General features: G+C 37.4%; 8 protein-coding genes and 1 long non-coding RNA gene across 22 annotated transcripts in view; 1 reads left to right on the top strand and 8 right to left on the bottom strand.

The window, feature by feature from the left end:
* Positions 1–11,932: 11,932 nt before the first annotated feature.
* On the bottom strand, positions 11,933–99,508 carry gmnc (geminin coiled-coil domain containing). 4 transcript variants are annotated; one of them, XM_087284475.1, is made up of 10 exons: positions 99,446–99,508; positions 92,532–92,741; positions 87,480–87,565; positions 22,098–22,240; positions 21,932–21,997; positions 19,588–19,743; positions 18,335–18,506; positions 17,936–18,015; positions 17,732–17,848; positions 11,933–12,949 (listed from the first exon to the last, which is right to left on the bottom strand). In XM_087284475.1, the coding sequence occupies exons 7-10, from the start codon at positions 18,498–18,500 to the stop codon at positions 12,164–12,166; spliced, it is 1,149 nt and encodes a 382-aa protein (XP_087140601.1). In that variant the 5' UTR covers positions 18,501–18,506; positions 19,588–19,743; positions 21,932–21,997; positions 22,098–22,240; positions 87,480–87,565; positions 92,532–92,741; positions 99,446–99,508; the 3' UTR covers positions 11,933–12,163. The 4 variants fall into 4 exon arrangements, with proteins under 4 accessions (XP_087140601.1, XP_087140602.1, XP_087140603.1 ...); XM_087284476.1 differs by lacking the exons at positions 92,532–92,741; positions 99,446–99,508 and having other exon boundaries at positions 21,932–21,975; XM_087284477.1 differs by lacking the exons at positions 21,932–21,997; positions 22,098–22,240; positions 87,480–87,565; positions 92,532–92,741; positions 99,446–99,508 and having other exon boundaries at positions 18,190–18,506; positions 19,588–19,745.
* On the top strand, positions 80,883–103,884 carry ostn (osteocrin). 4 transcript variants are annotated; one of them, XR_015508220.1, is made up of 7 exons: positions 80,883–80,975; positions 87,433–87,531; positions 92,540–92,760; positions 99,452–99,568; positions 99,706–100,515; positions 101,445–101,608; positions 101,817–103,884. XR_015508220.1 is itself a non-coding variant. In XM_087282305.1 (5 exons), exons 2-4 carry the CDS (start codon positions 87,433–87,435, stop codon positions 99,534–99,536), a joined length of 405 nt encoding a protein of 134 aa, XP_087138431.1. In that variant the 5' UTR covers positions 80,883–80,975; the 3' UTR covers positions 99,537–99,568; positions 99,680–103,505. The 4 variants fall into 4 exon arrangements, 2 of the variants coding, with proteins under 2 accessions (XP_087138431.1, NP_001313338.1); XR_015508221.1 differs by having other exon boundaries at positions 99,680–100,515; XM_087282305.1 differs by having other exon boundaries at positions 99,680–103,505.
* Positions 103,885–105,140: 1,256 nt separating this feature from the next.
* Positions 105,141–141,686, bottom strand: masp1 (MBL associated serine protease 1). Of its 3 annotated transcripts, none has more exons than XR_015508177.1 (12): positions 141,526–141,642; positions 140,719–140,941; positions 131,382–131,559; positions 131,172–131,303; positions 128,355–128,551; positions 125,338–125,485; positions 115,944–116,062; positions 115,752–115,830; positions 112,696–112,812; positions 111,447–111,523; positions 108,385–108,456; positions 105,141–106,578 (listed from the first exon to the last, which is right to left on the bottom strand). XR_015508177.1 is itself a non-coding variant. In NM_001386256.1 (12 exons), exons 1-12 carry the CDS (start codon positions 141,537–141,539, stop codon positions 105,707–105,709), a joined length of 2,223 nt encoding a protein of 740 aa, NP_001373185.1. In that variant the 5' UTR covers positions 141,540–141,686; the 3' UTR covers positions 105,161–105,706. The 3 variants fall into 3 exon arrangements, 2 of the variants coding, with proteins under 2 accessions (NP_001373185.1, NP_001373186.1); NM_001386256.1 differs by having other exon boundaries at positions 105,161–106,578; positions 111,452–111,523; positions 141,526–141,686; NM_001386257.1 differs by lacking the exons at positions 105,141–106,578; positions 108,385–108,456; positions 111,447–111,523; positions 112,696–112,812 and adding an exon at positions 115,316–115,642 and having other exon boundaries at positions 141,526–141,686.
* A 21,321-nt stretch (positions 141,687–163,007) lies between these two features.
* LOC147833729 (uncharacterized) lies at positions 163,008–207,372 on the bottom strand. 6 transcript variants are annotated; one of them, XM_087284486.1, is made up of 4 exons: positions 207,028–207,295; positions 197,295–197,402; positions 188,281–188,422; positions 163,008–164,081 (listed from the first exon to the last, which is right to left on the bottom strand). In XM_087284486.1, exons 2-4 carry the CDS (start codon positions 197,383–197,385, stop codon positions 164,051–164,053), a joined length of 264 nt encoding a protein of 87 aa, XP_087140612.1. In that variant the 5' UTR covers positions 197,386–197,402; positions 207,028–207,295; the 3' UTR covers positions 163,008–164,050. The 6 variants fall into 6 exon arrangements, 4 of the variants coding, with proteins under 4 accessions (XP_087140612.1, XP_087140611.1, XP_087140613.1 ...); XM_087284487.1 differs by lacking the exon at positions 163,008–164,081 and adding an exon at positions 179,011–179,703 and having other exon boundaries at positions 207,028–207,211; XR_015509707.1 differs by lacking the exons at positions 163,008–164,081; positions 197,295–197,402 and adding exons at positions 179,041–179,703; positions 188,965–189,024 and having other exon boundaries at positions 207,028–207,372.
* Positions 170,733–172,603, bottom strand: sst1.1 (somatostatin 1, tandem duplicate 1). The gene is made up of 2 exons (NM_183070.2): positions 172,388–172,603; positions 170,733–171,214 (listed from the first exon to the last, which is right to left on the bottom strand). Exons 1-2 carry the CDS (start codon positions 172,523–172,525, stop codon positions 171,008–171,010), a joined length of 345 nt encoding a protein of 114 aa, NP_898893.2. The 5' UTR covers positions 172,526–172,603; the 3' UTR covers positions 170,733–171,007.
* Positions 183,582–187,905, bottom strand: LOC108179332 (uncharacterized). Its single transcript, XR_015509721.1, has 2 exons — positions 187,764–187,905; positions 183,582–185,240 (listed from the first exon to the last, which is right to left on the bottom strand). It is a non-coding gene; the product is annotated as an uncharacterized LOC108179332 (long non-coding RNA).
* LOC141377889 (uncharacterized) lies at positions 183,582–187,905 on the bottom strand. Its single transcript, XM_087284481.1, has 2 exons — positions 186,292–187,905; positions 183,582–186,240 (listed from the first exon to the last, which is right to left on the bottom strand). Exon 1 carries the CDS (start codon positions 187,388–187,390, stop codon positions 186,419–186,421), a length of 972 nt encoding a protein of 323 aa, XP_087140607.1. The 5' UTR covers positions 187,391–187,905; the 3' UTR covers positions 183,582–186,240; positions 186,292–186,418.
* Positions 207,373–209,365: 1,993 nt separating the features above from the next.
* Positions 209,366–213,300, bottom strand: sst1.2 (somatostatin 1, tandem duplicate 2). The gene is made up of 2 exons (NM_001386222.1): positions 213,082–213,300; positions 209,366–209,726 (listed from the first exon to the last, which is right to left on the bottom strand). Exons 1-2 carry the CDS (start codon positions 213,229–213,231, stop codon positions 209,517–209,519), a joined length of 360 nt encoding a protein of 119 aa, NP_001373151.1. The 5' UTR covers positions 213,232–213,300; the 3' UTR covers positions 209,366–209,516.
* A 3,553-nt stretch (positions 213,301–216,853) lies between these two features.
* Positions 216,854–225,235, bottom strand: part of col4a3 (collagen, type IV, alpha 3) — a 57,703-nt gene continuing 49,321 nt past the window's right edge. The window contains exons 48-52 of the mRNA XM_087284420.1: positions 223,880–224,086; positions 223,613–223,790; positions 223,358–223,472; positions 221,036–221,208; positions 216,854–220,903 (exon numbers count right to left, since the gene is read on the bottom strand). Of these exons, the coding sequence (XP_087140546.1) occupies positions 220,813–220,903; positions 221,036–221,208; positions 223,358–223,472; positions 223,613–223,790; positions 223,880–224,086 (764 nt within the window). The 3' untranslated portion in view covers positions 216,854–220,812. The remainder of the gene's footprint in view (positions 220,904–221,035; positions 221,209–223,357; positions 223,473–223,612; positions 223,791–223,879; positions 224,087–225,235) is intronic.

Here is a 225,235-nt window from a genome sequence, read left to right as displayed (position 1 = left end):
TGCTGCCTGTGACTAGAATTAAGGTAGAAATGTAAGCATTACGTATAATTCCACTAGAGGGAGATGTTCATCAGTTTTCAGCTTTACATTGTTAAGATTTGACCGTATGCTTTAAATCAGGGTGCTTAAACCTTTTCTTATAAAGGGCCAAAACCAAACTTGATTGAGTCTTGTGGGCCAAAGGTAAATAAAGTTGCTTTGGGTAATGTCTTAATTTATTTAATAAAATTAAAAATGACTAGAAAACATTGCTTTATATTAACTACAGTATTGCTTTTGTTACATTTTATAATGAACTTATTACAGTAAAAACAAAACAATCTAATTTATGACAGAATTACATTAGTTTTTGCCTTGATTTGCTCTCGTCCTCTATCCTATGAGTGGCTTTATTTGCTTTTTAAAAATCTGATTTATTTACGACATTTCATTGAAATATTTAATTTCAGTCAGCTTTTTTTTTTTTTTTTTGTAGCTCAGCAAAAAAACAAAAATGTTACTTCAAGTTAGAAATGACGATCTCTGTGTTAAGGCATTTGCCCCAACCCTCTCCATCATCCTCACTTTCCTCTCAGATGGGATGGTGGGCCAAATCAAAGGTTAAAGTGGGCCAACATGCTCTATTCTGGGCATTTCTGCTTTAATTAGTGAACAGCTCATTTATTTGTTCAATTGTAGTCGTTTACTTTTGGTTACTTGGTTTAGATTTGGTTCCAAGAGTTAAATGAATGTAATTTTAAATATAATATTTATAATTTATTTATTTCCCAGAGATGGGTTGCGGCTGGAAGGGCATCCACTGCGCAAAAACTTGCTGGATAAGTTGGCGGTTCACTCCGCTGTGGCGACCCCAGATTAATAAAGGGACTAAGCCGACAAGAAAATGAATTTATGAATAATTTATTTATTTAAAATTACATTACTTATAAATTTGAAATACTTATACCTTATTGCTATAATTATGCTCATATTTAAGCAACTAAAACGCAATTAAATCCACAGTTGAACGTTGTTTGTATACAAAATGAGTAAACTAGCATGTCTTACAGGTAACTTTAAATGTGATCAAAATATGAGCTTTATATGTAAGTAAGTCTCTATCATTAAATAAATGTAAATGTGTGTGGTCTGTGCCATATGTTTACTCAAGGTTGATAGATGAGTCAGATGTGTTGCAATAATCTCTGACGGTTAAGGATGAATGATTTGATTGACAGCTGAATGGTTCAGGACTGATGATCAAGGTTGCAAATGTCTTTCAGCAACAGCCAATCATTGACTATTATGTTAAAGGGCTCTCTGTGTTACACAATGACACCTTCTTGCTTATTTTTTCACAGTAATATTTTATTTATACATGCATTCGTGGTTGTGTGCGAATTTAAATGTTTTTATTTGCTAATTTGTGGTATTTTTTTATGCAAGAAAGAATATTTCCAAAGACAAAACCACAAAGCGATTAAAAAGAGTACATAAATAAATCCCAGAAAATTATACAAGTATAAAAGATTTTAACCAAGAAAGACTTTTACATGCAATATAATCATTAGTCTTTTAAGAAGTTCACATATAAATCAAAATCTATTCTGAAATTTAAAAAGGATTTATGGATACATTTACAGATGTCAAATTTATCCTGAAAAATCTATAATTTACTAATACATTTACAATGAGAAGTCTAGGTTCTACGAAAGCCCACCGCTGATTAATAAAAAATAAAAATTAAAAATTAAAATTAATAAGTCAGATTATGAGTTATAAACTTGCAATTCCAAGTTATAAAGTTGAAATTCAGAGTTACAGAATTCAGAGTTATAGTTGCAATTCTGAGTTACAAATTCAGAATTCCAAGTTAGAAAGTCAGAATTCCGAGTTATAATCAAAATTCCGAGTTTTAAAGTCAGAATTTGGAGGTATAAAGTCGCAATGTAAAGTTGCAAATCCGAGTTATAAAGTCAGAATTCCGAGTTATAAAATCTGAGTTATAAAGTTGCAAATCCAAGTTATAAAGTTAGAATTCCAAGTTACAAAGTCAGAATTCCAAGTTATAGTTGCGATTTTAAGTTATAAACTCACAATTCCGAGTTATAAAGTCAGAATTCAGAGTTACAAAGTCACAATTCCGAGTTATAAAGTCAGAATTTGGAGTTATAAAGCCGCAATATAAAGTTGCAAATCCAAGTTATAAAGTCTGATTTCCGTGTTATAGCCGCAATTCCAAATTATAAAGTCAGAATTCCAAGTTATAGTTGCAATTCCAAGTAATAAAGTTGCAATTCCGAGTTAAGTCAGAATTTTGAGTTATAGTTGCAATTCTGTGTTATAAAGTCACAATTCGAGTTATAGTCGCAATTCCAAGATATAAAGTCGCAATTACGAGTTATGAAGTCAGAATTCAGAGTTACAAAGTCGGAATTCTGAGTTATAAAGTCACAATTCCGAGTTATAAAGTCAGAATTTGGAGTTTTAAAGTCGCAATTTAAAGTTGCAAATTTGAGTTGTAAAGTCTGAATTCCATGTTATAGTCGCAATTCCAAGTTATAAAGTCAGAATTCCAAGTTATAGTTGCAATTCCAATAAAGTTTAAATTCTGAGTTAAGTCGCAATTCTGTGTTATAAAGTCGCAATTCGAGTTATAGTCGCAATTCGAGTTATAGTCGCAATTCCAAGATATAAAGTCGCAATTACAAGTTATAAAGTGAGAATTTCGAGTTATAGTCGCAATTCCCAGTTATAAAGTTGTAATTCCTAGTTATAAAGTGGCAATATAAAGTCGCAATTCCGAGTTATAAAGTCAGAATTCTGAGTTACAAAGTTACAATTGCGACTCTGAATTGTGACTTTATAACTTCAGAATTTTGACTTTATAACCCGGAATTGTGGATTTTATAACTTGGAATTCTGATTTTATAACTCAAAATTCTAACTATATATATATATATATATATATATATATATATATATATATATATATATATATATATATATATATATATATATGTATATATATGTATATATATATATAAAGAAAGAGAGAGAGAGAGAGAGAGAGAGAGAGAGAGAGAGAGAGAGAGATTTTAATTAGTCAGTGGCAGAAACAGAATTCCATAAGGTTCAGAGAGTAACCGAAGTTTACAATTTTGGGGAATATAGCTAAGTTAAGAAATAAGAATTAAAACAAAACTCTTTACAGTGAGTACACTCCCAAAATAAATGAATAAGTGTTTCTTTATATTTTTTTAAAAATGAGCGTTTACAGGAAATAGCGTTATTCAATGTAGCTGGTTTGATATTTATTGGGATTATAATTAATTTCGACTATGACTTTGACAGCTTTTTCTGAAGAAGCAAAAACCCATTCCCATTCTATGTCACCAAATATATCCTTCCAAAACAGATAAAGATTTAAGATTAAAGATTAATAACCGAGCGAATATCTTTGTTTGACAGACCTGAGAAGACTTTGGTCAACAACTTGATTTGTGTTAATTTGTGTATAAATCTCTCCAGCAGTGATGTGGTCACGTCGCATTCCTGAAAGGCACACTTGCCACGCGACAGCAGCAACACGATCCTCAGAGCGGAACACTAAAACACCCACAAAACACAAACAATAGTTTAACTGCTCTGGCTTTCTCTGCGCCTTTCATTGTATTACAGAGCTGTCTGTTTGTGCTGTCACCTAAACGCCTCCAATCTTTCCACCAACGCCGCATATTTATTTATCTCTCACTTCCTCGTCGCGGTCATCTATCTAAATAATCAAAGTGCAAGTTATTTGATCAGCTTGATGATTGTGGTTATTTGATCAGGATAGCTTTATTTCAGAGTTTAGCTTGTGGTTGTGTTTATGCGTACAGCTACTTGTGTCCAGTAGGTGGTGCTGTGAGCTGGATACAGTGGTATCAATATGCATCAAACGAGTTTAGAACCTGACATCTTGTGTATTTTTGTTTTAAAAAGACTGAAACATTAGAAATGATCAAAGCCGTGACATTTAACTTGCGTAGCCTATACATGAATGACATTTATAAAAGTCATTTGATATACATAAGTCATATTAAACGAAAGTAAATTGTCTACAATACTCCCTGCTGAAAAATCCAGCTTAAACCAGCCTAGGATGGTTGGCTGGTTTTAGCTGGTCGACCAGCCTGGTTTTAGAGGGGTTTTGGCCACTTCCAGGCTGGAAAGTGACCAGCTAAAACCATCTAAAACCAGTTTGACCATCCTGGTTTAAGTTGGACATTGCTGGTTTTGGCTGGACTCCCAGCCTGGCTATAGCTGGTCAAGCTTGTTTTAGCTGGTCATCTCCCATTAGCTTGGGTGGTTCGAAAGACAAATCCCCTCACTGACATATGTCCAGAATTTGTCCCATAGATCAGCTCATTTGTCCTATTTTGACAGCTATTACATCAAAAACTATGAAAATAACCTAACTAAGAAGGCTTTAAGAAGACCAAAACAAATCCTCTGTTGGCTGTCATGACTTAAGCTAATCAGTTTTGGCCTATGCAAACTATTATATTTCATCTAAGTTCTGTGCAGCCTAAGTAGCCCATAATAAAGTTAATTTTAAAACTAATCCAGCTATTGTTATCCACTAATTTTCAATGTAACTTTTTTTACAAGAGAAAAATCTAGAGAAATTGTGAAGCTCTATGTTAATATTGTTTATTTATTTTATTTTTTTATTCAAATGGCCAAATTTGAAGATTGTTATTTGCCTAATTAATCATGTTGGAGTCAACAACATGAAAGCATGAATCCATCCTGCCTTGTATCAACGGTTCAGGCTGGTGGTGTAATGGTGTGGGGGATATTTTCCTGGCACACTTTGGTCCCATTAGTACCAATTAAACATTGTGTCAATGCCACAACCAACCTGAGTATTGTTGCTGACAATGTCCATCTCTTTATGACCACAGTGTACTCATCTTCTGATGGCTACTTCCAGCAGGATAACGTGCCGTGGCGTAAACCGTGAATCACCTCAGACTAATTTCTTGAACATGACATTGAGTCAACTGTACTCAGTGATTCAGTTATCTTTGGGATGTGGTGGAACGGGAGATTTGCATCATGGATGTGCATCTGACAAATCTGCAGAAACTGCATAATGCGATTAAGTCGATATTGATCAAAATCTCTGAGGAATATTTCCAGTACCTTGTTGAATCTATGCCATAAAGGATTAAGGTGGTTCTGAAGGCAAAAGGGGGTCCAACCCGGTACTAGTAAGGTGTACCTAATAAAGTGGCCAGTGAGTGTATCTATAGTTACATTACCGCTCCAGTACATTAGTTATGTATAGGTTTAAAAAATGTTCTTATGTCCAGTGCTGTGTTTAAATGTATGAATCTGTTAACTTATGTGGCACTGTGGTCCTGCGAGACATTTCATTCCACTGTGTCGGCAAGTGTAGTTCAAATGACAATAAAGCTAGACTTGTCTTCAAATTCATTTTAAAAATGGTTAATATTTGACCCATCATCATGGGTTAAAAATAACCCAGCATTTTTAAAGTGAACATGAAGCTTTGTGTTTACTTACTATCCTTCAACAGAAGCACTTTAAGAACTCGAAGAAATACTTAAGAGTTGTGTGTGTGAGCTATTGTATCTGTCCAGAATAGATCAGATGTTTTCACACCTCAATAAGACAAACTCTTAAAATGCTAAGTTGGTTTAACCCAACAGGTTTAAATATAAGCTCAACTGTTGGGCTAAATAAAGTGCAATTTGCATTTAATGGAAAAAAATAACTCAAAATTAGGTTTGTACATACTTAATTTGACCCAATGTTAGCTTAAAACAACTCAGACTTTTTTTTTTTGCGTGTAAGAATGATAAATCCGAGCGATTTTGCATCTGCAGCTCCAGTTTACAGTGTACAATTACTCAAGCTTCACAGCCATAGACACACATTAACCATCACAGCGGGCAGAGCAGCATTCCGGCATACTCTCTCCACCTTATACATGATGTATTACCGCAGACCTATTAGAGATCAAGATAACAGGGTTTCCTTAATTAGACAAGCACACACGGCCAGCTTAACAGTTAACTTTATCTCCGTTGAGTATTCTCCCAATGTCTAACATCTGCTTTAGCATTGGACGGGCAGAGTTATGATTTATGATTTGCTTCAGCTCAAACACGAGCTCTTGCTTCTGAATCAGTTCGCATCGCAGATGAATTATGGGAGTTGTGTGCATTCTGCCAGCCAAAGAGAAAGTCGTATTACTTGACAGCATAATCTGAAGTAGAATTATTGAGTACTTTGTGTATTAAGGCTGATAAAGTGTAAATGGTGTGGTGGGTTATAATAGAAGTGGTGCAAGGAGCAGCCAGGAGCCTGAAGATAATGAATAACCATCAGTAGCCATCAGGCGTTTGGTTTACCTAGTTATACTTTGGGAGGGAAGTTAGTCCAAAAATAAAGTGTAATGATCATGAATTAAACATTTTTTTATTAAAAAACATTATATATTTTAAGTATAGAATGTGTGCTAGTCTTAGTGTGTTTTTTTAACACCTCTTTTGTGTTTATATGTGAATTTAATGAAGGCATGCTGATAAAACTCCAGCTCTCTCTCTCTACCTAGTTAACACAAGGTTGTCTTTGGGAATTTAATTTAAAATTAGCCATACTTATTTTTTTCAGAGTTTCTGTGGGTTTTACCCAGTCAAATCTAAAAAAATTTAAGAACCTTTTAAGGCCATCAAGAATTGAATTTCAGGCTTTAAAAGACTAAACACTTTTTTTTTTTTTTTTTTTTTTTTTTTTTTTTGCACAGCAGAAAAATGTTATTTATTGAGATGTTCACTACCTGACAAAAGTCTTGTCGCCTATCCAAGTTTTAGGAACAACAAATAATAACTTGACTTGATCATTTAGTTTCAGAAGTGGCTTATGTTAAAGCCAAAGGCCTCTAGATTACGCTTATTTTACCAAAATAAAAAATGATCATGCCTTGATTTTTAATTATTTAATTAGGACTGAGGTCTGACCTTGTTTAGACAAAAGTCTTGTCACTTAACATAAATAATGTACAGTATAAAATGAGAAGTATGAGGAGCAGCGCTATCCTGCTGAAGAATTTGCCCTCTCCTGTGGTTTGTAATGTAATGGGCAGCTCAAATGTCTTGATACCTCAGGCTGTTGATGTTGCCATCCACTCTGCAGAGCTCTCGCAAACCCCCATACTGAATATTACCCCAAACCATGATTTGTCCTTCACCAAACTTGACTGATTTCTGTGAGAATCTTGGTTCCATGTGGGTTCCAATACGTCTATTGCCGTATTTGTGATGATTGGGATGCAGATCAACAGATGATTCATCCAAAAAATCAACCCTCTGCCACTTTTCCAAATGATCAACTAAGTTGAGTTATTATTTGTTGCTCTTACAACTGACATTGATGACAATATTTTTGTCAGGTAGTGTATTGTTGGCGATTGGATGTGTTGGATTTTAAGACCCTGTGGACATCCTGTTGAGCTGTTTCGGTTGAGCTGAATGTGTTGTCATGAATTGATCCTGCTGAATACTGTATGAAAACCCATAACTGGCCATCTTTTTGAAGTGTGAATAAATAATTTTAAATTTATAAACTAAACTTTGGAGTTACCAAGATTCTACAAGTACCATTCGCTTTTTTTGTCATTTTCAGTGCTTTGATAATGACATTTTTTTTGTAGGCCAACCAAAAACTACACTCAACACTCTGGTTCAGTCAAAAAAAAAAAGAAAAAAAAAAGGATTTTTTCATTGTTTTTTTTTTTTAAAGCTGAAAATAAGATCTTTAAACAGGAAATGTTTTTCCTAGTGTCTATGATGTTTTTAACTGATTCAACAGGTGGAATAAATGTCACATATTTTAATGTGCAAGTTAAAGATGTGCAAGATTATAATTGCGCATGTGTGCAATCCTTATAAACTGACACAACTTTAATGTATTTTGAAGCCAAAATTGGCAGTAGTAAAAGGTGAAACGTTGGCTATAGATTAATTACCAACCTACAACACACAAAAAGAGACCGGTTGCAATAGCAAACCTGCCGTGTTATGCAGTAGGATGCCAAATTCTTAATTTTTACCATACACCACACTTCTTTTAATGCCAACAGCAGATGTCTTTGGCTAAAAGGAAGAAGAATTGAGTAACGACCTAATTAAAAATGCCCTGCAGTTCTCATTTTATATCTGGTAAGTTCACACTATGCTAAATCATGCACATTACTCGTTTTTGATTGCAGCAATGATTTCAACAAAATCAGTTAAATATGATTAATAAAACTGCGGACACTGAATGCTTAGAACGAAATGTAAAAGCGTAAGTTCACAAACCCTGCCATACAGGTGCAGTTCGCTGTCAGAATGCAGTTGTTTTGCTTGTTGATGATTACCCAGGCCTTGTTTAGCTTCGTCTTCTTTCCTTGTCTTTGGCTAGGCAGAACCTCGGTTTTAGCACTACAAAGTTTTAAATCTGGTAATCATGGAACATTATTTCCTGCACATGACCACACTGAACAACATTGTTGGCATCCAAAGACTTGTAGGCCTTTAACTTCTCTTGAGTAAAATCACTTTGAGTTTCAATAAGATAGTTGTATATTTCGGGCTGGATGCTTCGCCTTTTCATCTTATCCAATATTCATTGGGAGGGTGCTATCGCAAATGGACCTTTCAGATGAACACTGCTCACTTTAACGTTAATTTTGCAGAATAACGGTGCTTATCACTGCGTGACAAGCTGTTATAATACTCTGAAAGCATTATGTTAATAATATATATAATATCTAATTAACATAACTTATTTCTAAGACAACAACAAACTCTGTACCACATCAGATGTCATTACCTCGCTGTAAATGCTAGCACTCCTGGGTTTTTTTCTGCAACCTCGCTGCGCGAGCATTTAAAAACATGGTAATTCGACTATAACTGTACTGGTCACATGACTCCAGCAATTTCAGCAGTGACTAATCAAAAATTTGCATGTGATTCTTATAATCTCTAAATTTAAAACTGAGAAACACACTGCTCATGTTGAGCTTGTAATGCAGGTCTGGGTTGGTCAACTTGTTCTTCTGATGTTTGAGCATAAACTTATATGGTAAAATAAAATAAAATAAAATAAACACTGTTTCTATCCTAACATGTATAGAGATTACTGTAGTTTCTGACACTAATTGATGAGTCATCTGACCAGTCAGTGCAAAGTAGGCACTGGAAAGGATTAGTTTAGAAAAATTGAACAAATCATTTGAGACACTTTAAGGGATGAGGTGACATGAAAGGTACAGTACGAGGAAAATGCATGTGTTTGATTCAATCCCACTGAAGAAAACTTTAAATATAGCATGTTAATGTTTCCAACAACACTCCCAATTAACCACTTCTTAGCAACGAACATAGGGGCTATTAAGGTCACACTTTATTTTGATGGTTCGTTTGTTGAATTTAAGTTACATTGCATCTACGTACCTGTCAACTAATTCTCATTAGATTATAAGTAGACTGTTAGGTTGGGGTTAGTGTAAGTTGACATGTACTTGCAAAGTTTCTTATGTTTGTTGAAGGAGCAGTATCAGCAGATATTAAGCAGGCGGTCTAATACTTAAATGGACCATCAAAATAAAGTGCTACCAGTATTATTAGGTAATTTAGAATAAAATCAAAAAATATAATGATCTTTACCTACAGTCTGCAGAACAGGGTCTCTGCAGATATCATTATGTCACATTTAAGACCTTTTAAGACCTTTTTAAGACCATTAAGTATTACTTTTAAGACCTATATCGCAATATCAAAAACAAGCGAGAGAAAATGTAAAAGCACAAAATTAGGGGTAAAATAAAGTTATTTAAATTGAACAGTACTAAAGTCAGGTTAAATGCACCATTGAACTACAGAAAAAACAAACATCTTAATGCAGATTTATACATTCACCTGGCACCGCATTGCACAACTCACAAAACGGATTAAGGCCTTTATACTTGACACGTATAAATTGAGATTTTTTTTTTTAAATGACAGGGGGCTGTCCAAAAAAACAAAGTAAAATCAGACGAATAAAAAGATAATCATTATCATTGAAGATGTTTTTGGCGGCCTATTTTTTGTTTTAACAAACTTATGCCTCAGAGTTTTTCCAAAGTTTTACAAAAACTTTCCTCCTTTCCCATGGCTGTTGCAATTTGTAGCCAATAATTATTGGTCATTCTGGCAAGCAGAAATGTAACTGTGATCGAAAATAGGTAAAAACTTGATTAGGTATTATAACCTACTGTACTATTCACTCTTCAAATAAATCCCACTATCAATCCCATTTTATCTCTAAAATAAAGTGAACACGTCTCTGCTGTATAGTGTATTGTAAAGTACAGTAAAGTACTTCAATTACTCTGTTGTGGTAATACTATAGTTCCTATGGTAACAACAAGTGTATTAAAAACAAACTACCCAGTGCTTTAGTTTTTTTTTTTACAATTTAGGGTATATTATTCTACAATTCAACACACTTTACTGTAGTAAAACTAAACTGTATTTCATTTTATCAGTTCACTATTCCTAATACTATGCTGAAGCATCTCTGGAAAAGCACGAAAGGAGTTCGACGGAGCGAGAGCAGATCATTCGCACGTGAGCAGCCAGTTTTTTGAGAGCTCGCAAGCAGTTTTGTCCATGAACAAAGGAAACCGGCCCGTGAGCAGAGATTCGCTCTCTAGTATTACAGCGCTCCCGACTTATAAAACTGCGCTTGCGATATTTGTCAATGAAATAACGTCATTCTCTGCCAGCCGAAATCATGTCGCGCGCACTCAAAGGGAACTTCCGCAAACACAGCGATGATGTCACATTCGCCGCGCGCACTGAGTATAACAGAAAGCTGATTGGCTATTGCAAGTTGACTTTTTTGTAGTTGTAATAGCGCAAATTACAATTGGACTAGTGAAATAATGAACTACAACACCCCAAAAACCTAGCAACAACAAATAGAATTCAAATGAGCATTTGATGTAGCGTTACATGGACATCGCAAAAATAAGACCTGTGCAAAAATATTTAAGACCAAGAACAGCAAATTTAAGACTTTTTAAAGCCATAAATTTCGATTTTTTTAATTTAAGACTTTTTAATACTTTTTAAGACCCCGTGGGGACCCTGCAGAAGTATTGCATAATAATGTTTTCTGATCATGTCAATTCTTTTCACACTACAACCTGTTGATTGTTCCTGCCAAATTCCCTTTTGGTCACCCCCAATCATGTATCCTCTCCTATTCCTTATTCTTTCGCCGTTATTTTCCAGGCTCCTGTACCTCTCAAGGTGCTCTTTCCTCAATCTGGAGGCCATCTGCAGGGGGCTTAACCGTGTCATTAGAGATAGACCACTCACCCTGGCTTCTCCATGGCTAACTCAGGGCCCAAACTTTCCCTGCCGTCCCCAGCTCCCTGAGGGCAGAGCTGAGAGTGAGAGGCTGGGCAGAGGGGAGGGATAGAGGGGTGTAAGTATCCCATGTTGGACCCCCATGGGGGTCTCAGACCTGCTGGGCGGATCGGGGAGGAAGTCCCCCTCGAGACCGGCCGGCCCTCTCTTTTGTCTCACAGTGGCGCGAGAATGGAGAAGACGTACCGGAGAGAAACAGAGGGAGGGAAAGTGATAGGGGAAGGAGGGAAGGAAAGCGGGACAGCTGTGAGAATGACAGGGTAGAGCTAACGGTGTAGCACGAGAAGATTTGGGACTCACGACGTTGATACTTATGATGCGTCAGTTCAAAATTAAAGAGGCAATGTTGACCTAGGTGTCTGAGAGCAGGTAACATATGCTCTGTTTGTATATTTGTTAACATTGTAACACTAAAGACGGTGATTATCGAAAGTAAGGGGTCAAATGTTTTCAAAAGAAACAACAAAATAGCATTTATTCAGAAAGAAATTGGTGATTTTAATGAATTCAGTCATGATTTAACATCAAAGACAAAGCCTTTCGATCACAATGTATAAAAACACTATACATATTTACAATGACATCATATACAAAGCTATGCAATGATAAAGTACTATCATACATAAGTTGTTGCGTTTCTAGCAAGTATGGGGCACCTTGGGTTATCACTCCCAAAAAGGGGCTTTCTCCTCCAACGATCCTCTCTAGGAACATTGTTTGGGCACCCAGGTGAAGTTCCATCCACCTTGCGCGTCTCTGCGTGTGAAAGCTTGTCCTTGAGGGAAACTGTGCGTCTTCACACTGTTTTGTGGACTTAGTGACATGCTAAATGCTAAATCTGTCTTGCTACGGGACATACGAGGTGTGGAGAACAGCTGTTTGTCGCCCCCTGGTGACGTGGAGGAACCACAGCCTGGTGTGCTGTAGTATGGACTTACATCCTGAGGTCGATACGGGGTAGAAGCAGCTCGTGGTGGTGTGAAGTGTTGAGCGGTTGTCAATGCTGGTGGAGAGCTGACCGGTGACCCTGTAGACGTAATGGTGTACAGAGCTGAGGGATCAAGAGTTGAATAATCCGAACCCAAGCTCTGAGAAGTGCTGTAGCCACTGGATGTGTCAAGACTGCAGTTGCTGCTCGAGTCTACAATGCTGCTGTAATCGCAATGTGTTCCAGCATTAGGACTGAAGCCAGTTGTGTTGTCCACACTGTAACGATCTTCAGTAGGTAGTGGACGGCTGAAGGTAGTTGTGTTCAAACTGCGTTCTGGGTTGATGGTGTTCTCGTCTTGCAGACCTAGAGTCTCTAGTACCCATGAGTCTAGAGGCGGGGTGGCTGCTAGCTCTTCTGCAGAGCAAAACTCCAAAGAGAGGTTTCGGCAAGTGCGCTTCCCCTCACTGGTGTGAAGCAACTGGCTCAGGTTCCGGAAATCACCATGCATTCGTTTCCGGTGCCTTGACACATCTGGGACCTTGCCGTTAAAAAGAAGTTTCTAAAGGAGAGAGAATGTTGTTAAACAGGATGTCAGAAAAGATGATTAAACGTAAAAATACAATGGTTGAGAGAGCTGAACGTGCTGCAATTTAAGAGAAAACATGCTGCAAATCGACACAACTCAAACACATAAAGAAAGTGCACTGCGTCTTCTCAGAGAACAAACATTTTACAAAAACACACATTTTCTCACAACACAACTTAAATGTTTCAAGGAGACCCTAAAATTTGACGGACCCGGCTATTTAGGTTAGGGTTTTTTTAGGCTAATAAGTACTACAGGAGAATCAGGATATTAAAATAAGCAAACAAAAAACTCATCTTTCAAAGATCATCATTAACTTCACTGAATAATAGGCTGCGTCCGAAACCGCCTACTACTCAGTAGGTACTGCATTTGAATTTAAACGTACTACTCGGCCGTTAGAAAAGTACGTTCAAAACAGTATGAATGCAATTCGGGCGTACTACATCCACCATTTTGTCATGGTCACGTGACGTACCTGCGTCAGTTGCGTCTCTTCATTCCAATTCATGAATTCTCTCGTGGAACATCATGGGATTGCGCAGCGTGCATGGGATGCGCACTTTAGAATCTCGCCGGAAGTAGTAAGTCATCCGGGTTCTTCTCACATTCTGAATTTCGAATTCTATGAATTCGGACTTATTACGTGCCTCGCATACTGATTTTAGTGTACTGTATAGTACGGAAGTATGCAGTTTCGGATGCAGCCATAGTCACGGCACAGCAGTGGTTGTCACGTTTTTGGGTCCCTTTGCAACATTTCCTAAGTGTTCCGTTCTTTATATATATATATATATATATATATATATATATATATATATATATATATATATATATATATATATATATATATATATATATATATATATATATTTATACGTTTTTTGTAAGTACAAAACAGTACTTTTTTTGTAAGTACAAAACATTTATACAACACATAATGTGTTTTTATACAGATAATGAAAAAATACAGAATTTTTTTTTCAAATACAATATTAAATAAGTGAATCAAATAACAAAAAAAAAAAAAAACAAGCACCAGTCCATCCAAACATGCACCATATAGAGTAAATACTATACATCTTTAAGTTTTACTTGATTAAACTCAAAACATTAAGAAGAAAGAGTAAAATTGTTCATGAGTCATAAGCGCTCTACTTTCAACTCTTAAATAAAAGGCAAGAAAGAGGCCCTAGATTTTTTTGGTCACACTTTACAATAAGGTTCATTAGTTAATGTTAATTAATGCATTTACTAACATGAACAAACAATGAACAATACATTTACTACTGTATTTGTTCATGTTAGTTAATGTTAGTTAATCAAAATACAGTAGTTCATTGTTAGTTCATGTTAACTCATGGTGCATTAACTAATGTTAACAAGCATGGACTCGGATGTTAATAATGCATTAGTAAATGTTCAATTGTGCTTAATAAATGCTGTACATGTGTTGTTCATGATTAGTTCATGTTAGTAAATGCATTAACTAATGAACCTTATTGTAAAGTGTCACCATTTTTTCTAACTTTTAAGAAGCATCTGCCCTAGCAAAAACAAATTCTTTCAAGCTTAAGAGCAGCAACCATTTCAGTCAGCCATTTATGAAAAGTAGGTGGTAAAGTGGACTTCAAATCCATCAAGATCACCCCTTTAGCCACCACTATACCAAACATAATATATTTGCTGAGCGTTTGACCATGCTAACACAGGGTCAGAGCATCTAAACAGGGCTAATTCAATATCTGGACTAATGTTTTTCCCCGAAAACATTTGAATAAAACTGAAAAATATTTTCCAAAACTCTCAGATCTCAGGGCAAAACCAAAAAGTATGAGCAAACTTCTGAGATATTGCATCTGTCACATAACGAGAAAACTGATGGGAAAATTTTTTAGAGTTTAGTTTTGGTATAATGTAGCCTATGTACCATGTTAAACTGAGTTGTAATCTAGCACTAATAGAACAGGTATGAATTCACTTCAGCCCCACTTCCCAGGTAGCGTTCTGTTCTTTTTGTGTTATGAGAAAATGCAGGCGCTTTCGTAAATTGTTTGCATTGTGATAAAAAGCAGTGTGTTTTATTAATGTTTGCATTGTGAGAAAATGCAGCACATTTTTTTTTATTATTTGTTTGTGTCGTGAGGATTTGCAGCACATGTGCTGTCAAATGGATGAAAATCTTTCCTTAAGTTGATTCTAATTAGCTGTCAGCTTTATTGTTGGTGATTCCAAGGATATTGTCGCTTTACTTTTTTTTTTCTTTTAAACTTAACCCTGGGTCATTCCCCTGTGTAATCCTAATTAATCATGCAACAAACTGTTCAAAAGTAATCTATGGTTTAACAACTCATCCTGCGGTTTTAAATTGTACAGCAATGGGTTAACTTTCCAAAGCTTGCAAATATGAGGCACAAGATAAGCATCTAATCGTAACATTGCACCCTTCCATTCTGCTTTTGTTCCAGTGTAGGGTTTAATAAAATCAGAAAAAAAACTGTGCTGATCCCACCTCTAAATGACAATTATGAAAACATTACCCAGGGTAAAAATCTGGGTTTATAACAAGGAAAACTAAGCTGAGTGGTAAATAAACGTGTATGTATTTAATTTATAATAATATAAATGAAAAGTTCAGATGCAAAAACCTCTAAGTGCCGGCTAAAATTTCAGTTGAAAATGAAAAAAAAATGTTTGCCTCCTTCATTTATGTTGATTTATTTTACTTTAAAGATAGTGAAAATAACTTATTTTTGCCATAAAAGTAAAAATTACTGAACCTACACATAGGAGCCTGATAAAAATGCTCATTTTAGGAGAAAATTTCAGATGGCATTTAGAGGTTTTTGCATCTGAAGTCCAATATATATATATTCTGTAAAACCCAACAAGTTAAAGTAACTCAAACCATTTGAGGAAACCAATTGCAACAAACCATTTAAGTTCAAAAACTAATCCTAATGAGTACAGCAAACTTAATGCATCTGAGTAAACGAAGCAATTTGAGCACAGTAAAACCTGATAAATGAGAACTCAAACCATTATCTATCAGTTTGAGTACTAAGAACTTACTCCATTTAAGTTAAAGTAATGAGGTATTTAATCAATTCATAACCTTCAACACTGAGTTCAAAACTCTTCAAATGAGTAGAATTAATTTTCAGTAAATATTGAGTTAACTGCACTCATTTCATTTGATAAACTATATATATATATATATATATATATATATATATATATATATATATATATATATATATATATATATATATATATATATATATATATATATAGTTGAAGTCAGAATTATTAGCCCTCCTGAATTCTTAACCCCCATTTCCCCCCCCCAATTTCTGTTTAACAAAGAGCAGATTTTTTTCAAGACATTTCTAATCATAATAGCTTTAATAACAAATTTTTAATAACTGAATTATTTTATCTTTGCCATAATAAAAGTAAATTATATTTGACTAGATATTTATCAAGACACTTCTATACCGGTTAAAGTAACATTTAAAGACTTAACTAGGTTAATTAGGTTAACAAGGCAGCTTAGGGTAATTAGGCAAGTTATTGTATAACAATAGTTTGTTCTGTAGACTATTGAAAAAATAGCTTAAAGGGGCTAATAATATTTTCCTTACAATGTTTTTTTTATTATTTTTATTAAAAACTGCTTTTATTCTAGCCAAAATAAAATAAATAAGACTTTCTCCAGAAGAAAAATATTATCAGACATACTGTGAAAAGTTCCTTGCTCTGTTTAACATAATTTAGGAAATATTTAAAAAAGAAAAAAAATCAAAGGGGGCTAAAAATTCTGACTTCAACTGTAAATATATATATATATATATATATATATATATATATATATATATATATATATATATATATATATATATATATATATGTGTGTGTGTGTGTGTATGTGTGTGTGTGTGCTTAAACATCTTTATACAGTAGTTGTTCTCCCCGTGTTTGCGTGGGTTTCATCCGGGTGCAGTTTCCCCCACAGTCCAAAGACATGCGGTACAGTTGAATTGGGTGAGCTAAATTGTCAGTACTGTTTGTGTGTGAATGAGTGTGTATGGATGTTTTCCAGAGATGGGTTGCAGCTGGAAGGGCATCCGCTAAACATATGCTGGATAAGCTGGCGGTTCATTCCGCTGTGGTGACGCCAGATTAATAAACGGACTATGCCAAAAAGGAAACGAATGAATATACAGTAGTTGCAGTAGTCATTCATTCCTTTTTTGTCGGCTTAGTCCCTTTATTAATCCGGGGTCGCCACAGCGGAATGAACCGCCAAGTTATCCAGCATGCCCTTCCAGCCGCAACCCATCTCTGGGAAACGTCCACACACACATTCACACACACACTCATACACTACGGACAATTTAGCTTACCCAATTCACCTGTACCACATGTATTTGGAGTGTGGTGGAAACCAGAGCACGCGAAGGCATGGAGAACATGCAAACTCCACACAGAAAAGCCAATTGAGCCGAGGTTTGAACCAGAGACCCAGCAACCTTCCTGCTGTGAGGCGACAGCACTACCTACTGCGCCACTGCCTCGCCTAATTGCAGTAGTTATCAGTTGTATTTGTTGAATATCCATTCATCGATTCCCCCCTTTAACTTTATTTTTGCTTTTCTTTAGTTGAAGTAATGTTAAGTATTTCAATATAGAAAAAAATTGCACACATCACTAAATATAGTGTTAATATCTGTGACAAATTGAGAGGTTTCTTACCTTAGATTTTTCCTCCAAAGACTTCACATATGACGAGTTTAGAAACTCTTTGAGCTTGTTGTTCTCTTCTTGCAGTCGGGCCAGCTCTTCCTCTCTTTGCATTAAGGTGTCTTGGAGCTTCACGAGGGAAAATGTTACCACAATCATTAACACTGTCTCAACTGCTAGGCTGAGTAACTCAAATATGATCAACAATTTCAATACCTGTTTGTTCCGTTGAAGTTGAGGTGACAGTTGGTCATGCCAGGTGGGCTGATGTCCCAGTCCACTCTCAAGGAGTGAATCTAAAACAAATGGGCGATTTAAAGAAAGAAAGAAAAAAGGTCATTATCCTCATTAGTAATGGTCTAGGGATAATTTCAATGTGAAATGTGAAGGAAAAAAGAAAATAAAAACAAAACATCAATTAAAAAAATAGGCTACTTTAAAAACAAAAGAAAGTACCCAAAAGAACTAACACTTTGGAGGTAGCCAGATACTCCACAGCCCATTGCTACTCTAACAAAAACATGAAGAAGAAAAAAAATCCCAGATGGAAAAATTCCAGTTTGTCAAGGCGGGAAGCCTCTCGCGCCGCTGATCCCGGCATATTGCAGGACTTACCCCGCCGCGGCGGCTCGTGCTGGCGGGCAGCGTTGTCCAGGGGACCCGCGTCCCAGAGGGAGACCAGCGTTGTTGTGGAAACGTCAACACTGCCATCAGCTGACGTCGAGGCGCAGTACTCATAGCGCTGCCCTCCTGCAAAGCTCAGATCTTGGCAGGACAGCATAGTGCTCTGCAAAAATCCGTCACAACAGCATGAGACAATCACAAATATTTATTGAATTGCATATGAAATCACGTCGAGAAAAATATCGATAAAAGTCATCCAGCAAGCATTAGGACATACATTATTAGGCTACTACATATAAACATTCTGAAAACTTAATAACAGTAATTTAAAAAATGGTTAAATTATTGCATTTTTAAAATAATTTATTTATTATTTATTTTTGGTGACAGAATCAGTTGAGATTCGAGTTAAGCAACTTTCGCCGCCCTGATGTGTAGCAGGTGCAAAACACAAGAGCACCAACAAGTACACTTTTTAAAACTCTCCATTTTGCTCATACTTCCTATAAAGTGTAAATCATAAACATTGACAGTATATATTGTTTAGTCTATATATTTGCTCTAACGGAAAGAGCAGCGCTGTACTGTTGCTATGGTCATTCAGCCTAACGTAATTTCTGTTTAGCATAGTCTGGCTAACTAGTAATATAACTTTCTAGTGACTGAACTGCTGCTAAAGTGCTAGGCTAGCGTATTTTGCAATTGCCAGCCTTTTAAGTGGTGCCAAAATTACAACATGCAGAGAAAAAAATTGTTAAAACATGTAGTCAGATGAAATTCAACTTTAATATTAAAAAAACATATCAACATATAAGAATAACAAATTGTTCTTTCAAGTTATATTGACAACATGCACATTTTCAGCTTAATAAATAATAATAACAATTCCATATCTACAGCTAAACTTTCCATCTTCAGTGTTATCACTCAATAATATATTGAAACTGACAACTGTTCCCTGCGGTACCCACGTGTTGCACAGACTGCAGCACCCCAGTGTCCATTTATTGGCTCATCATTGGCGTTGACATTGTCTTTGTGTGCTAATTAGACATGTCAAATAACTGTCATTGCATAAGACACATCTAAATATGTGCATATAGCACTTTTTAACTAATAACAACTAATAATACGCCAACTTAAAAGTGCGCGTAATGGCTGCTCACAACGATCCTAAATGTTTTTTTTAATAACTATAAACATTTAACTACCCAAAATATCAAAGTACTTATAGTAACACTTACCAGATTTGTTGCGGGATGTTGCGAGCTCTCCAAAGACTCAAAGAAGCAAGTGCGCTAAACTTGACACTCGCTCCAGAGCGCAGCAGAAACCTGATTCGGCGTGAAGCTGTCAGATTGATGACGTGCCGCCTTCAACTGTTGGATCGCAGATGTGCACTGAAGGCAATGCGCGTTATTTGTTCACCATAAGAGAGAGAAAGAGGCGTTTCTGGAGTGTTTCATGCCACGCGCAAGGTTTTTTTTTATTGCTTTGGGATGGAGAGCTGGATGGTTCCTGTGCGCATCTGGGTGCTGCGCGCTGTCCAAATGGGTTAATGTATAATTGCTCAACTGATAGTTTAAAAGCATGATGAATTAATTTAACCAAACGAGCTAAAGGACATGTTCATGACCCCCTCTCCGAGTTAAATGAAAGGTGCATACCACAGAGTGACACATTAACGTACTTTTGTGTATTTCTGTCAGTCTGTGTGTGTTGTTTTCCAAAGAACTGAAAGATTATCATTTTAATACTCGCTGGGTTTTTGAACTTTGCTCTTGATGTGAAAATCATGAAATGGAGCTGTGTACACATGAGACTTAATATTGAGTTTTAGCATCCGTTAACAAGTTCGTTTTAATCACATTATTGTAATGTGCTGCAGGTTAAACTTTTTGCAAAAGTTTTATTAAGTTAACTTGTTAGAAGAAATGTTCAATAAACTTTAATATATTTAATAAAAATATTAATAATTATTAATACGTTTTCATATATATGTATAAATATAACCTAAATAAAGGGTAATATTTGCATCCATGGAATTCAGCATGGTCCTTTTTTTATTTATTTACATGCATCATAATGTTTTGTTGAGTTCATAAAGTGCATAAAGTGATTAGTCCTGATTTCACTTTCAATTGTAAAATTATAATAATTTAGACAAAACTGAATATTTAGATATAGAAGAACTTATTTTACATACAGTGCTTCCGGAATGTATTCATAGCGCTTCGTTTTTTCCACTTTTTTTGTTACAGCCTTTTCCAAAGTGGATATTAGATACAGTACATTTATTTCCTTGAAATTCTACACACAATACCCCATAATGACAATGTGATGAAACATTTCTTAAATTGTTGCAAATTTATTAAAAATACAAAACCTGAAAAATCACATATACATCAGTATTCACAGCCTTTGCTCAAAACTTTGTTGATGCACCTTTGGCAGCAATTACAGCCTCAAATCTTTTTGAATATGATGCCACAAGCTTGGTACACCTAGGAATTTAGGCCCAGGTTGGATGGGAAGCCATGGTATGCAGCCATTTTCAGATATCTCCAAAGATGTTCAATAGGATATAGGTTTGGGCTCTGGCTGGCCCACTGAAGGACATTCACCGAGTTGTTGTAAAGCGACTTAACCAATTTTTTTGGCAGTGTGCTTTGGGCTATTGTCCTTTTGGAAGATAAACCGTCACCGTCTGTGGTCAAGAGCACTCTGAAGCAGGTTTTCATTCAGGATGTCTCTGTACATTGCTTAATTCATCTTTCCCTCTATCCTGACTAGTCTTCCAGTTCCTGCTGCTGAAAAACATCCCCACAGCATGATGCTGCCACCACTATGCTTCACTGTAGGAATGGTATTAGCGTGGTGATGAGTGGTACCTGCTTTTCTCCAAACATAACGCCTGGCATTCACTCCAAGGAGTTTAATTTTAGTATCATTAAAGCAGAGACTTTTGTTTTCCAGGCAGGCTGCTATATGTGCCCTTAACTAAGGAGTGGCTTCCATCTGGCCACTCTACCATACAGGCCTGATTGATTGTTTGCTGCACAGATAGTTGTCCTTCTGTAAGGTCCTCCTCTCTCCACAAAAAAATGCTGGAGGCCAGAGAGGGTGACCATCGAGTTATTGATCACCTCCCTGACTAAGGCCCTTCTCCCCCAATCACTCAGTTTAGATGGCCGGTCAGCTCTAGGAAGTGGTTCCAAAGATTTTCCACTTGCGGATGATGGAGGCCACTGTTGAAACTCATCTAAAACTCACTGTTCTCATCAGAGCAGCAGAAATGTTTCTGTAACCTAACCCCAGCCTTGTGTCTAGAGACACCCTATCTCAGATGTCTACAGACAATTCCTTTGTCTTCAGGCTTGGTTTGTGCTTTGACATGCACTATCAACCCTGAGACCTTATAGAGACAGGTGTATGCCTTTTTAAATCATGTCCAATCAACTGAATTTACCACAGGTGAACTGCAATTAAGCTGTTGAAACATCTCACAAATGATCAGTGGAAGTCCATTTGGAATAAATCTGTAACATAAAAAAAATGTGGAAAACGTGAAGCTCTATGAATACTTACCGGATGCACTGTAGTAGTATCCTCCACAATCCTTACATCTAGGCCTAAAATAAATAAAAAAGGTGTCTGTGAAGACATTAAGAAATGCTATAAATTGGCAACATCATTGGAAACATTGATCATTCCACATCATTTTTTTTTTTTGGCAAACATCCAAAATATTCACCTTTAGGATTAGAGTTTGGGGATTTGGGTCAGTCAATAGAATGCAACAAAAAAATTGCCCAAGGGGAAACCTTAAATTTCGGTCCTGGGGATTTGTTCCAAAACCAACCGATAATGGTAATCTAGAGACTTGCATCTTAAGGCCTAAAACAAAGACAAAGGTGTATGTAAAGGCATTAAGAGATGTTCTTAATTGGCAACATTCATCATTCAACATCCTTTTTTTTTTTTTTTTTGCTAAACATTCAAAATATTTACTATTAGGATTAGAGTTTTGGGTTAGGATCGGTCAATAGAAATTTTATTCAGCTTCATTTAAAAACAATAGTAGTCTGCGGTATGTCTCAGTGGGTGTATTGGGGCCTGTGGCTAATAATTGCAGGGTTTCAGAATGACTTTGTGCGGGTTTCGGGAGCAGCTTTGCCTGAGCATATATAGGAGCTGAGAGGCGGAGGAAGGATATGGTGATAGTGTTTAATTCAGTACACTTTAACTGCCAATTAAAGGTTCAAACTCTGTCGTTTCATCTGAAACCTCTGTCCAGTCTCAGTTGCACTGTCTTCCACGTTTTAGAGATGCAGAAATCCAGCAACAGTAGGGGTGAGCTTAATTAAGAAATGTAAGAAACTTCAGTGACATTGGCCTTTATAAAACACCATTTCCAACTTAAGACTTTGTAAATCAGGTTTATTTTTATTGTCTATTCGCATGAATTAGGATTAACAGCTAAAACAAAAAAAAAGTCACTTATTAAATTAAAACTACTTTATTATTTTATGTAACAGCCTTACATTTAAAAGGGAAACATAAAAGCAATCTTAAGTACAAAAAAAAGACCCCTAGCCTATAAAGTGTATTATGGAGTAGCCTATCTTAAACTGACCAGCTATATGTTTTTCTTTCCGTTATTTATTTATTTGTTTGGTGCATGTACGATCGGAAAACTAGTCTAATGGCTGCATGCCATCTTTACTAGACTCGGGCAAACTCTGCCTCCCCTTTCACTCCGGCCCGAAGCCCCAGCTTTGGCCCGATCAGAGCTCAGAAGTGACAGTGGAAACGCAACTGGCCCTGACTTGCCCTGGCACACTTGCTTTAGGTGTGATAGTAGAAATGTGGCTAATGGGGGTATTTGGAGGAGAGAGAGAAAGAGAGAACTTTGAGTTTATTGCCATTTCAGCTTCTATGGCTATGTCATGGCAAAAAAAAAAAAAAGAATAAATTTATCACATTTTATAAATACAACTTTTTTATAGTTATAAAAAATATTCTAACAATTAAAAGTCACCAACAGCAATAAATAATACAGAGGGTAAAATACATAAATAATAATATTTTTATTAATTGATAATATATAAGATAAAATCTAAAATAGTTTTTTAAGGTTTACTTTTGATAAAAATTTTACAATTTTAGAAGGATTCACATTTAAAAATATTTCATTTAAAGTGTGTCCAGACAAAATGTGTTGTCTGGTAACATTAAAAATAAGGCATTCCACAAGTATATGTTTAACAGTTTGGTTACTTTGGCAATATTGACATTTTGGTAGTTCTTCTCCTTTAAGTAAATGTTTATGTGTGAGTCTTGTGTGTCCAATGCGGCATCTTCTATAAACAATCTCATCGTGTCTTGAGTTAAAAAAATACATTTGATTTTCTTCCTATTTCTGGCTGAATTTCAAAAAGTTTGTTTTTTTCGAGCATTGATGCCATTCTGTAAAATATACTTGCAATATGAGACCTTGATCTTTCCACCAAAAGATTTTATTGCGGAAAAGTTTGAAAAAGTGACTTTTATTGACATTTTTAATGTTTTGAAGTGATATATTGTCTGGGTTGATGTTGTATATTACGGTACAAAAACCTGGTAATAAGCTGCCTGCACATTTTCTATTATTTTACAAGCTTAGTTCTCTATATGTCTTATTTCTTAAGCAATATATTTTCACAAACTACTAAAATGTCAATAAAAGTCACTCTGTTAAACTGTAGAGTTGCATTTTCAACATCAAAAGTGGACAGGGCAAAGATTACATTCCCATAATGCAACTCACAAGCATAAATAAACAGAAAACACTTGTAAATCACAAAATAAAGAACCTGTTATAATTAACAGATTTTATTTACAGTGTATTCAAATACAAATGAGTTTATTTAAATGGTAATAACGTATATTTACTATATAAATGTTACTGTGATTAAATACCAGTGAAACAAAAAAAACAAAAAAAATCTGACCCCAAACTTTTTAACTGCAGTGCTAGTGCAGTAAACGTGCATCAGAATGACTGAAGATCGTTTGAATGAGTTCTGTTTCAGGAGGTGCATGAGCTCTCCTGAATGAGTCCATGCCTTGGAAAGAGCACTCGTCAATGCACATATAAAATTATAATACAAACTGCAGAAGAAGTCAGTTTAAGTGTGTGTGGCAGAATAAGCGGGAGTCTATTGAAGAAATCCCGCTCTTGAAGAAGTGTGAATTGGGTGTGTGTGTTCATGCACCCCTCGATGTGCTAACTAAACTCTGAGGTGGCAGCTTGGGTAATTAAGAGTGGAGCTGTTGTCAGGTGCCTCATTATGACATGAATGGCAGTTTGTCACTCTCCTCCTACCTCTATTAAACAGCCTCTGTCCTGCGCTGTCAGCTGCTCTGACTGTTTATCAATCTGTCTGCTCCTGAGATGATTTTTTATTTTTTGCAGGTCTGATTTTAGAACTCTGTTCTTCAAGTCTTTATTTGATTGTTTTTTGACTGATTTTTTATGTGAAAGAACACTGATTAACTTGAATTATGTCTGACTCAGCAAAATTATCAACTGTGCTGAAGCATCGTATTAATAATTTCTTGTTAGGCTGTGAATAGGGCCTACAAATCTTTGAAAAACGCATAAAGTAACCCTTTCAACTATGAAAAAAGTATAAAAATGTTCAAGTGTTTAAATTACAAAAAAAACCTTGTTTCATTTTGTTGTGCTAATGCTAGATTCTACCATTAGAAGTATAAAAACAAAATAATTTTGTTCTTTTACTGTACCCAGATTCTATAGTAAGGACAAAAATGTTATGCTTATAAGTCTATGAATAATAAAAATGCTTGTATAAAAGCATATATAACGCATATAAAAAGTCACAGTATTATTAGAAAAAAATATGATTAATATTAATTAGTTTACAAATTAGGTTATGTGTAATAAAATGAAATGAAACTGGAAAAAAAAGTATTGAACACATGAAGAAAGGGAGGTGTAGAAAGGCAGGAAAAGCCCAGACAGCAGATGAAATCTCTCAGTAATTGTTCATAAATGCTCTGCCCTTCCTCATTGTAAGGTAATATTAGCTGCTTCAGTCCAACATCTACATTAGCAGGATAATGAAGATGAAACCAGGGTGGACATTTCAGCAAGACAATGATCCAAAACACAGCCAAGGAAACTCTCAAATGCTTTCAGAGAAAGAAAACAAAGCGATGAAATGGCCCAACCAATCACCTGACTTGAATCCAATAGAAAATACAAAATAAAGATCAGATTTGTTTGACGAGACCCACAGAACCATCCAGATTTTTAAACTCTGTGGAAGCCTGTGGAAAAACTCACACCTGAGCAATTCATGAGACTTCATTCTCCATATGAGAGTCATCTTTAAGCTGCCATCACCAAAAACACCTTGTGTATAAAGTATTGAATACATTTCAGAAGTTCAGTACTTTCTAATTTTTAAGATTTTTTTTTGTTTTGTTTTATTTACATTATTTTATTCAATATCAACAAATTCTTTAAAATATATTTCTCAGAAAAAAAAAAGATGACGTGCTGCTATGATATACTGATGATATATGATATACTGCTCATCGGCCTATGCACAACACAACTAGAAGTTTCTATGCATGTAAAGGTAAATCTCTCTCACTAACTTCTCCATCCTGACAAAATTCAAAATAGTCAAAACATTCATTCACTTTCCTTCAGCTTAGTCCCTGATTTTTCAGGGCTTGCCACAGTGGAATGAACTGCCAATAACTCTGGCATATGTTATACACAGCAGCCGCAACCCAACACTTAGAGTACACTAAGGCCCAATCCCAATTCTACCCCTTTCACTTACCTCTGCCCCTTGTTTTGTGCATTCACGTGAAGGAGTATGGGTGTCCCAATTCTCTTTAGCTTGAAGGTGTAGGGCTAAGGGGAAGGGCTAGATAGCCCTTGAAACTAAGATCACGGGACCACACTTTTTAACCAAGGGGTACAAAAATTTCCCACAATATACCATCAACAACGGCAGCATGGCTTCACACAGAAGTCAGGAGATGCACAAGTTAGTATTTTTGTCATTATCCTCTCAAGGCCCAAGGTGTTGTTTTTTTACATGTATTTTTTATTTCTCTTAGCTATTTGGGCTTATTGTAACCTAACTAGAATAAAAATCTAAGTCTTTTGATATGATGTACTTTTAGAGAAAAAAAGATGTCCATATATGTGGACTCGTGGTCAGAATTTACATAAAACACTTTTTCCTGACTGTTTTGTAATGCATATTTAACATATACATTTTTTGAACATGTTTTTTGAGTATCAGAAAGTAAAAACGTATTTTTTTTCTCCCCATTTTGGACAGTTAAAAATAGTGTTTGGGACATTTCATATACTGCAAAACAGTTATAAAAATATAAAAAATATAAAACATTCAAAGTATTTTAAATAGCCATTTAAAAGCTAAAATGTGCTGTCAACGTATGTGGCCACAAGGCTGTAGGAGGTTATTATGAATCTTTACAACAAACAAACACATGTTTTAATATATTCATAACCACATTTGTGTTTTACAATCATGCTTTAAAAAAAAAAAAAACACTAAATTTCGCTATCTAGAATCCATAATAATAACTCCTGTATAACAGTCCGACAGCCTACTTTCAAATCTGACACTTGAATCCCCAGTCAGAAAAGTCTAGTGGCTGGGAATGAGATTTTTACAGTGTCTGCTATAATGTTAATATTGTGTTCTTGTGTTGTTTACATTGATGAATAATGCCACGGTGTAAATGCACAGTACAGTTCCGATCTTATTGCCACACTATATCATCATGATAACATGATATTGTTGCCTTCAGTGATGTCCCAAAGACAAATACCAAAAAATGATGTCACTGGAATAACTACAGCAGTCACTATCGTCTGATCTCATAAGAAGTAAGAGTTCTCGATGACATATGATGACGTGCGCAGTGGTGTCCCATTTCTTAGGAGTAACATGTTAGGCCCTTCCTTTTCACACTCTGTTTCAAGGGCCAAGGGGAAGTGGTAGAGGTAAAAGAATAGAACTGAGCCTAACTCTGTTAACTGCCCGTTTAGCAGCATACTTTTTTATTTTTGCATGTGATCTGATGGACACCTTCATTTTAACATGTGATCTGATCTTTATATTTCACATACATAGGACCCAGAAGTAACTCATTCTGGACATGCGCTATAAGGTTTCTGTTATAGTAATGCACCTATAACGTGGATTGCCATAAAAGCTTGTCAATGGTGGGGGATAATGATTGTCTCTTAATTAACAAGACATCTTTCATCAATTCATTTATTTATTTTCCTTTGGCTTGGTCCCTGAATTATCAGGGGTCGCCACAGTGGAATGAACCACCATCTACTCTGGCATAGGTTTTACACTGCGGATACCCTTGCAGCCACAACCCAGTACTGGGAAACATCCATCGCATTCACACTCGTACACTACAGCCAATTTAGTTCATCCAATTCACTTATACAGCATGTCTTTGGGCTGTGGGAGAAACAAGAGCACCTGGAGAAAACTAACTCAGGCTCATTCTGATTACGTACCCCTATATACATTTCTGAAGATCCCCAAATATGTCCCAGGAGCTACGTTTATTAGGCTCCTAGTTTTTGTTTTTCCAGAGGTGGTTGTGTATACTTTTTGAGATATCAATTTTCTCTCACGAGTGCGCCAGCTTTTCTCACGTAAATCGACCAGAGGCCACTGTCGACTGACTGACTGACCAACCATCTGATCCCTCCACCCAAAAACTCCCTAAACCCAACTAATAGTGTTTTAAAAAGCACTGATTGCCATCCACTTTCCTAAAGAGGAAAAAAGGTTAATTGATTTTAACATGACATGTTGGCTTCCTAAAAGTAACATAACCGCCCATTTCACATAGTGATACTGGTGAATATCCGGAAAATTTCCGTAACAACTTTAACGGTAAATTAAAAAAAATGCTGTTCACACAGGCAGGGACGTTACAGAATTTTTCTGGAAAAGACCATTCACACATCCTGTCCAAAATACCAATAAATTCTGACATCATTAACCAGAGATGACCTCTAAACGGCTGGCTATGTATATGTAAACATTTGGCTACATTACAAACTCTGTGGATGGATAAGTATTGTAAACAACTTCAATGAAAACATATGGAGGAACACTTTCGCATGTCGAGATATACACAAAATGTGTGTGTGTGTTTGCACTCACCAGTTGCTTTACGTGCACATGTATCAGAGCTTGAAGGTAAACAAACAACAGCTTATCATAAGCATTTTATCGATAACTTTTTTATACAGTTGGCATTAAGAAGGAACAGAAATGTTATCTGACTAACATCTAGAGCAGCTAAACGTGTCTGGAGAAATATTCAAAGGCTTTTATTTTCAAACACCGTGTGGATGTGAATGCGTCTGAGGCCCCGTTTACACTAGTGCGTTTTAGTTTTAAAACGGCGTTGTAGAATGAAAACGATCCGCGTCCACACTCGCGTTTTACCCATCGTTTCTGAACTGCTCTCCGTCCACACCAAAACGCTGAAAACGCACATCACGTGACCACACAGACACTCTCGGGCAAGCGCTCCAGCATTTCTACCCAGATGAGAGCTCTGCTTGTCGGACTGCTCATTAAGCATCTCCCGCTGGATCTAATCTCACTATATTTGCTAAACGTGATATTTCATTCATGTTGTTGTCTTTATCTAACGACATATTCCCTGACTTTGGTCATTGGAATCTATTAAGTTACTTGTTCACGGGTAACATGTTTTGGTTAAGCGCAAAGATAAGTTAATGATTAATCCAGGTACATTGACTGATCGCATGCCTTTATTTCCTACAATGTATAAAATTATTGTATGTTATACTTTTATAATTATCGATTATTAAAACTGATATTCAGCAAAAGAGAGGGTGCGTTTCGTATTTTCACTGAAATTGAAAGGAGGCAGTTGTTATAGGCTCCGTTTTGTTATAAATATCCACACAGTGAAGATGACGCTCATATATGCAGCACGGCGCCTCAACATTTCTGCTGTCTGTTAAGTTGCTAATATTAAAAAGAAAATAGGCAGTTCCTTAAATCATGTTTACATTTTATTGTTGAGAAAGTGAAACAACGTAGCCAAGGTGATGTGAATGAAGTTATAAAGTACACTGTTCCCTTTGAAGATTTACCCGTGTCCTCGGTATGTTTTCCATATCAAACTGAAAAGGGGGAGACTGCAGCCTTGATCAAACTTGCGAAATCTGAACTTACAAGAAGAGGATGCGAGACTGAACTGTGTGTGGGCTACTTAATATTGAGGAAAAGCCCCAATCAGATAGGCGAACGTTTGCAGCCCCGCCTCCGTTTTCAGATGTCTCCGTCTTACCCCATCCACACTGAGACGGAGCAGCAGCGTTTTAGAATGAAAACGGCCTTTCCAGCGTTTTCAAAAAGCTCCGTTTTCGGCGCTCGAGAACTCCGGCGTAGTGTGGACGGATGGCGTAACTGTAGCAAAACTTATGCGTTTTCAAACTAAAACGCACTAGTGTAAACGGGGCCTGAGTGTATTGATTGGCTAAAGTAGACGTCTCACATCAGCACGCTCTAGACATTAACGCGTTTATTCCGGCAATCTTCCTTCTGCGTTCACACAGAGCAGCATTCCGGCAAATTACCAGTAATGTTACAACTTCTCTTTCCTAAAAAAATGCCGGAATGAATTTACCGGTATTTGCAAAAAGGGCCTGTTCACACATACAGATCCTTTCTGGAAAATTGCAAGTAACTTTCCAGAAAGGTCTGTATGTGTGAAGGAGACTAACACCAAAGAAGAAGGTGTTTGGATTTCGTGCACTTGCACATGGCTCTTGCTGAAGGTGTCTGCTAAATGAATGTTAATGTATAAGTGAAGCGAAGCACATATAGAAGCAATGTGTGTGTGTGTGTGTTTGTGTGGGAGTGTTTGACCCCTGCTGACACTCTCAGACAGTGGGAGTAAAGAGGAGGGTCAGGGGCTTAACTTATCAAAAGACTTCAACACAACACACAAATCCTATTCTGACTCAACCACACATATCAAAGTCCCTAAAGTTCATATACATGCCTTAATATGCATTTTAGTAAACACTCAAGTGTTCACCGCCTTTCCTTACATCCACACACATACACACAAACACCATCTGACCCTCCACCCGGTAACAGCCCTCCCTCGTTCCGCAGTTGGAGAATTAATTGCCTTCTCTCAAGGCTGGTGATGATGGAGGTACAGGTGGAGATACCTGGGCGTTTAACCCTTCTGCCCCGGCCCAGCTGTCTCTGAGTCTCGGCCCTTTTTTCCTGAGCTGCTCCCCACCGAGGGCTCTAATAACCAGACACTGCTGCTCAAGATTTGTTGGCCAACAAACTGGACTCATGGGGGCTTGCAACCTGTTAGATATGTTAAGTGGTCGCAAAACTAGTTAAGAGCTTGATGTTTGTGTGTGTTTGTGATTATTAGGACATGTATAAATGAAGGCTTGGCATCAAAACTCACCAAGGTAAAACATAAAAATCCTATTAAATAGATTAGAATGTGCAAAGAAAGATGTTAATCAAAAATACAAATATAATGGTATCACAATGTTTAATATACTATGGTCTTTGAAGTAAATACCATGGTAAATAACTATATACATGGTAGACAAAATATAATCTCACAGGAAGTGTTTAGGTTGTTGATAACTTTTGGTTTAGTGGCTAATTCGTATGAATTTGTATGATCTCATTCACACAATTTACATACCTGTCAACATTGGGATGTGAAAATAAGGCACCCGTCACCCCCACCCAAAATTATTAATACGAAAAAAACCCTAATGACTAAATATGTTCACCTGGAGCTGTTTCGTTGTAAATAAACAGATGAAACGATCATGCAATTTGATGCTTTCCTGACTTTTATGCCTATTTAACACAAAATTTGTTGTGTTTTAAAGAAAACCCACCAAGATCAACATGTTTAGATGTTGTTGTTATTATTATTATGTGTATATGTCTGTTCAAACATGCACTCAAATCCCAGAGTGTCCACTTTCGCTCCACTTCACAACGCCTGTACAGAATCCATTCGGTAACAGCGTCTATTTATCACTATGGAGCGCGTCTGACAGTCACGCACCGCTACATGAACTGACTGTTTAAGGATTGCATAGGAGGGGCAACGGCGCTTGTGATGAAAGGAGGGAAATCCTCACGATTTTATATATATTATTCAGTGTTTTCTTGCCTAAACAAAATGAAAGCCGATTCACATTTAGGAGTGAGGGGCGGTATGGCAATATGGGTTGCGTATAGGGAGGATCTGCTCTTTAATGTTTATTGCCACCCTTCATAGAAAGATTAAAAATATGGGAGAAATACAGGAAAAGAGCTCTACGGGGTGATATCAGGATAGAATTGTAAAATATGGGAGAATCCTGGGAAAAACGGGAGGATTGGCAGGTATTGGGGTATATTTTGCTCTTCCCCCAATGATGGTTGAGTTTAGGGGTGGAGTTTGGTGTCGCACCTCCTTTTCAAAATGATACATCTTTATACGACATTAGCCACTAAACTGACAAAACTTAAAATGGTTACATTTCCTCGTGAGCTCAGGATAGTATATACATACATTATGCTCAGCAAGACTGCTTTTATATGATCAAAACATCATTTTATGAATATTAAAATAACTACTGCTGGTTTAGTGCTCAAAACCTATGTATTTTACATGATGAAAACTGTTTAATAGTCTTGTGGAAACTTTTTTTTCAGATTATTTTTATGGATCTCTCTGGATCTAAAACATATAGGGCCATAACAGTAAGAAGAACAAAAGAAAAGTTACTTAAAAATCCAAAATATATTAGGATACTATCTAATGCAGAGATGCCTAAACTAGGGCCCGCAGGCAAAAGTTGGCTATGGTAACCTTTGATTTGGCCCACCATCTCATCTAAGAAGAAAGAAAGAATGATGGGGATGGCTTAAAGATTGTATTTTTTTAAGCCTTTTTTTTGTTGTTTGTTTGTTTTATTTTTACATGGTAAAAAATCCTGTTTGCCTTAAATTTTTAAATTAAATCAAATTAATCTTATGAGTCCATTGAACTTATATTATGTTAAACCGACTTAAAACAGCTTGTGTAACTTATAAAATTAAGTTAGAACATGATTAACTTAGATTAATAAGTTATAATGACCTAAAAACATATCCTGTCATGACTAATTGATCATATTTTTTTTTACAGTGTAAGCTACAAACTAACTGAAAGGAAATGTTTCAATGAAATGTTGTAAATAAGTCAGATTTTTTATTGTACATTCTGTCACCGAACAAAGCAAAAACATCAGTAAGCAAATGAGGGTAAAGGCAGATTCTGCTTGACTAGTGTATTCAGCATAGAACTCCACTGTGTTATAAATTGTTTATGTTTTTTATTGTAATAGGTTATAATTAAAATATACTAGTTAATACAATTTAAAATAATGTTTTCCATTTATATTTAAACATTATAAAATAAATTAGGAAATTACCAATGACTTCTTTGGCCCATAGCTCTCAATGATATTTGTTTTTAGGCCCTTCATACAAAAAAGTTTGGGCAACCCGATCTAATGTAATGCAACAGTTACTGCTATGAGAAGTTTATCATATTTCAGCTTTCAACACTATTTAAATTAGTCTTTAATTTGAAGGAATATATGACAAAATGATTTGTGATCTTCTTTCCACTGGTATAAAAATCTATTATTAAAGTAAGTACTGATATGATATAAAACTAGCTGTACAGTAAGCAAAAGCAGCGTCTTGTTTCCTCTCAGCCAAGCGTCCTCAGACCAATTAACTGAGAATCACATGTCGATGTAAAGTCAAAACAAAGTCATCAGAGCCCTTGACTTCTTCACAGGGGTCCTGGATCCCCTCCTCTCTTCATTATTTCCAACTCCCCCTCCCTCAGAGAAAATTGCCCCCCTTCCATCCAGATTACGCTCCATACGCGTGTCAAAGCGGCCTCAGTGTGCTGTTAGCGTGCTGCGATGCTAAGCCTCTTTACCTGAACAATGGTCTCCAGCGGAGCACACGCTACCAATTAAGCCCAAGGGCTCTCTCCTGCATCCCCGCCCGCCATGGTTGCCCATGTCCCGGCCCGATCTCCAACGCCCCTTCCCTCACTGCAGGCGCACGTCGGACAACCCTACTTAGGGGTCCTTTTGTGTGGTGTGAGGAAAGCCATATTGGTTTCGGCGGGATATGTACAGACTGTACAGACCCCCTCACAGGCCGAACCTGATGCCGGGTAGATGAAAGTATGGTCAACAGTAGTGTCCCCTTTGCACTGCTAACATCCACTTAAAGCTCCACTATTTTTTTTGGAAGTGGTGGAAAGAGTAATGAAAAATCACAGTCATGTAAAAATACCATTAGATTAAGTGGCTCAGTGGTTAGCACTAATGCTTCACAACAAGAAGTTTGTTGGTTCGAGTCCCGGCTGGGCTACATAGGTGCCATTTCTGTGTGGGGTTTGCCTGTGGACATTTGCCTAGACTTTCTCTGGATGCTCCAGTACATCCTAAAGTCCAAATTACCATCAACTGCCAAAAATGTAGTGAAAGTAGAGTAAAAGACATGCAGTATAGGTGAACTAGTGTTTCACAGCTTGAAGGGCATCTGCCGCATACTGTAAAACATATTGCAGAGTAATTGGTGGTTCATTCTGTTGTGGTGACCCCACAAAAAATCAGATACTAAATCAGAAACTAAGGGTGCCTTCACATCTGTGGTTCGGTTCATTTGGTCCAGGCCAAGGGCAACAAATGACACATTGTTGCATTCTTCTGCCGTTTTTGGGTCCTTTTCACACCACACTGATCGCTTTGGTCAGAACCAGTTGTACAGATAAAGCCTTTTAGTACTTAAGTACAGTAGTGAAGTAGTTCTACTTCGTTACTATACATCTCTGCTTACCAGGCCTGTGCAGAGACTGTCCAAAGTGCATGTGCAGGAAACATTTTATGAAGAGCGGCCGGGGGGGGGGGATTGTTGTTGTCACGTGCGTACTGAAGAGTGATGTTGTCGCGCGCATACTGTAAAGCACAGGGTGGGTGGGGTGGGGGAGCGCGCGTACTCATGAGCGGTGTTGTCACGCGCATACTGTAAAGCGGGGGGGGGGGTCGCGGGAGCACTTTTGATCATTTTGGAAGGGCACTTTCTATTCAAGACTAAAAAGGGCATGTGCACTGCACAGGTTGAGCCCTATGTGTGCACGTGCCTGCTGCTTACTATATAGTTTGTATATATCACTTTAGACAAACTATACATTTCGAGAATGAAGCACAGATGCAGCTGGAAAACAATGTTTTAATGACGAAGGCGCATCGCAAGTCACTACAGGAGGAGGCGTGAATTAATTTAGCTAAATTGCGACATGGCCATCTTCCGAAAATATTCCCATCGATCCATCGGGTAATGTTTTTCTCTCTCTCTCTGTTTAAAATAGTTGGTAAAGCGCTGTCAACAAATATTTCTCCTCTACACCCCATAAGATGGGACAGCACATCGGACTCTGGCAGCTGGATTAGTCCAAAAAGGGAGAGTACTTTTTTGTGGTTGGGTCTGTTTTATTTCGAATCATGTTCTCACCACAAACAAACCACTCCAGGGTGCGTTTGAAAGCTTTCGAGTGCGATTGCTACATTCACCTGCCCAAACGAACCACACCAAGAGGGAAAACAAACGATTCAACCAAACTCATTAAAGCAGGTTTGAAAACACCCTAAGCTGAAGAAAAGTGAGTGAGTTAGAGAGTGAGAAGTAGCACTTCTAAAAGTACTCAAGAGTAGTGAGTATTAGGCTGTGAATACAATGTAGAAGGTTGAAGCGTTTATATGTGGAGCGAAAACTGTGTAACCTATCAGACAAAATCTAGCTCTGATAATATGTTAATGCATATGTTATGCACTTATGTACTGACAAGCTATAAGTGTCAAGCAATAGCCTAATGCAGCATTGATAGAAAACATGCAATTTGAAAACGTAACATTCTGTAGTTCATTTAGCTGTTGTTCAGGTCATTTGGTGATTATAATCATCATACAGTAGGCATTATTGGGACATGTATACAGTCCCAATGTATACAGACCCAAGGTATTGAAACTCAGCAAGATAAAACATACAAATAATTTATTCATTCATTTTCTTTTTGACTTAGACCCTTTATTAATCAGGGGTCTTCACAGTGGAGTGAACCGCCAGTTTTATGCAGCGGATGCCGTTCCAGCCACAATCCAACACTGGGAAACACCCATACATTCTTGCATTCACACACATACACTAGAGACAATTTAGCCTACCCAATATCCCTGTACCGCATGTCTTTGGACTATAAGGGAAACCAGAGAACCCGGAGGAAACCCACGCGAACACGGGGCGGACATGCAAAGTCCAGCTGGGGCTCCAACCAGTGACCTTCTTGCTGTGAGGCAATCATGCTACCCACTGTGCCACCGTGACGCCTAACATAAAAATCACGTGAAAGAAATTAGAATTAATCTTGTCATCAGTGACATACAGTCTAAACAGTTTCTCGATCGTTGTGTGTAATGATTTTGCATGATTCTTGGACACTTTTACTGCTTTCACACTGTACATATTTGCTGCATTTATAAAGCGTTCAAGTTGGTTGGTCTGTTTGATGGGATTTTTCTATGTGCAATTTGATTGAACAGGAATCGCAGGACTGATTTTTACTTAGCCAAGAATCGTAGAATATTACAAATAGTGGAGTAAAAGTACAGACAGAACTCAAAATGTACTCAAGTTAAAATAAAAATACACATTATTAAAACTACTTAGTAAAGTACAATTCCAGAGAACAATTACTCAATTACAGTAATTTGAGAATTTCATTTATTATCCTTTGGCTTATTCCCTTATTTATCAGGGGTTGCCACAGCGGAATGAACCACCAGCTATTTGGGTATATGTTTTACCCTTCCAGCCACAACTAAGTACTGGGAAACACTTAAGCCCCGTTTACACTGTCAGGTCTTGATGCCCAATTCCGATTTGTTGCCTATATCTGTTTTTTTTTTTGCCTGTCTTTTTACAGGTTGTTTTAATTGTGACCCATATCCAATTCATGCGTTTAAACTTGCCATACAATTTAAGATGTTGCGCATGCATAAAGGTGGGTTCTAGCATCTGTGCCACACTAGCCAAGATGGAAGAAATTGTGTTGTTTTTAGCTCTGCGAAATATGTGAAGTGTAGTATAAGCAGTGAATGGTTTAGTCCAGATTTACCCCCATGCAGTTTAAGTAATAGTATGGCCCTGATGTGTGTGTGTAGTTGAAGATGTAGCTTTTGAATGTGTGCATTATTCTATGTGTAGCTCGCAGTGCGTGTATTAATAGCGACAAAGAGCAAAAGTTACAACATGACGTTCGCCCAACTTTAAAATGATTTTCAGCCGGAGGTGGGAAAGGGCCGTCATCGCAGCTTGCGCTTATGGTTTATATGCTTTATGATGTCCTCCACCAGAATTTGTGGGTACGACAGAGATCTCAGGTCTTGTGGGAGCAAATTGTGGCGACTGACCACTTTCCTCCTCTGTTTCCTCTGATGTTGTTTACCGCGTCGGCATCTCCACACACGCTCTTCCTTCTACATCATTAAACCACGGGAGAAGCACCACATTGTCGCAAGTTTAATGATGTACAGAAGCGAATGCCTCAATAAATCCGATCTGCCTGTTTACATGACAGTCGCATTGTCACATATCCGATCTATATCTGATTTATTTCCACATATGAAGGAGGCCAGAAACCGATCTCTGAATATCCGAATGCATGCGTTTTTTTCGTGTTTACACGGTCATAGAACAGATCCGATCTGTGTCATGAGCAAAAAATCGGAATTGGGTCACATTTAACTGGCAGTATAAACAGGGACTTATACACTCTCACATTCACACAATACAGCCGATTTTGTGCACCCGATTCACTTTTACTCATGGGGAAACCAGAGCACCCGGAGGAAACCCACACAAACACATGGAGATCATACAAACTCCACACAAATGCCAACTGGCCCAGCCATGACACAAACCATTGACCTTCTTGTGAGATGACACTGAGCCACTATGCTGCCAATTTGAGAATTTGTAATTCATTCATATACACAACTGCTATTTGTGCATTTTCACACATGGCTTGCTTCAAGCATTAGTTTATAAAATTAGCATTTTATTCCACAGACTAGTTTATGTATGGCAATCTGGCTCAGATCTGCATCAAAACAGATGATATCGACTGAACAACTTGTCTTGGTATGACAGAAAACAGACTCTGGAGTGATTTTTTAATTTTTTTAATTTTTTTTTTTTGAGGTGATAAATAAACCGAGTGGTATTCAAAGGTCCAATTCAAGTAGAATTTAGAATAAAATTCGTTACAAAAGTAGTAGTGTCTGATTATGTGAGCACTTCATAGACATCACAGTTGAAAAGCAAAAAGCACTTAAAGTGATAAAGAGGCAGATCTAATTTATTACCAGTCGCTCCATATTTTACATTAATGACCTAAAGCGAGCGTTCACCTAAAAAAAAAAAAAAATTAGGTCATCATTTACGCACCCTTTACTCGTTCCAAACAAGTTTTTGCTGTTCTATTGCACACGAAAGAAGATATATTGAAGAATGTTGTAAACTTGTAAACACTAACATCCATATGATAAAATAAATACCACAGAAGTCAGTGGTTACAGGTTTCCAACATTCTTCAATTTATCTTCTTTTGTGTTTAACAGAACAAAAAAAACTCAAGTGAAAGTGAGAAAATGATGACAGAATAAAAATTTTGGGTGAACTATCCATTTAAGGAGCGAAATGCACCAGTCAGTGCAAATAAAAAAAGAAAAGAAGAATATGATATACAACATGTCTTGGCTCTACACACAAATAAACGTCTAAATACATTAACAGAGTATATGCAGGAATCAGAGAGGGAAATTCAACACCTTTTGAGATCTTTTTAAGACTCTTTCCATATATTTTAAGACTTTACAACTAGGCCCACATGGAATCTGCGCGCGCAGAAATCCACAGATTTTTAGCCAATTGTTAAGTCTATTTATTGACTTGTGTTTATTTATTAATGTGTGTCAATTTATATTTATTTAGGTTTTTTATTAATTTCAGTATTATTATTGACTAATATAAAAGTGTTTGGTTTCCCAAAGATGTATTGCAGCTGGAAGGTCATCTGCTGTGTAAAAAAACGTGCTGGATAAGTTGGCGGTTCATTCTGCTGTGGCAACCCCGGACTAATAAAGGGACTAAGCCGAAAAAAAATGAATGAATGAATGAAAGTGTTGTTTAATTTATTAACAATACAGTTTGTAACGTAATATTTTCTGTTTTTTAGTAGAGATATTATATGAGAGACTTGCTTTATTTACCAAACAAGTGGATCTAGATGGATTTGCATTGTAAACATTAAATAAACATTTAAAAACTATAATTTTTTTCATTTCATGTATTAAGCTTTTAGTTATTAAAGTTATTAAGTACTCCCAAAATAATTCCACAGAAATCCAGAGATTTTTTACAAAATTCTTCGCAGAAATAGCGAAAAATGTCCGCAGATCCCGTCCGGCCCTACTTATAACCACTTTTCCACCGGAAACACTGGCAAGATTTTAACTTACAGTATGTTTACTAAATATTAATGTGAAAAATTAATCAAAAATTAAAACATTATTTATATACTGAACAAAAATCTATTAAATCTAGCTAATTCAGCAGGATGGCACCTATAGAGCTACAGAAATAATGGTGTTGCCTTCCTGCAGTAAACAAAGCAGCATGATGTCAAATCTAGCCGGATTTCAATGATTTCTTAAACTACACAGCATCCTGATGTTAGCAGATTTAATGCAGGCAAATTTTAGCATACAACTATACATTGCATAATCAAAAATGATATCAAATTAATTACCTTGCAAAATAGCATTTAAGACTTTTTAATGGCCTCTACGTTGATTTATCAACTTTTAATACTTGTTAAGACCCCGCGGACACCCTGATTAATGTCATCCATTACATTTGTTTAATGTTTTTTTAAACTGCATGATTAAATATTCTTAACATCCTTAAATATATATTAGAAAATAACATTCTCATGCATTTCTCATGTTTTGCACATTTAATATTAGACTGAGGCCTCTTGCAAAACCTTGCATCACATGCATGTGTCTCTGGATTACAGCTGTATATAATATATAGATTCTGCGATTTCAGTCTTTCAGAGTAACTAAAGTATATCAGCAGACAAACTTGTTTAGCTGGTGCTGAGCAATTCAGTGACTTGTACAATGCATTTACCAAATGTTCAACACATTGTACAGACAATGACACTGAAGCATGCCAATTAAGCCCAAAGAATCAAATTACTAATCTCAAACAGATATATAGTACACTACCATTCAAAGGCGTGTAGTCTGTCATTTTTTTTAAAGGAAACCAATATCCTTTACTCAGCAAAGAGATATTGAATTGATTAAAAGGGACATTCAGTGCATTTGGGAGGTTATAAGGATTTTTTTTAATGCAGTTGTTGGCTTCTTTCTACTGATTAAAGGATGGCTGGAATGGTTTCTGAAAGGTCTTGTGAAAGTGAAGAGTAATAATGCTGAAAATGTTGTTGTCATCACTGGGAAAAAAATAGAAGGCAACGTTATTTATATTGTAAATTGAAATAATATTTACCAGTATATCTATTATTACTGTATTTTGATCAAATAAATGCAACTTTAGTGAGCACATGAGACTTTAAGTAAGTAAGTAAAGGTTATATATATATATATATATATATATATATATATATATATATATATATATATATATTAGGGATGTAACGGTATCAGAATTTCACGGTACGGTAATACCTCGGTATGAATGTCACGGTACGGTATTTATTGAATCATTTACAGGAAAAACAAAACTTATAAAAATACTCCAAAAAAGTGCCAAAAGTGTCAATGACATACAAATTAGTCATCTATCTGTAAGCTTTAAAACAGGAACTTCAATTTTAATAACAAAAAAAAAATTAAACCATGTAAAAAAAAATAAAGTTTCAATTGAGTATTGTTGAAAACTCATCACATTCAACATTTAATCACTCACTCACTTAGATAGAGATGGGTTTAAAGGAAAATTATCATATAAATATAATCTGGTAAAAGCTGGTATCTCTGGGTATTTACAATGTCCCCTGCAACAGAAAAAAAAAAACTCTCATTTGGGACTGAGGTTTCTGGGAGAAGAGAGATATGACTTGGCCCAGGTTGACAGCAGTGGGTAACGTTGTGCATTGTCTTTCCCCCACTTGAGAGGACAAACCATGAGTGAGATAGAGGTCTCATGTCTGCATCAATCTGAACAGTGTGCTGACAACACCGCTATTCAGTACGCGCGCGACAACACAGCTGATAAGAACTCGCGCGACAACACAGCTGATAAGAACTCGCGCAACAACACCGCTATTCAGTACGCGCGCGACAACACAGCTGATAAGAACTCGCGCGACAACACCGCTATTCAGTACGCGCGCGACAACACAGCTGATAAGAACTCGCGCAACAACACAGCTGATAAGAACTCGCGCAACAACATCGCTATTCAGTACGCGCGCGACAACACAGCTGATAAGAACTCGCGCGACAACACCGCTATTCAGTACGCGCGCGGCGACAACACCCGCTTTACAGTTTTTCAGCTCTTTTTCATCCCCGCTTCTAGCAGCACACTCCATTTCCGCATTATTGGATCTGTAGCGACAACAGACCGCAAGGGATGATGGTCAAGCATGGGCTGATGGGAATTGTAGTTTTTCGCTACCTCCCGTTCGCTTCATTCGCCTGAGCAAATTTTCTCAGAAGACCTATAGTTTTACCGTGTCATGCGACTTCGGTAATATCGAAAAAAATTAATATTGCGGTATGACGGTATTTACAATAAAGTTACATCCCTAATATATATATATATATATATATATATATATATATATATATATATATATATATATATATATATATATATATATATAGCACCTTTCCCGGACATTGAGTCACAAAGTGCTTTACAATAAGAAAAAACAAGTAAAAGAACACATGACAATAAAAGAAGGCAAGTTAAAACATATTAAAACTAAATAAAAATCCAAATACAGAAATACTATTACTGTTAATTAAAAGCTTGACCAAAAAGGTGTGCCTTTAAATGCTTTTTAAAAAGTCATCCAATCCCAGAGTTCTCAGTGCTATCGGGAGAGAGCTCCAGAGCCATGGGGCCACCACAAAGAAAGCACTGTCACCTTTAGTCATAAGACGAGTTCTGGGAATGGCTAAAAGGTCTTTGCCAGAAGACCTCAGAAACCGGCAACATGAGCGACTGCTTAAAAGATCTTGAATATGGGTGCTTGACCATGCAGAGCTTTATATGTAATGACCAGAATCTTAAACTTTACTCTAAAACTGATAGGAAGCCAGTGAAGTGCCTTGAGCACAGGTGTAATGTGTGACCTCCTACTGGTGTTGGTTAAAAGCCTCGCCGCTGCATTCTGCACAACTTGCAATCGCTCCATGGAGGATTTGTTCAGACAAGTGAACAGAACATTACAATAATCCAATCTAGAAGAGATGTAGGCATGGACAAGCATCTCCATCTCTTCCTTTGACACAATATCTCTTATTATTGCGATGTTCCTCAGGTAAAAAAAAAGGATGTACGAACAACAGATTTAACATGGCTATTAAAACACAGAGCTCGATCAAAAACGACACCAAGATTTCTAATATTACTGCAATTTGAAGATGACAAGCCCCCCAAAACTTGCCTGATCGTTGGGGTAATGCTATCTGTAGCAAACATTTACAATTCTGTTTTATCAGGGTTCAGTTGCAGAAAATTGTCTGCCATACATTTGTTAATGGAGACTAAACAATCCTGCAAGAGAAACAGTTTGTTTCGCCTGTCAGGGCTAAAAGAAAAATATAATTGTACATCATCTGCATAGCAGTGACAATAACAAAATTAGAGTGGTTTAGAAACAAACAAAAAAAAAACAGACGTGTTTTTCCTCATATTACCTATTAGAGCTGCACAATACTAGAAAAATATGACTTTGAGATTCGAGTTTTTCCATTAATTATTACAATATAAATACAATTTCACCAGATAGCATCAACATAAATCCTTAATTTACACTAATCGGGATGATTTTGTGGGAGAGTGAATCGTGCCTACAATATAGTAAACGTATTGCAAGCTTAGATAAATGCAAATAGAGCAAAGATAAAAGTGAAATATACAGTGTTTACGGTATTCTGGGGCGTCAAACAGTATTCAGGCACAGCAATTGCTTAATCCGATGTAAAATAACACTGTATAGTCTTCACTGTTTAATAAAATAAATCTATATTAAAGTTACAAATTGTGTAATTGTTTGTGCTTGAACACAATAAACTCTCCTGAAATCCTTACACAGGATTGAAAACACATGCACATAATAGACTTTGGTTAAACTTTGCACATATGACTATTGCAAATGTGCACATTAATATTCAACACAGTCTTATTATGCAGCCGTATCACCCTGCAGCCCAAGACCGGTTACTCACTGTAGCTAAGCAGGGGTTAGCCTGGTAAGTACCTGGATGGAAGACCACTTGGGAAAACCGCTGTTTAATGTGTTGCTAGTGAGGCCAGCAGGGGGTGCTCAACCCGAAGTCTGTTTGGGTCCTTACGCCCCAGTATAGCGAAGGGAGCGCTCTACTGTTCAGTGAGCAAAATCTTTTAGATGCGATATTAAATCAAGATTGTGCCTCTCTGTGGTCATCAAAAAATCCCAAGGCACTTATGTAAAATCATCCAAGTGGCAGACCTCCTATTTTTTTAATTTTGCTCTTTTGTGATCGCTGAATTCAATTAACAACAACAACAACCACAATAATAATAACAATAATAATAATAATAATAATTACGTACATTTTTATAGATCTTTTCTGGACACTCAAAGCACTTTACACATTTTTGGAGGGAATCTCCTCTTCCACCACCAGTGTGCAGCATCCAACTGGACGACGCGACGACAGGACCTTAAATGGAATGGTCCATTTGAGTATTAGAATGTCTGCTTAATATCTGCTGATACTGCTTCTTCAACAGACATTTAACCGACTTTAAGAAACTTTGCAGGTACATGTCAACTTACACTAACCATAACCCCAGCCCTAACAGTCTACTTATATTTTTTGAAGGACATACTGAGATTTGTTAATGACCACAGAGAGTCAGGACCTCAGTTTAACATCTCATCTGAAAGACGGCGCTCACTGAGCAGTATACAGTCCTATCAATATACTGGGGCATTAGGACCCACACAGACCACAGGTTGATCGCCCCCTGCTGATCTCACTAACACCACTTCCAGCAGCAACCTAGTTTTCACATGTGGTCTCCCATCCAGGTATTGACCGGGCGCAGACCTGCTTAGAGTTGCAGAGAGCTAGCCGCTAGCCAGAGACTTCGTATCTTTTTTTTTGGTAATTCCTTGCAATCCAACACAATTTAAACGCAAAATGTAAATTATCTCATAAAACATCCAATTAAAACCAATAATCAAATCAGATTTATTTCAGCTTACAGTAAATTGTGATTTATAAACGTTTATAGATGTTGCGTATGCAGCGCATATGATGTATTTGAGTAGCTCTTGTAAAATGGCATTTCTCCTGCCCCTTTACATAACCGTGAAGGACCCGGCAAAGCAATATCCTACATATTACATATAAGTGGAGAGAAATTGTCTTGCAGCATGTGCAATTAGCAGACGCAGATGAAGTGTCAAGCATGAGTGATTTACATGTTAAGTCAGTGCAAAGACATGATTAGACAACCTGCGGCGCTATTCGTTCAAATGACATGGATCGAAGTGAGCGTTTCGGCGTTGATGCACTTCAGACAGCAAAAGAAAGTAAGAACAAACATCTAACAAACGGAGCAGGGGAACAGACAGAAAAGCAAGCAGCTTACAATGATGGAGATTAATTCAAGATGAATTATTTTTGCTTTACATGTATGGCTGGGCACGTCACAGCAAAAAGGTCACTGTGTGGAGTTTGCATGTTCTCCCCGCGTTCGTGTGGGTTTCCTCCGCGTGCTCCGGTTTCCCTATACAGTCAAAAGACGTGCGCTATAGGTGAACTGGATGAGTTATTGGCTGTAGTGCATGAGTGTGTGGGCTGCAGCTGGAAGGGCATCCGCTGTGAGTAAAACATATATAGGAATAGTTGGCAGTTCATTCCGCTGCGGTGACTGCTGAAAAATAAGGGACTCAGCCAAAGAAAAATAAATGAATGTATGTAATTTGCATCAAATCTGTAAAGGATTTCTCTTAATATGCATATTCCATTCCATTCCATCACATCTATACAATGCAATTGAATGCAAACACTGAACAACCCTCTCACTTCACTTCTCTAGCACGAAAAGCTGTAGCTCTTAGCTTCCGGCATGTATAGATGTGTGTGTAGGCTGGGTGTTTTAAGTGCGGAATGTGAGCATTACCGAAACGCAACCCACCCTTGTGCACTGCCTCTGATTATGTGCTTGTGTTTCATTTCTTCTCTTTATTCTAATGAAACTATTAGATGATCAATGAAAGGACAGATTACGGTGGAATGCCTAATACCTTCCCCAGTCTGGCACCTACAACATAAACTTCAACAAGAACTTGCCAGATCTCAGGTGACACCCAGCGCCCAACAACACCTCCGCTCGCCCACACAGTTCCCCTCCCACATAATGGGCCTGCCGCCTCATCATGACCTAATCCCCTTTTCAGCCTCTGATTGGCTGATGGTAAGGTCATGTGATGTATTGAAGATGGGGGAAAGCCGCAGGTTAAATTTTTTAATAGACAAAGTGTTCTACAGGCGCAGCGGAGCGTGAGGAATAAAAGAGTTCCTGGAGGACTTGACAGGCAGCAGAGCACGACCGGAGTGATGTCTTTGTCTTTAATCCACTGCTGAGGGTGTGTGTGTGCCAGTGTGTGTGCGTTTAGGTTACGCTGTTCCCCGTCTAGGGTCATTCACTTGGGTGGTTAGTTAAAAATATGTGGATGCAGGTCTGCCAAATTGAAAAAAATAAATAAATAAATAAATGAGGGAGCATAATGTTCTGAGTGTTGAGAAAATGCTAGGGGAAAACTGACAGGCAGGTCAGCATGAAAAAAAATCTATCACCGTTCATGTCACTTCAGCTGCAAACACACTGAAGGCCTTAGCAGAAGGAAATAATCGAAGGATATAACCAATACAACTGTCAAAAGAGACCGTTAGAACAGTTTATACCTTATTAAAGTGATGAAAAATGAAAAATCTGTAATCTTTAATTTACCCTTCATCTGTTCAACACCTATCTTAGTTTCTTCTGTGAACTCAAAAGAATATATTTTGAAAAATGTTGGTAGCTGGCACCCATTGACTTCCATTGTATTATTGTCCTACTGTAGAAGTCGACAAGTGCTAGCAACCAGCTTCTGTGTTCAACAGAAGAAATAAATTCATTAGGGTTTGAAACCACACAATACAGATTAAATAAAAAAGTTATTTGTATTTATTTGTTTGGGTGAACTATCCTTTTAAGATGCAATTTTGTCAATCTGGGGTTTGTTCTTTGTACCTCGCTTAACTGATCTAAGATGATTTGGCAGATCCTGGATCTTTTAATCTTGATAACTGATCTCTGGCTAATTTGGTTCTTCAAACAAGTTCGCGAATCAGATAAAATGTCTGGATGAACTGATCTGAGATCTGCGTGTGATGTAAAGGACAGATCTATCAATTCCCGAAATCATGATCAGCAATGCAGCCATTGGCTGACGGCACATCAGCGTAATGACATCATCTAATTAATATTCAATTATCCATGCGAGCAAAATGACAACAAATTAGCATTAAACAGTTTGTAAAATATGACACGCAAAAACTTTCCACATTTGTTGTGAGCTGCAGGCTTTACACTTTCATGTGTCAAGACTATTCATCATGTATTTCAATGCATATCAATGTCTTTAGTTCTACATTTAGAGAAGATTTTTTTTATTATAGTAGCCTAGGCCTACTCAAGTGTTTTTAATTGGCGAAAGGAATAATTGTAAAAATTAATTTTGCATTAAAAAAGCATTTTGATATCGGTAAAGGTGTCTGCAACTTTTGCGAAGCATCAAATCACTGGTATATTAGCGGTTAAAAGACGTGGATGACTGCATAAATTATTATCCTTTTTAAAATTCTTTTTAATATTGTGCATGTGTGTGTTGTGTCTAAAAAGTTCATATCAATAAATGCTCTCTTTGAACCACCAGGTGGCAGTCTTTGTACTTTATTTCAGAGTGCAGATGGCATACGTTTTATTAATGTATATAATTTTTACTTTATATATATGTATATAAGGTAAGTATATATATATATAGTTAAAAAATATTTACTATTTTCCCAAGTGTATATAACTACTGTAAGAAAATATCAGCATTTGGTACATACTTTCATTATCTTTGCTTGAAATGACCCGATCTAATCCTGTTTATATGAATGAGCCTGCTCCCGACCAGGTTTGAGCTACCAGAACTGTTGCTATGACGGCAACTATTAGATGTGTTTTGAAGAACTAAACGATCCTGGATCATGTCAGATTGTCAATATCCAAATCCAGCTAATTGAGTAATCCACGTATGAAGAACAGACCCCTGATCACAGGAGAACAAGGCTACAGTAAATTCAGGTTTAAACAAAATGTTTAGACTTAAGACTTTCAGCCACAAGTCTGCTCTTCTTTTGCTGCTTTAAAGGGGTGGTCCAGAATGTATTTTTAAGGCTTTGTTGTGTTTATAGGGTGCAAAGCAATGTGTGCTAATGCTTCATTTGTAAAAAAAAATCGTGTTATTTTTTCATATATCCTACTTTGATTATATACAGCTACTCTGTTATGACATTACAGCGCCTCTGGCCACGCCCCTTCACTGCGCTTGGTGTATGTGCATACCTGAAGGGTTTATGACATCATTAACCAGATGTATTTTTTGTAGGTAGTTCCCAAACTTCATTCACTGTAGGCTTCACTACGTTAATTCTGTAAAAGCCAATGTTTCCCTTTGCATTTAACTATGAGATTATTATATTCAGAGATGTGGATTATGTTCACACAGCTACCTTACACATCAACTAAAGTTTAAAATATGATATCGTAGTGAACCACCCCTTTAAACTTTTACAATAAGCTTCTATTAGTTTAGCACAAATGTATTTACTAACATGAACCATAAGTGAAAAATGCTTGCAAAGCACTATTATTCACAGTTCAGCATTGTTCAAATCAAAAGTTGTGCTTGTTAACATTAAATGAGTTAACAAGAGGGACGTCACAGTGGCGCAGTGGGTAGCATAATAGCCTCACAGCTAAAAAGTCGCTGGTTGGCATTTCTGTGTGGAGTTTGCATGTTCTCCCCATGATTGCGTGGGTTTCCTCCGGGTGCTCCAGTTTCCCCCACAGTCTAGACATGTGCTATAGGTAAAATTGAATAAGCTAAATTGGCCCTATATGAATGTGAAAGCAAGAGTGTATGGGTGTTTCCCAGTGTTGGGTTGAGGCTGGAAGGGCATCCACTGTGTAAAACATATGCTGGATAAGTTGGCGGTTCATTCCGCTGTGGCAACTTATATAATATATCTATAAATTATCAACACTATGATGACCAGTTTTTTCCTGTACGAAACTAGGTTGTGTTTTGCATGATCAGAAAAATATGCAATATAGCAAAACTCAAATTAAATCCTGAGGACAGCTGCAAGACATTAAGCAGACAATAGTCTGACATACAAATTGTTTTTATTGCCATACTTAATAGTTCTATGAAGAGATTCACTGTTAAAAATTCACATATTGTCACAATTCAGAAGAACTGCGTTGTTTTAACTCATTTTTAATGAGTAGTTTAAACAAGCAGAAAAGGCCATTTTTTGTGTTCATATAGCAATCACACAACTCTGTTCTAATCCACAAAAAAATCCGAGAACTCTCAAATCTGCCCTCTTATTAAAATGAGCTGATTCAACACAATTTTCAAGTTTTCTAAGGGGACAACCAAATAGTTTCATGCTTAATCCATTTAAATTTGTAAAAACTAATAAGTTAATTTAATTTCTTCATTTCATGTTGTCCCAACACCAATTGATAGTGTGGAACCGAGCAGTTATTATGTTTATATATATATATATATATATATATATATATATATATATATATATATATATATATATATATATATATATATATATATATATACATGTATGTATATATATATATATATATATATATATATATATATATATTTTTTTTTTTTTTTTTTTTTTTTTTTTTTTTTTTTTTTACAGTGCAAGTCTTTAAATCTTAAGGTCAGTAAGCTGAAATATCATGGGACTGAAAAAAGTGAACATTTATAACAAAGTGAAAAGTTCTCTTTATAGTGTTTAACAAAAAATTAAGTGATGCTGGAGACAATGAGTTTGTCCTTGTAACTGACAGCAGGTCAGGCTATAGCCGTTACATCACCATGCCAACAAAGACAGACAAACAAGCAGACAATGGCTTGGATAAATGTACAACATATTAAAGTTAAAAACTCAATGTGCAAAGATGGAGCGATATATAAACTGTAAAACCCAACAGTCAACTTTATCAAATAAAATGAGTGTAGTTAACTGAAAATTTACTGAAAGTTAATTCTACTAATTTAAAAAGTTTTACTTGTTGAAAGTAACGAGTTAATTAAATACCTCATTACTTCAACTTAAATGGAGTAAGTTCATAGTGCTCATATAGATTCCTTTTTTAACTCAAATGGTGTGTAGCAATCGGCTTCCACAAACGGTTTGAGTTGCCATAACTTTTTGGGTTTTACACCATATATTTTATATTATAATTATATATAGTATTTATTTATTTGTGTCCTGGTTCATTTATAAATGTGGTTAAGTGCATGTACATATACTCACACACACACACACACACACACACATATGTATATATATATATATATATATATATATATATATATATATATATATATATATATATATGTATATTTCATCACCTTGGAATTATAAGTTTCTATCTGCGTTCTGAATGATTTTGAGATATTGAGCTTCAAAGTTTCTTCAAAGCTTATAAGTAATGCAAAAACATCAGAGCTTCAAAGTTTTTGCATTACATGTTACACACGTACTGTTTGCAATAGCATACACATACACATGAATACGTATACACATTCACATATAGTCTATAGCTTTGATATAGACTTTTATTTTAACTATACATATTTTAGCTTTAGACTATATGTGAATGTGTATACGTATTCATGTGTATGTATATGTATATATGAATGATTGTGTATGTATACATATGCATGTATGTATATGTTGGCATATATGCGAGAGGAGATCATGTGATCCGGAAGTGTATAAAAAGAAGCACCTGATTGTGATAAACATTGTCTGATGAAGAGCCAGCGGCTCGAAACGTTACACGCTCTGTGTCAGCCTTTTTAATTTAATAAATTTGTATTTTTGGTGCCTTGGTGTTGCCGCCTTTGATTTACATTTAATAACTCAATTTTGACAAAAATGTCAGATAGAACCTTATAATTCTAAGGTGACGATATATATATATATATATATATATATATATATATATATATATATATATATATATATATATATATATATATATATATATATATATATTCAAAGATGATTCCTTGAATTTACTAATTTTTTTTACGTTAAGTGGTTGTAAACAATTTATTTGGGCTGAATTTAAACAAAAAAATTAAGCTGAACATTATTAAACTTAATTTGTTTGTTTAAATTCAACACAAAAAAATAGTTTGCAACAGTTCTGCGTGCAACACTTTTTTCAGTACATATATATATATATATATATATATATATATATATATATATATATATATATATATATGAAAACGGTGAAAATCACTAAATCAGATAAGTTAGTTTAACTTGCAATTAAAAAAGTTACTTTTTTTACAAAATCAATTACAAAAGTTGATTTAATAAAAATAGTTATGACAACTCATAAACTGATTATATCAAGCAGAAATCAAGTGAATGAATTTTGAATTAAATAATTAAACTTTTTCGTGTTAATAATTTTAATTCTAGAAGCAATACCAAACCATTTGAGGAGCTACAGCATTTAGTTGTTTGGACTCAATGACATTTAGTTTCTGTAAATCATTGTAAAATGTATGATAGTATTTCTGTATGTGGAAAAAAAATACATTTAAAGTAATGTATATTTTTTAGTGCATTTATTGTGTATGGCCATACACCCAAAGCGCTTCACAATCATGTAGGGGTCTCTTCACACCACTACCAGTGTGCAGCATCCACTTGGATAATGCGATGGCAGCCACAGGACAATGGCACCAGTGAGCTCATCACCCACCAGCTATTGGTGGAGTGGAGAGACAGTGATAGAGCCAATTCAGTGGAGGGGGAGTGGGAGGCCATGATCAGTAAGAGCCGATGGAGAAAATTTGGCCAGGACACCGGGTTTAAACCCCTACTCTTTTCAAGTGCCATGGGATTTTAATGACCGCACAGAGTCAGGACCTCGGTTTAACGTCTCATCCGAAAGACGGCACCCACTGACAGTATAGCATCACCTTCACTTGACTGGGGCATTAGGACTCACACAGACCACAGGTTGAGCGGCCCCTGCTGGCCTCACTAACACCACTTCCAACAGGAATGTGATGGGAGTGAGAGTAGCTCCAAGACAAAGCAAATAACAGTTTTATAAATAACTATACATAAGCATTCCCACATTTAAAATACTATAATAATATGTAATAAATACTGCAACGTTTTGAATCATATAGCAAAGTGCATTATACTTTAAAACTTGTAATACAAGACTTTAATAATGAATACTACAGCATACTATAGTGGGAAAAAAGTACCGTGGTATACAAGCTTTTACCACAGTAACTTTGGTGTATATAATATACCCTATACAGTTAGTTAAAACTTGGTACAGTATTGAGTAATTTGTTTACTGCAGCTGTTTTGTTACCATAGCAACTCAAGAATCAACAAAACCGTACAAGGTAGAAACGTATAAAAATACAGACGCACAGATGACTGATGAAATCCAGCAAACAATAACATTAATTTCTTATTGATAAATTACTGCTATTGCACTTATATAGAACATTTAGGAGCCGTGTTACAGTGTACTTACCAAGAAGTGGCATATGCAAACTGCAGTAAATATCGCGATGGTTTGCAAACGAGAAGAAAAAAACCCATGAGATGGTTTGAATATAGTGGCTAAATCGTACGAATTCATACGATTTATTCACCGCCTTTAGATCACCTGTAAATTCATAGTAATTTGTACGAATTTACAAGTGATCTAAAGACGGTGAATAAATCGTACGAATTCGTACAACCCAGCTCGTACGACTTAGTACGATTTAGCCACTTGGTTACGTACGAATTTGTACGATTTCGCTTTTAGATAAGGTTGAGTTTTCCGATGTGGTCTCCCATGCTGGGACTGACCAAGCTCAGCCCTGCTTAGCTTCAGTGAGTAACGAGACTTGGGCTGCAGGGTGATTTAGCTGTAGGTTCAACCAAAAATGAAAATGACCTCATCATTTGTTCTCCTTTATGTGCTTTTACAAGTTTTTTTTCTTCTGTTGATCACAAATAAATATATTTTAAAGAATGCTTAAAAAAATTACTATGGAAGTTAATGGTTGCTGGTTACATTTAATTTTGTTAGAACTATCTCTTTAAACTTTCAAATAAAATAAAAATATTGCTGTAAAATATGTTGTCTGTCTTTGAGATAAAAGGTATTTATTGTTATGTTTCAAAATATCCCGATAGTAGGACTTGAACTGCATCTGAGGTTGATTTTTTATTATTATTATTTTTTTATGTTAACCTTTTAACAACCCTTACCAATTGAGCAACTTGTTGAATAGTCTGTTTTTCCTGAATGGTCTCGGGACGTGAGCATTAAGGATGATCTCCTGTCATTTATATGATCCGCAGGAGTGTCTCCAACACCTAATGACAGAGCAATTCTTCAGTCGGATAATCTGACATGACAAAAGAGTCCAGACTGCATGTATTAAAAGTCCTGGAGAACACGTGATCGCATAATTGATAGCTTGTAAGTCCTACACACTTGTTCTAAACGCAAAACAAATGGTGCCGAATGTGCCTTGACAGGGGGAGGATGAAGGTTTAACTGTCTCATCTTTCTAATCTTCCAGCATCATCCCTCTTGGCTCACCTCGCCTCTCTTTCTCCTCTCCATCCATTTCTAAACTCTTAACTCCTTCGTTAAATGCTATGCTGGAGAACTGGAATTGAGCTTTCACATTGTGGTGTCCACGGTTAAACGACACACACTTTCATGTAATTCTGAAAGGGCTCCACCCTGATGTTTGAAATATAAAACTCATTCTCAAGTGTTGGGTTACACCTTTTATGGATCATATGTTTCAATGATTTGTTGGCATAACAGAAAAATGTTTTGAGATGCAAAGGATTTGGAAGAAAGTAGAGCAATGTTGTTTTGTAAGTTCTATTATCAAAATGATGTTCTAAAAGGACTTAAGTTTAATGGGCTTTAGTAAACAAGCGCTGACCCAGAGTCAGATGACTTGTGGGAAATGTAGGCTTTTTAAGGGGCCTATTTATGGTGCTGAATAATTTGTTGAAGGATCTCCTAAGTTTTTTTTTTTTTTTTTATTTCATAAGGATTAAAAAAAAAAGATCTGTGGTACACATTCCCACAAGGACTGCAGATTCATCCGGAAAACACTATACAATTCTGTGTGTGCTTCCAACAGGTGAGTGAGCTTGACAAACCACCTGTAGAAAACACACATTTTCATCTCTCTGACACTTTAACCAAAGCATGCACCAGATATTACACATTTGCACCACACACTTTCTTACAATCACAAAAATGTACACTATACCTGACAAAAGTCTTGTCATCTATCTACGTTTTAGGAACATCCAATAATAACTTGACTTCTAGTCTAGCCAGAAGTGGCTTATATAAAAGGCAAAGGCCTCTAGATTACACTTATTTAACCAAAATAAAATCTGATCATGCCTTGATTTTTATTATTTTATTAGGACAGTAAGGTCTGACTTTGCTTAGACAAAAATCTTGTCACTTAACAGAAATAACGTACAGTATAGAGTATGAAGTCATGAGGCAGTGGAAAAATAATTAATATTGTGTTTGACTCCCATGAGCCTGGAGTATTGCATCCATACATCTCTGCAATGACTCTGTTACGAGTAGTGTAGTGTAGTCTACGCAACTCTCTTTTATTCCCTGGCACTGGGAATTCCACAATAGACGCAATTTTTGCATCAACTGGACACACATGTCCCTGACCTACCTTTTTTCCTATAGGTACACTACGGTGGCCTTGGCGAATTCACATTTAGCTAGATTTAAAGTTAGATAGGCATTTACCAGAGTTCATGGTGCTAAAGTTGAGGTTTAAGTTAGGTGGGTAGATACAAACTGCTTGTTTGCATCTTTTTGGTAGGGAGGTGTTACGAGTAGTGTAGTGTAGGCTTGTGTGTGGTTTCTTTCTCTCGCTCTCGCTCTCTCTCTCTTTCTCGCTCTAAGTATTGGCAGGTGAAGCGGATTACGTTGGGACGGACCATGATTGGCGCTTGGATTGGCGGCGGCTATAAAAACCTGCAGAGAACATGGGTTCGATGGCTCCCCGCTCTCTCTCGATTTCCCCGCTTGTACTCAGTGGAGAACGTGATCCAATGAGTGTTTGCTTGTATATCTTTGTGGCTTTGTGAGATGCGGTTGTGTTAATTTTTAACCGGCGATTGAAGCACGGTTTTCTGTCTCCCTGTCGGGCTTGGAGCATGTAGGGAGGTTTGGTGCCTTATTTGTTATTTTCGCTTTCTCCTGTGTTTGTTAGTAGGGAGGTAAGTTTTCTGTATTTTATTTTATTTGTTTTCTAGGGAAGTTTAATCTAATTTAGTTAGCTTGGTTTATTGTCATTTATTTTGGCTGAACCCCTCCTGATGTTATTTTTGCTCCTTATTTCTGTAAATAAATCATACTTTCTTGTTAATTCTTAGTGGTTGTGTTTTTGGTATATATTTTGGGTAGAGAGCGCGGGGGCACCAGGGATTATATTTTTAATGCCTGTTATTTTGTTACGTTTTGGTTAAATCTATTTTTGATTAAGGATTTTTAATTTAATTCGTAACAACTCAAATAACTTATTAATAAAGTCATCTGGAATTGCAAAGAAAGCGTTCTTGCAGGACTCCTAGAGTTCATCAAGATCCTTTGGATTCATCTGCAATGCCTCCTCCATTTTACCCCACACATGCTCAATGTTCATATCTGGTGACTGGGCTGGCCAATCCTGGATCACCTTGACCTTCTTTGTTTTCAGGAACTTTGATGTGGAGGCTAAAGTATGAGAACGAGTGCTATCCTGCTGAAGAATTTACCCTCTCCTGTGGTTTGTAATGTAAATCTCTCACATACCCCCATACTGAATGTAACCCTAAACCATGATTTTTCCTTTACCAAACTTGACTGATTTCTATGAGAATATTGGGTCCATTCGGGTTCCAATAGGTCTTCTGCAGTGTTTGTGATGATTGGGATGCAGCTCAACAGATGATTCATCGGAAAAGCCTATCTTCTGCCACTTTTCCAAATGATCAACTCTTTGTCACTGCAAGTCGCTTTGGACAAAAATGTCTGCTAAATGACTAAGTGATATTTAGTTTTAAAACAAAATGCTTAAAGTGCAAATTCGTATTTTCAGTATGTGTGGTGTAGATCACACTATAAGAGCTTTAATTTACCCTTCAATTGGAAAGATTGATGATGCTAACCTATTATTCTTTTGGGTTTTGTCAGATAAAACTACACTCACTGCAGGACTTATAATTGATTGTGACGGGCCTTAAACCTTTTAACCATAGAACATTTTCCCATTTAGACCTTTTTTTTTCAGTTGTGCAAACTAAAAAGTTTTGGGTTCATGTTCAAAACCGTAAATATTCTCATTCTTTCCTTTAATATTCATAAATATTAACTATTACATACTTAGTTGAGTTTGAGTAATATATAATTATTATTAATTAATAATATTAAAGGTTTTGATTGTAGGGATTTTTAAAGATTGTTGAAAGTCTGTTATGCTCACCAAAGTGACATTTATTAAAAAATTAGGCATTGAAACTGTAATATTTTTAAACATTTGTATGTATTTTAATGTGTATATGTAATTTGTTCATGCAATAACAAACCAAATATTTTCAGCATCGTAAGTCCTTTAGAAAGCATTCTAATATGCTAGTTTGCTTCTCATTCAATTTTATATTTGTTCCACTAAATATGGATACATTAATATTTTATTCAGAAATTAACAACATTTAGGCATATTACTTAAAAAAGACATGTAAACTGTAGTATAACCATGTATATTTAAGGAATAAAACAATGAATTAATTTAGGTTACAGCATTGCCATGTGATGTGACTTTGACACCATGTCATCTTCACTTAAAGCATATGCATGTATGATTAACATGTAATCATTAACATTTTGAATTATTGGGTATACTGCTTCTTCTCCACTAATAACAGGTGACAGGTTGATGTTTGTACACGTGTATCCATGTGTGTAGGTTTGTGTGTGTGTCTGTGTGTTTGTGTGTGTGTGTGTGTGTGTGTGTTTGCTTATTGGAAAGTAGCAGAAAGGGAGGGGGAGAAAGTTGAGGGAGTTCAGACTATTGGGGGTCTTTTAAGGGGGTCTATACCCCTTTTGTAAGAACACCCACAAACACATTTCGGTAGTTGGAATGCATTTTCACCCACACAATTATCTATGTGTTTTATGAATTCAGCTATTCCTAAAGCCCCTAACACAAAAATAAGAACACTTTTTATTAATACTCATAATATTTCACCTAAATGGATATTTAGTGTGCATTTTGTCTATGATTAAAAAAAAAAAAGAGCAGGACGCAAGCGAGATTGAGTTTGTGTGTGTGTGGCTCTATGCCGGCTGTCAGCGTCGCTCGGATGATGAATCTATTCTCCAATCAGAGCTCTTGATTGTTGTGCACTTCTTGCTTTGAGGGGGCCCTGGCATGGAGTCCAGCTGCACCCCATTTACCCCAAAACATACACCCCTCTCCAGTCCATAATGACACCCCAAACTAGGCTTTACCCTTTGTTTTTAATCATTAGAATGCTAATAAAATGTTGCATGATTACTTGGTGTTTAAAATATTTTAATTATGCCAGAATGTTATTTATGCTTTTTACATTATTAAGTGTCTGTTACGCTTATTGACAATGTTACGTCACTCATATTGACATTTTATTCTAACAAAAGTTGTGCAAAAAATAACAGATCATTTTATTTCATCCTATACTCCCAAGTGAATTTGATGTAGATACCAAAATGGGGCAACTTTTCATTGATGCATATTTAAGGCTAAATGAACATTTATGCATGGCTTTGTTTTCAGACTGGTTAACGTGCTTATTGTAGCTCATTATTATTTCATAGATTATTTCTGATTGTTTAAAGAGTCAGAAACACACACTGTAAAGGTAATCTTGTTACTGTTTAGCTAAACTTGGACCAAAGTTCACTACAATAAGTTAATTTCACATTTCACTTTTATTAAATCTTGTTTTCCAATACAAATATTTAAATTCAACATTCCTAATACTTAATTAAAAATGACTTATTAAATAATTTTTTATAATAAAATTCAATTGAGTCTAGTTTTCTGAAAAAGCAATATTAATTTAACATTATTTCTATTATTTATTATTTATCTTACATCATTTTGCTTGTCAAGTAAATGTATCTTGTTTTTGGATCTCAGGTTTAAAAAGAAAAAAGACAAAAATATTAAGGTATTATAGAAATGAAGTGTTATCGTTTAAGCTATTTTTCTAGTGCTATGTGTCTAAAGCAAAAATGTATGTGTGCGTGTGTGTGTGCGTGTCTGTCTTGGACAGCAAGTGTGCCAGTTTAAAAAGGGTGAGGGTCTGGAGAAGAGCCAAGCCTGAAGGGGTGACATTAGAAAGAGAAGGACAAAAAAAGATTCAAAGGAGAAAAAGGAACCAATCCAGAAATTACAAGCCTTTTGCGAACCTTATTGGAAAAGTTCCCGACGTATGCACGCGTTCACACACTCACGGGGCTTGAATGAAATGCCATTATAATGAGGTCGCGATGGTATGGCGTCATCTGCTGGTGGAAACAAGTTCTGCGTCAAACACCCTGACATCAATCGCTTGTGTCAAAATATATTTGCACAGAATAGCACGCCTTATTTGTTGATTTAAACCAAGTCGCTGTTATTGCGAATAGGCCTACATTAATTGAACATTTGGAAGAAGTCAATACTTTAGCACAAGTTACCCACTCGAAAGTTGTAGTTTTTACTGTTCTTGTTTGTTTAGGGTTTAAATAGTTGGCTAACTAGTATGATCTAGTGAATGAAATGGCGTGAGTAATCGCATAGCAACAGCTGACGACTTTCAAAAATAAACCATGGTTTTACTGCAAACAAAACCTAATTAATAATATTGTTTTTGTTGCCACAAAATGACCACGATTTTGCATCAATTAAGTGTTAAATCGTGCTAGTCGTCTAACACAGTGATTACACAAACAGTAAATAGGCTATACTAAAAAACAACATTCATTCATTTTCTTTTCGGCTAAGTCCCTTTTACTAAAAAAACAGGGTTGGCAAATTTACAGGCCTATGAATAACAACTTTACAAAATTGTGTAAACCCATTATTGTACACCTAAACATGTTTAAAATATTTGTATTGTTTTTGTCAGAAAAAAAGAAAAGAAAAGAAAAGAACAGATAGCAGACATAGAGTCTTAACAAACCCCACAAATTTGGACAAATTTCAATATCCTGGATCTAACTGTCATAGTTATTACCACTAGAGGGTGCCAAATATCATTTTCTAACTTGAACGGTGTAGGAAGTGATTATACAAATTGTCAGTTTGTATATATATATATATATATATATATATATATATATATATATATATATATATATATATATATATATATATATATATATATATATATATATATATATATATAAATATATATATATATATATATATATATATATATATATATAAATATATATATATATATATATATATATATATATATATATATATATATATATATATATATATATATATATATATATGTGTGTGTGTGTGTGTGTGTGGTCTGTGTGTATGTGTGTGTGTGTGTGTGTGTGTGTGTGTCTGTGTGTGTGTGTGTGTGTGTGTGTGTGTGTGTGTGTGTGTGTGTGTGTGTGTGTGTGAGAAAGAGAAATTCCAGCATTATGGATGTGACAAAAAATGTAGAAGTGGTTTCTCTATTTTGGTGAAAAAAAAAAAAAACATTTTCCTGGCAAGGTTGACATTTGCATGGAATTTTATATATATATCAATATATATATATCAATATCAATATCAATATATATATATATATATATATATATATATATATATATATATATATATATATATATATATATATATATATATATATATATATATATATAAGTCAAATGTATTAGCCCCCCTTTGAATTTTTTTCTTTTTTTAAACATTTGTACAATATTTACCCTATCCTAACATCATTAAACAATATTTACCCTAATTACCCTAACCTGCCTAGTTAACCTAATTAGGCCTTTAAATGTCACTTTAAGCTGTATAGAAGTGTCTTGAAGAACATCTAGTCAAATATTATTTACTGTCATCACGGCAAAAATAAAATAAATTAGTTATTAGAAATTAGTTATTAAAACTATTATAATTAGAAATGTGTTAAAAAATATATTCCCTCCGTTAAACAGAAAATGGGGGTGTAATAATTCAGGGGGGCTAATAATTCTGACTTCAACAATTTTTTATTTTATTTTTTTTATTATTTTTTTATTTTTATATGTATTTAGCCTTCTAAATTCATGATATCACATGGGCATGGTGGTTCACTGTTGTCTCACAGCAAGAAGGTCCTGGCTCGAGTCTCGGCTGGGTCAATGGCATTTCTGAGTGGAGTTTGCATGTTCTCCCCATGTTCGCGTGGGTTTCCTGCGTGTGCCCCGGTTTCCCCCACAGTCCAAATACATGCGTTATAGGTGAATTGAATAAGCGAAATTGTCCCCAGTACTGGGTTGCAGCTGGAAGACCAATCACTGCGCAAAACATATGCTGGATAAGTTTGCAGTTCATTCGAATGTGGCAACACCTGATGAATAAAAGGAGTAAGCCGAAAAAAAATGAATCAATGAACATAGGCTATTTATGTCCTGCAGTGTTTTTTTTTTATATTGCTTTCTATATGCAGTTTTTTAAAAATATCACTTCCTTGTTGTACAATATTACATTGATTTATATATCAGTTTTGTAGTTAAATTGAGGGTTCACAGAAGACAATGCAGGTTGTTTCAGTGCAGCTTTACAGAAATGAACGGGCAAAAGACGTTTCATACTTTAATTGTGAATCAGGTTCATTACATCAAGCACATTTAGTTCAGCAGAATGAAAGTTTTAGTTTGTACATTAATCTTCAGTTCAATATGAATGTCCCAGTTGAGGTACTCTATGTGATATTTAAAATTAGCTGAAACAACACAATTCTTGAGGGTTTTTTTGGGATAACTTAATGCTTTTACATTCAATCCACCAAAATTTGTAAGAACTAATATTCATTCATTTTCTTGTCGGCTTAGTCCCTTTATTAATCCGGGGTCGCCACAGCGGAATAAACCGCCAATTTATCCAGCAAGTTTTTACGCAGCAGATGCCCTTCCAGCCGCAACCCATCTCTGGGAAACATCCACACACACATTCACACACACACTCATACACTACGGACAATTTAGCCTACCCAATTCACCTGTACCACATGTCTTTTGACTGTGGGGGAAACCGGAGCACCCAAAGGAAACCCACGCGAAGGCAGGGAGAACCTGCAAACTCCACACAGAAACGCCAACTGAGCCGAGGTTCGAACCAGCAACCCAGTGACCTTCTTGCTGTGAGGCGACAGCACTACCTACTGCGCCACTGCCTCGCCTTAAGAACTAATAACATAACTTAATTATTTTGTGTTGTCCCAACACAAATCTCTGGAACCCAGCACTTTTTTACAGTATTGGGAGAAACCTCAATGTAAACAAATCGTGGTTGCCTTAAATTTTTAGGCTGAATCAAATTAACCTTATGCGTCCATTGATCTTATATTGTTAAACTGAATTAAAACGGCTTGTGTAACTTATAAACCGAAGTTAGAACATAATTAACTTAGTTTAATGTTACAATGACCTAAAAACATATGCTCAGGGCTAGTCTATCATAGAATTTTTTAACAGTGCAGGTCATAGTCACAGGACCAGTTCTCCTGTCGAAAACATATGCATTTATTAAGAAATTTGCTTTGACATGTATGTTTTTCATTCTAATATATGTTTGAGTGTATCTTCTGCACATACTGTAAGTGTGTGTGACAGTGAGCTTGAGTGCGTGTGAGCAATAGAATGATTGGCAGCGCTGAGGGCTTTAACACACTTCATAAATTAAGCCGTGTGTCAGTAAAGCTGTTTACAGCTGATTGTGGCTGTGATTCAGAGAGCTGCCCTGCGGCATCTCACTGTTTGCAATGCAAATCCATCCTGCCAGTAAAGAGCCAACAGGAAGCTTATACAGACCATCAAAACTGATGCGCATGTTGATTTAAGACATGCTTATGAACACACACACACTTATAAACTACTGCCTGGCCTTTAAACGGAGATGCACTCACAGAAAATGTCAAGAGCAAGGTGATTTAGCATGCTTTTTGGTAATTCTGGCTTAGAGCCTTAAAAATAACTGGTTTAAAAAAGAAAGAAGGTGACAAGGTGGCGCCGTCGTTAACATTGTCGCCTTACAGCAAGAAGGTTGCTGGTTCGAGTCCCAGCTGAGTCAGTTGGCATTTGTAAAGTTTCCATGTTCTCCACCGTGTTGGCATGGGTTTCCTCAAGGTGCTACAGTTTCCCCCACAGTCCAAAGACATGTCCTATGGATGAATTAAATAAACTAATGGCTTTATGTGTGTGAATGAGTGTGTATTGAATTTTTCCAGTACTGGGTTGCAGCTGGAAGGGTATCCGCTGCGTAAAACATATGCTGGATTAATTGGCATGAATGAATGAATGAATGACTGAATGAAAGAAAGAAAGAAAGAAAGAAAGAAAGAAAGAAAGAAAGAAAGAAAGAAAGAAAGAAGAGTTTATGGTTCCACTAAATAGGGTTTTCGTGGGGTGGTAAAAAGTCTTAAATTCACTGAATTAGTGTCTTGTAGGTCTTAAATCATTTTAAACAGGTCTTAATTGTCCTATGTCCATGTAAAGCTACAGCTGGGCTAACCCATTCAATCAACAACAATCTTTAAAATCAACAACAATTAAAATATGTGGCTAAGAAATAACTAATTATATTGTTTTAAAGGGGCAAGTAAAAAAAAACCGGTCCATTAGAAAAAAAAAAATATGTATATGTTTATGTATATTATATGTATAAGTAGGGCTGGGCGATATGGCAAAAAAAAATGATCACAGTAATTTTTTCATATCAATAATTATAACGATAAATGTCAAATCTTTATCAACTTTAAAGGCTTTGCCAATCCCTTTGTGCAGCTGATTTAGCACATTTTGCAAAATGCTTTAGCTTTCTGACAATAATAAAAATAAAACAAAAATACACAAAATAACAATCTTAACCATATTTCAGCATTTACTGTTCAAGTTTTCAACAAATAAAGACATTACCTACAAGTTATTGTATATTATTGCTCAACATTAGAAAAAAAAAAGTAAAACTTGGTTTGGACCAAGTAAAAGGTGAGCTAATGGTGATAGAATGGTATGGTAAATTTAGGGTGAAATATGCGGTCATATATTTTATTTAGGGATGCTAACGATTACTTGATCGATTGATTGTCGATAACCCTTTAATCGATATACCTTATTGATGACTGATTAAGCATTTAAATTTAAAGGTTATGCTTTGCACTGTGAGATGCACATTACACATTATAATCTGGAGTCACTCTCTTGATATTGCGAGACGCATAAAACCCTGTTTTGCGCAGAACTCTGTTATATCCGCGGATGATTAAACCAAATTGTATCTGACAGAATGGCACGAATATAGGCCTATGCAGACTCTAATTTAAAAAAAAATTGTGCATCACAGCCAGATGTGCAGAGAGCATCTCCATTCACACAACGAGTAATTATCACTATCAAATTATCGCCCAGCCCTATGTATAAGTCTGACATTTTTATTTATAATGGTCCTAAAAAGGTCTTTAAAAATCTTGCTAAACCCTAAACATTTTTTTTTATCTAAAGCAGAGATGCCCGAACTAGGGCCCGTGGGCCAAAGTTGGCCTATGATAACCTTTGATTTGGCAAGCCATCCCATCTGAGAAGAGAGGGAGAATGATAGAGATGGTTTCGAGATTGTCAATTCAAATTTAATGTAAATCTTTGTTTGTTTGTATTATTTTTAAAAACTAACTGAAATTAAATGTTTAAATTGAATAGTGTAAATGAATCAAATTTTGTTTAAATGAAGATACTGTCACTGGACAATGCAGAGAATTTGACAAATAAATCAAGACAAAGGCAGATTCAGCTTGACTAGTGTTTTCAGCATTAAACCCCACTGTCTGATGTGAATGTTTTTATTGCAACAAGTTATCATTTTATTATTAAGTTATCATAGATACAATAAATTATATAAAATTTATAGTAATGTTTTCTATTTATTCTGAAATATTATGAAATAAATTACTCATGGCCACTTCAAATGTAAAATAGTTTGGTATGTTTACCTTCGCGACTCTCAACATTATCTCAAATTGATATTTGGTTTTTGGCCCTTCATATGAAAAAGTTTGGGCAGCCCTGATCTAAAGAATCTTTTCCATTTTTAAAAAGGCTTTTTTGGAAAATAAAATGTATGTTAACAGATAAATGTAAAAATTAAACAACATCATTATTCTGACTTGTTATATATATATATATATATATATATATATATATATATATATATATATATATATATATATATATATATATATATATATATATATATATATATATGTTTTCTCTAGGATTTTTTCCAGCTGTGGCAGCAGACCTTTTTTACACAGATCTACCAACTGCCTGTGGCGTTATTTCAATGACAAATGTCGTGAGCGCAGTATTACAAGTCGAGATCGCATTCATGTAATAGCCTACGAGCATGCAAATCTCTTTGCTTGCGCGGCGATTTCCTTTGCTTATGCAAAAAAAACTTCTTGTACGCCTTCGTAAATATACATTGCTCAAGCACAGATCTTCTTGTGCGCTCTCAAATAAATGCTGCTGAAATGGAATTTAGTGCGTATATGTAACAAGTATGTCTCCAACATTTATTAGATTGGAATATTTATGAAGATCTAAAGAGCAGTACTAATGCGTACTGAAGTGAAACGGCTACACGTCGTGTTTGCTGGCCTCACGTATCAGTCAGCACGTACCCTAAAGGGTTAAATGAATGATGCATAGCACTACTGCGGTTATAAAAAAGTTTGCGCTGTTATATTTCACTTACCTTTTAATACGTTTTGGTGCAATTATAATTCACTATTAGAAAAAAAGAATGTTTTAACGTTTTGAATGTTTTAAATTAGGTGCTATGTAGTCGTGGCGGGAACAATTTTGGTGTTTGTTATATATATATATATGAATAAGTGCTTAAATGATAAAAACAAAACCACATGGTTGTTTGAGAGACAGTGACAAAGTATAAAGATGTAAACTAAGCATCAATGTGTATACTTTTATACTTATTTTAAACATTAAATAGTCTACTCAGTGCTATTTCAGTCTCCAATCACCCCAAAGCAATAACTCTTGTCTTTTAATCTCACAATCTCATATCTGTACTCTATAATCTTATTACATATTAAAATTTCCGTTATCATCTTCATCTATTGCAGACGTAGTCTGTGTGCATTATCACCTCCGCTATAATAATCAGCTCTAGTCATTAGTTTCAGCTCTTGTGGGAAACTATTTCCCTTTCACACAGTCCCACAAGTCGATCATCTTCATCCTGAAATTCTACTCAAAATCCGCCTCACACATTGCGAGTTATCTGATTGGCTCTGCAGCCACACGCTGCGGTCCATCCGTGTTTTTGAGGAGCCCTAGTGGGTTTCTGGGAAAGAGGAAGTATTACTGTTTTCCTTGTCAGCCGATGTTTACCCAACAATGAGCGCAATCACATGCCTCAGTGGCTCTACAAACTTCAGGAGCAGGACTGTACCTTCAGCTCTCTCAGTCCCTCTTTCATTACAATAAAGCACTATGACATTTTCATGATGAAAAAACTGTCAGATAAGTACCTCAAGATGTAAATGAATGTTTTTGATCTATCCTTTTGTGGTCGACAAATGAACCAGTGTGTTTTCTGTTGTTGTTTTTTTCTCTAATGGCATAGCAAAGACCTTAAATGCTGTCATTTTTGGAAATACAAATACAAGGCATTGTTCAAAAACCTAAATGGTCTAGGTTTATTTGCCTGTGTACAATCAAATCAAAAAGACATGCTTTGCAAAATAAAGCAAATAGTGTGTTTTCTGACATCTCAGTCTGTCAACTTACTTCTAAATCTAATATTTGACAAAACACAACTGAATTTATATAGAAATTGGGGGATTTCTATAAAAAATGGTGATTTTTAAAATAAATAATCTGTGGATATATAAACAGACACAATTTTTAATAAGATAAATTCAAGGCTCACATTGTGTAGTAAAATCTCCAGCTTTCCTCATTGAGTAAACCAAAGCTTTGAGTAATAATATTTACTTTTATTACCCTGGACTTATATCAGACTTGTAGTATACAGTACACATATACATACAGTTGAATTTTCTAATATTTGCCAAGTGCTGTTTAAAATAGAGATTAGTTTTTTCAACACATTTTAAATTTATTAGTTTAATAACTTATTCCTATATTAAGAATTCCTATTCAAATTTTAAGATATTCTTTATTAAAATAAATAATTAACTTACTACTTTGCAACACACTGGTATTTACCCTAGAATGCAATTAGGATAATTAGGTTAAGGAAAGTTAGTATATTTAGGCATGTCACTGGACAACAGTGGTTTGTTTTGTTATATATATATATATATATATATATATATATATATATATATATATATATATATATATATATATATATATATACACACACACACACACACACACATACAGTTGAAGTCCGAAATATTAGCCCCCTTTGAATTTTTTGTTTTCTTTTCTTTTCTTATTATATTTCCCAGATGATGTTTAACATTGCAAGGAAATTTTCACAGTACTGTATGACTGATAATATTTTTCCTTCTTGAGAAGGAAAGTTTTATTTGTTTTATTTTGGCTAGAATAAAAGCAGCATTGAATTTTTTTTTTTTTACAATTTTAGGGTTAATAAAATGATTAGCCCCTTTAAGCTATATACTTTGTTTTGATAGTCTACAGAACAAACCATCGTTATACAAAACCTTGCCTAATTACCCTAACCTAACCTTGTTAAGCCTTTAAATGTCACTTTAAGCTGTATGGAAGTGTCTTGTAAAATATCTAGTAAAAATATTTACTGTCATCAAGGCAAAGATAAAATAAATCAGTGATTAGAGATGAGTTATTAAACTATTATGTTTAGAAATGTGTTGAAAAGATCTCTGTTAAACAGAAATTGAGGAAAAAAATGAACATGGGGGGCTAATAATTCTGACTTCAACTGTATATACATCTGCAGGGTGATTCAAGAAGAATACACAGCTATGAAAATCTGTATGGACCCTTTTCACAAGCTAAAAGTTTTTAATATTTAGATTTTTTTAAATGTATGAACATTTATAAATGTATTATCTCATCTTTGCGTCTATTTGCATTTGCGTTTATTTGCATTTGCATCTTTGCAAATTACCCCTTATGCAGGGTGTTTGTAACGCAGTGTCTATGGGGCTGTGAGTAAATTTGACATTATTTACCCCTCTGGCTGCGGTTATCAGTCTCACACTATTTTTTTTTTCCTTTTTCTGAAAGACTTTATAACGTCATGGTGGAGTTTTTCTTTTATTATTTTAGCAAATAAGATTGTAAAAGAAATATTTGTTGTGCTCTCCCATTCACTGCGCTCTAAGTTTACCCAGCTACGATGTTTTCCGCAACTAAAAAACCCGGAAATCTATTTAATCAAGGAAACACGATGGAAGCTTGGCTAATTAATCAATATGAAGACTACTTAAAGTTTTTTTTTTTTTCAGTAATTAAACAAGTTCATAGATGTTCAATATGACCCCCTCTGGACACTCGGGTGACATCAACCCAATACTCAAACTCGTTCCACACTCTCTGTAGCATCTCGGGTGTAACACTTTGGATAGCTGCTGTCATTCCTTCATTTAGTTCCACAATGTGAAACTTCAGAGCTTCCCTAAATCCTAAAATTTTTCGTCATTAAATAAATAGCTTTGCCATATTTATACATAAATGACACTAGTTTTGTACTAAAAACCCTTAAATTTTTCCATCTATTTTTTTCTCCCTTCTTCACCCTTTGCTTCATCCTCACTTCTCTCAGTGTGTCTTTCTCTCAGTGTGAGCCGTAACCTGAGGCACGGTGCTGGCTGTGCTTCCCCTCAGAATAAATGTGGGGAAACTTTAGATTTGGCCCTCTGGTGAGAGCGTAACCCCAATTTCCTCCCAGAGAAGCGGAGAGATGGAGCGCGGAGGTGGCCGGACGGGAAGTTTACCTTAAACTGGGGTAACCACTGCCCGTTTCCAGGGCGACAAGCCTCATCATCATTTCTCTCCATCTCTCTCACTCTGTGAGGTGGATTCAGTCCCCAGTGGTTTGGAGCAAGCGATTATGAGCTCGGATTGGGGGAAAAATGTGTCACGCTTAATTGCTCGCTTCTTTTTTTCCCATTCTAGTCAATTCATGTGTATTCGTATTCAACTCTGTCCTTCTGAAATAGTATTATTGACACTCACTATGCACACTTCATTCACTTAAATACTTTTTTCTGTTTTGCTTTTAGTTCTTCAGCAGCAATACATCAGTATTAGAGTTCACACTGGTGACGAGTGTATTCAATAAATAAGGCTAGACGACTAAAGCTAATTTATTATTATTTTAAAGCATCAGGATCTCTACACTATGCTAGTTTTGCATCAGAAGCCATATTTAACATTCAGAATCAAATAGGGCCCCAATTAGATGTGGGACGATAACCGTTTTCAAAGTATACCAAGGTTTGGAAAAGTCAAGGTTTTAAAATGACAAACAATTTCTGCTATACTGTTCCTAAGGTATCATTCATTCATGCATTCATTTTGTTTTCACCTTAGTCCCTTTATTAATCTAGGGTCGCCACAGCGGAATGAACTGCCAACTTATACATCATATGTTTTACGCAGCGGATGCCCTACCAGCTGCAATCCAACACTGGGAAACACCCATGCACTCCTGCATTCACACATATACACTACGTCTAATTTAGTTTATTTAATTCCCCTGTACCGCATGTCTTTGGACTGTGGGGGAAACCAGAACACCCAGAGGAAACCCACGCAAACACGGGGAGAACATGCACACTCCACACAAAAATGCCAACTGACCCAACCTAGGCTTGAACCAGCGACCTTCTTGCTGTGAGGCGAATGTTCGTAAGGTTTATATGTAAGATTTTTATTTTTTTTATTATTATTTTTTTTTGGACAGCAGTATCTCCAGCGAAAAGATCTCCAAAGATAAAGTTTTAAAATGTAATAAAACCTGTGTTTTTGAAACTAATGAAGACAGCAGAAGTCAATGATTCATTTGAATTGTTTAGCCTCACTGTTCCAAATATTTTAAATGTTTCTCAAAATAAAATATATTGTGCTCCTTTTTAACGATATAGGCACCAAATCTAAAGCGCAGGGCGCAAAAGCATTATGGACGTGTCTGAATCTACTTTTGCTATTTGCTATCTGCGTCGCAGCCCCTCGAGATGAAGGCATAAAGGCAGAGGTTTTTATGTTTATGTAGAAAGTAATAGTTTTTGGGTCCCACTTTATATTAAGTGTCCTTAACTACTATGTACTTACCTCAAAAAAATAAATACAATGTACTTACTGTGTTTATAATGTATTTGAGAACACTTGTGGTGCTTTTGATTTGGGATAGAGGTTGGGTTATGGACAGGTTTGGTGGTATGGGTAGGTTTAAGGGTGGGTTAAGGTGTAAGGGATGGCCAACAGTGTATTTACAAATCTAATTACAAAAGTTAGTTACAGATGTAATTACATACATGTATTTAATCAAGCATAAATACGAAGTAAATACATGTATTTACGCAATAAGTACATTGTAACAAACTATTAATTGCTGTGCAAGTACATATTAATTAAGGCCACTTAATATAAAGTGGGACCAGTTTTTGTAATATTTTATTTCTTTTAATTATTTTACATTTTCACATAAACTAAGTGCCAGATTGGGCAGCACTGTGGCTCAGTGGTTAGCAGTCATCTCACAGCAAGAAGGTTGCTGGTTCGAGTCCCGACTGGGCGAGTTGGCATTTCTGTGTGGAGTTTGCATGTTCTCCCCATGTTCGTGTGGGTTTCCTCTGGGTGTTCTGGTTTCCCCCATAATTCAAAGGCAATCGCTATAGGTGAACTGAAGAAACTAAATTGGCCTAAGTGTATGTGCATGTGAGAGTGAATGGATGTTTCTCACTACTGGGTTGTGGCTGGAAGAGCATCCACTGTGTAAAACTTATGCTGGAATAGTTGGCGGTTCAATCCACTGTGGTGACCCCTATGAATAAGTGACTAAGCCAAAAGAAAATGAATAAATGAATGAATAAAGGGCAGATTGATGCAAGAATGTTGACAACAAAAAAAAAATGGGAAGTCCTTTTATATCAATGTCATGTTTAGTTGCTTGTTACATTGAACATTGTTTTATATTCCTCTAAACAGTCCCATGTGCCACCAGCTGAGGACTGTTGTTCTACACCATCACATTTTCTTGTATCTAGAGCTTCTGACAGGTGCACAGAACCCAGCGACCGGCAAATTGACAAGTCAAGTCTCATCATACAAAGGTATTAAGTCAAGACTGGGAATGTCTCCGCTTCTCAGGGTCTTCTCACACAAAAATGAAAAAAAAAAAAAAAACACACACATGGTTTTTCTCTCAGTGGCTAAAACAACAGCCTGAGAAAACTATCTTGCAGTATCTGAGCACTGAAAAAAAAAAGCGGCTGCTTTCTCTGATTTTCGCCACCCTTACACCCTGTTTCGTCTTCTGTCCGGACTTCTCATCCGATCAGGTTTCCCTCCCAGAGTCGCTCTGCACAGCTGCACACTTCTTTTAATCCACCTCTCGCTCGTCTCTTGCACACACACACACACACACACACACCTCTATCAAAAGCATTTTAAAGCATCGCCAGGAAAACACAGAGCATATTTTAATAGAGAATCCCATAGATCCAATCCAAAAACGGCAATTGAAATCAAGGGAAAAATGTCTGTGATTGTAAACACGAGGGCGGAATTGCCATAGAAACTAGCTAGTCGCATTAGCGCTAACATCCTGACAGTTGCCACAATTACAGAGTGAACTCTGAAAGAAACTTGCCCCGAAAGTGACTCAAATATACCACCGAGGCCTTTCTTACAAGGTTGCTAAAGAGTGCATCCAAGTGACGGGCTCTTAATAGTTTTTAAAGCTGAGGTTATGTTCATACGAGTGCGTCCGGCTAGGCTATCAAGCGTAGCACATAAAACATAATGGCCCGCCAGCAGGAAACTAAATTTAGATGGTGTTTTGATTACGTGAAAATTGACATTTCAAAGGAGATTAGAATCAGGCCACTGAAACAACACAGAGCGAAGAGCCGGGAGGCAGAGAAGCCACCTTTACAGGCTTAGCATAGCATGGGCACACGCTCACTTTTTCCAGCTTGGGCTACTGTGAGTGTGTTTGTGTGTGGGAACGTCACTCCGGTGACAAGCTTGGCTACTCTCTTTCACGCGATCTCTAAGTGGTTGACCCTGTGACCCGCGTCTCCTTGGAGCGCACGGAAGTCCTTGGTTTGCTACGGCAGGTGGGACAGATGACATCACCATCGGAGAGGGTCCTGTTAATGACGAGTTAGGGGATTGGCTGTTTTTTCCGACATTATTCTGACATTACTCTTACATTATTGTTGTATTAGCAGTGTCATTATTAGGCCAGGTGTGTTTTCACAGTGAGCAAACCCTCTGAATGGACACAATGTGGGCCAAGATTGAGATGAGAAAGGGCGCCGGAGAGCCGACACGAGTCTTCTCACACGCACCATGATGCCACAAAAGTCAAACGGAGTTCATCAATGCATCATCTAATGGCCATGCATATGCATAATTGGGCATTCATGAATGTATGTATGTAACCCAGTTTTGGGTTGCAGCTAGAAGGGCAAAACATACGCTGGATAGGTTGTCGGTTCATTCCACTGTGGCGACCCCATGATGATTAAAAGGACTAAGCTGAAGGAAAATAAATGAAGATGATAAAAACTTTTTACTAAACTAAACCAAATATTCAACATTTTTATATATTAAACATGTAATGAAATTATGACACGTTGCTTATGATGATTAAGATTTTACTGTATTATTTTTAACATTATTTACACACAAACACGTTCATAAACCCGCAAAACTCAAACTGAGTTCATCAATGTAAAAAAGTGCTTAGGGGTACTTTAAATAATGTGTTGGTGTTCTTTGGACAAGGGATTCATCAGAATAAACGGCGAAAAATCAGTCCAAGGCACTCAAAAAATGTGAAAATGATATTAAAAAGCCTTTGTTTTGACATGGCTATTCCTTAAAACTGCACCTACACGTTTCGGCAAACACATGCCTTCATCAGGATACCTCGAGTTACTCATCAGAGTTCATCAATGCATCATCTAATGGCCATGCATATGCATAATTGGGCATTCATGAATTTATGCCTGTATTTAACTTTGTGTGCTGCTAAAAATTGTCTATGTCTAATTTTGTCATGTTATATTTATTAATTTCACTCTTTTTAAAATAGGAACATTTTGACTATTTAAAACAAATGACTTATTGATTATGATGATTAAGCTTTTACTGCATTATTATTTTTAATATTACTTACGCATGCACACAAGTACCATGAAGCCACAAAAGTCAAACTGAGTTAATCAATGGCCATGGGTATGCATAACTGGGCATTCATGAATGTACTGTATGTATGTATGTATGCATGTAACCCAGTATTGGGTTGCAGCTAGAAGGGCAAAACATATGCTGGATAGGTTGGCAGTTCATTCCACTGTGGCGACCCCATGATGATTAAAGAGACTAAGCTGAAGGAAAATAAATGAAGATGATAAAAACATATTTTACTTAACAAGAAAGTGCTAAACTAAACCAAATATTCAACATTTTGATATATTAAACATTTTATAAGCATGTAATAAAATTATGACTTAATTATGATGATTAATATTTACTGTATTATTTTTAATATTATTTACACACGCACTTGTTCATGAACCCGCAAAAGTCAAACTGATTTTATCAATGTAAAAAAGTTAGGGCAAGGGATTCATCAGAATAAGCAGCGAAAATCAGTCCAAGGCATTTAAAAAATGTGGAAAAAATAATTTGACATGGATATTCCTTAAAACTGCACCTATGTGTTTCGGCAAGCACATGCCTTCATCAGGGTACCCTGAATTACCAATGCATCATCTAATGGCCTTGCATATGCATAATTAGGCATTCATGAATGTTTGCCTGTATTCAACTTTGTGTGTTGGTGAAAATGGCCTTTATGTTTAATTTTGTCATGTTATATTTATTAATTTCACTCTTACAAAAAATAGGTATTCATTAGAGGATAAAAAAATATTTTACTTAACAAGTAAGTGCAAAATTAAATCAAATATTCAACATTGACTATTTTAAACATATTATATAAACATATTTTAAGCATGTTGGAAAATTATGACTTTCTCATGATATTATGATGATTAAGCTTTTACTGTATCATTATTCATTCATTCATTCATTTTCTTTTTGGCTTAGTCCTTTTATTAATCCGGGGTCGCTACAGCGGTATGAACTGCCAACTTATCCAGCACGTTTTACACAGCGGATGCCTTTTCAGCTGCAACCCATCTCTGGGAAACATCCACACACTCATTCACACTCATAAACTACAGACAATTAAGCCTTACCCAATTCACCTGTACCGCATGTCTTTGGACTGTGGGGGAAACTGGAGCACCTGGAGGAAACCCACACGAACGCAGGGAGAACATGCAAACTCCACATAGAAACGACAACTGACCCAGCCGAGGCTCGAACCAGCGACCTTCTTGCTGTGAGGCGACTGTATTATTATTTTTAATATTATTTTCGCATGCACACAAGTAACATGAAGCCACAAAAGTCAAACTGAGTTCATCAATGCATCATCAAATGGCCATGCATAAGCATAATTGGGCATTCATGAATCTATGCCTGTATTAATTTTTGTGTGCTGGTGATTTATATATAATTTGTCATGTTATGTTTATTAATTTTACTCTTACTAAAATAGGAACTCATTAGATGATGAAAAAATATTTTACTTAACGAGAAAGACAAAATGTTGAATAATTGGTTTAATTTTGCACTTTTTAAACATTATAAGTAAAGGAAATTCTGACTTATTGATTATGATAATTCGGATTTTACAGTATTATTCTTTTAAACATTATTTACACTATTATTATTTACGCATGCACACGTACCATGAAGCCACAAAAGTCAATCTGAGTTTATCAAAGCTTCATCTATTTGCCATGCATATGCATAATTGGGCATTGATGAATTTATGTCTGTATTCATTTTTGTGTGTTGGTGAAAATGGCCTTTATGTCTAATTTTGTCATGTTATATTTATTAATTTTACTCTTACTAAAATAGGAACTCATTAACTGATGAAAAAAATACTTGACTTAACATGAAAGTGCAAAATTAAACGAAATCTTTATTTTGATGTACTATTTTAAACATTTTACAAGCATTTAGTGAAATTCTGACTTATCAACTATATATTAATTATTTACATTGTTCATTTTTTTTACCATCTTATGTTCAATATCAACAAAATATAACGTGCATTCATGCATACATTGTTCTTAAATTTAATTTTCATCCTTTTTTATTCAAAATCAATCATAAAATCCATTTTAAAATAAAACAAAATTGTATTAACTTATATGAAACCATACACTACCTGACAAAAGTCTTGTCACCTATCTAAGTTTTAGGAGCTAAAATAATAACTTGACTTCTTGTTGATGATTTGGTATCAGATGCGGCTGATATGAAAGGCAAAGGCCTCTAGATTTCACTTATTTTTATTCTAACTATTTAATTAGGACAGTAAGGTCTGACTTTGCTTAGACAAAAGTCTTGTCACTTAACAGAAATAATGTACAGTACAGAACAAAGTCATGGTGCAGAGGAAAAAGAATGCATATTGTGTATGACTCCCATGAGCTTGGAGGACTGCATCCATACATCTCTGCAATGACTAAATAGTTTATTAATAAAGTCATCTGGAATGGCAAAGAAAGCGTTCTTGCAGGACTCCCGGAGTTTATCAAGACTCTTTGGATTCATCTTTAATGTCTCCTCCATCTTACCCCAGACATTCTCTATAATGTTCATGTCTGGTGACTGGGCTGGCCAATCCCGGAGCACCTTGACCTTCTTTGCTTTCAGGAACTTTAATGTGGAGGCTGAAGTATGAGAAGGAGCGCTATCCTGCTGAAGGTCTTTCCCTCTCCTGTGGTTTGTAATACTGAATGTAAGCCAAACCATGAGTTTTCCTTCACCAAATTTGACAGATTTCTATGAGAATCTTGGGTCCAGGTGGGTTCCAATAGATCTTCTGCAGGATTGGTGATATAGTTTAACAAATAATTCATCAGAAAAATCTACCTTCTGCCACTTTTCCAAATGATCAACTAAAAGTCAAGTTATTATATGTTGCTCTAACAACTAGGATCAACGACAAGACTTCTGTCAGGTAGTGTTTTCTTACCAGATTATTCATCAAAATAAAACATATGTTTTTTTTTTAAATCTTGCTGTTATTTTTGCAATATTTAGTAAACAATTAAATGTAAATTGATGCACAGCATTATTAAGAATTATTATTGATCAATCAATTCATAATGGTACATCATTACAATGAGCATTTATCCATGAACTGCAGTCACTTTTGTTTATGAAATGAATTGGGGAAAAAATCCACAAGACTGTGTAACTACATATTTTCGTCAAAGAATGTTATCAAGAATTTCTTGCATTAAGTCGCTCTCATTTTCATTTTTGTTGACATTTTTGTAAGAAATGTAGTTATGTTCATCGGTGCACGCGAGGCTTATCTAATTCTGGGTGCGTTCATAACTCCCCAAGTCTCTTGCACTCTCATGCGATGCCTGGATCACTGTGAAAGCTATCATGTTCAAGAGAGCATGGGGATCCTGAGAGCCGGGGCCAGACATGACGGTCTTCCTCTTTTAAAAGAGCATCGTCATGGAGACGCTTCCGACACCACACAACGTTCAATGGCAGAGATATTCACACACACGCAACTGCAAATGCCTGCAATTAAAAAGATGTTCTTCATTTCACATCCACCTGGACGCAAGACGATGGACTTGAAGATAAGCGATCGAAAACACTGATAGGATCTCACGCACACACACATCTTCATGTCTGATTATAGTTAAATGGGCTTGTGTTGAGTCTGGTCGCTATACACACAGATCTGGCCTCACCCAGAGGATTTTGGGTAACGGAACACTGCAGATCCACATCTCAATAAGTGTAGAAACAGGCTTCCTCTCTCTCGTTTCATCCCGCGTCTTTCTTTCAGTCCCTCACTCTTACTTTCTCATGCCATCATAATATATTTCTCTCTTCTTTCCTGTATCGTGACCAGAAGAGTAAAAACAAACGATTGATATGTTTTAACTAAAGAAAACAAGATATTATGAGCAGCTGATCCATAACATGAAGATACTTTTAGGATGCATGTAAATTAAATGTGATTTAAACTGTTTGCTTTTTGTGAATCTCTTTAAAGCACAGAGAGATTTCAATGTGTTGGTTGCTTTTTAAATGCAATTGTAGACTGATCAGACCTGATCAAAGGTGAATGATGCTAATTGGTGTAAATGGAGTTTAAATATTTCAGGTTTGATCACTTTTTAATACTTCTAGCGGCAGTTGAAAACACACTGGAACACATTGCTTTCACAGTATTAAGCTAGAGTAATCAAATGCATCAGGAAATACAGCTGAAGGTATGTCAATAGCAAATTCAAGAATTCACACTTAGCTGATAATCAATAAAGCGTATTTGGCATGCTGTCCTGGGAGAAAGCCCTGAGTTCGTAATATCCTTGAGTCCGGGGCTTCCTCCCAATAGAAGGGCGAGAGTGGAGTTGGAGCTCAGGTTGGTCTCTAAAACTCCCCTGCTTGTCGCAGTGTGAGAAGTGTAAACTAAGGTTGTCTTAGGTGATTATTTGGTTTAGTTAATTGGCTATGGTTTATGTTTATGGACTGTGGGAGGAAACTGGGGAACCTGGAGGAAACCCATGCAAACACGGGGAGAATATGTAAACTCCGCACAGAAACACCAACCAGCCCGATAGAAGGTTGGACCAGCGGTGTTCTTGCTGTGAGGCAACAGTCTAAGCCACTGGGCCATTGTGTCGCCCTATCGAAAAAGAGGGAGGAAGTAGGGGTGGAAGGGGGGGTTAAGCTTCAAGATAAAGATAACTGGAGTGGAAAAACACTGGTTATTTATATTGCTTCCTTAATCATCTGATAGGGTATATTACGGAGCTAATGAGGAGCCAGCCTTGTTGATCATAAGCACGTAATCCTCTTGAAATTAGTTTAGAAATAAACCACACTTAATGAATCACAACTGACCCCTTGTGACCTACAGTATATTAAATGCATGATAATACTAGGAATATGGTCATAAGTTTTGCAAACCAGTTCAAACATTTCACCTTAAAGCTCTCTTTAAAAATAAAAACGCTCGAATTGGTTCTACTAGACATTTATTATGTTTACATGGACACCAATCATCCGATTTTCATATGATTACGACAATACTCTGATTAGGAGTCTATGATGTAAACAGCAATTTTTGAGGACCTTAATCCGACTAAAGTCATAATCGAACAAAACAGAAATGGAGTTAAGACATGTAGAGTATGCGGATTTTCATTGCATTATTGAAGTGCAGTACAGACATGTAAACAGCGCATTCAAACTATTACATTAATGTAGGATAAGTATGTAATAAGATTTTCGCCGCATTTTGCTACAGGATAGTCTATACACACACGGCTGTTTGACACTATTCTCTGCACCTACTGAATCACTCAAGGACCACAGACATATGCATCGCAAGTTGCGGAGGGTTTTTTTCTATACAGTGTGCGGTATTAAATTCCATCAAAACAACACTCTTCCAGCAGTTTATACTTGCATCCAATATCTCGTTTGTCATGAGGGCATGCATGAAATGTTCTTAAATGAAAGTGAAAGTGCTAAACTACATGTAAAGTCAACAAAATAAAACTGAAACAAGCTAATTTACATAAAACTTTGGAGGAAATGTGGATATCGTGGTGAGGCAATGATGTTAATCGATCTATGTGCTATAACCTGTAAAATGGGATCATAAAAGAAACATTCAAAAAACATCTCATGTAAACACCTTAATCATATTATTGTCTTATTCAGATTAAGGCAAATAGTTAATTACTGATACCCATGTAAACGTAGTCATTGGTTCTTATAGACATCAAGTGGATTAGATGGGTTTGACAAATTTACATAAGTTAACCCTGTCTATTTTCTAAATTCATGTTACTGATTTCACAGTGAACAATTTATCCATGCATGTTGTATCTTTTGAAGGTTTGATTAAGAAATATATGTTTAAACTTTGCAACTTCTCCAGTAATTGTAGAACCTAGAATTCATTCATTAATTTTCCTTCGGCTTAGTCTCTGATTTATCAGAGGTCGCCACAGGGAAAAGAACCACCAACTATTTCAGCATATGTTTTACGCAGCGGATGCTTTTTCAGCCTCAACCCAGTACTGGGAAAACAATATACTACGGCCAATTTAATTTATTCAATTCACCAACAATGCATGTCTTTGGACTGTGTAAGAAAACGGAGCGCCCGGAGAAAACCCATGCCAACACGGGGAGAATATGCAAACTCCACACAGAAATGCCAAATGGCTGGGACTAGAACCAGCGACCTTCTTGTTGTGAGGCAACCATTGTGCCACCCCTACACCTTGAATGGCTAAATTAAAATTGCTCTGCTAGTTTGGTGATTTAAATAAGTGCCAATGCTGACACACAAATATTGGTGTGAACCACACGTGGACCAAGATGTCTAAATAGATGATCTCATTTCTCCTCCAAACAGACTCTGAATGGGTTTGAGTGAAACACTTGAATTTTTGTTCAAAAAAGTCTAAATGAACCAAAGACTAGTGCTGTAATGATGTCACAAGATGTGACCATGAAGAAGAATGTTTAAGCAAACTTGGGTTCTCAAGTAATGGTCACAATGTTGCTAATTACATTAACATACATGTGTTGACTGTTTCACATTCTTGACTAAGTACATGGTACTTTTTTAATACCACCTCAGATGAGGTTCCAAGTGAGACATTGCATGACACATTCACTCTGCTGGTCACTGATTTATCCAAGAGAACTAAACCATCAACACGACACAAGACAACAAACCCACTAAATAGTCAAGTAGTCTGCAACAGCCACTGCTATATCATTGGTTCGCATGACTACACAAAGAAAAAGACATCTGAAATGGCAGCATCATGATCAATAAAAGTCCAATGAAAAAGTTTTCAGGAAGTAGAGGCAGCACAACTATAGTGATCCCACACACTTTAAGAGGTACTAAACTGCAGTAGACATGCAAACCAAGCGGCGCTAAACCAAACCGAGTCATGTTGTGCTAAACTATACTGTACTGAGCAGTGGAAAGGTGGCTTAAGAGAACTAAAGTTGTGTCACTTTCCTATTTGAAGTGTTTCACATAAAACATTCTTTAACATCATGCATCACCAATATTTGTTTCCTAAGAAAAGATGAGTTACTCTACAAATGTCTGATCTTTAGAAGACATTTTAAACTGAAGTTTTTTTATGTTTGTTTTTTTTCTGGAATTTTTAAAAAATCCCAAAGTCTTTAATAAAAACTAAAATATTTCAGTTTGAGCTCGAATACAATTCAAATTAAATTAAGGCAAAACCAAATGAAAAAGGCATCTGAAATGGCAGCATCATGGTCAGTAAAAGTCCAGCAAAAAAGCTTTCAGGAAGTAGAGGCAGCACAACTATAGTGATCCCACACACTTTAAGAGGTACTAAACTGCAGTGGAAATGCAAATCAAGCTGAGCTAAACCAAACCGAGTCATCTTGTGCTGAACGGTACTATACCGAGCAATGGAAAAGTAGCTTAAGAGAACTAAAGTTGTGTTACTTTCATTTACAGTCCATACCAAATGATCCTTGAAAATGGAATTACAAGTGTGAATACTCCCTTAATCGTCAAAACCAGGGGTCACCAACCTCAGTCCTGGAGGGCCGGGTGTCTCTGCAGGGTTTAGCTCCAACTTGCCTCAATGCTCCAGCCTGGGTGTTTCAAGTATACTTAGCAAGACCTTGATTAGCTTGTTTAGGTGTGTTTGATTAGGGTTGGAGCTAAAATCTGCAGGACAACGGCCCTCCAAGAACATGTGAGGTGACCCCTGGTCTAAACCTTACAAACAAGCCGAAATTTGCTTCTGTTCAGTGAAATACTGCACTGTTACGATTTAAATACTATTTTCAATAATCAATTTCGAGTCTTTCACATAACACATTTCTTTACATCATGCATCTCCTATATTTATTTCCTAAGAATAGATGAGTTATCTCACAAATGTCTGATCTTTAGAAGACATCTTGAACTGTTTTTTTTTTTTTTTTTTTTTTGAGTTTTAAAAAAATCCCAAAGTCTTCAATGAAAACTAAAAGATTTCAGTTTGAGCTGGAATACAATTTGAATAAAATTAAGGCTAAAGCAAAGAATCAAAGCAGAGCAAGTCACGTTTATTTCAGCTCTACACAGTAGGCCTAAGGACTCCTTAGAAGATTAACTGAACATTCTACATCTATGAAAGAGCAATAAAATATTTCTGAGGTACAGGCGCATCTGATTGTATCTGTACACACACACACACACACACATGCACGTCTCCTGGCTTCCCCTCTTGGTGTCCTCTGATTTTCCAAAACATTTTACTGAGAGAGAGAGAGAGAGAGAGAGAGAGAGAGAGAGAGAGAGAGAGAAGGAAAAGTGAAAGAGAGAGAGGGATCATCGTAGGGTCTCTGTGGAAATTTTGGTGTGGTAGACAGGCCTGGCCGCTCTGCTCTTTATTTAACAGTGGGAGTAAAGAGAGATGAGCTCTGTGTGTGCAGATAAATATAGTGTGAGAACAGGCAGTCTGCTGGGGAACTCTTCACAAGTCAACGCCACCTGACTTTCTCAGACCGACAGAGACCTGAGCTCCCTTTTCCCCTGTTAGCGATCAAATGCAAGATGCAGGAGACCATCCATAAGCACGCAGAGGTTGCCAGATGCTCATAGTTTATATACATGCCAAAGAGACGGAGATAACTCCAATGTTTCTTATTAAACCTATGGAGTTTAAAGGTTAGAAGCTGACCTTCCAGGCACCTTTGGCCATCATTTCTGTGTGTGTGAGCCAAGAAAGAAGGACAGAAAGAGACACACATTCAAACGTGTCCAGCTGCTCCCTTGGGTAGCTATTTAGTTTGTAATGGTAATGAGGATGAGAGGGCTGGGGAGAGACGGCTTCAGGGCGAGCCACAGTGGAAAACCTGCACAAATGATGTCAGAGCAATCGCGACCACCGATTGGAGTGGAGATTCCCGGCGAGAGCCTATAAAACCCGGGAAAGACAACAGCAGGAACCAGCAAAGGCAGAGAACGTGAGAAATTCCAGGAACTGCACCGTGTCCATCTGTCCGTCCCCCTGTGTGACTGAAACCGAATCAGATTAAGGGTAAGGAGGCTTGGAGTAAAAAACAGACCGCATGTTCCTGTGAGTATATGTGTGTGTTTGGTGGAAAGGTGAGGGACAGGTGTATCTGAAGACATTTGAGGAAGAAGAATAACGCTGGTTGGTTGGTAGATAATCTGCGGTGTTTGATCTGAATTTGTTTGAGCTCCAGGGTTACAGATGAACAGTATCGGAAACATCCTGTTGAGGGGTTGCATTGCTGCAATAGTGACACAGAGGTGTGAAATCATGTCTGGTGTCAAGAGAGTGTCTTTCAGTGTATGTGTGTGTGTGCAGGGTGTCCAGTGAAGTGTGTGTGGGCAACGGGAGATGGCTGGAGTTGTTTATTTTTGGGGACGGAAAATGCTAAAGTTAGCCCATGTTGCTGGACAATGCATTTCCCCAGTCGTGGGGCAGGAGAGGAGACGCATCTGGTGCTCAGCAGACCTGTGAAGCTCCAAGGACGGGTCAAATGCACTTTGAAGTGCATTAAGGAATGATAATCTACTATTGTTACAAAGATATTTTAAGTGTTTAAAAATTTTTAGCAGGAATTTTTGGATTTTTTCTAAAAATTACAACTGACAAATCATGACAACAGACACTTTTATAGATTATAAAATCTGTAATCTGTAAGAAATCTTCTAAAATTTGTTGAACATAATTTTTTTTACCGATAGTTAGATTTTATTATGACTTATTAGTCAACTTGCAATAAATTATAATAACAAAACCAATAATAGGAATTTGGATTAATAAAACATAAGCACATACATGAAGAATAATATAGGAAGATTGAAATAAAACTCATAACGTCAATTTTAAAGCGAGTTCAAAAGTTTTAATATGGATAAGTTCAAGGTTTTATAATGGTGTGTTTTTCCATTGGTGATCTTACTCCCTCATTTTCTTTAATATATGAATGAGATATTTATGAGATCTATCTGATATTTATGAGATACATTTAAAATACATGAGATATCGGATTTATAGCAGTTTTATTATACTCCCTCAGTTGCTTTAATATACTGATAAATCTTAAACATTTGTCAAATTTGATCACTGACATACTGTACATGACTGAGATATTTATGAGATATATATGATATTTATTCAAAATAAATATTTATAAGATATATCGGTTTTAAAGCAGTTTAATTATACTCCCACAGTTGATTTAATATATTGATAAATCCAAACATTTGTCAATTTTGATCACTGACATACTGTACATGACATATTTATTAGATATATCTGATATTTATGATATATATTTATAATAGATATTTATAAGATATATCTCTTGTTATGAGGGAATAGTTCTTATTCCCTCAGTTAATTTAATGTACTGATAAATCTTAAAATTTGTTAAATTTGACCACTGACATGTTGTATATGAATGAGATATTTATGAGATATATGATATACTGTATATTTATAATAGATATTTATGAGATATATCTGTTTTATGGTAGTTTTATAATAGTTCTTATTCCCCCAGTTGATTTAATATACCGATAAATCTTAAACACTTGTATTTGATGATGTTTCATCACTGACATGCTGTAAATGAATGAGATATTTATGAGACATATTTACAACAGATATTTTTAAAATATATCTGTTTGATGAGGGAATAGTTCTTATTCCTTCAGTTGATTTAATAAACTAATAAGTCTTAAATATTTGCCAATTTTGACCACTAAAATACTGTACATAACTGGGTTATTTATGAGTTATGCCTGATATTTATGAGATATATCTGATATATATGAAATATATTTATGAATGATATTGTTTTATAGTAGTTTTATGATTTGATTTGTGATTATGATGAGTTGATTTAATATATTGATAAATCTTAAACAAATTTGACCACTGACATGTTGTATATGAATGAGATATTTATGATATATGATATTTATGATTTACTGTATATTTATAATAGATATTTATGAGATATATCTGTTTTATAGTAGTTTTCTAATAGTTTTTACTCCCTCAGTAAATGTAATATACTGATAAATCTTACACATTTTTCAAATTTGACCACTGACAATGTAAGTGACTGAGATATTATAAGATATACCTGATATTTATGAGATATATTTATGATAGATATTACTGAGATTATTCTTTAGTATTTTTCTAGTAGTTTTATGATTTTCTTTTTTAAGGTTCATCACAATGATAAACGTAAATCCAAAAATAATGTAATTGGACTTTGAATTTAAATAAAAAAAATAAATAAATAAAATTAAAAAAAAAATATATATATATATATATATATATATATATATATATATATATATATATATATATATATATATATATATATATATATATATATTAGTTAAAGTGAAAATTATTGACCCTCCAGTGATTTTATTGTATTTATTTTTTTTATTTAAAAAAAATTCCAAATGATGTTTAAAATATCAAGGTATTTTTTTTACAGTATTTCCTTTTTTTTCTGGAGAAAGTCTTATTTGTTTTATTTTGGCTAGAATAAATGCAGTTTTTACTTTTTTTAAACCATATAAAGTCAATATTATTAGCTCTATTTTTTGTTTTTTCTACAGAACAAACCATCAAGATACAATGACTACCTATTTACCCTAACTTGCCTAATTACCCTAGTTAAGCCTTTTAGTAGGCCTGTCACGATAGGAATTTTTATTGTACAATATATTGTCACAGAAATTGTTGCGATAAGCAATATTATTGTCATTTTTGAGATTATTTTGTCATTTTTTATATAGTGATTATATAACAGCATAATAATGCAAACACCCATAATCACTTTACAATATTTATCAATCTTAAGGTTATTTATATTCTATAACTTAATGTTTAAAAGGTAAACATTCGATTATATGTACTATCAATTGTACTATTAGGTAAATAGCCAACTGTAAACTTTGATGATGAGGTCGATTGTAGAATAATGATGAGGTAGAATTTAAATGTCATTGTAAAACGGCTTTAACGTTAGTTGTGACTTTTTAAATTGCATCTGCAAAAATTTTTGAGGTCGATATATTGATTATTGTGATTTTTAAATGTCATCTTGAACATTATCTAGTAAAACATTATGTACTGTCATCATGGCAAAGATAGACAAAGGAAGTTATTAGAAATTAGTTATTAAAACTGTCATCTTGTAGTGGGTAGCACAGCAAGAAGGTCTCTGGTTTAAGCTCCGGCTGGGTCAGTTGGCATTTCTGTGTGGAGTTTGCATGTTCTCCCCATGTTCGCGTGGGTTTTCCTCCGGGTGTTCAAGTGTCCCCCACAAGTTCAAAGACATGTGGTGTAAGTGAATTGGGTAGGCTAAAATGTCTGTAGTGTATGTGTGTGAATGAGTGTGTATGGATGTTTCCCAGTGATGGGTTGCAGCTAGAAGGGCTGCGTAGAACATATGCTTGAAAAGTTGGTGGTTTATTCAGCTATGGCGACCCCAGACTAATAATGGTACTAAGCCGAAAAGAAAATGAATGAATAAAACTGTTTTCTTTAGAAATGTGTTAAACAGAAATTGAGAGAAAAATATAAAGGGGGGGTAATAACTCAAGTGGGCGAACAATTTTGACTTCAACTGTATGTGTGTGTATCTAAATAATATTTAAAGTAAAGTAGCACTAGTTTAAGTGCATTTTCTAGTTTAGGTCTATTGAAATTCCATTTACAGTAGTTCCTGGTGCACTGCAATTCAACACAACTGCCAGCAGACGGCAGTCAAAATGTAGATTTTACTGCAACATCACAAAGCTGATTGTGAAAAATAAAGACCTAAAACAATACTGTAGCCTTCTCTTAAATACAGTATTTACCTAAATAAACCGACCAGCACATTCACTCAAGCTTTGAGAGTCAACACTAGCGCACAGTCCCGCCATGAGGATGTTTTTTTGTGCAAGTGTGCTTAAGAGTGTTTTGGGGACACACAGGTAGGGGTGCAGGTCAGAGTGTGTGTTTGGGCTGAGTTCATGTGTTTGTGTAGAGGGTGTGTGTTAGAAGCATTCTCACACTCTCGCGGCTGCCGGACCGCCCAGTCAGAGTGTATTTTCACAGATGGAGTCTGGATGAATGTAAACACCGCCCTGTATCACAGTAATTCAACACGGTGCTGAAGCTGGAGTGTGTGTGTGCATGTTCAATTGACAATGCACTGAACACAGAGACGTGAAGACTGCAATCACTATAATTATCGATATATTTGGGATTTTGACATGCATTACGTTTAAAGGTTTTTTGGGTCTGTTCGATATTTGAGGTCCATCCAAGATTTGAAAGTATAATTTCAGTTGCTGGCGGCATGGTGGCTCAGTGGTTAGCATTGTGGCTTCAAATCAAGAAGGTCGCTGGTTCGAGTCCTGGCTGGGTCAGTTGGCATTTCTGTGTGGAGTTTGCATGTTCTTTCCTTGTTCACTCTGAGTGCTCCGGTTTCCCCACAGTCCAAAGACATGCGGAATAGATGAATTAAATAAGCTTAATTGGGAGTAGTGTATGTGTGCGAATGAGTGTGTATGGGGGTTTCCCAGTACTGGGTTGCAGCTAAAAGGGCATCCGCATATCCGCATATGTTTTTTCTAATGTAAAGCATATGCTGGATAAGTTGGTGGTTCATTCCACTGTGGTGACCCCTGATTAATAAAGCGACTAAGCCGAAAAGAAAATGAATGAATTCAGTTGTTCAGTAGGGACAGTAAATGTGTTTAAATTTTACATTTATTTTCAATAATTTTTACTAAAGAACCCTAAATACTATTTTTAGTTATAAAAATCTTGTATTATATTTTTATTTTTAGGATTATTTCATATAATTTAAATATTATTCAATCATTTTGATTTTTCAGTAATGTTGTTGTGTGTTTTTGTATTGTGTCTTTAATGTGACAATGTAGTTTATTAAAGTTTAGTTAACCTTAATTTTGGTTTTTGCAAATATTTTTAAATAATGGTGCTTTACAAACTACTAGAGATTACAATGTGTTAAAGCTGATATAAACTGTATTTCTTTTATTTAATTTTTGCTTTATGTAACAAAAGTGTTTTTATGCTATTAGTTTGTTTTTTTAACTACAACAACCGTGGTTTCCACAGCAATAAAAAGCAGAACGACTATATCAAATATAATCAATAGAACCAAAACATCAATAGAGCCACATTTTCATGTAAGAATTATTTATCAAAAAGCATTTTCTAGACAAGGTATAAACTATTTTGTTTTAAAAATAATAAGTGAAACTTAAGTGAGTTTTCCCACAAAACGACATAAATAATTTGTCATTTGGGGTATGTAAAATATTCTTATTTAAATTGAACTATAAAATTGTTAAAAAAAAAAATGAAAAACTCGCTTCATTTTGACTTATTACTTTTGAATACAACTTCTGAAAACTTTAGTTGTCTCTGACTTGGTATTTGGACTATTTTATCTGACAAAAGTCAGATAATAAAGAATAAAAACTAATAACATGACTTGTAGTTGATCATTTGGAAAAGTGGCAGAAGGTCGATTTTTCTGATGAATCATCTGTTGAACTGCATTCCAATCATCACAAACACTGCAGAACACCTATTGGAACCCACGTGGACAAAAAATTCTCACAGAGATCAGTCAAGTTTGGCAAACGAAAAATCATGGTTTGGGGTAACATCCAGTATGGGGGTTTGCAAGAGCTCTGCAGAGTGGATGGCAACATCAACAGCCTGAGGTATCAAGACATTTGAGCTGCCCATTACATTACAAACCACAGGACAAATTCTTCAGCAGGATAGCGCTCCTTCTCATACTTCAGCCTTCACATCAAAGTTCCTGAAAGCAAAGAAGGTTGAGGTGCTCCAGAATAGGCTAGCCCAGTCACCACACATGAACATTATTGAGCATGTCTAGGGTAAGAAAGAGGAGGCATTAAAGATGAATCCAAAGAATCTTGATGAACTCTAGCAAGAACGCTTTCTTTGCCATTCAAGATTACTTTATTATTAAACTACTTGAGTCATTGCAGAGATGTATGGATGCAGTCCTCCAAGCTCATGGGAGTCATACAAAATTCTACACTGTACATTATTTCTGTTAAGTGACAAGACTTTTGTCTAAGCAAAGTCAACCTTACTGTCTTAATTAAATAATTAAAAATTAAGGCGTAATCATATTTTATTTCGGTAAAATAAGTCAAATCTAGAGGGCTTTGCCTTTCATATAAGCCACTTCTGATACCAAATGATCAACTAGAGGTCAAGTTATTATTTGCTGTTTCTAATAGGTTTCTAATTGGATAGGCAACAAGACACACATACATACAAATACATGTACTGTATGTATTTATATATATATATATATATATATATATATATATATATATATATATATATATATATATATATATATATATATATATATATATATATATATATATATACTGATTGTCAAAATGGCTTTGTTAATGTAATGCAGATGCTGGGCTGTGGATGTGTGCTGCTCTCTTGTCTGCTGACACTGACCTTGTTCCACTGCAGTGCCGAAAGCCTTCACATACCGCAAGGAAGACCAGAGGTAAGTTCAGGTCTCGCTCTGATATAAATATGTACTGTATGAGAGAGAGAATAAGGTTAGATTATGTGTTCATTTACACTCGGCCTGTCTTTAAAATCACAAACACATTTCACGTATGTTTTTGGATTAACTGAACGAAGTGACAGATGATAAACTGTCATCAGTCCCACTGCTCTATAAATACGGTGGGGTTTCCCCTAGAGAGCCTCTGCAGGAGGTTAGTATACTGTTATGAATATGAGCTACCTGTTAGCCCGTCTGAGAACTGACCCGCTGGATCACCCTGTCTGCCTGTCTTGTCATTATCCATATGTAATTGAAGGAAACAAATTCAGTTTTGCATCTGAAATGGTCTACAGTTGGCTTCAAAGGTGGTAAAGTTCAGTGCTCAGTAATATGGAATGCTATCGGGGTCAAAAGTCTTCAAGTGAAATTTGATAATGTCAACACAGAGTTTGAGCGCATCAATGTGTCAACAAGCAAAACAGCCAATGAAATTGCTGTATATGATGCAATGGCATGATCAAACTTAGCATGCATGGTGACAAACTAATTTTATGGTTTTTGTCCTCGATGGCCTTCCATATTGAGTGAAGTCTCTGCCTTCCTGTTGGTAAAATATGTGCCAGAGTAATTGCCGGTTCATTCAGCAATGTTGACCCCTAATAAAAAAAGGAAATATGCCAAAGCAAAGTGAGTAAGAGTGACCTTCCATACCATAATAAGGACTGCTCAATGACACTGATAAGAATTTATCGACACTTTAAAGGTGCAGTATGTAAGTTTGATGCCTAGTGGTTGAACTAGGTATTGCATTCCTGGATCAAAACAAACGCAAGAGTAGGTTGCCAGATTGGTGACCAATATGAGCGATTGAGTCTGATGATTGAGCCAAAAGGCTGATTTATATCGCGTTCTAAATAAAAGCAATGTTGATAGAAGGAATATTTTCTATATTAAAAGGAGTTTTTGTCCTAACTAATACCTCAAATTGATATATTAGATACGGCTTCTATTTCTTGCAGCTGTAAGAACAACTGAAAACTGACAATGATCACTTCAGGTACACCTCGTGTGCTTTATTCAGTGTTAAATGCTAATAATGCAAGTTTGAATGCCATTTTACATTACATTTATCGCCATACTACTGAAACCAGCAGCAGATAGTTCACCTCAGACCTTGAAAATAGTGGAACTTTATAACTGTGACTCAAAACCAGAACATATCAGTGATTCAGCATATACATTTAATAATGTTAAAGAGGCTTAATGTGTATTAATCAGATTATAAAGCTTACCATTTCTTTATTGAGTGGATATTCTGTCCTTCTAAATGGCTGTATTTAAATTTTGTGTTTCATTTTCGTGTTTCGTCTGGTGCAAACAGTCAAAATGCTTATCAACGCAAATCTCATCATGTAGCACGGGGTTACAATGTAATCTGCTCATCTAATGTTTACGGTTATACTTTTTCTCATAATAATAACCACCTCATGTGGAACTCTGAATCTGCGTCTAATTTCGGAGTCTGCTACTGTCCACCGGAGATCCCATTTCAGTCACGGATGCATGCTTTGAGAGTCTTTTCTGAATGAGTTAATTAATTAATTAATTTTCCAACAAGGCTGTGTTAAAATATAATTGGCTAAACTGACATTGGGTTGGTTAAAAAAAAACAATACAAAGACAGCCGTTCCAGCACGTAACAGTCATTTTTAAGACTTCATCATCGTTTTTCAGGCCGAACTCACACTATGTACAGTTGCCATGAACCGAAGCCGAAGCACGCTTGTCCCCCCTCCCGTCTTCCCCAATGTCCTGCACTCACATTACATTCAGCCCTGAGCACGCTGACTTCATCGATGATACGCTGTTCAATAAGAAGCGCTCTTGCTCAGCACAGTGGAGATTTCTTTAGTAACATTGTTTTAGTCTTTTGGGATGCAGTGACACAAAATTTTTCGTCGAACTGATCAACCACTTTTGACGCTCATAAACAATCATTAAGTCCTCGTGCTGCAGGAATTAGGAGGTTTGCTGAAGGTGCAGCTGTCGTGCAGTGAGGGGTTTACGTCTTTAATAATCTACAACAGTTTCTGTTTTATGCTTTAGAAGAGTCAAAAACTTCTAGTTTTATTATTCGACTTGCACTTGAATTGACATAAAAAAAATTGACATTAGCAAATTTAACATTGTGTGTATTAATTTCAAATACTAGTCTTATGCCTAGTTCAGACTGTGTGATTTTAGCCCAGATTTTGGCTCGCCGACAGGTTTTGAGAAATTGCAGACAAATGCCTGAAATCACAGGCAAATCGCTGCTCGTGCACCTGAGTGACAATCACACAGTATGAACTATTAAAGACGCGATCTGAGAGAATCGTTGATGAGTTGCTGATTCCTGTGAGATATTTGGCATGCTTAATATCTGGAGCTGTCAGCTATTCAAATCATGCCGTGTGAATTAAGTTTTGACTGAAAATAACATCGGCGATCGCCTACAGCCAATGAGAGAGCAGCATTCACTTGTGTGTGCAAGTGTATACCTGCTGCAGGCCAGTGGGAGGCTGGGGGAGAAGTTAAAAGCGCTTATTTTCGGTTTATTTGGACCCAAGAAATGGAGGAAAAACTAGTGGAGGTTTGACAGACTCAGGAGCAACTGTGTCTGTTTGACGTTTCATACAGAAATAAATTACTTTATTATCAACATTGAGGAGAAATGGCTAATTCCCTTTAAACCCAGGTGAGCAAATATTTATATTTTCTACCCCATTAAAGGCTTCTTTCTCATTATGCAGTTAATAACAAAAGATATACAACGTGTTTTTGGCTGTGAGACATAGTTTGGATGAACTTGTCGGCGATTCTTCCTATAGTAAAGTCATGCAATGTGAAAGCCCCTGTCGCCGATCCATCTTGGAGTGTAAACAAAGCAGCGACAAAACGCTAAATCAGATAGTCATGCAGTGTGAAAACATCTGTGACACGATTACTTTGAAAATCATGCAGTCTGAACTCTGCATTATACAAGCATCCTCATAAGCACAGTCGGGTATGTTTTTAGTGGATGCAAACAGTTGAGAAAAAAAATGTGTATCAGTATGTTGGATCTGTGTATTAAGTCTTAAAGTGGCAGCAGCCTAAAAACCTCTGCTGCTATAAAATTTCTGTTAGACAGTCTAGTAGCTGAAGAAGATGTTTTTTGCGGTAATGATTATTGCAGTTGGGAAAGTTCAATGGTAGCAATTTTTGAGTAATAATAAACCTATTTATTAAGCATTCAAAAGACAAAATCAAATGAAACAATAATTACAGGGTACTGCGCTCATACACTAAAAACAGAGCGGCAGCAATTTAAAACGGCGGCGGTATAAGCTCCGGCGGTAATGGTCACTTTGAACTCTTACCTACTATATTTATAATACTTTTTGTTATGGAGCAAGTGAAAAGGTTTTGAGGACAAGTAAAATAACTAAACTACATAACATTAGGGCTTTATTTTTTATTTATGGGGTGTACTTACTCTTGGCATGGTTGTCTTGAACCATGTCCACACACGATTATCCCCCTCCCCTCTCACCCTCGGCCTGCACTCGCATTTTACTTTCCGAGCCAGAGCACGTCATCGATGATACCACTGTTCAGTTTAACAGGAAAAGAAGCGCACTCGATCCATACAATGGAGATTGCTTTAGTTCTATCGTTTTGTATTATTTTAAGCCATTGGATATGCAGTAACACACAGTTAAATCTTTTGCTGAACAGATCCACCACTTCTGACGCTCATAAATGTTCATGACAATCATCGTGCTGCACGTATTAGGAGGTTTGATGAAGGTGACAGCTGGCGTGCAGCAGGGGGTTTGTATCTTTAATAAACTATGACAGTTCCTATTCATTAAAAAATAAGAAGGATTAATAAATCCATAATAGTCACTTAAAAGTGACTTTGGGTCTTAAGTTACACACTCAGGCGCTCACACTACAAGCGTTCCGCAGTAAAGCCCAACCGAACCTCGCTCTGGCACACTTCTTCCAACCGGGCCAGGGCTGGCCAACTGAATCGCACAAATTCAGTCACACTTGTCAAACAAACTGGGAAATGGGGGTAAAAGGTGCCTGGGCACAGTTTGGATAGCCTAATTCGAGTACACTTTTAGATTACCTAAATGTTTTACAAGCATGACTAAAGTCTCAGGCTGCATTTGAAATCAAAATCTTTTCTACCATATAGTACGAAAAAACAGTATGGGAGCCAAGTAGTAGGTCCAAATCCATAGTATTAAAAAACAGTAGGCGAGAAGTACCCAGTTGACGTACTAATTCTCAAGAGATTTTGAAGTGTGCATCCAGTCTACAGTTTACTATTCCTTTTTACACTAAAGCCATGCGAGAGCATCTATGAAGGGGTGTGAAGTGATGCAGCTTAAACGAGTAGGTCATGTGATAATGACAACATGGCAGATGTAGTACGTCCAAATTCCATTCATACTATACTAATTCATACTATACACTGTAAATAAAATGTTGGGTTCCACAGTTTCTTCATTAACTTAAATGTTAGCTTAATCATTTTTACAAATTTAAGTGGATTAAACATAAAACAATTTGTCTCCCCAACAAAACTAATAATTGTGTAATTTTAACTCTTTTTTTTTAAATTTTAAATAAGTAGTTTGAACAAGAAGCAAAAGTGATTTTTGAGTTTATAGAACTTACTTTTTAACGGTTGAGAAGTAAATTCATTTTGTGGTACCTACTCGAGTAATAAGCTATTTCAGCCTAAACTATGTCTACCAGCTGAAACCATTAAGCTTGAATCTACTTTTGACTATTAGACCGGCAAGAAACAATGTTAACCAGCTTACAGTGCCACCTTAAAATTGTATTAAATGTTCGTCAGAGAGAATAAAAACTTTGTGGGTTTTTGACTAATTTGAATACTGATTTTTAGAGCAACAGAACCACATTAAATAAAACCAATTATTTCCATGTCTTACTGATCTAGTATGTGGAATCTTCTGTCGTGGAGGGCCGCAGTGTCCAGCGAGGCCAAATGGAGCAGAAAACCTCAGGAGCACTGAGTGCTAAACTCCTCCTGCACGACCAGTTGGTTCGGCTGGAGAACGATGTCATTGAGACCAAAAGGAAACGAAGCTTCCCTGGATCCAACACGCCACTGGACCGTCTGTCAATCAGCACCATGGACCCTAAAAGCAACAAGCAGAGGTAGTGAAATAAAGAAATGCTGTTCTTCTAATTTGGAATTATATGACAAATATATATATTTAATTATATTATTATTTCATTAATGATCGCTTGATAATAATGAAAATTAGGGATGCAACAATACAGTTAGCCCACGATTTAATACATACCTCGGTTTTATACGCGGTTTTCAATTTGGTTCAGTTCTCATGGCTTGTTACATGTTGTTTTTAATTCTATAAGCAATAGGAACAGTAAGAGGTTAAGGAGAAAAAAAATAAAAACGATTTATTGCAATACTCATTTTGTTTTACTTAAAAGCCAAGACAAGTACACTAGTTCCTAATGTATTGTATAAAAACAATTAACACTGAAATCTCAGCTGCTGTTAGCCCATGCACAAACTGGGGAACACAAAAATTCCTACATTTTGAAAATAAACCTACATGTGAAGTTAATAAAGATAAATTGGGCATTTCAAATAAACATATTTCTACTTAAGTAAACATAAATAAACCATCCTAATTATCTCTGTGCTGAAAAAAGTGTGAGACTTTAGTCTGTAACGTGAATCGAGTGCTTTTATAAGATGACAAAAGCCCACATCTCCAATCACCGAAAACGGCTGCAAATCTTTAGCAATAAACACCCACACTGCCTTTGTTATTTTTATGTGTCTCTCGGAACCAGTTGGGTATGTTTGCTTAAAAGATTCAGCGAGGGATTGTTGCTATTTGGAGGATTATATTACCTTCTCTGCTATTCTGCCTTCAGACAGTGATATTGCTGGGTGATGGCGCTGCAGATGTGCAGTCATGTTTGTACGTGTAAAACAATGCTTGCACAGTTATTTTTTGTTCACTGTTTTTTCATTTATTGGCATTATACTTGCCGACAAAACCGAAATGTCCTTACACTGCAGATTTGAAAGACGCTGGCGCTTCCTCATACTGTTGCCTCACTTCGCACTTCCTTGTACTGTTGCCTCAGCCTCGCTTCACCGTCGCTTGCCATGTTAAAGTGTGGAATGATGGTTAAGCGTTCCTAACTTTAGAGCATAGTGATTTTATATTTACATGCGGGGAGGAATTTCCTCATCTCAGCTCATAGACTTACAGGCACACAATAAATTAAAGGAGATATAAAACGCACACAAATTATTTAAACGCAAAAACGAGAAAACTGCAAATCATAAGCGTGTATTGAACCGTGGATGTCGTACCGAACGGTTCAATATTATATTGAGAATCATGGCATCCTTAATGAAAATATTTTGAAAAATCAATTCAAGTCATCTTTATTCCTATAGCACATATTTTACAATGGAGATATTACATTCAATGCATTCGATTTTTACATTTAGGATTTGGTACTTTATTGGTTGATCTGTGATTCATACGGATCACAACCCTTAGTTCGGAACACATGGACCCACAGATTATGTCAATACATTTTTTTGTACTTGTAGATTAATCCTAAATTTGTAACGATCGCAGAGAGATCGCCTTTCGCTTCATTTAAATCCCATGTATGAAAGCATTTAGGCTTTCCTGTAAAATATAATGATGACAGAAGAAGTTGTGGTGGCTTATTCGAGATGTAGTGGGTTTCTTAGGTTATTAAAGGTGTTTTCTGTCACTACTTGTTTAGTTTGCATTAATGCATTCAGCGTAAACAGCACGATTAATCACTAAAAGATCGGGATCTCAACACCTACAACACATAAATTATAAATGATGGTGATTTGCATGTTTAATAATTCTAACTGAGTCGCTGAATTCAAATCGGTGTTTGAAAAACACAAAAATCAAGAAAGACATTCAGTCTTTAGTCTTTTGAATTAGTTCTGAAGTTACAAACAGTCAAATAACAAAGTAGTACTGGGATAACAGCTTAATTTAGATAAAACCACTGATGTTTATGCTAAAGATTAAAATTGCCGCCATATGCATTTAACTTCACGCTCAAAAATGAAAGTTGTAGGCAGCATTTGTATTATTTAATCAATAAGTGGCGACAACCAGCCATTAAAAATATGCCACTGAATAATTCTTCAACAGTGACACATCTAGCAATGAAGGGAAGTGAATAACTGAAACATTTAATGAAAATGAGACAAAAAATAAATATGTTTTCTACATTAAATGATTTCAACATTTAGCGTTATCAGCAACAGTAGTAGAACAGTGAATTTTTCACAGTACTGAATATTTTACTTTTTATTTTTATTCAGCTGTTTATTTCTTAATTTTATTTTATTTTTAATACAATTACAGCTTCTAAGTTCTGTTTGTTAAAAAACTTTTTTGTTAAAAGTTTCTTGCTATTGTTTTTTGTAATAAATGGAAATCAAATTACATTTGTCATCTCCTCTTTTTGGCTGATCGGCATGGTATGATCTATGACTAAAAAGACCATATGATCCGAACCATATGTTTTGTGATCTGTTACACCACTAGTTGTTAGAAATTAGTTATTAAAACTATTATGTTCAAAAATGTGAACAATCTTCTTTCTGTTTACCAGAAATTAGGGGAAAATATACACAGCGGCGCTAATAATTCTGACTTCAACAGTATTGATACCTACAGAATATTATCATAGCAATGTACGTTTTAGTGAAATCCATGTTTTAAAGACCTGTTTTGAAAACCTGAAAAGCATGATTTTCATTTGCTATGATCCCGAACAGATGATGTACCATAAGTAGCTTTCATTGGCCGTGGCTCAAACATATACAGTTTGTATTGGCTGTATTCTCTATTATGCACAGCTTGACAGTTTTATGTGAGCGTGTTTGTGTTTTTACAGTTCACTATGTGCAATTAATGTTTTGTCTGTAGCTCACAGTTAAAGTTACTTCTATTTCTTGGGTGGAGTCGTCGTTGTGCGAATTGGGGTTTAGTATGACATAATAAGTCTTCGATACTAATTTACGGGAATGGACAGTCCAACTGTGCTGATGACTGTAGCGTCAGACTTCCAGTCAATGATCAAAACGTGTTTTATCTCTGTGAATGATTTGATCTCCCTGCTGAACGGAGCATGCGGCGTAACTCAGCATGGCCTGAGGCTCGGACAAAGCCCTATCTAAATGATCCTTAGCACTTGATAAGATCAGGACAGAAGCCAAGAACAGCAGCGAAAGCACCACGCCATGCATTATCAAATCTTGGCACCAGAATCCATCTGTCACGAGTCTGATAAACACATGAAAGCTCACGAAACCTCTCCATAATGATGTGATTGTTCTATGACTACTCACAGTAAATTAAAGTTAGGCTAACAACTAATAGTATTGGGTAGTAATGAATTATAAATGCTCAAATTACTGTAATTGAGTAGTTTTTAATCACCAAGTATGTAATGTAACTTCAACCACCCATCACTATTTCATATATTTATTTTTTCTACAATGATTGGCTAAATAGAACATGATTACCGTCCGACTGCATGTTATGGATGAGAAGATGAAGGATGCCTAGGGTGATGACTGATCTCCAAATGGCCTTAAACTATAAGTAAATACACTACAGAATGTTACGTTTTCAAACACATGCACAAAATGCAGGAATTCTATAATCAGTGTCCCATGAGCTTGGTTTTTGGCACAGCTGGACACTCGTAGCTTGGGATTTAGGGTTCAAAATGCATAACATAAGCATTAACAAACAGTGACAGTTAGAGTTTTGCCCCTTAGGTTGGAATTCGCTCCGCATTTAAACACATCAACCTGCTTTCAGTTGGCTTATAGGTGAACATATTAATGCATTGTGTTTATACCTGCCAACATTTGGCAAAAAAAAATCTGAATTCCAGGAGACAGAACAATATGGGAGAAAGGTCTGAAAAACGGGAGACTCCCGGGAAAAACAGGAGTGTTGGCAGGTATGATTGTGTTCTCAACTTCTCATATTAAATTAATTTCACATTTAAAATCTGTAGTTTATGAATGGCAAATAATTTAACTTACACTTATAAACACCCTTACAATAAAATGGCGCTGATGTAAGCTACGCTTTTAAAGCGCAGGGTATAGACCTTATTCTTCAATGCGGAAGTGCGCTCTTTTTTACGGTTCAGTTGCCTATAGGAGAAATGACTAGGTATAATAAACTAACTTGCTCCACAAACAAGTGTGTGCATGACTATACAGACATAGCAGGATAATATAATAGGAAAATATCAGTTTGCAGCCAAGACAGTAGTTGCGACAATATGGAAGCCTCCACATTCTCCTAATAATCCTCATTGGATTCTTACCTTTATTGATATTGTGTATCTCGAAATGTCCACTGCTCGCATCCATGGTGCAAGAAAGGACACCATCAGACTTTGGGCACAAAACTTAGACAAACTTAAAGGTTTACTAATTTGAATCAAGGAGACATCAAAAAGCAGAAACTTATGGTTTCAGGCCTCATCATTTTTTAAATAAATAAATATAAATATATATATATATATATATATATATATATATATATATATATATATATATATATATATATATATATATTTTTTTTTTTTTTTTTTTTTTCATCTATTAATTTTTATAAGTTATGTTATTCTTTATAGTAATTTAGGGTTCCCTGTTTGGGCCTCTAATAATTTTTCTTCATTGTCGTAGACCTCTTTCAGCATGGTTTTGAATACCTATTTCTATTTTTCTAGTACCATTCTTTTATTTACTTGATTTTAACTGGCTTAATTTTACCCTTACTTACAGATTTTGTAAAATGCCTTTTTTGGTTCAGAAATTTGTTTATGTATTTGTGTGTGTATGTATATATAATTTTTTTAATTTTTATTTGTTTTATTATGTCTTTGTCATTTACTCCTCTACTCTTCTTTTTCCTTTGTATTGTCACTATTGTTGTTGCTGGCACTATTAATAATACTATTATTTAACAACCCGTATATTGGTTATTACATCTATGCACATTGCAATATGCTGATTGTCTATGGCAGGTTTTTTTGTGTTCAAAAAAAAAAAAAAAGAAAATATCAGTTTGCAACATTAAGCAGCATAACAAGCTGTTTTTAATGTCTAAAAATGAATAGAAGAGAACAAGACAGGAAAATCCCAATGGCTGTACCCGCTCTTATGCAAAGAACAAGGTCAATAAAGTGGAATTATATTTATAATACTCACTACTCATGAGTAGTTTTGTTTAGAACAGAAATTTTACTAACAGTTTTTGCCAAGTAATGGTACTTTTACTCGAGCATGATTTTAAGTACTATTCCCACTGTATCTTACCACAGACTGATAGCTTCTGTCCACATTTATTGGTCTTCTATGTATTGTCATACATTTGTGAAAAAAAATCACAAGTCCAATGGCATAATGATTAGAAATCATGCCAGCAAATCTAGTTCATTTATCACACTGGAAAGGGGAGGTTTACTTGAGGTTTCATGCTTTAAAAAACTGTTACAGTCATCCAGACAATATTCTAAAGTAGCATATTTCCCAAACCCATACATGTTTACAAGAATGATCAAATAGAAGATTCCCTCAATGTTGGCATTGCTGAAAAAGTTTTGAAACTTCTATTGTGTTCATATTTTCTGTCAACATATTAGCTTGGTTGCAGTCTGAGTGCTTTGCTTTATTATTTTATAGTGCACTATAATATCCACCTTACATTGCAATGCAGATATAATCTACTTTATTTTAAGGAGATTTTTAAAAGTTGAATTGACTTCCATAGTAGGAAAAAATACTATGTAGGGCTAAGTCAACGGCTAGACCACCAACCAGCATTATTCATAACATCTTCTTTTGTGTTCAGTAGGAGGAAACTCAAATAGGTTTTGACAATTATTGAGGTAAAGCTGGTTTGATATTCGCACATTCAGTCTTTCTCAATAATAATGTAATCGCAGAAAAGTATTAATTGGAAATTCTAAATAGTAAAATCATATTAGCAGCCAACAACCATCAAAGTACAGCATTGTTCACAATTCACAGTCAATTAAATAACGTTATTGGTGATGTTGTTTTGAAGTCATACTTACATGTGATTTCAGTCCGAATATCCAAAGTACCATGGTAATCAATGTATGGAGCTGTCACTGAACGAATGTGTGAATATAAAACCAACTTTACCTTAAATCGACAATTGAGTAGGTCGGCAAAAATTTCATATTAGGGTGAACTATCCCTTTAAATAGTGAACGTTGGTAAAGATGATCAGGATGTAAACATGTTATGTCAACAAACATGTATCTTGTCAATGCAGCAAATGAATATGTGGATTCAGACATCCTTCATCAAACAGACATCTTTAGTCACAAAACAGTTTTGGTCTTTTAAATAGTAGAGAACGGTGTGATTTTGGATATGGAAAAATAAATAATATAAGTTGACACCGGAACTTTCCCATATTCACGTTAAATGGTGGGGTGAACTCGTAACGTTAAGCCTGTTTAAAATACATTCTTCTAATTTAAGCAAATATAATTTCGGTAATTCTGATAAATATAACATATGTAGAGTACATTAAGTATTGCCTAACGTAACGTTACCACCGAAATGTAACGAGCTGTACGTTAGCATTTCATTTTGAACATAGCCCTACATAAAGCCATTTCATTTTAAAAGTCTTTCCCTCCTCAATGTTTCAAGAAAATGGGAATATAACGAAAATCCATCAATGTGAGTGAGAGACAATTTTCAAAGTAAATATATTGATTTCTTCACCTGTAGAAAGGCTGTTGAACTGCCGCGGCGGCGAGTCAGCGTGCCGATTGACCGGATTGGTGTAGGCCGCCTTCCCAGCAGCCGAGGATAAGCTCCCCCCATGACCACGCCCCCGGCAAATACGTAAGATTAAGTGTATACTCTCTGAGATTCATGTATCATAAACAAATATAGAAAATGTATGTATATTGAGTGAAAATGAGTATATTATGCTGCAAATTATAATCAGAACAGTGTTTTGTTTGTCATTTGTTCCACAGAGGGGAATATTGCAGGTAGATGATATGCATGATAAGCACACCAGCCAACACAACTCACTAACCACTGAACGATCTCAGCGTCCTCAACACACGTTTAATCATCGCTGCTCCAGAGCTGTTCTTTCTCTTTAAATGCAGAATTAATATCTGATTACTATCAGTTTGGATCCATTATCATTTTATTTCAACATATAAACTGTTTTTAGAGTAGTGCAGGGAGCAAAACCTGGAAGATCATATTAGTTTCCCAAAGATTAGCATATATGCTAAGGTTTTACAATTGAGTTTTTTTTTTTTTTTTTTGGTTCATGAATAAAATAAAGGTATTATGAAATATGGGCTGTGTCCAAAAAGTTAGGCAGCTGACTTGTTGCCTTGCTGCACTATCAGTCACTCTGGAGGTACGTTTCTTTATCAAAACTGATTTCAGAGGCTGCGTCCAAAATCGCCTAGGCCTACTAATCAGTATGTACTGCATTTGAATTAAAATTTACTATTCGACCATTAGAAAAGTACATTCTATACAATATGAATGTGAGTAGTATGGATAGAACTCGGACATAACTACATCCGCCATTTTGTCATCATCACGTGACCTACCTGTGACAGTTACATCTTTTCTCTCCCATTCATGAATTTTTTTGCGGGGCATCATAGGATAGCGTAGCGTCCATCAGATGCGCACTTTAGAATCTCACTGGAAGTCATTTGGCTACTTTTCGCATACTGTTTTTCGAATTCTATGAATTCGGACATACTACTCGACCCGCATGCTGTTTTTTTATATAGTACCATAATGTGATGTAAGCAGTGGCGTAGCGGACGGGCCCGCAGGGCAAGCACCGCGGGGGGGCCCCGTGTGATTAGGGGGCCCCGCGTCGTCACGATTTTCAATAATTGAAAATCCGGCAACCGCAATAATCAAACTCTTGGGAACAACTGTGGTCGGAACCAAAGTTCACAGGTCTGTGTTCTCTGAACACCTCTCAAGCGGTGGACTACTTCATTCTGGTTGCTTGCCGCCAATGTTGCCAACTTAGCGATTTTTTCACTAGATTTAGCGACTTTTCAGACCCCCTTAGCGACAAATCTAGCGACTTTGTGTGTTATTGGAGATTTTTTTTAGACTGTCATTTGTCCATAACTGTACCGTCCCTACTCTTCTCAACGAGTTGCGTGTGATGCCGCCGGCCCCTCCCCCGCCTCACAGAACTGACAGGCGGCCCAGTCAGTCCTCTACAGCAGCCTCTCCCATCTGCAGCCCGAGAGCAGATCACCCCTCTGCGTACCGACGACAAATGATTTAGCACTGGCAGTGTGAAGGTATTTCCCTTGTACAGTCTAACCGATCTGCTTCTCCTTTATTTTAACAATTTAATTGGACCGTTTATTCTTTTTTTGTTCACAATCACAGATATTTTAGTGACAGTTTCTGAACTTGTCTGAGTTTATTACATATGAGAGATTACTGCACATTCACTACACATCTATAATGACATACTGTATTCAAACAGCAATAAATTTAGTTAAATAAACATGCTTATATAAAGTGTAGTGCAATTATAAATACCCCTGTAGTAACCATAGGCTGTTAAACAAACAGAAACGGAAGAACGTGATGACGTCAGTGATATGCAAATTGACGTATGACGTATCCCTCCCCCCACTTCATCAGGGGGCCCCGTCAGCGATCCCTGCAGGGCGGCCTCTGCATTTTGCTCTACGCCACTGTATGTAAGTATGCGATTTCAGACACAGTCAGACAGAGTTCTGACACCATATATATGAGCAATATCACATGAGTAGCAGTGCGACAGGCACGTGCACACATAGGGCTCTACCTGTGCAGTGCACATGCCCTTTTTAGGCTTGAATATAAAGTGCCCTTCCAAAATGATCAAAAGTGCCCCCGCGACGCTGCAAACCCTCCGTCCCGCCCTTCAGTATGCGCGCGACAACAACGTTCTTGAGTACGCGCGCTCAACCCCCCCCCCCCCCATCCCCACTTTACAGTATGCGCGCGGCAACACAGCCAATCAGAACGTGCGCGACAACACCGCTCTTCAGTACGTGCGCGACAACAACCCCCGCCCCTCACGACATCTGATCAGAACACGCGCGACAATACCCCCCCCGCTCTCATGCCCCCTCGCATTCACATCTGCAGCTGACGTCAGAACAGCAGAAGCCTTCACTTCAGAGCTAGTGTTTGAATGATTCTCTAGTGTAATGTCTAAAGTGATGACAAAACAGGTGATTTTGTGCAGCGATTTGAATCTTTTTGGCTTGAGACTTACGGTCTCATTCACTTCCATTTATTTTTAGACGTTAAAAACGAATCGTTTTGCTGCTTGATGCTGCAAACTGATATTGAATTATTATATTTTTCTATTTTGTCTGTATAGGCATGCAAACACTTGTTTGTAGAGCAAGTAGTTTGACTGTTTTCTGCCGTTTATTATTTAATCGGAAGTTCTAAAACAATCACAAAAAACGAGCGCACTTCCGCATTGAGGAATAAGGTCAATAGCAATCTAATGGCCCCTGACGCGCTCTAAGAAATTAAAAATATTTAAAATAGGCACTATCCTCATAAATAAACTGCATAGTTGCAATCTAAACAACTACATTCTCGAGTAAAAAATTCCACTGTTGCCCAACAGCAGAAATATTTTTCAAACTGTAGAGTGTCCTCTGCCTGTTGCTGCAAGTGGGAGGAGTAATACACAAAGGTGTAGGAGTGCTGCTACTGGCAGAATATCACACGGCTATCAGCCAATCAGATTCAAGAACCAGACAGAATTGTTCTATGAATTTAGTCATGCATGTACTTCCAAATTGACAGAGCTTTAGTGATAACTAAGCAATATTTGCTTACTGCAATACTAACCTCTCATTAAAAATGACAGGTGTAATCAAAAAGTGTAAAACACATTGGTCAAAAACATGTATTTACTTATAAAATGACACCCAAGCGGTGCTTTGAGATGACATTTTAAATGTTTTAAGTCACCTGTCAGAAATGTCATTCACCGGATTGTAGGATATCAAAAATAAGTACATAGGTATGCTGTTTTTATCATTTGATCAGAAGAAGGTACCTCCAGAGACAGGAAGTGAAGCAGAATTTGGATTTGGACATGTGCTTGATGCCTTCCCACACTGGAAAGCTGCCTCCAAAGGCCACAGCCATCAATACTTTTAACATGGTCCACTACAATGTGAAACAGAAACACCCATATCGAAAATATTCCTCCATTCAATAAAACAGGACAGGCTATGTGAGAATAGTAATAGTGCGATCATTTATTTATAGAACCAAATGTTAAATATCAAAGTTGTTTACCACAAGCCTTCTTTTACTTATGTAAAGAATCTTGACAGAATCAGCTAAAGTCTGTAAAAAACATCAGCAAAAGAGTCTGGAAACTTAAGCCACTTTTTGTCTAAAGCTAATGCTCTGGCTGTGCCGAGGTCATTTTTAAGTGGATGTTACTGAAGAATATCATTAGAGGAAAGTATTCAATATACTGCTTTTGTAGGAAATTGGCTTTTTATTCTCCAAGGTTTGAGATCTTCCCTGCACAACTCGATTCCATTAACGAATGAGTTTGAGTTTAGTTTGTGATGCTAGCAGCATTAGCCAATCAGAGAGGTGTTTGCTCATAGCTTCCACTGCACAACTCAATATTTACTCCAGTGCCTCACAACTTTTCGCTTGCTGTAATATACACAACTATTGTCATTTTCTCATTCTGACTGGAGGCGGATCAGCCTCGACAATAAAACAAATGAAAATACTTCTGTCTTTTCTCAACTGATTTTTCTCCCAATCTTTTATTTGTAGAACTGTCTTTGTGGGTAACGAGTTGACAGAAAGTCAAATACTAGTCACAGGTGAATGAAGCAAAATGTCCTAAAAGATTTATTTTATTTCAAATATACATCAGTGTGCAAATATAAAAATAAAATCAGTGCATTTCTTTAAAAATGTGGCTTTACACAGGAGTGTCACATTTTATAAAAGTATAACATTGAAAAGTTGTGCTTCGATTTTATATGCGAATAATCCATCAGTTGCAAAGTACTTGTACTGATAAGTATAGAAATATAAAAGTGTATATTTGATTATTGCTGTGTTCATTTGTTTATTTGGGTTAATGAGTCTTTTAAAAGAAAGTTCAAATGAACAGGATTTACTCAAAATATAAATCTCTGGTTATATGGTTGTCTTTACTGTAACTTTTGATCATTACAATGCATTCTTGCTAAATGATAGTGTTAATTTGTGTAAAGAATTACACTAAAGTGTCATTTGTATGCTCTTAACCCTAACCAGTTCTGATCATATGTATTTGGGATATTACATGTGTGTGTTAAAAACAACAGCAACAACTGTCATTTCAATAAAAATGTAAAAAGACTAAAGATCCAAGCACAAGTATAAAGCAGCTTGTCCTTGCAGTTATAGTTTTGACTGTTTGGTATGAGTTCATACCATTTATATTCTATTACTAAATACACAAACTACAAAGGTTCATAACTCAAGATTGAACCAAATAAAATAATTTGCACTCTTGAGTGTGTTCCTCATGAATAAAAAAACAGAAAACTGTTATTTTGTGGAAAATAACACACTGTAAAAAGAAATCTGTTAACTTATAGTTTCTGTATTTTATAATTCACATTTTTCCACTTATTTACACTTATGAATTGCATTATGGGACATTGATCTCTGCTATGTCATTTTTTATGTTAAAATTCAGCACTGCAGTTTAAAAGTGACTTTTATCAACATATTAGTAGTTTGAAACAATATATTGTATAAGAAATAATATATTCTACAGCTTGATTTTCTTGCTCTAAAAGCATTTGAGAGTTTCCTTGGCTGTGTTTTGCATCATTGTCTTGCTGAAATGTCCACCTGGTTTCATCTTCATCATCCTGCTAATGTAGATGTTGGACTGAAGCAGCTAATATTAATTTACACTGACGAAGGGCAGAGAGTTGCTGAAAAACTACTAAGAGATTTTAGTTGCTGTCTGGGTTTTCACCGCCTTTCTACACCCCCCTTTCTTCATGTGTTCAATACTTTTTCCCGGCGTCATTTCATTTTATTACGCATAACTTTATTTGTTAACTAATTAGATTAGTTTTCTCTGCATATATGGATTTCTTTGGTTGTTGCCAACATTTGCTGAATATTTTAAGCACCTTTAAAAATATGTTTTCTAAGAAAAATGGTCACGTGTTCAATACTTATTTCTCCTACTGTATGTAAGAATATATATGTACAGTTGAATTATTAGGGGGGGGGGCTAATAATTCTGACTTTAACTGTATTTATGTATGTATGTATGTATGTGTGTGTGTGTATATATATATATATATATATATATATATATATATATATATATATATATATATATAAAATCTTTTCTTTTTTAAACAGAAATTGGGGGGAAAATTAAACAGGGGGTCTAATAATTTAGGGGGGCTAAAAATTCAGACTTCAACTGTATATTTGTGCACTATATTTCAACATATAACTACATATTTTGCACTATAATTTACTACACTAATGCAGGCAACACTGCATTTTAAAAATGCTGGGTTCCACTTAATTGGTGTTAGGACAACATAAAGAAATTAAGTTCACTTATTAGTTTTTTTTTACAAATTTAAGTTGATTGAACATAAAACAGTTGTCACTAAAAAACTTCAAGAATTGGGTTATTTCAGCTCATATTAGATAAGTAGTTTACACAAACAGCAAAGGTCTTTTTAGAGTCAATATATAATTCCAAACTATTAAAAATGTCAATAAAACACTTTTACAAACTTTTCCAAATCAAGAAGCATTGAAGAAAAGATCAAGGTCCCAAAATGCAAATCAAAACCATAAATAAAAGAAAAGAATCACAAAATACGGAAAACTCTTAATTCTTATTTGTCACAGTGTAGGAATGACCAAAAAAGCTGCTACCATTTTACCACACACTCACCACCAGCGCTCCGCATCCATGTGTGTGTGCAGCCACTGCAGATAGTTAGCCACCCGTGTGTACACTCCATACACCCTCTGACTGCCACACTCCTCTGGCCCGCCCCAGGACACCAACCCATGAGCCACCCACCTCCCGCTGCGGCCGTCCTGAGTGACAAACGCCCCTCCGCTGTCCCCCAAACAGGTGTCCTGACCTCCCTCGTAAAAGCCAGCGCAGAACATATTACCAGTGATATTATAGTTAACAGATCTCGACGCATAACTGGCTTCACATTCGTCCTGTGAAACCACCGGAAGCTTCACATATTGGAGAAGCTCAGAAACTGAACTGGAATCAGATGTTAAACCACTGCTAGAGGCTGAAGCATTGGCTGCGTTGATGCCCCAACCGGCTACAATACCCAAAGTGTTAGGGGTTAAAACTTGACTATCTAAACCAGGTCTTGGTAAACAAACAGGCCGTACTAACGCAGACAGCGCCACCTCCTGGTTAAGTTTAACCAAAGCGATGTCGTTGTTATAATTCTGAGGGTCAAACTGAGGATGGAGGATGATTTTCTCTACGGACCGATTTGTGGCTAAGTGTTTTTGGCGGACATCTGTAAGGCCTAAGTGCACTTGGATGTGTTCAGGATCGACCGGGACGACGGAAAGATCAAGGCGGTGAGATCTGAGGACGTGAGCGGCTGTGACGATCCAGAGTGGAGAGAGGAGAGCCCCGCTGCCGAACCAGCGAACCACAGGCACACGGTACACATCCTCCACTGAGAGAAGAACCTGCCAGGGGAACAGACCCGGAGATGCTGGTCTGCCGCCTACAATTCGCTTCTGATGGGCAGGGAAGGGCTGGGATTGCTCACCACATGCTTAAACACAAACACACAAACACACACACACACAAACACACACATGAAAGTTAACATGGACATGCATAGCAACACCTGATTGATTTATTAATATAAATGCACAATGGAATAACTTAAATAAAACAGGACTCCATACTAATCATGAAGAAAAAAAATCCTACTGGCTGCAAAAATTACATATGAAAACACAAATTATAATTCAAATTATTTTTAGATAATAGAAACTGGTTGATAGAAATAGTTGCTCTGCTGTGTGCTTTGATGAAGGGACATTTTTTGACAGATTATTCGGATTAATATTAAATAATAAGAAAAAAATTCTGTGTTATAAACACAGAATGTGTGTACTAGACTTGGTCTGTGTGTTAGCGGAAAAATCTTATTTTTAATTATCAATAAGCAATAATTTTAAGAAAAAGATTTAAAATTATATGCATTTCATATAGCATATACGATCAAAAGTATCAAAGGTTTGGGGTCAGAAGGATTTTTAAATGTTTTAAAACAAGCTTCCCCTGCTCACCCAGGCTGCATTTATTTCATCATAATTACAGTTTAAATTGTAAAATTGTGAAATGTTATTCACTATAAAATAACTGTTCAAAAGTAGTTTGACACTTAATTTAATAATTTATTTCAGTGATTTCAAAGATGAATTTTCAACTTCTTTACTTCTTTTTTAGCTTCATTACATTAATCCTTCAGAAATCACTTTAATAATAATAAAAGCAACAATGACTGAGGCAATAATTTCATTTGAAACTACATACATTTTAATAAATATTTAACACTTTTTTTTTACATCTAATGAATGCCACTTTGATGAACAGAAAATTTTCTTAGAAAAAAAAACATGAAAAAACAAAAACTGACCCCAAACTTTGGCCTGTAGTGTATATAATAGTTTTCTAAATATAGCAATATGAATATACTAATAAGTATATCTAAATATAGTAATATGTAGTATAGGTTTCAATCTTTATTTGATTAAAATTAAAAACAAAGGGTGTCAAATAGTTAAATTATTTTAATATTGTTTAATACCATTTTATCTATGTTGAAATATTTTTGTCAAAACTATGACTTATGTTTAATATGATTTCACTATAATTTTGTTTCCAGGATATTCTGGTAAAGCTAAAATTTTAAAGAACAAAACATATATTTTTCTTTACAAAATAAAAGTATTTTTGTATTATTCAACATATTTCTATGCATTATATAAATATTAGATACTTTACGTAAAATAACATAATGAATATGTAACATTTTTATTAATTTAAACAAACTTTAAGTGAACAAAATAATATGGTCACACTTTATTTTGATGGTCCATTTGTCGAATGTAAGTTACATTGTAACTAATTCTCATTAGATTATAAGCAGACTGTTAGATTGGGGTTAGGGTTAGTGTACTTGCAAAGTTTCTTATAGTCTGTTATATGTCTGTTGAAGGAGCAGTATCAACAGATAATAAGCAGACAGTCTACTACTTAAATGGACCATCAAAATAATTTTACCAATAATATATCTCTATACAACTTTCAAACATGATTCCTTTCAAACATGATATATCTAAAAATGACTTTTTTTTATTAAGTGATTCAGTTTGAACAATTCACTTTACTGACTGATACACTTTACTTCAGATTGACTCATTAAAAATAAGAATCAAATTTCTTGTGATCAGAATGTTACACTTCACTCTGTGTTCACCTGTTGCGGCGGTCTGAAGAATCCCATGCCAACGAATAGCTTTTAAATGACCTTTAATATAATATTCAAAATATTATGTTCAAAGCTTACCAAGAGGAGTGCTTGCAAGTGGCGTAGGAGATTCAGGACCGGCAGGCCTGCTCAAATTTCCTTCAATAACTCCTACCATAAATACATAAACAGAGACAGATAGTCATGTAGGTTAGTGCTACTGTAAGTATTCAACAACAAAAACTGTGAATTAACAAAATATAAACAAAACATAACAGAGCTTCATATAAACAGTTATGGGAAAAACGGTGTTATAAATAAACGCCATTACTGGCGTAATGTACTAAGTAATTTAATTAATTACTGTTTGCCCCGTTACAACATCGTTATCTTTACTGACAATTCCATATGGCATCAGTAAGGGACTCTGCAGTGACCACAGTGGACACAAAAGTCATTTACTACAAATATACCAAGATTCAAACATGAAACAGGTTGACATGTACAGTATCTTATGTAATCGCCAATTCTGTGTTTTAACCATGGAAAGATGTCAATGTTACTTTTTTTAAATAATACCGTAATATTAAAAGTCTATTTTTGTTACATTTCCAAAAGCTTCATTTATTTTTAGACTTATTTGTTGGCCAGTTGAGGTAAATTTGAAAAAGTTCTAAATCATCTGTTATGTTTTATTGTTCCACTAAAGAGATGGATTTGATAGATTGTCCCACAGCATCATTAAAATATAATCATGTAGAATGATTATAATCAGTTCTTTAATCAAGGGCTCTATTTTGACGATCCATGCACAAAGTCCAAAGCGCAAGGCGCAAACACATTAAGGGCGTGTCAGAATTTACTTTTGCTATTTTAAGAACGGAAAAATCCACTTTGCGCCGTAGCGCATGGTCTAACAGGGTTGAGCTTATTCTCTTAATGAGTTATTGGTGTGTTCTGAGAATAAATCAATCAGAGTCTCGTCTCCCATTCCTTTTACGAGTCAGTTGCGTCGTGCCATAGCGCATTTGCCATTTACATGACGGACTTTGTAAGCGGAAAAACTGAACTCTTCACTAGAGAGAAATCAGTTAAACAGAGCATCTACAGCACGAGTATGAGAGATGAGCCTCCTTATTCTTTACTTTCACTTTCACTCTCGTGGATAGGGAAAAAGATTTGTTTCAAATTTATTTCTAAATTTAGTTCTAATTTCCAATATAATGTTCTGCGTCTATTAAGCAATGTGTAAGCGAGGCGCACAACTAACGCACTCAGCGCTTGACAATAGACCTGCTTTGATCTTATCTACTGAACAGTCTATTTAAGTTCAACACACCTCCTTTTTTAGACCAGAGTGCCTATGGGCACACATATGAGCACAAATCGACCCTTGCGCCAAGCTAAAACTAGCAAACAACAATTGTGTCGCGCCTTTTGCACATTGCGCCCGGTGTATGATAGGGCTCTTAGTGTTCATTTCATTCAACATGTAGTTGACATTTTTCTTTTAAAAACACAAAAGTTACTTTCCCTGGTAAATCATAATGATGAGCATTTAAAAATCACCTTTAAAGTTGTCCAAATTAAGTTCTTAATGCATATCACTAATAAAAAAAGTTTTTTATACATTTACAGTAGGACTTTTACAAAATATCTTCATGGAAAATCTTAATATTCTCATGATTTTTGGCATAAAATGACATTTTATGAGACAATTTTCACCCAAAAAAAATATTTTTTTGTCTATTTCCACAAACATATCTATTCAACTTAAGACTGGTTTTGTGGTTCAGGGGCACACATATAGATTATTTAAACCTTTGTTAAACATCCGGGTAATTTGTTACTTTTATAATGAAGCAACTCAGTTACTAACTCAGCTACTATTTGTAAGTAACTAGTAACTATAACCAATTACTTTTTAAAGGTGGAGTACGTAAGTTTGACACCCAGTGGTTGAACTAGGTATTACATTCCTGGATCAAAACAAATGCAAGCGCAGGTTGCCAGATTGAGGAGCGAGTCTGACTTAAGTCATGTTCTAAATTAAAGCAGCGGCACGTGATAAAAGGAATATTGTGAATTTTAAAAGGAGTTTTTGTTCTAAGCAACACGTCGAATTGATATTTTAGAAACGGCTTCTATTTCTTGCAGCTAAACAACAGAAAACTAACAATGATCACCTCAGATACACCTCATGTGCTTTATTCAGAGTTAAATGCTAACAATGTGAGTTTGAATGCCATTTCACATGGCATTTATTGCCATCCGACTGAAAGCAGTAGGTATGACAATTGTAGGTTTTCATAGGGCTGTCAAAAGTCAATACTGACACCTGGAGCGGCGTTGTTAAGTATGTAAGCGACGCCACAATACCTCAACCAGACATAATCTGAGATTTAAAAAAAAAACAGGAATTGCATTTTTAGATTTCAATTTTACATTACAAGGGCAAAACATTTTCATTCAACACAAAACTAGCAATGTGTGCTAAAATCAATATGGTTAGTTTTGATTCCATGTGTACTTTAAAGCCACCTTTCCACTGCACACGACATTTAGACACGACTGTCTTAATATGCCCCCTTGTGGCAGTCGCACCGAATTTTCAGTTCTAACGAGCACCATGGGAAAGAAGCTGATTCTCAGTGTGCAAAATAAAGTAGTGCAAAAGCAAGAGCCATTATTCCCTGTGTGTTCACCATGGTTGAATGAATGAATGAATGAATGAATAAATACTAGAGACTCATGGACTGCTAAAAATATTGGAGTGAATGTGGAGACAACATAAGAAATTCTAAATTTTTTACTTTATTACTTACATTTATGAACAGAAATGTTTTTATATATATAGAGACTTTTTTTGGTTAAAAAAATAACCAAATAAACTACTATTTCTCATCTCGCGAGCATGGACCAGCTTGGACAACACTGGAATACATTACATCCGGTTGGCCGGTCGCATACGGTCTAGTCGCAGGAGTTCAAATATTTCAACGGATCCGAAGCTCAGTTCGGATCCGAATTCTCCACATACGGAGATGATCGGAACTCCACGCAGCTCCCAAATACTCTCCATTGGAAATGAATGACTTCCGGTCTGTCGCTTGTTGTGTGCAGTGGAAAGGGAAAGCTTAAGGGATTCTCAGGTAACACACCTTACCTGGCAGACAGGAGGGCAGCGGCATCCCATCATCACTAAGCCATATCCCACTCTGGTTACAGGTGTATGTGTCTGTAAAATGCCAGAGTCCAAAGTGTTTAATAGGACTCTAAAAAATCTTTCTTATATATTTTAAATGTATATAATATTCTATATTATTTTATATAATATATTTTCATTATTTCACATTGTTTCTATTTCATAAGCTTTGCAATAACCTGATTTATGATAAATTGTAGGTCTATAGGTTTGTGAATTGAATTTTGTATGTCTGCCCGAGTGTTATTTGGGTGTTTATATATGCATTGAGAGTAGGCATTGAGGTTATATGCGAGTAAAGGTGTGTTTGCATACACCGAGTTTATATGTATCTGCATAAGTTAATGTGGGTGTATATATATATATATAATGTGGGTGTGTATATATATATATATATATATATATATATATATATATATATATATATATATATATATATATATATATATATATATATATATATATATATATATATATATATATATATATATTAGGGATGCACCGATATGGTTTTTTGGCCGATATCGATAACCGATAATTATTCAGACTTGGAGGCTGATAGCCGACATGTATAGGCTGATAATTATAAATATAAATATTATAAATAATTATAAATATTTCAAAATGTTATATTTTTATACAGCAAAGTTCATAAAAGCTGAAACTCAGCTCTTTTGAACTAAATAGTCTATACTTAAAGCAAAAAAGCTATGATTTCAAAATTGCAAGGTGATTAGACCTATTTTCACAATTTCACATAAATCAGCATGCAAAAAATATATTATTTCATTTTCTTCATAGCAAGTGAACATACAACTTGACTGTTGCATAAAATTACAAAATGGGATTTAATCAACAAGCAAGTTAAATATATTTTAAACAAAATGAAAATGAAAGGACTAAAACCAGCTCAAATGTTCTTGGTATATGAACCAGATATGGCCGCCGATATATTGTGCATCCCTAATATATATATATATATATATATATATATATATATATATATATATATATATATATATATATATATATATATATATATATATATAGTTTTAAACATCCAATAGTATAGATGCATATGCAAGTAATTGTTCTATGTGTATATGCACGTGTTTTATGTATGTGTTGATAAGCAAAGCTTGATTTAAATCTTACACAGCACCTCATATTCAGTGCATCAGTGACTGAATCAGTGAAAAACTCACTGTTGACAGCAGAGTCTCTGCAGCTGTACTGGATTTGGGATCCAAACACAGTGCTGTTGTCAGAGTTCACAAAAACAACCTCAGCCAGAAGTTCATCTACTGGACCACAGTCAACCTCTAGGGAAGATGAGAAAGAAATTGAATTAAAGAGCCTTGTTTTTGGATTTCATTAGAAAATATTTTGGTATGACTCTTATTTCTTTTTTATTACTTTTTACTTTATGAATAATAACAATAATGTTAAAATGTTCATACAATATTACATAATATGGTTGTAACTTAGATGTTTGACAGATTACAAATACAAAGAAAATTGACACAGAAGCAATGTTCACTCTGGAATTGCTAGTAAATGTCACAGAAATTGCAAAAAAAACAACAACAAAAAAACAGTAAATGACCCATTGATTCCCATTGAAAATGTAATTGCTTGTAAATGTAAACTAGAAAACTCCAAAAGAAAAAGGAGTGTATGGCATGGTATGAATCTAATTATTAGGATATGAATTATTAGGAATTATGAGGTGAAAATCATATGATACTAAATGTAAAGAATGAATTTTACAATAGGCCATGCATAATGTTGGAGGATTCTTGATGGAAGAGATTAGATTTGATGAGCAATTGAAGTATTTAAATAGTGAATATCACAATCATACCAAAAGTGTCCACTCTTCCACTTGAGTTGTCCATTGGCAACAGCTCCAGCAGTTTGTGGTCAGTCCTGTCTAAAAGTCTAAGTGCATTTACTGTATGTGTGTGTACTTCTGTCTCAAAATAAAGCCAAATAGTGAAAGGCATGAGTGTATTATATGTACTATGTGTGAGAGTGTGTTTGTTCACTAGATCATTTCAGCACAGAGACCTTTGTGATGAAAAACCATTAATGACCAGTAGATGGAAACCTTCTACTTAAAACCATTTCCCATTCTGAAAAAAGCACAATCATGTTTAGTATTTGAGGCTGAAGATGTTTTGCATAGATGTTTTGTTTAAATTGTTATAAATTTTAAATATATATATATATATATATATATATATATATATATATATATATATATATATATATATATATATATATATATATATATATATACATATATATATATATATTTATTTATCCATTTCTCAGTGATCTTGCATTTAAACAAAACCGTTTAATTAAACAGATCTATTTATTAAAATAATATTTTAGTAATCAAACATATTTAGAAATTAGAAATTGAAAGATAATATAAGAACATTTAAGCAAAATTTTATTTGATATTTAATATTTGTATATTTAATAATTTTAAGTGTAATATTTTGTATTAAATTAGGCTTTGCTACTGTAGCATTTAGAATATTATTGTAAGTTATTTTGTTAGATAAGTTCCAGATCTGGCTAATGTACTGACTAATCTAATGTATATCCACAAACATAATATTGTAAAGCTTTCTATTAAAAATATGAACTTAAAAGATAGATTTGTAAGGGGTGAACTTATCAATTTTATATATATATATATATATATATATATATATATATATATATATATATATATATATATATATATATATATATATATATATATATATATATATAAATATTTTATATATAATATATATAATAATAAAATATTTATACACACACACACACACACACACACACACACACACACACACACACACACACACACACAGGTGCAATCAGAATTAATCAACACCCTTTGAATTTTTTTTCCTTAATGAAATATTTCCCAAATTATGTTTAACTGACCAAGGACATTTTCACAATATGTCTGATTTTTTTCTTCTGGAAAAAGTCTTAATTAAGGTATTTTGGCTAGATTAAAAGCACTTTTTTAATTTTTAAAGACTATTTTAAGGTCAAAATGATTAGCCCCTTTAAGCTATTTTTTGGATAGTCTACAGAACAAACCATTGTTATACAATAGCTTGCCTAATTACCCTAACCTGCCTAGTTACCCTAATTAACCTATTGTTGTATGTTATGTACTATCATCATGGCAAAGATAAAATAAATCAGTTATTAGAAATGAGCTTTTAAAACTTTTATGTTTAGAAATGTTTTTAAAAAAATATTCTCTTCCTTAAACAGAAATTGAGGAAAAAAATAAACAGGGGGGCTAATAAGTCTGAACTCTATATATATATATATATATTCATTTTTTTATATTCATTATAATTCATGAGTGTCATAGAAAGTGTTAAAGAAATTTGTTCAAATTTGAACAAATAAACAAATTTGTTCAAATTCTGCTCTAAGCAATATTCCTAAAAAAAAAAAAAAAAAAAAAAAACGTTTTGATATATTTACAGAAGGAAATTCACAAAACATCTTCACTCTACACGGAACATAATACGATTCTGATGAATTCTGTAACAATTTGTAAAAAAAATTATAATTTTATATATAATGTATTTTTGCCTATTCCCACAAATATATCCTAAAAATAAACTCCTTTGGGGTCCAGGACCATAAATATAGATAATAAAATCACTTTGTTAAACTTTTCAACATCAAAAGATGTATGATTGATCCCTCATAATGTAAAAGAGAAGTAAATAAACACTATTTCAGTGTCAATGATGCTCTAAAAAAGGCCCAAAAAAACAGTTGCTTTCCTTAGTATTTTTATCAAAACCCATATACATCTTTGTCACTATTACTTGATGAATAGAAACGTCCAAACCAGTGAAAAACCTAAAAACAGAACTATTTTGGAACATTATAAATTGCTTTACTGTCAAATTGGATCAACCTCTGCCACCAATAAATATATCTTAATAACCCCAACATTGTCAAAAGGCAATGAATATATCAAGTGCTACATCCATGCTGCACCATGAGCGCCGTAGTTGCCAGTCCCTTTAAGGATTTAACTCAGTATCTGATTGGTTAAAATGCTCAGCAGAGAACGACTCCTCCTTTGAGATTCCTTCTCTGGTGGCAGCAAAGAGAATTAGAATAAGAAAACAGTGAGAAAGGGCAAGTGAGGAAAAAAAAAAACAAGACAGATGGAAAACAGAACTATCTCTGTTAAAAGACTCACTTTTACACAGCGGGACGCCACTGCTCCATTTCCCATCCCTCAGACACTCGATCTGATAGTGCTCGAATTCTTCATCACCCTGTAAGAGAGACTGCGACCGTCAGTGTGTGATGTAAAACAGCGCTGATTTATCTCAATCATGCAACGGTCAGTGGCTTTATCAGCGCAAATGAATGGTGACCTTCGCCTAACCTGTCTCAGCAAGTATCCGGGGTCACAGGTCAGCGTAATGTGATCTCGGAAGATGTAAATAGGCTGCAGAGGCTCTAGTTGTCCATTGAGGAGCGGCGTTGGAGGAGAGCATTCAGGACCTGAAGACGGCAACATATTCAAACATATTCATTTCTGGAACAGTAGCCTGGTTTACACCTGATATTTAAAGACATAGTTCACTTAAAAAATGAAAGTTCTGTCATCATTTGCTTCTTATTTATGTTGAACACAAAAATAGATATTTGGAAGAATGTTAAAATCATTGACTTCCATAACAGTTTTTAATCTTTCTATGTATGTGAATGGTTACCGGTTTTCAACATTCTTCAAACTATCCCCTTTTGAGTTCAACAGAAAAAAGAGACTCATAAAGGTATGGAACCAAGAGTATTGACTTTAGCATATCAGCTCTCTGGCTATTTCTTTATGGAAAGCACGGATCAAATTTACAACATTTTATAAATATCATGTTTCTATAATTCAGGATTCATACACATTTTTACAACTAAAATCCCATGCATTTTCCAGAACTTTCAAGTACATTTTCATAATGTAATGTCTCATGTAACGTCTACATATACATGGTAAATAATAGGAAAAACAATGACGTTCAAATTTATTACAGCATATCATAGAACATAGAACTATTATTTTAAAATATGCTTTATACCTATGTAAAATAGATTTTGATCATGCTTACAAAGCACTAACAAAGCTTACAAAAGCACTAACAAAGCACTAACAATATGATTCATATAATAATATGAAGTTTTTGGCCAAGAACAGAAAATAAGTTTTGTCATCATTTGTTTCTTTCTTCTGTTTAACACAAAGGTGGATATTTGGAAGAATGTTGAGGTTTTATAAATATCATGTTTCTATCACTTTAAGTGAAGTTTCCCAAACTAATTTCGAGAGGAGCACGTGATAGAATTGACTACAGCTGATCCGTATCACTAATCACTAACTAGCCAATCGGATCACTCTAAATTTAATATAAATATCCAGCCTAAACTCCATTCCTCATCTTCGTTTTTGGAAGACACGGAAACAGCTAGCGACTCAAGCAAGCAAAAAATCTGCAAAATGGAAAAGCACCAAACGCTCTCCACCACCACCAGCAGCAGCAATAACAACAACAACAACAACAATCTCCACCAAGCTAATGAAAGCGGCGCTATCCTAGAAACTTCAGCCGAGGACCAGCATCAACTTACCCAGAGTGGGAACCAGCTTGAGCCCGAGGCTACAGTAAGAGGCCGAAGGCCAATCCGTTCAACAGCAACAAGGTTATCTCGCCGTCTTCAATCCTCATCCCCGTATGCTACAAATCTCCATCCACCTTCACCAGCCTCTTCGTACGCTTCCGCAACATCTTCACCAACCATCAACAGGAACATGACCGCAAACGAACTCCGCCAAAGCATCACAGACGCCGGCATTTCCATTCCAAGCCGATGCAATAAGACTGAACTCCTCAAACTGTACACATCCATTACCTCATCGACTCCGCCCACCAGGAACACTCGCTCCCGCCACGCCCCGTATCCCCAGCACAGCGCTTCTCCGCCAGCCTCTAACCAACCCGGACCAAGAAAAGCAACTGGAAAAACCAAGAACACCAAAAAACCACAAGCCCAACACCACCAAGATAATAGGAGCTTTACTGGAACCACATCTAATCAAACCAAGGACAATAACCCAGACATCAACGCTACCCAGCAAAACAACGCCACCTTCTTCTGGCCACAAGCTCCTCAATCTAGCGCAACTCCCAGTCCTCATCTTTATGCTACTAATCCCTTACAGTTTTCTCTTCCTTCCAACCTTCCATCTACATCTACCAACCTCATCCACTCACACGAGCCTACAAATATCAGTACTAATGCTCCTCTTCATTCTTCTTCTTTTTCTCCCTCCAATATTCCTTCATTCATGCCCTCTTCATCCCTCCACCAAGCACTCGCATCTAATACTAACCCTCCTCCGCATCCTCCTCTCCCTACTAACATTTCTTCCACTCACCCCCCCTTCACCCTAGCCACTGCCGTACCTCTTCCCATCCCTCAGAATGCTCCAGCTCTGGAACCTCCACCCGTCTCCAATACCATCAGGAATCTCATCATCTCAGGTGCTGACATAGATCTCTCCACACTTCTTTCACCCATTGCACCTCCCACGGCAGAACGCCAGATAGATTGCGGCGAATTTGCACTCATACTGAAACCATCCACCAGTTCTCAAACCCGCACTCTTTCACTAGCAGAATTTCACGTAGCTTTTTCCAGATACACAGAGGTAATTTGCTCGGTTTTTCCTCATAGGAGGCGCGAGCTCAACGATTACATGGCCATTATTTCGGAGCTCGCGCTCTCCTATGGGGGAACACATTTTTACACCTATCATAAGTTATTTTCAGCAAAATGCGCAATTCGCGTCTCACAATGGAATCAAATTCAATATTGGGGGGCTATCGACTTTGATCTCCATAACAGAGTCTTTCTCGGTTGCCGTAATCTATCCTGCGCGGTCTGCCGTTCCAGTCTCCACTCCACCACCTCCTGTCCCTTCGTCATCCCTCCCTCTGATACAGTTCCACCTAATCCAAGATCCACCAGCTACGTTCCTCGTACATCCACCTCCGCTATCCCTGCTCTTCTTCCTTCTCAGTCTTCTTCCCGAAATCAATCTTCTCATAATCCCTGCTTCAACTTCAATTCCGGAAGATGCTACCGACACCCATGCAAATTTCTCCACATCTGTAACTACTGCGGAGGCGCGCACGCACGCATTGTTTGCCAAGTCCAAAAAGCTAATAAAAAATCCAAGCAGTATCTGTCGACTCCTGTTAATATTTCTCAACTTGCTCATGAATTAAGTTTGCACCCTGATTCTAACTTCTCTGATTTTCTCATTACAGGTTTATCCAACGGATTTCACCCCGGCGTCTCTACTCTTCCGTCCTACAACCTGGCCTGCCCTAATTTAATGTCAGCCACCGCAGAACCAGAAGTCGTAGATCAACTGATCAAGAAAGAGATCGATAATAATTTTATGATCGGTCCCTTTCTTGCTCCCCCCTTCAGAGTATACCGAATTAGTCCAATCGGCATAGCTACCAGAAAATTTTCTGGCAAAAAACGCCTCATAATCGACCTTTCATCCCCTCATAATTCTTGCTTCTCTAGCATTAACAGCATCATTCCTCCAGAGGAATACGCGCTAAACTACCACGATATAGACCAAGCGATATCCCTGATCAAATTAGTCGGCCGCAACGCTTGGCTCGCTAAAGTAGACATTTCCTCGGCATTCAAAGTTATGCCGTTACACCCCGACTACTGGCATCTCTTTGGCATTAATTGGAGATCTAAATTCTACTTCGCCGTACGCCTTACCTTCGGATGCAGAAGTAGTCCAAAAATATTTGACATGCTTTCGGAAGCTATATGCTGGATCCTGTCAAATAACTACGGCATCGCGCACATACTACATCTCCTCGACGATTTCCTCATTATCTCACCCCCGAGTAACCCCGCAACAGAACACCTGACAATAACAAAAACAGTTTTCGACAATCTCGGCATTCCGCTCGCAGAGGAAAAAACTTCGGGACCTGGTACTTCACTAGAATTTTTAGGCATCAAATTGGATTCAAACAAATTCCAAGCCTCCTTACCTAAAGAAAAAATCGACCGCATCATCGCATTATCCTCAATATTTTTGGAAAATCAAAATTGCTCAAAGCGCGAACTTTTGTCCATTTTAGGACATTTAAATTTCGCCATGCGTATCATTCCCCAAGGACGTCCCTTTGTAACTCACCTTCTCCAATTAGCAGCATCGGTCCCCGGATTAGATGATTCTCTCTCTCTATCCGACCAATGCCGTCACGAACTCAGCCTTTGGATTTCCTTCCTAAAGTGCTGGAATGGCTGTTCCTTTTTCTATAGCGACCTGATAGAATCCCCGATCGATATTCAACTATACACAGACGCCGCTCCCTCAATAGGGTTCGGTGGATACTACCAGGGTCGCTGGTTCGCATCTTCATGGCCTCACCAAATGATCGAAATTCCCCCTCACCATCAATCGTCAGCACTATTCGAATTATATCCTTTAGTCGCCGCTTCCATATTGTGGGGAGATGAATGGTCCGCCTCCAGCATTCTAGTCCATTGCGACAATGAAGCCGTTGTTCAATGCATTAACAAAAGGCGCTCACACTCTCCCGCGCTAATGCCGCTCCTCCGCCGCCTCATTTGGACCTCCGCCAAAAAACAGTTTATCATAACAGCTAAACATGTACCAGGTTTTCATAATCAAATTGCTGACTCTCTCTCTCGTTTTCTGTTTCAGAAATTTCGAATGCTCGCACCAGAAGCAGATCTACATCCGCATCCAGTGCCTCCTTATTCAGAGATGATATTCCTATAAACCACCCTATGCATCACCTGCATCAGACGTCCATCTCCCTTATTTTAAATGCTGTTGCTCCTAGAACTTTACAAACATATCTTACTGCATGGAATACATTCAAACATTTCCATTTCCTGTACAACACATCATTTCCAGATTTTTCCTTGCTTACAATTACCTCATTCATCACATACCTCCATTCATACAAAAACATACAAGCCAGCTCCATCAGAAGCTATTTAAGTGGCATCCAATTCTTTCACAAGTTAATTCATGGCTCTACTTCAGATGATATAGCAAATTCGCAAACCAGCCTTCTTATTAAAGGCGTTCAAAAAACCCACCCCTCCCTCCCAGACTCTAGGCTGCCCATCACACACCATATACTGTCTAAATGTATCTCCACCCTTCGTAAAGGCTATGTATCCACACACACAGATCGTACCCTGGATGCTATGTTCATACTTTCTTTTTTCGGATTCCTAAGATGTTCCGAAATTTCTATAACTTCAAAATTCGTGCCCAGCATCCACCCCACCATATCAGATCTAACTTTGGTTGACGGGGAAACAATATCCTTCCTCATCAAGCAAAGCAAGACCGATCAATCACGCAAAGGACACCTAATTTACATATTCGACATCCCCTCCTCTACATTCCCGTTTCAAACACTCCTAGCATACATTCACTACAGAAAAACTCTCAATCCCACCCCTCTCTCCCCCCTTTTCATAGATGATTTATCTCGCCCAGTAACACGCTTCTGGTTTCAAAAACACCTTAAAGCAGTCCTTCGCCTTTCTGGCATTTCTCCAGAACCATACTCCAGCCACTCATTTAGAATCGGAGCCGCCACTACCGCAGCTCATAGAGGACTATCTCAACAGCATATACAGACATTGGGGAGGTGGACATCTGATGCCTTCAAGTCATACATTCGCCTAAGCCAAAGTCATCTTAAAGAAGCCCAGAAGACCATGTCAATGAGTCATAATACCAACCCATAACGTAACTATCCCCCCCCCACCCCCACCCCCGCCAATCCCCGCCCAGCATCACCACCACCCCGCTCAGAGGAGTCTCCATTTCCTCCCTCCTTCCCCGACTCCTGCGAAGCCAGCCTTTGATAGCTCAACTCCCGAGCTGTGACTACGAGCACGAGTCACGTCACTGCCCCCCCCATCAGCCCTAGCTTCTTTTATTTATCTTATTTTGCTTTGATCATTTATATACGCATATATGAGGAGCGAGTATAGCACGCCCACATAAATATATGCCTATATGAATAACAGAATCATATGCCCGCACGCGCCCACGCATGCGGATATATACATTTTTACATAGTGCTGTCACCCCTAAGCTCTGGCCACCGCAGGAGCGGTCCCAGAGCTTAAACCCCCTTTTTTCCCTCTAGAAGGAGTCTCCATCGGCCAAATTCCCCCCTTCCCGACTCCTTCTAGAACCAGCCTTTGATAGCTCAACTTCCCGAGCTGTGACTACGAGCACGAGTCACGTCACTGCCCCCCCCCACCAGCCTTAGCTTCTTTTATTTATCTTATTTTGCTTTGATCATTTATATACGCATATATGAGGAGTGTGTATGACACGCCTACAAATATATGCCTATATGAATAACAGAATCATATGCCCGCATGCGCCCACGCATGCGGATATATACATTTTTACATAGTGCTGTCACCCCTAAGCTCTGGCCACCGCAGGAGCGGTCCCAGAGCTTAAAACCCCTTTTGCCCTCTAGAAGGAGTCTCCATCGGCCAAAATTCCCCCTTCCCGACTCCTTCTAGAACCAGCCTTTGATAGCTCAACTGCCCGAGCTGTGACTACGAGCACGAGTCACGTCACTGCCCCCCCCCCCACCAGCCCTAGCTTCTTTTATTTATCTTATTTTGCTTTGATCATTTATATACGCATATATGAGGAGTGTGTATGGCACGCCTACAAATATATGCCTATATGAATAACAGAATCATATGCCCGCATGCGCCCACGCATGCGGATATATACATTTTTACATAGTGCTGTCACCCCTAAGCTCTGGCCACCGCAGGAGCGGTCCCAGAGCTTAAAACCCCCCTTTTTCCTCTAGTAGGAGTCTCCATCGGCCAAATTTTCCCCTTCCCGACTCCTTCTAGAACCAGCCTTTGATAGCTCAACTTCCCGAGCTGTGACTACGAGCACGAGTCACGTCACTGCCCCCCCCCACCAGCCCTAGCTTCTTTTGTTTATTTATTTTGCTTTGACTGTTTATATACGCATATATGAGGAATGCGCAACATGCCTACAAATATATGCCTATATGAATAATATAATCATATGCCGCGTGCGCCTACGCCGCGCATATACATTTTCACTAGTGCCGTCACCCCTAAGCTCTTCCCGAACTGTGACTACGAGCACGAGTCACTCCACGAGCTTAATTTGTTTTATTTTACCTATTCATATGTGCATATTAAAAAAAAAAAAAAAAAAAAAAAAAAAAAAAAAAAAAAAAAAAAAACACAGCACACGTGCGTATATGGATATATGCCCATATGAATAGATAATTATATGCCCGCATGCGGACATATACATTATTTCATAACATTTGCCTATTTTTACACTACCTCCATCGGAGATAGAGTCCCATCTTTTCCCATCAAGGCTCTTACAAGCCTGCATCTCCTCTACCTCTCTAATTTCTTCTCAAATCACTATATCCAGCAGCCGGATATAGCAATTCTAGCCTTTTGGGGGGCGTTCTTCGAATACACGGCTGCTGTCCCGACACAATGGCATTTATGGGGAGCTATCGAGAACTACCTGATCTCATATCCCTCCTAATGCTTATTGACCAGGCGGGAGCCTTGGGCTCATCTATCACCGAGCTCAGGGTTCTCTCCCGGGACAGCATGCCAAACTAGCTTAAATAGTCAAGCACTATCTAAGTGTGAACTCTTGAAGTGAAGTTTCCCAAACTAATTTCGAGAGGAGCACGTGATAGAATTGACTACAGCTGATCCGTATCACTAATCACTAACTAGCCAATCGGATCACTCTAAATTTAATATAAATATCCAGCCTAAACTCCATTCCTCATCTTCGTTTTTGGAAAACCCCCCCATCCTTCCCTTCTCCCTCCTCCTCAGTTCGGGCGTCACGGCGGCTCAGTGGCTAGCACTGTTGCCTCACAGCAAGGAGGTCATTGGTTCAACACTAGCTGAGCCAACCGATACTCTCTGTGCGGAGTTTGCATGTTCTCCCCGTGTTCGCGTGGGTTTTCTCCGGGTACTCCGGTTTCCTCCCACACCTAAAAAACCATGCAAAGTTAAAGTCACAAGCACATACTACAAATTAGCGCCAATAGTGATTTATTTTGGGAGCTATCGAGAACTACCTGATCTCATATCCCTCCTAATGCTTATTGACCAGGCGGGAGCCTTGGGCTCATCTATCACCGAGCTCAGGGTTCTCTCCCGGGACAGCATGCCAAACTAGCTTAAATAGTCAAGCACTATCTAAGTGTGAACTCTTGAAAAAAAAATATATATAACAATAAAAAAGAGCAACATAAAATAAAAATCAGATTTGTAAAGTTTATTTTGATAAAAATGTTAACATTTTAAAAGGATTCATGCTTAAAAATAGTTCCTTTAAAGGACAACTATTTTACCCCTTTTTCAAGATTTAAGATAAGTCTTTTGTAAGAATGTGTCTGTAAAGTTTAAGTTCTCGAGAGCTCCCCTGAGAGGGGAAGAAGAGGTGGATGAGGGGTTTGTTCTGTAAAGGAAGATAAGGGAGTAATTTTTCCTAGGCGACTTATAATGAGTTTGGATTAATCTGATTGGCTAACTAATGATTGTAGATGAGAGACCAGCTGCGGTCAATCATATCACGTGCTCCTCTCGGAATTAGCTTGTGAAACTTCACTTATTAGAATCAAAGATCCTGTGAAATGCTTTGAAATGTGCATTTTAATTTGATGTTTAATCTCAACCAAAAACATTAGGACAGGACGGGACTCATATCAGCTCCTTCCCTTTTTAAGAAACAACCAGTAGCTTTCTGCTTTCATCACAGCTCTGCCTGTGAGCGTGGTTGAGCTCAAGCGCATCACATTGAGAAGCAAATGAGAAATAGGGTATGAGAGATACTAAAGAGCATTTGATTGGTCAAGATTTGATGAGAAACGGAAGTATGAGGTGACATGAAAAAATAGTCGATCCATTTAGGCGAAATAGACAAACTGCAAGCTTTGGATGCTTGTATAAGTTTCATATCTTCTAAATATGAATTGTGTCACTGCTTTGGAGCTATCTAGACTGATGCTGACATCTACAAAACGTCATTTTAATTTCACAGGACCTTTAACAAATTACTTTGAGCAGACCATGAATAACCCCAAAATCTTGAGATGAGTCCTTCCACACTGACATTATAGATACATATTGAATTTTACTGTACTGTAAAGACTGGTTTAAAGAAAAGACTGGTTTATTTAAAAGTTTGTGATACTAATGTCACCTTAAAAAGTGCAACAATATTTAATAATGAAAAACATTAAAGCACAGAGCCACATGTACTGTATCACTTAGTTTGGAAGTACAGTGCAAATTTTAAATGCAGTAGTCATGGGTGGAAAATGGTACATAAAACATTCTTATATCTAGATAAGAATCTAGATTTATTCACATGTATAGATTCTTATTTCTAGGCCTCGTTTCCATCTGATATTTTCATTTTCATCCAAACACCAGTGGTCACAACATCAAATTAAACATATGATTTAGCAGATGGAAATGTTAATTAGTCTTGTCTGACCAGCTGTCATTGGATAACCCATAGAAGCATGTTAATGTCAAGTAGAAACACAGTCAAACAGTACAAAACATAATTAACCCACCTATGTTTTCAAGACTTCTAAATGAACAATCGTATGGTGCAGTGAATTTCTAACCTGTAGAGGTGTAAGTGAGTTTCCAGCCGAGATTCTCTCCGGAGTTGTCACTGTGAAACAGGATGTTGACGATGTTACTTCCTGTCTGGATCTTCCCAGGTGACTTCTCACCACAAAATGGACCAAACTCTTTCTCTCCTGCCTGAATCTGTGGATAAACATGATTGAAAAATATCATACACTACATATTTTATTTAGCAATGCACATATTTCTTTCCCCAAAAAACTTAAAATAATTTGTATTAAACTATTAGTAAAATTGATTTGAAAAGGAAACAATAAGTTTTATCTACTGCACATACTGTAACAGTATAGACTGAAAGACAATAACCCTTTTCTTTACATTAATCTGTTATTAAAGTAATAATATTTGAACACATTGTTTTTATGATTTATGTAAAAGCGCATTGAACACTCCATATTAAAATAAACCTATATTAATAAATTAACATTTAAAGGGGGGGCTGCACGGTGGCGCAGTGGGTAGCATTCACCTCACAACATTAAGGTCACTGGTTCAAGCCTCGGCTGGGTCAGTTGGCATTTCTGTGTGGAGTTTGCATGTTCTCCCCATGTTCGGAGGAGAACATGTCTTTGGACTTGTGAAGATCCCCACAAGTCAAAAGACATGCGCTATGGTGATTTGGGTAGGCTAAATTGTCAATAGTGTATGAGTGGGAATGAGTGTGGATGGATGTTTTCAAGTGATGGGCTGTAGCTGGAAGGGCATCCGCTGCGTAAAATATATGCTGGATAAGTTGGCGGTTCATTCCTCTGTGGCGACCCCAGATTAATAAATGGACTTGAAATGAATGAATGTTTAAAGGGAACCTATTTTACCCCTTACAAGATAAGCATTTGGTGTCTCCAGAATGCATCTGTCAAGTTTCAGCTCAAAATACCAATCAGATTATTTATTATAGCCTCCAGAATTTTGTAGCCTGTGGCTTTAAATGCAAATGAGCTTCTTCTCCCCGCCCACTGTTCCACGTGCATATCTGCATCTCCTGCGTTACAGCAGATAAACAGAAGTCAGTGACAGAGACAGACACGGATGAAGCTGAAATACAGCTCATTAGTCAGAAATATCAAGTAATTCATGTATTTGTGGTGGAGTTTAATCAAGCCTTTCTGAAATGATGAATCACACACAAATGCCACCACACACATACATATAAAAGCGCTTTTACTGACACCATGCAGCCGTGGTGATTATAGCGGTTAGGAATTACATAGCAATTTTACTGTCTTTACTACAAACATGCTCTGTTTTTAAAACTTAGAGTTGGAACTGATTTTTTAATCCTGGTTTCTTTGCAAAAAAGTGTTCTGTGGACATGTGTATACATGTTATTATAGAAACATGGCACCTGTCAATCAATTCGGTGGGTGGGGAAAAACACACTTTTAAATGTCACGTTGCGGTGGGCCTCAAAACCACTGAGATTTGTATCCTATTTAAGCGTCAGGAAATTTTAAAAAAGAGATTCGTTGGGTTATTTCACTCCAATATGACAGTGGACACACTATACCAGGGGTCAACAATCTTGTTACTGGAGGGCTGGTGTCCCTGCAGTGTTTAGCTCCAACTTGCCTCAACACACCTGCCTGGGTGCTTCAAGTATACCTAGTAAGACCTTGATTAGCTTGTTCAGTTGTGTTGGATTAGGGTTGGAGCTAAAATCTGCAGCACACCGGACCTCCAGGAACAAGTTTGGTGATCCCTGTACTATACCTACACACAGTTCAGTCAAACTGCTGACAGAAGTTGATTTTCATCATAGGTGCTCTTTAATATAGTGCAAATATTTAGGATAATGCTTTTCTTTAGAGTAATCTTTTATTGTTAACTACAAATTATGAAAAACAGAATGACTTACCTTTAGTATGTATATATAAGTGGCATTATATAACAATAAGCTATAATAAATTATATGATCTAATTATACGCTATCTGTAACTCTTCATTAAAAAAATGATCAAATGCCATTAAATGTGCAGTAGCAGTAGAACAGTACATTAATTATATACCAAAAATTATTGTCAGGTGTATTTAGAATAATTATTTACCATTCAGTAGTGTCACCACAAACTACTTATTAATTTTTCATGTATATGTTTATATTTTACACTATCATTTAAGGTTGTACAGTTATGTTGATAACATGTTTTAAATTTTTTTAAATGTAATTAAAATGTAGTACATTTTTACATATTAAATATGATGAGAATATTGAATCGCTTTTACATAAATTTCTCTGCCACACTGAATTATGATGGAATATTATTTTAAATATTTTTACAAAGGTTATTATCAAATATTACTGTCATATTTTAATATATAATGTCATACTTTATCAAACACATTAAAATAGTCATTTAAGAGTGTTATGATTTCAGTGTATATATAAAAAAAATAAAAAATCACAGTCAATTTATTTTGATGCTATCTCGTTTTTGACCTACAGTTGAAGTCAAAATGTGAATTAGTTTTTCTTTTTCAAAAAGAAAATGTTTAACAGAGCAAGAAAATTTTCACAGTATTTCCGATAATATATTTTCTCCTGCATAAAGTCTTATTTGTTTTATTTCAGCTTAAATAAAAGCAGTTTTGAATTTTCATAAAACCATTTTAAGGTCAAAATTATATGCCCCGTTAAGCAATTGTTCTACAGAACAAACCACTGTTACACAATGACTTGCTTAATTACTCTAACTTGCCAAATTAATCTAGTGATTAATTTAAATGTCACTATATAAGTTGAATACTAGTATTTAGAAAAATATCTAGTCAAATATTATTTATTGTCATCATGGCAAAGATAAAATAAATCAGTTATTAAAAATGAGTTATTAAAATGATTATGTTTAGAAATATGATGAAAAATTATTTCCATTAAACAGAAACTGGGGACAACAATATACAGGGGGACTATTAATTCTGACTTTAACTGTATATTCAAATATTCATAAAAAAAACACACAAAATATTCACAGAAAAGCTGTAGGAGTCTCACTTTGATAAAGTCATAAGGGCAGGAGACTTCAGGGTGGTCTTCGATATCAAACGTGTCATCAAACTCCAGACTGACTTGAAAACCTTCCTCCAGCTCAATGCTGTACTTGCACTCAGAGCTTTTGGGGTACGCTTTTGGGAAATCAGCACTGGTTATTTCTCCAGAGCGCTCCGTGTACACATTCTTATTGCACTCCACTGAAATTACAAACACAACCTTTTAGTTTTCAGCATCATTCGGAATCCGAAGCAAAAATGTGCATGAGCAGCAGTCGTAAAATTACAAAACACCAAGTCTATCTACACTACAATGGCTTTTAAAATCCCTCCGAAATAAGAAGTAAACAATTACATTGAAATGCATGTAAGCGTCAGAGCTTGCAACTGTTCTAATCGAGTGTTTGAAGTTCACAAGTTTATCCACAACTCACTGACCACCACAATGTAAATATTTAGCTGCTGGTGCTTGGCTACAATCAGTAGAGGAGAGGGCAAAGGCCAGATATAAAACAGACACACATTAACTAACACTACAACATATTACAGCAACATCTCCAAACATTATACAAACGTGCACATTTTAATTAGTGGACATGCGCAACACTGTAAAAATTCTAAAGCACTGCTTTTTAATTAGAAATTCCATCAACTAATCCTAGATAATCCAATGGTATGAGATTTATTGAAAAAAATCTATGCAATTCAGAGCAAATTCCTGACGGCTTGGTTTTCATGTGTAAATATGCATATATAAAAAAGTGATTTATAGGACAGTTTTACACACATGAAGACAACATAAAAACTCTTGCTGCTTGTAGCTTGTGACTTTTAATTTTAAAAGTATTTACACTTTTTAATGGAATTATAAGATTTCAATCTCTGCTCTGACATCTTGTGATGTTGAAAGTGGCTTAAAGTCCCTTTTATTAACATTATTAGAAGCCTGATACAATATATTATCTGTGTTTATGCAAGTACAGCTACTTTTTCTGCTATTTTATAGATCTTTATAAATACTGTACATTATTTCTTAAAAAACTACCAAAATGTCAATAAAAGTTACTTTGTTAAATAAATTCTCAACATCAAAAGTTGTAAGGGGTCAAGGTCCCATATTTTTTTCATAATTTAAAGCATAAATACACAGAAAACTATTATGAATCATGAGAAATGGGCAACACTTAATTAAAAAGCAGTTTTATAGTGCATAAACACACACACACACACACACACACACACACACACACACACACACACACACACACAAACACACACACACACACACACACACACACACACACACACACACACACACACACACACACACACACACACACACACACACACACTCAAAAGGAATGATCTTTTTAGTTGTGACGTGAACTTAACTGACTAATTAACATTTTCAGGGGTATTAGGAGAATTAAAGGATTTTCTTCATTCAGCCACATATAAACAGTGTTTAAACTGCCATTGTTTAGCAGCAAAGCAGAAAAGAAATGGGTCAAACTTCTGTTCTAGGGACGTGTAAAAACACCAATACTATTTGGTCAGTAGTTCAGTGATTTGCTGGATATTTACTCAAGAAGGTGTGCAACGAATCATGGTTTGGATGTTATTATGATTCCTCAGTCAGAGATAGGATAATTTATCCAGATCAGCAATAATAATAATAATAATAATAATAATAATAATAATAATAATAATAATAATAATAATAATAATAATAATAATAAAACTTTACATATCTGAATTAAAACAGCAAAATGAATACCAACCTAAGCTGTGGCATTGACACGATGCTCAATTGGTACTAATGGGCCCAAAGTGTGCCAAAAAATATAACCCACACCATTACACCACCACCACTAGCCTGAACCGTTAATACAAGGCAGGATGGATTCATGCTTTCATGTTGTTGATGCCAAATTCTACGATCCTACGATCCCTACGATCCAAATATTGCAGCAGAAATCGAGACTCATCAGACCAGGCAACGTTTTTCCGATCTTCTATTGTCCAATTTTGGTGAGCCTGTGCGAATTGTAGCCTCAGTTACCTGTTTTAAGCTGACAGGATTGGTACCCGGTTTGGTCTTCTACTGATAGCCCATCCGCTTCAAGGTTGGACATGTTGTGCATTTAGAGATGCTCTTCTGCATTCCTCGGTTGTAACAATTGGATATTTGATTTACTGTTGCCTTTTTATCAGCTCGAACCAGTCTGGCCATTCTCTTCAACAAGGCATTTGCGCCCACAGAGCTTCCGCTCACTGGATATTTTCGCCTTTTCATACCATTCTCTGTAAACCCTAGAGATGGTTGTTCATGAAAATCCCAGTAGTTCAGTAGTTTCTGAAATACTCAGAGCAGCCCGGCACCAACAACCATGCCACATTCAGTCACTTAAATCACCTTTCTTCCCCATTCTGATGTTCAGTTTGAACTGCAGCATGATCCATGTCTACATTCCTAAATACATAGAGTTGCTGGCATGTGATTGGCTGATTAGAAATTTGCGGTAACAAGCAGTTGAACAGGTGTACCAAATTAAGTGACCGGTGAGTGTATCTGTCCAAACCCAAACAATTTCAGAAAACTCAATTTGCTATTTGGGCACAATATGAGGGATCTCTTTCTGCTAAGAATCAAATCCTCTTTTGTTTCTTTTTAAAATCATGTGCAACTTTCAGTGGTACAGACAAATTATATAATCTGTTAAACCCAGAGTGTAGAACACACAAGTACAGAAAAATCTAGCAATTTTGCACTTTTTGGGCTCTAGAAATGTCATTAAATTCTGTGATTCTCAAACTCTACCTTTACAGGTTCTGTTGTCGGAATGAAGCAGGAACCCAAAACGACAGGAACAGTAAAAGCCGCCAATGTAGTTGTGGCAGAAATGATCACAGACAAGATCTTCATCATTTCTGTCTCTGCATTCATCTACATCTGCAGAAAGATAAAATGAAGAGAAATTTCTGTAAGAAACTAGAAAGCAAACATGATTATGTTTATCGATACACTCACCAATCGCACTGAAGTGAGCCTCAAATCCAAAGTAGCGTTCCTCATTGGAAAAGTCTGAACGGAAAGCCACACTGAGCACGTTTCCTGGAGACAGGATGATATCTGATGCAGGAACCCGTTCTGTGTCAGTTTTCTCTCTTCCACAAAAAACAGCCAGTTCCTCGATGTCTGAATATACCTGTGTGAATGCAAATTACAGCAATAATGAGCCCAGTCTCAGTCTGATTCTGACTCTCAGTCTATACGTGTTTTTCTCAATATAGTAAATATACATTGTAACAAGTGTTGGGTACCACACAATAGATTTGTGTTAAAACAACATGAAGGAATTAAGTTAACTTATTAGTTTTATACAATTTAAGTGTATTGGGCATAAAACAAGTCAAGTTATCCCTAAAAATACTTTTGAATTGTGTTGTTTCAGGTCATTTTAAATAAGTAGTTTGAACAAACAATAAACATAATTTGAGTGTACATGCACTGTAAAACATGCTGGGTTCCACATAATCAAGTTGTGTTGAAACAACATAAAGGAATTAAGTTGTCCCCAAAAAAACCTAGAGAATTGTGTTGTTTCAGCTCATTTTAACTAGTTACACCAAACAGTAAATATCATTTTTGAAAGTGTGTAATGTAACAATATGCTTATTATTTATTCTTTTGAACTTGCTACTCATTAAGACATTCTTATAATAAAAATAGAAAACAATTTTCAGAAGATTTTTCTGAAAGATCTCATGACAATAAAGATTTGGTAAAGATTCACAATGTTCCAGTTTTTATTCTTTCATACAAAATCAGCATTGGTGTGCATTAGACACTTCTAAATATTATAATGTTTCTTTATTTAACCAGATAAAACAAAAAAAAAAACACTGAGATCGAGATCTCATTTACAAGTTTGGTTATTCAGCCATACTGTCAAAAACACATACATTAAGAAATATAAAGGATAGAGCGAATTTATTTAATCAGGATGAGCTCAGACATTTTCATTTCAGACTTGAGTGTATTCCAGGATGAGGGGTGGCATGACTAAAAGCTCGCTTCCCTATTTCAGTTTGAACCCAAGCAACAGACAAATGTTCAATTTTACTTGAACGTAGGGCACAGTGGCTTTTTGACCTATTAAGAAGGCACCACACCAGGAAGAGTTTTGTAGACTAGAGTCATCCAGTAAATATACCTTCTTACATTTAAGAGAGGCCACGCAGCTTTGGTATACAGTTCATAATAATGAGCTAGTCTATGACAGCCTGTAACAAACCTTAAAGAGCTGTGATAAACAGAGTTTAAAGGCTGAAGACATTTGGTTGAGGCATTCATATAAAACACCACTATAGTCAAGCCTTTATGACCATAGTGGAAAATGTTGTAGACACCAAAAGGTTTACGAGCTTTAAGAGAAAAGCAGAATCCATTCATTCATTTATTTATTTATTTTTCATCCTAGTCCCTTTGTTAATCTGGGGTTGCCACAGCGGAATGAACCACCGACTTATAAAGCATATGTTCTACGCAGCTGATGCCCTTCCAGCTGCAAGCCATCACTTGGAAACATCTATACACACTTATTCACACACACACACACACACACACACACACACACACACACACACACACACACACACACACACACACATTATGGACAATTTAGCTTACCCAATTCACCAACCACATGTCTTTGGACTTGTGGGGGAAACCAGAGCACCCGGAGGAAACCCACACCAATACAGGGAGAACATGCAAAGTCCTCAAAGAAATGCCAACTGACCCAGCCGAGGTTCAAACCAGTGACCTTCTTGCTGTGAGGCAATTTTACTACGCACTGTGCCACTGTGTTGCCCAAGCAAGAACGATTTCGATAGTAAAACTCAAACTCTTAATTTGCAAACCAAATTTTGTGTGCTTTGAAGAAAAGCTCAGGATTAAGTAAAACGCCGAAATACTTTCGGAATTCTCTTATTATATTTTGGAATCTACTTATGTAGCTAAAATTGACCAAACCTGTGTTAAAGTATCAGTATTTTTGCATTTGCTAACCAAAATAATATATTCTAATATGTATAATGAATATCATTCATTCACTCATTCATTTTCTTGTTGGCTTAGTCCCTTTATTAATCCGGGGTTGCCACAGCGGAATGAACCGCCAACTTATCCAGCAAGTTTTTACGCAGCGGATGCCCTTCCAGCCGCAACCCATCACTGGTAAATGAATATCATAATATCTAATATATTTATACGTATTTCCTTTTTGGACAAATTACAGGGACAAAATTTCTGGACCCCATTCAGTCTATATGTGTTTTTCTATACAGTAAATACATGTAATAATCTACTCGTTCACACTTTATTTTGATGGTCCGTTTGTTAAATATAAGTTACATTGCATCTCCTTGCCAAGACATTCTCATTATATTATAAGTAGACTGTTAGGTTGGGGTTAGGGTTAGTACAAGTTCACATGTACTTGCAAAGTTTCTTAAAGTCAGCTAAATGTCTATTGAATGAGCAGTATCAACAGATATTAAGCAGACAGTCTACTAATATTCAAATGGAGTATCAAAATAAAGTGTTTCCATATACTCTTTTTAAATTGTTATTTATCAAGAAACTCTTATTAAAAACAGACGACAGTTTCAACAAAACTAGTTTCCTAAAGGCTCATATGAAAATGAAGTTTGGATAATGCTTATCTATATTATTTTTTATTGTATCATACAAACCCATAAGACTTTCACAAATCTATTGTACCATATGAAGCACATAAGACAGATTTGCAATACTGGGAATATACTTCATTCATTCATTTTCCTTCGGCTTAGTCCCTTTATTAATCAGGGAACGCCACAGCGGAATCAACCGCCAACTTATCCAGCATATCTTTTACACAATAGATGCCCCTCCAGCTGCAACCCAGTACTGGAAAACATCCATACTCAGTCTCACACATACACTACGGCCAATTTAGTTTACTCAATTCACCTCTAGGGCCAGACGAAATCTGCGGACGTTTTTTGCTATTTCTGCTGAGAATTTTGGGAGTATCGTAAGTAAAACCTTAATATATGAAATAAAAAGTAATACCTTTTAAAATTTTATTTAATGTTTAAAATGCAAATCCAATTAGATTTACTTTATTTGGTAAACAAATCAAGTCTCTCATATAATATCTCCACTAAAAGACAGAAAATATGACTGTACACACTGCATTGTACATAAATCTGATGAACATTTTCATATTAGTCAATAATATTACTTTAATTAATAAAAAAAAATGAATAAATACAGATTTACACACATTTACTCAAGTAAATAAACAGAATTAATGATGGCTAAAAATCTGCGTAATTCTGCGGAAAATCTGCAGAATTCTGCGCGTGCAGATTCCGTGTGGACCTACCTATACTGCATCTCTTTGGACTGTGGGGGGAAACAGGAGCATTTGGAGGAAACCCATGTGAACACGGGGAGAACATGCCAGATCTACACAGAAATGCCAACTGAACCAGCCGGGACTCGAACCAGCAATATTTCTGCTGTGAGACTAACCACTTAGCCACCATTCCACCATGTATGGAACTTCTAAAATTAAAACATTAACCAACAGTGAGCAACAGTGTCGCCGGGGATTTACTTACATAGCTAAAAATGGACGCACTTATATTTAATATCAGTATTTTTGCATTTGAAAACCAAAATAATCTACTCTGATATGCATAATCACTATCATAATGTCCGATAAATTATCGCAGGCAATTTGTTTTTCCATTTGTGTAACTCCGTATGCACATTTAAAGTGATAAATCATCCACAATTTACTCATTTCCATGTTGTCTCTATTTAATTGTCATTTTTCCATTATATGCAGAACGTTGATGGTGCCTTTTCCCACAGCATTTCATCTTTTTTTCACAAAACAAATAATATCAAAAGCATCAGTGAGAGTAAAATGCTGAAAAGATTACCACTTTCTAAATATACCTGCATGAACATATAAAAGGCCACACAGTTTGAACACTCCCAGTCTCTCCTTCTTTGGATGAACCCGCACAAATTACACCAAAGAATGCTGCCAAACCCTCAATTTAAGAAATATCTGCACAAACACAAAAACTGGCATCCGCATCAACACAATTACACTCAGCAGACAGCCAAACTGTCAATCAAACATGCAAACACTGCAGACCGAGACCACAGCCAAGTCTTCATTGTGCTCACAAACACTCACACAAGCACACGCAAACAGCACTAAACATGTCTCTTATCTGGCTCCCAGCTTGAGTGTTTACTTTACCCGTGTCAGTGAACGGACGGTAACCCCCAGTTACCAAAGATGTGTGAGACATGCTTATGCCAATGCAAGAATCCTAATTGCACAGCTATTTCACCAGACACACCTCAAGCTAAATGACTGCACAACAGGCAAGGTTATTAGCCTTTTTTAAAGGAGTTCAAATGTGGGACACGCTGCATTTCACTGAATTTCTGTGTTTTTGAAACTAATGAAGACAACAGAAGTTAATGATACACACTAACCGGCCACTTTATTAGGTACACCTGTCCAACTGCTTGTTAGCGCAAATTTCAAATCAGCCAGTCACATGGCAGCAACTCAATGAATTTCAGCATATAGACATGGTCAGTACGATCTGCTGCAGTTCAAACCGAGCAACCGAATGGGGAAGAAAGGTGATTTAAGTGACTTTGAATGTGGAATGGTTGTTGGTGCCAGACAGGCTGGTCTGAGTGTTTCAACCGAGTTTCTTATTACAACCGAGGTATGCTGACGAGCATCTCTGAATGCACAACACGTCCAACCTTGAGGCAGATGAGCTACAGCAGCAGAAGACCACACCAGGTGCTACTCCTGTCAGCTAAGAATAGCAAACTGAGGCTACAATTCACACAGGCTCACCAAAATTGGACAATAGATGATTGGAAAAACGTTTCATGGTCTGATGAGTCTTGATTTTTGCCGCAACATTCGGATGGAAGGGTCAGAATTTGGCATCAACAACATGGAAGTATGAATCCATTCTGCCTTGTATCAATGGTTCAGGTTGGAAGTGATGGTGTAATGGTGTGGGGGATATTTTCTTGGCACACTTAGGGCCCATTAGTACCAATTGAGCATCATGTCAACGCCACAGCCTAAGTATTGTTGCTGACCATGTCTATTTCTTTATGACCACAGTGTACCCATTCTCTGTTGGCTACTTCCAGCAGGATAACGTGTCACGTCATAAAGCGTGAATCCTCTCAGACTGATTTCTTGAACATGACAATGAGTTCACTGTACTCAAATGGCCTTCACAATCACCAGATCTCAATCCAATAGAGCACCTTGGGGATGTGGTGGAATGGAAGATTCGCATAATGGATGTGCAGCCGACAAATCTGCAGCAACTGCGTGATGCGATCATGGTAATATGGACCAGAATCTCTGAGGAATATTTCCAGTACCTTGTTGAATCTATGCCACAAAGGATTAAGGCAGTTCTGAGGGCAAAAGGGGGTCCAACCCAGTACTAGTACGGTGTACCTAATAAAGTGGCAGGTGAGTGTATTTTAATTATTTAGCCTGACATGTTTACTGTTCCAAAATATTTCTTAAAATAAAAAAATATAGTGCTCAATGGGGAAAAAGTTATTGTTTTTCGCCCAAAAGCAACTTATCTTAGAGCAGTCATCAAAATACTGTGATATTTTTATTCAAGGTTATCATGCTGTCAGTATCACCAGGAAATGTCTAAACTCTTCTTTAAAACCCTGTATGCATGTTCACATGTGCAACAGTCATTATGTGTGTCTGTAAACTTTTTGTCTGCCACCCGGTTTTTTGGTCTGCTGGCTTGTTTCCATAGCAGGTTGCTGTGGGGCCCACTGAGAGTATTTGAATATGAATATGCCCCCCAGTAGTGTGGGCATCACACTGGCTCTTGTGAATTAAATGCCATTAACTCTATCCACCCAGGATACCAGGGCATCTGCCACAGACCTGTCTACCAAATGCTATTCTGACCCATTGAAACAATAAAATTCCGAGACTTGAAGTAAGAGGCTTACAATAAACATAACAAAAGATCTTTTAGGCACGTCTAGACGGATCTATGTGCTCTTTAATTGTCTGAAATGAAGAGCCTTCGAAATCAATACCAACAAAACAGGATAAAAAGAATAATAATTTCAACTTTTGAACTAAAAACATACACACTGAGACCAAGTATTACCATGTTTTAAACAGTGGTGTTCACACTAACACTGTTTTTTGTAAAAACTCAAAACTTTTGATCATACCATGTTTTGGAGACCTGAAAATGCAGACTTGCAAACAGGTCTCACAGTGCAAGTTTTTGTGTGTGTGTGTGTGTGTGCCTGTTTGCAGGCATGTAGTCAGTGCTGCCAAATATATTCAATGAAAGGTAGCCAAAGCTTACTTAAAAGGTCAACAAATGATGACGTTATCATAATGTCATCATGTCGTATTCAGGCCATTTTCATTGGTTTTGATTTATACAGCCTAGTCAATATTATTTCAGCCAAGTTCCTCAGAAAACATTTTTTGTGTTTCTGTTGACAGACAATGCAGACCATTAAGATTATATGAAGTCAATGCTCTGCACTAAAATCTGAGTTTAAAAACAAAACGTTGCCCCATACATCTCCACAAACAAGGTCTTTAAATAAAATGAAAATCAATAATAAGAGAACAGGGGTGCGTTTCCTAAACAACGACATAACTGGTGGCTAAACTATCATAGTACGATGCATCATTTAGCAAAAGAACGATGTAGTGATGTGTGTTTTCCAAAATTGTTTCTCTGTCGCAGATCCTTTGTTTAAACCATGTTAGTTATAACTTAAAACATCCATAACGATGCTCTAAACCGGAATTATGGAGAAAAAAACCCATACTTTTGGTGCAAATTATATTATTTTACACGCATTTAAAAACAAAATCCAATATTAAATTTGATAAAAACATGCACTCGTTTTCCATAATAATTTAAACATACAGTATGTAAACAGCCCATATAGGGCCTATGTTTCCTTTACTAATATATTGATAACAATCCCTATTCTATTCTAAAACAAAAAACCACTTAGCTAACATAAACCTTATCTCATATATAAATCATATAAATCATTAATGGTTGTAATTTACAATAGGCTATTTATGAAGAAATGAAGAAAAATACTACTCAATCATAATTATTATTAGTGTTTTTATTATTAGGTAGGATCTTGTTTATTTATTTATTTTTATTTTTTTATTGTAAAACACATTCAAGCCATTGCTGATATGTTCTAACCAACAGGCCCATGTCATGTACAATACAGATACATTTCTTAATAAATAATAACCTACTATAAATTAAAGTCATTGAAGTATGCTATATTTTTTGTTTTCTCAAGCTTTGAAGACGTAACATAAATTCTGCTTTTAAATAAAAGGTCACCTTTAGCTTTCGTCATGAGCCATGGCTGTGTTCAAAATGGCATAATGTTTTTCGAAGTGCACTGCGTAGGGAACGCACATGTCAATATGAAGATTGCTAAAACTGAACTGTAACAAATTACTTAAAGCAAATTACACCTAAGAGAGATGACCTTAATGTTTTTTTAACCATTCCAATTTAAAATGTTAGAATATTCCAAAAGTTCTAAAATAACTGGGAATAGAACACAACCAGGAACTACGCTTCTAACTACAGCTCTAGATGTGTAGTTGCAATCATACAAGTTTGAGACGCAGTTCGTTGGAACAATGGATTTGAGAAACGCCAAATCAAAGAACTATGTTTGTAATGACGCAACTTGCGACGTTACTTGGCTAACGATGGTTAAATAAATATATATATATATATATATATATATATATATATATTTTTTTTTTTTTTTTCTGTTGTTTTTTTATTTATTTTTTTTTTTGATTCAATATTTTTTTATTGAGTTTCAGTTTTTCAAATATGAAAGAACAACAATAAAAACCCCAAACCCATACCAATCCAACAGCGGGATAGCGCTCACATTAGCCAAAAATTAGCAAATATACAATTGTACATGTAGGTTTAAATACAACTACAAAGAAATAATAATTATTATAACCATAATAACAATAAATAAATAAATAAATAAATAAATAAACATACAAGAAAAATTAATAAAAACATTAAAAAAAAATTTAAAAAAAAAAAAATTAAAAAAAAAAAGAAAAAGCATTTATTCAGCTAACATATAACCATACAGACCATATGTATAGAAAAATCAAATTATTTGAGATTTTCCACAAAATCAATAAAAGGTTGCCACACCTTATAAAATTTTCCCTCCGACCCTCTTAATGAAAACCTGATTTTTTCTAAATGAAGACAAGACATAATTTCTCTAATCCACTGAGCATGAGTGGGAGGATTAGAATCCTTCCATTTTAGCAAAATAGCCCTACGTGCCAATAAAGTCGAAAATGAAATGATTTTACATTTTGAAGAAGGCAACTGTATATCCTCTGAAGTAACCCCAAATAGTGCCACCTGTGGATCTGGATCCAGCTTGTGCTGAAGAATCACAGATAACGTGTCAAATATAAACTTCCAGAAATGCTCTAAGTTGGGGCAAGTCCAGAACATATGAAATAAAGTGCCTTCAGCACAATTACATCTATTGCACAAAGGACTGGTACCTGGAAACATTTGGGCTAATTTAGTCTTAGAGATATAAGCTCTGTGCACTACTTTAAATTGAATAAGGGAGTGTCGGGCACACATTGATGATGAGTGAATTTTTTTAAGAATATCGTTCCATAGATCATTCGAAATTGAACCACAAAGATCCTCTTCCCAAGCACTCTTAATGTTATCTGTTAGGGTAGATGATTGGTTCAGAAGTAGATTATACAACATAGAAATTGAGCCTTTAGCTAGTATATTACAAGAAAGAAAATAATCTATTTATTTATTTTTTTTGCCGTTTTTTTTTTTTTTTTTTTTTGGTTTATGTTTGTTTACAAAAACACCAAATACAGTGGTTCGGAAAGTATTTAGACCCCCTTAAATATTTCACTCTGTTATATTGCGGCCATTTGCTGAAAACATTTAATGTACATTAATGTACACAAAGCACCCTATATTGGCAGAAAAACACAGAATTGTTGACATTTTTGCAGATTTATAAAAAAAGAAACATTTAAATATCACATGGTCCTATATTTGAATCATCAAAATAGGTGCTAGTTTTGTGACAAAATGCAAATATAGTACAGTTATTTGTGCTAAGAATAGATAAAAATGCCATTTGTTAAAATAGAGATAGATACATAACATCCACTTACCTTTAGGTAGTCGTACTCACATAGGTATGAAGGCTCTATGTCAAAGTGCATAAAATAAAGTCGGATTTGATATCCATCGGGTACAGTTATATTCCATTGTAGATCTGTTTCTTTAGGATAGGGTTCAGGAAAGTTTGGAGACTTGATGGTCCCATACATGTCTGAGAGTGGGATGACCTGAGTCCACAGGGGCCACACACACTGGGCCAGGATCACAAAGACACTGCAGTGAGCAGAGAGGGGGGTTTATTTCAACCATTAGGCTACATTGCTTTGATATTTAAACAAGATTAATCAAAAGTGTGTCATTATTCATTAAATAATAACTTAATTAAGTGGAATTAATATTTAAAACTAGTTTAGGGAGTTATTACTTATCACAAATAGCATAATTAGAGTTCAGGAACACAATGGCTCGAAATGTTATGTTAAAAAATGTAACGTTACGCTTGCTAGCAGAAAAGTAGCGTAACGTTACGTTCGTTTATTGGTAACCAAGCAACAGGCTTTCACCTTTTTCCGCTAGATTCTGTATCGCTCGGTTTATAGACGTATGCAATCACATCATAAATTAGCACATTCTCATATTGCAAGTAGCACATTAATAAACGTTTAGGTTAAAGTGCTTACAGTGGGCTAATCTCTGCTACAGAAACTTAAATCAAAGGACTAACCCAAGTAAATGGATAACTATTGATTGGATGGCCGAACGATCAGTTTGACAGCTTCTTAATCTAACGTTTATCTTGCAGGCTGTTTTACTGACGGAGAATAATTAAAGGTGTCAACTTAAAGAGATGTTCTTACCGTGTAAGCTCCATAACTTGATTTATTCCTCTGTCTGTTGGAAAGATGCTGTCGCCGTCCCGTCTGAACTCGACTTTTCCTCCACCACACGTCACATTGCAACTGTTTACACCGAGTGCTCTGCTCTGCTCTCCCCCGCGGACTGTGTGTGTCGGAACTCGGGGCGGGTGCAAGTTTGTGTTTTCACGCAGCTATAGCACGATATGTTATATTTCAGTATAAACAACAACCAGAATGCGGATGGTGTTTGTACTAAGTGAATAGCAATTTGCATATAATGAAACGCATGGAGCCATGACATATTGTTTCAATCTAAAATGCACAGTTTAACATACTAGCATTTGTTCTTGCATCGTCAAAATAAATAAAAGAAGAAAAAAAGGAAGGGGTAATTAAAAGATATTAGTATCTTAACAGTGTGGTTATGCATACAATTTAGTGATTTGGATTTGATTTGGACAGTGTAGCATACAATAACAAAGATCTAGCTGCTTTAATATTTAAAGTTGAATAAAATTAACTTTACAAGTCATTCCAGTGTATTAAAAAAGGGATAAGTTTATTAAAAAAAAAAACAGAGAGAAAAAACAGTTGTCATCATTTACTTAGCCTTTACTAGATTCAATCAAGGTTTTTTTTTTCTGTTGGACACAAAAAAAAATTAAAAACCTGTAAGCACTGACTTCCACGATTTTTTTTTTTGTACTTGACTGTGTCAATGGTTACATGGTTATTCAAATTCTGTAATATGTCTTTTGTGGTTAAAAAAAAAAGAAAAACCTCTGGAACAAGTCAATGGTAAATGATGACAGAATTTAAATGTGTAAATTAAACTGATTAATGTGTAAATTACTAAAAAAGTTGATTTGTTAGCATGTTTTTTTTATTACTTAAAATAATAATTTTAATTAAAATAAATCCAATTTATTTGAATATAACTTCAAAATGTAAAAGTAAATTGTTTTCGTGACTTACTGATTGTATAATTTGTTAGAAGGTACAAAACATTTGAAATATCTTTTTACTTTTCTGAAATACCTTTTTTTGTCATTTGTTGTGCAATAAACTTTTCTAACTAAGACCAGAATTTGCTTTAGAGGGGCCTCCAAATCCTCAAGCCAAACATTAAAACCAAAGTTCCTCCTTTCCTGTCTAATTGATCATGCTTGTCCATGATCTTATTTTGTTTTGTTTTTTTACTGCTCTTTTAAACCACAGATGTGATCATACTTTGACATGCAACTTGACATTATTATAATAAGGTTTAATTCAAATATGTGTATGATTGTCAGCCGAACATAATAAAAATAATTGAAAATAATTAGCCTACAATTAGATTTAAGTTCTGGTATTTGCAATTAATTTTTAAATCCAAGACCAAAACAATGTCTTAAAGAATTGGTGGAGTCTATTATTATTGTTTTTTTTTAAAGCAACTGACCTAAATTAAAGTGAAAGATTAAAATTGATTTTAAAAATTATGAAAAAGAAAGAAAAAAATCTTTTTTAAATCAATTTGAACCATTTGGTACTTGTTAACATGAATGAAAGCCTGCACATGCTGAAAAGAATAATATTTCTCATGACATTTAGTTATGAATTACATAAACACAAGGTAAGGATGCAAAATATTACACATTCAACTATACTGCGCCAGTCTTTAACAAACAATTTTTCAATTAAATTCCACATGAACCAGATGTTGCTGCAGATTTTTATGATGGCTTATTTCCAACTGAAACCAAATACTCAATAGGGCCAGGATTTTATTTTTGCTCTCATTTTTCCCTCACAGCAAACTAACATTTGTTGGGGCTTTTCATATTTCACACAAGCTGTCAAACTGACATTGTTAAAAGCACCGGTTTGTCAGGGTTCTGCCACTCTGGTCTTTGTAAATTCTTGTTTTGGTGGCAGAGCTCTGACACTACCCATGTCCGGTCCTGTTTCTGTCTCTGTGTGCGCGCGCACCGTCGTGGGTGTACGCAGAGTGTGCGCGCTTCTGCTTGACGCGGCCGCGCGCGCGCTCTGCGTCCCTCAGACGCGTGCGCTCTTGTACTCGTGTTTGTGTTTTCGTCTGTCAGCAGCGTGGTGTTTCATTCCCAGCGTCTCAGTCTTGTTGGTTTCGGTTTTGGTCGGCGCTGGGATGAAGCATGCATGCTGCATATGTGAGCGCATGGTGAGTGTTTTCATTCATCGTGTGCTCGTGTCTTGCGTCTTTTGTCAAAGCACATGGCTCGGTGTTTACATTGGTCACGTGCTTTTGTCGTGTGCTTCAGTGTTGTGTTATGTGAGCGCATGGCTTGTATTGTCTCTCTGTGTCATGCGCTCTCCCGTCTATTGTCTAGTCCCACCCTCCTTGTCAACCTATTATTAGTTAATTGTGTTCACCTGTGTGTCAATTTACTTTTTTGCTTTATAATCCCCCTCATGTTTTCAGTCCTTTGCGAGTTCGTTGTCTACACTCCCCGTGTTCCTGATCCTGTCTTGCCTTGTTCTTGTTGAGCCAAGTTTGTGTGTTTTGTTAATGTTTTCCCCCTCGGGGTAGTTTTGTTTTGCTTTTTATTTTTATTTTTATTAATAAATACCCATTGTTTCTTTGCACTTGAGTCCTCGCTCCTTTTCCCCACCTTAACCGTGACAGTACGAACTCGCCATAACAGAGGACTCAGCAGAAATATGGGTATCTTCCTTTTCCCATCTCCCAGTTCACGTCCCTCTGCATGCCAGCAGAAGGAACGTTTGGGCAAACTCTTTGGTCTTCATCAAGGGGAATCTTCAGTCAAGGAGTTTGCCTACCAGTTTGTCTACGCAGCAGAGGGGCTTGAGTTTACCACCACAGCACTGAAGGAGGCTTTCAATGCTGGACTCAACAGCCCCCTTCAGGCCTGGGAGATGGGGATGCTGGGGATACTGTCATTCTGGCAGTTTGTGAGCTATTTGTACCACAGCCAGGGAGACGGTGGCCTGCCTCCCCTTGGCCCACCGCCAATCCCGCTCACAGACTGCCAAATCCCCAGTCCTCCGATGACCCACCAACGGAGACGGAGGAGGAAGAACGGGCCCTCCTCACCTGTCACCCACCTAGAGGTGACTGAACCCACTGCAGCCCATCCAGCAACCACCCTGGCGGCAGCAACATCCCTCGAGGTGCCCGAAACAGACACTGCAACACTGTCAGAGGTAGTGGAGTGCCCAGCAGTGTCTGAAGAGGTGGCCAGCTTCCCGCCACCAAAAATAAGGAAGCGTAGGAGGAGAAAGGGCTCCTCCACCATACCGGCTCCAGCCCCTGAGCGCCCTCCAGTGTCGGCTCCAGCCCCTGAGCGCCCTCCAGTGTCTGCTCCAGCCCCTGAGCGCCCTCCAGTGTCGGCTCCAGCCCCAGAGCGCCCTCCAGTGTCGGCTCCAGCCCCAGAGCGCCCTCCAGTGTCGGCTCCAGCCCCAGAGCGCCCTCCAGTGTCGGCTCCAGCCCCAGAGCGCCCTCCAGTGTCGGCTCCAGCCCCAGAGCGCCCTCCAGTGTCGGCTCCAGCCCCAGAGCGCCCTCCAGTGTCGGCTCCAGCCCCAGAGCGCCCTCCAGTGTCGGCTCCAGCCCCAGAGCGCCCTCCAGTGTCGGCTCCAGCCCCAGAGCGCCCTCCAGTGTCGGCTCCAGCCCCAGAGCGCCCTCCAGTGTCGGCTCCAGCCCCAGAGCGCCCTCCAGTGTCGGCTCCAGCCCCAGAGCGCCCTCCAGTGTCGGCTCCAGCCCCAGAGCGCCCTCCAGTGTCGGCTCCAGCCCCAGAGCGCCCTCCAGTGTCGGCTCCAGCCCCAGAGCGCCCTCCAGTGTCGGCTCCAGCCCCAGAGCGCCCTCCAGTGTCGGCTCCAGCCCCAGAGCGCCCTCCAGTGTCGGCTCCAGCCCCAGAGCGCCCTCCAGTGTCGGCTCCAGCCCCAGAGCGCCCTCCAGTGTCGGCTCCAGCCCCAGAGCGCCCTCCAGTGTCGGCTCCAGCCCCAGAGCGCCCTCCAGTGTCGGCTCCAGCCCCAGAGCGCCCTCCAGTGTCGGCTCCAGCCCCAGAGCGCCCTCCAGTGTCGGCTCCAGCCCCAGAGCGCCCTCCAGTGTCGGCTCCAGCCCCAGAGCGCCCTCCAGTGTCGGCTCCAGCCCCAGAGCGCCCTCCAGTGTCGGCTCCAGCCCCAGAGCGCCCTCCAGTGTCGGCTCCAGCCCCAGAGCGCCCTCCAGTGTCGGCTCCAGCCCCAGAGCGCCCTCCAGTGTCGGCTCCAGCCCCAGAGCGCCCTCCAGTGTCGGCTCCAGCCCCAGAGCGCCCTCCAGTGTCGGCTCCAGCCCCAGAGCGCCCTCCAGTGTCGGCTCCAGCCCCAGAGCGCCCTCCAGTGTCGGCTCCAGCCCCAGAGCGCCCTCCAGTGTCGGCTCCAGCCCCAGAGCGCCCTCCAGTGTCGGCTCCAGCCCCAGAGCGCCCTCCAGTGTCGGCTCCAGCCCCAGAGCGCCCTCCAGTGTCGGCTCCAGCCCCAGAGCGCCCTCCAGTGTCGGCTCCAGCCCCAGAGCGCCCTCCAGTGTCGGCTCCAGCCCCAGAGCGCCCTCCAGTGTCGGCTCCAGCCCCAGAGCGCCCTCCAGTGTCGGCTCCAGCCCCAGAGCGCCCTCCAGTGTCGGCTCCAGCCCCAGAGCGCCCTCCAGTGTCGGCTCCAGCCCCAGAGCGCCCTCCAGTGTCGGCTCCAGCCCCAGAGCGCCCTCCAGTGTCGGCTCCAGCCCCAGAGCGCCCTCCAGTGTCGGCTCCAGCCCCAGAGCGCCCTCCAGTGTCGGCTCCAGCCCCAGAGCGCCCTCCAGTGTCGGCTCCAGCCCCAGAGCGCCCTCCAGTGTCGGCTCCAGCCCCAGAGCGCCCTCCAGTGTCGGCTCCAGCCCCAGAGCGCCCTCCAGTGTCGGCTCCAGCCCCAGAGCGCCCTCCAGTGTCGGCTCCAGCCCCAGAGCGCCCTCCAGTGTCGGCTCCAGCCCCAGAGCGCCCTCCAGTGTCGGCTCCAGCCCCAGAGCGCCCTCCAGTGTCGGCTCCAGCCCCAGAGCGCCCTCCAGTGTCGGCTCCAGCCCCAGAGCGCCCTCCAGTGTCGGCTCCAGCCCCAGAGCGCCCTCCAGTGTCGGCTCCAGCCCCAGAGCGCCCTCCAGTGTCGGCTCCAGCCCCAGAGCGCCCTCCAGTGTCGGCTCCAGCCCCAGAGCGCCCTCCAGTGTCGGCTCCAGCCCCAGAGCGCCCTCCAGTGTCGGCTCCAGCCCCAGAGCGCCCTCCAGTGTCGGCTCCAGCCCCAGAGCGCCCTCCAGTGTCGGCTCCAGCCCCAGAGCGCCCTCCAGTGTCGGCTCCAGCCCCAGAGCGCCCTCCAGTGTCGGCTCCAGCCCCAGAGCGCCCTCCAGTGTCGGCTCCAGCCCCAGAGCGCCCTCCAGTGTCGGCTCCAGCCCCAGAGCGCCCTCCAGTGTCGGCTCCAGCCCCAGAGCGCCCTCCAGTGTCGGCTCCAGCCCCAGAGCGCCCTCCAGTGTCGGCTCCAGCCCCAGAGCGCCCTCCAGTGTCGGCTCCAGCCCCAGAGCGCCCTCCAGTGTCGGCTCCAGCCCCAGAGCGCCCTCCAGTGTCGGCTCCAGCCCCAGAGCGCCCTCCAGTGTCGGCTCCAGCCCCAGAGCGCCCTCCAGTGTCGGCTCCAGCCCCAGAGCGCCCTCCAGTGTCGGCTCCAGCCCCAGAGCGCCCTCCAGTGTCGGCTCCAGCCCCAGAGCGCCCTCCAGTGTCGGCTCCAGCCCCAGAGCGCCCTCCAGTGTCGGCTCCAGCCCCAGAGCGCCCTCCAGTGTCGGCTCCAGCCCCAGAGCGCCCTCCAGTGTCGGCTCCAGCCCCAGAGCGCCCTCCAGTGTCGGCTCCAGCCCCAGAGCGCCCTCCAGTGTCGGCTCCAGCCCCAGAGCGCCCTCCAGTGTCGGCTCCAGCCCCAGAGCGCCCTCCAGTGTCGGCTCCAGCCCCAGAGCGCCCTCCAGTGTCGGCTCCAGCCCCAGAGCGCCCTCCAGTGTCGGCTCCAGCCCCAGAGCGCCCTCCAGTGTCGGCTCCAGCCCGGCTCCTTGCCCTGCCGGCGCCACCCAGACGCCTTGCCCAGCCGGCCCCAGCCCGGCTCCTTGCCCTGCCGGCGCCACCCAGACGCCTTGCCCAGCCGGCCCCAGCCCGGCTCCTTGCCCTGCCGGCGCCACCCAGACGCCTTGCCCAGCCGGCCCCAGCCCGGCTCCTTGCCCTGCCGGCGCCACCCAGACGCCTTGCCCAGCCGGCCCCAGCCCGGCTCCTTGCCCTGCCGGCGCCACCCAGACGCCTTGCCCTGCCGGCGCCACCCAGACGCCTTGCCCAGCCGGCCCCAGCCCGGCTCCTTGCCCTGCCGGCGCCACCCAGACGTCTAGCCCTGCCGGCACCAGCCCGGCTCCTTGCCCTGCCGGCGCCACCCAGACGCCTTGCCCAGCCGGCCCCAGCCCGGCTCCTTGCCCTGCCGGCGCCACCCAGACGTCTTGCCCTGCCGGCGCCACCCAGACGCCTTGCCCTGCCGGCTCCCCTCTGGTCTCCTGCCCTGCCGGCTCCCCTCTGGTCTCCAGCCCTGCCGGCTCCCCTCTGGTCTCCTGCCCTGCCGGCTCCCCTCTGGTCTCCAGCCCTGCCGGCTCCCCTCTGGTCTCCAGCCCTGCCGGCTCCCCTCTGGTCTCCAGCCCTGCCGGCTCCCCTCTGGTCTCCAGCTCAGCCGGCTCCCCACAGGCCTCCAGCTCAGCCGGCTCCCCACCGACCTCCTGCCTTGTCTCCCCTGATAGACTCTCCCTGGGTCGTCCCTCCTGCTCCTCCCTGGTGTTCCCTCCCTGCACCCTGGACGGACCCTCCGGCTCCACCCTGGCTCCCTGCCGGGGCCCCCGACCCACTGAATCCACCCTGGACTGTCCCTCCTGATCCTCCCTGGTCTTGCCCTCCCATCCCTCCCTTGTTTGTCTTGTTGGGTCTGGCTTGGCTTCCCTCCCTCCCTCCCTTCATGTCGTCTTGCCTGTTCACCCCCCTGTCTTATGTCTGTTGATGTTGCCTGTTTTGTTTTCTTGTCTGTCTTGTACCTTGTTGGATGTTCCCTTTAGGGACGCCAGGTGGCGTCCCTTTTGGGGGGGGCTAGTGTCAGGGTTCTGCCACTCTGGTCTTTGTAAATTCTTGTTTTGGTGGCAGAGCTCTGACACTACCCATGTCCGGTCCTGTTTCTGTCTCTGTGTGCGCGCGCACCGTCGTGGGTGTACGCAGAGTGTGCGCGCTTCTGCTTGACGCGGCCGCGCGCGCGCTCTGCGTCCCTCAGACGCGTGCGCTCTTGTACTCGTGTTTGTGTTTTCGTCTGTCAGCAGCGTGGTGTTTCATTCCCAGCGTCTCAGTCTTGTTGGTTTCGGTTTTGGTCGGCGCTGGGATGAAGCATGCATGCTGCATATGTGAGCGCATGGTGAGTGTTTTTCATTCATCGTGTGCTCGTGTCTTGCGTCTTTTGTCAAAGCACATGGCTCGGTGTTTACATTGGTCACGTGCTTTTGTCGTGTGCTTCAGTGTTGTGTTATGTGAGCGCATGGCTTGTATTGTCTCTCTGTGTCATGCGCTCTCCCGTCTATTGTCTAGTCCCACCCTCCTTGTCAACCTATTATTAGTTAATTGTGTTCACCTGTGTGTCAATTTACTTTTTTGCTTTATAATCCCCCTCATGTTTTCAGTCCTTTGCGAGTTCGTTGTCTACACTCCCCGTGTTCCTGATCCTGTCTTGCCTTGTTCTTGTTGAGCCAAGTTTGTGTGTTTTGTTAATGTTTTCCCCCTCGGGGTAGTTTTGTTTTGCTTTTTATTTTTATTTTTATTAATAAATACCCATTGTTTCTTTGCACTTGAGTCCTCGCTCCTTTTCCCCACCTTAACCGTGACACCGGTTTACCAGGAAGTGATGATTTTGTTCACTCATTGGATGAAGAAGTGCTTTATTCACAAATTTATTTATGCAATTGTGAGCTAAAAATTTTTCTCATCTTTGTATGCAAACAGATAACAGCAAAATAAACAGTATTTTTTATGCAGACTTTCAAATTTAAGTGCTGCACTGAATTCACATTTGACTATAGAGTTTAGCTTCACCTTATTTTAATTGATTGGCCTTCTATTATTTTACTTACTGCTCAATTAAAGACCAGCCTAAATATTTCACTTTTAAAACATGGTGACATCTCAATAGAGTGATTAAAATTCACCACGATGTGTTTGATGACCGCTAACATCAGCTTGTTTGAGGTCATTTCTGGTGTGCGTGTGTGTCTAATCCAGCCTTCTGATGGTTTATCGCTGTGGGGGACTGGAGTTGATTAATGTGTTTTTTACAAGAAGTTCTTTAATTCTAGAACGATCCATGCCCTACTGTTTTCTCACTCAGAGAGAGGTAATTGGACTGTTAGACCAACAGTGTCATAGCCGACAGATGGGTAATGAGCTGTGTGTTAGAAAGCCAATGAGATGCAAAGGGTACCAAAAGTATTATGGTTTACAAACATGTCCATTATAAAACTGGCCACAATAAAGCAACCTCCTTTGCAAATAAAAACTTTGTAGGTCGTCTGTTGCCCAAGTAACAGGTGGAGGAAGGTCCAGTAAGTTCACATTAAATGTAAGACCTTAATTCATATTGTTTACCATTGTACCCCAGGCATTCTAGGCACATGCCTACAGTCGCACATTCATGGAGGCCAGGAAATAACATTTTAAATATAATTTTACTCCATTTAAGTCTTTTATGTCACAAAAAATAATATTGATTGTTGCATTCATGGTATTAATATTGATAATATTAATATAATAATAATATTGATAATTAATATTATTAATATTGAATACTGCACTGTAAAAAATCCAGCTTAAAAATTGTTAACTCAGTTTAAAATTGTAAGTTAGGTGGACATATTTTTGAGCTCAGAGTTGAGTTTACTCATGAAAACGATTTAACTGCATGTTTGGAACTGTTTGTTCAATGAAAGTAAAAAAAAAAATCAGTTGAGAAGACTTTGAATTTTGATTTCTTCACTTGAGTGTTAACCACTGTAAAAAAAATTAAAAGTTTAGTTGACTTAAATTTTTAAAGCAGCTGGCTGCAATGAAATTTTGAGTTTATTAAGCTTCAGTGGTTGAAGTCGTGCCAAATTATTCAGTAAAGTGACTTAAACCAGCCACTTCAGACAACTTAAAAAAATTATTTTATAAAACTTAAACCACTGAAGCTTAATAAACTCTAAATGTCTTTGCAGCAGGTTGCATTTATATTCTAAGTTAACTCAACTTTTTTTTATTTACAGTGTGATTATACTAAACAGATGCTTATTGATTTTCGCTGTAACTCTATTTCTAATGCTGCTACTACTAAAGCGGTATGGTAGTTGAGACAGTGAGCGAGTATAAATACCTGGCCACCATCCTTTATGATAAACTGAACTTTAAGGCCAACACTAATTTTATATGTAAAAAGACGAATCAAAGATTGTTTTACTTGAGGAAGTTAAAGAGATTTAATGTGGATAGGCCTCTTCTTAGAACATTTAATTCTTCTTTTGATATTCTGGTGCTAAATATGCTGATGTGGTAATGTGAGGGTGACAAGTAAAAACAGACTTTCAGAAATGATTAATCTGTCTTAAAAGACTTTGGGCACAAATCCTAATAGTATTGTACATGTGTATGAGGTGACAGTCATAAAGAGGGCTATTTCCACTTTAGCAGATGAGAACCACGCACCTTATTCAAAGTTTTGCCTCCTGACATCAGCCAGAAGGTATACTTATTCTAGACATGCAGGGTCCTACAGATATTTGCATTCATTTGTTCCAACTGCAGTTGGGTTACTTAACAAGCTTAGAGGTTTTTTTTTTTTTTTTTGCCTATAACTAATTTTATTGTTCTATGTTGTCGAGTGTGACCTGTTATCTGTCAGCTATTGCTGTAAACCTAATTGCCCTTCAGGGACAATAAAGACATTCCAAACCAATTCCAATCCCCATTGAGGTAAAGTTGGTTTATATTCGCACATTTGGACTTTCTCCTTAATAATATAATTTTAGAAAAGTATTCTTTGGAAATTTAATATAGTGGAATAGTAAATAAACAGTGCTGATGTTGTTTTCAACATTACCGGGAGGAGGTCTTGGGGAAGACCCAGCACACACTGGAGGGGCTATGTGTCTCGGCTGGCCTGGGAACGCCTCGGGATCCCCCGGAGGAACTGGAGGAAGTGTCTGGGGAGAGGGACGTCTGGGGTTCTCTCCTAAGACTGCTGCCCCCGTGACACGGCCCTGGAAAAGCGACAGAAAATGAATGAATAAATAACTTACTTGAGTTACTTAAGTTACTTGAATGATTTCAGACCGAATATTCAAAGTGCCATCGTAAATTAAACAATATTGGGAACATGTTGTCACAGAACGAATGTGCAAACATAAATTTATTTAATCTCAGGTGGTTTCAAAAACATTATCACCCTGGATGAAAAATGTCCTGCAAATGAAGTTGTTTTTTGGTAAATACAGTGGATATGTAACAGTCTCAATACAGGAGAAAAGCCTGCCATTAGTCTTTGGAACTCTAGAGGGGGGTGTTGTCCACCTCTGCAGAGTTTCCGAGCTCTTGGTCGCTTTTCGCCAGACTAAAAACCTCTCTCTGTTCCTACAATGCTTGCGGTTTGCCTCATGAATTTGAATTGGTTTACGTGACTGGACACACAAGGAAAGTTATCAAGTAACGTCGGCATTGCAGGATTAATATTTATGAGCGAATTCCCGTCACACAATGGCAGCTTCTCATAAATGTTTATAGAAAAATTGTATGAAAATGAAAAATGAATAGGAAAATGTATCACTGATGAAAGAGGTGAAAAAATACAAGCTCCGGAGTCTTGTTCAAGTTTCAAGTTTAGGGCTGCTTACAAATCTAGTCACCAAAATACAACTAACGTTAGGCCGACTCTGCACTGAAAGTAATTAATGACAAATTTTAATGGAAACCCACACATTCTTACTCTAAATCGTTGGATGTTTTGTTTTAAAGTGATTTCCGCGCCATCTTCAAGCAGCCATTGTGCATGTAACCTGATTAATCCCCGCCCCGATTCTCGTCATAGTTAAAAAGTCACCATGTAGCCTATACATTGGCTAATATGTGCGGGCCGCGGTGATTTTATTTATTTATTTGTTTGTTAGCTTATTTAATAACCGACAGACAAAATTGATACTGTATGGGGGTATACTGTATCTGTTAGGCCTGTTTACAAAGATTTTGCAGATTGCAGTCTGCTGTGTTTGAGATTATTTTGAATGAATTAATAGTTTTATGTATTACAGACTTTTCTAGTGATAGGTTGAGGCTGGAAGGGCATCTGCTGAGTAAAACATATGCTAGATAATTTGGTGGTTCATTCTGCTGTGGCGACCCTTAATAAATAAATGGACTAAGCTGAACAACTACTGTTTTTACAGTGCTGTGATGGTTGGGTTTAGGGTTGAGGAGGGGGTAGGCATTAATAAAATACAATAAATGAGAAATCTAATAAATAATATAAATAATTCTCGATAACTCCCGGCTGCAACCATATTAGATCTAGCAACAACCGTATACTGCCCGAAAGGCGTTTCAAAAATAACCGTAGGGTGAAATGAATTGCCTTAAAGGGACTTTTTAGAATACAGCCGGGATGTCCAGACTCTGTCCTAGAGGGCCGGTGTCCTGTAAAGTTTAGCTCCAACCCCAAACAGACACAGCTGGCCTAGCTAATCAAGCTCTTACTGGGCAGTCTAGAAGCGTCCTTGGATGTGTGTTAAAGCCAGTTGGAGCTAAAATCTGCAGGACACCGGCCCTTTAGGACCGAGTTTGGACACCCCTGGAATACTGTAATGCGTTACTGTGAAATGCATTACACCCAACTCTGATACAGACATATGCAGTCATATTTTACAAGCTTAATCAAGCTTATGGACTATTGTAAGCAATTTGCTAATCCAATAAAATTGCTTTACCTCTTTGTTTCATGTTTGATGGATAAAAATGTCAATGGTGAGTGGAATAATGTTACTAAAGTGTAAATATTAAGTGAAAATACATAAAATTGCTTTCATTTATTCATTTTCTTTTCAGCTAGACCCTTTATTAATCTGGGATCGCAATAGCGGAATGAACCACCGACCTATCCAGCATATGTTTTATGCAGCGGATGCCCTTCCAGCTGCAACCCATCTCTGGGAAACATCCATACTCACTCATTAACGCTCATACACTACGGACAATTAGGCTACCCATTTTACCTGTATAACATGTTTAGTTTTATAAAAATTGCTTTTATAAAACTAAACTTTGTGGAGTATTTACAGTTTCAAGGAAGTAAGCAAGTAATAAAAGTAGGTATTTATGTATATGTAACGGGGAGACTGACACAGAGGGATCCATTTGCAGGATTTATTAAGTCACACTTTACTCAACATACAGAACGCACGTCTGTGCGAACACACAACATACACATCAATGAATATGGGCTGGAGATTGACAGACACAGAGTTATAACCAGGCATGGGTCAGAGGCAGGCAGCGTGATTCAGAGTCCGTGTAACAGGCTTTGGTCGAGGGCAGGCAGCGAGTATCAGAGTCCGTGTAAACAGGCTTTGGTCGTGGGCAGGCAGAAGGCAGAGCAGAATCAGGAAACGGGCGGAAGTGGTAAACGGGAGATCAGGCAGGATAGAACGCTAAGTAATGCTGGCCGGGGCTAAACAAGACTTCGCACAGGTGAGTGTGTGTGAGCTGCTTATAAAGGGTACGTGGGTCATTAACGGAATGGAGATCAGGTGGGCTGGAATCAGGGTGAAAGGATGACGTAATGTTAGAAGTCCGGAGATGGTGGCCTCTGCTGGCCAGCGAGGGGAATGACTGGGACCGAGTTGGTGACAGTATACCAGGGATGCTCAACCCTGTTCCTGGAGATCTACCTTCCCGCAGACTTCAGCTCCAACCCTGATCAAACACACCTGAAGTAATTAATTTGGACCTGAGCAGTACTGGATAATTACAGGCAGGTTTGTTTGATTTGGGTTGCAACTGAAATCTGCAGGAAGGTAGATCTCAAGGAAGAGGGTTGATCACCTCTGTTGTATAATGTTGACCTGCTATTACTTGTTTACTTTAGTGGAGATGTGTGCGTATTCAGACACTGAGGTTGTGTAAGGTAATTGACTTCAATATTTTACCTACACACTCTTAATTAGCAATAGGTGAGGTTTTTACTATTACCAAAGTTTTGTAAAATTCCCAACTCTACAACTGTACCTCTCTTTAATTTCAAGTCTACACTATACCTTTTTATTCTTTATCTCTTTCATGTCCCACCTAGGGCACATTTAGAAAACTTTATTTCCAAACTCTACTGAAAACTAATTATTCTTATTACATTGCTAAAGTTTAATTGCACCTAATGAGCTGTGTGTGAGTGTGTGTGTGTTTGTGTGCGTGTGTGTGTGTGTGTGTGTGTGTGAGTGCAGGGCTGGAGATCTTTAATCTATCTTACCACACATTAAACTGACCCTGCTTGCTTCAGAAGTTTAATACTTTAATCAATGAATATCCACGATAAATGACTCCACAGCAGGCCAGCACACACAGTAAACAGCGCGGCTCAATATTCTTCTCATTTTGAGTCACGGCTGACTTTATGAAATGAATCACACATTACTCACATATTTAGTTCTGTCAAACACTATCAGCGAGATGATCTTTCAGCACGATCTGCGTGTGCGTCAGTGGCCGTGAAAGTGCAGGTAAAGTGTTTGTTTTATTTCATCGACAGCCACAAGGTTTTTTGTTGTGAAGGATTATGGTTGTGTCCATAACCATTATGAACACGGTAAGTTTTTTCAATATCTGTTTTCAGGCATTCATTACAGCAGCTTCAGCAACTAAAAGAGATGATTGGCATACAGCTCTCACCTAAATACACCAATTCTTAAAGCAAATATTGAGAATACACTGACCGGCCACTTTATTAGGTACGCCTTACTAGTACCCGGTTGGATCCTCTTTTTCCTTCAAAACTGACTAAATCTCCCATTTTACCACATTCCAAAGGTGCTCTACTGGATTGAGCTCTGGTGACTGTGGAGGCCATTTGAGTACAGCTAAATCATTGTCATGTTCAAGAAACCAGTCTGCGATGGTTTGCGTTTTGGCCATTATTTGGCCATTTGGCCATTATCCTGCTGGAAGTAGCCATCAGAAGATGGGTACATTGTGGTCATAAAGGAATAGAAATGGTCAGCAACAATACTCAGGTAGGCTGTGGCATTTACACAATGCTCAGTTGGTACTAATGGGGCAAAAGTGTGCCAAGAAAATATTCCCCACACCATTGCACCACCACCAGCCTGAACCATTGATACAAGGCAGGATGGATTTATGCTTTCATGTTGTTGATGCCAAATTCTGACCCTACCGACTCATTAGACCTGGGAACGTTAATCTAATCTTCTATAGTCCATTTTGTTGAGCCTGTGCGAATTGTAGCCTCAGTTTCCTGTTCTTAGCTGACAGGTGTGGCACCTGGTGTAGTTTTCTGCTCAGTTTGAACTGCAGCAGATTGTCTTGATCATGTCTACATGCCTAAATGCATTGAGTTTCTGCCATGTGATTGGCTGATAAGGAATTTGTGTTAATCAGCAGTTGGACATGTGTACCTAATAAAGTGGCCATTGAGTTTAAATAAGACTTAATATATAATATGAGCAGCCAACATGATATATGTATGTGTGCATATGCTTGACGGAGTCTGCATTTTTCATATGCATGCTCTGTGTTTGTGTGTGTATGATAGCTTGTGTGTGTGTGGGAGGATTCAGGGTTAAAGAGCCGTTCTATCAGCAGGCTCCTGCAGCAGTGGTTGCATTGTCTGCCTGAATGCCTGAATTAAAGGACTTTGTCTTCTTTGTGAGGGTAATGGCCTCCTTCACACAGACAGCACAACAATTGAGAGCGAACAGAGAAACCCCATCCCTCACCCTCCATCCACTCCCAGCTTATTCTTGCTCCCTCGTTAATCTTCCACACCTCTCCTCATCTGCATCATTTTTACCATTTTAGGAAAGCATGACATCAACCAACACTTGTTTACATAAATATTTCACTCCTCTCTGTTCTAATGTGTATGTATTAGATTCATTTCTCCTTCCTGTCATGTTTAAATTGTTTTATATTGTTATATTTATAGCATATACAGTAGGCTTATTTATTGGGGAGAAAAGTGCAAATTCCAACAGGGTTAAAATAAAATCCCTCTGGGAGTAAAATAATTCCTACAAATTATAATGACAGAATATTGATTACTGATTAATAAAGACTTATTTTTGCACAGCTCAATTTTTTAATAGTATGACCTCAAAACAATTTTAACACCATGCATGACAGTTAAACGTATTGTACTCAGCATATACAAGTACACCCCTCACAAATCTATCTTTTAAATTCACATTTTTAATGTGTGGACGCTATACAATATTATATTTGTGCATATACATTAGATTAGTCAGTACTGAAGCCAAATCTGGAGCATATCTAACATAATAACTTATGATAATGGTCCAAAAACTAATACACCCAAATGTATACGTTATAGAAAAATAATACTCACACATTTTAAAATAGGAGTAAAAAATAAAAATAAAAAAGCAAAAAAAAAGTAATAAAATATTCTGAAATTTTGTAGGTTGTAATATTTTTTGCAATATTTTCCTTGAATTTAATTGTATTATCTTTCAATGTCTAAAGATGTTTGGTGACTAAAATATTATTTAAAAAAAAAAATATATATATATCTGTTTTGTTTAAATGCACCAAAATACATTGCCTATATTCACTAAGAAATGAATACAAATATTCATTTTCAGAACGGATCACTTATGCTGAGCACTTTATATTTTGATGTTTACGTACATCAGCTACCCAGCTCTGCAGTGACCTTTCAAATGTACTGTGTAGACAAAATTTGTTTTAGTAATTCAGTAATTGGTTAATTCATTCACTGTCTCCTCTTTCAGTCATTGGTTGGTTCAATTGTCGGTAAAGCTTTATTTTGATGGTCCATTTGAGAATTAGTAGACTGTCTGCTTAATCTTAATATCTGTCGATACTGCTCCTTCAACAGACATTTAACTGACTGTAAGAAACTTGGCAAGTAAATCAAATGTACTACAAATGGCATTTGTGTGAGAATCATCGCGAATAAACTCCACCACAAATAAATGAAATAAATCACTGAGCTGTATTTCAGCTTTATCTGTGTCTGTCTCTATCACTGACTGCTGTTTATTTGATGAAACACATGATGATTAGAAGCATACATGCACATGGGAACGGTAGGCGGAGAGAAGCAGCTCAACAGCTACAGTATACTCGGACACCAAAAACGGCCAAATTTTGGAGGCTCTAGTAAATAATCTGATGAGTATTTTGAGCTGAAACTTTACAGACACATTCTGGAGACACTAAAGGCTTATCTTACAACTTGTAAAAGAGGTAAAATAGGTGCCCTTTAATAGTTTATTTATTAACTCATTCATAGTAAGTAATTTCTTATAACATTGCACTTATAAAAGAACAATATGTAAAAATGAATCATTCAAATATCTAACAAGAACTGGAACTAGAACTTCTTCTCCATGTGATCATGACCCGATGAATCAGAAGTGGTGGAATGAGGCTTAATAAAAGCTCTGCTGCTTTCACACTAGTTTCTCGTCAGCAATTGCTTCAGAGCTCTTTTACATTAATGTTTTTTCTGCTTTACATTGCTTCATAATGACATGATAACAAGTTTGTAATTTACAAGTTATTATAGATTATTAAGTAAAAATAACCTCCTTGCAATGTTCTTTTAAAATGTACCTGGAAACCGGGACGCATTTTGCTTGCATTTTCCGTCAACGTTTAACACCTCGTGACTAAATAAAGGGCGCCAATGTGATCGTGCACACCAATGCGCCAAACGGCAGGCGCAAAATCGTCCTTTTTAAAGAAACGCCTCATGCTCGTTTTTTTCCTTTTCCACCAGTCAGATTGGCACTTTTGATGTGCACGGAGCTGCTGAAGTTACAGTAAACAGCACTTGTAGGCGCTCAAGCTCAAAACTGTCAATGCGAGCGCACACTGAAGAAGATGCGCAGAAGCGATATGAACGTGCTGCTTATTGCACTGGTGAACAATAATAACTTCTTCAGAGCTGGAGCTGCTACTTGAACCATCCATGCTTGTTCGAATCGCCAGTAACTTTAACAACAAGCAAGCCAACCTTCTGTCTTCTTCTTCTGTGTTACAAGCAGGTGTCAAGCTTAAAGTTGTGTAGCGTCATTTAACATCAAGAAGTGATTTTGCATAATCTTCTGCTCGACGCCAATGAAAATCGCAACCCGGGCTCATTGTGGAAACGTAGCCCCGCGGACGTTTCTGTGGGCCGCGAGATACGTCCCGGGAGGTACGTATTCGAGCGGTTTTTGTTTTCGCGGATCCACGAGAGGCCGCTGTACGCGCTTTTTCGCGTCTCTGGCGCCTCTCTGGAGCGCGCGCCGTTCGCGCCCGCGCCGTTCTTGCGCGAAAAGTTGCCCCTCCTCCTTCCCTAAACCCGAGCGACGGTTCGCAAAAGCCGTCCAGAAAAAATAAAAAAAGCAAAACCCCTCGTCTTCGATTTCGACCGCGTTTTCGGATCCCGCCGCGTTCTCGCCCTAAATTTTCGGATTCCGTTTTTCGCCTTACCTGATTTCCAGAACCGCTGTTCCCCGGACTCGATCCCGGTCGTCGTCCCCACGGCCGGCTCCTCCTCCTTCGGGGCCTTTGCTCCGCCGAAGCAAAGCTGTGTGCTAAGCGGACAAACTGGTTGCATCAGGAAAGCCCTCCACTCGGAGCCGAGCCGTCGGCCGGCGAGCGCGAAGAGGAGGGACGGAGCGGCGCCACACCGCCCCGCAGCGTTCGCTCGAAAAAAACTAAACGCGGCCTTACGTACCTCCGGCCACGTAAATCACGGTCTCCAGAAATGTCCGCGGGGCTACGTTTCCAGAATGAGCTTGGGTTGGAAAATCGCTTGGGTTTAAATCCATAAAAACGTCTCGAAAAATGCTGACGACAAACGCTAATGAAAAGCCTTTTCTGTACTGTTGAACTTGACTGTAAAAGAACCAATTCATAATTTGTTTGTAAATCAGACTACTAGCTTACTGATTTGTATGTCATGATTGAAAGAATCGGTTCAAAAGAGTCACTCATTCGGGAATCTGACTGCATTACCTGCACTTTTTATTTTTGATTGAATAAAAACAACCAGCTTTTTCTGTTTGGAAAGCAGGCTAAATTCTGCAAACTCACCATCACATCTAAGATGAAATATATGTTTTGTATGTTTCACCAAAGATTTCTTCTACTGAAAAGCATTATGGGAAATGCTGTTTTAAATAAGCTTCTTGAACATTGCATGACATCATAACTCAGTAATCCCTTTTAAAAGCACCGTGAATGATGCCATCACGACACATAAATCTCTATGGTATTTCTGACCATTCCGTCTATGATTTTTGTCCTGTTCATGTCTTGTCAAATGAAACATGTCCATTAGCTGTATTTACATATCATTTGCATATCCATTATCAAAGCTGACTAGAAAAACATTGTGGGTAATAGACAGCATCAGCGCCAGGCTGGAGATCCTCATTTCCACACAGCATGTGTTTAACTGATAAAGAGAGAAGAGGAATGGCTTTCTGTATGAGTGTTTAACCGATAAAAATGAAGATCATTCTTGGGGGTTTCTCAGAAATAATGACTTCTCTATTTGCAGTAATATCCTATTGTAAATAAGTAATAAATAAGCTCCAGTGGATCCACGCTCTGACACAGTATACATTAACAGACAATTTAACCGTTTTAATCTGGAATAAAACTCTATGTTCTTAAAGGGACAGCTTCCCCCAAAAAGAAAAGTCTAACATCTTTTACTCTCCCTTCATTTTTTAATAACCAGTTTAAAGTTCTGTATTTGTTGAAGATATTTGAGATCATCAATCATTAAGAATGATGGACTGACTTGATTTTCATAGTAGTGCTTGTTCCAAACCAGGCTGACTGGGAATATGTGCCCAGGGCTACAATTTTAGAACTGAGAAATATGTACGCTGGGCTATGTGGTCTTGAAGTTGTTTTGTTACGTTTTCATAAACCTACTATAGGGCATTGTGTACATTTTTGACAATCTTAAATACATTACTGGGGCACATTTTCTCTTATGTGCCATTTCTCGTAATCAACATGTAATTGTTGTGTACATTTCTGCTGATCTCAATGTCCGAAAATTCAACAGACTTGTTTGTTGGCGAATGAATCTTAGGGCCCTATCATACACCAGGCGCAATAAGGCACACAACGCGTTTGGTGCGATGTATTTTCAGACCAACGCAACCCTAATTTAACTGTATCGTGGCACGTTGTTTAAATAGCAAATCTATTTGCGTCACTTTGTGGACTCATGGGTGTGCTGGTCAGAAAAGGAGGTGTGTTAAGGCGCATTGTTGGCGTGTTGCTATTTTAAGGAACTAAAATAGACTGTGCAATTGACCAACTGAAAGCAGGTCTAAAGTCCAGCGCAGAGCGCATTAGTTGTGTGCCTTAAATGCGTACACATTGCTTAATACTTACAAGATAGCAGGGCCACCCCAATATGATTTAGTTGTTGCTATTATTAATTTAAATGTACTTACGTAAATTCACAATATTTCAATAAATAAATAGAAATCAATTAATAAATATAATTTCTTATGCATTAATGATATAGCTGATTCACTGAGATTGCACACTTTTTATTAAGAAATTATTATTTTTGAAATGAAAAAGTTGTGTTTAATCTGATTGAAAACCAAAAATAAAAAATAAAAACAGATGCATTTTGAAATCATCTTTTCAGAATCTAGTTTATTTAGCAACTCCATTACTTTGTTGGTTTGTTTAATAATTAATTCATTAATCTTCATCAATTTTAGACATGGCATATACTGTATGTTGTACAATAAATGTATGTGAAAAAATAACTTGCCTGAAAGGTGTTTTTAAATGAAATTTTAATTTTTATTTGCTTTGCTTGTGTACTTGCTGATTTATTTCAATGAATAAATTACAATATTTCAAGAGTTTTTATTGGAATTAATTAAAAATTCATTGTTTCATTTACAAGAAATGTGAATGTGTGCCACCCCAAGATTTGGTTTTGTCTTACTTGGCCACCCCTAAGAAAATTTTCTGGGGGCGCCACAGAAGGATAGTAATGCATGAATATCTTTACAAATGAAAAAGAATTAAATGATTAAAATATTACAAAAATTAATATTTTATACATTAATATAAAAACCACTGCCTTTCTTGACAGCCTTTTTTCAGTTTATTCATGTCAACTTGCTTTTGTATAATGTTATTATTGACATTTGTATTATTTATTATTTGCATATTTATAATTGTTTTAATAAAAACAAACGTAGTTTTGTCCACCTGTCGGGTTTTAAACTGGGGATAAGAATAGAATGTGTGTTTGGATATAACACATTTTGCTGACCACACTTCATTGTTAATTTTTTTTTCATTGTTTATTTATTGCTTTGCTGGAAATTAGAGCTGATTTTAGAAATAGTTTTGAAACAAATATTTGCACTTAACAAAAAAAAAATTAAATATGTAGGCTAATGGATGTCTTCAGTGGAGTGCGTATAACCCCCTTTCCTTATCCACGAAAGAAAAAGAAGAAAAGAGTAAAAGTAAAGAGGCCGAATGGTGGAGGCTCATTCTTTTCCTCGCGCTGCAGATGGTTTGTTTAACTGTTTTCTCGTTAGTGAAGTGTTCAGTTTTTCCATTTTCAAAGTTCACCATGAAAATAGCAAATGCACCATGGTGGGCACAACTGACTCATAAAGGGAATAGGAGATGAGACTCTGATTGGTTTAATGCACAAAACACACCCATAAGTCATTAAGAGAATAATCTCAACCCTGTTAGACCATGCGCCGCATCGCAAACTGTATTTTTCCATCCTTAAAATAGCAAAAGTGGATTCGAACATGCCCTTAATGCTTTGCATCATGGCTTTAGACTTTGCGCCTAGATCGTTCAAATAGAGCCCGTAATCTTAGTAAATAAAGCCAATCAAGATCCAACAAGAGGCTTATCGTGGATCTGTCTGAAGATGGTTAGGACAGGGACAATGGTTAAAATAGCATATATAGATTGAGGAAGACATGTTTTGAGATGTTATCTAACAGGGCACAAGGGTGAGATCATCAGATATTTGTTCTTACCCTTATCTTCATGTTGTTTTCAAGAAGCATTGGACAATGATGTGAGTGCAGATGTTCTTGACCTTGAGAGGATTATGGGATCCAGCGAAAAAAGAAAAAAAAAACTGAGGAGAGGGTAGAGGTGAATATGTTCATGGGGAGACTTTAAATAAAGCAGAGAAACCCAAATAATAAAGAGGAAAAACAAAACGCAACTTTTAAAAGAGAGGATATGTAAAGTGAGCCTGTGAGTGATCAAATAAACAAACAAGTCAATTAATATAATGAATTCAATAAAGAAATGCTGTGAAATCATTTGAAGTTCGGCTCTAAAATGTTTAAAAGTGAATGATCGAATGGAAATTTAATTCATAGTATGTAATTTCCACCACTAGAGGGCGTGTATTCACAGCAAACAAAGGCATCATAGAAGTTCATTACATCCTATGGGACTCTTACAGAAATCATGTTCATTCATCTCTTGGTCTCCACAGCAGAATGAACCGTCAACTATTCTGTATATTTTACGCAGCAGATACTCTTTCAGATGCAACCCAGAACTGGGAAACCCATACACTTTCACACTCACACATGCCACTGAGCCACCCAATAAGCTATATGTTAAACATTAATTATGACAATGGCTATTTTTCAAAGTGTAAAATATGGACATTCTAGAATGATATCAGAGATTTCAACGGCTAGTTGATACACTCCTTTAACAGACCGGAAGTGAGATTTAATGAGTTATGAGGAAAGTATGCCATTAGGACTAAGCGCAAGGGGTGCTAAGTCATCAGCACACACACACCCTGCGGGCCACTGCCCCCCTGAGAGCTGCTAATGATGGAGAAAAACGCAGACAGACAGACCTGGTTGCATTTTGCAGACTACATATGCAAATATGCACACACACGCACATGCTGAGGCTCTGATTGAGTATCCAGCTCTCTGTAGACATCATTACTAACCCATCATAGATTTACAATCTCATGATTACACTTTGTTTGTTTCTGCGGAGTGTCAGAGAGACCATGTTCATCTGTTCGCATTATTTAAAAAAATGGTGTAACCTACATGCTTCTCCACGAGAACTCACACACCCGAAGGCATTTTCCTCTTATTCATACAGCAGTGTCATTTACTGAGCATGTTGCTGACTTTTCTTTCAGTTTGGAGTTCGGATGCTTTACTCTAGGGTTTTCTCTCATCTGCTGGTCGCTCACTACAATAAAAAAAAAAAAATGCACAGAAACTTCTCCACACTTACATCCAATTATTCTGATACTGGCAGATTTGGCTCTCAAGAGAGGGATTCAGCAAATTTAAATAATCAGTCCTGAACCACCCCCAAAAGAGAGACTGAGCTGCCCTGGGGCAAGTGCAACATTAGCAGGTCTGAAGAGTTTTAGGTGAACCTGAATGTCCTCCCATGTTTCAAGGAAGTAAACATGCCATGAAGAAAGTAAATTCAAAATATTAGTATGTATGTGTAAGAGAAGTTGCTTATAAACTGCTGGTAAAAATGCAACTTTATTTATTATGATTGCAAGTTCATCGTTTTTTGTTTTTTTTTATTTATTGTTAATTTCTTGCAGTTCTGAATTTATTCTAGCTAATTTCAAGTGTATATCTTAAAGTTGTTAGATAAAAAATTTGAAATGCACAATGTAAGACTTTATGCCACATCATTCTCAAAATTCAAAATGATAAATTGTCTATTTTTTGTTTAATCAGTGTTTCAGTGCTGTCTGGAAATCTTTGTTTACATTAGGCAGTTTTTTCCCTCCAAAAAAAAAAAAAAAAAAAAAAAAACTGCTACATTTATTCATGAATGCAAATTTCAACCATTTTACCAAGTTCCTTTTTGCACTTATTTAAATTACATTCAGCACTTTGCGAGATCTCGTTTTTATGGCAACTTAATCAAAGCTAAACAAGCAAAACAAGGAATTGGTTTAGTGGGAGAGGGAGTTTGGAAAAACACTACATTGGATGAATGAACATGCTAATGTCTTTGTTTACTCGAAATAATCATCACTCAAGTATGAAATCAAAATACACACATATTACAGACATTACATGGTGCGATTTAAAATCAAAATGTGGACAATTACATCAAAACAAACTGCATAATGAAGACACATTGTTTACACACCAGAGAGTCTAAAGCTCCGAGATCTGCTTCAACCGCTGGGGGCTAATGGACCGGGCCATATTACGTCATTAAATGAATATTGATTTTTTTTTTCTTGTGCAATTATGTAAATCTCCAGCAGTGTGAAGAACCTCAGATTCCACGTCTTTTGATTAGTGCAATTGCACAATATTTTATACAGTACTAAACATTGGGATTCAATTTAATGATACAAAAAGGTTTTGTGTTTCTTTGTCATGAGTTCTCCGTGTTATTCACTCATTTTCTCTTGGCTTGGTCCCTTTATTCATCAGGGGTTGCCACAGCGGAATGATCCGGCAACTTATCCAACATATGTTTTGCACAGTGGATGCCCTTCCAGCTGCAACCCATACACACTCAATCACACTTATACACTACGGCTAATTTGGTTTATTCAATTCACCTGTACCGCATGTCTTTGGACTGTGGGGGAAACTGGAGCACTCAGAGGAAACCAATGCCAACACGGGAAGAGCATGCAAACTCCACACAGAAACGCCAACTAACCCAGCTAGGACTTAAACCAGCAACCTTCTTACTATGAGGCAACAGTGCTAACCATTGAGCCACCGTGCCGCCTCTTCTCAGTGTTATTAATGCTTCATTTTATCTGATCTTCGCAGATAATGCTATTCTTACAGGATGCTGTTAAAATATAAAGGTTCTTGGACTCAGCAGAAGTTGTTATAGTTGTGTAAACTCAGAACGCAGTGAATGGGAGAGTACAACTAATAATCATTTTTTTGTATTCCTATTTGCTCAAATAATAAAAGAAAAACTCAATGACTGTTTCAAGACTTTCAGAAAAAAGGAGAAAAACAGGTTGAGACTGATAACGCAGACAGAAGAGAGAACGGTTATAGACGTCACAAATTTATGCAAAGATGTATAGTATATTATTATATTATATATTGTATATATTATAAAGTACAGCTTGTAAGCACAGTGGCACATTGGGTAGCACGACTGCCTCACAGCAAGAAGGTTGCTGGTTTGAGCCTCGGCTAGGTCAGTTGGCGTTTCTGTGTATAGTAAGCAAGTTCTCCCTGTGTTCGCGTGGGTTTCCTCCGGGTGCTCCAGTTTCCCCAACAGTCCAAAGACATGCGGTACAGGTGAATTGGGTAAGATAAATTGTCCGTAATGAATGTTTGTGAATGGGAGTGTTTGAATGTTTCCCAGTGATGGGTTGCAGCTGGAAGGGGATCTGCTGCGTAAAACATATGCTGGATAAGTTAGCGGTTCATTTCGCTGTGGTGACCCCAAATAAATTAAGGGACTAAGCAGAAAAGAAAATTAATGGGTCAATAATTGTCACATTTTTTCCAGTTCTGGGCTGCGGCTTAAAGGGCATCTGCTGCGTAAAACATATGCTGGAATAGTTAGTGGTTCATTCTGCTGTGGCGACCCCTGATAATCAGACAGGGAATAAGCCGAAAGAAAATGACTGATTGAATAGTTGTCACAGTCATTTTGGATTCTTGTTTACTTTATCTCTCTCAATTTGTCAAAATGTACAATAACATTCTAAAATGTGTGATATTTGTAAATTTTTTGTAAAATTCTATAAATAAAGTTGGGGAAAATCTGAATTTTAAGCGAGTTTTAAGATGCTGATGACTTGTAAATGTGTCATAAGCATCTTGTGAAAAGGATCCACTAGTTCCATTAAGAACCTTCAACATCCATGAAACCCTTTCATTCCAGAAGTTTCTTGGAAGTGGTGTTAGTGAGGCCAGCAGAGGGTGCTCAGCCTGTAAAGTGAAGGGGACGCTATACTGTCAGTGGGCGCTGTCTTTCAGATGAGAAGTTAAAAACCAAGTGCGAGTTCCTGACTCTCTATGATCATTAAAAATGGTAAAAAGTAGGGTTGTAACCCGGTGTCCTTGCCAAATTCCCTCCATCAGCCCTTACCCATCATTGCCTCCCAATTATCTCCATTCACCAAATTGGCTCGATCACTGTCTCTCAACTCCACCAATAGCTGGTGTGTGGTGAGCACACTGGCAATGTTGTCCTGTGGCTGCCGTCGCATCATCCAAGTAGATGCTGCACACTGGTGGTGATGAGGAGAAACCCCCCTCATGATTGTGAAGTGCTTTGGGTGTATGGCCATACGTGATAAATGTGCTACATAAATACACATCACTTTTTAATTTACATTTACAGTGGAAATGTTCTTTAGAATTCTTCACACCATGAAAAAAAAATGGTTCTTTAAAGAAATTTTCAGTAAAAGGTCCTGAAATGAATGGTTCAGATAAAAGAGCCTCCAGGAACAGGGTTGGGAAACACTGCTTTAGGGAACCAGAAATGTTCTTATATGGTTCATCTCTGTTAGTTCTTCCTGGACCTTTATTTTTTTTTAAGAGAGTGAAACACAAACAATCTCTTAAACGATTAATAACACAGTCTCTCCCTGACTCCTTCCGGAAAGTTAGAGTGTGGTGTCATTAAGCAGAAAGACGAGGCGGGGTTGTTTAAACTCTCTTGCCATTAATGCCCCTGCAGGAAATATCAAACATGCGGAAAGAACAACCCAACGCCCCCTTCTGCCCCGGAAATGTGCCTACCTTTTCACACAACACCCCCAAAAACGAATTAGCCACTTAGGATGCAATATTGGCACTTGTAGATTGAATTAAATGCGACAGACTCTTAAGACTTTTTTTGAGGTCTTTAATTAGCTCTAATAAATGGAGACGCTGCGCAGTGTCGTATTGAAGTGCATTGAAGGCTTGCTAATCACTTTAAAAGCTCAGAGGCAGATGTCAGGATTGGTGTGACGCGTGGCAGGAAAATGTGAACAGCTTAAAAGGATTTTTTTCCGTCTTTGTGCATATTTGTGTGAATGGTGTAGATACTGACGTCTTATCAATGAGAGATATTATATGTGGGTGGGTAGATATGAACCGACATAAAAGAATAGGAAGGATCTTGCCACACTCACACACACACACACACACACACACAAACATTTTCACTGGTGCAGCAAATGTAGCAGTAACTGGGGTTGGGCTATTGGTATGATTATTAGTGTGTGTGTTATATAATATATATATATATATATATATATATATATATATATATATATATATATATATATATATATATATATATATATATATATATATATATATACATACATACATATATATGTGTGTGTATATACACACACACACACACACACATACTAACTCACCGGCCACTTTATAAGGTACACCTGTACAACTGCTCGTAAAAACAAATTTCTAATCAACCAATCACAAAGCAGCAACTCAATGCATTTAGACATGTAGACATGGTTGAGACGATCTGCTGCAGTTCAAACTGAGCATCAGAATGAAGAAGAAAGGTGATTTATGTAACTTTTTTATTGAAGAATGGTTGTTGTTGCCAGACAGACTGGTGTGAGTATTTCAGAAATTGCTGATCTACTGGGATTTTCACACACAACCATCTCTAGGGTTTACAGAGAATGGTCCAAAAAAGAAAAAAATATCTAGTGAGTGGCAGTTCTGTGGGCGCAAATGCCTTGTTGATGCCAGAGGTCAAAGGAGAATGGCCAGACTGGTTCCAGCTTATGGAAAGGCAACAGTAACTCAAATTACCACTCGCTACAACCGAGGTATGCAGAAGAGCATCTCTGAATGCACAAAACGTCCATTTTTGAGGTGGATGGGCTACAGCAGCAATAGACCACACCGGGTACCACTCCTGTCAGCTAAGAACAGGAAACTGAGGCTACAATTCGCACAGGCTCACCTAAATTGGGCAATAGAAGATTGGAAAAATGTTGCCTGGTCTGATCAGTCTCGATTTCTGCTGCAGCATTCAGATAGTAGGGTCAGAATTTGTCGTCAACAACATGAAAGCATGACTCCAATTTAGACGTTAGGGTTAGGGTTAGGTATTTTGAAATATATATTTTCATAAATAATTACATCAGTATTTACATAATTCATAATCAAATTGTTTTGATTAATATTGCTCCATTATACAGTGTTTATTTTTTAAAATGTGATACACAATCATGCAGTATATGTTCTCACAGACATTTACGTACAGTATGTATATAGTTTCTACTATAGGCCTGATGAACTTTCCAAAGTGTGCAGTTATTCTAGAATAAAAAAAAATAAAACATCCAGCATAAAGTAGTTGCAGATAGGTCTCAACTGCTTCACAGCTCCATATCACTACATCAAATAATTTCATTCATTCGTTCATTTTCTTGTTGGCTTAGTCCCTTTATTAATCTGGGGTCGTCACAACAGAATAAACCTCCAACTTATCCAGCACATTTTTACGCAGCGGATGCCATTCCAGCCGCAACCCATCTCTGGAAAACATCCACACACACATTCACACACACACACACTCATACACTACAGACAATTTAGCCTACTCAATTCACCTGTACCACATGTCTTTGGACTTTGGGGGAAACCGGAGCACCCGGAGGAAACCCACGCGAACGCAGGGAGAACATGCAAACTCCACACACAGAAACACCAACTGAGCCGAGGATTGAACCATCGACCCAGCGACCTTCTTGCTGTGAGGTGACAGCACTACCAACTGCTCCACTGCGTCGCCCCCAAATGCATTGTGCCTTATTATACAAATATGTTTTTATATTAATAAATAATATAAATATAAAATCTAAAAAGTGAGTGCTTATAGCCAATATATATATTATATATATATATATTAGTACATATTAATAAACAATTATATTAACTATTATTTTTAATAGTAAAACAACATTTAAAAAAATAATGTCATGCTATTCTACCAAAATAAAGTGTAAACTGATATACAAGTAAAATAAAAATCCACATATTATAGTTTCCCTTTTTTCATTGTGCATACATTTAAAAGAGATGTTAGCAATCTGAGACCAGCAACCAGGAGGAAAAAAGAGGCAGTAAAATCACTATAAAGTGAACTCCACCTGATGTCCTATTTTCAGTAAATGTCAGATATAATGATGCGTTTTAAATGTAACTGCACATACACTGAACGAGGCCAGTAGGAGCATGGGGCCATATGTGTGTCAAATGGAAAAACAAAAAGAATCTGAACATGACACATTCATGATATAGAGCAGAAGTCCTCATTTAGACATCCAATTGAACTCTACCTGTCACTTTCACAATCTGTATTTCACACACACACACACACACACACACACACACACACACACACACACACACACACACACACACACACACACACACACACACACACACCAGACCAGGCTGCACAGAGAGATAAAACACACACAGAGTGGGCAAAGGACCTGTCAAATGGCAGGCAAAGACGCACACACATAGCATAATTGTTTGAGAGCATTCTTAAATGAATCTCTTAATGCTGAAAACGAAAGGTTATTAAGAGCCTTTGTGATTCGGCAGCCAAAAAGAGTCTCTCTGTGTTTCTTCCACATTTACTCTCAAATGGCTCTGAAACATCATGCAGGTCATCATTAAATTAAAGCTCATTGATAAGCTGCCAAACTCACACCTGCTAGCACTTTTCATTTCGGATTATAGTTTAATAGATTTATTGATTATATAAAAACATCTCTGTTTCTGCAAATAGATCTGTTGAGGGCTGCATGCTTTCATGCATTTACTTTGTATATAGTGTAACTGGATGAAGTGTGTGTTGCTGGGAAAAAAGTTGCATTATGCATTGGCTCTGAAACATATATTTTATTCAAACAAACAATTAAAAATAGTGATATCTGCTAAAGTACAATTAAAAGCAGATTTGCACACATTCGTACAACATTCTTTCCGATGACACATCAATATAGCCTCGGTGAGAGCTACCATCGTTGTTAGACGACAGACGTTTTCTTATTTACAGTTTGGTTAGGATGAAGAATGTGAAAGACGTGGGGAGAAAAAAATGAGTAAAAAAGAAAAGAAAGAAAAAGTCAAAGGGAAAAGCTTTGCCATAAGGGATTAACACGACGTGAAAGTTTTCCAGAAGAAGTTCTTGCATCCGGCTTTGCGCTCGCGGGGTGCGAGCATGGGGCCGGCGGCGCGCTCGAGCTCCAGACGCACATCATCTTTCTCGGCGGCGCGCGACAGATCCTCTGGCTCCAGCGCCTCGTTTTCTGCTTGCACGAGGTCTGAAAGCAGGTCTGCGAGTGTGTATCTGGCGAGTTCCTGACAATTAAAAGAATGAAAGAGAGTTGAAAACTTTAGGATATTCATTCACATCACTTGCTGCAACTCAAAGTGCGTCAGATTCAGGCTTGTGCAAAGCGTACTTTCATTCATTCGTTTGCTTTTGGGCTTAGTCCCTTTTTCAGAATTGGCGGTTCATTCCGCTGTGGCAAATCGTATGTATTTATCTAAAATTTGTATTTTGGACATTGAATTAGTTGTATATTCTTTTTAAAATGTAGCATTAAATAAAGCCAGGGCTTTAAAGGGATTGTTCACCCCCCCCCCCCCCAAAAAAAATGAATTTCTGTACTAATTTATTCACCCTTGACTTGGTTTTCTTCTGCTAAACACAAAAGAAGATATCTTGAAGAATGTTGTGAACCGGTAACCATTGACGTTCATAATAGGGAAAATAAATAATATGGAAGTTAGGTTCACAACATTCTTCAAAATATCTCCTTTTGTGTTCAGCAAAACAAGCAAGTCGAGGGTTTGGGGAAAATTATGACAAAATTGTCATTTTTGGTCGGGCTTTTAATACATTTATATCACTTTTACCTCAAAAATCTTGCTTTTTATGAATCTCGTTAGTTCACTTTTCAAAAAATGAAGACGTTATCGGCTTTAAAGGTTCCATAAATACCCTAAAAAATAATAATAAAATCGCACAGGTAACTTTGTGTTATTCAATACGAAAAAAATCAATTCAGATCAACTGTACTAAACTGTTTTTTTTTTTTTTTTGGAAACCAACATATTGAAAAATCCCTTTCAGAACCTTTCCTTTAAAGAATATTAGTGTTTTGTAGGTTGGTTTTATTAACATTTTTCTGAAATCATAAGTGTTACATTACACGCATTACAGCTTCAGTTTGCTTTTTATTTCATAGGACATTTATATTTGGTACAGTTTTCAGATAACCAAAGCCCTGAAACCAGAATCATAAACTTTAGTTATAGTTCTCATCATCATTCATCACGCTATGCACGTTCAAACAATCTCTCTCTATATAGCCCCACACATTCTAACTTGACCGCTTATGTCGATTTCAGGACCACGGACAGCGCTTTTCATTCTTATCAAATCTCATTCAATTACCATTCAAATAATTTATAATATCTATCACATTACATTAGTCAGACGTGCAGTGTCTGTAAGTGCTGTTTTACCTGTTTTCCAGCAGGGCTGAGGAGAGATCTCTGCAGAAGTTGGCGGAGTTTGGCATCTGACGGCGCAGCTGAGACGCTGCTGACGGCGAGCGCGAGGGACAGGAGCGCCAGTGCGCACTGGATACGCGTGGAGAGCATCTTTTATTAAAGTGTTTATTTGGTCTCAGAGTAAAAGAAGAGAGATGCGTCGGGTAAGTTCTCTTTGCTCCTTCTGTTGCAGCTCATTCCTCCAAAGTTGCCTTTTAAACGATTCGCCTGACGTCAGGAGGCGAGGGGGGTTTCCTCCGCGTGCGCTCGAGTGATGCTGAGTGACAAAGATGACACCGATTAGGGGCGTGAATCCTACCGGAGGTGAAAGGGATTAATGATCGATTTAACCTGCAACCGTCACCGCAACCCTGCGCACACTGCTATTACTGTCTGTATGTGTATGTGTGTGCCAGAGTTTGCCAACATTGTCCAAGTGTGTCCATTGTAACACATTAAAAGATAGTTCACCCAAAACTGAAAATTCTGTCATCATTTTCTCATCCTTTACTTGTTAAAAACCTTTGCTATATTCTTTCTTCTGTTAAAATAAATATATATTTTGTATATGTATTTCTTTTTCCGATGGAAGTCAATGGCTACAGGTTTTCATATTTCGTCAAAACATCTTATTTTGTGTTGAACAGAATAAATAATTTAAGTAAACAATGATAAACTAAGTAAATAATGAGGAGTGTATATACATTTTACATAAAGTATTTTACATATACATAAAGTATCTTTACATATCTTTTAAACGGTCTTTAGCATGATAGAAAATATGTGAGTATCCTACAATTGTTGCTGCACTTGTGAAGGTCAGACTGTTGAAATGTTGTCAATAGGAGGTGTGAGCACTTGGGAAGACATCTGAAGTGCTCTTATCAGGTACAAATGCTAGAATGACTAATAAATAATAGTTTCATTTTAAGTACTTTAATATTAAGATGTTTGTGTGAAGGTTAGAATTCAGAAAAAAATAAACCCCATTGACATTGTTTTGAAACCAACATGCATATTTGCACGCATTCAGAGTGTGAATGAGACATGATTACATCATAATATCTGCCTATCATGAAAAAGCATTCAAACAAAGATGTTTAAATAGTAGTTTGGTCCTCGTATATGACAGTAAATGGGAATTTTTTTAGCCATGTTAAGTAATTAATCCAGTAGGTGGCAATGGATTATGTTTACAAATGAGTCCACAATTCAACTGATTCACTCAAAAAGCAGAATAATTCAATAATATCAAAATTGCCTATTGATTCAAACTGATATCAACTACAAAATTGAAAATTTGCTGTTACTCACCCTCAGAAAGTCGAAGATTTGGGTGATTTTTTCCTTCAGTATAGGACATTGAAGATTTTTAGCTGAAACTGTGGTGCTTAATGTATATCAATGGATATTTTGAGAATTAAAGGCAAAACAAAATAAACACACTAATGACAATACATTGAGGTCTAAAGTAAACCGATTAAACTATGTAGGAAACTGAACATTATTACATTTAAATTATATCTTTAATCCACAGCCTTTGCAAATGTAACTTGATTTTCTTGAACTTTCACTGATGCTATTCAACTGATTTGTTTAACTGATGGTTTGAATCATTCGGTAATTATGTTTAGTTTCTGGCTTGGGTATGTTTGAATACAAAACATATTTAATTACTTCTCCAAACTGTAAGTTAGAGGTTTACTGAAATTACTATACAACTATGTTGGCTCCTTTCACCAATGACTGCTGATGTCATAAAATAAAGGAAGAGCTGTTTAAAATTTGGTTAAAGTGAGAAGTTTTGTACTTACACTTTGTAAAGTCCAATCTGACAAGGCGCATCTAATGAAATTCAGCTTATATGTTAAAAGTGTTTGTTGCTGCTATAGTTTACTACAAATACCATGGTTAAAATATGGTAGTGTAAAAAAAACATGGTTACCATGATTTAACAACAACAATATAATTCTTGTTTGTTGTAAAACCATGGTTAATTTGCGTAGGGGGCGTTTAAAACAGATCTAGTTAAAACAAAGTACAATTATTAGCATCATGTTTATTTTTTATTTTTTTACATTGGCAAATTAATATTGTGCATTCCAGTGCTGGTTGAATGTGGTTCCTGTGGTAACCTAACCAACACGCCTATAGGGCAAAACAATTCGTTGCTGCTGGTTTTCTTTACACAGGCTCATGAGTGCACGCATTGACGTCAAGGCTTCCGAGAAGAGCCTCGTTTTCTTCTGCTTTCCCCGGGCACCACAGACAGTGGATATGTTTGCCCCTCCATGGGGGTTCTCAGTCTCCTTCGTTCCTCCAATTAAGACACAATCTACTATTAAGCGACGGTAATGGCCAGCCATGATCCACGCGGCGTGCGCCTTCTGATCCGTGATGTGTTTGAGAAGAACTCGCGCTAATTCCGCTGAACCCACCGGGACGGATAGACGGCCTCACCGGCTCATGGACCGCGAACCCGGTGACTTGGGACGCATCCGAAGCTGCATTATTTACGTAGTTACTATTTTTCGCACACCAGCACGCCGCGCATGCTGTTAAGTGCAAATGAAGCTCAGACTAACCTTTACCGACAGTATTTTTCACAGCCTGTGTTTTTCAACGCTAATTGCAATCATGTGTGCGTCGAGCGCGCGCACTGGCCTTTGGCGGTCTGAGACTACAAACATATTTAGACACACCGCTGATGGCGCTTATTTCTGCAACGTGTGACCACAAACTACGCCGAGGCCTTCTAAATTTATATACGTGCAAATTAAGAAGAATATTATTCTGGTACACAATAAATTATTGCCAGTATGCAAATAGTAGCCGAGATACAATAAGGAACCCTGAAAATCTGTTGGACAAAGGGATAGTTCACCCAAAACTGAAAATTCAGCCATAGTTTACTTGTATTTGTCACAAACCTGTTTTTGTTTCTTTCTTTGTTGATCACAAAACAAGTTATTTTGAAGACTGTTGGAAACCCTTAACTTTTGAGTTCCATAGTACTAGTTTTCGATATGGGTGTCAATGGTTAATGGTTTGTAACATTTTTCAAAATAACTTTTGTGTTCAAAGACATTCATTCATTCATTCATTCATTCATTCATTCATTTTTCTTTAGTCCTTAAAGAAAGGCTTAGTCCTGTTATTTATCAGGGGTCGCCACAGAGGAATAAACCGCCAACTTTTCCAGCATATGTTTTACGCAGCGGATGCTCTTCCAGCTCCAACCCAGTACTGGGAAACATTTATACATACACACATGCACTCACACACTTATAAAGCATGTATTTGGACTGTGGAAGAAACCAGAGCACCCGGAGGAAACCCACACCAACACGGAAAGAACATGCAAACTCCACAGAGAAATGGCAACTGACCCAGCCGTGACTCGAATCAGCGACCATCTCGCTGTGAGGAGGCAGTTCTAACCACTGAGCCAACATGCCTCCTCTGTTCAACAACAACGAAATAAACTCAAAAATCTTTGTAACCACTTGACTGTGGGTAAATGCTGGGTACATTTAAATATTTTGGTGAACTATACCTTTAAAAACACTTCAAGTATGGAATCATTTTTGTTACAAATATAAAAACCAAGTGCAATTCATTTGAATTAAAGGAAAATGTTTACAATTGATAGTTATATAAATAACATCAATAGAAAAGTAGAAGTCAAAATATCAAAGAAAAATTAAGGAAAGTGTCAAAAAAAATCTCTATTTGTTTAATGAACTGGTTGAGTTTGAGATTTTTTTAGCTGAATCAGTGGTTTTTGGCAATTCATAAAAAAACATGCAGGCAAAACCAAATGAATACAGGTTAAAAGTTAATTAAAAGGTGAGGTAAAGTTATACTCTCAAAAATAAAGGCTCACTGCTGATATTGATAAAGAACCTTTAACATCCATGGAACCTTCATTTATTCATTTTCCTTTGGCTTAGTCTCTGATTTATTAGGGATCACCACAGCAGAATGAACCGCCAACTATTCCGTCAAATGTTTTACACAGTGGATGCCCTTCCAGCCGCAACCCAGTACTGGAAAGCACCCATACACACACACACACACTCATACACTACGGCCAATTTAGTTTATTGAAAGTTATTTATTATAAAAAATGGGTTTCTTATAATATGAAGTTTGCAACAGTTCTTCATGGAACCACATCAAGCATTTTTAAAAGTGCTTTCTTTGCTATCAATTCATAAAAAGGTTGAACATTAAGAGTGTATTATAAGTGTTCAAATAAGTTTAAGCACTTCAGGACTTGCAGATATAGACACTTTTACCAAGCACTCTCCATTAGGTTAACAAATCTGCAGTGTTTTAATTAAAGCTTTGGTTTATTGAAGGCCATTTACAATCTCATTTTCTCATTCTCTTTGTAAAACGGATTCTGGACTTTTCTCATTATAATGAATGTGCTGATTGAAGTTAAAATTGAGCGGCTGAAATCCTACACTGCAGCACGAAAAGGCCTTTCTGATTAACTGCACAAAACCGAAGAATTTTTCATTTTTAGCTTAATAAAACAGATCTCTAATCAGAACTAGTCAGCTGGTTTTTCCATCACTTTTCTCCTTAATTGTAAGTTAGACTTCAGGTTTGGGAATTTTAATTAAGAGAGCTTGCTAAGAGTAAGCAACAGTTGGCATACACAATGCTTGTTTTGAACCTCTAACATTAAGTATTTTGCAATCTACAATCTGGCCTATTCTGTGTATGTCTAGGCAGATTAAAACAAATGCAACTGCATTCCCAATCAACAAATGTGCAACAAAATTATCCCTAAAACAGGGATGTCCAAATCAATTCCTGGAGGGCCGCAGCCCTGCACAGTTTAATTCCAACCCTGCTCCAACACACTTACCTGTAGGTTTCAAACAAGTCTGAAAGACTTAATTAGTTTGAGCAGGTGTTTAATTAGGGTTGGAACTAAACTGTGCAGGACTGCGGCCTTCCAGGAATTGAGTTTGACATCCCTGGTGTAAAATTTATGTAACCAAAACACCACCTAGCTACTTTATCAAGCAAAATGCTGATTTAAAAGTTCCCAATTTTGTTTACTAAAAGTTTACACCCATTAAAGGTATTAAATAAAAGGTCATTTATACAAATTGCAGCCTCAAGTATCTGAAATGGCTAGTTCAAGGATCAATTCTCCCTAAACCCAGCCTTTTAGAGAGCCTGCTCTTCTCTGATTGGCAGATGTTGTGATCGCCAGCAGTGTTTTCTCAGCTGGAGATTACTTTCGGTGTTCTTACCGAACTACAACTCCCAGAACTCTTTGCACTCACCAGCTCCTGCCACAGCTGATAATAATCCAAACACTCACACACACACAGCTGATACACATGATTACTGATTACCTAGACTTTGTATACATCTCACTTTCACAGATACTTTGCTGAGTCTTGTTTTTCCTTGTGTAGCATTACGAAGTGTTTTTTTCCCTGTTTATCCTGCTGTGGTTTTAATCTTTGCATTGTTTATTGTTCCTTTTGATTCTTTGCCACCTGTCCTGAACTTTTGCCTGTTTTTTGACCTCACTCTTTGGGTTATCTGTATGCCCCTCTTTGTACCTGACAACCATTGCCTGCTTGACTATTCTGTGTTAATAAACAATGCACGTGGATCCACACATCTGTTGCCACACTCTGTCCTTACAGCAGGATTGTCCAATAAGTAATACTAGAATTCCAGACTAGCAGCTCAGAATTAGTTCTTTCTTTTGGGACACAATGGCTATTTCTCAACAAGCATTTTTAAAGGTCCCGTGAATGCTTTGAAATGGGAAGACGCATTTTAGCCAACTTTTGATGTAAATCTCAACCAAAACACGAAGAGAGCATGGAACATAGAATAGCTCCTCCCCTTTAAAAAACAGCCAATAGCATTTTGTTTTATCACCGCTCTGCCAGTGAGAGTGGTTGAGCTCAAGAGCATCAAATTAGAAACGCCTTGAAGGGGGCGGGGCATGTCAGACACTAGAGAGCATTTGATTGGTCATAATTTGATGAGAAACTGAAGTATGAGGTGACATAAATAAAAACGTTGATCCATTTAGGCGTGTATCATTGTATATCTTCTAAACGCGAATTTATTCACTGTTTTGGCACTAACTTACAGGGATCCTACAAACAAACAGTTCTGATAGTAACATCTAAAAAACTTTATTTTTATTTCATGAGACCCTTGATCCTGTGTCCTTGTTATCTCAGCCAAAGTTCAATTTCTTTCTTCATAGTTAATTCTTCAGAGGTAACATCGTCTCCACGATCTGTTCTCTGTGTTCTTGGTATTCGGAAACAGCCAAGGACATAGATTTTACGTTTGAAATGTTGGTCCTGATCTTACATTAAAAACAAAATGGAGACATTCACATTCCCAATCATTTCAATTGCAGTTGCTAGGCTGGAACAACTAGCTAATAATCTCTGCTAATGGGTGCTCAGGTACAGAAACAAACAAATAAAAAACTCCAATAATTGCCTCGATCGATCGAACTACAGAAAGCAATCAGCTAAACCTCAGAAATCCTTGAGAACTGCGTAGCCGCCATTCCAAAACATAAAGAGCAATGTCTGTTCGACTAAACCACTTGTAGTTTAATTGGACTTTACAAAGAGAGATTTTATTTAAATATTTTTTCAAGGAAGCTGTGAATTTTTGAAACATGGAGATGTTTGAGTGATTAGGTGCCACAAAGACTCATCTGTTCTACTGGAAAGGCCGTTAACCTCTGTCAAATGCAGTCTAAAACAAAATGGGGTCAGGTGTGCGCAGTGCGACTCCAGGTGGCCAAAGCAATCTGGACACATCTGTCCATCATCCCGGAAAATCTGACAGGTCTGTGCGCAGAAAACCTTCACAATCATTTGTCCAGTGGTGTTAGTCTAAATCATATTTTAGAATAAAGTGTCAGCCACCTAGACACACATACATATATTTGTGCCACACACGCACATTCACACATGTTGGAGGTGATGATGAAGTCTTTGATGGCCATCTGGCTAAGAATGAGTGTGATGTGTATGTGGAGGAAATGGGACGTGTCAAGGTGGATGTGTGGGATTTAGGGGGACAGCGGCTTGCACACTCCATTAATTTTAAGTTTAATCATTTCCATTTTCCTCCCTCACTCAGCCTTTGTTTTCCTCACTTGCATCATGTCAACTCCCTTATGTGTTTCTCCACCTTCTGCCATCCTCTTTACTCCAGTGCATCATTCATCTTTTTCATTCATTCATGGAATGATTTGTTATGATAACCAGGAGCTGGAGTAACAGAAAGAGAGATCAATATCAAATTTAAATGTACAGTTCACCCAAAAATAAAAATGTACACACTATTTATTGACCCTTAAGTGGTTCCAAACCTTTTTAAGAGTTTCTTTCTTCTACTGAACACTAAAGAAGATACTATGAAGAAAGCTGGAAACCTGTAATTATTGATTCCACAGTATAACATGGAAGTTGTTGGGAAAAAGGAATTATAAAGGAATTTTTTTAACATAATTTTGTCTCTTTTTCTTTTCTTTAAACAAATTTATTTGTATTGCTTAAAGGTGATATATAAACTGAACTTCTGTAAGAGTGTGATATGCTTTGCATACAAATTAAGCATGTTTTGCAGAAGTAGATGGAGCTGATAGAGATGCAAAGGCCTGGTTGTCTTAAATTAAATTGAGCTCTGCAGCTAAACTTACTTTCTGCAGAAATGTGTTGACACTGAACACAAAATATATGTGCAGTTGAGAAAGGCTTATGCTTTTAATGTTGTGTAGAGAATTTGAAGAAAAAGAGGACGTATGTATGGGTGTGGCCAATGGAGGACTGGAGAGTGATTGACAAGTGATGAATTTCACTAAACTCCACCTGCTAATTTCAGCTACCTATATTATTTGAAGTCAGGAAATGAAAACCATGTGCACTCCTTAATGCGACTCTTGCATTGCATTGAAAATACCAAAATTCTTTGAATAGGATTATTCATTTGTATTAAATAAATTATTAATATGTCAAACCTTGAAAAAAAAACTTTCCTTACTTTTTTTATTGAACATGTATGTGATTGACTAAATATTCCAACAAAGTCAATGGTTACAGGTTACAATATCTTCTTTAGTGTTTAACAGAAGAAAGTCATAAAAAGGTTTGGAACAAGTAAAGGGAGGGTAAATGATGACCTACAGCAGTGTTTCTCAACCACGTTCGTGGTGGACCACCAGCTCTGCACTTTTTTTCCATGGCTGTTTCTCAATTTGCATTCTTCAGCGATCTTGCATCCTCGTGTTCTCATGTAATGTTATCATCAACCACCAAAGTTCAGTTCCAAAACACAAGACCGTAAGAACGGAGGAACTTCAGAAAGACCAGGAAGATAAATATGATATTGAATTAGAGGATGCACCGATGCAAACTTGAGCACAAAACTCACTTGAGAAGTTCCAGAAGTCATTGCGGCTGAATAAAGGAGGTGGGGAGCGCAGCATTCTATACCTGTTTACTATAGGAGTTCAGAGAAATAACTCCTTTACTGTATCTCAGGAGTTTCCCTAAATGAGACGGTGAAAGTAAACATTACCATGAAAATCTTAAAAGAGGCATTAACACATTAAGGGTGTTTGTTTGCTGAAATTCATATTAAAATCTGTTTTATTTGCATTCTGCAAAGTATATTTGTGAGGCTGAAATAAGGAAAAACAATAAATGGTTGTATGCATGGTGTAATGTTTAAATTATTTTCCATTTAAAATGCGTGAAGGTCATGTGACCATCAGGAAGAACGCAACATCTAATTTCTTGTAGGATGCATTCTCTGTTCTCGGGGTCTCCCAAGTTTGTTCTTCTGGGGTAACCTGGCAAGAGCGGTCTTCACAAGAACACAAGTCCCTTCTCTGCTTTCTTAGAATTGACATACAGCCCATATCTCCCTAACCAAAGACACTTGATTCAGGTAATCAGCTTAATAGATGTGACAGGCAAAGGAGACATTCAAAACATGCAGTGCTGGTGGTCCTCCAGCAATGTGGTTGAGAACTACTGATTTACAGTATCTATCTGTCTATCTGTTTTCTGTTACTAGATTTGACCTAACACATAATCGAATTAAAACTGCAGCTGGAATTGCTAACCATCTTAGCTCTGAACAGGGTACTCATCAGTCTTAGCATATGTGTTTTGAGATTTAAGAGAATTTGCACTGAAAGACCCAAACATCTCATCAGCAGAAAGAAAAAAAGGCTGGACTAACTGTTGCTGTGAAGTCTTATTGGAGGATCTTTTCTGCAGCTGAACTTGGGTCTAAATGGTAACATGAATGCAAATTCCTCATATAAACTATATTTATATAGCAACTCACTGCAACCAAGGGACAGCCCAAAGTGCTTTACAACAATAAAACAAAGTTACACATTAAGACTAGTAAAGTCCTGTGAGAGACTACTGGATGTGAGCTGCCGTAGAAACTTAAACCAAGCATCTGAACAAAAATGACACATTTTTTGACTAAAAATGTAACCTTCAGACATTTTCAACACAGGCTCATTGTGAAAACGTCCCCACGTATACATTTCTTGAGAATGCAAATTATGTAGCCACACAGTAAAAAAAAATCCTTAATTTTACGGTTTAGCTGGCAGTTGGGGTGCCGGAAATTTCTTTTTAAATAACGGCCGTTAAAGGGCCATGAAACCCTCTCGTTTCAGCAGGGTGTTTTCACACCTCTACTTTGGAAAAAGTCAGAAAAGTGGGCGTGTCCAGCTCTGTTTAGGGGGGAGTGTCAGAGGAACTAAAGAGGCATGGTGTGGGAGTGTCTATTTGGGCACACGCTGAGTTTCAGAGTCAAAACACACACACACACACACACAGGGGAGAAAGTGACTGTGTTTACTTGGACATCTGTAGTCGAATTATTTGCCAAATTATTAAATGGTGGACTTTAACTGCAGTTTGGCTCTTTCATTCAGGGAATTCATTCCTGCCCCTCGCGACAAACGAGATATTTGATTCGAGGAACTGCTCTAAGCCTGTATTTTTCATGCAATGTTTGATACCGCACGGCGAATGAAAGAATTAAAACCCTCCGCATTTCCCGGAAACTTAGATGCACACGGCAGGTAGTGTCAGAAAGCCGCGTGTGTTATTCCGGTCATAAAATGCGGTGAAAATCCTACACGAGGTTAAAGTTTGGTTGTAGTGCTAACATGTTTACACTCAACAAGTTGCAATAGTTAGTTCGATATGAACAAACTGAATAAGCAAAGAGCACTGGTCACTCTCTTACCAAATCTGTAGAGACAGGACAATCGCCAGCAACTAGAGCCGCGACTTTATTAAGAGGAGACTACAAGCCAATCCGGATCTCAGCATTTGCAGATGAGAACAGCTCTCAGGTAAACAATAATCCTCCTTAGACACGTAAGTTATGGTTGTCGCGCGTCGCGTACACTGTAATCCACACGTGACGCCAGCTGCGCTCTCACAGAGAGAAAATGAAAACAAAACTTAACTGCAGCAAACTATAAAAGCAACACTTCACGCTTGTTTTGCCAACACAACGTGGCGTCTCTGCCGTCTAAACACTGTGAAGTAATGAATATTAATGAAGTTACAATAGAGTGCGCTGATTGGTTTGAACCAAGCTTTACACATGCATTAATGCAGCACACTCTGAGACGTAATAACACACGCTGGAATACATGCTATTATCTCATGGCCGTGACGCAGCTTCAAAAATTAGTTTTAAACCGGAAGTACAAATTTGCTTGAAATAACGCAAAAACAACCAATTTATACTTTTTAATAAAATATATGTGTCCTAATAGTGTTTTTAGCAGTGTGGGACACATATACGACTGTCAACAGCTCAAAACATGTGTTTTGGTGTTTCAAGACCCTTTAAATTTACTGTAAAATAATGGACATGAAATTACAGAAATTTTCTTAAATTTAAATTTCTGTAAATCAACCTCTGTTATTTTACAGTAAATTTTTGTCATTTAACTGCCATTATTTTATGATTTATTTTCATCACCGCTTTTCTTACAGTGGATTTTTTTACAGTGCAGAGCAACTGTAAGATTCCCCTAAATTAGGCACCAGATTCAGCAAAGTTCATCAGGTCGACCCGGAGACATGAGAAGAGACCAAACTGTAGTTAGAATGGTTTATTCTGCAAGCCCAACACACACAGGATGAGCAGGGATAGATATACATAGTGGGCTGACCTTTAAAAGTTACACAACGGAAGGAAGACACTCTTAATATGGGCATACTATACAAGCAACATAAAGAGGAAATGTATAGCGCGGGACTTTTCACTGGGGGAGCAGCCTGCAAGATTGAAACCAGACGTTGACCTTCAGACCTCCGATGCACACACACACAAAAAACCACAGACACTTCTGCTTCTCATGCAAGCACACTTAAAAGAGGACAAAATGTTCTCTCAGTCCCCTCTTTTAGGCCAAAGGCCTAACACAGAGGAATCTTATCATATCGTTGACCCATCATACTGTCCATTGTGGCATAGATTCGATTCATTAAACATTGCAAGAGAAAAGGACCACAACAACAAATAAGAAGGAAAATAATACATACAGGAATTATCATAGTAAGGAAAGGAGTCACCCAGCCGAACAGACCCATCATCCAACCCCAAGTTGTGTCGGGAACATAATCTGAAGTCATGGCAATTTTTAACCCTTGGAGAGTAGACATAGCAGTACTCATTTACATACCCCCCCCCCTGGGATGCTGTTAAGAGATCTAGAGCCATTCTATTTTGCAAAACCATGGTACGTAGATTACCCAGCTCCTTATTCTGGGCCTCATTAATTATTTTTTTTGAGGCATTCAGAAATAGGCCCATGCGATAGTCCAGGGTCTCAATTCTTAGTAGAGCTTTTCCCACACCTATTTGCGGAAATAGAGCCAATACCATTTTACTACCAGTGGTCCATAATTTGAAATCCTCGGGCACGTCAGTACCCCATACAGAGTCATGGGGCTTCATTTCAGGGACACTGCGTTTAACTCTTCGCTGCGCTGACAGGACCTGGGCTGTCACAATAAAAGTGTGATCAGTCACATGCACAGGGGCACACTGCCCCGTCCAGTTGGCCGGTAGGGACATGTAGGCGTTTTTCCCACACAACCACCACCCACCCTGGACCACATAAGTGCCGTTTGAGGGTCCTGACACATAAACTGGGGCCCCTTCTCCCGAGGAGGCAATTTGTTGACAGTTAACAGTGCTTCCCATGAAATGAGAGCCCATGGTCTGGTTATAACACACAGGGTGTGTAATAGAATGGTTAATAAAAACCTTGTGGCTAATAGGTGAGGGTTTAGCATGGCCAAATTTTACCCAAAATAGAGCATCACATGTACCATTTCTAATGCCAATCCGGTATGGATCGTAGTCATCGACAATTATATATGGGTCCTGGTACCCTGATCCTGCAAAACTGGCAAAACATTTAGCAGAGGTCTTATTCATGGGTTTGGCATAAAGAGGGGTTTGTTTGGCTGAATGAGGCATAACAGAACATACATAACAACCAGATACATTATATGACCTAGCTAAAACTCATTTACATATTGATACCACATATTATTTCAATTGGATTGTCAGCCCCATCCTCTGCCCATCCAAATTCATGATCATGTGTCCAGCGTTTCAGCCTGGCTGCATTAGCTTGAGCAACAAGAAAGAGAAACAGTCCCAATGTCCATAGCCACTTCATGCTGATCCTTCTAGTAGTTATGCTGCGTGGAGGTGCTAGCTGATGTGGGGGCCCCCAAAGTATCTGTAAAACAAAGAGAGTCTGCAGACAGATTATCATTGTACAAAACTTATACATTTTTATTATTCAATAGGTGCTCGTTTTATCCTGGTTGCATGGATCCACTGTGTAGAAGAGGAGGTTAAAACGGCGGTTCTGGTTACAGCCACGACATCCGTCGGGGGCCATATTTGGGGTCCCCCAGTTCTGTGCTCATTTTATTGAACTGTCTAATCATTACTCTGTCACCAGCCTTAAATGGGTGTGTTGGGTCTACCGGCATCGGGGCTGAACCAGAATGTATGTTAGTCCAGTATGCATGCAATGTTGTTAGTAGCTGTTGTGCACATTCACTCATATGGATATCCAAAGAACCGTCACCCAGTGTGGTACCCCCTTGCCTCCATGGTGAGGGAAAGGGTCGTCCCATCACAGTCTCATAAGGAGACAGACCGTGAAGACTTTTGTGAGGAGACATCCTCATGTCTGCTAAAACGACAGGTAGCAAGGCGAGCCAATTTGAGTGCCCTGCATGTTGCATAGCCTTTCTTAATTTGTCCTTGATGGTCCTATTAGTTCGTTCTACTATACCAGATGATTGTGGATGGTAAGGAATATGTAGCTGCCAATTAATTTGTAATTCTTTAGCCAGATTTTGTATTACTTTCGCAGTAAATGAGGTTCCCTTATCTGAGTCTATGGCACATGGTATACCGTATCTTGTAATGATTTCTCTTGTCAAACATCTGACAACTGTATTAGCATCTTCTTTACTGCATGGGAAGGCTTCAACCCATTTTGAAAATTTGTCCACAAAAACCAATAAATATTTATTAGGACCCCTCTTTGGCAGATGTGTAAAATCTACCTGCCATTCCTGAAAAGGTGTTTCAGGGAGGGGCAATTGCTGATGTTGAGCTTGAGGTTTAGTGATATTATTTTGAGCACATATCAAACATCTATCTAGCGTGTTATGGTGCTGTAAATTATTAATGCATAAAAAGGAACTCATTGTGTCTATTAACTCATTGTGTCTATTAACTCATTGTGTCTATTAACTCATTGTGTCTATTACCCCTCTTCGGCCGCGGTGTGTAACACCGTGAAACTCGCGGACGAGAAAAGGTGCACAGGATGATGGCAGGCATAAACGGCCTTTGCCATCTAGCATTATTCCATTAGGATCAGTTGTGGCGTCACATTCAGACCAGTAAGTATGGTACTATGTATTTAGTAAGCTGCTGTTTTAGATGTATTAGGAGCTCCTCCTGATCATCTTTCCACGCGAGGCGTGTTTTTATACGAGTACGTGTCTTTTTATCATCTGTTTCTTCCTTAACAGTTTCTGTGTGTACTATATCATGCTTGGGATCAAGAGCAGGTATTTTTTCTATTATTTCGTCATCGTCATAGGACAAACCCATTTTGATTTGAAGGATAAATCGATAATCTGCCCCAATTAGTTGGCAGTGACGCGAGCTGCGCAACAGCATGTCTACAAATTGCAGTGGTTTGTCCACTTCTGGTAAAAGAGATATGAGGTCCTTCAGAACAGAGGGTGAGGGCGGAATTATCTCTATCCCTCGTGGTTTAGCAACCCATACAGCAGCCACATTAGAGGCTGAAGTAGTGCCCTCCGTGCTGTCGGAGGGGTCTGGTTTAGTTTTAATCATTTCTGTCAGTGACGGGTAAATAGAAGGCACTGTAGGAGAAGCACTTACAGAGCATGAAGCTGCAGGCGGAAGCCCCGTATAAGGGGGTGGTGATATCATAGTTGTCTTAGCAGCTGCGAGAGAGCCCCTCTTATCTGCCTTACGGGCAGTATTGCTTCTGCTTTTGGGTTTGGGGACAGATTTCAAAACGGTTTTAGGTGTAAAAATGCCCTTTTTATCTCTCCATATAGAGCTCATTGTATACCATGTGTCATATCCATTCATCATATACTGATCATTCCATTCTGGATCCCCATATCCTTCATACGTTAATTTATAGGCTGATTGGAGAAAACCTGGATCAAAGGTTCCTTCCCTGGGGAAGTTTCTCCACTGGGATTGTCCCTCTGTCCACCCAGCTAAGTTGGACAGCCAAGGTTCAGTGTAAAATCCCCAGCCACATCTATCCATCCATTGCTTTGGACTCTCACTGGGTTCTGGTTTTGGATATCCTTGTCCCATATTGCTGAAGCTGGTGCGTAATACTTATTTACTAAAATTTATTAAATCCCCTGATTTGTGGAACCCAAATTTAATTGGGTACAACAACACAAATCCTTCTGTGCAATTTACTGTTTGAAGTAAACTTGACAGGATAACAAGTGTCGAATTAATAAATTTCCCTGATTTGTGGAACCCAAATTTAATCGGGTACGACAACACAAATCCTTCTGCGCAACTTACTACCGCATAAGTAAGTGACAGGATACTCTGTGCCAGTAACACAGACGTCAGCTGCTTGTGGAACCCAAATTTAATCGGGTACAACAACACAAGTCTTACACAATCCCCTGAGATACACCAGAACAGGCAGTGTGAATAAAAATTCTCTTACCTGATCAGATGTATCCCGGACGAGCCCCCAGATCTGTAAGATTCCCCTAAATTAGGCACCAGATTCAGCAAAGTTCATCAGGTCGACCCGGAGACATGAGAAGAGACCAAACTGTAGTTAGAATGGTTTATTCTGCAAGCCCAACACACACAGGATGAGCAGGGATAGATATACATAGTGGGCTGACCTTTAAAAGTTACACAACGGAAGGAAGACACTCTTAATATGGGCATACTATACAAGCAACATAAAGAGGAAATGTATAGCGCGGGACTTTTCACTGGGGGAGCAGCCTGCAAGATTGAAACCAGACGTTGACCTTCAGACCTCCGATGCACACACACACAAAAAACCACAGACACTTCTGCTTCTCATGCAAGCACACTTAAAAGAGGACAAAATGTTCTCTCAGCAACGTACAGTATGGCTGCATATCATCTTTAAAATGAACGCTACAGGGCGGAACGATGCCGCTGACGGCTCCTGTTTCTTTTCATGCTACTGGCTGACCGCTTACCTCCATGTGGACGGCTTTTCCGCTGTTACCAGTTCGCTCAGTAGCTCGCCTTGTAAGTCATTGGACTTAAGACACAGAGAAGAGTTGACCATAATGATGGGATTCGCGTCCTGTGAAGAACAGTTCCAGACAGCAGGTAAAACTAAAGGCAAAAAAATAGAGCGAGAAATCGATTGGTCGGTGAGTAAACAGCAGCCTCTGGTGGATTTATGCGAGAACAGCAGGCACGAACGGCAATCGTGAAAGAAATTTGAGATCTAAAAAAAGTGTACACAGCAGCCTCTGATGGATTCGCGAAAAGAAAAACTGCGAATAAACATACCTCCTGGGACGAATTTCCTGATCTCCAAAAATGTATATAGGAGTACGTATCAATAATGAGTTGTATTTCATCGTGCCTCAACCCTTGCGGTTCTCTAATTTCAATGACAGTGTTCTTTTCTATTTCTTTTTTAACTTCTTATAATAAAGGTAAATATTGTGGAAAAAACTAAAATAAAATAGGTGGAAAAGTGTTAATGTAGTGCTTTAATTTTCTTTGGAAAAGAAAGAGAGAAAATGCAGATAAAGAAAAACAGATAACAAGAGAGGAAGATGCAGATCGCATGAAAATATACGTTGATTTGAATTGCACGCTCCTAAATTCATCTGTCAGGTTTCAGGCTCGTCAGAGAAATTACTCACCCTGCCCCTTCGTCCACCTCGCAGACTCGTCCTCCTCCGCTGGCATTTTCTCTTTCCTCACTTTCACACACACACACACACACACACACACACATATAAAGCGTGGAAATTTGTGTATGAAAGTGTGAAATGACTTGCAGCACACACACACACACCAGCACACAAGCATAAGTGAACAGGGAACCTGCCATTCTCACAGCAAACAGCACAAACACAGAGAAATGAACTTCAATCAACCCTGCAATTAGACTAACAGCACAAAACCTATTTTATATTTTTAAAAGACGTGAGTCGACCATTCCCGTGCACTGCCGTGAAGACAGATTGTTGTGTTGTAGCCAAGGTACAACGGTGTCTATAATATCTTAATTTCTGTAAATCTGATTAATCACCCAAGACATAAACTACATGAATCACATCCTTTACTCACAGCATCAAACATTTAAACAACTGTATTGTTTCCTAACATTCATTCATTTTTCTTACTAGGGTCGCCATATTGGAATGAACTGCCAACTATTCCGGCATATGTTTTATGCAGCACATGATCTTTCTGCTGCAACCCTTACACTCACATTCACACACACTCTCATCCATTTCAGACAATTTTATTACCCAGTTCACCTTAAGCAAATGTCTTTGGACTGTGGGGGAAACCAGAGCACATGAGGAGAACAGGGAGAACATGCAAACTCCACAGAGAAATGCCAACTGGTACAGCCGGGATTACAACCCGGGGTGGTGTTAAGAAGGAAAAAGGGAATTGTAATTTCTCAGTACACACCTTGAATTTGATGAATTCGTCCATCATCCGTCATCCCAAGACAAAGATTTTTTTTAATAAACTGCTGGCTAATTTTTAGAAATTACTCAGTTTTAAGGTCTCACAGCAAGAAGGTCACCGGTTCGAGCCCCGGCTGGGTCAGTTGGCATTTTCGTGTGGAGTTTGCATGTTCTCCCTGATTTCGCGTAGGTTTCCTCAGGGTGCTCCGGTGCACTATATGTGAATTAAACAAGCTAAATTGTCCTTAGTGTATGTGTGTGAATGAGTGTTTATGGATGTTTCCCAGTAATGGGTTGCAGCTGGAAGGGCATCTGCTGTGTAAAACATATGCTGGATAAGTTGCCGGTTCATTATGCTGTGGCGACCCCAGATTAATAAAGGGACTAAGCCGAAAAGATGAATGAATGAATGAATATTTTTAACACACTGAGAGAGAGAAATGTGAGTCATGGTTCACACATTTGTCTTTTAAACCAAAGACAACCCCATAAGTCTTTTAATTATGTTAAAGGTCAACTTGCAATTTTAAGGCCTCATCTCATTCACTCTTTGCATTTTTGTCTCTCGTAAGTAGGTATATAGTACTGTGACTATGCCGTACATAAATGATGGTATGTTTGATTTAAATACACAATGAAATGACCAAACATGGCAGCATTTTATGTATATTAAAAATCCTATGGAAACTAGATCCTCTAATGTTAATGTCAGAGGTGTGTGGGTTTACTCAGATACTCGATAGTGACATTCATCAGTAACTGATGGAAAATCTTTATCTGAGAATGACCTTTCAAATGCCATGCCTTTTAAATGAAAGTAAAATCATTTGCACTTTTTGTTTAGATGAATTGAATTATCATTAAAGCTCATTAAGAATAAAATATGAGTAAAAGCACTCAATGTAACGGTAGATTGATTTCTCTCTGTGTGTGTTAGGCTTGGGTGGTAATGCGGTAATATGGTATACCGCGGGATCTAAGAATAGCAACGGTGTCTGTTTCAATACCATTATACCGTCATAAAAACAATGCACTTAAATAGGAGACAAGTACTAAATAATAAATATTATTTACTTAATGCCTACAAATGTGAAACAGTGAGAAGAGAGAGAGAGGTGAGGTGAGAGTCGCGCACCAAGTGAGCTGCAGTTTGGCAGTATTTCCAGTTTCGACCGAACGAGAAGGAAGACGTGGTAAATACGAACTAGAGCTCTGCATTCCCGCTGCTGTACCGCGAGAGCCGATCAGATTTCTTGCGGTGCGGGAATAAATTCTGAATAAAGCGCGGGAGTGGTCACTATTTTGAAAGGGAGTGGGCGCGCGGTCTAACAATAAAGGCTTGTGACACTGTGTGTCGCTTGGTGCTCTCTCTATGTGTGTCTGTATGAATGAGAGAGAAAGCGTGCTGCTGTGTGTCCCTTGGTGCTGTCTCTCTGTGTGTGTGTGTGTGTGTGTGTGTAGTTATGTTTTTGACCAGTCACAATCAGTTTTACAGAGTAATAAATGTTATTGCATTAAAAAATATGTAAAATAAGGCCATTAAATTACAGAAATTTACTGTAAAATAACAGATAATAAATGACAGAAATTTACCAGAAATTTAAATTTAAGCAAATTTTTGTAATTTAATATCCATTATTTTACAGGTTTTTTCATGCACCTCAGCTGCTGAAAATAAATCGTAAAATTACCGATTTTTTTTAGTTTTTTTTACATACAGAAAAATATTTGTCTATGTAAAAGGTTTTCATTTTAAAAATTCTAAATGTTGACATGAGGGTGCTTTCACATCTGCCTTATTTAGTTCAATTGAATCGCACTAGAGTTCGTTTTCCCTTGATTTCTGTGCATTATGGGATATGGAGGAAAAATATTTGTTGACAGTGCTTTACCAACAGAGAGAGAGAGAGGGGAAAACATTACCTGATGGATCGTTGGCAGTATTTCCACAAGATGACCATGTCGCAGTTTAGCTTAATTAATTCACGCCTCCTCCTGAAGTGATGACTCTGTTTTCCAGCCGTGGCCGTGCTTCATTCTCGAAATGTTTAGTTTGTCTAAAGTGATGTACAAAAACTATATAGTATACTATGAGCAGGGATACAATCAGTCAGCGCAGTCGTCCCTCCAGAGTAAAAACGACATTTTGTGTCTGCCGGTTTTGTTTACTTGCGGGAGTTCATTGGCATTTTCCCGCATGTGAATTTTAACTAATCAATAAGGAACAATATTCAACAACATCTGGCCAATGAAAGATGTGGATTTTGTCAGATGACTGCATTTTGGTTTGTTTCAACTGGTTCGGACCAAAGCCAGCAGTGTGAAGTGAAAACAACCCAAAGACGGCAGAAAATGCAACAATGTATCATTTATTGCCCTTAGTCCAGACCAAATGAAGCAAACTACAGATGTTTTTCAAGCACCCTCTAAACTAACTAAAGGGGTTCCAGAACCCTGAAGAGGCCATAAAGGAGTGCCTAAATTTGGAAGCACTGTTGCCTCACAGCAAGAAGGTCATTGTGGTATAGGTGAACTGAATGAACTGAATTGACCGTAGAGTGTGTGAGTGTATATGGGTGTTTCCCAATACTGGGTTGTGACTGGAAAGGCATCCGCTTTGTAAAACATATGCTGGAGTGGTTGGCAGTTCATTCCACTGTGGCGACCTCTGAAATAGAGACTAAGCCAAAGGAAAATGAATGAATGAATGATGGAATAAAATCATAACAGAAAATAATAACAATAAAAAAGTAAATCAGTAGATAATTGGATAAACAAACAAAAAAAAGTTTTAAAAAATAAACAATAAATATAAATAAATATACAAATATACATTTAGTAAATAGACAGTCATAAAATAAATAAATAATTAAATATATTAAATTATTTACAATCCAATAATTATAAATGATTTAAGATTTTTAATAAATTGTAAATTAACATTATACAGTTTATTTTTCCATTCTCTTTCTGTTCTGCGATACTAATTTGTTGTTCAGAAAAATCTGATGGAGGATTTGTATTAATGAATATGCGAATTGCATTTTGTGTGCTTTTATGTTTTTTATGTATGTCATATGTCGTATCAATGGTGCACTGTGTTGTGATAAATAAATAAATAAATAAATAAATAAATAAATAAAATAAAAAATAAATAAATGATCCAAAAATGTATTGAGTTAATTTGCAAAACCTTGCAATAAAACATAAAATCAAGTCAATTTTACTTTGGGTCAGAACCATTGAATCAAAAGTTCACTCAATTCAACTTGCTTCCCAAAAACTGTCAATCCAAACCTGCACTGGGAACACCACCAAAATCCACATGAGGTTTGATAAAGGCCATGGATTGTTAACATTTATGCAACATAGTTTGACAAAAGTTTAATTTTTCAAACTTCTATCTAAAGAATCACCCACTCACACACAGTTCATGCACTCGTCTTCCTCGCTCTTTCTTTCTCATTCATAAAACGAATGCTTCCTGCAAAACACACTGCACCATCTCAGCATCCGATACGTGAAGAACATGATTCAACATTTTTTTTTTCGCAGTTCTGTGCATTGAAATCACGAGCTTCATGCACCTGCCCTATGATACAACATTACTCACTGTTATTTCTCATCAGGCTCCAGCAAACGGCCTAAAACAAATGGTACTTCTGTGAAGCGTTACGCGCCGTGTGTGCAATAGCAGAATCAATGGTATTTATCGCTGGAGCAGTCAGGCAGAGACGAGAGAAAAGAGCACCTGCAGCAGAATCATTCAGCATTGATATTTAAACACAGCCCCGCCGAACCCTAACACTGCTAATCAGCTCTTCAAGGGAACACACTTTCTCTCAAGAGAGCGAGTGTGTGTGTGTGTATAAATGTCTTTGAGCAGGTCAAAATGATCTCCTGAGCGTCATAAAATAAATTGCTTTCAAAACTTCTCATCTCCATTTTAGCAACAAAGAATCGTCTGCAATTTATCCGCTCTGATTCTTTTTATGCAGCTTAAATAACATCAGATCTTTTTTTTATTTCCCTTGCGTCAGGAATATGAAAATGCAAGCAGCTATTCATGCATATGCATAATTCATGCTAATAGGAGCTACTTTGCTTGTTTAAGAAATTACGCAATTATCGGTTTGTCGTCACATGCACTTCTTAATTGGTAAACTCATTTGGTGCCTTTAGAAGGTGTCACTGTGATCAGACACGGCTTGTCGTGATGTCACTTCCCACTGTCACCTTTTGTGATTTACATATAAAATGGGATTCACACTTATTTACATATTTTGTTTTGGGGAGTTCAGTAGAATGTGTTGTGAATGCGCTACTAGATATCATTGTGACATAATTCCAGTTGCTATTATATAAATAGTTCAGAAAACATTTATCATTTCCTCATCAAGAAATTCATGAAAATTTTCAACACAGGCTCATTGCGAATACGTACTCCTGTATACATTTATGGAGAGCACGATTTATGTAGGCAGAGGTTCATTTCTTCTTTTGAATGATATGGGTCGATATAACCCCGCTGACAACTTCAGTTTCATTTTGAGCGACCGGTTGGCCTCTTACCAACGTGTGGACGGCTTTTCAGCTGTCACCAGTTTGCTTAGTAGCTCACCATGTATGTCGAGGACACAGAGAGGTGTTGACCTTGACAACGGGGTTCGAGTCAAAGAACGGTTCCAGAAAGCAGGTGAAATAAAAGGCAAAAAATAAAACAAACAAGTTAATAACAGGTGAGAACATGGTAAGATCTGAAAACATGGTAAATATCAGACAAGGGCTTTTCTTTTTCTGGACTGCTTTTGGGTTTAGGGAAGGCAGTGGGAGAGCCGATCGGTCGGTCAGTCAATAAATCGACAGTGGCCTCTGGTGGATTTAACACGAGAAGAACAGGAGATGATTCTGAAATGACACTCACGAGAGAAATTTGAAAACTGAAAAAGCCTCACAGTGGCTTCTGGTAGATTCGCAAAACCAAAAACAATGTACCTCCTGGGATGTATTTTGCATTCTCTAGAAATGTATACAGGGTGATCTATATTAAACCTGGGTTGAAAAACTAATAATTTACTCCATTTACTCTAATGTGATCCACTTACATTGTATTTACAGAATTTTTACCAATACCAATTTGTGACCCAGTGTGTGAAAACCAGGCCAAATCTGATTCTGAGATAAAGTTTGACTGTAGTCACATTTTTAGCATTATTTATCAATTAACCTAAATATTGTTGATAATGACTACACTGTCATTACCATGTCTGCTTCGGGAGAGACTTGGGGTACCAAGAACTGTCTGATTGTGCTGTGATTTTTGTGAGCTTGCGCTTGGGTTTAAACTCTGAGGGCTCTATTTTGACGGCCCATGCGCAGAGCGCAAAAAGCATGGCGCAAACGCTTTCAGGGCGTGTCAGAACGCATTTTTTGCTAACTTAAGGACGGGAAAATCCCCTTTGTGCCATGGCGCATGGTCTAAAAAGGTTGAGTTATTTTCTTAATGAGTTATAGGTGTGTTTTGAGAATAAACCAATTAGAGTCTCATCTCCCAATACCTTTAAGAGCCAGCTGCGTCGCGCCATAAGCGCATTCGTTATTTACAGGACGTTAAGTAAGTTCACTTTCGCTTTTGCTCTCGTGGATAGGGAAACCTTACCGTACAGACATCAATTAGCCTATAAATAATTAATTTCGTTTGTTAAGCGCAAAGATTTGTTTCAAAACTATTTCTAAATTCAGTTCTAATTTCCAGCAAACGAATAAATGGTTAATAATAATGAAGTGTGTTCAAAAACTTGATTTATTTCCAAATACACCTGCCATGCCCTATATGGTCTAAAACCAGACAGGTGGACAAATCAAAGCTTGTTTTTAATAAAACAAATATAAATATGGATATAATAAATAATACTGCTAATAATAATAACATTATACAAAAGCAAATTGAATGAACTGAAAAAGCCTCCCGAGATGAAGAAAGTATGAAGGCAGTGGTTTTTAAATTCATGTAGGCTAGAAATCAATATGTTTTGTAATATTTTAATCATTTATATTTATATCCTATATATATCTTATTATATATATCTTTAATATATATCTTTTTCATATGTAAAGATATTTGCGTATTGCTCTACATCTTGTGTGTAGTGTGTAAGCCAGGCGAACTTTGCGCCAGACAATGGACCGACTTTGTTGTGGTCTAAAGAACCATATATATATATATATATATATATATATATATATATATATATATATATATATATATATATATATATATATATATATATATATATATATATATATATATATTAATAGGGCCAAATTAAATGCTCTCCTCTGAGTAATAACTGAAAATATTATGCACAGCAGCATTAAATATAAAAAATTGTATTTACAAATTGTACCTCTTTTCCAATTAGTATGCAGTTTACTGTATACTCTATATACTCCCTCAGGATGATTGTGTTTATTAAAAAAATATCATATAATTATCAAGATCAACGTGTGAAAAAAACAACAGTTGTCATCATTTGACATCATGAACTCATTACTAGACAACAAGCAGTCGAAAAGTATCAGAAAAATACATCTGTCAAATAAAAAGCTGTGCAAACAAACTAATTAGCACTAGGAGAACATATTTGATTAACTTCTCTCTCTCCCTTGATAGATAGATAGATAGATAGATAGATAGATAGATAGATAGATAGATAGATAGATAGATAGATAGATAGATAGATAGATAGATAGATAGATAGATAGATAGATAGATAGATAGATAGATAGATAGATAGATAGATAGATAGATAGATAGATTTTAGAAGTTATCATACGGTGATAGAAGCACTTATAAGGCCAAATAATCTTACCGACCCAATTTGTTTTCCAAACATTAACATCACAAGACAATAAAGTAATCCTCCACTGTGTTTTATGATAGAGAAAAACAAATAACAGCTGAAACGGTCGACTGTACGGTCTGGTTCCAGTTTATCCTACAGTAATTTTCTATATGAGTCACAGAAGAGGTGGAACTAGCCCTGTGATCACTTTAAGCGAGTTTAAATGGGGATTTGGAGGCAGAAGTGGACAGATTTGTGCTGGCTCATTTCTCTAATGTGCTTTCCCCGCTGATGGTGCAGGGTGCTGGTAATGAAGTTAATTTAACGTTGGCGTAAAATGACTGGGAGGCTGTGCTTTTCACTGCTTTACACTTAGAGAAGATACAGCGTCTCATTAGAACTTTGCTGCGGCAGAAAACTTTCACATAGAACCCAGAACTGAAAGTTTCTTCTAAAACGCAGGTCCAATAATTAAGACCGAAGCATGCATATTTATCCACCCTCCTGTTTTTGCCGGGATTCCCCCGTATTTTACCATTCTATCCCGCTATCATCCCGTTTACAATATGGGTCCCATTCTGAAAGCGTAGCCCTACATACATTTCTGGAGATCGCGACTTATGTATGGCTGCATTTCGTCTTTAAAACTAACGCTACGGGGTGGTATGGCAATCCTTTTTGTGCTAGCAGCTGACTGCTTACCTCCATATGGACGACACTCCACAGTTGCCAGTTTGTCCAGTAGCTCGCCATGTACGTCGGCGGACTTGAGATGCAGAGAGGAGTTGACCATGACGACAAGGTTCAAATCTGGCAAAGAATGGTTCCAGAAAGCCACAGACACAAAGACACAAATAGTAGCCAAAAAATAAAATAAACAAGTGAATAACAGGGTGAGAATGTGGTAAAAATCAGGTGAAGGCATTCCTTTTTTACTAATTGCTTTTTTTAAATATGTCGATTGTGTTTAGGGAAGTGGGTGGGCAGGTCAATCGGTGCTTTTAAAAACACTATTGGTTGGGGTTAGGGAAGGCGGTGGGTGGGTCAGCCGTTCGGTCAGTCAGTCAGTCGACAGTGGCCTCTAGTGGTGGCACTCGCGAGAGAAATTTGATATCTCCAAAAGCGTACACAGCGGGCTCTGGTGATTTTGCGAAAACAAAAACTGCAAAAAACATAGCTCCTGGGAAGTATTTGGCGCTCTCCAGAAATGTATATAGTGGTATGTTTTCAGAATGAGCCTGGGTTGCCCAGATTTTTCTATAAAAGGTGAAAGTAGCATCAGAAAGCAGAGCTGTTCAAGAGAATTATCCTGTGTTCTTACATCCCAATGTTGATAGGTATGAACATGTCCCACAGTTTCCTGTTCTGCTATTGGCTGTCTCACTTCCATGAATCTTTGCCTTCCAAAGTGAGAAAGTGAGATTAAAGCTTGTTTTGAATGTGATGACGTAAAAGCACCATGTCTCTAGAAATAACATCAAGAAATATCTTTCTATTTTTAACCTGTGTGTTGTCCTAGAATTTTGTATACATCATTCGTCTTTTGGGTCAAAAATGACCTGCCTTCATTAAAAATCTAAAATAAAGAAGATAAATGATATTTCAATCCTCAAATCTGTTTTTCTTTGTGAATGTCTGGATTTGATGAGCAGTATGGAGTTTTTCCATCAATGGTTCATAAGTGGACAACACTCTTTTTGACTAAATTGCAGGATATATACTAATGCTAAAAGTAGCTGCAAAAAGGTGGGACGGGGGTTCTGTGGCATAAAAAATATTATTAAAAATGGTTTTATAGCTGGTGGGTAATTGAATAGTAACAAAAAATTATTTGTTCTTTTCAAAGTTTGTGGAAAAGTCACCAAATTTTCTGCTGTTAAAATGGTACCTGGGTAATTTTTGACCATTAAGTCAACAAGAGCGTTAAGTCTTCCTACTAGAACTACTTTTTTAATGTTTTATTTAAAAACCTCTATAATAACAATTAAAAAAGGCTTTTAATTTTAGTATTCCAAATTTAAACTTTACCTTTATTGAATCAAGTTTGGTTGCTGACGCTTTAGAAGCCAATGAGCTTGCCCCTTAACATTTTAAATGCCTAGTGTTACGGTAGAAATACGAACCGCATTTTTGAAGACCCTACTCCACCTGTATTTATATCTGCTATGGGGGTATATCATGTTTGCAGGAGCAGTGTGTTATATGTCTACATGTCAGTAAATATACTGGCAGTAACAACTCCCTGTACTTCCCTTGCCATAGTATCATTGCAGCAGAGTAGCAGATCTACTGGAGTCACCAAGTTTAGTGCCCACCATATACACTAGAAGGCACTCAACACATCACATCTGCCACAGAACCGGACTACCATCATGTCCCATCGTGTACATTACACACACCAGTTCCATATCAATACTGATTACAAACACAAAGCAGAAGCTCATGAGGACTGATTACCAAGAATATAAATACACCTCCCTTTCACACACACTTTGCTGAGTCTTGTAAACAAATAGTTTTCCTTGTTTAGCCTACCCACGTTTTGACCCTGTGTTCTGTTTATAGTTTGTTCTTTTGGCACCTGTCCCGACAATTCGACTATTATTTTGAACTTGCTATGGATTACCTGAATGCTTCTGTCTGTCTTTGTTTTGACATTTGCCTGCCTGATGAATCTCTTAATAAACTGCATTTGGATCCTCACCTCACTTGCCAGACCAACTCATTACAGCCAGATACAGTATTTTAATTACCAAACCAAATCTCTTCTGTAGTTGTCATGACAGAATAGGTAATATGTATTTTTCTTCAGCAAAAATATCACTGCAGTCAGTTCAGACCAACCAAAACATTTTTTGTGTGTGTGGTTTGGTGGGTGGTGCTGTTTGTGAGCTGCTTTTCCATTAATGTTCTATGGGTGCACATTTTTGGGCAAGGACAAATTAACAATTTTTATTATTTTTTTTAAAAACAACATGGTTAGATCAAGTCTTTTGTGTGTGTGTGTGTGTGTGTGTGTGTGTGTGTGTGTGTGTGTGTGTGTGTGTGTGTGTGTGTGTGTGTGTGTGTGTGTTTATGTGTGTGTGTGTGTGTGTGTTCAGATGGCAAACTTCGGGAAAAAAGTCTTAAACTGCTCAGATTAAGGAAACATTTTCCTTTTTTTAATTTAAGCTACATTTCTAATTCAAAAGGTATAACTTGCAATACTTTTTACAGCATAAGGGCTAATTTTTACTAATACTTTCAAAAGTATTGAGAACAGATACTTTTACTCTACTTGCATAAAATAGTTTGGGAAGTAAACAGAGTATGATTTTTCAGTGCTCTTTCCACCACTGGTGTCTTGTGTATTCTCATTATTACCTATTATAAACCTGTGATATAAGATCTCTGTTAAAGCCACTGTCAGTCAACAGTTCAGCATCAGAGTCCATGAAAACAAACACAGCTCGCACACACATGCAAGAAAGATCTTTATAGGTGGCCTAGCAGTAGGGAGAATGTTAAATGGAGTTTAATGGGATGAATGGTAGGGAGTGTTTAAGGCCTCAAAGGCTAATGGACCAGCTCAGTGTGCGCAGACGACATGCTGGTCCTGTCAAAGCACACATAAACAGTCGAGTGCGCACACACCACTGCGTTTTAGAAGCCACGCTGTGTCTCTCTGAAATGGATGAGTGATTGTGATTTGTGTTGTTTGAATAATTCTTTGAAGATTGCTTGCGTCTTTCACCAACTAATGATTCAGGGAAGGCCGCATCGACATGTACATTCACACTCACTTACACACACACTTGTGCACTTGCTATCTTCATGGGGAATTCTCATAAATATGATAATTTTTATACTGTTCAGACTCTTAGATATTCTATTCTATTCTATGCTAAACCTCACAGGACACAATATGTACTTTTACTTTTTTTTTTGTGACTTATGAGCAGTTTTTGTCCTGGGGACCAAAAATGTTCCCCAAAAAAATTGGTCCATACAACATAAAGTATACAAGATACACACAATTGCACACACACACACATTTATTCATTCATTTTTCTTCAACTAAGTCGCTTATTTATCAGGGGTCACCACAGCGGAATGAATCACCAACTATTTCGGCATATGTTTTACGCAGCAGGTTCGCTTTTAGCCGCAACACAGTACTGGAAAACATCCATGCACGCTGGCATTCACACATACACTACAGGCAGTTTTAGTTTATCCAATTGCCCTATAGCGCATGTCTTTGGACTGTGGGGCAAACTATGTTTCGACACAGTGTCGAGATTCCAAAGCACAAATGTTTCAAGAGTTCACACTTAGCTGATGATTCATAAAAAGCTAGTTTGGCATGCTGTCCCGGGAGAGAGCCCCAAGCTCAAGGGATCCTCGAGCCCGGGGCTTCCTCCCGTTGGCAGAGCCAGAGGGGAGCCTGAGCTCGGTGGATCTCAGAACTCCCCGGCTGTGTAAGCTAAGGGAACGAAAAGGGGTTAGACCAATGCTTGATTGTTATGCATGTTGAATGTCTTTGGATGGTGGGAGAAAACCGAAGAACCCGGGGAAAACCCACGCGGACACGAGGAGAACATACAAACATGGTGGGACCAGCGCCGGCAGTGTTCTTGCTGTGGGGCTCACGGTGCTAACCACTGGGCCGCCGTGCCGCCCGATCAGAGGTAAAGGATAGAATAGGGGAGGAAGGGGGAGTTTCTTCCAAACGAAGATAAGATGGATTGAAAACTGTGGTTATTTATAGTAGCTTAGGGCTCATATGATTGGAAGATAGTGATTAGCAAATACGAGACCGGCTGTGATAAATCATAAGCATGTGATCCTCTAGTTTTGAATAAACTTCACTTAAAAACACTGCACCAAAGCATGATCTGAAACACTCAGGTCACTTGTCTAAGGTGATTCGAAACACTAAGTTGAGTCAAAGCATCTGTCATTTCATAAGCATTTTAAGATGTGGGCTGTTTCTCAATATGCGTTCTTCAACGGTCTTGTGTCCTCGTGTTCTCATGTAACGCCATCATCAGCTGCCAAAGTTCGGTTACAATACTCAAGACCGCAAGTACGGAGGTCGCGTGAAACTTCCCGGATGTGATCTTGATATCGAGGATGTACTGATGCAGACTTGAGCGCCGAACTCGCTCTTGAAGTCCCAGAAGTCAGTGTGACTGGGGGTGGGAAGCGCAACATTTTATTTAGATTTATTATTAAAGTTCAGAGATATCATTTATTTACCTCTGAAGTTTCCCTAAATGAAACGGTGACAGTATACATCACCATGAACATCTTAATAAAGGAATAAACACATTAAGGGTGTTTGTTTGCTGAATTTCGTATTAAAATCAGTTTTATTTATTTTGTGCAACGTATATTTATAATGTTTTTATGCAAAGTATATATTTTAAAAATGGGGAAAAACAGTAAATCGTTGTATGAATGCTGTAATGTTTAAATCATTTACTTTTAAAAATGCGTGAAGGTCATGTGACCATCAGGAAGAACGCAGCATCTCATTTCTCAAAGGACATGTTCTCTGCCCTCGCGGTCTCCTGAGTTTGTTCTTCCGAGGACACCTGGCAAAACCGGTCTCCACAAGAATGCAAGTACGTTCTCTGCTTTCTTGGAATTGAGAAACAGCCCTGGTGAATCTGCATTTGACTGACAAGGTCGAAAAAAAAAAACATATAGTCTCATGTAGCCTAGTGGACCAGGCTTGTGCACAGAGTAACTTTGCTGCAAAAGTCCCAAGTTCGAATCCCGACTTGTACAAATATTCTGAAATTATGACTTTATGTATTTTAATAATGTTCACTTACATTTACCAAGACTCAGCAACAATGTGTGTGTGTGCTGTGTTTATAGTCCATTTGATTAGTACTGAACAACTTCAGCTGTGTGCAGGGGCATAGTGGACATTTTAAAAGTGTGGGGGATAGTAAAAAAAAATTAGGTTCATTCATTCATTCATTCATTCATTCATTCATTTTCTTGTCGGCTTAGTCCCTTTATTAATCCGGGGTCACCACAGTGGAATGAACCGTCAACTTATCCAGCAACTTTTTACGCAGCGGATGCCCTTCCAGCCACAACCTATCTCTGGGAAACATCCACACACACACACTCATACACTACGGACAATTTAGCCTACCCAATTCACCTGTACTGCATGTCTTTGGACTGTGGAGGAAACCCACGCGAACGCAGGGAGAACATACAAACTCCACACAGAAACGCCAACTGAGCCAAGCCTCGAGCCAGCGACCTTCTTGCTGTGAGGCAACAGCACTACCTACTGTGCCACTGCTTCTCGAAAATTAGGTTAATATAATTATTAATCACCTGTTTCTAAAAGGTCTGTCTCAAAAAGTGAGGGGGACGTATCCCCACCTGTCACTACGCCCCTGGCTGTGTGTGTTTGTAATCAGGGGGAATCTGCGCCAGGTGTGTGACTGAAGTGCATGATGGGATCTGTAGTTCATTAAAGTGTCAGATTTGTAGTCCTCCAGCGATCTACAAACACTCGATTGCTGGTAATTGTGACACTAGGTCCCAAAAGAGGTTTCCTCAGATATATCTCATTTTGTTAGTATAGCTGAAATATTTTAAATTAAAAATGGTACAAATTCTTTAACTGTCTTTCAAAGCTATTATTTTTTTATTATAATTTTTCTACTTATATCCTTAGTAGCAGTTTGGCAGCATCACAACATTTGCAAATATTTGTGCCTAGCATAAACCAAATAGAATATGTTTTGATATGAAATAGCAGTTGGTTGGAGGCTTTGGTTGTAAGAAGCAATAACGAGCAATCAACCAGCTGACATGATGACTCATCATATTAAAAGCAGCACGGTTGATTAGTTTGATTGACAGCTGCAGAAACAGTATCCGGTGTATCTCCATCTGACCAGACTGAAAATACAGAATAGTTAAGTAGCATAATACCATATATAAGCCGCACTGTCGTGATTTGGAATGTCTTTGGCTGTGAGCCTGTTTCTGTTCACTTCATTTTAACATGCTGAAGGTTTGTGATTGGCAGCACTGAGTCTTTTGTTTGGAGAGCACGACACGTCACTAGCTTTGCTTGAGCTGTGTGGACAGTGGAGATACACTTAATTCATGCTTCAGGCCTATTGTTTTCATTATAAGAAAGGAATTGTGGGATTTTTCTGTTTTGTTTCAGCTGGATGAGGGAATTATGAGGGAATAACATGGAAATCTTTGTTAGGGTGTATGTGTGCGTGAGAGATACTATTGCTAATCTTTTTTTCTTCCTGTCCATTAGAAAATACTATCACTCTTTTACAGCTCTGAAGACCATTTCTAAAAATAATAATAATAATAATAACAATAATAATAATTATATATGTATTTTTTCTGTAATATATATTTACAAAATAATCAATTTAAGTCAAAATAATAGCTTTATTTTTTTTTTATTACTTCCAATGTGTTTCTTAATAGAATGAAGATTTTTTAACCACATTTTAAAACATAATAGTTTTAATAACTCATTTCTAATAGCTAATGTATATTGTCTTCACCATGATGACAGTGTGTTATACTTTTCTATTTACTTTGCAAGATACTAATATTAAACTTAAAGCACAAAATTGGATATGTAAACAATAGTTAATAGGCTATCAAAATAGTAAACACAAACACAAGTCCACTAAAAATAATTTTGTATGCTCAAGTAGCCGACATCTTGATCAGTTTATTACAGGCAAAATATACTTAGGCCCAATCCCAATTCTATTTTTGAACCCGTTCCCCTTGGCCCTTAAAACAGGTGTGAAGGGAAAGGGCTTCAAAATTTACCCCTAAGAATTGGGACACTACTACAGCACCTGCTCATATCATCATATGTCATCGAGATCTCTTGCTTCATATGAGATCGACGATTACGACTGCTGTAGTTACTCCATTTGCATTATTTTTGGTATTAATCTTCAGGAAATCACTTACGGTGACAGTATCATGTCATCATAACAATATAATTTGGCAATAAGATCGTAACTATACTATGCATTACAGTGGCCATATTCATCAATGTAAACAAAAGAAAACAACATTAACATTTTAGCAGACGCCGTAAAAAGGTCATTCCCAGCCACAAGACTTTTCTGACAGGGTATTTGAGTGTCATAAAGTGACAGACTATTGTGGTACTGCTATGCAGAAGTTATTATTTAGGACTATAGATAGCAAAATTTAGCGGTATTTATTTTAGCGAAATACCATTATGATTGTATTAAAACATGTCTGTTGTAAAAATTTGAAATAATGACAAAAAACACTAATTTGTGGATCTCCTTCCGTTGTAGCTGCATTCAGAGAAATTTTCTAACCCCTTGGTTTCGAGTGTGGTCCTGAAATATCTAAAGGGGTATTTAAAGGGGTATAGTCCTTCCCCTTAGATCATACATTTATATACACTCAAACACATTCTCTTTGCGTTCGCCTTCACACTTAAGAGAATTGGAACAACTCTAGGCCTTCACGTGAATGCGCAAAACGAGGGATAAGGAGAAGAGCTAAGGGGTAGAATTGGGATTGGCCCTTAGACTTTCTTTCAACACACATAAAGTTTACTATGGTGTAATTTTAAGTAGACTATATTTCTGATTTTAGCATTGATTTTTTACATTAGATGTCGCCTACCCTGTTGTTGTCTATTTGAAGGAATGCGTCAATAGAGCTGCCATTTTAGTATAGGGTAGTGCTCCTTTTGAAATGATTGTGTGACCAAGGTGCAGTGGAAAACTGGCCATCCAGAGCCAGAGATAAACACATACATACATATATCTACAATCGGGAGTTTTTCCTGTGGTCAGTAGGAAAATATTTTTTTAAATTACGAAAGTTATAATTTTACGAAATCACTTTTCTACATTGATGGATAAGTGATAGCAAGGGAATTGCTGACAAAGAGCGTGTGTTTTAGTGTATATAAATGTATAATCCTCCCTCCCGTGTCCTGTAACACACCCCATCTCCTGCTTTCACTTCTAATTCTAACGGAGGGAGCGATTTGTTTGTGAATTAATCCTCGTTATAAACGACTCATTCACTTAGTCGACAATAATAAACGTCTCTAGCACCACAGAGTCTTGTTGTCATATTTCTTTTTCATTGTTGAGGGGGGAGATTGTTTCATTGTTTTCATTTTTGGTAATATCGTGACTTGATACTTTTGGTAATATCAACAGACAACATAACCACAACATTGTATGCTAGTAATTCCAATATCATCCATATAACAAATGTTTTCAGTACATCCCACTAACGTAGCAAAATAACTAAGAACGACCCTGACAGGTACTCTATTATTAGTATTAACTTTCTTATTCCATGGTTTACTGTCAACGTAACTGCATCATCTTAAGCCTGTAATTTAGGGTAAAGTCTGGATTTGATACGCGGCGGGACGAAATGCAATATACAGATCATTATAGCAGCATTTTTTATGACACTGTATAACAATAATTAATATTTTTACAGTACTGTGACGGTTGGGTTTAGGGTAGGGTGGGGGCAGGCTTTAAAAAAACAATTTACTGGGTAATTTAATAGACAGCATAAGTAATATTCGGTACAACTGCTGTTTTTAAATTAATGTGATGGTTGGGTTTAGGGTTGGGGTGGGGGTAGATGTTAATAAAATACAATTATTGAGAAATGCATTAATATTTAAATAATTCACGTTAACTTCCGGCCGCAACCATATCAGATCTAGCAACAACACCGTAATTTAGTTACCAGTAGGCCAACATGCTGCCAGAGTGCTGTGTTTAATGAAAACCCACGTTTTAGTACCCTGGTCTCTACACGCCTTTACAGATATAACATTACATATACACATATATATATATATATATATATATATATATATATATATATATATATATATATATATATATATATATATATATGTTTTTGTAAAGATTTTTTGTGTCATTTGACATTTACTGTGTTTATTAAACAATGAATTTGCTGCATAAAAAGATTTTGTTTAGTTTAAAGAAAGTATAAAACTAGCAATGCACTTCTATAAATGTCTTTGTGAATTAAATTTAGAAAATAATACATACAGTACATACTTGCCACCATGTTTGTCATGAAGTCTCGCTCTTTAAGTTGAACACACACACACACACACTGTGTACTCTGTAAACACAGCAGCAGAGAGCCGTTTATAATGCCTGACGAAGTCTGTTCTCAGGCTTGTTAATCAAACTAGTCCAGATGTGTCGAAATATTTGCGGTGCTTTCAGGACCATAATTAAATAACAATTACAACTGACTAACAGCTTTTTCCGCGCTGTCTGCGCGTTCGTGCGCGAGCCTCGAGGGACAGAGCTCGAGTCATGGAGCAGTGTCTGTTTTCACAGCCAATAACACGCTAATGAAGAACACATCAAACCTGGAGCCTGGAGAGGAAAATGAAGCGTGAGTGATTTGTTCTCTTCATAGATGTTCCGTCAGTCATGCGTGCTCATCTGAAGATCCAAAGAAGGACACACACGTGGCTCTTAATGGCGGGAAGGTGAATCTCGGAGAGAGCAGAATGTTGTGTCTCTTCTCATTTTTCTCTCTCACTCTTAATCATACTGGGGTCGTGACTCTCAGCATGTTAAACAGAACGGAATGATCCTTAATGCCTGTTAATTAATACTAATCACCATTGTGACATCACATAAACAAACAAAGACACACACACACACACACACACACACACACACACACACACACACACACACACACACACATCCTTAAAGGGATACACTATTTAAGTATACATGTTTTATTATTATTATATTTTTGTAGTTCAACCTGGTTCCTTTTCGTAAGTTTTTTTTTCACAAGGGTTCAGTGAAAAACAAACCAAAATTAATGTATTATTTAAAGGAAATCCTGACCTTTTAAGTCTATTAGCACTGTTCACAGCAAACTTGTGAACAGAAACGTGTCATCAAATTTTCTGTTCTCTGAGGTAAATATAGGCTACCTTGTGTTTACTAAGTTATTGTGTTAGTTTGTCAAATGTCAGCATTTGAAGAGCAGAGAGGAATGCATTGTAGAGGGGTGAGCGATGTATCTGAGGACCAGGGGAGGGAGACACATGATTTCCAGGAGATTATCAATCGTTAGTGGGCTTTCCGGGAGTCCCTATGCATATGCGGAAGACTCCTGGAATTTCCCAGGGATTGGAAGTGCTACTTATGCCAAGTTCAGACTGCATGATTTTCAAAGTAATCGTGTCACAGATGTTTTCACACTGCATGACTATCTGAGTTAGCGTTTTGTCGCTGCTTTGTTTACACTGCAAGATGGATCGGCGACAGGGGCTTTCACATTGCATGACTTTAGATTAGGAAGAATCGCTGACAACTTTGTCTAAACTACATCTCACAGCCAAAAACACGTAGTATATCTTTTGTTATTAACTACATAATGAGAAAAAAGCCTTTAATGAGGTAGAAAATTTACATATTTGCTCACCTGGGTTTAAAGGGAATTAACAAGTTCTCTTTAACTTTTTCAACTTTCTGTTTGAAACATCAAACAGACACGGGTGCTACTGTCAAACCTCCACTAGTTTTCCCTCCATTTCTTGGGTCCAAATGAACTGAAAATGAGCACTTTTAACTTCTCCTCTTATGACCTTATTCTAAAATGCGGAAGTGCGCCTGTTTTCGCGATTGTCTTAGAACTTCCGATTCAGTCGCCTTTGGGAGAAATGACTAGGAATAATAAACGGCAGAAAACGGTCAAACTACTTGCTCTACAAACAAATGTTTGCATGACTACAGACCAAGCAGAATAATATAATAAGAAAATATCAAATTGCAACATCAAGCAGCGTAATAAGCAGTTTTTAACGTCAAAAAAGGAATGGAAGTGAATGAGACCGGAAGTCTCAAGTCAAAAAGATTCAAACGGCAGCGCCTGCTCGTCTGCGGAGAATAAGGTGAATAGCCTCCCGCTGGCCTGCAGGTACACACACACACATGTGAATGCTGCCCTCTCATTGGCTTTAGGCGATCAGCGATGTTATTTTCAGTCAAACCTCATTTCAAACGGCATGATTTGAATCGCCGACAGCTCCAGATATTTAGCACACCAAATATCTCACAGACATAGGCGACTCATCAGCGATTCTCTCAGATTGCGTTCATACTGGGTGATTGTCACTCACATGTACGAGCACCGATTTGCCTGTGATTTCAGGCATTTGTCGGGGTTTCAAAATAACCTGTTGGCGAGTCAAAATCGGGGCTAAAATCATGCAGTCTGAACTTGGCATTACATGAATCACAGTGCGCTCGAAGCAATCAGAAAATTTTAGATGTTTTTCAATTAGGTACGGCTAGAAAATGCGTGTGCATCACGTGTGCGCCGCTTGCACACTATATGCTTGTCATGCAAGATAATTGAAAATCTCCTTTGAAAATGACCAACTTACACCCTAAGCTTATTGGCATTCCTTCCAAGGCACGCGCTCAGCAGCCACATTTTAATAAAACTATAGTGCTTCATACCAAACATTTTGTATCGTTATTGACAATAAAGTTCGGTCAATAAATACCAATACCAATTTTATCGCCCAGCCCTAGTTTTTAACCATAGGTAAATACATTTTTTTTTGTCCTTATTTTATTTATTTACAAAAATGTATTTGACTTTGAACTATTCTTTTAAGACTAATATTCGATGCACATTTGCAGTTCAAAGAACAGATATTCAAATCATAATTCAAATCATCCACCACAAAAACACCTTTTATTTTTATTCTTTTTTTGTGTTTTATTAACTTACAATCAGTCGGTTGACTGGTAGAACCAATAAGCATGTGATTTGACCACAGTGGTTATGATAGAAACAGATTTGAAATGATGTTTATTGGCAACTTTAGCAGGAGGTGAAGCCTTTCCAGTAGAAGTTTTTGCATCCCGCTTTACGTTCCCGAGCGGGAATGTGGTTTGAACTCTCTGCGGAACGTTCTAGTTCCACACGGAGATCCTCGTTTTCATCTGTTGTTGACAGGTCACTCTCACGCATCTGCATTTCGGGCATGGAAAGCAAGGAAAGGAGCTCTTCGACATCTTTCTTTGTCCATTCCTGAGAAAACACACAACATTTCAGTTCATTTACCACCTCACCTTCCTTTTTATTTGTTGAACAAACACCATCTAGTAAAGCTAATGGTGTGTGGTAATTTAGATTAACGTATACATGAGGTATAACCGAGGCTAAAAGAGTTAAAAGCCATTTTGTATTTATTGGGGAACGTGTTTTGATTAGAACTAAATGTGTCCCATTAACTTAGAGTTCCTGTATAGTAAAAGATAATGGATTTACTTGTCGTAAGTCGTAAATGAGAAAAGCAGGTTCATTTAGCATTGTGTTTTTGTGAGTGAGGGAAACGGAGTAGGACTGGAATTAATGACGTCTACCTATAGAATTAGATGAGTATTGTTGTCATTTCTAATTTAAGCATCTATTAGAAGTAGACTGATCTGGAGTAATGTGCAAACGTAACATTCCAACAACACTGAACTGAAATATTAACTTTATCCTACACTAGTTCTGCTGTTTTTTTAATCCCAAATTGGGGGGGTAAATTCGACAAATCCAAGCAATTCAATAAATTCGATTCAAATTAGATTGAGATTGTGGGTTATAACATATGCAGTCCTATTTAAATGGATAGATTTCTAACCATTTATGAAGCAAATACCCATATTGTAACTTCATTTACATTGATTACAATATAATAAGTCAAATGTCTTGTAATAACTCCCAGAAACACTCTTCTTTTTCTAATGATTGCACTAATGACTGCACTATAACCCTTTAACTACCCCACCAAGAAAAACAAATCTCCTAATGTTGCTAGTCAACACACTCAATGCATATTTTTTCCCAACACAAAACGTAATTTCTAAAATATCGGTAAAAAAATATGGTAAAAATAGCGGAATTAATACATATATGAAAATATCAGAAAATGTGAAGTGTGAGACCAATTTATTACAAAAAAAAATTCAAAATAAAACATTTTTGAATACCAAATCACCTTTGTTTTTTAACAAAATATTTCAGATTCTCATTTAACATGTTTTCTTGTTTGTTTGTTTTTTAAAATTAGGCCAAAATCAAGTGTAGTAGTGCAACAGGATTAAGTTTGTTTAACATTTTTGTAAACCAACAATGCTGTGTGTGTGAACCATTATTTAAAACAGTCATTCTTTACATTACTTCAACAGTCATTATTTAAAACAGTTAAAACATGGTCAACCATTTGGTAGAGCGGGCAGTCAAAGGAATAAAGGGTTTAAAAAATGATTTTTTTATTTGTTTCTTCTGTTTTTTCCATCCAATGCAAGTCAATGTGGTCCAGTGTTGTTTTGGACTACTGTTTTTCATTGTTTGGTTAAAATCTATAGTCTGTAAAATCTAAAATCTATCTAAAAAGTCAGTACAAGTTTAGAACAACAAGGATAAGTGAACAATAATTTGGGTGTAAGCTATTCAGAACAAACCAAAAGAAAAATGGCTAAATTGATTTTTGAATAGTAGTTTCAGATCATAAAAATTAAATGTTGGTAAGTTGAATATAACTGGTAAGGGAAGGTGTGGAGCATACAAGGTGCGTGGACAAAATGCAAATATAGTAAAAAAATAAAATAAAATAAATAAATAAATTTTAAAAAGGGGCGGGGACTCCTGTAACACTTGCTATAAAAGGAGAACATTTTATAAAATAAATTTCCGCTTCCTCAATAAAGTTGAATATATAAAGATTGCGATAGCAGATAAATGAAAACTGCTACTGATTTGAACAGATCCTCTCTTAAAGGTTCCACAAGAGGCTTTTCAGAGCAGTTCCATTGAAGAATCAGGTTGTTTCATAAACATTGACTCTTAAAAATAAATGCTCTATTGGTTCTATTTCCATTGTAAAACCTTTTGTGGAACAGACATTTTCCATGAAAGTTGAGGAAATGAAACAAATGAACATTGAATAATGCTTAATTTAACATGCTTTAGTGTTTTTTGTAGAAAAAAATAATTAAGATCCTGAATCCTAACAGGTTCCGTAAAAACAAAAAACAACCTTGTAAAAAGAAATGTTCAGTAACACTTTATTTTGAGGGTCCATTTGAGTATTAGACTGTCTGCTCAATATCTGCTGATACTGCTGCCTCAACAGACATTTAACTGACCACAAGAAACTTCACAAGTACATGTCAATTTACACTAACCCTAACCCCAAACTAACAGTCTACTTATAATCTAATGAAAATTAGTTGGCAGGTAGATGCAATGTAACATAAATTTAACAAATGGACCATCAAAATAAATTATGATCAAATGTTCTATTGGTTCTATTTCCATTGTAAAACCTTTTGTGGACCAGAAATCTTCCATGAAAGTTAAGGAAATAGAACAGTGAATAATTCTTAAAGTAAATATGCTTTAAGGTTTTTAGTAGAAAAAAAATAAAGATCCTAAGATTCTAATGGTTCAGTGAGAAAACAAACATTGCCTTTTAAAAATAAATGCTCTATTGGTTCTATTTCCACTATAAAACTTTTTGTGGAATGGAAATCTTCCATGAAGGTTAAGGAAATAGAACAATAGAACAGTAAATATTGCTTAAAATGAACACTTTAGTTTTTTTTTTTTTTTTTGTAAAAATAAATAATAATAATAATAATAAAGATCCTAAAATTCTAATAAATGGTTCAGTGGAAAAACAAACATTATCTCTTAAAAATAAATGTTCTATTGGTTCTGTTTCCATTGTAAAACCTTTTGTGGAACAGAAATCTTCCATGAAAGTTAAGGAAAAGAACAATATAACAAAAAAATGCTTAAAATAAACATGCTTTAGTGTTTTTTATTGTATAAAAAACAAAGATCCTAAAATTCTAAAGATTTTAATAGTTTAGTAAAAAAAACACATCTTAAAAATAAATGTTTTATTGGTTTTATTTCCACTATAAAAAAACAAAAATCATGATAATAAAGATCCTAAAATTCTAAAGATTTTAATGGTTCAGTGAAAAAAAAACATCTTAAAATAAATTTTTGGTTCTATTTCCACTATAAAATCCTTTGTGAAAAGGAAACCTTGCATGAAAGATAAGGAAATAGAACAGTGAATAATGCTTGAAATAAACATGCTTTAGTGTTTTTTGTTAAAAAAAATAAATAAAATAAAAAGTCCTAAGATTCCAAGTACAGTGAAAAAAAAAAAGTTCTATTGGTTCCGTTTCCATTATTAAACCTTTAGTGGAAAATAAATCTTCCATGAAAGTTAATGAAATAAAACTATAGAACATTTTCCAATAGAATTTGAATTCTAATTTTTTCTTGGGACGCCATAACATGACTTCTATTGCACTTTAACAAATCCCTCCCTTTTATATAGGCCCCTGATCCGTGTTAATCTGCGTTTGAGACTCACCTGTGCCTGTCCAATGGCTCTCGCTCTCTGCAAAAGTCTGTGATGGCGGAAGTCCATCTCCGGTTCTAACTGGGAGTTAGCACTGCGACCACATAGCACAAGAGACAGACCCAACAGGGCCAAATAACACTGCAGTTCACACAGCCTCATCTCAAAGCTCTGTTGTCCGCTTACGGAGTGTCTTTTTCGAAGCTGTGGTTCTGGTTCTGGACCCTCGGCAAGTCCCTGGGGCTCTTTTTAAACTCTCCCTCCACTCGTACGGTTGACTGACAGCTGCCCAGGTTGCCGGGTGATGGTGGATTGTGATGTCATAAAGCGTAGATACTTCTGCTCCCACACTAATGGGAGACGCTCTCATTAAGATAAGGCAAATGAACGAATTGCGAGTCGACAATGGGAGCTACAATAAAAGCATTAGAGTGAATGGCTTCGGGTTTGTTCAGCTAATCTAAAACAAATACAACAGAGAAATGCCTGCACGTCTCTCTCTCTCTCTCTCGTTTGCTCTGAAGAACACAGGCCACGGCAGAAGTGAAGGATGAAAGCTTTTATAAACTTAATTGATTCTGAATGAAGAGTTTAATGTGTCTTTTCTGGAAGTGTTGACACAAGAAGGACGTACGTTTGTGCTGCCGGCGACGTTCCTATTGAAAAGATAAAGGAATTAATTGAACAGTTAGTGAATTCTGAATTAAGTTTCAAAGCATTGATGAAAGATACAGCGACAGGTGTTTTTGGGATACATGAAAGAAGGCCCAGATGTAATAGAACTTTATAGTAGAAGATATATTATTGTACTGGGTGGCACAGTGGCTCAGTGGTTAGCACTGTTGCCTCACAGCAAAAAGGTCACTGGTTCGAGTCCCTGCTGGACCAGTTGGTGGTTCTGTGTGGAGTTTGCATGATCTCCTCGTGTTCGTGTGGGTTTCACCCGGGAGCTCCGGTTCCCCCCACAGTATAAATACATGCGGTTTAGGAGAATTGAGTAAACTAAATTGTCTGTAGTGTATGAGTATGTGTGTGTGTGAATGAATGAGTGTGTATGGGTGTTTCCCAATACTGGGTTGCGGCTGGGAGGGTATCCGCTGTGTAAAACATATGCTGGAATAATTGGTGGTTCATTCCGCTGTGGCGACCTCTGAATAGAGACTAAGCCAAAGGAAAATGAATGAATGAATGATATTATTGTACTAAGATACACATCAGTGTTTGCTCACACAGCTCTAGGCAGAATATAATTTTGGTTATTTATTTCTATGTGTATGTGTGGCAGCAAAGTACTCATTTATTAAAGAGATAGTTCAATTACCTTACTATTTTATCTCCTTTGTGTGGTTTTTAACAGTTCCTTTTTTCTTTTAAAACTGCTGGTTGATGGTGCCAACTGACTTCCATAGTAATGGAAAAGAAAAGATCTGTTAAAGTCAATGGGTAGACCAGCATTCTTCTAAATAACTTCCTTTGTGTTCAATAGAAGAAAGAAACTCAAATAGGCTTAGATTGAAACTAATTATTGTTCAAACTACTTATATATGATGAGCTGAATCAACACAATTCTTGAGTTTTTTGGTATAACTTAATTGTTTTAGGTTCAAATTCATTCAATTTCCTTCGGCTAAGTCCCTTATTTATCCAACTAGTGCGCGTAAAGTAAAGAGCGGGGGGAAGGTGCATGCAAACTGGAAAGCGGGGAGTGGGTATAAAGAACGTTGCGCGTTGGCTTCGGTGGGCATGGGGACTTAACCAAAAAGCTGAGGACTGGGGGGTGGGGTTGAGGAGGGTGGATGGGGGGATTCCGGGAGTTTTACGGGATGTTTAATGTTATGATAGCTGTTTTAACATGAAGATATTATTGAATTGCATCTTATTAGAGTTATAAAATAGCATGGTAGGAAGCAGAAAATGTTCGTGGGCCAACAACATGATCACATTAAAATGGTCTATAGCGCATGTATTTGGACTGTGGGGGAAACTAGAGCCAGAAATGCCAACTGCCCCATCCAGGACTTGAACCAGCGACCCTCTTGCTGTGAGGCGACAGTGCTAACCACCGAGCCACCATGCAGCCATTCAACAATTATTAAGTTAAGTTAATCGATTTATGTTGGGACAACATAAAAAATTTTGTGTGAACCCTGTATTTGTTTTTACAGTGAGTGAAGTGTGAATAAATAATGACAGAATTAATTTTTGGATGAACTATCCCTCTAAAATCCCTCTAATTTAGAATTTTAATGCTCAGATCCTTTGATTTACTATAAACAATGTTTATTGCATGGGAAACATTCCATTAATGGTGATGTATCTTCATAAAACCCTGCAAGGAAGAAATGAACCTTTATATTTAGGAGGGAATATAACACCAGCAATCGTGTTTTTTTCTTTGCTTCTACCTTTATACTTTAAGCTTTGGATGGTGGCTCTTCTAAATGTGAGGTTACATTTCAGTTTGAGCTAAAATCATTTCATTAAGAGGTCACAGTACTACTAATAAGTGCAATTTTATGTTTATAGAGACCTTTCAAAGCCAAACTCAAAACTGCAAGTGCAAAGTGAAAAAATTACTAAATATATTTGCATTAGGGTTTTAAAAGAGACTCTGTCCTGACATCTTGTGGTCAGAGTAAGCTTGACTTACAATAGTTAAGAAATCTAAAGTAATTACATACACAAAATGTTCATATCTATAGGTAAAAGATGAGATGTTCCATTTTAGCATCCACACAGGGGCGGATTTAGTGATTTTGGGGCCCTAAGCAATTCCAGCTATAGGGCCCAAGTCCTGAAATGCACCCTTTCTACTTTTATTTAATTTTTCTAATTTTTAAATGAATGCAATCTCTACATTTTAAGTAGGTTTCTTAAAATGAATTAAATGAAAATTGATTACAACTAATAAATATATATATTTTTTATAAATTTGACTGCTGGACTACTACATGATGGATATTTTAATTTGTAATATTATTATTACATAACATTACTATAATATTATATTTGATTGTATATTAAATTATATTTAATTACATTAAAATTGTATTTGTTTATCTCTCACCATACAAAATATGGTAGAAAACATGGTATATATAGTTTATAGGTATAATTAATAGATATTTTTTGGGGCCCCCCAGATTTCCTGGGGCCCTAAGCGGCCGCTTACCTGACTTATTGGTAAAATCTGCCTCTGCGTCCACAATAAACCACATATAAAGAAGTTATTTTACAGTATATACACAGAAATTACATTAAATGCAAGTAAAGTGAATGCTTAAAATAATATTTGCAAAAATTCAGTGTGAAATATCGGTGACAATGTTCCATCTTCCTTCTAACAGATGTATGTTGTACTTATTACAATATGAAAAATATATTATTGGATCATACTAAGTATAATTATAAACCTAATGATTTAAAATCATTAAAAACCCAGTGCTTTGAAGGACTGGCAAAGTATAATAATTAATATTTTAAGTTTTGCTTATTTAAACCACACTGAACTGAACTCTAAATAACAGGACTGACACCAGTTTCAATTTACTAGAACTTCTGTTTTAAGCTGCTGTGACACAATCTACATTGTAAAAGTGCTATATAAATAAACATCAATTGAATTTAATTATTGCAGCTGGAAGGGCATCAGTCGCATTAAACATATGTCAGAGTAATTGGTGGTTCATTCCGCTGTGGTGACCCCTGATAAATCAGAAACTAAGCTGAAGTATAGTTAGTTAAGCTTATGAGATAGAATATGTAGTCATTCACATACAATACATTTCATTTAAAAGATTATTTATTCAATTAGTGCAATATTACTACACATCCAAACACAATATTCATTTTTAAAGACTGGTGGATTGTTTAATGTGGCAATTAAAATCAGTATAGAGAGAAATCGAGATGTTATTGTGATCCTAAAACATACATGCACGTTCTATATTCAATATTTACACATTGTTCTAGTTTTTTTGACACAAGAGCGTTGCAGCATTTTCAATTATACAGTTCTCAAGTTATTTAACACTGCAGTCAAAAGAGACCAGTAACTTCTAAACCAATCGTGGGCAATCATGTTTAAGTTTCCCAAAACACATTATTTGGGATTCACATTAAATCATGAATCACACTTCCAGCCAATTCAGCTTTCGATCATTAGGTATAGTAAAAAAACACACAAGAAATATACACCTGAGTGCAACAGATCTGCGACAAAGCAGATTAACAAATAAAAACATTTTTCATATTTTCTGAGGAATGTTGTCAAGACTGCACTCATATTTTCTCAACGCATTCAAGCTTTTACGTGTAATAATTCATTAATGTTCCTCCTTTAATTGAATATGAGACATCTGGAAATCTCCTTAATGAAAAACGATGATAAGCGTCTCATGAATTCACATAATGACTACATATATACACACTTTGTCCCTCTCAATGAGTCTTTTCCTTTTCATTCATCTATCAAATAGCACCATTAACTCTGAGTCATTCAGAGTTAAATATAAACATCATTAAAGGGATAGTTCACTCAAAACATTTGATTTGCGGTTTATTTACTCACATTCAAGCCATTTAGTTTTGCCCCTATCAGAGCTGCCTGTTCAGAGCCTTGCCCCATCATAGCTCCTGTTCCAGGGTTTTGCCCCATCAAAGCTACCTGTTCAGAGGCTTGCCCCATCATTGCTGTTGTTCAAAGGGTTTACCTCATCACAGCTGCCTGTTCAGAGCCTTGCCCCGTCATTGCTGTTGTTCCAGGAGTTTGTCCCATCACTGCTGCCTGCTTAGAACGTTTCCCCATCATTGCAGTTTTTCCCCATCATGGCTGCGCTTCCAAAATTTTGCCCCATAACACCTGCCTGTTCAGAGCCTTGCCCAGTAATTGCTGCTGTTTCAGGGATTTGCCTTGTCACAGCTCCCCGTATAGAGCTTTGCCCCACCATTGCTGCTGTTCCCTGGTTTTGCCTCATCACAGCTGCCAGTTCAGATCCTTGCCCCATTATTGCTGTTGTTCCATGGTTTTGCCCCATCACAGCTGCCTGTTCAGAGCCTTGTGCTGTCAGTGCTGCTGTTCCAGGGGTTTGTCCCATCACAGTTGCCTGTTTAGAACCTTGCCCCATCATTGTGGTTTTTCCCCATCATGGCTGCGGTTCCACAATTTTGCCCCATCATACCTGCCTGTTCCGAGTGCTGCTGCTGCTGTTGTGGTTTTTCCCAATCATTGCTGCTGTTCCAGGGATTTGTCTTGTCACAGTTCCCCGTTCAGAGCCTTTTCCCATTATTGCTGCTCTTCAAGGGTTTTGCCCCATCACAGCTGCCAGTTTAGAGCCTTGCCCCATCATTGCTGCTGTTTCAGGCTTTTGCTCTATCACAGTTGCCTGTACAGAGCCTTATCCCATCATTGCTGCTGTTTCGTAGTTTTGCCCTATCACAGCTGTCTGTTCATATCCTTGCCCCGTCATTGCTGCTGTTTCTTGGTTTTGCCCTATCACAGCTGCCTGTTCATATCCTTGCCCCGTCATTGCTGCTGTTTCAGGCTTTTGCTCTTTCACAGTTGTCTGTTCAGAGCCTTGTCCCATCATTGCTGCTGTTTCGTGGTTTTGCCCTATCACAGCTGCCTGTTCATATCCTTGCCCCGTCATTGCTGCTGTTTCAGGCTTTTGCTCTATCACAGTTGTCTGTTCAAAGCCTTGTCCCATCATTGCTGCTGTTTCGTGGTTTTGCCCTATCACAGCTGCCTGTTCATATCCTTGCCCCGTCATTGCTGCTGTTTCAGGGTTTTGCCCCATCACAGCTGCCTGTTCAGAGCCTTACACCATCAATGCTGCTTTACCAGGTTTTTGCCTCATCACAGCTGCCTGCCTGTCATTGCTTCTGTGCCAGAGTTTCCCCCAACAGAGCAGCCTTTACAGAGTCTTGTCCCATCATTGCTGCTTTTCTATGGTTTTGCCCCATCACAGCTGCCTCTTCAGAATCTTGCCCATCAATGCTACTGTTTCATGGTTTTATCTCATTAAAGCTGCCTGTTTAAAGCCTTGCCCCAGCATTGCTGCTGTTCTAGGGTTTTGCTATATCCCAGCTGCTTGTTAAGAGCCTCACATAGTCATGGCTGCCTGTTCAGTGCCTCATCCCATCATGATGCCTTGTTTAAAGCCTGTTTCCATTACATGTGCTAGTTCAGAGCCTCACTTTATCACAGTCGCTATCCTATTATAGCACTTCAGACTCTTGCCCTATCATGCGCACTCCCCTCAGAATCAAACATTTACCACACAGGCTTTCAAGACTGGCAGCCAGTGTGAGGTCTCCAGAGTGAGATCTCAGCCAAGGAATTGGCAACCTTTGTGTTTGGCCTCCACACTGCTCAAGCCCACTCTACGCTCCAGAGCATTTACCAGTCCATGACTCCACTCAAGAGCTTGCTCAGACTTGAAGCTGCTCCACTCCGCGACTCAGCTCCAGAGCCTGCTCCATTCCTGACTTGGAGCCAACTTTACACCCTGACCCTGTTGCAGAGCCTGCTACGTTTGAGGATTCTGCTCCACTATCAATCTGAGTCAACAAGTCTGCATAGAATTCAGCTCCACCTGCTTCACTGTGATGATCCTCAAACCACAAGCTAAAGCTACCCTGACTGTCTTCAAAGTTTCAATAGTTGTTGACTTAAAAATCTTCCAGGCTGGTCTACTGAAGGAAGAAAGTCACCTATTTCTTGGATGGCCTGAGGGTGGGTAAATTAACAGCAAATGTACTTTTTGGGGATGCACCATTCCTTTAAATCTAAGCACCACAAACTATTTCAAATAAGCTTTGTACAAAAAGTGTGTATAGTGAAAAACATACTAATTCTTCCATTGGATAAAATTCCAGTTGCAAGTGGATCCAAATCAATGTATTTGTATAATAAAGCAAAATGTAAGTCTTAGTCCAAATTTTGGGCATGCCTTGCTTACAATGGAAACCGCCTAAAAATCCACAATACTTAGAAAATACCTTTGGGAATTCCTCAAAGGATGTATTTGAAATAATTTGGCAACATTGAACACCTGAAATTAGTGTATGCTATTTTTTTATTTTATTTTATTAAATTAGTAACACAATAAACTTATGTGTTTGTAAAGTGTTAGTCAGCAAGACATTAATGTGTCGTTAACAATAATGACCAATGAACCATAATAACCAAACTAAACTAAAAATGTATCTATTTTGTTTCTATCCATTTTAAATACTGAATTAAATATACACAGTTTATGCTCAATATGAGCAATCTGAGTTCAATTAACATTCACTGAGCCTGTTTCTCAATGCAGATTTAAATTGTGAATTTTTGCAATGGTTTAAAATTGCAATGTCCTCACAAGCAAAAGTCTTTCATATTGTATACAAATTTAAAGGTTACACTGAACGCATGAAAGATATTTTAAAAAAGCTAAACTGAAGTCACCCCAAATCCTGATTTGACATTTCAGTCTTAAGGTTAAGAGGAAAAACACATTTATAAGTGCTGGACAGGATGCGGAAGATCAAGACACGGCTGAAAAATCCTTACTGGAGATTGATAAACACTGAACTGGTACTTTGGATTCAGGATAAAGTCAGTCCAAAACCAAAAAAAAAAAAACAATTAATTGACAGTAATCCACGATTTTGTGTCAGGGTCAGAAATGTCTTTGTTGAAGGATTGACCTCGAGGATCTGACTTTAGTCATGGAAAACTGACGTTCATAGTTCAAGTCTTTAAGCAAGGTCACCTTGAGGCTGTTGCTTCATACAGACCTGACAGCGGCTGATGATTTCTTTCTGTTTTGCTGTTTGGCGGTTTGGCATACTAAGGAATTACAATAAAAAGGGTCAGGATGTTGTTTACTTAATATATACTTAGTATTGAAAAAAAATCAACCAAATCTGAAATAATTATCCAGGTCTGCCCTTTTAACACAAATTGTCAAAAGTCTTGTACCTGAACATATTGGTGTGGTCGAGTGAAGCAAGCCAGTAGCTGTAGGAATCAGGATAGAAGTTGCAGGTGCCGCGACCATGACACTCTATGAATGGAATCTTCCGGAATTGTTCCAGACAGGATCCAGGAGAGACCAATGGTTGCCCAGAACCTTCTGCGCCAACTCCTGTTTGCTAAGGAAATCAATCAGATCAAGCATAGTTTTTATTATCTTAATTTACCAAAAAAATGTTAGGCTGTATTACACTTTTTTGTTTTAACGCGTTAGAATATATACACACACAACTGCTAAAACTATTCAAAAATGGTAATAATGTGAAATATAATTGTCATTTAATATAGCTTTTCTACTTTAATATTTTTATAATGTACTTTATCCATACTCATCATTCCAATTTGCAGTTTTTAGGATACTTTGTATATGGAAGTGTATTATAAAAAGATTTTTTGTGGCATAATGTAAAAATATTTAATTCTATAATTAATCAATTTAAAGTAAATTAGCTCATTTCCTTAAAAAAATACTTGACCCCAGGGGTGTTGCAAGACCCAATAAAAATTGTCAGTGCCCTAGTAAATGCTTATATGACACACCAAAAAAAGTACTTGCTGCACACGCGCCGATCATGCGTTGTGAAACTGGCGTAACAGTCTTTTATGCTAAGGTGTCGGCACGCAGTGAGTTTTGCACGTCATCAAAACTAAAGTTTTAATAATATGATGGTGATCTTACTTATGATGTCTCCTGATGGATTTTTTTGTATGAAGTAAAAATGAGGATATTTATTTAGAATAATAATCGTATAATAACAATAATACTTATAAATATTTATAATAAATATTTATTTGCATTTAATAAAATATATATATATATATATATATATATATATATATATATATATATATATATATATATATATATAGGGGTGGATGGCATTCTTTAGTACAGCTTTATGACTAGCAACGCCCCTGCTTGACCAGAACATTTTTTAGTGTAGTAAGCAAAATAAAATGCAAACATTTATTCATTTTAATATGAAATACAATGTTTATAATCAAACAGCAGACTAAAACATTTTACATTCATTTATTGTTTAATGTAGTGTAATGTCAGCCGATTTTTGTAGTGTTTGAGCATTGTGACTATTGGGTTATTTAAATGCACTTGCACAACGCATTATATATTTTTATATTTTAAGATGACAATTTCTTCCAATCAGCCAAAGATTGACATGAACGAAGTGACTAAAAATGAACATTGACATTTCTTGGAAAATATTCAAGCTAAATCAAATAAACTGCCAAATTAAAGTAATTTCCACTTACAATTAAAACTTTAACTAATTTAAAATTGCAATCATGAATAAAAAAAAAAAAACATGATAACCAGTGTAAAAAAATATATATATATATGTATTGAACATGTCATGTTTTTGCAGCTGTTGACATGTAATGGAACCAGATTTAGGTAAAAAAAAATAAACAATACAAACATAATAAAAAATAAAAACTAGAGGAGAAATACTGAAATGTATTTAACACTTTATATAAAAGGTGTTTTTGGTGATGGCAGCATAAAGACGACTCTTAGATGGTGAATGAAGTCACATGCATTGCTCGGGTGTTTTTCACAGATTTCAACAGTGTGTAAAAATCTTGCTGGTTTTGTGTCTCTTGTCTATCAAATCCGATCTTTTTGTATTTTCTATTGGATTCAAGTCAGGTGATTGGCTGGGCCATTCTAAAGCTTGGTTTTCTTTCTCTGAAAGCATGTTAAAGTTTCCTTGGCTGTGTTTTGGATCATTGACTTGCTAAATTGTCCAAACAAGTTTCATCTTCATCATCCTGCTAATGTAGATGTTGGACTGAAGCAGCTAATATTTATTTACAATGATGAAGGGCAGAGGATTGCTGAATAATAGAGATTTCAGCGGCTGTCTGGTCGTTCACTGCCTTTCTACATCTACCTTTCTTCATTTGTTCAATACTTTTTCCCTGCGTCATTTCTTTTTATAACACATAACTTAATTTGTAAACTAATTCAATTTTTTTTCTGTGCATATATGGATTTCTTTGGTTGTTACCAACATCCAGTGAAAATTTCAAGTCAACAGCACCTTTAGAAATATGTATTCTAATAAAAATGGTGACGTGTTCAATACTTATTTCCCCCACTGTATTTGTATATACATAATTCTAAATACTAAGTGATTTCCAGGTTTAGTCATACAATAGAATACAGATGACCTCCAAGCTAACAACCATGTTGATCTCACACAATGTCTTTCCTGCCATACTTAGTAAATAATGTCTTCCTCTTACCATTACAAAGGAGTAACCTTCCCATAGTGAAAGCCACCCAACAGGGCATTGTGGGATGTTAATGGTCTGACTGTGAATTGCTATAACATTAGCTATTGCCTCGCATACGGAACACCTTTGAGGAAAAGAGAGAGAGAGAGAGAGAGTTTTTTTTCATGTTACTATTATTTCATCTATTTCATGTCATACAAATTTATATAAAACTAAAAATATAGCGAACAACAGGTCTGCTGAGGAAATATATGATCTGTTTACCTGCTGATGTACCATTTCAGTATTTCACCAGACATCATTTGCTGGTCAGGTAACATTGGTGTGTCTGTTGACAGCCAATAGGAGTAGTCATTTCGAGAGGCGTAGCGACAAGTTTCATCACGGTTACACACCATAAAAGGCATGGTGTTGAACATCGGCAAACAACTTCCCAGAGTTCCTACAAACACACAAGTAAACACTTGTAATGGTTGCTTCTGTGTTCATTTGCTTGAAATGTTGTATAAATGTTGTGTGTGTGTTTCGTGCCTAGGTCTTGTCCATGTCCTCGGTTATTGCCGTTGATGAAGAGAAGTGAATATCCAGTGTATAAACGTTTCGACCCCGCAGGACATTCTGGTATAACCGTTGTCTGACTATGTCTGGTGAAAAGGAATCCGTCTCTTTTTCTCAGTTGTGGACCTTTTGCACCTGGTGCACCCTTGGCACCCACTTCGCCTGTCAAACCCCGAGCACCTTAGAATGCAAAACATTAGTACATGAAAATGACACAAAATTTATTGGGAATTTTGGACAAATGTCAAAATGTTGAACTAAGCAGTCATTAACGTGTGAGGTAGATAATCTGAAGGTTGGTGTAGGTAAAATTGTAAATGCATATTTTTATTCAGTAAAAATGTATTAAACTAATTTAAAGTGACAGTAAGGACATATTTTAAATGTTCTATTTATTAAAGGACTGCATTGGATAATAGTAATAATAAAATAATAATAATAATCAGTGCTTAATTTGTAAATTGCGAGGTCCCGGAACAGATCAGGGTAGCGGTTCCGGCATGTTACCAGAACAGGGAGAGGTGTCACAGGCAAAACTGAAGAGCGGGGGCGTGGGAGTGTTGTCGCAGACGAAAGTGAAGAGGGTTGGAGAGTCGCGGAAGAGAGTAAAGAGCGGGGCGGGGTTGCATGTGAGGAGGGAAATTGGTAAATCAAGGTGCCTGATCAGATTTCAGAGGTTCCGGATTCGGTTCCAGCACAAATTAAGCCTTGATAATAATAAAAATAATCATTATAAATGTCGAATAATCATGTTAGATTGATTTCTGTGATTCCGCTTACAATTAAACTTCATTACCAAAGAATAAAACAGCATTTCAAAAATCATTAAAACAGAAATGGGTTATTTTAAAATGATAACCCAAAAATAAAATGGGTTATTTTTTAAATTACAATCAGGTTTCACAATATACAGTTTTTATTAAACTTATTTTGTATTAATTAAATGCAGCTTTTGTGTTTGTAAAAGAAAAAAATAAGAAATAATACAAATAATAAGAAATAATAAGGAACCCTATTATTTCACTTTTTTTGTGATAATATAAAATTAGCAATTATTAAAATAGAAAGCTTTTTTTAAAAGTGTACACTTGTATTTCAGCTGGCTTCGTTGTTTTGGTCTGAATCGAAAAAACAAAACATGTAGTCCTTTGCCTAGCAATTTAGATACAACAAAACATCTTTTATAACCTGACAGAACATCCAAAACAATCCTGTGCCAGGCTGAATGTATGCATGTACATTTTATTGTATATGAATCAAAAGCAAAAACTTATAGCACTTATATAATGTGTTAAGAAGTCAAAACAGCACCAGGAATTCCTTTGTCAC

Source organism: Danio rerio, chromosome 15 (genome assembly GCF_052040795.2).
Source record: "Danio rerio strain M-AB ecotype USA chromosome 15, GRCz13ab, whole genome shotgun sequence".
NCBI classification, from domain to species: domain Eukaryota; kingdom Metazoa; phylum Chordata; class Actinopteri; order Cypriniformes; family Danionidae; genus Danio; species Danio rerio.
This window is presented reverse-complemented; position numbering and strand designations above follow the sequence as displayed.

Bases quoted from the DNA above. Each gene is read 5' to 3' on its own strand.
- gmnc (XM_087284475.1), bottom strand. From the start codon at position 18,500: ATGCTGTCCTGCCAAGATCTGAGCTTTGCAGGAGGGCAGCGCTATGAG. The intron at 17,849-17,935 runs GTATTGAAATTG...TCCCTCGTGAAG, and splicing joins AACTTCAACGGAACAAACAG to CTCCAAGACACCTTAATGCA. The intron at 12,950-17,731 runs GTAAGAAACCTC...TCTCTCCTTTAG, and splicing joins CTTTGGAGGAAAAATCTAAG to AAACTTCTTTTTAACGGCAA.
- ostn (XM_087282305.1), top strand. From the start codon at position 87,433: ATGCTGGGCTGTGGATGTGTGCTGCTCTCTTGTCTGCTGACACTGACC. The intron at 87,532-92,539 runs GTAAGTTCAGGT...TTACTGATCTAG, and splicing joins TACCGCAAGGAAGACCAGAG to TATGTGGAATCTTCTGTCGT. The intron at 92,761-99,451 runs GTAGTGAAATAA...CTTCACCTGTAG, and splicing joins CCTAAAAGCAACAAGCAGAG to AAAGGCTGTTGAACTGCCGC.
- masp1 (NM_001386256.1), bottom strand. The intron at 125,486-128,354 runs GTGAGACTCCTA...GTTTATCCACAG, and splicing joins GCCCTTATGACTTTATCAAA to ATTCAGGCAGGAGAGAAAGA. The intron at 108,457-111,451 runs GTAAGGTGTGTT...TATTTATGGTAG, and splicing joins GCTGCCCTCCTGTCTGCCAG to GAGTTATTGAAGGAAATTTG.
- sst1.1 (NM_183070.2), bottom strand. From the start codon at position 172,525: ATGCTCTCCACGCGTATCCAGTGCGCACTGGCGCTCCTGTCCCTCGCG. The intron at 171,215-172,387 runs GTAAAACAGCAC...TTTAATTGTCAG, and splicing joins TCAGCCCTGCTGGAAAACAG to GAACTCGCCAGATACACACT.
- LOC141377889 (XM_087284481.1), bottom strand. From the start codon at position 187,390: ATGGGACAAGGATATCCAAAACCAGAACCCAGTGAGAGTCCAAAGCAA.
- LOC147833729 (XM_087284485.1), bottom strand. From the start codon at position 197,517: ATGCCTTCACCTGATTTTTACCACATTCTCACCCTGTTATTCACTTGT. The intron at 188,423-197,294 runs GTAAGCAGTCAG...TTTTGCCTTTAG, and splicing joins GGAGTGTCGTCCATATGGAG to TTTTACCTGCTGTCTGGAAC. The intron at 164,082-188,280 runs GTAAGCGGTCAG...TTTTTATTGTAG, and splicing joins GAAAAGCCGTCCACATGGAG to TGAGCGACCAGCAGATGAGA.
- sst1.2 (NM_001386222.1), bottom strand. From the start codon at position 213,231: ATGAGGCTGTGTGAACTGCAGTGTTATTTGGCCCTGTTGGGTCTGTCT. The intron at 209,727-213,081 runs GTGAGTCTCAAA...GTGTTTTCTCAG, and splicing joins GAGCCATTGGACAGGCACAG to GAATGGACAAAGAAAGATGT.